This window comes from Brachypodium distachyon, chromosome 3, assembly GCF_000005505.3.
Source record: "Brachypodium distachyon strain Bd21 chromosome 3, Brachypodium_distachyon_v3.0, whole genome shotgun sequence".
Classification (NCBI taxonomy): Eukaryota; Viridiplantae; Streptophyta; class Magnoliopsida; order Poales; family Poaceae; genus Brachypodium; species Brachypodium distachyon.
Genome location: NC_016133.3, coordinates 4,109,345 through 4,371,112, shown reverse-complemented (window position 1 = coordinate 4,371,112; position 261,768 = coordinate 4,109,345). Strand labels below are relative to the sequence as shown.

Sequence of the window (261,768 nt, the reverse complement as noted above, 5' to 3'; positions counted from 1 at the left end):
TAGGATGAAACGGAAGAAGTATTAGGTGTGGTCTCAGTTGTTTATGTACTCTAGATAATTTTGAATAGACCCATGTGAGGTCATCCTTCTTCCTTGTCCCTCTCCGCACTTTCCAACTTAGTCTTTCCTCGATTAATTTTAACACCAGGAAAAAAAAAAGCTCATGCACTCAAACAGAGACATAAAGAAAAATAAGGTAACCATACAATTTAAGCATGCAAGTATACAGAAGCATATCCGGCACGTACTTCCTACTCGGGACTCCAAAACAAAGTTCATACTGAAAAAAAAAAAGCAGAGCAAAGCTCAATGCAACGTTCATAGAAGGCATAATTACATGTTCATTCAGAGTTCAGATCGTGTCTTTGCAGCCATATCCTATCCATTCAAATCAACTCTGTCTCATGGCTTCTGCGCTTCCTTTGCTACCATATCCTGTTCATACAAACCCCAGAATTGGCACACGCCCTCCTTGAATGCTTCCATAGCTGACAACCAGCCATATGACAAGCGGGACATAAGATGAAGTGATGAACCACGGGCTTGTATGGCCAGAGAATTTAGAAATGGAACAACCAGGACCACACACCACATAATCATCCCTGATAGAAGTTAGAAATGGAACAAGGTGGGTAATAAAATAGATCATCCATCCACGCTATTATTCTCTTACCACTTGTCTAATCATACTGAACAAAGTTGTACTAATTCAAGAAACTTATTATGGATCGGGGAGGGCTCTATATTATATAAAAAATTGTTTGGAAGTGTACAAACAAGTGGTCGTGCCGGAGTGGTTATCGGGCATGACTAGAAATCATGTGGGCTTTGCCCGCGCAGGTTCGAATCCTGCCGACCACGGTTTTTGCTCCTCTATTCTGACGAACGCGCTAAACACTTGTTTCAGCCCAGAACAATTCAATCCAATGAGAGTTTTTTTTTTCGAGGGAGGACAATGAGAGTTTTATTTGCGGAACTTTCGTTGGGTCGGATGAGTTGGCAGGCCTGCACAACAGGGCGTCAGGGCCAGGGTGCGAAAACAACAGCAGATCCACATAATAGATGTTGTAGCTCATTTGAGAGTTCTTTTCTTCGTTCCTTCTTCCAGCACGTTTTTTTTCTAAAAAGCCTCCAAATTTCCATCCCAGTACAGAAGCCTAGAAGCCCAAAGTTGCAGTAGGCCCATCAATCCCAACGGCCTCTTTAGTTTACGACACGGTGATTTCTTGATTTCCAAAAGTTCATATTCCAGCTCGCTCGTGTTTTTGCATCGGTCTTTTCTTGTTGCGAGGATAAACTTTTTTTCATCCGTCTTGTTAAGAGTGTAACCCGAAACCTATACGCTGCACTCACTCTAGCTTCAGCGAGTCAACAAAATGACACAAGAGCGTGCGCTTGCTCTCGCTCGGCGACTTATCCGATCCACACGAACTCGCGGTCGTGCGCCTGACTGAACGCATTTCGTACGTGCGTGCGTGCGAGGACCGAGGTGCCGTGCACGACCAAGGGATCAGCTCTAGTCAGAAGGTGCAGTGTCCTTGTTTTCAAAGCATCGTAGAATTGTATTGTATACGATGGAAAAAGAAGGTGCCGTGCTAACGACCAAAGTATGCATATCATCGATCCAGCTAGACCCCAGAGCCAGATAGATACAAAGATGCACATGCACACAAAGACTTGTGCACGGAGGGGTGGCACGTGCTCGTGTTAATTAGCAGCTGGGTCGCAGTCAAGTTAGTCTTCGGGCAGTGGAGGTGACAGGGGGGAGTTCACCGGCGCGCCCATGTCGCGGCCACGGCCACGGCCAATCGGTCGTACGCAGATTGCGACCGGCGATGACTTGAGAACCTTCCCGCGAGACCCTGCCGACCTAGCTTGGCTAGCTAGTAGGAGTACTAGCGGATAGCGATAACGTTCCGGACTGCACCTGGACATACGCACGCTCTCGTCTTTGGCGTATGCAGCATTTCTTCTCCTTCTTCGTTATTTACCTGGTCTTCTTCGTTAAGCAAACAAGCATCAGATGACGAGTCAACAAATACCGGATTTTAAATCACGTCAACATGTCGTACTTCCCTTGTTGTTGTTTTTATTTGAGGTAATAACACTCGCAATACATAAACTTGGAGCGTGCGAGTAATTCCATACAAGAACTTAAAAAATGAGTAGCGTGCATATTAGTCACAATTAGCCGGTATGTCAGTCTAGCAGTTTACATTTGTTTTTGTTTCAGCCCTTCCGATTGAAATACAATTTCTTTGCCAGCCTGCACAATGCAAGACAAATGAAATTTCACAAAATGTCCATGTTTTCTTTCTATTTCCATTCCAACTTGTACCCTTTTCATACACCAAAATCTTCTTTCTCTGTGATATCCATCTTCTCATTGATATCATCTCCGGATGGCTCTACCATACCCGTACCCGTCGACCCGATCCAAAACCGTTACCCGTACCCGCCACCCGTCACGGGTAAGGGTAACCCGCGGGTATTTTTACCCGACCCGCTTAACAGCAGCATAACAATAGTTTCGGCGGCATAGCAGCAGAAAACAGCACTGTAAACAGCATAAAAAGCGACATAAACATCGGCATAAACATCCAAATAGCACAAATAGCACACCAACATCCAAATAGCACAGATAGCACACCAGCAAAGCTCCAGATGCATAGCCATACAAAACAAGGACATAAAACAAATGGTAGGCGCCATTGAGCTCATTCCAGCAGCAGTTTTTAGCATACCAAACACACACAAAATTATTCAATCGGCAGATTCTTCAGCATCTTAACAGGCAGCCCAGCTCCAAGGCCTCCGAAATCGATGTCCATCTCGCTGGAGCGTGATGGAGGAGGACTCGAGGAGACGGACATCCGCGATTGCAGGAGGGCCAGCAGGCGGCGGATGGGTGGAGGAGGGGGGCGCGGGGGGCGGCGGGCTGGTGGAGGCGGCACCCCGCGCGGGGAGGCGGACTGGTGTAGGCGACGGCGCGCGCGGGGAGGCGGGCTGGTGGCCAGCCGTCGAGGAGGCCGGAGCGGGGCAAGGATAGGGACGGGAGGAGAGGAATTAGGGTTAGGAATTGGGGATCCGAAATATATATACGATGAGCGGAATTAGATGTTGGTCTTGGCCTTAGACAATATTTGATGGGCCTCACTGAGTTAGGTGCGGGTACACGGTACACGGGTACGGGTACGCTAATATCATACCCGTACCCGTCATACTCGTCGGGTACAAGATTTTATCATTTACATACTCTTCGTTCGCTGCTCGTCGGGTATGCGGGTATCGGGTACCATTGTCATCCGGAATATCATCCACCTCCTTGTGGATCTTCTTGTTGCTCGTTTGTCAGTGTTTCATCATCAAATGCAGCACCATCTTCTTTCTCTACGATATCCATCTACTCGTTCTTATCATCCATCTTCTCACTGCGTTACCATCCACCTATCTGTGGATGATAAAGAAATTGCATTTCAACCGCAGGGGCTAAAAGAAATGCAAACCGCTAAAAAGTCAGCGTGACTAATTCAGACCAATATACACACTAATCATCCACCTAAGCAAGTTTTGGACCACCTAATCCTATTTTTCAAGTTGTTGTTTGAAAATGCTCACACGCACTCTACTTCTTGTACTGCTGGTGTTTGTGTTTTGGACTTTTGGTGCATAAAATGGGACGGAAGTGAGCAGTCCATCAGCCGATGTGTTCTCCGCTGCAGTGGATTCGCATCGGGGACCTGGAAAACGAAAAAAGGTATTCATGCTTCATCGATGATCCGAAGCCGGTCAGCTCGAAAAGGAAAAGGAAAAGGAAAAGGGAAGAGAAGCAAGAATTAGACGAGGCAGAGAGGAAACGGGAGGCGCGCTGTTGGCCCGTTGCAGCGATTCTACGGCAACGTCGACGAAGCGGGCCTCCGTCACGTGTTTTGACTACTACTAGTCCTTGAGGCGCCAGCCTGCAGACGCGGGTCCCACACGGCCGCCGCCCAGTCTCCCGTTTCCACCGAGCTTCCCCTTCCGTCCTTCCTTCCGCGGCGACCGTAGGCCGCTAGGATAACACCGTCGCGCGTGGGGCACGCCAGACCCAGACGTCTGCCCCGCGGGCCCCATCCAGGGACCGAGCTGGGTCTGGTAGACTCTACGAACTACTGCCTACGTGGACCTTTTCTCAGATAAGGATGGTGGCCCCCACACATCAGCCTAGCACACGAGTCCACATATCTCTTCGTTCGCTGCTCGCATGTGGTGTGTGGTCCCCGGAGGTCTACGGCTTCGATAAGCCTCGGCGGTGGCAGCAGCGTCCGTAATTAAACCACAAGGACTCCCCGGCGTACGGTTTCAGGAAAAATAAATACAGTTAAATGGAGCACACGTATGACGTGGACAGAATTTGAAGGCTCGACTGAATGTGTGATTGTGTGGACGTGGCCACTTGATTCCTTTCTCATTGATGAATCTGAATTCTACAGGAACGGAACATTTCGCCTACCTAGTAGTAAAAAATAAATTGGATTGTACACTTTCTAGTGTTTCTGCCCGTGTATCCTACGTGTTGTTACAACATTTGATCGTCAATCGACCCACTCTCCATTTGCCTTGACTTCGTGTTCGTCCAAGAAAAGATCTGGTCTGTGTAGAGCAGCTGCAGCTGGATCCCTGATGGAATCGATCGCGTCTTCGTTGTCCGTCGATTTGACGGAGGTGGATGCAGGCAGGCAGCAATGGCGAACTAATCGGCCGCCCCAAGCTGGACTGGAGTGGAGTGGAGCATGGGGATTAATTAGTTGAGGTCCTTGGTGGGCGAGAGCTCGAAGATCCGGCCGGAGAGCGCGGTGACGAGCGCCGCCTTGAAGCTGGGGTCCATGGTCAGCGTCATCGCCATCTGCTCCGCCAGGTTCCGCCTGATCAGCTCCGACGCCGCCGCGGCCGCCTCGCCATTCACGACTGCCGCTTCCTGTTCCTGCTTCTGCTGCTGATGTTGCTGGTGAAGCGCGGCAGCCGCAGCCACGGGTGCCTGGGGCGGCTTCGCGGCGCCGTTCTTGCCATCGTGCTGCTGCTGCTGCTGTGGCTGCGCCGGCGGCGGCTGGCCGTGGTTGTGCTCGCCCTCATACGTCGCCACGAGCACGGTCCTGTCCTCGGCGCTCCGCTGCACCTTCTTCTTGACGGGGCAAGCCGGCGCGAAGGAGCACCGGAAGTAGGCCCTCGGGCAAGGGTTGTCCTTGGTCACCTTCTGCCCGTACTTCCGCCACTGGTAGCCGTCCTTGACCACGAGGCTGAGGTCGGAGGGGTCGGCGTGCACGTACCGCTTCGACACCACGGGCTTGCACTCCTCCGACGCCGCCGCCGGCCGGACACGCTTATTGCACGGCTCGCCCGACGTGCACTCCGCCTGCTGCTCCGGGACGAAGGAGAGCTGCGGCGGCGGTGGCGGGGATGGCGTGTGGCCGTCGAGGCTGTCGCTGCTCTTGCGCTTCCTCGACGGGGACACGGAGCCGCCCTCCGTGGACGCGGAGGACGGGTGGCTGTAGTTGTTGGCGGCGTTGGTCATGTCGCTGTACTGGCCCTGCAGGGACTCGTACTTGGCCGCCACCTCCCGCAGCATCTCCCCCAGCCGGCGGTTCTCCTCGCTCACCCGCTGCAGCTCCGCCTCAAGGCCCGCAACCTATAACACAGTAGTAACAAAGATCGATTGATTAATCACAGAGTCCCCATCAAACAAACACATGTACGCTCGCAAACAGTCACTCGAATCAAATCAGGAAAGTTGGGATATTGTCCTGTTATCGTACCTCGGGGTCTTTTTTGAGGGGCAAGAAGTTCTCCTCGACGAGGATCTTGGGCTTGACGAGCGCCACCACCGGCTGCGCCTGGTGGCGGTGGTGGTGGCCCAGGCCGACGTGCAGGTCAAGGCTCAGGGATGGCTGGCTGCCGATCCATGGATCCATTTGTTCTAACCGTAGAGGCGTAAAAACACCAAGCTTCGAGCCGTACGTTCTTCCTCCGATTCGATGCGCTAGCGAGCCCCGGTAACAAAGAAGGGAGAAGAGAAGAGAGAGGAGCGCCGGAGGGAGAGGAGGGTACTATTTTCGAGTGAGCGGAAGATGGCCTGGGGAGGGGCCGTGATATATAGTGCTACTGGAGTGTTGAGCATGTCGCTAGGAAGGTCTCAGGTCGTAGGCGGGCGCGGCGCGGAGGGAGGAAGGAAGAACCGAAGAAGAGTGTCGAACTGCACGTCAACGTCGCAACTCACACGTTTGTCCTCTTTCCCGGTCGCGGAGGGGTTATAGGATGAAATAAACAAATGGAGATCCTGGAGGGTTGTGGAATTCAAGCATGAGTTTGTGGTGGAAGAATCATCAGGAAGCTAGAGGAGGAAGGAGACCGGACGGTGCGTGCGCGCGAGGGTTCTTTCTGGCTGGACTCTCAGCAGTGGGGCCTGTCTGTCTGCGCGTCACTTCTCTTCGCGGCGACGTTTTCCGTTCGGTAATTCGTCGTGGTGGGGGATTCTTTTTGGGCTCCGGAGACCGACCGGCAGGGGATCTTTTCAACGGGTGGGTGGTGGTGGATGTCGGCCAGCGCCACCCAGCCCCGGTCGCTCTGTCCCTCAGTCTCTCAGCTTCATCATTCATGCTTCTGGTCTTCCGGTTCGGTGTTAACTAGTTTTTTAGCGCCGGTGATCAGGTCAAGGAAATACAACGCACATGCGCTCGCTAGATGCACTGGCGAAGAAAAGGATTGCAGCACCAGCGAAGCAACTTATGACGCTCTCCGGAAATCTCCTTGCAGATTGCGAATGGGACGGAGAGAAACTGGAAACGGTGCGCGGGGAACATGGAAGACTTTTAAGTCTGGAATCAGATTGACTTGTACCCACCTAGTATGCTTATTTTAGAGTCTTGTTAGGAAAACTTTACCAGCTTAATTAGCTGGCAGATGACTTGATTTTGTTTTTTCCAATTCAAGTCTAGAATCAATCCTTTTCCTATCCTGTCTTTTTCTCCCCTGTTGGATGGTTGGAGTTGTACTCCCCGTGCGGAAGTGACATTTTTTTTTATGTTGCGAGTTACAACCTTGGTTAGGTTTTTATTCACTTTTTATTGTGGTGGTATATGATTCCTGCCGCCTTTCTTGTCTGGTGAGCTCTAATCAGATCAAACCCGGGGCAGGGACCCTTTCTGCATCGTCGTCTTCCTGCCAAAAATCTGACCAAACGTGCCTGCCTTCCCGGAAGAACATTAGCCAAAGAATATCACCACACGAGTCAATGTCACGCTTAGATGAAACGTTGTTTACGACGGATGACGCAGATTAATTCATTAATCCATAATCAGTGCCCCTTTATTTGACCGACGGCGGCGCTTCTGGTAGAAGATTAGAAACTTGCTACTGATTTCTATTGATCTAGTACTGTAATGGGTTTTTTTATAGCGTTGATCTAGAATGGTGCTTACGGAGACTTGGTATTGACGAGACGGAAATAAATTTAAGTAGAGAGCGCCAGAGCGGGTGGTCAAGCCTAGTGACGTTACTGCAGAGAGACTCTGGCGCTGACAGGAACAGAGGGAGAACGGTTAACGCATACTCCAGGACCCAGTTGTTACCGGCAGGGAGAATGGGCTCCTTCTATGTTCGCTCGGTCACGCGAGCAACAACGCAAGTTCCGGTCCTGATTTTTTTTTAAATAGAAAAGTTCAGGTCCTGAGTTGATTTGGCAAAAGTTCATCTGACCGAGTGATTCAGCGATTTTATCCTTCGGTCGAGAAACAAATAATTCCTTCTTACCTGCTCTGTCCATTCTGAAATATGAATAAGGTGTATTCGTTTTGTTTGACCAAGGCTTTAACAAAAAAATACTTCATAAATGTAACTTATAAGCACATGTAAGTATAGTTTTAATTCCAATATCAGGATATTATTTTATATCACATGGAACGTGTATTAATCAACTAATTTGTTTCCCAAACTAAAGTTCCAAAAAAAATACGCCTCATGTTTTCGAATGGGGAATACGTAATAATAGTTGAAACTGCTACTATGTGGAAAAAAGTCAGAATAGTCTAAAGATACTTTCATAGTATCATAATTTATAGAAATTTAATTCACATTCCATATGACAACCGACGGTCAAATTTGCATCCTTAGGTATGTATGTGTCTAAAATGTCACCAATTTACGAAACAAAAGAAATTAAATTAAGGATGGTAATATATTTTTGCAATTCTTTTTTTACTTTCAAATCAAAGTGTGTTTGGTACTGCGAAGTATTCTCGCACTCATGTTTCTTTTTGGTAAACCAATTTTTATCTTTCTTTCTTTTTTTTGCAACTTTTATCTGATTTCATGTACTCACTCTGTCCAACAAAGAATGTCTCAACTTTAAATAAATTTAAATACATCTATACATCAAGTCATGTCTAGATACATTCAATTTTAACAAATGTTAACAAACTTGAGACATCTTTTGTTGGACGGAGGAAGTATATTTTTCGTAATAAATTTAAAAATAAGTTTAGTGCGATACTCTTCCGTTCCAAAATACAAGGCCTTTCTTTGCCCAAGGTTTTGAAAAAATATGCTGCATTTAACATCAATTTATGTGATTTAGATTGTAAACATAAACTAGTATGAATGAATGCAAAAGCAATGCATCAATTTTACGGCACATTGGTTGTATATTAGTAGAGCATTATCTCGGTCGACTGGAACACAAAAAGTTCACATGAAACGACTAAAGCAGCCAAGTCAAGTAGAAAATCTCTTTTGTAGCTTGCTCGACTTGACAACAGAATTTAGAAATACTAGCATTTTCCTATAACAAACAAAGATGCCCCGAAAAGGACCAGCTTAGTCAGAAACATCCGGCCGATCCAGCTATTTATATTCCGGCGAATAAAGAAACCATTTACGCACTGATACGTTGTCTCTGTCAGAGCACACAGTTTGCGCACATGTGAACTCGATGGGCGCCGCAATCCATTTCGGCCCGTGCCATGACATTTCGCGCCACCATAGGGGGGGGACACTTTGCTACCGGTAACCTAGTTGATTAATGCGACAAGAAAGAAAAGGCGGCCAAGAAAACTTTGCCTTGACACCAAAGGTCTGATGACACTCTCACACTCAGCTTTTTTTTTTAAAAAAAGGTGTGGTGACACTGGCTGCAGATTCACGTTCGGTGGATCAACCGAGAAAGGTTTTATTTTTTTTCCTTTTTTCTTCTGTGTTTTCCATCTCACAACAAAGTTCTTTGCTTGACCTCTACGTCGAGTCTGTCTGTCGGCTGGGCGGGCTGGCGATCGATGGATGGACTGGCCGTGGCATGGATCCAAGATGTGTGTGACACAAAAGTCGATCAAGTGGCACTGCTTGCTGCTTGAGGAGAGCGGAATTCAGTACAGCGAAGCGAAGGGCGGTCAAGGGACGGTTGGGAAACTGAGGTAGCAGCCCATCGGGTGACTTTTGAGCCAGAGATCTATACTTGCTGGTGATCTGCAACTCGCGGGAATCTTGAAAATGACGGAGAAAACTTAATGAACCCGTGGACTGTGGCCACTGTTGCGGATTCTCTTCGGGGGTTTCAGCGTCGTACGTAGTACGAAGGTTTCGTAGTTCACGCTTCACGGTGGCTATATTTCCTTCTGATGGGAATTAAAGAGAGCTATAAACAGAAAGCGTTCGGTTAAGTTCACTGGAACGACAGCTCGACGCGGCTTCGCGCGTGCAATGGCATGGGCGCCTCGTCCGTGGGCCACCGCCGCGCCGGAGAAGCTTTGTCCAAATATGGTTGTATTAACATCTAAAAAATTATAGATATATGTAATATTTCGATAAAAATCATGTAACGGAAGAATACACACCTACAGCGCGACGACGGGGCCCATAGCCCACATGTCCGGGAAAAGGAGAGGAAAAGGAGGGGCGAAGACGGAGAAAAAAGGGAAAGCGGTGAGAAGAAGGCGTGGTCAGGTCTCACGTCACGTAGTCCGTGGTATACCGCGGGCCCCCTGTCTTGACGGTGGTGGCGTCGTGGGTAGAAAATTTTGCCCCGTGAGCGCGAGGTGGCAAGTGGTGCGCTGCGCTCCGTCGGCGCTGGACCTTGACCGCTCCGTCCGCAGGGCGTCTCTGGGTCAAACGCCACGTGCGGACGTGTCCCCCTGATCCTTATCCAGCTGGTAGTGCACGGGGTGGATGGATATATATCAGTGGATGCGTGCGTGTGCGACCAGCACGTGTACTCAAGTTAGTACTGTACGGAGTAGTACTCCGTAACACCCACACAACAAAAGACCAAATCAATTTTAACGGTATACGTTTGGACAGGGCGTGCCGGCGTACTACCATATTTTTAATGGGATTTCTAATCATCATCAGAAGATAAGCTTTGATTTGGGTGGTTGTTGCATTTTGGGCATGCTATTGCTCCCAAGCTAACTCTATTTTTTCAAACAAGGATGTCGAAGGATGCAAGTGGTACGTACGTGCGCCGATCGACTGATAATTTTAAGTACGATTACTCTAATTAAGCTCGTTAATTAAGAACACATAAGACAACTTGGAAGTATATGGCTATGCGTTGACCTGAAAAGTAGTAAAAAGTCCTCTGCTAAAGAGCTTGCAAATTAGAAGCGGCTAATGTTTCTGATACACTAATCTCCTATCGAGGACATGCTTTGTAGCCAACACGAACTCTGGCACTGCTTAGAGATTAGAATTGTAACGACTTTACTTGCCGGTTTCAAAGTGACTGTTGGAAGTTGCCTGGCCAAGACAACTGAACGTAGACACACGTGACACGTCGTCTTGGAATCAAAACATGGAGAGGGTCGCAAAAAGTGGCGATTAACGCATTAACGTGTATATATCGGTATTTTGACAATTGACATGACAGTCAAGCTAGCTAGTTAACCATCCATAACGCCAACTTGCGAGTACACTTACACAACGTACGACAAGGGATCGATATGCGTGCAATAAGTAAACTTGACATGACATGTACATGGTCATGTGTAAACCTGAAAAGCTCATCAGTCTTCGCTAGATCACCCTTTTTTTCTTGCGGGTACTAGATCACTCATGTTTTGTGCCGTTGTGGCGCAATGTCTGAGTTGGAGTACCAAGCGAAATTGATCTGGACAAGCACGCACGATTGCCCGAAGGCCGGGACGGAAGGCGAGGCCAGTCAACGGAAAAGTCAAACACTCGCACCACCTTTGAGCGCACGTCGTCGGTCGGACGTGGGTGCGGGTCCGACCGGCGTACGTGGACGCTGCTCGTTGTTCGCTCGAGTGGCCGGCGGTCGGTCGTCTGGTCGGCCGTTTATGCACCGTGCACGTGCCATCGGTGCCAAACTAAAGTGATCAAAGTGTATGCGTCTCCGCCCTCTTTATCCTGTTTTCTCCGCAAGCTGAACTACTGCTGCATGGTGAGCATATAGGTTAATTTGACTAACTGACAGTTCTCGAGTGTCCGTCAAAATAAAGAGAGGTGCTTTTCTAGTAGTGCTCCACCAAGTTTGACTCGCTTCGACCCGATGTCAGACCGTCAACGTTGCGTCTCAAACTCTCGGCCAGCTAGATTGGCTTCGTTTCTGAGTGCGTTTATGCATGTGTGGTGTTCCAAGGCTAACCTTACTTTTACTTTGAACTTGGAATGCCATCATGTAACAAACATAACACCACGTTTAATGTCTTCCATGTCTCATTTCATACGGATTTTATCGCTCGGTAACAAAGTGCTAGCGATCACTTTGTCAACCCCAAGACGTCGCACGTCTCCAGTTCTCTATGGTTGTTGTATGAGCACGTGTCAGCGATAGCGGTGTGTGCATCTGGGATGTAATGTAGTAATTAGTTTTCTCAACGAAGGACGCGACAGCGAGTCTACATGGCTAGTGCTTCCAATCCTCAATCTGAGGAAAGTTGTGAGTATAAAGATCAAAACTTTCTGGAGTCGACCACAAAGTTATTCAAAAAAATGTACCTAATTTATCTTTAAATGATTTATCAAATTTCTTATATATAGTTCTTCCGGTTATTCTCTTTCATCTTTTTAGATGGCTATTTGCACAATCATATCTATTTAAATATCAATATATCCTTCTATTTTTTTAAAGGACACATATCTATTATAAGGGTTCACCAGAGATCTTGGGACCACCAAACGATCACTACCGCCCCTAGAACGATTCGATTCTTGTTCCCTTACCCGAGCCAGTCTGACTTTGTCGATGATAGCCGGGAAGTCTTCGTGCATCACTGTGGACTAGCATCCGGAGTAGCAACCGCCGTTGTCATCAGCAATCATTTTTCTTTGACATGAATACAGTGGGATGTTAATTGGACATTGGTCGACACATGGATCTGTAAATTGAATAATACATGAAAAATAGTTGATCGTGTCAAAAATAGAACTCATAAAGAAGTTGCGCATTCATGTGTTCATGTTTTAGGTGACTCAAATTGAAACGTCTAGATACATGTGATGGATAGAAAATCATGAATGCGCAAATTGGAGGGAGTATGTTTATGTCGTAACTCGTAACAATTTGACATTCGAACACTGGGTAGAATCTTTTGTTCTTCCGATTTTGCGCGAACATGGTATTCTCGGTCGGTCGCCGTCTCGTACAGTGACACGGAAGATTGTGAATGGAGGGAAGACCGGGCAGCTACTTTGAAATTTACTGGACACCGGCCGGACTGGCAGTCCATACTCCATAGCCGCCGCCCACGCCACTTGCACCGAGAGAGTTCGATCCGGTCGTCTTCCTTCTTCAGCCACCCATCGTGCTCGTGCGTACGCAGACGACCGACGACCAAGGCGAGCTAAAATCGATCAGATCGTGCGCGCCGCTCTCTAAAGCGCCCCAACTTAAACCGGTCAAGTCCCCAACGGCTCCGTCATCAGTGGTATCAGTACTTAATCACGAGACTTTCTTTACTTAACGTGATCCACGACGAGAGTCGAGAGCTATGGGTTCACTGTCCATGTTGCTCTGATATCATATCATGCTCCCACGATCCCATTGGGTCGGTCTCCGTCTAGAATTAAACAGGGTACCGGGTACGGGGGGGATGGTGGGAGCTGAGGCAGGAAGACTGGAAATCTGGAATGAAGTGAGTGCACGAGTATATTCACTGCACGCCCGGCCGTTTCGTCGTCTGGCGGCTGCGTGGGTTCACACCAAGGGCGGCTGTCGGCGGCGCCGGCGGCGAGGTATCAAATCCCAAATTCTCAATCCCCTCGTGTCCTGTCCACCGCGCGGAAGAGAAGAAAAGAAAAGCACGGAGTACTAGTAACAGAGCAGTGGAGCGAGTCATATGGTCTCGTCGAGGTTGACCCGGGCTTGCTGCATGAGCTCACTACGGGAACATGTAAATGTAACTAACTACTGACAGCAAACAGCCAATGCCAGTTAGTACAACTTAGGACTAATTAAATCACGGGCTCGTCGCACAAACAGGGAAAGGCTTGCGCCTGCTTTAGTTAAGCCCGTGTCATCAACAATTGGGGTATACCCGATTCACCCGATCTAGCATTGAATATTAGCACGTGCAATTGCCATGGTTGTGTTGGGGAACAGCCGAGGGAGAGCTGCGTACACATGCGTCCTTTTGATTATTAGCACGTGCAGTTGCCATGCTAATATTTCCGAGCCTTTCGGCCATTAATTGTTCTCGTGCGGTTGTTAAATCACTTTTGTAACACGTGCAATTGTCCCTCTAAAATTTATATGAATCACTTTGTGCAGTTCAAAATTTTAGCAAGATGTCAGTCCTTTTCGAAAAAGATAAATACTTTTGAGTCCTTTTGGTCTATGACAACTAGGGCACTGCACGCACTCAAACGCAATGCAAAATGTGTGTATGCTTTTAGGAAACACGGTACAAACACCCACCGATGCTCACAAACACGTAATCACACTCATCCCAACGTAGTCACACACATCTTAGCCCAAAGAGTATTTTCAAGAGACTGAGCTAGCAAATCATGAGATTGACGAAGTCACACATGCGCATCGTAGTTGAGTGGTACGTCACTCGCACTGAAATAACAACACCGATTAAATCTTGAAATAAATCAAGAAAATGCGAACACCCATATCAAATATAGAAGTGAATCTGGGTGGGTTGGTTCCTTGGAACCAACCACCTGAGTTACGCTCAGTTTATGTTTTTTTTTTCCTTTAGTGCAAGCAAACAACCACATCACTGAATTTTTATGTGTTTTCACTCCTCATGTGTTTAAAAATGACGTGACATTTATTTCTACATTTTCTTATCGATTTGTTTTTCAATTATTGCGATCCAAAAAGACCCTAAGAATAGAGAACATACGATATCTATGGACTGTTGAAGATTTTTTTTTTGTCTTGCTGATATCTCGGAGTCTTTCGGACATTAGACTTGTGCAGTTGTTGAATGAATGATTCTTATGAGATATCAATGGACTGTTAAGAAAACAAATTCCAGGTTTTTTTTAGACGATTTTTTTCCCAAGGGGTAGAATATATGGAGTGAAGTTTGGGCAAAGTATCCGGTGAAAACCACCTCTACGGTGCAAACTGTGAAAACTCCATCGAAAAAAGTTCAAAAAATTCTAAAAAAAATTCACATATGTTAGAAAAGTGATGTTTTATATATGTGTGAAATTTCAAGTCCAAACTCAATTTCTTTCGGTAGCAGCGAAAAAGACAAATTCTGCATGAATAGTGGTTTTTCAGTGTTTGACACTATTCATTGTAAATTTCTCTTTTTAATTTCTCCCAAATGCTTTTGATTTTGAACTTAAAATTTTGCAGGTTTGTAGAATATCACGGTTCCAACATATGGTATTTTTTTAGAATTTTTTTGAAACTTCTAAACGTGGTTTTTATGAAGTTTGCACGGTTTGCACTGAACGAGGGTTTTCACCGGATACTTCGCCGTGGAGTTTGGTCTAACAGCCCACACAAGTTTGGAAAGTAGAGCGGTCTATTGGATTGACAGTCCAAGACATAAAGGCCTCGAGAGGGCCAGGCTTTGAGGCCCATCATACATCGAGCACAAGGCCACCGCTCTCCCCGTTTTCTTCCCTCCCCGCACTGATCCGGCCACGGCCGTCGCTGCCGCCAACCCACCGTCCACCGCCCTCGGGAGAGGGAGAGGAGCCGCCGTCCACCGCCTCAGAATTCCATGTCAAAAACCCTAGTAAATTGGTGTTGTCTCCCCGCGCTGCGGCGATGGGAGAAGCGCTCGTCCTTCTGCGGCATTGCGCGACCCCTCGCAGGTTCGATAAATCTCCCAACCCTCGGCTCCGCTCCAATCCCAGCCCCTTCGCTGTACTCTGCCCGTTCCGAATACTTCGTGCGATGGAAGCGGCGAATTTAGGCATTGTTTGGTGGCAACTTGTATGGTTTGTGGTCGTAAGAGCCGTTGAATTCGACGCGGATTGTGCTAATTTGTTGCTGTTCTGGAGGGAGTTTTGTGCCGCTTTGCGTGCACATGTCGGAGAATTAAGTCTTATTGTGCTTTGGTTTGGGCTCTGGATCAGTTGCCTGCGTCCCCGTCCTGATCATTCCTGACGCTTCTGATTTTTTTAGCCTCTCGAGTTGGGGGTGTCTTGACTCGTCATCATCGCTTAAAACGATGCGAGTCCTGTGTCGAATAGGTAGGCATGCTGTGGCTTGCAACGTCTTTGTTTGAACAGATCATGTGAACCGTCCTCTGTAGATTATTGGAGTCGATTGTAAATCTTACATGTGAACCGTTTCGGGAAAAAATATGCAACTGTGAACAAATTTTCGGGATAACATGGGAATCTCTATTGCTTTCACATCATCGGTTATTACGAATAAAGTGCAAAAATAGTCTCCCCATGGGATAACATGGGAATCTCTAACTGCTTCCTTTCTGTAGCAGTTGGCTCGGAGGAGTCCTGATTGTACAGCATTCCGGCCACGTTTATGCCCCTTAGTTGTTGTGGTTAGTTGTGTTATTGAATAAAGTGCAAAAATAGTCTCCCATTTTCGTCTCAAATGGGATGATCCATTTTAACCCATATTCCCACTCATTTGCCTCACTGTTGAGTTTATCTTTGTCCACACTAGCCACATCCTATAATGATGATATACAAGTTACAGAAACATAAAACGCTATGATTTCTAGGAAATAATTGTGAAGAATCTGGCAATATCTGTTAAATGCCTAATGAGGAAAGTTAACTGAAGTACTGAACTCTAGTTTTAATCTGTTTCCAAAATGTTGTAGTATCATTGTATGGACATTTTTTTTCTACTAGAAAACAAATAATTCATTTTTTTGTAGTATCATCTGATCATGAATTTATCACTCAATTTCGTTCTATTTGAATTGGTTGACAAATATTTGTCAGAACAGACGAGTCTACGAAGAAAATTAAGCGGCATATATATTCCTAAAAGGAACCTGTTTGAATTAAAATCTATGGAGGTGCAATTTTGGCTACTATGTGCGGCAAAACGAGAACACCTGGTCAAGTTACGAGACCTGCTGATGTTATGGTCTAGTAGTTTTCTTACCGTACTACTCCCTCTGTTCCAAATTATAAGATGTTCTAGCTTGTCTTAAGTCATAATTTTTAAACTTTGACCAAATGTCTAGATTAAAAAGTTTGACTTAGGACAAAGTTAGTACATCTTATTATCTGAAACGGAGGAAGTACGTGGTAGTTCTTTCGGTTTCTATGTGCTTTCTTAGCCCAGTTTGTCTGACCTAATAATTATGCTGCACTGATCTTCTGTGTTATGCTATATGTGCCACCTAGGTATATAATTTCATCTAGAGTATTTTCATGGAAAATCCTGAACCTCTGTACTCCATTTGGTAGTTACTTCCTAAAATTGGCATGTAATCAGATCGGTGAGCATGATCACAAAATGCCCTTTTATGCTTATGCAACACGTCACAAACTCACAATACCTAATAACCTTTCCTGTTATTGAGATAAGCCTGTAACGTAGTGTTATCTCTGAATGAAGATGGATGTGTTAGGAATTACGAAGTGTGTGTTAGGATAGATGGTGCCATTGTAGATTTATCATTTATGTCGAAAAGGTGAAAACCAGTTATCAACCCAAAGATTGCATATAAGATGTGTGATATTCTTGAAGTAAATCATGGAGAGAAGAAACAGTCTGTATACTGTGAATTTTCTTTTGTAATATTTAGTAAAGCTTGTACTTATCCACTCAAAGCAGATGACATTGTTGGAGACTTTAAACGGTGGCAACCACATCCTCCTGTGTGTCCTCTCCTGTACTAGATTCTAGACGGGCCTTGTACCTTTTGTGTAAAATCATCATATTAACTAATGTTGATTTTGTTCGAATCCAATCAATCGAAATCCTGGAAACAATTGATTTTCATCACCTTATGTATACGGCAGCTATTTTGCTTGAAAGCTGGCACCACACATAAATTTGTTCTGTGTAAGTCAACATGACTGGATGTCCTGCTGTTATTTGTACTGTTCAGTATACTTCAAGGAAACTATTACTCGCTTATCAATAACAGTAAAGTTGGTCCCATCCGGCCATGCTTGTCAAGGTCAGTTTGTTTATCCTAGGCATCACGTCCTGCCAGTAGTTTCTTTGATCGATTCTAGCACAGTGCATGGCATTAATTGGCCTGTTCAGTTTAGTCAGTAGTTAACACAGCAGTCTTTGCTCTTGGGAATTACTACTGCTGATCTGGTCCAACCCCTTAATACAACAGTTAACCCATATCATAGAATCATGGAGGGGATGGACCGGGCGTACGTGTAGGTCCTAACAGAAATTATTATGTGGTACACCGAGCTTGACTTTGACCACTCGTCTGTGCAGCAGTAGCCATTTGCGCATGTAGGTTCCATGGCACTCAGCGAGATGCAATCTTCACGTGACATTTTGCTCTACCTTTTATTATGGATCGCCGGTGAGTGTCCTTCCCACGGTCCTCTTGCCGGTGGTCCTAGCTTATTGTGGATCGCCGTTCAGTTCATTGTCAAAAACGTTGCCTTCTCAATGGAGGGGAAAGAATTGTAAAAGTGTCAGGTGTCACCACTTGTGTGTTCCTGTGGAAAAGAGGGATCAGACTAAAGCAGTGGCGTTGGTATGAGGATAAGGTAATGCTGGTTTCCTTTGGTTAATAGTGCTTCATATTTCGATGTCAGTTACATCACTTATCCTGCTCTTTCCTAGACACGACGAGTCAGTTGGCTTTTTTTTGTTTTTACCAGCTATTAGATGCAGCATGATGCTCTATTCTCTTATCTGCTTGCTTTCTTGACTATGATAGAGAAAAAGAGTTTTTGTTACACTCACAATGTTCACATTGCATCTATTCTCTTCTGAAAAGAGATTTCATAGGTGTCAAAGTATGCATGCGTGGTTATTTGTTTTACAAAAATCATACCTGGCTCTTATCTTGCCCAAATCAGTTTTAGTTTTCATCTTAGATAGCATAGGCTGACTTCAGATTTACCTAATGTTTATTGACGACCATATTGGTCCCACATCGCCTTCAGTGATCTATCTAAATGCTAACTCGCATGTAAGCGCGGTCTCGGTCACATCTGCAACACCTTTACTGTCACAGGGTTTTCACGCAGAAGTGAACCCACCGGTGCGAGGAAGCTATATATCTATTTCGGGACAGTTGGGACTTGACACATATCTCTTGAGTTCTGCAGTCACCTAGATTTCATAAAGCTATTCTATACACAAAAGAAATTATTACTATTATTAAAACCGGAGTGGTCTGTAGACACTGATATTGAACGTTCTGCCATTGACCCAAGCAACTGGCTGCTTTACTGCCTGCACACGTGATTAAAGATGTTTCGGTCCTACTAAACACGAGATGCATGCATCACTGTTTCTCAACAGTACTCGCTCCACAGAATCTGATTAATGGGGACGGTGATCTGTTTCGCTAGGATAGCTGCATCTGGACATGTCATCTCGTCTAATATAGGCTTGAATTTCACGTCCTTTCTACTCTCCGGTTTGCTTAACTCTTGCTGCTGTTGGTGTTTGCCCGTGCGTCCATATCACACTGTTTCATAATGAGTTCGACCGAAAAATCCATTTGGAATTGTAGCAGAATCGATAGCGTTACTGAATTTTTCTGTATAAAACCTTTGTCACGTTAGTGATTTTTTAAATGGTTAATGGATGGTCACAATGTATGACAATAGCAGCTGGTGGGTGCAAACTGCTGATACCAGTCATAGTTGGTACTAGAAATTAAATAGTTCTGCCTTTAATTAGCTATAAGAAATAGCTAGCTGCTGTAAAAAAAAGCTAAGAAATAGCTAGCTAGCTGTAATTTTAGAGCAAATATCACTGTAAACTGATGAGGGACTTATGGAAGCTTCAGCTCCATGCATGAATCCTTCCAGCATAGCTCAGCCTAGCCTAGTCTTCTTTTTCTTGGTTAGTTAGGCTCCTCTTTTGCAGCATCTTCTTTTTCTTGGTTAGTTAGGTTCTTCCTTTTGCAGCTTGTTTTGTTTTGGGTTGTTATAAGTTTTGTTTTAGTTTGTGGCAGCAGCCGCACTTATGTGGCTTTGTAACTAATTTGTGCGTTCTCTGTGAAATGCTCGAGATTTGTTTGATCAGAACTCTAGTTATCTTTTTTTTTTTCAGTTAAGTTCTGCCCAAAAATATTTAGATGCTGTTAGTATTTTCGACATATGTTTAAGTTCTATTCTCAATTCAAACTGGGAGTGGTTGGTTTGTTGCGTCATGACAATATGTACTGTACAGCTGCACGGCAATTGTGTTTTAATGAAAAGAAAGGAAGCGATATTGTTTTTATAACTTTTGAACTGATTATGTCGTGTTTTCATGAGAAAACAGTGTGCAATAGAAATTCGCTGTGTAAGTAAGGCTCTTGAGAAGTTTTACTTCTAGGAGTTCGCGAAGATGTCACAGAAACTTAATTAAATTGCTGGAGTTTTAGATAGTCCATTTTAAGAGGACCACTAGAGCTTCTACAGGAGAACAGAATCACTGTAAAAGGGAAAAAAAAACTTGTACTAGCTAGTAAAAAAGCTAGCTAGAAGTTCACCAATTGACTTTTCTTACAGGTGGCTTTGATAGGAAGCCAAAATTTTCAATTTAGTTATTTATTAATCTTCTGTCTGTTTAGTGATCAGTACTTCAAATTTTCATTGGTCTAATTCTTATTATTTCTACTTTTGATAAAGTTAAATGTAATATTTTGACTGAGTACGTAATTCTTTCTCTGTAGGCGTTCTGATTATGTACTCAAAGATGCAAATGATCAACTTGGACCATCCATATTTTAGGAGTTGTTTTGTTGGGCTATTTCTCCATTCAGGTATGTATTTTGACCATGTTGACTTTAATTTCATATTATCTCCTCAGAAATTAATTCTAGAAAATAGCATATTTGTTTTCGAAAGAGTTACTTGGATGTTCAGTATAGTTTTTTTTTTCAAGGGCATGCTGAATACCTTTTGAGCAACAATGTGAAGTTTGTCTGTCCTTATCTTTTTACTTAGAACAACATGGCTGGCAAGAACTAATTAAACAACATAAAATAGTCAAGATTGAGTACAACTAGCTAGCTAAATTTGAAATCAAGATGGGGATTATACATAAGATCCAACTCAGATCTCTCAACTGAGTAAACTAAGCTAAATTATGCGAGATGTCATCCTAGTACCTATCTGCTTAAGTATTGATAAGATACGATCCTAGTACCTGGGATGTGTCAGTGTCATTAATTTATAGCTGTCATTTGCATCAAAACATGTGGTCAAATCGATCAGGTCAAATCTATGAAATAAATCTAAACCATCGGTAAATTGATATACGTAGCATTCGACATGTTCTAGCTTTCCGATGCATATGACTACAAGTGTTCAGATGCGCGTGATCTTACAATCGCCTATACACGCTTGGTAATCCTCAAATTACTCGAGCTCAGGTTTGACAAGCGGACCCCATCTATCAGATTCGGCTGGAACTGACATATATGGTACAATTTGGAAAATGCAACACTAGATGAGAAACAAAGTGTTCAAAGTTTTCAAAATGGGATATTTTGTGTGAATTTTGGGCATTCAGGGGGTATAAAATGGAATTTACTCTTTTATAGTGGGTGCTTAATTCTTGATTTTCATGGATAACTAACTTAATACCTAGCATGGGTGCTCCATGATCTTGAGCCGCACCAATCCTGATAGGATGTCCAGTATGAGTAGTTGATACTTCTACTGATATGCTTGCTCTAGCAACTCATTTGAAGTGCATACATTTTCCAAAAGTGGGTGAAATGGTTCAAATAAGGGTAAAATTAAAATAATTGCAGTGGTATTCATTAAAGAATATTAATTCCTAGTTTTACGTGGACAATGAAACTGCTTATATGTTTTCTGAAAGGCCTAGTTTTTTCTACATCAACTGTGTGCCAAGGATGCCAATTGACATTCAGAAAGAGGTCATCGTTAGATAGTCAGGAAGGTTATTGGGAATAATACATTCATAAAGGGTGTGGCTGTAAATGTTCCATGAACAAAAGACATTGCTGTACTGCGCCCACTCTACCCGCCATTGCCCAGGACGAGGGCACCAAGCCTCAGCCTGGGGACACCGGCCAGCGGGGTCCCACCTCTGACCAGTCACATGTAGCCACGTTATGGGCTGGGGTCACACCCACGGATGTGGGCCCACCGTGGGCACGGCCAATCGAGGGTCGACAACGCCGTTCCTAGGCTCTCCGACACGGCCCGCTGTTTACGATTATCATTGCCGGAAGTCACCTCGAGAACGAGACGCAGAGAAAATAGGATTAAAGAGGGATGATGCCTTTTCGTTTTTATATAATTTTTCGGTGATTTTTCTGCCTCACACGCGCCTTTCTTTTTTACTTTTCCTCGCCGGATTCGCTACCCAACTTGGGGAAGACGAGGCCGCGCATGCACCTTTCACGGCCGTGGGGTGTCAAAATAGCTGCTCCTATTGGATGATGGGAAAAGGCAGCACAGGATAACGTCGGGGGGCGTACGGCGGGCCGGCGGCCACATCGGGGCAGGTCCGTGGTACCATATTGATTACTGCTAGCACATCGCTGCTGCTGCTAGCAACTAATCAGTGCGTTAAGGTACAGTAATCTGATAACAAAACTCTCTCTCTCTCTCTCTCTCTCTCTCCCCCCTCCCTCTCTCTCTCACTCTCTCTTATTTTTCTGTATAAATGATGAAAGCGAATTTCTGTCCTTCTCAAGATGTAAGACTGAGGTAATCTTTCTAGCATTTTTTTTGAAAGATCGATTGTCTAAGTCTTGTTTAATCCATATTCAATATTACGAATCTTAATCAGTTGGTCTGGTCACTGGCTAGTGACTAGGAGCTCTGAACATGGATGCGCTAGGAGCAGAGTGATGGATCTTGACATTAATTGGGAGGCGCTGTACAAGAAAAGTGACCGGGACTGGGAGATGTTTTCTGTTCCATTAGAATTTCTAATCTTTGGAGGCCCTTGAAGATTAACGTGCCTCTGCGCTCATCTCCGACGATCTTGCATGCTTGGTTGCCTGCGCTGTCCAACGAATGCCATTTTTAGTTCAAGGTTTACATGGGGAAGATGGTAGTTGATGGCGGTTGGGGAGGAAAGGGGCTGGGAGGCCTTGATTCTAGAACCGGCTTGCAAGGGGTTAAACTAGAGTGGAAATTATATAGAAATTGCTGCCATACGCTAAATTTAGATCCATAAACCTGAAAATCAACATCTTATTATAACAAAAGGAAAAGGCATATGTTAACTCAGGAGGGGCGCTATGTTTTTTCTTCTTACTTTTAGCTGTCTATTGATGATCTGCCGAAGTTGACGTCTCTAGCTGTCGTGACTCGTAACAAAGGGAGCATGTGTCGATTTTCAGGAAGAGGTGGAAGAACTGGTGCTAATTAGTTGATCTTGTTGTATTCAAATCTTTTTATTGGAGGTACACAGTTTATATACTGTCATGATGGATTTAAGTTGATAACTCTCTCTTTCCATTCAAGTTCTTAAATCGTTACAAATGGTCTGTTCGTTTCATTTGCAGTATATACCATGCATTTCGTTATCATATATAGAGAAGAGGATTTAACACACGGCCGTATCTAGCTAGGAGTTTAGGTAATTGTGCATGGATATGCTAGTTAAGTCAACGTCAACCCATGAACAATGTGACAAGTATATGTGAAACAGTGAATATCTGATCGAGCACTAAAATATCAGGCTGTACTAGTTTGTACCCTTGAAGATTATGACATTGAAAAGAGAATCCATGGCCGAATTTTTTAATCTTGAGGGGCATAACGGAACAGTTTCATCACCAGCCACATAGCATTCGTATTTAATCGTCTTCCACTCTATCTGAATTATCTCGTTCCTGTTGTTACAGGATAAATATGTATGTTGCCATCTTACTGATATTTAGCTGATTAGTCTTCTTGACGTGTTCTTACACATTGTGTACTTGTATGGACGTAGGGCGATTGAGGCTGGCATTTTCTTCTCTGTAGAATACAAAAGAATGGAGTGCAACAGACAACAGAGAAACCATCATTGATGCTTGCATGGATGCAATACAATTGAGGTGAGCATCCTTTTATTCTGTACTCCAGTAGTCCAGTATGAAGTATGAATGATAGCCAGCCAAACTCAAACCACTGTCGATGACCATGGTATTTGGACGCCATCGGATGCGTAAATTGGTTAGCCGGAATTAAAGAAGGTTGTTAATTCCAAGATATGAACAAAGAGAGTACAATTTGGATCACAGGAAAATAATACCTACTCTTTGGGCCTCTTTGTTCATGTAAAATAAAGAGTAAAGCCATAAAATTATAAAGGCTCGTTGGAGATACTAGCTGCAGTATTGTCGTACTATGAACAGTTTGTAGGCTTATCTCATTTTTTTGGGCAACATTGATATTTGTACTGTATACTGCTACCAATAAATAGAATAGAATATAATTAACCAATTGAGTAAAGATGCACACTGTGTAGTGTCAACTGTTGCTGATTGGAACTACTACTTGGCGCAGCCGTGCAGGTGCAGGGTGGTACTACTACTACAAGCAGCACTTAAAACCTTGCGAGGTCTCGGCACTGGGAGGAAGGTACGACTACCCATCCCATCCATCTCCTCTGCTCCAAAAACCGAACACCAAGGGGGAGAGAGAGAGGATGTGGAGAGCCCTTTCTCTCACCACCTCTCCTTTCAATTCCAGTACGGCGGTCGCTCACCGGATCCAAGAAGAAAAACCTCTCCCGTTTCCTCTTGCTGTTCTGAGGTTTTATTTGGGTTTTTCTCGGATTTCTTGGGTGGTTTGCAACCTGTTTGCTGCGTTCTTCGATTGTGCGATCTGTGAAGGAAGGCTAGCTCCTGGTGTTGAGAGGGCCTCGAGAGATTGACAGAAGAGAGTGAGCACACGGCGTGATGTCCGGCATATGTATGCCGTCGTCGCCGCGTGCTCACTCCTCTTTCTGTCAGCCTCTTTCTCTCCGGAGTTTATCTTGCATCCAGATCCACATATGGGTTTCTAGAGCCAATTCGATTCAATTTCAATCCAGTAGTTCTATTTTTTTTTCTCGTAGAAAAAAAGGTTAAACCCTGCTTGGTAGAGGGAAATTCAGCCACAAAAGACAGGAGGACAAGCATGCGGCAAGTACTCTGGCTTTTCTTTCACTTTACCATGGCACTTCTTATCTCTTAGATGTGTGCGCACACATATTTCTTTTGCTCTGTTGTTTTGATCTTTTCAGTCAAGTTGTCGTTGGGAACTAGTACCGAGGAGAGTGATACGGATGCTGGTGCTAATTGTAAGGAGTTGCAGCTGTAGGCTCTGTAGTACTGGAATAAATGATTGGATTTGCTACTTGTTTTTATCATCCCCAAAATGTTTTTCCTTCTCCTCTTGCAGTTGTACTCGCCTTGGGAGCTGAATCATGGAGATGCTGCTGGTACACTGCAGCTCTGTGGGGATTTAATAACATGCATGCGTCCTCTCTTTCTCTCCCTAACAACCCCCTTCTTCTTCTTTCCTGTTTCCTTGCTTTTCATGGAGGCAGGTTTTGGCCATGCTGGTGGCCGGTGGGGTTTCATCAAGTTCTTGTTGGGGTAAAAATGGAGCATGGAGTAAGCTAAGAGACGAGCCATATTTGGCAAGGAAGTTGGCCACACTTCTCTTTTGCCAGATCTAGTTTGCATCTTAGGTTAGGCCCCTTGTCTTTCTCTCTCTCCTGCCTTTGGGTGTCTTCTCTCTCTCCTTCGTTCTGTTTCTCACATACATTGTATGTACTGTAAACTTCTGCTGTTGCAGTGTTACTGACGAGGAGGTGCTTCAGTGTCTTCCTTGCTCGTATCTGTTTGTTTTACTTTACATTTATTCAGCTTTGTTTACATTGTGGCGATGCCAGCTGTTCGGTTACAATTTGGTTTCCATCTTGTTTGTGGTCTTCACTGCTACTCACGGGTGATCCTTGCCATTTTTTTTCAGGATAAGGGCATCATGATTTAATGCCAGCTACACCACCAATTTGCACGAGGTACCACTCCCATGATTTTCTTAGCTCCCTTGTGTTAGTTACTCTCTGGGGCTTCCTTTTTAGCTGTGAATTGCTACCTTTTCTTCTGTTTTTCAAATGTGTGTTATTGGTTGCATTTGTAACATTCGTTTTGCTTTGCTTTAATATGCATGGTTTTGTATATTCAGTGACAAGTTGATAGAAACAATTTCAAGTTGAGTGGTGTGTGCTAGGTTAACTGAAGCTGTCCTGCAGTTTCAGAAAATAACATTTCTTCAAGAAAAAGCACAGAAAACTATGTGTTTTGTTGAAGATGTAGGCTGAAAAGAGTAGTGCATCCGAATTGCGCTGAGTAGTGAACTACCTTAGTGAAGCTAGATCATTTTCTTGGATAAATGAGTGACACATATTAAACATAGTCTCTTGAAGTATCTGGTTGATGTGATTCAAGGACATGGACGCTTTAAACAATTTGCTAGCATACATATATCCATAGAACCCTTCGGCAGGTCAGTTAGAATTTATTTTAGTTTGCTGAGTTGTGGACATTCTTTTGCTAATTTTGTTTGTGGTGTCTGTTTTCTCCAGCTAGTTGAACATTTAAGTTTTCTCTAGTTCGATAAAAAAATATTTTTATTTGTGGTGGATCTGTTGTGTTGATGTGGTCCATAGTTTGTCATTCTGTCATTTGCGGCATGAGGTTTTTTGTTCACCTTTTTAGCTATCTCGTTTAGTTCATGATGTCCTTTTCCATACTTCTATCTAATTCACATGCACCTCGTCCTTTAAAAAAAATCTGTGACCAACTTATTTTGTTACACCATCTATATTTTTCTTTCTAGATTTCCACATGTGTAAAAGCACACTAGCATTACGTATGAACAAAGCATATGAATGTTGGTTCCAACTTAAAAATTACACAAACTGTGACAGAGGCAGCTACGGTTGGATCTATACAAGTAATCTGATTAGTAATTTTAATATCTTGATTACGATAGCCGTCCTTAAATAACACTCAATTTTATGTGGTATAAAGTATACTCCCTTCATTCCAAAATATAAAGATACAGGAGTATGTTTTTTGTTGACTGCCAAGCTTTTCTAAATTTTGACCAAGCTTATTGCAAAAAATATTAATACCTACAGTGTCAAATCAAGATTGATCTATCATGAATAATATTTTCATAGTGTATTGATTTGGCATTAGTAGATGTTAATATCTTTTGCTATAAGTTTGGTCAAACTTCAGAAAGTTTGACAGTCAACAAAACTTATATGCCTTATGAATTGAAACGGAAGGAATTTATCCTAGCTTTCACCTTACTATTCTCCACAACATATTGTAATTTGGTATTTGACTTATTCCTTTTATGGCCTTATCATTTCTGACTGTTCTAGCCTTCTTGGAGGAATATGTCTCGCACATGTAGAAATAAGAATTACTCATCCTGTGGTCTTTCATCATGCTGATAACTTAGCATGTAGACATATGCTCATATGCATGATTTATACTCCCTCTGTCCCATAAAGGGTCTAGTTCAAAACCGTGCCAATCTTTATGGGACGGAGGGAGTATTTTATAAGCAGTTGTCTATTCATCAATTGCTTGAATTTTTCTAAATCTTGTCATTCACATTTTCTAATAAGGGTTTGGATCAATATTTGATCATCCTCATCCCTAATTCACTCCATATTTAACCTACAAACTAATTTTTTTCTAACATTTCACTAAGTTGCACATCTTCAAAGAGTGCGTTTTTAGCCAACTGAAATTTTCAAGAGTTTCAAACTGAGAACTAGTCAAAATGTAGAGACGTCTCTAAAATGGCCAACTTTTGTACACATGGAACGGGAAAACATGCATGTTCCACTATCGTAACTAACCTTAGATAAGCCATCCTACATGGGAAATGCATGCTGCATGCATGTCCTTATCCGTTTGTTTGTTCGATCAATTCTTTCTCTATAAAGCATGGGATTGTGATGTCGACTAGCAGTATACAATCAATGGACCCGTGATCTGTAAGCCTGAGGACTACTCATTTTTTCTTGTGTTTAATTTGAGGAATATTCAAATGGTTTAGTAAGTAGAAAAGATAGAATTAATATAATATATAGGCACGAGAAATAAATAAATTTTGTGTTATGGAAGACATGGAACCACAATCTCAATTTCTATCACTAGACTATATGTAAGTCCTACAGTGGCTGGTCTAGTCTAGCATGTGGTCATGCTGCAATCACTGTGCCTATCCTCGTCTCTGATCATTTCCAGTTGAAATTTAGCCATGGGAAGTCGACAACGATATGTGGATAGAATTCATTTCATTTGTACCAGGATATTAAGCGGACCCTAATTAAGAAAAATGGGACATACGTAATGCGATTAAATGGAAACAAATCTGGGGGAAAGCAAACAAGGCATGCAACCGGCCAGGGAAGATTTGTACCCCCTCCCTCCGGCGGGAGGGAGTATCAAATTTCAAACTGAACCTGGAAAAGTGCAATTGCTCTAAGCTCTTGGGGAAGTCCAAGCGCAAATTATATTATGTCAATGCACTGTCTTCCCTAACAATGTAATTTAAATTGCATTGTGGCACATACACGCAGGTGAGTTTTATTAAGTATGTACATTTCCAACAAATACCTGATTTCTTTTAAAAAACTAATTTAATCACTTCGAGCAATTCTATTCAAGTATTCCCTGAACATGCATGCTTTCAGAATTATATGATCAAGGTCGAATATTAAAGAAATAGTTGAGGTAGCTAGTAGCATGTAGTTAAAAATGCTGTGTGCAAAACAGCTGGTTGTACAACTAGCGAGTATGTGGTTTATTATGATGATCTGGGAAGACAGGAGATTTAGAGTAAAAAAAATATGAGTAGCAAACCACTCTAAAAGGTTGTGTGTAGTTAGGGGTTTGTTATTAATTTTTCTCCAAAAACTGGGTCAAGACTCAAGTTACCATTAGTTTAGCCGTATGGGATTTTAGGTACCACTCATTTAGTCATTTATGCGTTGCTCCCAACGTTGGGAAGTGCTGCACATGAACATGAAGATTTCCAAAGATATACTTTTAGTTTGAGAGAGAGTATTAAACATTCTAGCGTCCTACACAAGTTTACATAAGGATTCCAAAGATCCTTCACAAGTTTGAGAGTAACCAAAACATAACGATGGTTATTTCATCTTTGATCTTGTTCCACACGACTATTAATTTCTAGTGTTCGAATAAAGACTAATTAAGATTTGACCTTTTGGAAGAATTTTACTGCATTAACCAACCAACAAGAGTATCTTCTGTTGTATTCTAGAAAAAAAAAAGAGCATCTCCTGTTGTATGCGCACGGACACAAAGGCTGAAATTTTGCTAAAATCACATTTTGCATCAATTTCACCATTTTTTGTGTGGTCGGGAGCATATATCAGCGCACCAAATTACAGTAGCACACGCTATGCTATGGGCCTTTTCAATATTTTGTCAAAACCATAGCCTTTTTGCTTTGATTGTTTCGACACATAGCCTTTTTGGGAGGGAAACGTAGCTAGCTAGTGTCAAGACATGGTTGGTTTTTGTTAGTACATCGGCTTATCATGTTCCCATATCGGTGGAAAGAATGCGACGTGACAGCATCCTGGCTTCATATCAGGCATCATGCCTAGTGTCCTAGCCCCTGCAGATTGTCCTGCATCTAGGCATGCGCTGTCGATCCTACCATGCATGAATTGTACCATGTCTGCATGTATGCACGCCGTATGTGTTTATGATGGAGACTCCTAGCGTTTGCGATGTACTTGCCGAGTGGAAATACAGTTGGTACGGAAAGAGAATACATACTGCAAATTGATCGATTTAGGAACAAATACTGCACATTGATCGATTTATGGCTCATTCGATTCAAAGGAATTTTGTAGGATCTTTAGAGAAAATTATTCTTTTCGTCGGTAGATTGTTTGATTCGTACAATTGGAATTGTTAGGATTTTTTTGCTAAAAATTCTTTTGTACTTTGTTTTTTAGAAAATATTTCATCCACTCAACCCTTTTGTTACAGTAATATAGTTCCTTTGTCTTTCACGTTGTGTATCATATCATCGATGGTAAATTTCGCTAGATAGGTTTCCGATATAGCGCTCTCTCTTATTCATAATAAGTGTTATTATTTAGTACAACCACTTAATATGGGTCGAGGAAGTAGGATTCAAGAGTGTGACATTTTAATTCTACGTTTTCTCTGCTTCCTGTATTTTAGAAATCATGCAAATCATGAGAGGGACCTGAGGGGACAAGGAAAAGTAGAGTTGAACTACATGCCAAAATCATGAATTATTGTTTAAAAGCACGAGGCTTGATTTTGTGCGTATATATAGGAAAAATGCTTCACTTATGACTTCTATGTCTTGCGGGCATGCATATCATATTCCAAGATGCTGTAGTATGTTTTGCAACAATATTTTGTACATCTTAACTATTACACAATGCTAGCGACTTATTTCTTCGTCCAATCGGATGCGTTACATCCATGGAATGATTAATCTGTGAAACTGAATGAATTCACACAGGTAAAGACACAATATCATGACGGGTAAGCAGACTTCCATGGATTCCTGCTGAGCGATTGATTTCATCTACCAGTGTGTCAGACAAGATGGACGGCCCAAGAGATGTTTGGGGATCAAGGAAAATATTGGCATCAAGACTGAAATCGTTCCGTAGAAATGCAGAATGTACTGCTCCAGCCTCCAGGCGTCAACAGGGTGCTGCTAGACAAAATTGGCAGTTTGCCACATACAAGAACCGGCTAGCAAATACTCCAGAACACAAAAAATTGAAACTCTGATGAGGCGAAATCACAGGGTTTGTGCAGAAACCTATCAAAGTTTTGAAACTAATAGAGGCACTGATGATTTTTGAGGCGGTGAACCCCGTTTGCCAAGCTCCTGAAACATCAAATTAGTGATACAATGAGGACCATTATATGTATGAAATCTCATTACAATTGTACATCAGAAAGAGAGAAAGGCAGTTCAAATTATTAGCAGGTTATATGGATTTTTCTGTTGATGTCCTTTACATTCTGCTGACGATATGACATTGTGATTTGTACCTTGATGCCAGAAGCCTTCTGGATGAACCCCTTTTCTTGCAGGGATTTCACTGCTTCGTATAAGTATTCATGCACAGGGGTGAAGTTGATGCCCAGGTCCTTGAGAGGCTGGTTCGTGAACTTGTAACCCTTCTTTGGTGGATTTACCTCATCCTTGCATCTGTGTAATTGCAAGTTATGGCGAAGGATTAGATTGGTCACTATCAATTATTGATATCTGCTGGGAAATTTTCAGTTGGGAAACCATTTGTTCGTGTCTTGAAAGCAATTAATGGTCACGGCTGGCTGTCGATGGAATTTGGGAACAACTTTTTTTTTTTTGCGGGTGGGAACAACTTGCTTTGCCTTCAATTCCAAGCAAAGCTACAGCTTTCCTTATCATTGAAATTTCAGACAACCACAAACCATCAATCCTTTTATCAGCGGGCCAATTGCAATCATGGAAGAAATGCCCATAATTTAAGAATTTTGTGTCCATAGGTTAAGAAATTTGAGTAATATTGAAGCAAAATTGCGCCCTGGTACTATCTTAATCAAGGAATTATACGAGTACTATTACTAGTATCGTACCTTGTGGGGATGGGGTACTCCGGGAAGAGGTCGGCGAGGATCCGGCAGAGCTCGCCGCGGTGCAGCGTCCTCTCGGCGCAGACGTAGCGGCGGCCCCCGGCGCCCGGGGCCAGGAGCACCCTGACGTGCGCCTCGGCGGCGTCCCTGACGTGCACGTAGGCGTGCGACTCGTTGACGTACGCCTTGGCCTCGCCGGTGAGGTACTTGAGGATGTGCAAGGTGCTGGTGTTCATCCCTGGCTGCAGCATCTCGCCCAGCACCACCACGGGGATCACCACCGCCAAGTCCAGCCCGCGCGCCCTCGCCGCCTCCCACGCGCCCCGCTCCGCGATCGTCTTCGCGTAGCAGTACCAGTTCTGCAATCGGCGGCGTCAATGGCGATTCGCCGGCGAGAGAGAGACTGAGGGGGCGGGTGGAATTGACTGGAGGTTTGCAACGGACCTTGGTGCGCTTGCAGTATTCGAGGTCGCTCCAGCAGGAGTCGTCGAGGGGCTTGTCCGGGTCGCGGCGAGGGTCCATGTACATGGTGCCGATGGTGGAGGACAGCACGACGCGGCGGACGCCGCAGTCGGCGGCCACCTCCACCACGTTGCGCGTCCCGGTGATCACCGGCTCGATGATCTCCTCCTGTATGTGTATGTGGGCTTTGCTCTTATTCGATTCGGGGAAGAAGAAGACGAAGAGGAGGAAGAGGAACAGCCGCCTCGAATCTAAGCAGAGTGCTTACGGGGGTGTCGTGCATCGGGGAGGCGGTGTGGATGACGCCGAGGCAGCCGGCGAAGGCGGCCCGGAGACTTTCCCGGTCAAGCAGGTCCGCCTGCACCATGGCCAGCCGCTCCGACGCGCCTTCCAGCGCCCACAGGTGCGCGTTCTTGGGGTCATCTGCGCCAAGAGCTCCTCAGATCAACCCCATTACTGGAGAAGAATTTAGAGGGGGGTGGGGGAAAGAAACGTACCGGCGCGGCGGGAGGTGCCGCGGACGGAGTACCCGCGGGCGAGGAGAAGCTTGACGATCCACGACCCGATGAAGCCGCCGGCACCGGTCACGCAGACCACGCCGCCGGCCATGGCCACCGCTAAAAAAGGATTCTTCTTGGAGAGAATTCGTGGGACCGGCGGCGGCAGTGACAGCTCTGTGTGTGGGGCGACCGACCGGAGTCCGTCCCCTTGAGCCTGATCCAGCGAATCCACTGCAGAACGGCGAACCAACCCACTTATTCTTTATAAGAAATCGCCAAGGACGAACAAAAGGCGTAAAATCTGCGATTAAAAGCTCGGCGCAGGGGATCCAGCAGCACGAGGGGAGTACTATATAAGTATATATCTAACGCCGATGGCTCACTGGTCTCTTTCTCGGCAGACACTCTGAAGAGGCGGGGAAAACGAGCGGTAACTACTGCCCTCAATTTACTAACACCAGTGGCCGTGTGGGTCATGTGAAAACTCACGGAGTGACCAAGACCTTGACCAAGACTGACGGACCGCCGTGTGAAATACTGAAATCTTGCCCTTTGCGCGGCGCAGACCCAAGATGCAGCGGAAGGAAAGAATGAAGAAGAAGAAGAAAGAGAGACCGCGGTCGCCGGTCGGCAAGGAGAAACGTGCGTCCGGATCCCCTTTTGGTCCGTTTAATCCCGCGTTTAATCCCGCGTCTCTCGTGGCGTTTCCATTGTTGGTTAGCGCAAAGGCATCTTTGGATTTTGGGGTGCGTGCTTCCTTTCGGGCCGTGGCCTTGCAGTGCCTTTTTCCGGAGCACCGCTGGGCGATGATGCTGAATGTTGTGAACTTGCCTGAAAGTTGGAGTAACTACTGTGGGAGTTGGGCAACTTGGGCGTGTAGCTTGATTGCTTGAAGCCAGGACTTGTCCGGACTCCGGAGGCGCTCGGGAACTTTGACAGATCGGAGGTACTACTGCGAACGATTGCCTTCCTGCGTGTACCGGTGTACGTCGGTCAGGTCGGCGAAATTAAACCACCACACCACCAGGAGACGGTGACACATAACCATTATTTTTAGGGGATTATTACTAAAAAAAAGAACCGATTCATGTACAGTACGTTACACGTGGTAATCACTATGTTTCATCTGAACGCATGTTGATAGTAGTCCGAGTGTCAAGGTCATCCTAAGGTGGAAGGGCGCTCCTATGGTGTCGTGGTCGTACCGCGAGGACGACATCTTCTCCTCCGACGATGACGGAGTGGCTAGAGTTAGGGTTCATGTTACTATCGAGATGGGATTTGACTTTGTTTCTATGTTTTCTTCTTCTATATAATTAGAATCGGTTTAGGTTCTAAACTTAATTCAGGATCGTGATTACTCGTGATTACTCCATTTATCGAGGTGGATCGCTATGGTACACTAGCAGGTGTGACAAGGCGTTGTTACGGATCAACAAAACCACAAATTATTTTATTTTATTTTTCTGTGTAGGCAGCTCATGGCGCCGTCGAGGTCGACACACGGATGTGGTGGCTTCGGTTGTAAGGCGGATGAGAAGAAATCATGAATAAGACGGGAGGAAGAAAAAATAACGGGCAGTGGCATATTGTTTATAATTTTAACGAAATCTATATGAGTTGTGTTTTGGAACGGAAGGAGTATATAGATACGACCACATTTAGACAAATTTAAGTTACCTACTAATATTTAATAATATGAGTGTGATTTTTATCATAATTTTATTGTCGCTAAGCACAAGCGCACGTGTTACTGAGATTATCTTGTACTCCCTCCGTTCCATATTAAGTGACTCAAATTTATTTAAATATTGATGTATCTACGTGTAAGAAGTACGGAGTAATTTAATATGGGTCGGAGCGAGTAAACGAGAAGCCCCGGTTGACCTCGAGTCAACGACGCGTCCCGTCCTCGCGTGCGCACACCTTTACCTTTCCAAACCTCGTCCCCCCGCTCCACGAGCCGAGTAGCCGACCCGACCCGACCAGAGCACTGAGCAATGGAAGCCGGGGGCGAGCAGCTGAGCCTGGCCGCGGTCCGCGACCAACTGATCCGGGAGGAGGACTCCATCGTCTTCGCGCTCATCGAGCGCGCCAAGCGCCCGCGCAACGCGCCGGCCTACTCGTCGGCCTCCGGCGGCCGCGGCCAATCCCTCGCCGAGTTCTTCGTCCGGGAAGCCGAGGCCCTGTACGCCAAGGCAAGCCCCCCCCTCGTTAACTTCTTGATTTCTTCTTCCTCATCGTTCAGAAATCTCACTCTAGCGACTACGATGGCAGGGAAGTCGCACGAATTTTGGTTTAGGTTGGGCTTTCTGAATCAGATTTTGATTTTACTGTTCCATCTGGTCTGACCATAGTAGTATATTGGAGTGCATCCATGGCGAACTTGCGTAGGAATATCCGAATGTTGGAGATCATGGTAGGGGTGTGGTGACATTTCTTGGGGGCAGTCTTCGTAATTTTGTTTTGTGAAATGTTACTCACGGGCTCCGGTTAGATGCCAGGTAGCACACTAGCATGCATTTGAGTACGCATGTAATTAGCTGCCTCCTGGTTTGTCAGTCGTCTTATGCATTGTAAGTGTGATGGCAGAATCCCCTGTGATGCAGTTGCACAGATCTTATAGGCAAGACTTGGGTCCCCTTGGTTCTTTTGGTGTGTACACATATGTTGTTCGTGGCTCTCGGTCTCATCCCCTTGTGTCATATTCAGAGGGTAATGGTAAGATGTGCATTCTGTTAGGCATGGCGAATTTATCTTTACTATCTGGAAAGGACAATCAAAGAACCTGGAATCCGACCAATTCATATTTACAGATAGCCAATTTGATTGATAAATTTTTTCTGGTATTGGGAGAATATTTTAGGACTGGATGTTTTCAGTTGGTATCCTTGCCAGCACATCCTATGTGACATTCAAATTTGAATCAAACATAATGGCATGCTTATTGCACGATACATGATCTAGTTATATCTGTAAAATTTCATAGGCTGGACACTACCAAAAGCCAGAAGATGTGCCATTCTTCCCTCAAGATCTTCTGCCACCTCTCTTTCCTACCAAAGACTTACCAAAGGTGAACCACTGGGCTTTGATATTATATTATCAGGAACTGACGAATGATTACCAACACTGCTGAGATTCCAATTCATTGTTTTGTTCTTAGGTTTTGCACCCTTCTGCTTCATCCGTCTGTGTGAATGATGCAATATGGAAGATGTACTTCGATGAATTGCTCCCGTTATTCACTGCAGATGGTGACGATGGCAACTATTCAGAAACAGTTGCATTAGATTTTGCATGTCTGCAGGTATGTGCTGCACATAAACATTTCTTTTAGATGTTGTTCCATCTAATTGCTACTTCTAGATATTTTATTTTGGATTAGTTAATACATATTTGCAAAAGTGGCTTTAAATTACTGGATAATTAAAGCAATTGTTTTCAGTGAATTATTGTGATCATTTGCTTGTAGGCTCTCTCGAGAAGAATCCATTGTGGTAAATATGTTGCTGAGGTGAAGTTCAAAGACGCTCCTCAAGATTACAGCCCACCGATACATGCTAAGGTTGATTACTTGATTTGCTGAGTATCTTTTTTTAAAAGTATCTTACACGATCTGTTTGATTTACTGAAGTTAGTCATAGTTTTTGAATAATATTTGGTTTTCCGAGGTTTATTCTGTCTGTGGCATTTCAAGTTTGAACAATGATACATCATTGTATACTCAAGCCTTTATTGTCTCCAATTCTGAGAAATAATTGAATACTGACAATTATTTAATAGGTAATTAGGTACTGCCAGTCCGAATCAGCCTTTAATTTGCTTTGTCTTGCTGCTCAATGTAGGACAGCAATGCTCTGATGAACTTGCTAACATTCAAGGCAGTTGAAGAAAAGGTTAAGAGGAGAGTTGAGAAGAAGGCCAGGATATTCGGACAGAATGTCATTTTGGAGGACAGTGTTGACAATCAAGATGTCGAATTCAAAGTTGATCCGAACGTTCTTTCTAAGCTATATGATCTCTGGGTAATGCCTTTAACAAAAGATGTCGAAGTTGAGTATCTTCTCCACCGTCTCGATTGATGGACCAAATAGTTTCAGCTGCAAATGTGATGTACAGAGAACTGAGCTCAGCTCGAGTGGTCAGCCATGAATACATGTATCTATATTATCACACATCTCTTATAATTTAAATTAAAAAACAAGTGATGTACGGTTTTGAGCTTTATAACATATATATGGAACAAATTAGAGGGTTTATTTAATGTGGAATTGAAAAAGCCACAAACGACTATGAGAAGTGACGCTCTGTAATAAAAATACTCTCTCCGGTCCATATTAATTGTCGAAATATTAAATGTATCTAGACACTTTTTAGGCATAGATACATCCATATTTGGAAAAATTTGAGACAATTAATATGAATCGGAGGGAGTAGATTTCTTGGTTGAAAAGTGACAAACACACATTGGCGTTTGAATTAGAACTTTGAGGCAGCGGTCACACAAACCTCCATTTTTTGGAATTCTTATCACATAACCACAGTTTGCGGGCAAGATGTATCACACAACCCAAATATCTCTTTCATCAAACTGATCACTCGGCATTTTTTTTTTGACAGCACAATGGCTGCATCTCTTTTTTTGAAAATAATACGTAACTTTATTCAAACTCTAGAACGTTACAGGTACAATGATTTGGATCATAGAACAATTTTTTTTATAAAGCAACTCCTATAACTAAGAATTACAACGAAATCTCTTGAAGACATTTTCTCCATGATATCAATCTTTGCAACACGAAATACTGTCGATGATTCAGTAAAAAGATTGCAATTAAACTTGAGCGGCAACATGCCACTCGTACCCCTGCACGAAATTGACTAACTTCACTGGTTTCAAACAACCCTTGAGTTGTCCATCCAAAAAGATGGAAAGTCATGTGCGTTGAACGTACTTGGCCGGAGATGATTCCCTAAAGAGGAAAAATACACTGTAGGTTCTAATTCTTTTGTAAAGGTGCCAAGTTAGTCTTAAAACTTTTGAAATGCACGTTTTGGTCATAATAATTTCATAAATGATTCATTTCAGGTCCTAATGTTGTTTGCACGCGTGTGAGGCCAACGTGGCAACCACGTGGACTAGGCACACCTGTCGTATAACCATTTGACGAAATTCTTTGAAAAAAGCCCTGACTTCCTCCCCCTTTCCTACCTATGCCCATTCCCTCTCTCCGCTCTCTGTTCTCTCCACGAAATATTCGACACTGCGAGGTTAGAATTTTACATACCGTACAGAGGTTGGTGGTCGCCGGGCTCCCGCCGGACTGGGCCATCTCGGCGGAGTGGCCGTCCACCGTCTGGGTATTTCGGTCTCCTCAGCAGCGTCCAATATTTCATCTTTCAAGATACGCAAATACACAAGAATTGCAGCGGCATATATCAAATTAACTCTTTTTTAAGGAATGTGATCGTGGCTGACTTTATTGCTTTGCAATTAAACATACAAATTACAAATTCTAAACAAAATCGGATTAGTCTGAAAATATAAAAGGAAATACAGTTCCTTTGTTTCCTCTTCCTCTTCATTCCTCTCCTGAGTCCTGACCTACCCACGCTCCAATCCGACCGCTGCGCCACCGCCCACCGCCGAGGCCTCACACCCCCACACCCCCTCGCTCCGTCGCCCGTCTTCCTCCTCGCGCGAGCGCCGCCACCGCAGGTTGATCTCCCCTTCGATTGTCTCGCTCCCGACCGTTTGTCCTCCCATCACCCCACGAACGGATTCCGCCCTTTAGCTCCTCGTTTCATCTCCTTAATCTTCCCCGATTCGTAACCAGGGCTAAAATCAAGGTAGCGCGGCCGCCCTACCTTGCCATACTGGGTCCTCCGCCCGTGCTTGTCTGAGCAATTTTGCAAACTATAGTGCTCACAATGACCTGACTGAGATAGAGATAGATATATTTTGACTAAAATATTTCACTAGCCCTAGTAATTTGATCATTAGTTTTTGCTATCTATTAGCTTTACCTGGGTCTGAGTGGCAAATACAATAGCGTGCTTCTGATTGCTTGGGTGCATTCAGAAGGTTGTAATGTCAGTGAACACAGCTTGATCCTGATTAGTGCCATATTCATGTGATAATAGTTCAAGCGGCGGAGGACGTACGGAAATTTTGGTGTCGCAGGTAGTATGAACCAAAGAGTATAATGGAAAAAGAAATTAGTGCATGCACTAATAGGTGTACTCAGCTAAATGGAATCATTATCTGTAATCTGTGTACAAAGGTGATCCAATTCCACACTTTACAAGGAAATCTTGGTCTGATTACAGAATCATGGTATGAAAAATCATGAGATAATAAGTGTAGTGCCATAGTTTGCTTATGCAGCTGCCTGTCCTTGGCTGTATGGTCATTGCCTCTGAATACATCATAGGTCTCAGCTAGCTTCTTGCCTTCTTTTAAGGACATAGGTCTCTACTAGCTTGTTCTGATGGATGTGAAAATCACATTCTGCTGCATAAATAGAATTTTTTTACGTTAATGGCTTGCAATAATGCAACATACTTGTGGCTTAGATCATGTTGTATGTTGTTATTAACATGTCAGTCTCTTGATATTTATCGGTGGTGACAAATCTACTTAAGTAGCTGGTGGTGCATATAGGCTGTGGTTAATTTGAACAGGAGGAGAAAGTTGTCATATGATGATATAAGGATGTGGAGAAAGCTAGTATTGGTTGGTGGATGATCTAGATCATAGTGATGGAGACATGTTTGTTGATAATGGAGTTTATTGATGACCCATTAGAATTGTTATAGCAATGGATTTTTAATTGTGAATTGTAGTGTGGGTGTTAGCCATTATCGTTCGTATCAGTTTTACACCGCTGTGTGGAAGATGTAATGTTGTTCCAGTCACTGTTGCTAAGTAAAATAAAGCATTGTTATCATTATCATTATGTTACTCCAGTCAAGGAAAAAGGTTATATAGTTAATATCATCTTGGTTTTTTATTCTGGTATGGACATATGATGGGTTACTAAATAGAGGATAAATAAACGCGAATAAGAAATAACACATTGGAGTTACGAGCTTTTTCAATACTTTTAGATTTGTAGTTTGTGTTACCATTTGATGAGACGAGGACAGATATTTGACAGAAGCAACTAATTGCAGTACTGTTCTTGGCTCTAATAGGGGTTTAGGAGATATCAAATCATTTAGTCTCTTATACTGAACTCATCAATTCTGGTTCTAGTTGATTTCACCACTCCGATTGGAGTAATATGATCCCTGTATCAAACATATGAAATCAGTTGAATAGATATTGACTCGATATATGCAAACTGTTTATCTTAATTGAAATCCCAACTATTCATAAATTTTGTTCTTAACTTTCTTGATTGAAACTGAAAGTTACTTGTTTATGTGCATATATGGATGACATGATGAATACTATGAATTAATTTGGAGTTCTATTAAAAAAAGAATTAATTTGGAAACTTGAAACTGTTGAAGGCTTGAAGCATGTTAACATATACACATTTTTTGATTTGTCTGCCTTTAATATCTCGATAGTCTAGACCATTGTTATATATACTTCAATATTAAATTAACTGGCTATGCACTTGTAATTGGTCCCAGGACAGCTTGTCCAATATGCCAAATGGAGAGAACAAGTTGTTTAAGATGCCAAATGCAGATGGAGAAATTTCTGCGCTGCACAAGGAATGGGATGATGCTCGATGCCCAATTTGCATGGACCACCCCCACAATGCTGTTCTTTTGCTGTGCAGCTCCCATGACAAAGGATGCAGGTCCTACATATGTGATACGAGCTATAGACACTCAAATTGCCTAGATAGGTTTAAGAAAATGAAACTGGACCACATGGACAGTTCATCACAGCCGAGCTCTTCCTTTCCTAGAGATCCGAGTAACCAAAATGTTGCACAGATATCTCATATTGGTCTCAGTAGAGAGAGTCCCAGCCTATTAATAGATATACCTGACCACGAAGATCTCGGTCATCAGCATGTCATTCATAGCTCTGCAGCTGTAGCTGGGCAACAAGAAGAAATCAATTTTAATCAAGACACAGATTTAACATTGGAAGCTCACGAGGGAGAAGGAAGTGGGCTTGTGGAGTCAGGTGAGGCGGCCAACTTGAACCAATTGATGTGCCCGCTGTGTAGGGGTACTGTGGAGGGCTGGCAGATCATCAAAGATGCCAGGCAGTATTTGGATGAGAAGGCAAGAGCTTGCTCGCGGGAAGCATGCACATTTTCTGGTAACTACAGTGCGCTCCGTAGACATGCCAGGAGGGTCCACCCCACAACAAGGCCTGCCGATGTAGACCCATCAAGACGCCGTGCGTGGCACCGCCTGGAGCACCAGCGGGAGTATGGTGACATACTGAGTGCAATCAGGTCTGCTATGCCCGGGGCAGTTGTGCTTGGAGATTATGTTATTGAAGGTGGTGATATGTCTTCCCACAACCGTGAAGGCAGTGGACCAAGTCAACCAAGTGGGTCTTTGTTGACAACATTCTTTCTATTCCATATGATGAGCACTAGTCCAATGAGATCAGGAGATGAGCCAAGAGGCTCATCAAGGGGCTTAAGAAGGCAGAGGCGTCGTTATCTGTGGGGAGAGAACTTATTAGGTCTCCAGTATGACGACGACGATGACGAGGAGGGGGATGATAACCTAGCTGAAGAGATTCAGAGGCCAAGAAGTCGCCGGAGGTTCGTAAGATCAAGGTCAGAGGAGCGGCGCTGATGCATAAGCAACCATGGTAATTGGCTAATTGCTCTTCACCTGTTGTGAAGTTCTTTACCCATGGATTAGCGATGACTCCTTGTGATCTTTGCCCTGCCAGTTGAGTCAACGTGGGATGGCGGGAGATGTGCTACTTCGACTTGGTTGAAGTGTCGCATGGATCCCTGGGACGGAAGATTCAAGCCAACAGTGTTGCAAGATTCAAGTCTGGATGGTTGAACCGTGTTCGACTCCACTGTATTTGCAAGTCCTCCTATCGTGATGTGGAGATGTACATAAATTAGCATTCTCAGGACATGTTGCGACGCAGCTCGCTGTCATAACCAGAGCTTCTCATGATGCACCTTGTGTTGTTTGCTCAGCGCAGGTTACCTGCAACCCTGCAATTTTTTGTATATAGACTATTGGAAGCTACATTTTACGAGTTCATTCATGTACTGTTGTTGCACTTGGTTTCTTTGTTCAATTGAAGCATGTAACGGTCACATCTACCCAGATGATTGTGTGTACTCTGTAAGAAATTACCATATACTGTTGTTCGTGTTACTATCCTTGCCTCCTTGGTAAGGAGTTGTCGACTAATTGATCTCTGATTATTCGGTTGCAAACTGCCATGTTCATCTGGTAACTATGGACAATGGTAGTTGCCATTTTCTATGGACAAGTGAGATGTATTTTAGTTTTTGTTTTCACATAGCTTCCAATCAAATTGATTTTTTGAGTTGTTACATTTAAACATACTGCATATTCTTTTGGTGGCGAACTAGCACCATACCAATGCTCGGACTAAAATAACATGTTTTAAAAGAATGTTGTATTATTATTTATAATCTTAGATTATATAATTCAGATTTGTTTCCATCTCAATGATTTATGCTAAATCAACAACTGATGCCAAAAAATTACTCGCTCTGATCCTAAATTCTTGACTCAAATTTGTCCAAATGTGAATGTATCTATTCTTAAAAAGCGTCTAGAGATTTTTGACAACAATTTAGGATCCGAGGGAGTATAATCAAGTGACACGGTCTGAATGTGATAGACGGTAGCCACCAACAGTCTTTTATAAGAGTAATGATAGGCAATCAGAGTCTTTTATAGAGTAATATTTCTAGGTATGGGCACATGGTAGCCTAGGCCTGACCCCATGAAAGCATAAACTCCCGGTGTAATATTTGATTTTACCTATTTTTACTTGATTTTACATGTGCAACATAAAAATTACTCTATTGGCACATTGTTTTAACGAATTACGTCTGATTGGAAATACTTTTTCCATCAATTGAAGCCCAAAAAGGAAAGAAACGATTGGACTACATTTTTCCTATTCTTTTTGTTATTACTTTGTTGTCGACTGAGCAAGACATATCTAAGCTTGCAGCGAGCATGACACAGCCAAACATTGAAATGCAAATGAGCACACAGAAAACGAAAACCCCAAACAGCATAATCCCTGCAGTTACCATATACCTGCCGGTTTAACCGTTCCTGTCGATCAAAATACGGAGTATAACTCTGATCAAGTTTCACATACAACCAAACGGACACATGACCAGTCATCATAAAGCATGTAATCACTTATAAACTATTAATTATCCTCCACAGAAACTCTCGAAACCTTGCCCTCTGTTTACCCGAGAACTATATATCTGGTTCATAACTTCATACAAATTACAAACATTCTATAGCTTATTCAGTTAACTCGTGTAGTACCGACTTTGATGGATCAAACTTATGATCGACCTATTTACTGGCTCGTGTGACTTTTCAGATGCGCAGCAGAACAATCGCGATTAGTCCTCCCAGGACTCGTACAAGTTCATGCTCTCCATACCTGCCTCTAAATCTCCCTGCAAATGGGAATCAGCATGGTCAGGAAGTATGTCACATAACAATGGAAGGAGCGGCAGTGCAGGGCTCAGGTTCATGGTATTGGACCAAACTCTGCTGCTTTGTAAACTATGGTAACCAGACAGCTTTTGGAAAGACAAATAGGCAGGTGTTAGTCATTTGTATCTTTGAAGTTTGAATGTTTCTTTTTTTTTTGAGGGGAAAAGCGATATATATTAGCTGGGATCAAGGGTATTACAATCATTGACAGTCGCAGCCTTTAGAGGGCAGGGACTTGAACCAACTAAGACACCAGAAGAAAGACTTTCCCTAGCAAACTTAGCTAAACAGTGGGCAGCCTCATTACTAGAGCGCGGCACCCAGCACACCCTGGAATTGTTGAAGCAAGCCAGCGAACCAGCGATTGATCGAAGGCTGAAACACAAATCTGAGCGATCCGTTGCAGCTCTGTGAATCGCCGAGGTGAGGAGTTTGTTGTCACTCTCCACAACAACGTTGCCGCCTTGAGAAGTGCACAGGGTCCGCAAACCCATCAAGCAGGCGGTAGTTTCCGCTTCAAAGGCGGAAGAGCAGATCGTGCTAGCTCCCCAAGCAGAAGCGAGGACCTGGCCAGTGCAAGATCTCAGTACGGCGCCCCGCCATGCCTCTCCAGTGGCAGAGATGAAGCTTGCCTCAGTGTTCAGCTTAACCCAGAGCCGGTCAGGTGGTTCCCAGTCCACCTGAGCCAGGTTGTGACGATTAACCACACAACTTGGGACACAGGTATAGTCTCTTTCGAGCCATTAACACTACCGAAACAACTGATAAGCACCTCATCAGATTGATTAAGATTATCCATGGCTTTGGAGTAGTTGCAAATGAAGCGGGCAGACTCCTCCACGCTGGCTCGCCCCGTGCCAAACACCGAGTCATTCCTCAGATGCCATGCTCGCCACCACAGGAACAGCAGCTTCTGTTTAGTAGGAGCATCGACGGAGTCCAGCAAGACAAGCACCCAGTCTTTCCCACTGAACCGAAGATCCTCTTCACTCGGAAGGTTCCATTCTGCCCGCATCCGCTGGCAAAGAGCAAGAGCTTTGGGGGCAAGTCATGACAGCGTGGTAGCTGGTTTCAGTTTCAGTCCAGCAAACCGAACACAGGGGCCTCGATTTCTTAATGCGTTTAGATCGAAGCTCCTGAACAGCCAGCGAGTTCATTGCCAATTTCCAAGCAAAAACTCTGACTTTGGGCGGAACATTAGACTTCCAAATCACGTTCCAGATAGGCCGGTTTCCGTCAGGGTTAGCACTAGAGCAACTCTCAGTCGTAAGTTCTTTTACCTCTGTCGCAACTTTGAATGTTTCTAAATTGAGTCACCAAGACTACATACATTACATTGACATACTGCAGAAACCTGGTCTTCCTGAATACAGTACTAGTTTTCTTTCCTTTTGTAGACCGGCAGCAGTTAAAGTAACTTCCTTTTAAATAAAGGTACATGTCCAAGTGTAGATTCTTTGTTAGATATTTGTTGGTTTTATGTAATGCTACAATGTTCACACATTGGCTGTGATTCTCTTGAAAGAATAATAATAAGATAACAAAAATACAGTTATCTGACGTCTCCATTGTTAGAAGTATAACAGAGTAATAGCTTATCATAAAGCTTTAAAAGGAAAATTACATACCATTGATTTCAAGTCATCTTTTCGAAAGTAAGAGAGTCTGGCTTCATGTAATGAGTCTACATTTATTCCCTTCTGTGCACAGCGTGAATTTTCCTTTTCTTCATAAAAGTCAAAATCATCCAGAATTGATGTTACATGGGGATAAGCCTTGAAAATTTTCAGCAATTCCAGACCCTGGGGCAGGTGAATCTACATAAAACGAACAAGATATTTGTTAAAATCTAGACAATAAGAAACTAAAATAAAACAGCAACAAAGCATAACTCGAGAAACTTGATACCATGTCAAAATAAGAGAATTGAACTTGATAAAATCAGGTCCTCTGAAATATCGATGTAAACAATGCAGTGTAGTGCACTGGTCCCCTTGCGCTACTGTTTGATGCATTATCAGGAATTATTGGTTTGATTTTCAGATAATTTTTCTAAATTTACAAATGCTCTGCTTCTTGGAAAGAGAGTAGTTGAGATTGGTAGCCAAAATTATTATTAATATACCACAGTAGGAGCCTCTCCTACTGTTTTCAGTCAAAAAAGATTGGTAGCCAAAAATCATGTCCATAGTTGCCTCTCCTAACTGAACATAATTGTCTCTCAACTGGACATACTTTCCAGTTAAGAACCCACTTTACCATTATATCCCTAATAGGCCAATACATATGCCATATAGATCTAAGAATTTTGTCATGCTTGTCTTATTGAACAAGATAGTTGCTTGCCAGGTGGAACATAACAGTTCAATCGGAATGCAAAATAGGTGCTCCGTACAGTAGTAACGATCCTTCAAAGGTATGAAAAGAACTAAAATAGGTCCATTCAGTGCTACTAGATTTTACTACTTAACTTTGTCCCCACAAGAGTTTTTCCCTGTTGTCGTAGACAAAGTGACAAAAGAGACAAGAGTGCAAGGTACAAAGAGTAAGAAAGAAAAGGCCGTAGTGGTACGATGGTAGCACTAATGCATGCAACTAGTAGCGTATCAGACATGGCCAGGTTATATATTGATTATAACATAGGAACACATTTGTCAATAGGAGCATTTTCATAATCCTGCTACTGTAAATCACTGAAGGGAGCAACTTTCTCTTGAGCAAATGAATGGTTCCTTTTATGCTATTTAATGCATCAGTAGGAGAAAATCGATCCAACAAAGAAAACATGGAAGTTTTTTACGATACAGAACGAGAGTGAAATCATGGTACCTCCTGAGTGTCCCTGCTGAAAGTAACAGGTCTGTTGTCATTATTTTCAAGAGTGATATGTTTGAAGAGCCGATTAGGAATGTCCTTTACAATGTGCCAAATTACCGGGAAAAAGCCATTCCATTTATCTTGTTGCCAAAAGTCCATGGTCTTCTTGAAATCAACAGGTCCTAACATCTCAGCCAATCCAACAAACTGCCCACTTGTATTAACCTGAAATAGAGAATCGGTGAAAGCACCTGTCTTTAAATTTTGCCAGTTGACAAAATAGTGATAAATTGAACCAAGGGACAATTGACAAAACAGAGAGATCAGGGTGCAAAAGGATTTTTTTGGGTGCAAGAGAGTCATATCCAGCGAGAGTAAAGGAGGCGCAGTTTAGGCCGTGACTCAGGCAAAACCACACTTCCCTAGCGCCTGCGTTGCCCGGCCATATGCGTCAACTCCAACTTCCCCAGACCCGAGCCATGCCGGCGGGGGACCGGCTATGCATCCGTTCCCCAGATCCGAGCCATGCCAGCAAGGGCCCGACCATATGCATTGACTCCAGCTTCCCTAGCGTCCACGTCGCCCGGCCGGTATGCATGACATATGCGGTCTGTGGTCTCATCGGCTAAAGAAAGCCGATCAAAATGTAGACGCCGCATCTTTGCGGGACTACCTCTCCTCGCGACTCGCGAACTCTGTAACTTCTTTCAGTTGACTAATGAAAAAACTCTTATAAAGACTAACTTGGTGGTCATCTGTTCACTCCATCAAGACTACTCCATAGGTTTCTAAGAAATCATCATAATTGGCAATTGCCACTCATTCTATCTGGTAGATGTATATTGATCATAGTTGATTGGGATGACGTGTATTTTGAGATAATTGTTACTTAAAACAAAGTTGGTGAATATGAGAGCACAAACATTTAAACAACTAATGCAATACATATTTTTATTTCCATATCAAACGCACATGGATTTAGCTAGTTTAATATAATCAAGCCAGTCCATTTACAGAAGAAACAAAACAAAAAGTAGAATGCACATCAACATCATGCTGGCAAATTCCTTTTTCACAGGCCCTGGTTAACCAATTAGCATCTACAGTTAACTACAGGAAATCTAAAAATAACAAAAATACTAAATTACCAACATTTTGGCTATGGTGGATTAAAAGATGAAGAAACTAGGCCCAAAAGATGAGTTTTTGGATTAGAAAACTCAAGTTCCCTAACGAAAGTTACCATCAAACACTAATACTTTTCTTGTTTAACTATCTCGCTTGAACGTATAATTAGACGGATATTAGGGCTCTTAAATTTTTGCGCTTGTATGAACATGAAAAGAAAATTAGAACAAGAGCAATGGATCCTTACTGACCGAAAAGAATAGGAAGACAGGACACTTTGAACCCTTTTCCTTCATTAAATTCTGAGCTTCATGGAAAGCAGCATCCAGCTTACTGTTCCCATTTGGTGTACTTGCCCAAACATTGTATTTGATACCTTTATGAATATCATCTTCACTATATGACTTTATCATGTAGAACCTGGCATGTTCATACTGAACTGAGAAGTCTGATCTGTTAAACTGATCCATGCGGACCAAAGGACTCATGATATCTTTCTTCGTAGTTGCTGTTGTGGCATTATTCAAGTTGTTTGCCCGGGGACCACAAACTTGGTCCCTTATATCTTCAGAATTTCTCAATGAGTTTTCTTTCTTACTATTTCTACAGTAGTTAGTGCTGTTTACAAATCTGTTAGGCACCCGTGGTCTTGTGCCCAGTATGTCTGTTTGTGGTGATCTTGACTTGCGGATTACTAACAAGACTGCTGGCATAACTGTCTCTTGGGTGACCACGTCCATGAGAAGCACCTTGCTGGTAGCTTGATAATCGACGTGCCTCGGCATCATGGCACCCTTGACCAGAATACGAAGGTATCGTTTCTTGGTAGCGACAACGGCGAGATAGTGCTGGAATCTTGCTGCCGTAAACCTGTCTACTTGAAAACAGAGGGCTTTCAGCACCATACTGCAATTGTCTTGAGTATGAAATACCATTACACCTCTGAGCAGACAGAGAAGGGATCTCATCACCATAACTTTGTCTACTTGACCGAGAGGGGCTTTCAGCACCAAAGGGCCACTGACTTGAGCGTGAAATGCCATTACACTTCCGAGAAGATAGAGACGGTATTTCATCACCATAACCTTGTCTGCTTGAGAGCGAGGGAATTTCAGAACCATAGTGCCATGAAAGCGCCTCATTGCCATTACACCTTCGAGTAGAAAGAGAAGGGATCTCATCACCATACATCAGCCCTCTAGGTAGTGAAGGGTCCCCACGCCCCCCATTATCAAAGCACCATCGACTTGAAAGTGAAGTGGTCTCATCCACATAGTGGGTCCCTCTGGGTAACTCAACTATCTGTCTGAATGAGAATTTGTTATGAAGAAATACATCCATACACAAAAGGGATTAATTGTTTGTTAAGTATGTCAGATACACAAATGTACAACTAAAATGATCCACAGATATACCTCATTGTGATGTTCAATAGACTGACCATTGCAGTTTCGAAGGGCAGAAAATCGATTTGATCCTTTGCAGTGATGTTCTGGATGACAATCAAAGCTGAAATCAACTTTAGCTGCTTCTGGATATGACCTTCTCATGCAAGGACCGGTAGTACGATATGAATTAAGGTAATCATGCCCTGGCCCGAAGATGTAACTTTGATTTCTCATTTTTGCCATTACATGCACTGATGCATCTGGATTTCTTGCCACTGCTTCCGATGATGAAGAAGAATTTTCCCAAGAACCATTTGATAAATCAAAGTAAGGGTGCTGCCTATCATATTCACTTCGTGGTGAAATTTCTTCCGTAGAATGTACATCTGACCCAATGGCAGCACCATACTTGGACTCTGAAGACTGTGCGTCATAGTCCTGAGAAGGGATGGGTTGTTTGAATCATGATGAATAAAATCACAAAGTCTGGTCTAGAGCATCAGAGCATGTCATCCATGATTGCATGTTTATACCAACACATACTTTACTTAGCACATATTGCTGAACAAGAATTTCTGTTCACTGTGCTATATTAATCAAGTGTACATCCGAGGCACATGCATGAACGCAAGCTACGACTCACGTATGACCTATGAGAATGTGATTGCCCCCTAAACCATAAAACCAAGTGTCTAAACCAACAATAACAAGCAGAAATGTCCAAACCATTCACAATTGGTATGATGTCTCTTTGGTGTTATGCTGGAAAAATGGAATAATTTGATATTTTGTTTTAGTCAGGTGGACTAAAGCAAATATTTAAAGTTCAGACAAATATAACCACCCTTCTAATATTGAACAATGATAATAGAAGACAGTGTTTCGTTAAAGAAGAAAGAAAGAGATGGTGTTGCACAAACAAAAAGATGATAAACAAGGGTATGCACATACCAGAAGTGACAAAGCCCTGTTTGCATGCGAAAGAAAATTGGCATCCTCTTCACATTTCATACTGTCCCCTGCAGGATGAGAAAAAAATTGCCCCAAAATAAGAACAAGATCGAAAAAGGTTGCCTTGACTCAATTAGAATTAGTTTGTTTTGAAACTACCAGGACACATACATGACTGACGCGGGGAAGTGGCATCTCGCCCAGCAAGAACATCATTCCTCATGATGTTTCTCGTGCAGCTGGAAGTAGCATTTTCTGGAGGTGTTGCCACAGAGTCAGGAGGATCAAAAGCTTCCTTCATCTGCGAATAAAAGTAAGTAAATGCAAGAAATCATGACAACATTAAGTCCAGATCATGCTAGTTTATTACTCCCTCCGATCCATATTAATTGTCTCAAATTTGCCCAAATATGGATGTATCTATGCCTAAAAAGCGTCTAGATACATGTAATATTTCAACAACTAATATGGATCGGAGGGAGTAGTCAACTGTCAAAGTATTCAGGATGTCACCCCTTCTATCTATTCCATAAAAATAAAAATAAAAAATGCTGCCAATCGTGAATGTGCATGATTTCACACTGGGCAAAGGAGAACCTTTCGATCGGAACTGGATTGCAGATTCTAAAAGCTACAGCATAAGTACAGTAGCAAAGCAACTGCAGAGGATCTGCAATGGCTGTTTCTATCGTCACATGTTGTTGAACCAGGTGCCGAGTATATATTCTACGTCAGTCACCAGGTACATCTGAGATTCCATATTCCTAAAAGGGACATCAATTATCCCCTGGAAAAAATGTTTTAAATGACCGAACTCTGACACCCAACAAAAATTCTATCAATAAAGATTAAATAAAAGACCACGTTTCAGACTCTCAAGTCTCAACCAATGGATTCAACATTCATGCACAAGATTCCACCCACCTACCCACAAAATTGGCCTTTTACAAGTCTACATGAGATTCATTTTGCAGCAATCAAGTCACGCATTCTCCCACGGCGTCTCTAGACTCTAGTGCGACAAAGCCGTTATCTCACCTGCTCGACCAATACGCATGGTGGGCACTGGACCCTCGAATTCGTCTCGGACCCCGCGGCACGGGCACCAAACCCCTACGATGGATTGGATTATCAGTAGCGCACCATGCCCCAAGACACGCCACGCAGGAGACAAATCCAAAGTGGGGTGCATTGGATGGAACTGCCCGGAAAGAGAAATCGAGAGGGGGAAAAAGGGGGACCGTTGCCGAGGAACGATCCATCCATGGAGGCGGCAAGGCAAGAGCTACGGTTTTTACTTACCGGCGAGATAGGTAAGGGCCGATCTCCACTCGACACCAGTCCAGTCTCCAGTGCCAGTGTGGAGGAGGAGGAGAGCACCGTGTCGGATGCGGACGAGGTGAGACCGCCGTGCCGCCTCGCTGCGTATGTCGGCGGCGGGCGGCGGCGTTGATGTCGCCGGTGATTAGGCGCGGGAGATTGATTGCGAGGGAGGGATTTGGGGGAAGAGTGGAGCCCAGAACCAGAATTCCAGATAAGGAAGGGGAAGGAAGACGACAGAGCCAAACGGCGAGAAGAAGAACCCCGTTCACCGGGCCCGGTAGAGTCGGCCAAGCCAGAGGCCCGGTAAATTCCTGGGCTGATGGCCGCCGTGACTAAATTACGGAAAACCACAACATTTTTGCTACTATAAACATACAGTTTATCCAGTGCTCATCTTCCACTGGTTATGAGCCGTCGGATCTGGTCCACCCAACGCCTCAGATTAACCCGGAGAACTCCGGAGCGAACGGAAAAAAAAAATCTGTCGAAACAACCCGCATCACCGCACGCACGTCCTCTGGCTCTCTCTTCCTCCAACCACCGTTGGTCGCTGCGATCCGCACGCCGCCCACCAACCGCCGGCCGCACGCGCGCCCGTCTCTTCATTCGTCTGCCGCCGGTCACCCACCCACCGCATGCCCCGCTCGCAGATCGAGGGACGCCGCCACCACCGCTGCCCCTCTTTGCGCATCGCCGCCTTGCCCGTAGATGGAGGGGCGCCGCCACTGCTCCCTCCGATCGTCGCCTCTCTTCCAGCACAGCTAGTGACGGACTCACCCGCAGATGGAGGAACGCGGGCGCCGCTGCCCCCTCCAACCGCCGCCTCTACTCTGGAACGACTTGCGGGGTGGCTCTAAAGGCAATGAGGATGGGAAATTGGGAGGCCATGAGAGCGGGAGAAATTCCTGGGGCTTCAAACATAAAATCAGATTAAAACATCATCAAATCCCAACCAGTCAGGTGAGACCTTGTGGTTTGGGGGACGAAGAATCTGAATAGAATTCTCACGTGCTGAACAAGGAGCTGCATCGGACCTTATACGGTTAATCATTTGTGAGGTAAACTGGACTGATGTGCGTGGCATTAATTATATGAATGAACTTCAGGTATTGCTGCTTAATTTTATGAGTTTGCATTGGCAACTTTTACGGGATCATGCATGCGTACTTCACTTTCTGCTGTTGTAGACTGATACATCAATGGCTCTGGAAGCTAAACCATGAAGAGGTGGGAATTTGGTATTGTCGATCAAGCTTCATCTTTAATCTCTTCTTGTTTCTCAGGAAATCACTCTGAGAGTCAGATCTCGCAAGACTGCTTTAACAATACCTTTCCTAAAGGTAAAACTGTTGCTCATATGCCTTCTTCTTGCCTGCAAGTACAACCTATTTATATGCTTTGCTTTACATGATGTATTTTATGATGCTCCAAATGTCTTGTTAACACCCAAATAGGACAGCCAGAGAGCGATGATGCATGATGACTCTAGAGGTTCAATGTGTTTAACTATTTTTAATTTTTTAATTTTCTGGGTGCAGCAATTCAGATTTTTTTTTATCGATTACCCAGTGACGGTATACTTGCTCTCCAGTTTCGTAGAACTGGAGTTAGATTAGTCTGTAGTCCATCTTCTTTAAACTGTAGAATTTGTACGCTTATATTTTGTTGTTCCTTAAATATATAGTTTAGATATAATTTCTGACTTTTGTTACTTGGAGAGCGTGAGGGTGCATATGGTAAATGCACTTGAAAATGCCACATGATGGATTAAATGTATCTGTTGGCTGGAGGGCCATAGGGATCACAAATCAGAGGGAGACCACGGTCATGTACATATGTGAAGAAAATCCACAGGCCTTCTGCTGTACAAGCTCCATTTGCAGGTCTTATTTTTTCCATCTTCCATTTTCTGTTAACGTAGTAGTATTATGTATTGCTTTTTATCAGGCTTGATGCTTTGCCTCTTTAGGAGATTGGAAGATAAGATGGTGGGTGGTAGAACACACTTTGTGGAGACATGTGGATTACCAATCAGTACCTATTTCATTGCTCTGAAGCTATTGTGGTTGATGAAAAATGTTGGTGCTATCAAAGTATGCAGTTCAGGCTGGTGATTAATTATTTTGCACGATTGACACCTGCCTGATATGGAATCTTTAGGTCATAAAACTTTTTGGAATTCCTATCAAAATTAAAGCCTTTCGGGAGATAATTCCTAACTTGGTTTTGCTCCAAATTCTTCTCTTTACCCGAATATAGTAATTTGCAGCATTGGTTCACATTTGATTACAAAAATCTGCATCTTTGTGTAGTATCTTTTGTACCTTAAGGACAGGGAGAAAAACTGTATGTGTTTTGAAGATTAAATACCCATTCGGGTGAAGGATCCAATCTTGGCATTTTTCCTAAAGAGAAAATTAATTTCTTTGTTGGTTTCTCAAGCTTTTCAGTTCACACAATTTTGAAAATTTGTTCTTCCAGACTCAATTAGTGAGTCTGTGAGTTTTAGTTATCTAAATAGACCGGTCTAATGTATTTCATTTATTGATGTCTACATGTATCGTGTTTTGCAAAGTTGCGCTGCGTGGGCAGCAACGTGAACCTGGCGAGACAAATCTTTGTGTAGATTTCCCTAAAACAATAATCTTTAAAAAAAATTGCGCACAAAAAAAATCATCTTTATGCAAGATTTGATTTTAGTTAAATGGAATCATTTGTGGTGGCCAGAGGAGCATGGTGCATAGTGAGTTACTCGGGGCCCACGAGTGAAGCTATACACTGTCATTGTGTTTATGGATGTTCATTGTTGTATCAGAACACGCTTCAAACAAAATCTAGATAGTTTGCTGTACAATTTAGTGGTGATGTTTGCACTACATGTTTCTACATGATGACAAAATGGAATGGTTTGTCAACTACATTTTGAAAATAAAAAACGTTGCCGCTCGATGGACATGTGTAACATATATTTCGCAATTGACAGTAGCGTGAATCGTTGGAATATTTGTGTGTCCGTTGCAACGCACAGGCACTCAGCTAGTTAGAGGCTAGGATTTAAGATTTTTTTATTTTGGTGACTAAAAATCACCGGATTTAGTTAACTCCTCGATCGCTAGCGGATAAGCATGTTTCTGATCGTTAGGGTCCACATGTCGGACCACGTAAAACTGGGCACCTCTCCATCCCTCTCACGCCATCTGCACTGTCAGCCGTCGGATCTGTGATCTGGGCGAAATCTGGCCGTTGGTTTGTGGGCTTCGTCCTAAAGAGCAGCTGTTCCCGTAGAAAAATCGGAGTAGGCGGCGCACATCTCGTCGGTGGTTGCGAACATCGGCATGTCCCAGGCTGGGACGCAGCGCGGTGGAGGAGGTCGCCGGTGCCGGGGGCACGAGGACGAGGGGGATTTCTCGTAGGGTTTCTGGTCGACGCCTCTTCCTCTCCATCGTGCTTGCGAGCCATAGGGTTTGTATGATCTTCCTCCCCTCCTGCTGGTAATCTCCCTCCCCTCCTGCTCTGTTCCGACGGGTTCGTTTCGAGCCATAGGGTTTGTATGATCTTCAACTGGCAATGCTGCATGCGATGTGATATTATTAATTTTGGAACATATAACCTGATGAAAAATCGTGTTCTTGATTGGTGGTATGATGGAAGAGTTTGGCATTGCTTAGTTCTATAAACTTGAAGGGAACTCTGAACATGCACTTTAAACAACATTTCCTTTCGCTGGGAACAAGAAAAGCTACAACTTGCTGACACACTGTCATAAATAAATCAGTTTTAATCCCAAATTTTTAAAATTCGATAGCATCCACATTCACAAATACTTAATTGATCAGATTGATTTTCCATCAGCTTTTCATTGGACAAGAAGTGTCTTCATTACCTTTTCACTCTCGCTCAATGAACAAAGTTATTTGCTGAAGAGAGTAAAATGGTGATTCAGACTCTCCAAATCCTGCTAACAGAACTTCCATGAGGAGATATCAGGTACTTGGTTAGAATATCTCTCCTTTTGGTGCGGAATATGTCTTTCTCTTGTTATTATTGTGGTGGCTCCTAGATATATATTATGTGAAGATGGACAGCATACGAAGCTAAGGCATATTTTTAATTGTCATGTATTTTCTGTCAAGAGAAACTTTCAATTGGTACTTGATAGAAGACGATTAGTTGATTCTTGTTTTTTCATGCTGAGTAGGACAGGTAATAGAAGTGTGTTCTTCTATAGCCTACTCCTATTTAATTTTAGATGATCACACTCCTGTATAATATAAGATGATGATATGACATGAGAATCAGCTCTTACAATGGCCAGTGCGAACCTAGCCAAATTATAGGTCATATATGTTCTGAGTAATGGCTGACCTGGATATATTCTTTTGCCCTTCTTAGGTTGAGTTATCCTAAGTTGTCTTGCATAACCTCATATAAATCTCAATATTGTGCTTATGTCCTTTCTTTCCCTCGCATTATTGCTTAGGATTATTCATTTCCTGTTACTAATGCCACTTACACATATTAGTGTGACAACTTTGTCTTCATAGCCTGGAAAGTTAATTTTTTTTATCATGCCACCAGAGTCTCAAATATTGTGTTCTCTTGTTCGACGATTGATTTTTATTTCTGGCTATAGTGAATAGCAATTTTTTTTTGAATTTTAATACAGGGTGATGCATAGGCTCCGAGTTTTGAAGACGAGTCTATGAATGGCTATAATGTTGTCTTAAGGATCAGAACCATGATATGCACTGAGAGAGCCTTGTCAGAAGATTACAGGTGGATCATATAAAGCCCTAACCTAATGAACGGTTAACTTAGTGGAACCTAATGAACGGTTAACTTTGTGAGGAAGAATCAATCTCATCTTTTATCTCATGAACGTTTTATTATGCAGGAATTGGATGTCTCCATCTGTTCAAATTGAATATCATATGATGGATCTCTGCTGTGTAAGGCACCCTTGCAACATGGCAACACCACTGTTGTAGCCCGCAACCTCAAAACACATTGATGTTGGACGGGGGCACATGGGGAGCTGCCATGGACCGTCACCTGATTTCTGTTGGCCTAGCCACTTATTGCAGGCGGAGGTGCTACATGTCCTCTCTGGGGCGTTCTCTCTTGTAGCTGCGTGTGCCACCATCACCTCTGGAACGCCCACAACTCCTCCATCAGGTGCTGAGCCGATAAAGTTGACTACAAGTGCAGGCGCTCCAGGTAAACGCTCCCTCCGCTATTCTCCACCCACACCAATGTCCTTTCAAAATCAGTGGTAGGCTGATTCGTTTTCTAGATTAAAATCGTGGCATGGATAGATTTCTTTGAGATCCACTTGCAAGATAAAAATCTAAAACTCATCCTGGCACCCAGTGCAGTTACCTCCTATAAACACATGAAAAAAGATTCTTCTAGATTACTTTCTATGAATCTCTTAAGTTTGGATCTTGCTGCAGTTTTAATGAGAGATCATGTTTTTTTACTCGTGCTTGACTTGATAAGGTTAGAATTTCTTGTGCTTGACTTGATGAGATTAAGCTCAATGTAACAAGTAAATATCAAGGATTAAAAATGTCTCAGTTCTGGCAGGCAGTATGCAGAACATACAATCAGTTTTTTCTTTATAGCATGGTCAGGATCTTTTTACTACTGTATGCCTGCAAGTCATTTGTTATTTCTGCATTTTTGCATTTTTTTTTGCCAACTAATTATGGTGCTCCTTCATTTGTTTTTACAAAACAGTTTGGTATCAATTTCATATCATCACACGCAGCACTAATGCAGTCAATTTTTGTCTTGTATGACAATTATTATCTTCCACACTACCATAGGATGTATTGCCAAGTTTTTACTAAGTTATGGCCTGGGCAATGTGCTACAGATCGATGATTTTGGGTTGGATTTTCGCTCTTTCAGAACTGAGAGCCAACATTTTTTTTTCCTACAGCGTATAGATTCTAAAACCAGATCGGCCAAAATGCAGGTTGCATTTTGTGATTTTTGCTTGACTAAGAGATGTCTTTAGCTTATTATGCTTCCGTAGTACTGAGCCTACAACTGTTTCTCAGCCAGGGAAAGAGAGTGCACACCGGCCCCTCTACTATAAAGAATACTCCCTCTGATCCTGAATTTTTGACTCAAATTTGCCCAAATATGGATGTATTTATTCTTAAAAAGCGTCTAGATACATGTAATATTTCGACAACAATTTAGGATCAGAGGGAGTAGTTCTAAAAAGATTCATAGCTTTAGAAAAACTAACTTTTCATGTTGACTGTCATTTTCTGCATATTTCTGGTATGCCATTTTTGCTCAGGTCTGAACATGTGTTGCACTTCATATTCACTTCTAATATTCAGTTATGATTTATAGAACTAATGGCAAACTGTTCTTTCTTTGGCAGGCGCACTTTGAAGGGCTTAGTACGAAGCAATTCTCACTTGCCTATACCCGATAAAGAATTATGATAACCTCTGAGACGATATGAAAAATATGCATTTTCATGTAGTTTTAACGTTCTCGTTCCATGTGTCTATATGTTTGTATCAATTTCTATCATTCAATTGTCCAAACTGACGGGCGCGGCCATCATGATCTAGTATGGGACATGTCCGAAGACCGACCGAGCACGCGTCTCTTCTTCCTCGCTCCCCTCCTCCACCCGTTGCCGCTTCTCCTCCTACCTCTGGCCGGCGATTGGAACATACTGTAGCAGTCCCATACGCCCACAAGTATCCCTTGCTCTTCAAGGCGGGGCGAGGCGGCGCGGCGCGGCCGCACGGGGCGGCGGGCGCAGGAGAGGCGGCCGCAAGCGGGCAGGCCAGGCGGCGCGGCGGCCGCAGAAACGGGGCCTGCACGGGGCGGCGGGTGCAGGCGGCGGGGCCGCACGCACGGGGCTCGCGGCGGGCTTAAGAGGGTAGGCGAGGGCGCGAGGGGCGCACGAGAGGGGGCCGCAGGGGGGCAGGCCAGGCGGCGCGGCGGGCACAGGAGCGGGGGCCGCACGGGGCGGCCGGCGCAGGAGGCGCGGCCGCACGCACGGGGCTCCCGACGGCCTCAAGAGGTGTGCCATGGGTTCCCATTCATTGGGTCATCAACCTTAAAAAAAATTGATTGCAGCAATAAACAGTGTTGGCTTATTTGTCTTTACATACTCCGTACATATCAAAGAAAGCTGATGGCTTACTTTGGTAGATTTATGGATGACACTGGACAAAGGGCATCCCGCTAGACCAGGAAAGGCTAATATTTGCTGGGAAGCAGCTGGAAGATGGACGGGCATCCGCCGACCACAACATTCAGAAAGAGTCGACACTACATTTGAGAGCGTATGTATGAACATCAGCGTCCATACGCTCAATGCTAAACTTGGCTATGATCACTAGATTTGAGGTTTTCTTCTGTAGAATGACTGCTTCAGTCGAAATATTAATAATGTGGGCAACATTAATAAAAAGGGTAGTTGACAGGGATTGCTTGACAGTGTAATTAGTTTATGAAATGAACATATCTTATTGGCCACGAAGTGTTCTCTTTGCTCCAAATTGTGATGAGTTTTCAATTTGCAGCCTATTTGTATATTACAAATGTTTATGTTTTTGGGTGTAATCTTAGATGAGGCTACATGATAAGAGTCGGAGCCACACATCCATACCGGCAGGAATCTCATGGGGATGTACTCGGTTGTCAGCATTTGAAGTTATAATCTAGAACAAGTTCAGCATAGGCCCTGCAAATTAGAAAAACAAGTTGGGCATACATTCATCAACAATAGCTATGACAGAGAACTACTTTATGGGTGTTAACAAATAAGCAAAATTAATAAGATGCATATCATAAGGTATCCTATTCATCACAACAATGGTTTATCCCTCTATGATTATATTGATTTAATAGTCACACTAGGAGCATTGTACTGAACGAATCAAGACAGATGGAGCAGAGTGGGGAGGGGCGGGGGGGGGGGGGGGGGGGGGGGGGAGTTGTTTGAATAGCGAGTACCAATAGAGGCTAGCCGAGTGCTGCTCCTGGACAAACAATTTATGAAGCAGATGAAAATGAATATGTATGCTCATCTTTATTATTTTGAATCTATTGCTTTCCAAAAATTACAGATGCATATGCTGCTATCTTTTTATCATCTGAATCACATCTTCTTTGCATCACTTGTGACTATTCTTCTTCAGTCAATTACTATTTCAGAGAATGGGCTCTCTATGCCTACTGGTGCAAAATAATATCTTGAACTGCACATTACCGTTCACTAACTAATAATATTTCCTGGCCTTCCCTTCCCTTGTTCCTTGATTCCTTCTAGCATATGTACTGTTTATACTAGCCACTAATTTTCCTTTTTAGTTTTATTTTGGTACATTCCTCGTGCACCTGCGAAGCCGCCTAATGCGGATTGCTGTTATGTATCCCTTTCCTCCCTTTCCCCCTGTAAGATCTGTTCTTCTTTGCCCGATTGGCTCACTAGCTGATTGGACAAATATTTTGTTTATCCTTGGCCAAATTGCTGTTTATATGTGACTTAGGTGCATAGTGTCATATGTCATCCAAGCTGATTGGACTTATTATGTGTATTCTTGTCCATATTGCAGTCTTTATTAGACTTAGGTATGGTGTCATGACATAGTCATAAATTTATTCTCAGTCTGCATATGATAGCACAATAGATATGCTTTTGCCTTTAATTTGTAGCCTCCTATCCATGAAAGTTCTGTAGACCAAGAAAAATGCAAAGAATGTTCTTTGTATAATTTGAAAAAAATTACACAAGGATGTGACATAAAAAAATATTGCACCTTTTTATACAAAGAGAATAATTATCTACTATATTGTTTTCTGGTTGCACTTGGAAAATGAATTATATAACCTCTATGCTGACCCCTATATATTTTGTCTGCGACATTGTTGTTTAAAAAAATGAGTCGAACGGGGGAGGCCCCCTGTGGAATTTATTTGAGCTTAAAGCGACCAGGATGAGATGCCCGAATTCTGCTCTTGACTGGAGTCAAGACCTGGTCAGCAGGGATGCACCACTGCGGCATTCTTGTGGCATTGGTAATTGCTCAAGTGAAAAGGTACCATGTACTTTCATCTAGGTCATTGTATTCCATTCCTTATTTCGATAACATATTCCAAACTGTCATATTGTTACGTATCTGGCTTCACTTGTTTCACCTTTTGGACTTCTTTGTTATTCTCTTTTCGACGGCGGTAAACGTCAGTGTATTTCTTTTTCCAGATTTCGGAGAATGAAATGAATGGAGCCACATATGGAGGATTAAATTGTCCCCATTTGTTTAGAATATGTTGTTTATGTTTTGGTTGTCTGAAAATATGCCTGGCCAGGGCCAGTGAAGATATTGTTTTCTGGGAAAACCCAGCAGGTGCACTGCCTTTTCGTTAAGGAAATGTAACAAGATATGTACAAAGAGTGGGCCAGCGAAGATTTCAAGTGTGTATATATTGATCAGCACTCCATATTTGAGCTCCTTTTTATGCCATCTGGGGTAGGTACGATGTGGTCTTAAAATGGGTACTTTCTTTTATGGACTGCGTTCAACAACCGGACCCATCAAATTGATGTATGAGAATTCTGTTTTGGGGATTTTATGCACCATATGCGATCTTGTGCAACAAAAGGAGATTTGGCTTGGATATACATTCATTAGAACCAATACTTACTACTTTTTCTTCTGTTCATTCAGTCAATGATATGGACTGTATAAGATGTACACATGACAGCTAGGGATTGCTAGATCATTGCTGTAGCAGGTTGCTGCTGATCACCCTTTGTAACAGTTAGTACCATATCACTCGAATTTGGGCGATTTGCCCACCAAAAAGAAATAAAAACAGTTCATTACTGTCATTTTTCTTCTATCATTTTCGGTGATTCATCATAGTGGTCCATTGTCATCTTCCCTTTTTTTCCGCACTGTTGTTACTACTCCTTCCCATCCTAAATTCTTGTCTTAAATTTGTCCGAATATGGATGTATCTATTTTTAAAAAGCATCTAGATGCACGTAATATTTCGATAACAATTTAGGATCGGGAATAGTATTTAGCAGTTCATTCATGTTACTGAATGTGACGGGAGAAAGAGAGAGAATGTACAGAACTACAGTACAAAAGTAATCTTTTTTAAGTTTCCATTGAGCAGTTAAAGTGACATTCTCGTATTTGTCCTAATCTTGTAATCACCCAAAAATGTCTAATTAGTATAGAGCAGAAAGCCATATTGGTCTTGGGGGATTCAGAGTGGAGAGCTAAAATTTGGTTACACTTGCTGTAAACTGGAATGCTGCAAAATGCAATGCCTGAATTCGCAGCATACATACATTTGTCTGTCAGTCAATCTATGAGTATGAGAGTATGTATAATGATGTATCTACACCGTCGTCAGAAATCAAAACCGAGCAGATAAGTTAATTCCGGAAGCGCGAGGAACGTCAGAACTCCCGTGGGTCCACGAACAAGACGCCGGGCGGTGGCGCCGTCATCCAGGCGTCATCTTCTTCGTCTTCATCAGCGGCGGCGTGGAAGGCATTGCCGGAAGCGGCGGGGGCGGCGAGCTTCTTGACGCACCAGACGTCGTCGTGGCAGGAGAATCTGGCCCAGTGCGGGACGGCGGCGGCCGCAGGGTCATCCGGCCCGAGATCCGCCGCCACGACGGCGCACGCGGGGTTCCTTCTCGCCACGTTGTGCGCGTGGCGGCAGAGGGAGCGGAGCAGGGCCGGCCCGTCAGGCCCGGACATGCGGAGCCCGTAGAGGAGGTACGTCCCGAAGGGGCGGAACACGTCCGGGAGCGAGGGCACGCGCAGCCACGGCGCGTGCCGGTCCAGGGCGCGCGCGGCCGCCAGCGACGCCCTGAGCAGCGGCGCCGCGCCCGACACCCGCAGCCGCAGCGACCGCGTGGCGTCCCACACGCTCAGCATCGCGTACGACGCCGGCGTTCCGGCATCGGCATCCGGCGGGGCGCCGCGGTTGAGGGCGAGGTAGGTGCCGAGGGTGAGCTTGTGGGCGAGCAGAGCCGGGAGGTCGGCGGGGACGAACTCGGCTTCTTGCAGCGTGGTGGCGGCGTAGGCGGCGGCGGCGAGTTGGGGCGGGAGCTGGAGCACGCGGTGCGCGGCCGGGACGCGGGCGCGGTGGCGGTGCACCGGGTGGCCCAGGAAGACCGGGCGGCGGAACGGGGCGTAGCCGAAGCGGCCGGTGAAGAGAGCCAGGGAGGCGGCGTTGGAGGACGTGGTCGCCATGGTCGCGTGCGCCGCGCCTCTCGCCGCGCACCACGCCTCCGCCCGGGACACCAGCGCCGTCGCGATCCCGAGCCGCCTGCACGTCAAACCATGCCGTTTTTCGTCAGCCGACACGCACATACTAATGCGGCTAGCTCGGCTGCCTCTTACACGTGCACAAGTGTGCATATTTTGTTTGTTTTACCTGTGGGAGGGGGAGACCCTGAGGCCGAGGAGGCAGGCCGTCTTGGCGAACTCATGCTGCTTCTTCTTCTTCCCTCGGCTCACTGCCCTGACGCACGCCTTGATCACCCCGACCACCTCTCCTGCTTCTTCTTCTCCGTACTCAGCAACCTACTCACCGATATACAAAATTAATTAGCTTAACTGTTACCAAGGCACATCACTGTCAGATTAATCAGAGTGTCGTGTACTCTAATTTAAAAAAAGTTGTTGAGATCGACCCAACGTACGTAAGTACTACGGAGTACATGGGAGTACTTGATCTGGGACAAGTGTCAATGGAAACGGGTTAATTTACAGATAATAATTACCAGGATGACGTGGTCCGGCGAGTGGCGCACCCGGGCGAACGGGTCGCCGATCTGCTCCACGTACAGCGACATGCCTCTCTTCTTCTTCGTCTTCTTTTTGCGCCTCCTGCACTTCTTATTGGCGGCGCCACCGCCGTCTTCTTCGGCGGTGCCGGTGGACGCGACGTCATCCGCCTGGTCGCCGGAGAGCCCGACCTGGCACCGGCGCTCCAGCTCCTCCACCGCCGGCAAGTCCCTCTCCATTTCGAACTCCCTGACTCTTATCGCCATCTTATGCTTCTTTTCCTGATCACCCATATATAAAATCTCTCCCTAAAGGTCAAATTCTTGATGCTCTCTGTGGACTGTGGTCGATGATCTCTCTCTCTCGATCGAGCTTATATATATTGATCTCTAGCTATGACAAAGGAATATGTAGAGCTAAATTTGTGTGCTTTTGCAAGCTTTGTGGCAATGTCTTGGTGAGTGCTGCGCTGCTAATGCTGCTAGCTGCTTTCTGATCGGTTGGGAGGGAAGGGACTGGGAATTTATACACGTAGGTTGACAGGGAGGGTAGGAGGAGAGAGGAGGGAGGGGGGGGGGGGGGGGGGGGGCGTGGTGGGGGCCCGGGAGAGAATAATGGCTGATATGCAAAGGGACAAGATATTAGAATACTTATGCGCGCTTAATTTGTATAATGGTTAAGCTAGAGCTTTGATTTGATCATTAGGAGGGTTAACTTAGTGTTATATCTAGTCCTCACTTAAATTATATCTCTGTGCTTATCTGCTCTCGGCTCTCTAGTGACATTCTAGGATGTGTGCAGTTAAACTTTGGTTTTGAATAATTACCGTCCGGTTCCTGGGAAATGGGTTTATCAACCGGATAATCTAGTATTTTGAAAGTTATAAAATTAAGCCATGAATGAATCTGTGTCCTCGAATTAGCAGAGATAGCTCTGTCTACTGTACACTATGGTTACATTAATATTGTCGAATTACACATGTATAATACATGATCATCTTCAAAGGAAAAAAAAATTGAGTTTAAAATTTTGATTAGAAAACTCCGTTCAATAAATGTCAGGATTTCCTGATTACTGCCGTTGCCGCGCAAATCCCGGTCTCCTCACGCAAAAAAAAAAATGATCCGGTAGCCAAAGCCGTAATAGGACCTATAGTCGATCTCAAGTTTCTCTTTTTCCGGTTAAATATGTTGAGCTAATGGGACTTAATTTAATAAGACGCAACAATGAACATTTAACTAGTTTTATAATCCCTCTGATTCTAAATTTTTGTCGTGGTTTTACCTCGACAAGAATTTAGGTAGCTTATATTTATACTAGATATCTCATATGTGGAACATCCAAGAAAAGGAACCTATATGTAGCTTATATTTATACTAGATATGTCTCTATGCTTAATGGAACTCCGATGGTTAACATCCAAGAAAGGAACCTATATAGCTACGATGCTATGTGTACCATGAGACATATAGGAACACTACCCATTAAACAATTAAGGTTCTAATCAATGTGTAATGAATTTGATTTGTTCTCCATAGATTACCTAAGCTCTCACTTAGCTTCATGTGTGTCAAAGTGGCACAATTATTAATTAGGTAGATAGTAGCTCCGGAGATAGGCCAAAGCCTATCAATCCTAGCGCATCCAAACATATATTCTGCACGAAGCATTTCTGGATATGTAGTTAGGATATAATCTTGGGGCATCATATATGTCCCTCGTAGACAAAAGATACATGCTGGAAGCACAAACGTAGAAACAGATCCAAGGGAAAAAACAAAACATGATGGTTCTTTTTGCCCAGACACGCTAACAGATCAAAACAAGGTTCCCTTACACCGTTGAATTCTTTCACATGATGGCAAGAATAATTACCGTTTTTCTTTATTTGAAGGATGGTTTTCTCCTTCCTAGAGGGTGGATTACAAGTCCAAATTAGTGGATTTGTCACACATAAAAATACATATGTATTGTCTTAATTAGGTAACAATTCTCCGAGTTTTTTCTTCTGAAAATGCTCTTGGGTTTCCAAAGTCTTCTAATTAAGACGATACATATGTATTTTTATTTGTCACAAATCAACTAATTTGGACTGACTTGTCCGTCAATTGTCGTCGCCCCATTGTTCTTCGTCCGTTTTTTTGTTTTCATGGATATTAAGTACTGTGAGTGTGACTTTATTCGTTCCATGGGTTGTGTGCATCTAGCTAGTTACAGAGACATCGGGCGGTTGAACTCTTATTACATCTCTGTATGATGTATGATTGTATCAGGTTGATACGAAGATGAGAATATAAGCTCCCTTTTCCGAAGGATTTTTTTTTCTCTAGCAAGATTCACCTAGAAGAAGTCGTAATATTTTTGCGTCGGTCAAAGTGACGATGTGGCCATTGTAAATATAATCACTTGTATATTCTCATAGATCATGCCGGTGAGCATGCTTTCAGCTATTTCGTGCTGGTTTCCCAGCGCATGTATCCTTTTGGGGTTTCGAAATGTACCTACGTGCTATCAGTTAAAAACTGTACTATAAACTTCAGTTGTGGACTCGTCGTTGTGCGTGTTCAACACGTTCATGTCCTCTGGCTAGTGAGTAGTGAGTTGCGCATGTCTTGTTCAATCATAGCTTAACTCTTGGTCAATTCTACTGTTTGGGCATATAGTTAATTATTACCAACAAGACTTGCTAATAACTTGCTCGGTGTCTTCTTGTCCCGGTCCTAGGAAAGTTCTACCCTCAGTAATATATGTGCTCAAAATCTAGCTTTTTGGTTTTGGACAACGATCTCATCTTTGACAATAACTTTGGAAAGTAATTTCTATCATAATTTATTCACAAAACCAAATAAAATCATGATATGATTCGTGAAGTACCATGACTAGAATGAAGGAGAGAGAGAGAGGGGCCCCCACATCGCTCTGTAGGGGCTTCTCGGGAGGCGACCAAATCACCCCGAGAGAGCGCCGCCCACGTCCGTTCCTCCCCTTCGCCGCCGCTGGTGGACGCCGGCGGGCAAAGACCGCGCGGTGCAGGCGGCGGCAGGCCTTCTTCCTGTTGGTCGTGGGCTCGTAGCTGGGCGCGGGAGGTCGCAGGCCCTCCTGTCCGTGCGACATCGCGATGAGGGCAGCTGCCTCCGGCCAGATCCGGCGGTTCTCAATCAGATCCAGCGAGTTCCGGCGGTCCTTCGTCCGGATCCAGCGGACCTCCGTCCGGATCTGTTGTCCCTGCATCCGGATCCGGCGTTCCCAGGTTTCTCCTTTCTCCTCCTTCGGTTTCCTCTCGGTGAAGGGCAAGTGGCGGCGTGTGCCTCACCAGCGGCAGGCGGTCTTCTACGACGGCGGTGGCGGGTGAGCTTCTGCTGCCGCAGGCATGCGAGGCGGCAGGCGGGCAGCAGCTGCGGCGGTGGTTGCAGCCGCCCCTTGCGGCTCCGGTGGCCTCTTCGTCTCGCAGTGGCCCGCACGACGCCATGGTGGCGTAGTGTTTCTCTTCCGCTGCGACATTGGGGTCATGTCCGTGACTTCCTTGTTTGTAGATTAGGTGTTCAAGGTATTAGCTCTGGGTGAAAACTTGCATAGACCTTGGTTTTTGCCGATGACATCGACGCCATTTGCGCCGTTTTCCTCCTTGGAGGTTTTGTCGATGAGCTTCTACCTTCCCTCACTTCGATGTATCGATATCTCCGGGTGAAAACCTAATATTTGGCGATGGCTAGATCAGGCGACGACGGCGTTCTAACGTCGCTTTCCTCCTTGGGGGCGTCGCCTTGGAGATCATGACTCTGGTGGCACTTGGTGGCATGCTTGTTCAAGGTGGAGTTTTGTCTCAGGTTTGTTGGAGGTTGGGTGGTGTCTCTTCTTGTGTCTTGTTTAGCCTAGCTAGACCGTCGGCATGTGTCCGGCGAGAGCGTGCGTTTCTTATCCTTGGTGTGACGTCGGCATGTGATGCCTTTCATCTTCACTGTCGGCACGTAGGTGTCGTGTTGTATTCTCGGTGTCATGTGGTCCTTCGGCTTACCCGACGGCAAGTAGAGGTACGATCTCGGTTACGAGTCGCCCTTCGATTTCATCTGCGGCACATCCGCGTCACGGTGGGTCTCAGTGGCGTATGGCCCTTCGACTCTGCCGGCTACATTCGTGTTGTGTCGGCCTTGACTATGTGCTTCCCTTTCGGCTACGGCGACAACACAGTGTTCGGGTGGGCTCGGCTGATCGACGGTGCTCTTTATTGTGCATTTCTTCGCCGTTGGCACGTTTCAAGTGTCTAGGTTTTCTTTGTTATGTTTATTTTGGCAAAGACTGCCATTGTACTTGTTGCATCTGATTCCTTAATTTAATTGAAATGTTGTGCAGACTGGCTTTTGCCCGCCGTAGTCACCTTCATGGGCTCAAAATCATGAAGTACCTTTTGAGATAGACCGATCAGCGTACAAGTTTAATTCAGATATCACATATCCAAATATTTGAAATAATTATTGAACTGATGGACCTAGCTACTCTCTCCGTTTCATAATTCTTGTCGAAATATTACATGTATCTAGACACTTTTTAGGAATAGATACATCCATATTTGGGCAAATTTGAGAAAGAATTATGAAACGGAGGGAGTTATAACAAAAAAAAAAGTTCGAGCTGATGGAGAAGAGTGCTTAATAATTTGACAGTTCACACCCAATCGGTTCACCCAAAAGGTCGAACATATTTCAACAATGGCATCGGTAGTAAAACTATCAAAAGGACATCCTTTTGTACTAACGTACGGAACGTATGGTAAGTTCATCGATGACGAAATCCATACTCCAGTTAGCCCATGTATCATGCATAACCTGGAATTAATTTATTGCCTCCAGAAGAGCTGATTTGGCTCATTTGCTGTCTACAACTACCAAACTTATATTGTTTAGTTTATAAAGAACATCTGGTTCACCTCAGAATATACATGCATTGGATTAATTAGTACCCATCGAGTGGCCATGACTTGGTACACATATATAGTTGCCAACTTGTTATTAATTCTTTTCTTTTTGTACTATGTGATCGAGATGCGAGAATATTCCAGTCAGATCATCGATGTGCAAGTCAACTACTCAAAAGCATTAATCGATCTAAGCAGAGTGAATTTTTTTTCTTAATTAAAATGTTCAATAATTCATTTTTGAGTTGAAGAAGAATTTGTTTTCAAACTAAGTAGGTTAACCATCTTGTAATTGTATAGTAATAAAAACAAGCTTAGATGCTTACATGCCTGCCAACTCGGTCAAATTAATTCTCTTACTTAATTCGTTAAGTCTGTGATCAGACGTGGCCTTCGATATTAAATTCTTTAAGATTTGCTTAACTCATGCAACGATTGACAGAAGTTACTCGTGGTATGAGTCGTGTATATATGTGGTACCTTTATCTTCACTTTCATATTAAATTATGAAAGAGAAGAGAAAATGTTGTGTGCAAATTAATTTGCATTCACTATTGACAAACCAAGATCTTGCAATTTCCGCGTACTTTAGAATTTCCAACAACTAATGTATATACCATGTTATAATAATACCTCTCTAGGTAGAGTACAGGAATGAACAAAACACATGATATACCTGTTCAAGATCATGTCACGAAAAAGTAGGGCACATTTCGACGACACGGCATCTTGAAAAGAATATATATGCATCTGCTACGTAGATTGAGCAACTGCAGAGATGCGTATCTAAGCAAAATTAATTGTTTTTACCCTAACATATATTAGGCTAAGCATGGACCATTAGCTTAACTACATGAGATAATTATGAGAGGCTATCCTGGAAGGTACTCGATCATCGCTCCCGTGTCGACCCTCAGGTGCATCCACACAAAAACAATGGTGTTCACCGGAAGCTTCGGTACCAATTAACTGCCAATGATCCAAGAGATCCATTTAATTAACAATAGTAATTAGTGTTCTAGTAGGGACCATGATTATTGTACTTGTGCTCAATCCTCGATCAAATGTATATATATGATTCGATGCGCGTGATCGATGATCTCGATCATCTAATTTTCTCCAAAGCCTGTGTGTCGTCGTTTGTAAAATTACACTCAAATCGCGCTAGAATCATATCATGTACGTAGCAGTTCAGTTCGATCTATTAATTTGCCTTTTGACACATGATCTTCATGTTTGATCTTCTCATTTTGGAGAAGATCTTGAGGTTCCATTTGTATATGCACCATGTATCTTATAAGCTAGCTCGATGTATACATATGTTACTTTTAGATGGATCCTTGCATGTAGTCGTGTTAGGCGCACCAAATTAAGCAAATCAGTACTTAGGGCTAGTTTGATTGGGCGTGTGTTGTCAAGCCGGTGAGCGCTTTTTGGCAAAAGAAGAAGAAAAGGATATCTCCTAGCCAAATCGATATGCATGGTTACTTTTGATAATATTTATCATGGAGCATGTACTAAAAAAGAAGCAAAAACATATATTCCCTCCTTATCTCAGACTTTGTACTAAATCCCGAGATACTTATTGAATCGGAAGAAATAGTATTAATTCACTATTTTTGGCGAGACCCTAGCTAATTATTAGGGCCAGTGTGAAAGTTTGATTAGGTACATATAATCTGGTGGATACATATTTAAGGCTTCTGCAGCTACTGACAATATATCTGCAGAAAGACTAGTGTTAACGACAAAATATCTCATGTGATCTAGATTGCCAATTTGCCATCAGATTTGCACGCGCTTCTCGTTGTATTTTGAATACAAGCTTACTAACTTGCGCAGTATGCGTATATGTGAGGCTGTGAGCACATCCGCGGACCAGGCGTGGAATGAACTCAGCCCTGTTACTTGCAGTGGGGATCCAGAAATGAAATTATATATACTCCTCCGTCCCAAAATAAGATTTTTATACAAATCCACGTTATATATATCCACAGACAAAATTAGCGTCTGTGTCGACTCAATGAGCCACGGCTTCCGTTGGATTCGACACAGCTGTGCAGCCAGCCAGCCAGTCCCGGGCCCAGAGTATGTGTTTACGGAGGTAGCACAGCATTTTTATCACTTTTAATACAGTATATTATTTTTAGCACAAACTTGCATAATTGTTGCAACTAAAAAAGATATACTAATCAGAACCTGACTTAATTAGCTTATCTCTCTGAGTGAGCTTGAGGTGATGCAAGAGGAGGGGTAATAATCTATTACTGACTGGTTGAATGCAACCTATTATCAGGTGAAAACTTTTAATTCTAATCATTAAATCTTAAACAAACGGATCAGATAAAAGGTCAATTATATAAATGTGCATATTTTGGAGTAAAAAACATGACCTCTAATTTTTGTCCATTGAACTATATGCACTCCCTTTGATCAATTTATAAGGAACCTGAATGTATATTTGTAAGGCTAATTTTTTTTTAAATAATACGAATTATTTAATCATTATTGAAAATAATACACGTTTTAGATTATTTTTTAAAATAATACACCCTCGGCTTGGGCCAGGCCGACTAGAGCTAATCGGCCTGGCCCAAGCCGATTAGACCCACTCGGCCTCGCCCAGGCCGACTGGAGCCCAGTCGGCCTGTGGGAGGCCCCAATCGGCTTTGGCCAGGCTGACTAGGTGCTCGTCTTCCTCGTGCCATTGCTCGCCGGTTGATCTCACTTCGATTCCCCTGGTCTCCACCCATTCTCATCGCATTAACACATGAGAATTAATCTCCACTATTTCACGAACCAGTTTAGACGCTAGGTCTCCCGTTTTCCTTCTTTAATGGCCACTTTCATTGACACACACCGAATGCCGCCCGTCGGCATCCGTCTCCCGATCTCCATCCTCTGCCTATAAAAGGCAATTCCTAGCGCGTCACCGTGTGCCTCTGCCCTTCCTCTCTCATTATCCTATTGAGAAGTTGTCCCCTCAAGCTCTCTACATCTCGTGCCACGACCACTTTCCTCTGCCATCCATCGCCTCCATTGTTGAAGGGGAGCTCGTTCCGAAGCTCTGTTCCTCGATTCCTTTCACCGGAAGACTCGTCTGACCCCTTCACCTTTTTTGACAAGGTTTCGCAAACAACCGTCGCCATTGTCCGTGCCATCCCCGACGTCATGTCGAAGCCGTGCCCTGAGCCCCGGCCGCGACGGGAGACCTATTGCGCCTGAACCGGTTCGTGGAATAGTGGGGATTAATTCGTATGTGTTAATGCGAAGAGACTGAGTGGAGACCAGGGGAATCGAAGGGAGATCATCTGCAGGAGTGGCGTTCGAGCTTCTGTTCCCCTGTACGTGCGAGGAAGACGAACACCCAGTCGGCCTGGCCAAAACTGACTGGGGCCTAATCGGCTTGGACCAGGCCGATTAGCTCCAGTCAGCCTGGCCAGGCCGAGGGTGTATTATTTTTTAGATTTTTCTAAAACGTGTATTATTTTTAATAATGATTTAATAATTTTTATTATTTTAAAAAAATTAGCTATTTGTAAGTGCAGGAAGTTCAAAGGCCCTGTTGGACCACTGAGAAGATAAAAAGGCACACCTAAATCATTATATAGATCCAATGCATCGTAATTCCATTTTGGGAGAGAGGGGATCGAGAGAGGGATGGATGTAGCCATGGCTTTCCGGCGGTCCCCAAGATTAATTGGACGCTTTGCAGTCGATCCTGTCATCCTGATAAACAGATTGAGGAAAAGCAAAGACCAATCGGAACACTTTATAACGGCATCAATGAACCTCTCATGGACACGCGGCTCGCTGAGGTGTCTCTGCAGCGGTAGTTCAACCCATCAACTGTCTTTTGCCTGAAACAGGGAAGAAGATCTAGCCTACTAACTCCGTAAAAAATATGGAACGTATTAGTTTTTCTTTCACCAATGTTTTGACCATAAACTACTCTATTAAGATATTATTATATGACATAGATTCATATTCATTGTATTCATACTCAAAGATATTTACTTATGGTTATGATTTTGATCACATTAGTCACATATTCATGAAGTAATTTGGTCAAAGGATTGGTCAACCGAACCCTATTATGTCCCTTATTGTTGGACAGAGGAAGTAGATGGTTACTCAATACTATTGGCCGCAAAAGTGCCTGCTCCTTTCGTCCCAAAATAAGTGTCTCAATTTTATCTAGATATATATGTATTTAGACACGTTTTGTTGTGTAGATTTGCTCATTTGAAAGAAAAGAATACGAGACTTATTTTGGAACGAAGGAAGTAGCTGATTACTGTTTAGCACGAGCCGTGTGTAGCTTAAACATCACATTTGTAGGATATGATGTTGTACTCACCATACTTATAGTATTTTTACAAAAAAAATACACTTACTAAAATAAAAATATGGCTAATCTGGAGATATAACGTGCTTTACTCTTCTTCGGTGCTGGCGCGAGTGCCAAGTATGTTGAACAATTTAAGGGCAATTTAAACATCGACACGGGATTGGATTATAAATTCTGCGCCGCTTGTTTAAGATGTTTAAATGGGATCACCATGTATTGTACAAGCCTCTAATGACTCCCGGACAGTCTTTTCTAATTCATCAATTAATAATGATTTTTCCGGTCGATCTTTGGTAACGATTCCGCTCTCTTCATCTGGAGAAAATACCAGGAACTATACCTTTGGTATAAAACCCAACTAACCCAGTTCCGAATGAATGTTCGACAAATATTTGGGAGCTTGCTCAGATTAGCGGGTTAGGCACATACAACTTTGTCCTTGAGCCCATATTGGTCTACGTTCCCTAGGTAATATCATAATATTGGACTATATAGCTGCACGTACCTCATCTGGATTCCACCCCAGTTGGTAACACTTCAGTAGTTCTGTTGCTGTCTAGTTTGTTGTTTATCTAAAAAAAGTGAAGTGGACTTCCATGAAAGGCCTCAAGTATCTCTATGCCCTTTCTGCCAAACTCTTATACGTGGAAGAAGATAATCAAGTTCATAAAGGTGGTAGCTCGATCGAAAGGAGATTGGAAAAGAGTCGTTTTTTGGATATGGTATTTTACAGAAACATTTATAGGTAAAAGTAAATAAATAATAAAGACCCTGTCGCTCCGTTTCTATTTTCTTTAATAAATTAATATTCAGACTTAGAAGAGGAGACTTGTGGAGGCCATGCATGGGTGGTCTATCAATGTGTTAAAAGGTCGTTATTTGTCTAATAAAGATCATATCATGACTTGATTAAACTCTGATCAATAATATGTCACTTGTTAGCCAAATTGCATCATGTGACGTCTTTGATTACAAAACTGGTAGTGCAATTGTATCTTTATGTTTGTTTTTGGAATCCTTCAGGTATGCTACACTTATATAACTTGTCCACTTGGAAAGTAATAAAACATTAGTATTCTATAGTAATGGGTGTCACGCTAACACTAAAGAACTAGTTAATGATGAGAATTGGTATAGATCAACTTGTTCCTCCTGCATTTTGTGATCAATGATTTATTGAGTTACTGTGGACAATGCACACCCTTTGGATGTTTCAAGAGAAAAATTCACTTCCCTTGGAATGGTAAGACTTGCTCAAATATATATATATATACCTTTGTTTCCTTGCACCACTTGCCAACCAAACTTGTAGTTTCTCTCAGGTTCTAGCTAAGCTGTCAACAGCAACAAGCTCGCTTGGGGATTGGAAGATGCATGACTTCAGGTATGAGAAAACAAAGTGACATGTGGCTAATGATGCTGGTGACGTTGACACCACCCGGCCCTGTCCCAAGGCTAGCTACCACAAGCAATGCATGGACCAATGGGATAAGGCAATGCCACTATGTCATAGATCACACTCAGAGCATGTACAATGGCTGTCAACATAGGTAATGTTTTCATAATCCACAATCCTCGGTGGACAGGATAAAAGGTCAAGAGAAAATATGTTATTTTTCCTCCTCAAGAGGGAGGTGTGATAGAGAAGTTACCATAAAAGTGAAATAAAATAAAATATAGTAATCAAATGGGTTGTAGCGGTTCTCTTGAAACAGAAAGAGTAAGATGCATCCACGGTCCTACCATTATTGGTGAGGTGTCAAGTTAGTTCTAAAATTACAAAACTGCATATTTGGGTCATACTTTTCTGCATGTTGTTCTTCGCAAGTCCTAAACTCATTAGAGTGGCGATCCCACGGACACGTTAGTAGAGGGTTCAGGAGCCCCATAGGATGACCGTGCGCCTACATATTATTAGGAAACCCCCTAGTAAGGAGATCGATCTAATCTCTAGACTCTCACCATTTTCCCTCGCTTATTCTACTAGGCATCGACGGGAAGGCATCCTACGGCAGTAGGCTGCTGTCCCAGGAAGCTATGCTGGATGGCCCGCAAGCGCAGGCGACTACTCAAGGGAAGAGAGCTCCGTTGTGGTGGCCCCTCCACAACGAGACATGTTGCGGCGGTTGCTGCTCTGCTCTCTTCTTTTTGCCTTTCTCCTACCATGGAAACTCCCAAACCTGGTGTGAACTGAGCCTATCTTAGGTGGTGTGGTTTCCTCTGGTGGAACCAACCTACTCAGATTCAAGTCCTAGACTTGACGTGGGTACTCACATTTATCTGGATTTATTTCAGAATTTAACCGACGCTATTTTTTTAGTGGTAGGTGGCGTACCCGTCAACAGCGAGGCGCATGCGGTGACTTCGTCAATTTCTCAAGAATTGCCGGCTCGGTCTCTCGGAGGTGCTCATGGGGTAGGGTGTGCGTGTATGCGTTCATAGGGATGAGTATATGCACGTGTGTGAGCGTCTGTGTTTGTACCGTGTTTCTAAAAAAAACTCCCAAACCCGGTGACGGCGGCAGAGGACAGAAGAGGAACATGAGGTGGATAGCATTGATTGAGGCGTGGCCATTTGTAGGGAATTTTTGCAAAAGTTGAACTACTGCTACCTACCGGAAATCTCCCGCGAAGAACCCTCTCAGGGCAGTCAACAATTTCACGCTTTTGGGGTGAGTCTAGGACCTATGGTGAATGACCCAAATAAAAATAGGAACCAGATATTTAATTTTTTTAATTTTAGGACTAATTTGGAACCATTTCAATACTCGTCAATAATAGTGAAACTGCAGATGCATTTTACTCAAATAGAAATTAACGGTAATCAAATGGACTCATCAATTCGAGACAGAAAATATATTGTAAAAGCTTAAACCCCGCTAAAGATGCAAACTATACATATGCATGCACATGTACAGAGGTCAATTGACCCCAATGGACTTCAATAAGTCGTATGGAAATATTGGTCATTGCTTATTAGTGTTCATCTTGAAAATATTGATCATTACCCAGCATCGATGTGACGCTAAGTCAGAGGTCCGGGTGTGGCATAACTAGGTCAAATTCTTCAAGATTAATTCTCCCCATATATGGTATAACTAAGGATTATGCTGGCAACGAACAACTGAAGTGCTGAGCTGCTCTGATGTCAGGCGCTGGTCCCTTGTCCAGATGGCTGTTTTCTAGCCATTCCGTGGCCACTTTTCCCTTCAATCCTGCCTGCCGGTGCAGGCGCAGATGCAGCGGCCCGTGGTTAGGCTCCACGGGTTTCTTCTTCACATGCAGACCATTTCAAGATGGTTGCAGAGCCATACAGCACAAAAGGCGAGCTGTACCCATGGCTGTTCATGGATCACCTTTCGCTGTTCTACGTGCCTAAGGTTCTGCGTGCGTGGAGTTCTCTATCTGTAATTCTGTATGTCCTGGGAGTGCATGCTTTTCTTCGTGACTGAATCATATCTGATTACACAAATCGTGCAACTCGACGTTATATAGAAAGCTTGTTGGAAATTTTGAGTAAAGATTCAGTTGGTGTCGGTGGCCTGTCACTTTTAGACTAAGTCATCGTCATATTCCTTCGAGTAAATATTTACAAATCCAAATATTTTTACCCTACTTGTGACTGAACCAACTGATTACAAATCTTGCAAATCGACGCTACATATAGAGTTCATCGGAAATTTTGAGTGTAGTCGATATCAATCTAAATAATTCTCTACGAGCAAGTTTGTTCGAGAGGGCGGATGAATGAAGATCTGGACCTTCTCCGCCAATGCAAGAGGTGGTTCTTGAAAGCGAGATGTATTTGTTTCTAGTGACATGTTGAAGTAGACTTTTTAAAATTAAAATTCTGTTTCAATCGATTTTAAACTCGATATTCTGATTAAACATGGTGCAACCTTTGTCATCTTGTACGAGTTTTTGCCACTACGTAATACGCAATGTGATCATAAGATTGTTTTCGTATGACTTTGTTAAGGACACAGAATTTACTCTATTTATGCATATTAAATGTTATACTCCCTCCGTCCAACAAAAGATGTCTCAAATTTGTCAAAATTTGGATGTATCTAAACATGACTTAGTGCATAGATGCATTCGAATTTAGTTAAAGTTGAGACATCTTTTGTTGGACGGAATGAGTAGTAACTGCTGCAGGCAAAATCCAAAGGCCGGGCACAAGTGTCAACTACCCAAAATCTCCAAAATTTAAATCATGCATAGACAATCCGTTAGGTCATCAACTTCATGTAGCTTATTTTTTCCATGATTACATCAAAGCTAGCTAGCATAGAACCAAAAAACAAACTAAATCAAAGCACACATCTACAACAATAACACCTGAGGTGACATGCATGCATATGTTACAGTAATGCTAGCTTATTCTACTAGTATTGAAAAATGAGCTGACTCATCAGATCCACATCATGGCGATTAATCAATCAATGGAGCATCAGCTGAGCTCCCCTAGAATCTACTTGAAGCATTAGCTTAATCTGTAAGGGGCTCACAAACTACTAATTAAGGCTGCTCGCGGAAAGCTCAGCCAAATTGATCAGGATATATATGAGAAACATCAACTTTTTCAGATGGCACTGTCGATCTGAACAAGGAGCGAAATTTCGGGACCAAATCCAGGGTTAAGCCTACTACTTGAGTACTAACCAAAGTAATATCATAACCATGAACTTGTCATTGTCAAGGAGGCTAATGTTGTCATGGTTGCACCATTTGCCTTTTAATATCTTGATGTTCTGTACTCAGCCGCAGCGGTACTATAATCGCAAGCTAATCTCCTCCAGTATCATTTAGACGTACTATCCAGATTGGCAGATTATAAGATCTCTTTCTGCATGAAGCTGGTTTAATTACAATAATTTCAAGGTTCTCTTTTGCTGCATAGAAAAATGATTTTACAATTTTTCCTTGTAACAGATGTGTCGCACATACGCAATACAACCCTCAAGAAAGAAAATTCTGATCATGCGTGCGTGCAGTAGATTATCACACACTTTTAGAACAACCAAATTTTGTACTAGCTGAAAAGGATGGTTTATATAAATATGAGAATATATGCTTTAATGAAATGCGACTTTCTATCAAACTATGAGAGGCCATCGTCCTAGCTCCTAGCTAGGCTTGCATAAAGCAAAATCATTAGCACATTAACAAAATAAATGGAGTTATTTGGGAAGAAAGCAGGTGATGTACCGAGATATTTAGACCCGTCGAAGTCTCAATCGGTCCATACCTTTCATTTTGCTAGTACTGATTTGGTTTATTTTTTCATAGATAACAACACTTTTGTTAGGTTTATTTCGGCATGTCGAATAAAAGGCTTACACCTTTGCTGCGTGTACATACAAAAACAAAAGTATATATACAAAGTTGTGCCATGTGTCCATGCTTGTTTAACTCATAGGTGGAAATAAAGTTACGTGCTCATGCTTTCCTATGAAAATAATAAGTGAATCCAGTATCATCCAAAAAACTGCATTTCACAATCAAAACAGCAAAAAAGAAGTATGAAACATAGTAGAGTTCATGCCTAAAATAAAATAGTGAAGATCATAGAGATATGGACCACACTTTTCAACATGTTACTTTTGCACCATCAACATCGACTCCAATGCTTATAAATCTCTCAATCGGACCTATCAAGACTAGAAACGTGTCCAGTTCAAACACAAGGCTTTATGTGTATGAGCCAACATTCTCCTTTCACATCACTGCCATAAACCCTAATTAAGCACATAAGAATATATATAAACATAGGGCTATCTCAAAAGGGGCCAAAAGAGAATCAACCATTTCATTGGACGACAAAGGTATCTCCCTACTTGGGAATCTTGAGGGTTTTAAAGCCTATGGAGAAGAACTTGGATTTGGAATAACTAAAGAATTTTAGAGCAGCTAGTAATGCTAGAACTAAAAGGGTGTAAGCAACTAAGCATATGAAATATATAGATGGCGAAGAATGTCGTTTTAGCAAAGTAGATTTGATGGAAAGGTGGATGCCATATCTTCTTTGCTTTTATGTTACCATTTGACAGCGAGTATTATACATATGTAGATTTTCTTTGCTTTTCTCTCATTTGGCGCTGAGTACAACAAACAACATGCAAGACGGTTATTACAGAAATCATATATAATATTATGGTTAATAAACTGTTAAAATTAAAATTCTTATTGTTACCACTATCATTGTTGAGCAAAATGTATTGGACAAACTAGTGTAGAAAAAATGTGCATGCGTGTTCTGGTTTGTGTAACTTCTCGAATTTTAATTCCCAAGAGAATTTAAACAGCTAGAGCTTACTTGTATGTTTTGTCCAAGCATTTGATCATCAGGACCTGTCTGTCCATGTACCAATTACCAAACCACCTAAGGAAAGGAATTGTGAAAAGAGAGAGCAAAACGAAATCTTGTTTGTTGGCCGGACTTAATGACTACGGGATCAAAGAGTACCTATGGTGCAGTTACTTCATGAATACAATATGATGAATCTCGTGCCTTAATTAGGGCCAAAGACTGAGAGTTGAGACTTCCTCATCGAACTGCACATGCATGCAAGCGTAATTGGATCATACACATCACATGGGAACATATTGTAACGGCATTCAAATTTCACAATGTTGACATATACCTATATTAGAGCTATATAGTTCAAAAACGGTTTAAATGCCGTGCTTTCGGTTAAAACTTGTCACTTCGTATATATATGTATACGATATGTATATTCAAACTTCCATAAATTTACAATCAAATGTTCTCGAGTATTTAGCTTGAAAACTCGGAGATCATATGTGTAGATTTGACTGAAAAAAGGTACATTTATAAGATTATAATTTTGTTGCGTTCTATAATACAGTTGCAATAAATTAGTGATCAATGATGTTCTTCAAGGACAATGTCAATACCTAAACAGCATAGACAACTGGAGATAGTACCACAACCATCATATCAGCTCTGAAGTGATTTTTGCTTACCTATTTAGCAACCACTTTTCTTTTCTCCCCCAACAGCCCATCATCAAGACCCTGTCTGTAAAGTTTCGTTGTTTAGTTCAAATGCGAAGTAAATACCTTTTTTTAGAACAACAAAGTAAATACCTAAGCTCCTACAAAAAAAAAATACATTGAATCCAAACAGGGCCCAAGAAATGGATTTAGGCCACAAATATTAAGACTGGTCCAGGAAATACTAATAACAACCAGATTAGGCTCAGCAATATCTCACCAATAGAACCTCAGGCTCAGCCCACAGATATCTGAACCAGACTACCAGAGTAGCAAACTAATCAGAATACTCCGTAACAGATTCCGCTATGCAGTAATTTGTTTACAAATATTTCCAGAGAGCACAAAAGCAGCATCTTTTGGTACAGAACAACACGCTAGTTCGAATGTTGTAACTATGATCTGCCCATGATCAAGGAAACAAGTGTTCACAATTACAGTTCTTGCACAACTGCACAACTAACGGATGTCACGAAGAGGATTAACTGATGACTCAATACAGCTAGAATACAAAATTGAGAGATGCTTCTTTCATTATTGCGAAGTATGCAGGCTGCAGACCATCACTTGAGACCGTCGCCGAGGCCCGCGGGCATTCCTATGCTCTGTGCCAAATCGGCCATCCTCTCCTTCATTGCCTATTGAGTCATTAGTACAAAATCATGTTAGTTCAAGAAAAGAATCACGTTTTGGTCGTGGCAGCAGCAGGATTCACACCTGAACGCTCCTCTGATGTGCATCCTTGTAGGCTTCATTGACCAACTCAGAGACTTTCTGGAAGTGAAGAAAAGTTATAGCACACAAATCACAACAAATTGATTGTGTTTGCGTCAGCTAAAAGGCTTCATTTAAGGGCCTTAAACATGGTTGGTTGTAATTTGCAGTTAGCACATTAAATCTGCTCATGCAAATGATTATGTGACATGAACTTGAAGGAATTCGTCCAAGAAAATAGTCAAATAAGAAATAAATAATACATACTTCAGCGCCCAACTCCATAGCAGCTTCCGTGATTTCAACATTTATGGGTTGCTGGTTTCCAGAAAGTGTAACCTGGTTAAAAGATCAGGTCGGATATGATCAGAACAAGCATTAGAAGTAAGTAAATGCAAGTTATTTTCTGTTTTAGAGAAACACAAAAAGAATGCACAATTAGGATAGTCTGCTAAGTAGATAAGCAACATACAAGTTCTAACAAGCTTTCACAAGCTTATGGTCCTAAAAGGTATAGCACCAGAACTCATATAGCAGTACAATGCGGTCACATTATTTTTGTCATTTCAGAAGTTAAAACAATATTACCATGCACATGTACATTTGATTTTTCCCATATGAAATAGTAAGTTGTAACAGTATGTTTCATTTTGCAACAACCTTCCACATCTCGACACATAACTACTGTTTTCTTTACTGCCTTCCTGCCCACAACATAAAAAGTGCTTCATTCCATATATAACACTTGCACAAAATATTTGTTAACTAGTCATCAAAAACTGCACGGTCTTTCACTAGAGTTTTATCTAAGGCAAGACCGGCAGAGGTATATCATGCCAATTTGCTGAATCCATATAGTATTCAAGGCTTTGTAAAGATCTCACAAACTGCGAATTCTACCTCAAAAAAATAGGAAATATGTCGGGGTTAACAGTAGAAATTTCTACCTCAAATGATAATTAAGCTATGACATTTACTGGCCGGTTTGACATTTTTGTTAAGTAACCTGAAGGTACCAGTCATTTGACAGAGGTACACCACTAAGTTCAAAGCACAAAGCAAGCATACAGTTAGCAAGGGTGCAGTTAAGGAGAACAAGACTAAACTCCTTCCCCAAGCATACCTTGATTAGTTCACCTTCACAATAGCCCTCAATCTCAGTCCTAAAAAAAGAAGTTGAAAAGTCACACAAATGCTACTCTGTAAGAACATATGATATATCGCTCAAATATCCGAATGCGTACGCTGCAAGCTCCTTTTGCACCCGCACAGCCTCCACCTGGACAACCATTTGAGCCTTCTTCACAGTTTCGTAGAGGTTTTGCATATTTCCAATATTTCCAAAGATTCCTCCCTATGAGTAACAACAAAATGGGAGTGCTATAAGATGGTTAAGGAAATTCCTACTAGACTTTGGGCGTATGCATCACAGTAATGAAACAGGACGAGTTCAGTCTATGCATCTTACACAACAATGGCAAAATTCACACAGTGGATGCAAAGAGAACTATGAACATGCAGCTTAAATTTTGACATGATCAATGAAATCGAGAGCAACATTATTCAAGTGCCCAAACAAACTAAAAGCTTAGCCCTTCAGGAGCTGCATTATTCAACTTCAAGGAGATAACAAAAATCTAGACTCGTAATGTATAGTGTACCATTATCCATAACTCAAATTTTGAATCAGCGCGTCAGCTAATTTTCTAGAAAGCTGGGACTCACGGCTACAGTAGCTTACCACTGTCTCTAGACGGACTTTAAGGTCTCAACAGAATTTACAAGGAGAAAAACTTCTCTGATAGGAATTAATTAAATTGATCATCTCTATAACACTGACATGACATTACATTGAGCATAGTTCACTAGTCAAATAAAAAAGTGAATGGCACTCAGTTTTGTAATGATTCAGGTGTACATCATGCAACACATTTGCAATTGATTTCATTTCAAAAGGCATGCTTCAAGCTATTATTATTTAACTGTTTGGACCATGTCAAGGAAGAAGCTAAAAGAGTAAAAGCATGTAGCACTCTTACTTTTGATGGTGCCTCGTCACCATTCTCATCTTTCTCCTTCTTTCCTCCAAATAAGCTGTACACACGGAAGGGTCTATTGCTAGCTTTTTTCCAAGTGGAGCATCGCAAAAAAAATGCACCTTGTACATTTATCCTATTACCTGAACAGGGTACAATATGTTCAGATATAACTCCAATAATACACACTGCCACGGAGATCGAAAGGGCACTGAACAATGCATGCAACTTCATTTTATACTACTCCCTCCGTCCCATATTAATTGTCTCAAATTTGCCCAAATATGAATGTATCTATGCCTAAAAGCGTCTAGATACATGTAATATTTTGACAATTAACAGGACGGAGGGAGTACAGTATTTTCTTGAACAAATAGAACATTTCATAAAAGTTGGCTTGATAAACCAAAAAGTGAATCTAAAAGTCAGAACTATATTTCTACAACCACTAAATGGAACCAATCTGTACAAAAGATGTAAAAGAAAATCGAAAATCGAAAATCTCCCAGGCCTCTCCACCGTTAGAACATCCCTGTAAATTAGGTAAGATACCCTTCTCGATCACCACAGCTCTTTTTTTTTTGCGAGGAACACCACAACTCTTTCTGTTCTGACAGATGACTGAAAAGTTCAATTGTGGAAGCAAGGGCGGAGGACCCGGTAGGGCAAGGTAGGGCGACCGCCCTACCTTGATTTTTGCCTCAGTTACGAATTGGCGAATATTAAGGAGATGAAACGGGGAGCTAAAGGGCGGGATCTGTCCGTGGGGTGACGGGAGCGAGAGAAACGAGGGGAGATAGATACCTGCGGTGGAGGCGCTCGCACGAGGAGGAAGACGAGAGACGGAGCGAGGGGTCTGGGGCGCTGCTCGGCAGCGGGATGCGAAGGGAGGGGTGGCGGCGCTCGCTTGAAGACGATGACAAGCGACGGGGTTCATGTTTGCAGGTCTGTCTGACCTCGTCCGAAGGGCACCTTTCGAATTCCACCTTATCCTCTTCCTTCCTTTCTCACTTCACACCTGACACCTTGTTCCCCAAACCCACCCCAAATCATCTACGTGGCTTCCGTTCTGTCTCTGGCCATGTCCATCTACCCTGGTGCCGCCGCTAAACACGAGCAAACGTCGTTAACCTTTGCATCTCTCTCTCCAGCTACTGTTGCTGCCACCAGCAACCGCGGTCGTCGACAGTCATCTCTCCCAGCATGTCCCTCCCTTTCAACGTGTGGGACGCCAGCAAGTAGCGATCAGGTAGAAGGCGCTGCCGGCAAAGACTGTCTGAGGTTTCGGAGTCTTCCCTGATCCCCTTGAGCCTGACCCCTCCCCGTTCCCCGATCTGATGACCAGCGTGTCAAATATCTATGGATGTGTTCATATCTCAAGTGCCTGATTTTTTAAGCAAAATCTTTTCTTCTTAGTCAATAGTATCAGAGCCACTCACTTCTCTTTTGTTATGAATCTTAAAAAACAATGTAGATCCAACGGATGAACAATCAACTTATCCCTAACTGAAGTCATGCGACTTAGATATACAACCCGAATATCTATTTTTTTTAAGTATGTAAGTATGGAGATGTTTCTGAAAAAAATTAACTATATATTTACTCTTATAAAGAACTAATTTGATAATCTTCCTCCGTGTGTTCCATCATTCCGTGAAACATTGGATTATTATAGAGATATATAGCATCAAGATTATTACACATTTGACAGTCTATACTTATATGTAATGTGACATTGTACTTGCATGAGTTCGGATAGTAAAACCTGCTTGCGAGCATTTCAAATATTAAAGTGGGTCCAAAAAACAAAGAAAATCCACCCATGCAAATATTGAATGTAAGAAACAAAACATTATAAGAATTATTAAAAGATACAAACCAAACACATTAGAATGCATTTTTGCAATCATAAAATAAACGGTTAATGTTGTATGTCTGATATATTTTTGTGCCTCGCCCATGTGTGGAAGGACCCTAAATGATGGATAGCAAAAAACGAAATCAACCAGCGCAAAATCCAAATTATCCCTCATACAATCTACATTAACAACAAAGAAATTCATATCACTCAGATGCTACTATATCCATATCACTCAGATGCATCTCACTCACTGACTTCAATAAAAAAAATCTCCAGACATGTGTAGTAACATAAATAGAAGATGCTACAATATCGATATCACTCAGATGGAACGACGAATCCCTAACTGCATGCGCGGAGCCACAAGCCCACAACCACAAGCCAGCTCAGAGCCGCCCTAATTGGCCCCACACCCAGACCACCCGCACATCAATGGGTGGTGGCCCCGGGTGCGGCCGGCGACAAGGTATGCGATCGAGTTAAATGTACGGGGAGACAGATGACGAGATATAGACTCTGATGCATAGCAGCGAGGGCGCCAACGGCCACCGGAGGTGGCAGCACCGCTATGTCTAACGTGCCATAGAGAGAAAGGGAAACCTGAAAACTTACGAGCTGGGTTGAGGAGAGCGGCGAGAAGGAGGACTTAAAGGCCATCGGAGAGAGAGTTGTGAAGGAAGCCATCGGATGCAAGGAGACGAGGGCTCTCGGGAGCACATGTGGAAGGAGAAGAATGGAGGTGGGAGAAAAGGGGAAAACGGCCTTGATTTTTGGGATAGAGGATATCGTTGAAGATGGGGGGAAATGAGGATAGAGGAAACTCGGTGAAGAAAAATTAGAATTGACTGGACATGTTTTTGTTTAAATTTTGCTCCTTCTCCCTTCAAATGGAAATGTTACTTTAAAAAATGGGGAATTTAGTTATGGAGCATCTCAAATGTCAGCTTTGCAATGTGCCACTGCAAAATAAAGTGCAATCGATATTTCTGTTTAGGTGACATTTTCTGGCTTGTTCGATTCAAGATATCTCAGTTGAGATAATTGTGATCTTTATAATATTCTACATACATGAGTTGTTTGAGATGTAAAAATCATGAAACATTTTCTAATAATTTGTCGGACTACATTTGGTAGATAAATTTCATTGACTTCAACTTTTTGCAAGAACATCTATGCTTTTATAGGTTAATGAAACACTTTCCATGTCGAATTATATGGTATTTATTAATTTAATACATTGGGAGTCAAAAGATTCAAACAGTTTTGAGAATCCAACAAATAAAGAAAGACACTTCTTATTTTTCCACACGTTGGAATATTTTGTTCCGGTTTTCTTCTTCCCCTTCCCCTGTTTAGCCGTCCCACTGAACTATATACTATGGTTGTAGCTCGTTAGACCGACAGGCTTGAAATTGAGATAGACTTCAGACTCATACTGTTAACGTGGAAGTGTTGAAGTAGTCAATGGTCCATAGTATTTCATTAACCCATTTAAAACATATTTTTTAAGTGTGATAACCCTTTTTAAAATCAAAATCATGCAATTATTGCATGGGTAGGAATTTAGCCACGTATTTAAAAAAAAATCGTTTTCGAGCTATGCAAAAATCACAAAATGACATAACTTGTATTGTACCTCGCCTTGTGATTTTTGCACAACACGCAAATGATCGTACTTTCATTTGTTTCTCCATATATCTAGTATTTATACTTGTATTATATTTTTCATATTTTTGTAAATTGTGACAAACTATGAGAAATTTTCCAAATTTTCCCAGAAAAATATCATTCATCCCAAAAAACCGAGTCATTCATATTTGTTGGAATTTATTTTTTTCATCATCTTCTTCTTTTCCGTGAGGCTTGTAGGGAGTAGTTTTCTCCCAGTATAATGAAACTTATTCTCTCCGTCCACATTTAGTCATTTAGTCATGCCAACCGGATCTCAACCATCCAAATTCATTGTCTCCGCAGCTATGCTAGGACCACCGTCGTTGCCTCCTAAGGCACTCTTCTCAGACGTCGTCCAAATGCATAGCTTGACACTTCATCGTCGTCGTTGCCTCTCATTATTCATAGTTAAAATTAAGTTGCTCATTAGAATACAAATGCACATCCAACAATGATGCATTAACTTGTTTTAGAATTAATCCTAATAACAAACAATTATACGCAAGTTTTATTTCATCCATGTATTCTTAAATGTGTGATAGCTACTCTAATTGACTTTCCGATCAAATTGATGCTTGTGTGGAACATGATTAAAAAAAGGTTGAAGCTAATTTCGAAAGAGTCAGATGCGTTGTACCAGCTATGTGTATCTCAAAACGTTGGTCATAACCTACCTTGACACATTGTCGAGTGCAACATTATTAATGGTTGACCTGACTAAGACGAAAAACAACGTTGGAAACCTATAGCTAAGAATTACAATGAAATCTCTCAAAAACATATTCTCCGTAGTATCAATCTTTGCAACCGAAATACTATCGAGGCTTCAGCAAAAAAATTGTGATTAGACTGGAGCGATAACATCATCACTCGTACCCCTGCACGAACTTCACTACCTTCAAAGTTTTCAGAAAGCCCCTTGAGTCGCCCATCTAAAAAGATGAGAAGCCTTGAGCGTTGAACGTGCTTGTGCCGGGAATGATCTCCTAAAAGTGCAGGCCGTCGGACCACATGATCTTCAACAGAACATCATAGAAGGACTCCGAGGTCACAAAAGATCAAACCAACAACAACATCATGACACACTAGCAAAAACTTATCAAATCCATATGAACAGATTTGCGAGGACAAAAACTCAAAATCCGCAAGATCGGACACATCGAATCTGCGGTGAGTAAAACTCTCTGGACCTGTGGCACTGCCCGATAAGTCAGTACTCAGCAGAGGAAGAATCAAAGTACCTTTATTCTTAAATTAATCGCACCTTTTGTCATAGCATTGCCAATGAAAATCACAAGACTCATAATGCTAAAAATTTGATATATGTAGGGGGAATCGAGAGATTCCTTCCACTCGTAGCGCCAAGATGGTGGCTAGAGGTGAAGAGGATCAGCAAACACAGATGACGACGATGGACCTAATTTTCCTTCCTGGCGGCGGCGGTATCTCCGTTTTGTATTTCATCTATACCAATATATTAAATTGGAGTTGGTGGTGATGGTACGGGCATCGCGGTACGTCACTTTACCGAAATTACGAATATGCCACCGCAGTTCCCACGCGCCTTTTAATCCCGGCTCCCGCGGTCCTTAAGCAAAAAAAACACGTACCACCCAAAAAAGAAAAAAAACAGAGCCCTCCTCACTCCTCCTCTCCTACGAATCTCACCCCCACCCCGTGCCCGATCCGGATCACGCCAGCGCCCACCGCAGCTCTTGGTCGCCTCCACTAGCTCATGCGCGTCGGCGGCGCCCGTGTGCGGAAGGCGGCTGCAGACCCACGTCTCTGTCGCGCGCCCCGACCGCCGCCTCCACCGGCTCGTGCGTGCCGATAGCTCCCTGCGGGATTTAGACGGCGATGGGATGAGCCTGAGGCCGGGATGGCAGTGGCCTCGCGCAAGGCAGCATGGACTGCATCGGCGCGAGCCATCGGTGGCCCTCCCGACGGGCAGGAGCGCGTGGCGACCAGTGGGAGAACGCGAACTGTGGGCGGCGCACGGGCGAACTAGGCTGCGAAAAAAAAATCATTGTTCTTCATGATTATATTGAGAATCATTTCATGAATTCAGAAAAAATAAATTAAAAAACGCTCGCACATGACTTTTCAAGTGTGGTGTATGTGAGAACAATGATAACTTGGAGGTAGAGAGCAAAAGACTTTAGCATGTGTCACTTCCTCTTTACGCGGATACAGAAATAAGACATGTGCAAAAGAGAACGAGACCATAGTATAGCATACGAAAATAAACATATCATAATAGTTTTATACATACGTGCTCATGAAACACATCGACATTTGATTTGATGTTTTATATAATTTTCCGTTGTTCCGTAGCTCTTGTGGTTTCCTCGGTTTCTATTTTCTTATTCGGGATCTTGCTTTTCATGATTCTCATCTCTGCAACTCGCGATTTTAGCGAGAGGAAGTTGGTGAACTGATGACAGGGAAGCCGGCGACCGAAGGATATTTGAGATTTTTTATTTATATAAGTTTTTTCAATATTTCCATGTTGAAAAAAAAGAAACTTCACTCTTCGTTGTTGATAAAACGAAATCCGTTTTTCTTCTAGACGAATACGATATTGCGATCTTTTCTCAGAAGGCAGAAGATACTTCAGGATCTAGGTCTTTTACTAGTTAGTCCTGGTAAAGCTCCCAGACGGCATATTTTTGCGAAACGAGGTCCTCAGTAACGAGACATAAAGACTCCTTTTTTCTTTTTACACACAAAATCCAAATGAAAACAGCACTAAAGGATAAACAAAGCCAAATCTACTGAAGTACTAAAAAAACGATAGAACCTATGACTCCATAGGATTTTATTGCAAAGAATCCAAAAACCTCATTGGACGGGATGGCGGAACAAACCCCAAAAATTGTCTTATTTGGTAAGGTTATAAATTACCAAATAAGACAGGAATAGAGTAAATATTCGCCCGCGAAATCCTTATTGAATTAGAATACTCTACCGCAATTCAATAATTCAATAAATTCAATAAAAGATATATGGAATATATGACAAAGGTGGAGTCTTGGAGTATTTCGATCGATCGGTCATATAGGCCTGAGTCAGACATCAAATAGCTTCGATAGATAGAAATAGTTAATTTGAATTGAGACACCTATTCTATGACGGATTTAAACTTACCTTCGATTTTCGTGCCTTTAGTAGGCTTAGTATTTCCGGCAATTGCAATGGTTCTTTATTTCTTTATGTGCAGAAAAATAAGATTGTCTAGTATTTTTTAGTGTAAGTAAGTGTAAGTAATAGAATATGGTAGGGTATGTGGCTCTTTCTACACACAAATGAAAAACGATCCATTTTTATTCGGCTCAATCTTTTTTTTAGAAAAAAAAAGATTGAGCCGAGTTTAATTGCAGTCAATTAGAAGAATAAAGAAGAATTACTGCATTTCATAACTTATTTTTTCTCTTTTTATTTTGTTTCTTTTTATTTAGACCTTCTTCATATTTAGTTTTATCTATTAATTGATAGTATCTACCGGCACGAACTCGAATTTGATCGCCTTCCATATCGGTCATTTCTAGTAGAAATTATGAATTGCTGTAATGGATCTTTCTATTTTCTATTTTTCTATATAGTAGAATATAATGGCTCTTTCTTACAATACAAGAGTTTCTTACAGGAGTGAAACAAAACCAAAGAAAAATAAAAAAGAATAACGTTTGACAAAATGATCAATGCAAAATGATACCCCTATCCCTATTGTTTTGCTACATGGCGTATTGGCTTTGCCGTAGAGCTGAGATTCAGGCAATTGCAGATGATATAACTAGTAAATATGTTCCTGTCCGCCCCAGCAAGAAAACGTATGCGTGTGTACGGAAGCGCAACGGCTTTCGCTCCTTGTCGGGTAAGTTCCGACCCGCACGAAAGGCGTAACGATCTGGGCACTGTCTCGGAGAGAGGCTCGTAAAATGGAAAGGGGCCTTTTTCTAAAGAAAGAAAGATGCTAATTTGATTAATATCAGGAGATCAAATGAATTTATGCTTCACTAATTGAATGATAAATAACTACAAGCGAAGGGGCGAAGCATAATTTTACATTGGATTAAGTATTCCATATATTAAAAATATGAGTAAAGGATCTATGGATGGAGATACAAAAAAGTTTTTTGCAAAGTGGTATAGGGAGTTGATCCAATATATATGGAATCATGAATAGTCATTGGTTTAGTTTTTTGTATACTAATTCAAACTTGCTATCTAACCCGCAAATTTACCAATTATGAGTTGGGCGATTTAACCATTCAGCCATGGATGCTTAACAGGGATCATCCTCTTTAAATAACTATATTAAAAACTAAGAAAAAAAAATTGATGATTTAAATCAAAAAAAATTCTCAACAATTCCTCTTCTACTAACAAGAGTAGACATGCTAAATTTATGTTTGTTCCTGAAGGGAAAACCGTTCGAGCTGTTCCTTTTAAACATCAATTCTAACTTTATTTTTTTACGTGGGCCCGAGGGCCCAGCTCGCTTTTTCTTACTATACTTATTTTTCTGGCCCATCTCGCTGCCGAGCAGGGAGCAGCCCCCAACCCCGTAGCGCATCTTCCTCCTCGCCCCCTGCGGAGCGCCCCAGCCCCCTCGCTCCGTCGCTCGTCTTCCTCCTCGGGCAAGCGCCGCCACCGGGTCGATCTCTCCTTCGATTCTCTCGCTCCCGGCTGTTTCTCCTCCCATCACCTCACGAATAGATTCCGCCCTTTAGCCCCCCGTTTCATCTCCTTAATAACCCAATTCGTAACTGAGGCAAAAAACTAAGGTAGGGCGGCCGTCCTACCTTGCCCTACTGGGTCCTCCGCCCGTGTTTGCAGAGGGCTCCTCGTTCCTCAACATGTCTTGGGCGGCAGTCGAGAACGACCCTGGTAAGGATTTTGCTTTTACCTATGATGAAGCAGCAAGACAACAGATGGATGGATTATCCTGTAGTCTAACTAGGGTTTTCTCTGCACACTTGTTTCGCATGCGGTGCATCGATGAGGCTCCCCGTGATCCTCACTGGTGCTTCTTGTACTTGGTTTCACCAGAAATTTAGAGCGTTTTAGACTAGATGTGGATGGATTAATGTCTATGCCAGAAACCCCCATGTATGGTGCTCGTGGCTACTCAGTGAATCTGTTTAATGTTGTAATAGAAGAACTTGATGTGTGCAGCTTCGCCTATTTCACCTCAGGTCATGTATAATTGTATATACAATATGGTGAACTTGCAGTCTTGCACAATAATAACCTATAATTTGAAGTTTACCGTGGATATGAGTAATGGTCTAATACAGTGGCCGTTTGCAATTCATATTTTGCAGTACTTATGTGTCTTCATTTTGAGTCAAGAGGAAGTTCCTCCTTGTATTAAATTACTCAACTGTGAATTCTTCTCCTTCTCTTAACTGTTGTCAGTGCAATGGTGAACAAAACTATACCTACCCATCTTCCCAGACATGCTAATATATTTTAATTACATTACATGTTCTGAACTAGCATTGTAAATCTCTTATTTTCCCTGTAAATCTTGGCCTTTACTTTTCCAAGGAGGGAGGAAAGAACTCTTAACCCCTTCATATATTGTGCAGGTGTTTTTACAGAACTGTTGCAGCAGATGCAATTGAAGGGTCTTCAAGTAAGTAATCACCTACCCCAGTTTATTTTTTGTGTAACGCAGTTGGGCCCCTAATCTCTCTACAAGCAATTTTTGCCTTAAAGGCCCCCATAAGATAAAAAAATAAAAGGAAGCAAGAACAATCAAGCATGCTCGTCTGTATTACATTATCTGGTTGACGTATAGGCTTTTAGATTTAGCACAGGCTCACAAATACTAAAACTAAGTTTCTGAAATGCAACAGTGCCACGATACCTTTTCTTTTGAAAATGTTGGCAGGTCATGCTTGCAATGCACAACAATTTTGTATAAGTTGTGGGAGTTAACAGTCAGTTTATACATGTGCTTCTTTCTACAAAACTTGGGGAAAATACCTCCTAAATGCTGGTACTTTGTGATATTCCATGTCATTCTTCCTTAACAGGTCGATGAACTCTACTCACTTGACCTTGATGCCCTCAAAGATATTCAGTATGTTATCCCTGCTGCCCATTACCATGAATTCTATTGTTTTTCCTGAATCAACTGTACCAAACAAATTGGAGTTTTCCAGGCCAGTATATGGGCTCATAATTCTGTACAAATGGCGACCCCCAGAGAAAGATGAGCGCCCTGTTATCAAAGATGCGGTCCCAAATCTTTTCTTCGCCAACCAGGTCAGACCATTGTTATGTTGAGTGTCTTTATGCTTGTTTACTCTGCATCTCTTTCATAACCAAGTTGGTACTTTACTTGCAGATAATTAACAGTGCATGTGCAACGCAAGCTCTCGTTTCTGTTCTGTTGAACTCTTCAGGCATCACCCTTAGTGACGACCTCAGAAAGCTAAAGGAGTTCGCAAAGGACTTGCCACCAGAGCTCAAAGGATTGGCTATAGTGAATTGTGAAAGCATTCGTGTGACCAGTAACTCCTTTGCAAGGTCAGAAGACTCTGAGGAGCAGAAAGCATCTAGCAAGGATGACGATGTCTACCATTTCATTAGCTATGTTCCTGTTGATGGCGTCCTGTATGAGCTTGATGGACTAAAGGATGGACCAATTAGCCTGGGCAAAACCCCAGGTGGTGCTGGTGATATCGGGTGGCTGAGGATGGTGCAGCCTGTCATTCAGGAACGCATTGATCAGTTCTCTCAGAATGAGATAAGGTTCAGTGTCATGGCAATCACGAAGAACCGGAAGGAGATGTACATTGTAGAGCTCAAGGAACTTCAGAGGAAAAGGGAGAACCTCTTGTCACAAATGGGCGATCCTTCTGTCAATCGGCAAAGGCAATCTGTTGAGCGGTCACTCGCAGAGGTTGCTGCTCAGATCGAGGCTGTGACCGAGAAGATCATAATGGAGGAAGAGAAGTCGAAGAAGTGGAAGACAGAGAACATCAGGAGGAAGCACAACTATGTGCCTTTCTTGTTCAATTTCCTCAAGATTCTTGAGGAGAAGAAGCAGCTCAAGCCGCTGATAGAGAAGGCAAAACAGAAGTCTCCTAACCCTAAGTGAAATCTACAATGTCAAATTGTATCGTGTCAATTATTTCAGTTTTGTGTAGAGATGGCTGACTGGATTTGTTTTCTTGCTGAGGGTGCTTATCGGTCAAGTCCTAGATAGGGCGCGTGCTTCTCTCCTGGTATATCCGTGCAAATCTTCAAGATTTCATGTAGAACTTAACTTCCCAAAATTTCCAACATTTATGAGTAATGCTAAGGGCTTTTTCATTTAAAGGAATCTTTTAGGAAATTTCTGCAATGATTCTTTTGCACTTAACTTTCCAATGATCTGAACCTTCTTGAAAAATTACTTAATTTCATAAACGACATTTGCTGCAAACTTAATCATGTAGGATTAATTTGGACGTGACATGCAGCCATATGCGTGTTTTCTTCTTCGTGTGTTTCTCAGAATCTTGCGTATCAACGAGCCCCAAAGTTTCCAGAACACTGGCATCTCCTCATCTTTGAGACATGTCGAGATTTTGCAGGAAAAATAACACTACCTTAACCTTTTCTTGGCAAGCAACTCATATATGAATTCTTTGGCAAAACAACACTGGACTCATCGTGATAGTACGCATTGATCAGAAGATCATGACAGCTCACTGAGGCAGGGAATGGTATCACAGCACACTGATACCACAACAGCAACAGCAACAACAAAAGAGACCAACACCCAACCTGTTTTTGCAGGATACATATTCAAAACATAACACACCAGATTGATTAGTTTCCGAGGCGTGACGATCGAAACCATAACCGGAACAATCGACCTCTGCACGAGAAGGAACAGAGCAGCACACAGAAGCTGCAGGCCAGGATTTTTCTGTTATGTTGACCAATATCACTTATCCCAGGTTCTCAGACATTTGACATACAGTTGATCCCCCAGTCACATAGTGAGCACAGCGATTCACATTGTCATCTTTGCAGTGTCAAGAGCCATTGCCCGCAGCATCACTGGTCAGAAAGCCTTTCTGTCAAAGTGTATACTCACTGAATCTCAGACTCTTCTATGGCTTTTGCAGATTGCTCCCCAATGTCGGCCTTTTGCTTCTCACTGACTGGTTTTTTGAACTGCACCAAGATCATGGTCATGTTGTCGCATCCATATCCGCCAATTGTTGATGGAGCCAGGCATCTGTCGAGCACTCTTTCACACACTGCAGAAAGGCTGCTCTCCTGCAAATTTGTTTTATTTCACATGACAAGTATTTAACTGCCAGATACCATAATCTCCTCCAAAGTACATAGCTGAAATTGGAAAATAACTTGGCACTCACCGTGTGTATATACTCATGGATGAAGTCCACCAACTGTTGGCTTGACATGCAGTCCCTGTTCATCAAATGGATATATTACTTCTGTTAGGAGCACCACGTAAGATGAAGCAAAGCACTTAGCTGCAGCTACATAAGAATAAAGATGAAAATTACGGCCATGAAAACTGCAGGTGAGAACCTTACCAAATGCCATCACATGCTAAAACGAGAAAGTCATCGTCATCGCAAAGCTCCACCTAAAATCAGATTATATGACCTTAGAATGATAGCATAACAGGGTCATAGCAGATCATGTGGTAAGCCCAGAAATGTAAGGTCATGCCAGCATTTAGAGGGCTTACAACGTTGATATCAGGATTCGCCGTCACTATTTGCTTCTCCGGAGGCAATGATTTATTCTGTTTAAATTCCATATCTCCTAAAAAAGGTACTCATATATGTAAGAGCAAGTCACCAAATGAGGAGGAACGTACTAATAAAAAAAGGAAGAAACTGCGCACCAATTGCTCTTGATAAGTTTAAACTTCCATTTATCCGTCCCATATGAATGAACCCGCCTGCTTTTAGTACTCTTTCTCTCTCAGCCACAAGCTCTGGTTTATGGTCTCTAGACAAATTGTATGCCTATTGCAGATGTGACACAGGACAGACACTATGAATGTCTGACATACCTTCATGACCAACTTGTACTAATAAGAAACACAATAGTAACATACCTGGCCGCCCCTAGAAATAACGCATCGGGAATCGCCAGCATTTGCCACAACAAGTTGGTTATTTCTTACTAGTGCTACACATGCTGTACTTCCACATGTTGGCCCATCAAAGTCAGAGTGGGGTCCCTGGTAAAGGATTATCAATGTTGGTTGTGAAATGGCTTCGTATCCTGAATACTAAACTACACATCATTAACAAACAACAGCAACGTAATAATAGCATCTTCGACGCAAAGAAAATTACAGACTCAAAACCACCCGTTTTTGTTCCTTAGCCAACTTGCAGGTTGCTAGTACTACAATGCTGTAACTGCCAATGTGATAAAATAGCTACTTTTTTGCAGTTTACCGATTTCCTCTAGCTACTATCTAGTAGAAAATTGGTGCTGGCTTATTTACATTATCCAAAGCATGGATAGCAAAATACAAAGCCAAGTAAAAACACAGAGTTCACTGAAGAAACCTCAGATATAGTTAATGGAACTAAAAATGTTTAAATACACTATCCCTTTATAATTGGGATAGTCCTATAACTGATAGAGTATCTTCTTTACTTGAGACAATGTGTGGCAAAAGAAAACGCACCAAGATTTTTTGCAGAAATATTATGTATTGTGGTACGTCATATCCTTTTAAACAATCGATGCAACAGCCAACATTACTCTGATGTATGCAAAATATCCATAGATGGTATACTGCAATAATCAAGCACACAACTGCAACACACGGACTTCAAATGGTTGGGAACATCGCCGTATATTACTCGAACACCATTGTTGACAAAATAATAACACAGCCTTGAAGCTTAGATCTTTGTCAATACGTGTCAAAAAATTGGTCTTTGTCAATTAAACTTGCAAACTATGCAAGTTTCATTTAATAACATAAATGTTTGAATTTTTTTTGCATCTGACGCTTACAAAACTCTTAAAGCAATGAATTCAAATAAGATTTATACTTTAATAAGATCAAATTATGTGTTTTCCTATTTTGTAAAGAGAAATTGGCGGTGTAGTTCAATTGCATGTATACCTCCTCAAGAACCCAATCATCTAGTCCGTTTTTCAATTCACTGCCTTTCGGAGACCAAATCAACCCTTCTAGCATGCCACTAAACTTGTTTATCTTATCTCCTAGTGCAGACAGTTCTCGCCAACCTCTCTGTCCTCTCATCATTCCGTCCATTCTGAAGTGATGCAACAAAAAGAAAATAGACTTGATCACCTTGATACTGTCAGTAACATCAAAGCAAATGCTAGAGCTTTATATTATTTCATGTGACGATCTAGTGACCCGTATACCTAAAGAAAGCTCTATGAACAGCAGTGCCTAGGTCACCAGAAGAATATGCTTCACTTTTGAGGACTTGGGAGTGTAGATATTTCGCACAGAATTTGGCAACCACCCTTCCTGAGAAATGCGAGGAATATGAGGATGTGCAACATTTGAAGTACTTGTGGTTTACTAAAATTTACATGCTACGTTCAAGATACCGGTTTACTAAGACAGACCTCATGAGTACAAACATGAAAAACACTAATATTTACAAGTAGTGATAGTGCTTACCTCCATGGCCATCAAAAACACCAAAGAATGCCGTCTCATTGTCAAGATCTAGCAATGCTGAATGCTGCAGAGTTGTGCAGGACATTAGACAGTGCATACAATAAGGGTTTCAGAAATATGTTTAGATGAAATAAACAAGATTACAGCATTCAGCATCAAAAGCATCGCTGCTATTACTGCAATATTGAAATACTGATTCTTAGAATCTGGATGGAGTGATGAACGAGAGCTTATACATCCATGAAAATGATGGTAATAAAGCTGAAAGCCTGAAGCCGTGACAAAAAAAAAGTCAAACAATGGAAACCTAGTTTTTGTCAGTTCAGTAGTTCACTAAATGAATAGATTTGGATAAGTGCGAATGGTTATCTCTTTTCTGATGAAAATAAACCACATGCCACTTCTTTCATGTGCCCACATATTCGTCACCAAGTTACTGCAGAAGATAAATAATAGTTGTTCTATGCTCTCTCCAGAACCAAATTGGACAAATCCTGAAGAAACATTAAGTCACTAGTCGAGTAGGCCTTTAATTATTCGCAAAAAAGAAGAAAAGAGTAGGCCTTTAATTGTATGTACTATACAGCATAGAAACACTACTACAAGTTCAAATCTCGAATGTGTGGCCCCATCACCTTCAAGGGTATCATCATTATTTTTAGAAAGTAACTACAAATCCACAATCATGACAAGTTGGATCATGTCATCAAGGTAAGACTAGCATAATACCTGTTCGTTGCTACAGATGGCATGTTATAATATTATCTGCTACAGATGGCATGTTATAATATTATCTTTAGATCAGATACTCCATATTCGTTCTCGTCTCAATGATTTGCGCCAAATCATACAAGTGATGCAAGAAAGAAAAAGAAGGGCATGTCTGAAGGTAATGGACCGCCGCCACCAATTGAGTCTTTTATAGGAGTAAAGAAATGAGCTCAATGTTCAATTGTGTTAAGTGACATCAACTAATGAGAATAGAATTGGAGTGGAAAACTCACAGCATCTTCCATGCTTGCACGCCATCCTTGCATAGACGAAAGACCAAATTTGAGTTTATCATTTTGCCCATCTTCAGATAGCTTATCAGTTTTTGGAGTACTGAGATAAACTCCCATCTTGATAAGGAAACGAATCTGCCTGCCATTGGCAGATGGAAATATAATAGAACAGTCAAACACCAGAAATTAATTATGTCACACTGAATGACATTTACACCTACAGGCACATTTGTACAGAGAAAAATATACCACTGACCTTGATGGACAACAGTTATATCAAGTAGCTCTGAACCATCTTAATAACATTCCAATGCATCTAAATTTCAGGCTTTGACGAAATTTCCATAAGAAGCCAGAAAGTTTCTGAAGAAAAATCAACATGGGAAAAATCGTCACCAAACAGAAAATCAACAGAAACCTCGTAAACGAGCACAAATAGCATTAAACAACAACAGATGGTGTATCAGCATGATAAGCCAAACAACCCTTGTTCAAAAGATAAGCCAAACAATCAAGAGTGCAACCACCCAAAACCACATAACAGTAACAAATATGGAAGTGCCAATGCAGATGAAACAGAATGAAAATAGCTGAAATAAGAACCTACACAGTCAGATAAGTGCAATGTACCACCATCCAGGACACAGAAGGTCCGAAGGATATGTTATATAAGAAATCCCAAGTCCCACAACCCCAACTTAACATCGACATTTCAAGCCCTTCATATAAGAAATCCAATCATTGTACATCACTAGATCACAAGTCGCAAGAGACAACTGCAAGACCCCAATAATACCTGCACAGCAACAGAACTAGCCTAACCCCCACGGCGCTGGCATATAAACTAGGACGCTTTGGCCAACCACCACCAATAATTATCACAATGAATACAAACGCACTTCTTTTCAAAATGTAACACACAAGTGAAAGGTAGTAGTACAAATTTATGTAAAAAAAACACGTTCTGCAAACAAAACTTTTTTCTGATAAAATAAGCAGCAGGTAAATTCTTACTGACTGAATTAAAAATCTACTCGGCTGGCATATAAACCAGTAGGATGCTTTGGCCAACCACCACCAATAATTATCATAATGAATAGTAACGCAATTATTTTCAAAATGTTATAGGCAAGTGAAAGGCAGTGGTACAAATTTATGTAAAAAAAACACGCTCTGCAAACAGAACTTTCTTCTGATAAAATAAGCAGCAGGTAAATTCTTACCGAGTGAATTAAAATAAGCAATCACCTGTACTGCTTCATGAAAATTCGTGGAAATCTATCGTTAATAAACAAGAAAAATGGCACATGACCACCGGACAGACAACCACGCTTACACATGAACTATTGCCAGCTCAAATCTATCGTTCATCTCCACATCACTCCTGACCTAACAGCTCCCAAATCGGACAAAATGAACTCCCTCGAGAATGGACTGCGAGTGTGATAACGCAAGTCGACAGCCCACCTCCAGAAATCCAACCCCGGCAAGGAATTGGGAAGAATACACCCGGAAAGACACTGAACCAGCATCAAGAAAGCGTGGAAAACAAACAGAACTCCGGCCAAGATTTATACCTCGCCTGGCTGACACGCGCAGCTGGAACTGGAAGGTGCGGCGGATCCCGGCCGGGCGCGCGTGTAGTGATCCGGTCGGGCGGAGGAGATTCCGATTTGAAGCTTTGGGAGCGGAGCGCGGCGGGGGCGGCCCTTCCGATCGCGGAGGGGCGGAGCAACGATAAGATACAGAGCCGGAATGGATATTTTTTCGGGAGTGGCGTCGCTGCTGCTGGGAGTGGAATACGAATATTCATGCATCAGCATCACGTTCCTGTCACGAGAATTTTCTCTTTCTTTGTGCAAGTTTATTGCTCTGTGCACTTGCACATGATACCAGAGAAGAAAATACTTCATTAATTTGCCCGTGCTAAAGTGAGCAGGAATTATTAAGTTATTCAGGCAGTGAAATAAGTATAAGCTGATGGAACAAATAAGACTATCATGCTAATCTATTAAATTGGAGTTGGTGGTGATTGCCGCGGACGCCGTACGTCAACTTCATTAAATTTACATGAGTATGCCACCGCGGTTCTTCCTGTACGTCCCCATGCGAACCCCCCTCCCTTCGCGTAAAAAAAAACCTCTCTCTTGTCTTCCTGACCAATGCTCGCCGCCTCCTCCGACCGCTGCTTCTCCTCCCTCCGCCGCAAACCTCGTGTCTCGTTCTGCACGTCGCAGTCGCCCTCCTCCTCTACGAGCGTCGTCTCCGCCGGCAAAGATCTATGGACGGCCCGTCACCGCCGCGCTCCTCCCCTGCGCACGCCGTCATGGAGACTGGATCCGCCGCCGCCATGGATAATAAACGGTCTGAGAGAGAGTCGATGAGCCAGTCCATCGGGGAAGATGAGGTGGGATGAGCCGTGGAGATGAGAGAGAGGCGACGAGCCGACGTGTCTCTGAAGTCGCTCACGCACGCGAAAGTCAACCATGGCCGCCGAGGCAGCAACAGCAGAAGAGGCGCCGCATGAAGCGGCGGCGGCCCTCGCGAGCTCGCTGCAGCCGCACATGGCCTTGGCCTTCTTTGCGTTGGCTGCGTGCACCGTGACAAGATCGGCAGAATCGGAGCGTCGCCCCTCTTCCATGACCATGCCCCATTCCCTCTTTCCCGATCACGGGGTGCCCCAGTTGCCCTGTCTCTAGAGGCGAAGCACCGCAGCTAATGAGGCGCGGTCCGGTGAGATCCAGGCAGAGACAAGGAGATGTGGGGTCAGTGAGGACAGAATGATCCACTGCCTTGTGCTTCACCTCTCGTGAGCTCCTCATTCAGATTCATTCCTTGATTCAACAAATCAATGAACTCAGCCTCTATTAGGACATAGGGCGATGGAGATTTTTTTTTCTTTTTTTTGAGATTCTGTTTTGGTTCTTTGTTCTTTCCAGATATTTGTTCTTGCATTTTTCTATGACATATCTTGTTACTTTCCGTTCCTAGTTCGGATCTTTCTTCCAAATGTACATGTTTCTAATCTTGTTTCATGTAGTTCTTGCAATTAGTTCATGGTCAGGGAAGACAAAGAGGAAAGGGAGATTACATTTAGAATATAATAAAACCATAAGAGAAGGAATAGCAGGAAGAGATTTGGCCAATCTGAGTCAGTCCAACCTGATACGATTTCCTAATCAATAAGTATCTTTTGCATCTGTTGTATGACGCCACACCTTGTGTATTTATATACATGTACTCACATCCTTCAGATTTTTAGTGTGTTAAATTTATATGCTTTGGGCTGGGAAGATTAGAATTCTTAGATAATGTATACAAGTGACGATCATCTTGTGTTTGGGCCGTGGCAGCGCACAGCCATTTCCACTAGTCCATGGTAATTCTAAACATAGCCACTGTATGCTAATAAATATTGTAAATATTATAATACTTTGATATGAAAAAAAATGTGAATTTCAAGTGACATACCACATGTCGCTGAGATGAATGAACCAACCATGTACCGAATGGCCAACACATTTATATATAAAAAGGGGAAATTTGCTCATGGACACCGTTATTTCGTGTTCTTTGCTCAGATACACTTTTCAGTCGTGTCTTTGCTGAGTACCATTATGATTTTGTGTCCATTTGCTATAACACATTTTCACATGTGGAACTCCATTGTCAGCCAGTCAATAGCCTTTTTCCTCCTCTGACATGGCCTGCAGCATGCACGCATGGTTCCAGACCAAAAGATCACAACACACGAGCAGCGCTTTGATTAATTTCGACAAAGGCGATGAACTCCGGCAAGATGCGTGCGTACAACTAGTCTAGCAAAAAACGATCCGCAGTTGGCTGTAGTATTCACGTAAGCCACACACACATACGCTGCGCGAGAATCAATTTGATGGATTGATCGAAAAACGGAAACAATACAGAGATGGCTCTCACGATTTGGGACGGCTCACGTCGGCTCGCGGGTAGCGGACAATGGCGGGGAAAGCTCGGGGCCTCATCAGGCGAGCAGAGGCGCGAAGAAAGCAGCAGCGCGAGGCACGGCGGCCGTCGGGGCGCCCGTCGGGCGGTGGTGTCGGCGCGTCGCGGCCATCGGCGGCGGTAGGGCGCGCGGGCGTCCGCGGCGGCAACGAGCTGTGGTCGGTGCGGTGGGGAGGTCGGTGGGGCTCAGCTGTCGAGTGCTTGTGTGGGTGGCGGCACGATGATTGGAGTGGCGGGCTCTACGAGGAGGATGAGATCCATCCTTCCTCTACTGCTCGTCAATGGACGGGTCCGGCGCCGTTACTCAGCTCGTAACAGACAGGAAGCGGCGGTGGAGCAGACCAGCAGAGAGCCTAGGAGGTAGGATGCCGGGAACGCCATGGGCATCGTCGCGTTGAAGGTGTTTGATGATATGTCAACCTGCATCAGCGCGCACGATGAGGACGACGGGTGCAAGGGTAATGCTAGAGGAGGAAGAAGAGGCCATTGAGTTGCTGACAATGAAGCTCCACATGTCAGAGTGTGTTGTAGCAAATGGCTACAAAATCATAATGGTACCCAGCAAAGTCACGATTGAAGAGTGTGTTTGAGCAAAGGACACGAAATAACGGTGTCCAGAACAAATTTCCTCATATAAAAAATATATTTCTTCTCAGCTTGTCGAAAAGTAAGCAAATACTAGTACTCCCTCCGATCGTTATTAATAGTCTTAAATTTGCCCAAACATGGATGTACCTATGTCTAGAAAGCATCTAGATACATGTAATATTTCGACAATTAATATGAATCGACGGGAGTACTTTAACTTTTCGCATGTCTTTCATCCCCTAACATTTGAAACCGGACACCAATGATTCGTCAACCTCATCCAACACGGTATTATTGTAGTCATGTCATGGTTTTGGGAGTAACAATGGTTCAGTAACCACAAAGACGAAGTGGTATTGCAGAGGATCAAGATGGTCTCACAAAATTTGTCCATCTTACCTTTTGAATTTTATTTAGAACACAGTACAAATGTAGACGCTCACAACACACACATAAACTCACTCCTATGAACCACACACGCACACCGTATCCTCATGGACACTTCTGAAAGATTGAGCCGACTGATCTTGAGAGATTGACGAAGTCACTGCTGGCATCCCGCTGTTTCTATATGCTTTCATGTTAAGTTTTTGACAACAAATTGCAAAATAAGGCCATCAGATCATAGTTCAGTAACCAGAAGCTAACTCTAAATGAACCAATTTATTTGATTCTTTATACAACATCAATGCAAATACAAACACGAGACACACATATATTTGTAGTCAGATTTTTTTTTAGACGAAGATGATTATTTTCTCAATGCATATAGGAGTACAAGCATCAGATTGGTCTATCTATCTATCCGCATTCATTGTCGACATAGACTTAAAAGAATATATACTCCGTTGTTCTTGATTTGAACGGCTAAGATTTAGTGGATGTAAAAATGAATACATAGAGGCGTGCAACGTGCAAAACAGTGTCCAAATGCATAACGAGTTGGATATATAGAAGAAAATCATACACTAACAATTGAAATTAACAAGTACTCCCTTCGTTCTATAATTCTTGTCTCAAATTTGCCAAAAATGAATGTATCTATTCTTAAAATGCATCTAGATACATGTAATATTTCGACAAAAATTATGGAAAGAGGGAATAATTAATTTGTGTTCGATATCCATTCAATGTGCATGGACGAGGATTCAGGTGAGTCTAAGGGCATCTTCAACAGGGCACGCATACATAGAGTCCATGTCATCAGTTATATCTTTATTTTAATCTCATCTCTCTTTTATTATATAGAGGTGTTTATTTTATACTTTTCTCTTTCCTAGCAGGCCCACTGCCATCCTCTTTTATAATACTGGTACCCGTGTAGTAGTGGTATCTTGCAGGAGAAACTATCTCTTCAATTTTTGGTTCCACTTCAGCCCAAAAAGTAAGAAAGAGAGTATAAATACCTGCTAAGTATCCTTGTTGGAGATGCCATAACATGACTGCGTTTGAATGAGATTTGTATCTCGTGTCAGTGTAGAATTCACGTCGTAAATATTTCGACAATAATTATGAAAAAAGAAAATAGTTTATTTGTATTCGATATCCCTTCAATGTGCATGGACGAGGATTCAGGTGAGTCTAGCATGACCGCGTTTGGATGAGATTTGTATCTCGTATCAGGGTAGAATTGACGTCGTAAATAAACCATGTAAGAAACGTTTCATGAGTCGAGTCGTGATTAAAAAAAGAAATACGAGTAGTTTTTAGATCAGTTTTTTTAGGGGAAATTTTGTAGATCAGGTAAAATTCCGATACCAACACGGCAGCCGGTCTCCCCTGCCGTCTCTTTTTCCCCTGGGCCGGAGCCCATCTATCTGTTCCTTTTTCTTCTTTTCCTTCTCGACCCGCACCGCACCCCTCCCTACTTCTGGCCCGTCTCGCCGCCGAGCGCCCAAGACCCCTCGCTCGTCTTCCTCCTCGCGCGAGCGCCGCCATCGCCACCGCCGGTTGATCCCCCCATTCGATTCTCTCGTTCCCGACCGTTTCTCCTCCCATCACCCCACGAACCGATTCCGCCCCCCGTTTCATCTCCTTAATCGCCCCCAATTCGTAACTGAGGCAACAATCAAGGTAGGTCCTCCGCCCGTGCCGCGTTTGTGAATGTGGTTTGTAGGCCTCATGCTCGTTTGTGCCTGCGTAAGTGGGCTGGTCTGCCTGGGGTTAGTACTTTAGTGGGGATCTGGGAACCCAGTGGCGGAGCTTTGCGTTCAATATTTGAAGGGCCAATACTAGATGATGCATGGATTAAGGAAACCATTTTGAAGCAGAATTACATAAACACCCAGAATACTATTACTATTATCAGCAATTAAGCTTGCCATCACCTTAGAACGCAAATTATGCATGCATTACTCGATACGAATCAATATAAGTCACAAATACTGGAGGGGCCAAGGAGGGCCTTGCCCTAGATAAGCTCAGCCACTGTGGTCTGTGGGAACCGTTGCCCTGTGTGGATTTATTTTTGATGACATTTAGGGTGAAACATTTGATGTGCTTGAATTTCTGATGCTTTGGTGATGATTTTATGATTGGGTCAGATGAGTTCGAAGAAGGTTCCATTCAACCGGCATAAGGAGAACGAGGAGGCAAGGAAGAAGGTCAGGGTTTTGAGTCGGTTTAATCTATTCCTGACATGTCTCCATTTGTTTTTCGCACTTGCATTTCGTTCATATCTGATTTTAACTGCTTTTGATATGTGAAGAGGGAGGAAGATGAAGCGGCGCGTGTTTACGCTGAGTTTGTCCAGTCATTCGAGGGTGAAAGCACATCTGGGTCAAAGTTTGTCCGAGGGGGTGTGATCGATCCAAATGCCAAGCTGAGAGCTGAATCTGAAGGTTAGTGATAGGGGATTCATTTCCTATACTTTTCTGTAGTTGCCTTGCCAGTTTGTAGTTTCAGTATCAGTAATGATGGATACGTGCACTGTTTGTTTTGTTGCTCCAATTAATCAAAAGACCATCCTTTTTATTCATTCGGCAATGACAGGTGGAAAGTCCAACGATAGAGGGTCTGCTCCAAAGAAGGGCAGTAGGTAAACAGCGAAATACTTGATTTCTAGAAGATGGTATCCTGTGGCACCACAGCTCCATGGTTAGACAGTCATGTGCCAATATAACCAGAATTGAGAATCCAGAGACCAAACATGAGCATTTCTTATATGCTTGTTGCTATATATTTCTCACATAATTTACTATGTCACATTTGTTATTCATGAATTATCTGTTCATTTTACCTTTTGTTGCGAACTGCTGAATGCATCTAAAATATGAGTGGTCTGAAGAAGAAAACAGTCTCTTCTGACCTTATGAGTAGCCATGCCATTTCATGACTCATAGTGCACTTGCATTTATGCTATAGTGCTGACTATAGCTGCGCCTTCTCACAGGGCAATTCATTGTTGCTGACTTACATAGTACACTAGTACTGTGGTCATAACTTTACATTTTAGTCATGGACCACAGAGATAGTATCCGTGTTGCTTCTAGTAAAGTGCAATTAATTGTAAGATGGCCGTAAATTTGTAAAGCATTCATGAATAGTGATACAAACGTTAGCAAATATCGTACTCCCTCCGTTCCAAATTTCTTGTCTCAAATTTGCCTAAAAATGGATGTATCTATTCCTAAAAAGCGTCTAGATACATGTAATATTTCGACAAGAATTATAGAACGGAGGGAGTATTTGGTATTATTACTGTAATGACCACCAAATGCCTCAAATGCACTGATTGTACTCTCTAGATTCTTGAACCAACTTTTAAACCCTATGTTTGATGCTGTCAGGAACAACTGGTGCATGAGCAGGGTTTTATTTTTCTATAAATCATATTATGATTTTAGGCTGCAGCTACTACGGCCCTGTAACTTCTATTATTAGCCAACTCAAGATCAAATGATTCAAAAAATTTCTCACATCTAGTGAACCAATCTTTTGCATATTTACGTCGTGATCAACATATTCTAATGTTTTGCATATTATCATCATTTCAACTTTTCAAGATAATATAATGTCTATGTACATGAGGTCTGTTATTTTTCACAATGCTGGACCATTTTCAGCGTATTACAAATGTTTTGTACGTATGCAGCATTGTGAACAAAGCCTCATAATTTTGTGTAAAACCAATTAAGTTACACAATGTTTACTAGATTTAGGGCCAGTTTGTGGTTGCGCGCCACGGAATTTTGTCAGGTACACAATGTTTAGTAATTCTGATGGATTCAGCTTTCATGGCTCCAAAACTGACGCTTTTAACTAACTATTCACTTTTTTCCAAAAGTGGAAACATGTGTGCAACTGTGCACTTTTAATTTAAACAGCAATGCTGATCGGAGCTTGTCTCATTTGATTTTTGCACTTGCCTTATGTACTCATCCTAGGATAAGTTATATATATTCCACGGTTATTACTAAATCATTGAAGGCTGTGGCATTAGATTAACTAGACTTCATATATAAACTAGAATAGTTTCAAACTTGTGGGAAAATTAATAAGTTATGTGTGTGTATTGGATTGACATGGTTGTGAATAGAGAAAATACACCAAATTAGGGGAGGTGAAAGTTTCATTAGTTCAATGAGAATATCCAAAATATCCCTGTAAGGAGTGAATTAGGTTCTTTTTTGGGTTCCATTGCTCATATCCGTTTGCTCCTGTTTTTATCCCCATGACATCTGGGTGTACAAATGATATGCGGCATAATCTAACGAGCATAATACATACCTTATACTTGCATATTGTTCTCCAGGTATGTTCCATCTTTTTTGCCGCCACCATTTGTGAGGGAGCCAGAGAAAAAGGTTGGAGTGATTACGATATTCTCATGAACTCATGATTGTCTCAGTAGTCAGTATGGTTCTTTGGTTGAGCATTATCTTGACTTGCAGAGGGAAGATGAGCGGCCAAAGGAAAAGGAAAAAGGAAAGCCACGGGCAATAGATACGGTCATGGAAGAACTCATTTTTGAGCAACAGCAACGAGAAAGGCGTAATCAAGAACGTGACAGTCGACGTGGTGACACCTCCGTGGTAGGTAGTAGTATACGATTGAACCTTTTGGTTCTTACCACTAGATCTGATATGTAACAAAACATAGGGTAATGTAGATTATGTTCAGTATGCTGAAATATAATCTGTTGGTTGGCTAGGATGTTGAAAATCAATCCACTTGGAGAAATTGTTTCCAAATCCAGCTGATATAAATTTGTGATTGATTCTCATTTCTCTCTCAGCATATAAGTTTGTGCTTGACTCCTTGTATTTGGTATACTGATGCCTGAAGCTTTTTTCCTGCAGCCCTCTAGCCGCTTTGATGAACTACCAGATGAATTTGATCCCACTGGGAGATTACCGGGATCATTTGATGACGGGGATCCACAAACTACAAACTTATATGTTGGCAATCTCTCTCCCAAGGTATATTTTCGCCACTGTACTTGTTCTGTCTAGACATAGTTTTAAGTTCAGAGGCATGATGACTAACTTAACTGTGCATTATATACCATATATGATGTTAGGTGGATGAGAATTTTCTTTTGAGGACATTTGGTCGGTTTGGACCTGTTGCGAGTGTCAAGATTATGTGGCCTCGGACAGATGAAGAACGCAGAAGGCAAAGGCATTGTGGGTTTGTTGCATTCATGAATAGAGCAGAAGCACAGGCAGCCAAGGATGAAATGCAAGGTTATTGTGCACTTCCATGTAGTGGCGACCATGTTATACGACCTTGAAATAGTAACCTATTTTTACTTTTGAAATACGACTTGTCTTCCTGCTTTCAATTTACTTAGATTATTTATCTCAGGTGTTGTTGTGTACGACTATGAGCTGAAGATTGGGTGGGGCAAATCTGTTGCTCTTCCATCACAAGCACTGCCTGCTCCTCCTCCAGGACATATGGCAATCAGAAACAAGGAGGTTGCTTCTTCCATCCCAATGTTTCTTTCTGTAGTTCTTATAACTTGTCTGGAAGTTTTAAGTAGGTGATATGATTTTGGGTTTATCTGTGAGTTGTCGTTGACGACTTTTTTGTCTTCTATGTTACACAGGGTAGCACTGTCGTCATATCTGGACCTGGAGGTCTACCTGTTGCATCTGTTACACCACAAACCTCAGAGCTGGTTGGTGACTTCTTACAGATGCATCTGTCCTAATGTTGTGGTCTTGCTATCCTCGGCATGAATTTTGAGTTATTGTTTTTTTAAAGAAAATATTTAATTGCTTGAAGTGTTTAGGTCAAGAGAAAATGCATAAGTTCGTTTCTTGTGTACAAATTAATCTATGAAATATATTTTTCATCTGCCCTCATCTGGCAAATCAGTTTTGTAGTTCTTTCACTTACTTTCACAACAAGGAATAAATATCCCAGCGACTACCGGGAATAAAAAATCTTGTTTTTTTAATTTGAATTGTAATTTTCTGGTCAAATTCAACATTTGTGATTAATTTGACATATTGGAACTGCTCGAGAAAAACAGGCCCTTCCAGTAACTTTTCAGGAACCAGTACCGTCATGTGTCCTTTTTTCTTTCAAATATGGATTTTGAAACCTTATTTACTAGCATTGTCTGGTATGTAACTTTGCCAGCTATGTTCTTTCGTATCTCGTAAGCTTTAGATGTAATCCAAGATCTTTTGACCTGATAAGGATGTTCATGTTACTTTTTGTAGTCAAATTTACATATTCCTAATCTCACTTTACGGATTCATTTGGTTTAATAGGTACTTACTCCAAATGTTCCTGATATAGTAGTTGCTCCACCAGATGATTCACATCTTCGGCATGTGATTGACACAATGGCTTTGCGTGTACTTGATGGTGGATGTGCTTTTGAACAAGCTATAATGGAGAGAGGACGAGGAAATCCTTTATTTAGCTTCTTATTTGATCTTAAATCAAAAGAACATGCATACTATGTTTGGAGGTTATACTCCTTTGCTCAGGTATCCACTGTTTTAATGTTGCTACATTTTCAATGCAATCTCCTCTATGATCTAACAGTAGAAGGTTGTTTCTATATGCTTTTTCCATTCAATTTCCATTGTTTCTTTGACGTGGTGATAGTAAAGCCCTGGTTGCAATACAGTCACAAATTATTATTTATTTTATGGCATTTTACCGGTGCATGTTTTGCACAGTGGGAGCCTTGTAATTGGTTGAAATGAATAATCTTAAGTTTAATGAAATGCATGTCCTCTGACCTACTGATCACATTTCTTCTCAGTTTGTTCTCTAGAATTTGGCATTCTGCTAACGCTTGGCTTCAAAAGATCCTATTATGAACCAGACACTACTGTTCTTACATACCAAAACCACATGTATGAGTTAGCTATATTTAACTACTCATACTATCGGAATGCAGGGTGATACTTTGCAACGATGGCGAACAGAACCATTTATCATGATTACAGGAAGCGGAAGGTAATAAAGGTGCACTCTGTATTCCATTATGTGCCGGTCCTTTGCTTATTGACATTTGGTGACTGTTGTATCAAATATGCTATTTTAGATGGGTTCCACCTTCTTTGCCATCTAGCATGAGCGTTGACCGTGAAAAAGAATATACCTTTGCAACTGGTAGAAGCAGGGTAAGTTTTGGTTGGACCTTGGCAGAGGCTCTTTCCTTTGCCTTTTTTAGATGTTGCAAATGCTTTTGTGCTTACAAAATCAATTTGTGTTTTGTTTTCCAGCGTGTTGAAGTGGAGCGTACATTGACTGATTCACAACGTGATGAATTTGAGGACATGTTACGTGCATTGACATTAGAGAGGAGTCAGATAAAGGAGGCTATGGGATTTGCATTGGATAATGCTGATGCTGCTGGAGAGGTAATGCCTTCCTTTTACATTTTACCGAATCAGCTAATTTTTCTGATTCTCTTATCTTTAACTTGAAGTCATGGACTGAAGGGAATAATGCAATTATACTTTGCATGGACTATCTGTTTGAAGCATTGCCTTTTCCCTTTCTTTCTCAAGTAGCCTATGGGGAAATTCCATGTCTTCTAAGTACTCAGAGATCAACTAATAGCTTGATCATTACTATGAGTTAAACCTTGAGGTCATGGACTAAAGTGATTCATGCGGTTATACTTTGCACAAACTATCTGTTTAAAGCATTTACTTTTTTATGTGTTCTGATGTAAGTATAAGCTGAGTAAAAAACAAAAAATGGGCCAAATCTGTAGCATTTTGATTATTGGGACCATCTGGTCACATATGACTGTAAACTGTACATGTTCTGTTGTCTGCTTGGTTCGCACTATTTGTCTTGAAGTCCACTTATGACTTCGAGGCCCACTACATACTTATTATACTTCAATTCCATTGGTAGTTCAATGCATGAATACTCATTGATTCTTGTCTTGTATAGATTGTTGAGGTTCTTGCAGAATCTTTGACACTCAAGGAGACATCTATCCCAACCAAAGTTGCGCGGCTTATGCTAGTGTCCGACATCCTTCATAACAGTAGTGCTCCTGTGAAGAATGCTTCTGCATTTCGAACCAAATTTGAGGCTGCTATACCTGATGTCATGGAGAGCTTCAATGACTTGTATCGCAGTATCACAGGAAGGATTACTGCTGAAGCTCTGAAGGTAATTTCTGCTCTACATGTGAGTAGTAGAGTTCCATGTTTTCCTCTTGATGTTCTTGCATAATACTCCCTCCATTTTACAAAGGTTGGCGTATTTTGTTTCGTTAAACAAGGCTTTGACCAATGAAAACTCTATTGATATGTATTTTTTCATACATGAAATTTATATCAATGGATTCGTCTTTAAAAGTTCTTGCTAATGATCATGGTTTCGTATCATATAACTTACATATTGATAGAGTAATTCTTGGTCAAAGGCTTGTTTTAACGAAACGAAATACGCCAACCTTTGTGAAATGGAGGGAGTAGCACTCATTAATTACTTTTCTGCAGGAGAGGGTTTTGAAAGTTCTACAAGTATGGGCAGACTGGTTCTTGTTTTCTGATGCATATCTGAATGGGCTGAAAGCTACCTTTCTTAGATCAGGCAACTCTGGGGTCACCCTGTTCCACTCTCTATGTGGTGATGCACCTGAAATTGAAAAGAAAACTAGCTGCGAGGATGACAATAATGGATTTATGCTTGATGAAGATGGTGCCCTGGCGACAGGAAAGGCAGCAGCGACGAAGGAGCTGTTAGGGCTTCCACTTGCTGAACTTGAACGCCGCTGTAGACATAATGGCCTCTCACTATGTGGTGGTAAAGAGATGATGGTTGCCAGGTTACTTAGCTTGGAGGAGGCTGAGAAGGAGCGATTATATCAGAAAGATGTTGACATGAAATATGGACACGGTGAATCTCATAGAACTGGAAGAGAGGATAGCGGTTTTGACGCTCATGGTGCTTCTAGATTTGGAAAAGGTACTGGTGAATCGGATATGCTGGGGCTCTCTCGTCACAGTATGGAAACAGATGAAAGACGCTCTGAAGAGTCTGCATTGGCTGAATGCGAACAAGTTCCAAGCAAGAAGCAGAAAACTGAGCCCATTTTGCCAGCTTCTAAATGGAACCGAGAGGAGGATGGCAGTGATGATGAAGAGAGGAATGGCGAACAAGGATTGGGATTAAGCTATTCATCTGGAAGCGATATTGCTGGTGATAATGGAAAAGGTGATGCAGCAGAAAGCAGTGGCAATCATGCGATTCATCACCCAGATACAATTGTTGATGGAGAGCATAGGTACCCCCACCCTTGTCATTTCATCTTTGTTTCACATTCTTTTTATTTATTTATAGACGCAACACCTTCTAATCTTCAGGCAGAAGCTGAGGCAGATTGAGATTGCTGTCATGCAGTATCGTGAATCTCTTGAGGAGAAGGGTCTGCGGAACATGGAGGAGATTGAGAGAAAGGTTGCCAGCCACCGTAGGCATCTTCAGTCTGAATATGGTTTGTCTTCTTCAATAGACGGTGCAAAGAACAGGCAATCTTCTGGTATGTAAGAAGGAAGGAAATACCCTGTTTATTTTATAATTGCACTTTTTGTTTCATGACATATCAACCTTTGACACTTATTCTGTAACTTGACTTACTGTTTTATGATTATAATTAATACTACATAACAATGAGCCATGATGTAGCCATTAACTTTTAGTTATTCTTGTGTGTATTTTAAAACCATTATTCCATTTTGCAGATAGAATATCAAAGGAGCGGAAAGAAAGGTATGATGATGCACGTGATTCTTCCAGGAAGCGGCCTCGCAGCCCTTCAAGGAAGTCGTCGCTAGATAGAGATCAAGAGCACAATCGCAACAGAGATAGGTTGCATGGTAACGACGTGGGGAGAGACAGGGCACATGAAAAAAGCACACGCCGAGGGAAGGATGATTACTACTCTGGGAGCAGAGACAGGGAAAAGGACAGGAGTAAGGGAAGGTAATACTATTTGAGCTGCTGGGCTGGGCTGCTTGAGTTGATACACCTGTTGACTGTTGTCCCTTAATGGGGAATGCATGGCGAGCTCCATGCCTACAAATACCTGCATGTAATGGGTGGCTTTTGAGGATTGAGAGGTGCTTCTCAATCTATATTGTAGCTTCAAGAACAGAAATAGCATCGTGAACCATCGAATGAGTAACCACATTTCTTCAGAACCATCGAATGAGGGCCTTTTCGGCTTCTTGGACTGGCTTATCCGAGAAGCTGCTCTTTCCTAGCTTCCTTCCTGGACCGGCTTCTTTGAGAAGCTGCTCTTTCCTAACTTTCTGGAGAAGCTGCTACTTAAATTTGATTAGGCTACCAAACTAGTTTGCCCTAAACAACTTTGGAAACCTAACTAAATATGAGTTGTGGCTTTTCCAGGAAGTTAGTGGTGGCAGTTTCTAAGAGAAACTGGTCCTAGAAGCCGAATAGAACGCAGCCTAAATGACAACCATTCCGATAGTGGAGTCCGGCTAATGACAAGTTGCAGTTAGCTGACTACCCTGTTTATCTGAAATTACTGGTTGCTTGATTGGTGGTGCATTCTTCTGCCACTGTAAGCGCGCCTCCAATAGTTTATATATTAGTTTGTGTGTAAATTTGTCCAATAACAAAAACTTCCTTTCGGCCAAGTTACCAGCTATGTGGGATCAAACCAACAAGAACATGATCAAATGAAGAAATGACTAAAAAATGAAAAGGGCTTAAGGATAAAAAAAAAGATAAGCAAGTGACAAGAGGGGGAACGATAAGTCACTCTTGTACTCACTTTCTCTCTTCCGCCGATCTCTAGCCTGCATATTTCTTTATGGACCATGTAACTATTCACTTGGAGTACAAACCAAGAGAAGAAACCTAGAATTTTAGGCTTAATTCTAAAAAGATCCGTTCAGTTCGAGCTTGAGGATAGTCATCCCCGGCAAAATGTATGTTTGACTATGATGTACAAATTGCCGAGTTGTAAACATGTTTTCTATAGTTTTCATGTTCGACGACTATTTTGCACATGCTGTCAAGTTGATAGATTAGTAGCGCAGTGCGTTTTCCTCTATTTTTAGGACTAATCTACTAATTGATGCCAGAATCCAACGCCATTATATTTTTATGCTTGTGCGTAGGGAAACTTCTAGAAATAAAAAAATGATCGTGGACCATATATGGTTGCGCCGATACGAAAATACTCGAGAAATCACGGCACCCCTGGGTCCTAGGCACCTTGGCCAAGGCTTCTAGGTCCCTTGATGACCCAACTACGCTCATCTTCGGCCATCCAATTGTTCATCAAACCTATATTCTTTTCATAATTTCCTTTCAAAACTTCCAACGTCGTACATATATCAGTGCACGGCGTGAGAGGGGAAAAAGGCCCAATATATCAAATCTAAATTAAATTAACCCCATCACTACATTGAAGATGATTGTTAATCTCTGGAGGCTTTTAGATCATATCTAAATTAAATTTGCACCATTTTTATGATGCAATGACTGCTTATGATAGCACCCGTATGTAAGATATATAGTAGCACGCATTGGTCGCAAAAAAGTCAAAGGCCACGTTTTCTCACCAAGTGGGCTATTTGGGTTTACTTCTCACGTTGGATTGATCTTTTTTACTATTCCAAGAGGGTTCAAAATTAATTTGGGTCACTTGCACAAATTTTGGGGCAACATTATATTTTATGAGTGCAGAGAGTAAAGTGAGTTAGCCACACTCACATGTACGACCGTACTTTGCTCTGATATACTCGCCATGATTTGTACGGCAGTGCCACAATACATTTTCCCTACCGCGAGTAGAAGCACACAAGCTCTCTCTTGCAATAATTCACGCCCACGTCAATTTCGGAATCCAGAAGGACCCTTCCGCAAACAACACCGCAATATTTTATACTCCATTCCTGCTCGGACACGGTAGCTGACTCTGGCACTATTCAGTTGAAAGCTTTAGTGGGTAATCAAGTGTTGTTGCTCCTGGTGGAGTTAGGTAGTTCTCATAGTTTTGTGGATGTCAACATGTTACACAAACTGCAAGTTCAAACTACACCAATGGCTCATACCAAAGTAAAGGTGGCTAATGGGGATACTTTACTGTGTACTGAGCAAGTTAAAGATATGACTTGGTGGCTGCAGGGCCATACCTTTTCTCATGATACGAGGGTCTTACAATTGGGTGGATATGATGGTACCTTAGGCATGGATTGGTTGAGAGAGTGGGGCACCATGTCTTGCAATTGGGATGAAAGATGGATAGAGTTTTCTTATAACAAGCAATTTGTCAGGCTTCAGGGCATTACTCCTGTATTCACCACACAGTGGACCAGCTGGTCAAGCTGTGTAAGGGCAATGATATTTGGGCTGTTGCTGAGTTGTGTGCTGTGGACAATCAAAAGCCTCAATTCAATCCATAACTTCCACCAGTTATCAGTAATCTCTTGGCTAAGTTCAGTCATGTCTTTAGAGAACCTACTGCATTTACCTCCAACCAGGGAGTATGATCATGTCATCAGTCGATTCCCTGATGCTAAACCTGTGAACAGTCGACCTTATGGATATTCTCCATTGCAAAAAGATGAGATTGAGAGGCAGGTTACAGCTATGTCGCAAGCTAGCACTATTATACCTAGCCACAGCCATTTTGCATCTCCTGTGTGGTTGGTAAAGAAAAAGGATGGTAGTTGGAGGTTTTGCATTGATTATAGGAAACTCAATGCTATTACAATCAAAAGCAAGTTTCCCATGCCAGTTGTGGATGAGTTACATGATGAGCTTGCTGGTACAAAGGTGTTTTCTAAACTGGATTTAAGAGCCGATTATCACCAAATTAGGATGGATCCCTCAGATGAAGTGAAGACTGCTTTCAAAACCCATCATGGGCAGTATCAATTCAGAGTTATGCCTTTTGGCCTTACCAATGCACCTGCCACCTTTCAGTGTGTCATGAACTTTGTATTTGCAGATTATGTGAGAAAATTTGTTCTGTGTTTATGGACGATATACTTGTTTATAGAAAGTCATTGGAAGACCATGTGCAACATTTATCCATCGTCCTGAAGCTCCTCCAGGACCATCAGCTCCATGTCAAGTTGAGTAAGTGCTCCTTTGCTCCGAATCCCGCTACAATATCTTGGACACATTATTTCGGACCAAGGGATGGCTACTGACTGTGAGAAAACTAGAGTCATACTAGCCTGGCATACCCCAACTAATGCCACAGAGCTTAGGAGATTTATGTGTCCCAGCTGAAGCCATTTGTTCCAGATTATACTCCGGAGTCCACCAACTTGCCTGTACCTGGATACTATGGATGTTCAGCCAGAGGTCCTTGATCGTCGCCTCAGTAAGAAAGGTAACACTGTTCTGCTTCAAGTGAAGGTCAAACGGACATCCTTGCCGGCATCTTCTGCTACTTGGGAGAACTATGAAGTGTTGCGCAAGCGCTTTCCGTCGGCACCAGCCTGGAGACATGCTGGTTTTCATGGGGGCGGCAATGTGATGTCTGGGCATCCTACTGTGGCGGATAACGGCAGATGGGGCTGGACCTGTTAGCTGTTTAAGTGTTGTTGTGGGCTTTGGGCCGTGGGCCTCGTAATGAGTATAGAGACCGAGTATATATAATCAGCTCTAGCGTGTGGATTCCCCTAAAAAAAAAAAAGAGCTCTAGCGTGTGGATTGGGATTATCGATTAAATGAAAAGAAATATTCCCTGGCCTCTTCTTCCTCCTCACGACAACTTTCCCCTCTCCCACAAACTCTTCCCGTGGATCTCACCGGCGGCGAATCTTCGCAGCCCTTGGGATACCACACTCCACCGCAGGTTCATCTCCCCTTCGATTCTCTCGCTCCCGACCGTTTCTCCTCCCATCACCCCACGAACGGATTCCGCCCTTTAGATCCCCGTTTCATAATCTTCCCCAATTCGTAACTGAGGCAAAAATCAAGGTAGGGCGGCCGCCCTACCTTGCCCTACTGGGTCCTCCGCCCGTGGCCTTGTTTGGTGGTTTGGTAGAAGAACTGCAGATTCGATCTGAAGGGGCGTGAAGCAAAAGAGGAAGAGAAGAAAACAAAAACAAAATAAAAATTGGTGGGGAACTTGCGAGGAAGATGAGTTCCGGGTCGGCGGTGACAGGCGGTGGCAGCGCCGGCGCGGAGGACGCGGCGGCGGCGGCAGCGCTGGGGCAGAAGCTGATGGTGCACGTAGCGGAGAATGGCCACAGCATGGAGTTCGAGTGCAGAGGCGCCACGAAAGTCGAGGCAATCCAGCGATCCATCGAGCTCGTCTGCGGCGTCCCGCGCGCTGACCAGCTCCTCCTCTGCGGCAATATCCCTCTCGACGGCGCTCACCACCTCTCCTACTACAATCTTCCCCGCGACGACCGCGAGGTCTTCCTCTATAACAAAGCCCGTTTCCATGCCGACTCGCTGCCCCCGGCTCCAGAGTCTATTGACATCCCTGTGCCATCTATTCCGCCGCCGCCCCGACCACAGGACACCGCACTGGAGGTGTCTGCTGACCCGGCCTTGAAGGCACTGATGTCTTATGAAATCAGGTTCAGGTATGACTTCCAGGTGGCCAATGCATTGTACCAATCTAGCGTGGCAAAGTATGAGGTGTGCAGGAGGCTGCAGCGGGAGTGGCAGGTGCAGGAGCGTGCCCTAGACATGGCCAGGAACAACCTTGAGCATGCATTTCGGAAGCCCTCGCAGCGATATTCAAACTTTGTGCAGTGCCTCTCGCAGCAGCACCGTGGGTACCTTGAGTTGCTGTCAACTTTCGAGAGAGATGTGCAGAGGTTACGTGCTGTTAGGCTGCACCCATCCTTGCAATGTGAGGGGCGGCGGTGCTTGTTGGACCTTATAGATGAGAATAAGCTGAGGAAGCTGGCGGATGAGTATTTGAGCTCATACAAGCATTTAGAGGTTTTTGTCTCGCCGCTGAAGGCAAAATTTGTGGAGCTGAAGAAGGGAGTGGACAGCTTATTGAATGCTATGAGCTCGAGCACATGGAGGGATTTGGAGGCACTGATAAAGGAGCATCAGAGAGTCATCGGTGACCAGAAGAGCATCATGCAAGCGCTAAGGTTAGGCTGAGGACTGTACATATATTTACCTACCTGTTACTTTTCTGTGCAAACTTCTAATGATTACCACGTAGATTGGCTTGAATCTCTAAGTTTGAGTTGCAGGTAATTGCTCAAACTACTTAGATAAAACTGGGAAACGGTTTACCATGTTAGTACTTAGGAGTGTAACAAGTGAGATTGGCACCTATATATTAAAGTCATTTATAGAGATATGATGTCTGGTCTTTATATGTTGTGATGGCACCGCATATGAATTTCTTATCCTGAGAGTTAATTCATCTGGCAACTACTATTTATTTGTTTGTTATATCCTTCTCTTGTTGTGCCATAATGATTTTCCTCAACAAATCGAAATATGCTTCTACCACACCACATTCTCAAAACTCTTATTTTCTGCAGTAAAGATGTAGATACCTCAAAGAAGCTTGTTGATGACTGCTCAAGGTGCCAACTGTCTGCTTCTCTCCGACCTCATGATGCAGTTTCAGCAGTTGGTCGTATCTATGAAGTACATGAAAAGGACAACTTGCCCAGTGTACGTAAGTTTGATTGCATGCTTACCAAGTTGCTTGAGAAATGCAAAGCCATGAAGAATGAAATGAATGCTTTAGTACATTCTTCTGTGAGAGGAGTCAAATCTGCTCAAAGTGATATCAAGGAGATGATGTCTACTCGGTTCACCTTATACGAGGAGGCAATAGTTAAACAAGACAAAGATTTTTCTTACCTTAAACTACTTGGTGGTTTGGGCCATGCATACAGGGCTTCTCTTGCTGAGGTAGTGCGAAGAAGGTATTCTTTTAAGCTTTATACCGGCTTGGCTGGACAGCTTGCTGAAAAACTAGCAGCAGAGCGTGAAGCGGAGATAAGGAGACGAGATGTTTTCCTTAGGACATGGAAAAAGTACTTTCCAGTAGAAATCATGAGTTCCATGGGACTGTTTGGTTCTCCTAGCCAATGTGAAGTAAACATTGCTCCGTTTGATTGCGATCTACTTCCAATTGATGTTGATGATTTGGAAAAGCTTGCCCCCCAGTCTTTACTGGGGTCTTTTCTGAAACCTGAAAGATCGCAGCAGCATACCGATTCTAGTACCAGTGGAAATTTCAGTAACTCTGAACAAAATAATCTGAATACTGATGGTAAGATGGACTTCCAGGATTTTTTGGAGGGCTGTGATACTGTAGATATAACAGGGACTAGTAAATTAGAAGTGGAGAATGCCAGACTAAAAGCAGAACTTGCTTCTGCTATTGCAGTTCTCTGCACATTCGGTGCTGAATACGCACATGAATCTATTGACGAAGGGCATAATGATAATGTGCTGAAAAATGCAAGAGAAAAAACAGCTCAGGCACTTTCTGCAAAGGATGAGTATGCTAATCAACTTCAATCAATGTTCAAGGCAAAGCAGGAGCAGTGCTTGTCCTTTGAGAAGCGTATCCAGGAGCTTGAGGAACAATTAGCCAACCAGTACATACAAGGGCAGATGGTTTCAGGAAGCAAAGGCACATCTGATTCCCTCTCTACATTTAAAGGTAATGACTGCAACCTGGGTCTATCTGGAGGCAGGCAAACCCATTTGCGTGAGGAATCAAGTGTGGCCATGGATGAGACATCTTCAACATCTGAACAGCCATCTAAACAAACAGAAGGTGGAGATGAGAATATGACTGATATTTCAGGTGTACTGAACTTGCAACTACTTAATTCAGCAGGATGCACTAATCTGGATGCTTTCATGGCAGACTCGCCACACGATAACGAACATAAGATTGTCAATATTGATAAGGAAGGGCGAATGTTGACTCAACTCACTATGGCAGATACTTCTGATATTCCTGTAGAAGATGCTAGCATCTTAAACTCCAGAACTGATGAGCATCATGCTTTAGAGTTTAGGAATGAGGAGCTCTTTGTGTCACAGTTACAAAAATCAAAACAGTTAGAAGAGATGGAAAGTAAGCTTAGTGCTGTTATGGGTGAGGTTAGCAGTCTGAAGAAAGAACTTGAAAACACCCAGAGTCTTCTTGATGAGTCTCAGGTAAAATATATGGGACATAGGATAATGTTCACATATTTGCAAATTACAATAGTTCTTTTCCAGTTGTTTTTGTTTCTTATTTTACAAATTGGGTACAGATTAATTGTGCGCACCTGGAGAACTGCTTACACGAGGCAAGGGAAGAAGCTCGTACCAATAAATGTTCAGCTGATAGAAGGGCTGTTGAGTATGATGCTTTGCGTTCATCTGCTCTGAGGATACACGGTCTGTTTGAAAGACTAAATAACTGCGTCACTGCACCAGGGATGTCTGGCTTTGCAGACTCGCTGCGTTCTTTAGCCCTCTCCTTAGCAAGGTATCACATTTGCATTAAATTACACATATACCCAAGATTATGCATTTCTTTCAGCAGCCGTATGTTACATTTCAGGTTCATCATTTGTTAGTGAATCATGATGTAGGATGAAAGGAACTTCTAGGAAGCGCATGGAGATCGTTGTATCTTTGTTGTATTTGGAGACATTATATGTTTTTTAGCCAGTTGACAACAGGGAATAGCTTGTTAGACAACCTATTTTAGAATAGTATGATGCTAAGTTCATGTTACTCCTTTCCGAGGATTCTCTACTTCTGCCTAACATTTAGTCCCTCCATTCTAAAATATAGGGCGCATAACTCTTGTTGACTGTCAAACTTCCTAAATTTGACCAACTTTATAATAAAAAATGTCATCTTCTACAATAGCAGATGAAGATCATTAGATCCGCTGTGAAATATATTTTCATATTATCTTGGTTTCACACTATAAATATTGACATTTTTTACTATAAAACTTGGTCAAACTTTAAAAGATTTGACAGTCAACAAGAGTTATGCTCCCTATATTTTTGAACGGAGGGAATATGTTGCTAAGTTCAAGATGCGTTTATTATTCTCCATTATATTTGATCATTCTGTTACTGAATAGAGATATACAAACGTCGTACTTACTGACTTCTTGGCAATGTCTTATATTGTTCCAGCTTGGTAAAGAAGGATGAAGCTGAATCTACCATTCAGTTTCAGCACTGTATCAAGATCCTGGCAGACAAAGTTTGTTTTCTGTCACGGCAGAGTTCCGAGCTGCTAGAGCGCTATTCAAGGGTGGAAGCAGCACATGGAATTCTTGTAAGAGAGTTGGAGGAGAAGAAAGAACTCATAAGCAATCTTTATAGTAAAGTTCAACTAGAAAAACAGGTATGCATTTTAGCTTCTGCAGGAACAATATGGAAATATTGACATTTGGTAGATGATCATACAAAAAATCAGATACATCTTGGATAAATAATGAGCTAGTCACAACTAATGAAATGTGCATTTTCATGACTCGTTAGACAAATGAACATAAGTGCATATACATTTTATCTTCTGCAGGAACAAGATGCAAATATTTAGGTTCGGCAGATAATCATACGGAAAATCATATAGGACAGCTTACTTGTCACAAGATAATGATCTAGTCACAACTAATGGCATGCGTGTTATTATGACTCCTTGATAAAGAATGAATTAGACAAACTAAAGTTAGTGCGTAGTGAAATTATGGATGCACCAGACACATGCTTAAATCTGGAATTCAAAGTTAACAAAATGAGACCTAGGTGAGATTACTGAGATGACCGATTAGTGACTCTACAAGTTAAATCTCTTCTGTTTCTTTATTTGTAATGACAATCAAGCATGTCGTGTTGTCTGCTTGAAAACTATTTCCACAGGCCAGCAAGGAGAAAATATCTGTGGGTCGTTTTGAAGTTCATGAGCTTGCAGTCTTCGTGCGAAACCCATCTGGGCATTACGAGGCCATCAACCGGAGCGGCTCAAACTATTACCTCTCTGAGGAATCGGTGGCCCTGTTCACACCGGAGCACCATCCACGGCACCCCACCTACATAATTGGCCAGATCGTGCACATGGAGCGGAGGGTAGCGAAGCCGCCCGTACGCGACCAGATGGAAGAAGCTCCACCGCGCTTTGGCAGCGGCGGCAGCCGTCGGGCCATGCCAAAGAGCAACCCATACGGCCTGCCGACGGGTTGCGAGTACTTCGTGGTGACGGTGGCCATGCTGCCTGACACTGCTCGTTGAAACGAAATCAAAGACCTTCCTGATCATCCTGCCTGCTCATGGCTGCTGAAATGAAATGAAGGGAGAAGAAATTCTCAGCTGTGTATATATCATACCATCAGAATTTATTCATAGACTTCGCTTGGTCCTTTCTATGCATCTTTGTACATAATGGTCAGTCAGTTTCAGTTCCCTCTCTGTAAATATGAACAGACTCGGCCACTGATGCTATCTTGCATCTTCTTTCAAGCAGACTGAATAATGATTTTTCAGTTAGCGTTTGTTCACTGCGTCACGGTAAATGTTTTCTGTGATATCTACAGTACATGTTTTGTTTTGTCTGCCTTTTGAATCCTGGGTTGCAAAGTTAAGTTGAACCAATCATGGTTGAATATATAAAGTCAAAGCTGGCGTGTGCTAATATTTCGCAGGTTAATTTGCATTCTGACCTCCCAGAAGAATTTCTACATAGGTTAGCCAAAATAAAAATATTTTATCTCTAAAAAATGTGTGTGCTAATATAGAGCCTCGAAAGAGCTGGAGTGGAGGTCACGACAGCTTTATACTACTGTACTAATCAAGTACGGACTATGTAATCCTCGCAAACAACTGATACATGTCGTTTCTCTCCCTCCCCGAGCCTCTTCTTCCTTCTTTTCCACACATCTTTGACCAAGCGGCGTGTAATAGACGTCAGCGAACGGTTCGCTCCCTAAGGTAAAGGAGCGAACATTCATGTATGTAGTATGTAGAGATAATTTTCTCCATTGCAAAGATGTGACACGGGAGACGGGACGTCCGTCAGTAGCTAAAATGGAAATAGCAGCTAGTCAATGGCCTAAAGCTTTCTGAGTCACACTGCCAGGTGGTGGCCGATGAGAAAACAAAGCCGGCGTGGAACACGATAGGCAAGCTCTAGTCGGTTCATCGATCCCACCGACCTGTACGCCCCATCCTTGCCTGCCACGAAACCTCGCTGCATATATTTCCTTTGCCAGCATTCCTCCTATTTCACACAAGCCCCTAAAACCAAAACCAAAACCAAATTCCAAAGCCCGCTCGCAGAAAGGGGGAAAAGGAAGAACACGCTCTCTTAATAGTCTTCCGCTGATCCCGATGGCCGCGACAGCCGGCTACACCCTGGTCGGCCCACCGGAGGCCGCCGGACGACTGCCTGCTTGCGCCGCCGCCTTCAATTTCATGGACTTGATGGAGGACAGCTTCAACAACACCAAGGACACCGGCGGGGCGCGGGGGGAGAAGGCGCTCACGGAGAACTCCTCGCCCACGTTCGTGTCCTCGGGCGACCCCTGCCTGGACTTCTTCTTCCACGTGGTGCCCGGCACGCCGGCCGCGTCCGTGGCCTCGCTCCTCGCCGCCGCGTGGGCCGCCGACGCGCCCACCGCGCTCCGCCTCGTCGCCAACCTCCGCGGCGTGCGCGGCGCCGGCAAGTCCGACCGCGAGGGCTTCTACGCCGCCGCGCTCTGGCTCCACGCGCGCCACCCGGCCACGCTCGCCCGCAACGCCGCCTCCCTCGCCGCCGAATTCGGGTACCTCAAGGACCTCCCCGAGCTGCTCCACCGGATCGCGCACGGCGGCAGGTCCACCAGGACCCCCGGCAAGAAGGCCCGCCTCGAAGCCGAGGGCCGCGGCGGCTTCGTCTGCCGCGGCAGAGGACGCGGACGCTTCCGCGGGTCCTCCGGCAGCCGCAGCAAGCCGCGCAGGGAGGACGACAGCCGAGCCCCGCGCGTCGGCACGGCGGAAGAGCGCGTCGCGGGCAGCCTGGAGCGCGACCGGGAGCTCGCGGCCGCGGCGCGCGTGTCGCGCCGGAGCAGGAGGGCGGATGCCGCGGCGCGGGCCGTGGAGCTCTACAGCCGGGACCCGGCGTACCGGGCCCTGCACGACCGCACGGCCGAGCTCTTCGCCGGCCTCCTGGCAGAGGACATGCGCAAGCTCGCGGAGGGCAACGTGAAGGAATTCTCGCTCGCGGCCAAGTGGTGCCCGTCGCTGGACTCGTCCTACGACCGCTCCACACTCCTCTGCGAGGCCATCGCGCGGCGCCTCTTCCCCAGGGGCTCGTCTCCAGAGCTCGCTGAGGACGAGGACGAGGCCGAGCTCTCGGACGAACACTACGCGTACCGAGCCCGCGAGCGGCTCCGCAAGTCTGCCATCGTGCCGCTCCGCCGCGCGCTCGAGCTCCCGGAGGTCTTTATCTCGGCGCGCGCGTGGGGGTCCGTGGCGTACACGCGCGTCGCCTCCGTGGCCATGAAGAACTACAAGGCGCTCTTCCTCGAGCACGACGCGGACCGCTTCAACGCGTACCTGGCCGACGTCAAGTCCGGCAAGAAGCGGATCGCCGCGGGCGCGCTCCTCCCGCACCAGATCGTCAGCTCCCTCGACGGCGACGGCGACGGCGGCGTGGCCGAGCTCCAATGGCAGCGCATGGCGGACGACATGCGCGCGCTGGGGAAGCTGGCCAGCTGCGTGGCCGTGTGCGACGTGTCCGGCAGCATGTCCGGCTTGCCCATGGACGTCTGCGTGGCGCTGGGCCTCCTCGTGTCCGAGCTCACTGAGGACCCCTGGCGCGGCCGCGTGATCACCTTCAGCGAGCGCCCGGAGATCCACAGGATCACCGGCGACACCCTCAGCGAGAAGATCAGCTTCGTCCGCACCATGGATTGGGGCATGAACACCGACTTCCAGGCAGTGTTCGACAAGATCCTGGAGGTGGCCGTGGGGGCCGGGCTGCCGGCGGAGAAGATGGTGCGGCGGGTGCTGGTGTTCAGCGACATGGAGTTCGACCAGGCGTCGGTGAATCCCTGGGAGACGGACTACGAGGCGATCGTGAGGAAGTTCTCGGAGGCCGGCTATGGCGCCGCCGTGCCGGAGGTGGTGTTCTGGAACCTGAGGGACTCCAAGGCCGTGCCCGTGATGTCCGGACAGAAGGGGGTGGCCCTGGTCAGCGGCTTCTCCAAGAACTTGCTCAAGCTGTTCCTGGACGGCGGCGGCTCCTTCACCCCGAGGGCCGTCATGGAGAAGGCCATCGCCGGGCCGGAGTATGACAACCTCGCGGTGTTCGATTGAAGCCCAAGGATTGCATAAAAGGCCTGTGGACCCAATATTTCCGGCACGCCCACCTTGGAGTCCTTGCCAAATTGACCCAGCTGCTTGAATCCGTACCTCATGCTGTACATGTCAGGAAGATATGGAGCAAATGGAGGCTCATGGTTGGAGCTATGAACACCAGGTTCTGGGCATCATCTCTAGCATCTGTGTCTATTGGAGGGCAGTCTTCTCCCCGAGCTGCTCTTTTGGTTTGACACTTTGACAGTTGTTTCAATTTAAGTAGCAAAGGGAGAGCATGCGGACTCTTTGAATTGTGCTGGATGTACAAGCTCCTGCAACTCACATGAACATGTAGTGATGCATCTTGTTTGTAGCCCCTAAATCTTAGGATACTGTTTGAGCCTTTGTAGATCCTATTGCAACATTAATCATGAGTATCCGTTGTCATAGTTTTGAGCAAGGAGACAGCATAATCTGCAACTGAAGTACTATGTTCATCTGCCCACGGCCCTTTTTGACGGGCGTGGTAGGCGCACGACGGTTGTCACGACAACTTTAAAAGGTGGTCTCGGGCATCACGCCGCGAACACCGACGATGGGACCACTTTAAAAGGTGGTCTCGGGCATCACGCCGCGAACACCGACGATGGGTGAGCAGAGCAGCATTGCTTTATCTGCAATATTCAACGTAGTCGTTGTTTGCAACTATGTGATCAATGTTGATGGAGTTTGACCGATGCTTATGAAATTTGATTAACTGTAGGCCCAGCCTCTCATATGTGTTTTGCTATTCTATTTTTCTGCGTAAGAAAGTGCTCTCTTTTATTTGGATTTGGAAACGGGTTGTGCATGCCGGGCTTAGCCAAGGGATTGGATGTTCGACAACGGACGAAAAAGGTGGAACTTGCCAGGTCTTTTGTTGGCGCTAGGGTTCCATGTATGCTGCAAGTGGATGCACCAGAGTGAAATTCATTGCATGAGCTTCGTGTCACATTGTTGACGGAAAAAGTACACAAACATACTCCCTCTGTCTCATATGAAGTGACTCAAATTTGTTCAAATATGGATGCATCTATGTCTAAAAGCGTTTAGATATATGTAATAGAAATTCACTTAATATGGGACGGAGGGAGTATATTTTTAGAAAAATGGGAAGGCTTTAATTTGCATCATTTCAAGGGGAAATAAATTTATGTGGCACGGCTAAGAGGAAAAGCGCATCTTCTTTCTTTGTTTGACATGAAAATTTCTTAAGTTCACACCTCAGAAAGATATTATAGATTCAGACCTCAGAAGACGTGCAATTCTTCTCTATTCACTGCACCAAATCTTTTGCACGCCACTCATGCCAAAAACAATCTGACACAGTGCAATAGTAAAATAAACATCTGAATAAGTGCATCGATTAGCAAATAAAAATTCAGTGGGTTGAAAAGGAACTTCCACATGCCACAATAACTGAACTTTTTTCATCCAGCATACCTGAACCTGAAACTGAACCTGCGAAATTTGACCTGCTACTACCTGAACCACATGCGCCCCTGGAGATGGAGCAAGGGCACGGCCACTCTGTCGTCTATCCCGGGCACCGCGTGTGCCTCCACCGGTTCGAGCCTAGGCTCGCCTCTCCGCTGTTCTCCGCCTACAGCGCCGGCCCAGCGTCTCCTTCGACCCTGTGTGCCTCCGACCAGCCCGAGGGCCCGCGATTCTGCTCCGCCCTGTGAGCATCGAGCTCAAGCCGCTCATCACCTTCGTCTGCGCGAGCCGGATCGCACCCAGCCATTCAACCCTGCTGCGTCGCCGCCCGCAGGCACCCGTCCGCAACCGCCACCCTCGCCCTGCTATCCCTCGGGGAACCGTTGTTTTGGATTGCGGGTTGAGTTCTTAAAAAACGAAAGGGGCAAAACACAAACGTGGGGATAGCTAGCCAGGACATGCGGCGCCTAGCGGGTTGATTTAAAAGGGCTAAACTGCAAATTTGGCCGATGGACGACGACCAAGGAAGCACTCTTCTCTTTATTATTAGGGGTGTAGAAAAGATAAGACATGTGTCTCCATATAGTACAAGCAATTACAAAAAATGTAAAATCAATACCGATGGATTTCATCAACAACTCTGGTTAACCTGAAACCAAATCTAGACTTAATATGCCGTAATGCTTTCATGGACAATATATTGATCTCTCTTCATCTACATTTAGGGGTGCTAAAAAATGTGTTGTTTGGAACCAGAAACGACAACAGCAGGTGACAAAAAGTATACATGGAACTCAGTACAAACTAGTAACAGCTATGCACCATGGTGAATCAAAATGTGCCTGGCCCCGTGTGTCAGGGATCATAACGGAGGTCACTATCTCATCGATCAGTTCTCGCCGAGGGTGTACCGGACAAACCTCCGTACCTTGATGTTCTCCCCCAGGCCAGCAATCGTCTCCTTCACAAGATCCTTCACCGTCTTGCTGTCATCCTTGATGAAGGGCTGCTCCAAGAGGGCCATCACTCCGAGCCTCTTTGATATCCGACCTTCGACGATCTTCTCTCTGATGTTTTCAGGTTTCGACTGCAGGTCCTCCCTCTGCATCTCGAGCTCCTTCTCCTTGCTGACAACACTCTCTGGAATGTCCTCCACTGAGACATACTCAACCAGCGGGCATGCCACAACTTGCATTGCGAGGTCGTTCACCAGCTCCTTGAACTTCTCATTGCGAGCCACGAAGTCGGTCTCAGAGTTTATTTCAATCATGCATCCTATGCGGTTGTCGTGGATGTATGAGCCAATCAGGCCTTCAGCAGTTAGGCGAGACGACTTCTTGTCTGCAGAAGACAGGCCCTTTTTCCTGAGGAACTCCTGGGCGCTCTGAAGGTCACCGCCAGTCTCAGCCAGCGCTTTCTTGCAGTCCATCATACCCGCGCCAGTTTCGTCTCGAAGTTGCTTTACCAAAGCAGCTGAAATTGCCACAGTTGGTTTCCTGAAAACGTAGGCATGTCAAATATAGATTGAATGCTGACTTTAAGAGGGGATGTGGGGTAGGCAGTAAACACATTATGATGCACATATTGCGCACACCAGATATATAAACAGCAGATATAAGCAAGACGAGGTTTTGAGAGGGAAATTACTTTTCTGCAGTTTCTGTTGTTTCCTCAGGCTTGTCATCCTTCAGAGGGGCAGCTGGCGGCGGCTTTGCGGCAGTCTGAGCCGCAACTTCAGCAGCAAAATCCTGGCTTTTTTTCTCCAACCCTTCACCAAGGTTGTAACGAACAAATCTCCTGACCTTCATATTCTCTCCAATTGTAGCAATAGTTTGCTTCACCCATTCACCAGTTGTGACCTTGTCGTTCTTGATGAATGGTTGTTCAAGCAACGCAAATTCTCCAAGCCTCTTCTGCACTCGGCCCTCGACGATCTTTGAGCGTATCTGCTCAGGCTTCGACAAGAGGTCCTCCCTCTGCATCTCCAACTCTGTCTCCTTCTTCACGACCTCCTCAGGGACATCATCAATGGAAATGTACTTTACTTGAGGGCAAGCAGCGGCTTGCATAGCAAGATCATCGACCAACTCCTTGAAGATGTCACCTCGGGATACAAAGTCAGTCTCACAGTTCAATTCAATAAGGATACCGATTCTGCTGTCATGTATGTAAGAACCAATTCTTCCCTCCGCAGTGGCTCTTCCAGCTCTCTTGTCAGCAGCTGCTAGCCCTTTCTTCCGGAGAAATTCTTGCGCTTTATCAATGTCAGCCCCTGATTCAGCAAGAGCCTTTTTGCAGTCCATCATGCCTGCTCCAGTTGCATCACGCAATTGCTTGACAAGAGCAGGAGAAATAGTTGCTGCACATATGCAGAAAAGAACCATCAAAGTCTTTCTTCTGCTGTTCTAACAACAAAATATCAACATAAAGTGCAATATGTAGTGAACTGTGCTACAGAAAATGTGGGAAAGAGTATTCCATTAAAAAAGAGAAAACAATAAGCAAGTCGTAAATACTGGAAATTTTAAGAAAGAACATTTGTCCACCTGTTAATTTACATGGCACCCACAAAAAGCTTTAGGTCCATGTTCTGGTATCTCATTTTAGAAGAAATTCCATTTGGTACTTGAAACTAAAATTTGGGTCAGGCCATCACTTTATTAATTTAACTCGCCGCAGTTACATAACTTTCTATGTACTGTCGGGGCCTTCCCCACAGTTTCCCATAAAAAAAGGTGACTTTCAGGAAATCTCTTGTTGACGTCATTTTGAAAATACGAGAAAACAAACTTAAAAATGACAAATTGGAAGGACTAAATAGTTGCCACTTTATACAAAACGAAAATCAGACCAAAACTAAGCAAGTGCAGAAGAACAAGAAAGCCTCCTAATGTGATCCCCCAAAACTGAAACCAAGCCAAAGAACATCTTGAGACTTATCCTCGATAGTCCAAAACTGTACGGTGGCTGTTGAGGTGATATCTGGATTGTACATGATTCTCTAGAGCCAAACTATACCAACCAATTTAACCCTCCGAGCTAGAAAGGACAAAACTTAAGTGCATTCATTCTTGGGTCATTTACCAAAGTAGCGAACAATATGACAAGAAAACCTGTAAAAATAACCTGCAAACGGAGTTGCTTGAACAGTTTACATGCAATCTATCCTAAATACTCTTCCTAGTAAGGGGAAGAGTTGCTTGAAGAGCCTTTTGCAGACAGGATGTGACTGATAAAATTACAACATGTCAGGGCCTTTTGCAGATAAGATCTGGTCGACAAAATTACTGCTGACCTGTGGTTGTGCTTGCTTCTATGGCTCCAGCAGGAGAAACCTCTGTAGTTTTTTCACTCGAGGCTGTTACTTCCTCAGTCTCTACAGCAGCTTCTTTATCCACGGACTCACTACTTGCAGTTACAGGAACATCTTCTACTGATTCCTGAGGCTCATCAAGCTTAACCTCAGCTTCTGGAACTGAAGACACGCTAGTGACTTCTGCAGCCGCATTGGAAGACAGTTCAGCACCAGTTTCCTCATCAACAGGGGTGATGTCCTCAATGGTGCCGGTGACAGCTTCTGTCGAAGAGCTATCCTCCTCTTTGCTTTTAACTTCGGTAGCAGAAAGAGGCTCAATGAGCTTGTCATCAACTATGCTATCATCCTCAGAAGTCACAACTGAACTCTCAGTCTCAACTGATTCAGCCTTGCTTGCTTCAGTCTCCTTGTCCAAGCTTTGTTCACTTTCTACCCCAGTATCAACTGTTGTTTGTGCTTCTGGAACGGTTATCGTTTCCCGCTGATCCAAGAATGCAGAGATTTCCTTGCTCCTACGGAAAGCTAACTCAAAAGCATTGGTCCCTCTGGACCATCCCCGCTTCAGATCTGTGTTTAATGATACCAACTCATCTTCGTCATCTTCTCCCCCCTTCATTGTCAAGTTGACCTGGCCTCGTGATACATTCAATACCTTCACCTCTACCTGTTGACCAACTTCCAGTGCAGAATGTCCGATAAGGGTGAACAATGCTGCTGCTTCCTCCTCCCTTGGGAGGAATCCTTCATCTCCATCAGGCAGCGTCACAAATGACCCTGTTCTTGTCGTATTTTTCACAGTGCCAGTAAGGGACTGCCCTCGCGCATACTTTGCCTCGTCTATTTTCTTGAAATCCTTTTTTTGCCTTGGCGAGCTTCTTGGCGCAGCTGCGGTTGGATTGCCCCCACTGCTTGCAGCCTTAGGTGCTTCCTTGACATAATCTCCACCTGTCCGCATTGTCAAGGAGATGCGCCTTGTTTGTTTATTTGCTTCCACTAACTTCACCGACACCTCTTGCCCAACAGTGAAGAGAGTAGATATATCTTCAACAAAACCGTCACTTACTCGGGAGATATGAACCAGACCTTCGGTGTATGCTCCAATGTCAACGAAGACTCCGAATGGCTTGATAGACCTAACTTTGCCAGTAAAAGATGCACCGGGAACTAGATCATCATCCTTCAATGGCGGCATCTCGCTCTTGCGTGTGCCACCACGGCCTGGCTTGGGAGCGGAAGAAGCTGGGCTAGTGGCAGGTGCGGCGGCCTCAGAGCTTCCATCCGAAGTTTCTCCGGACAGAGATGGACTCGAACCCTCCACTGCGACATCAGTCTCAACAGCTGCTGCTGACAAGGTCCTCAGCCTGTTGGCAGAGGACCAGCTTCTTTTGTGAATGCTGATCAAGTTGAAGGCTGTGTGGGGCTGCAGCAGCCTGTGGTGTGCTCTTGAATACCTCTGGGAAGCACGGAACCTTGTTTCTCGGCTGGGCCTGAAACTGCCGATGTGAAACAGACTGATACTGCCAACGGAGCAGTGAACCACTGGCGTCATACTGAATCTAGGAGAAAACTATATCAGCAGAAGCTTGATTTCCTTCAGAAACTGTGTACAAGGGCAGAAACTCATTTAGTGCTCAGCAAAAATGAGGCAAGAACCGCGCCGCCCTGCTCCAACCCCCTGTGGGTCGTCTGGGCTTACCTCGTCAGATTCTTGTCGCCGCCGCCGCTGCTCGTAGAAAGAATGCGCGAGAGAAAGAGAGAGAGGCTCGGGAGAGGGGATAACGCTCGGGAAGGGGATAAGGCAGGGGCGCGTATCCAGTGTCTTCACAGAGTGAAGGCACAGCGTGCCCCGGGTCCCTGATCCACCGTCCATTTCAATCGGACGGCAGCAAGTACTCACAGACCAGCAACAGCCAAACAGCCAACAGGTAGGGAAACCGGAAACGGTCTGCTACAGATACGGGCAAACGGGCAGGAGCGTAGTCATGGGGAAAGGACGCCGCCGGCCGGCCGCCCCTCCTCCACTCCCACTTGAACACCCAAGCTTGGTCAGGATTTCTGAAACTTGAGGTACCCCCGGTCAATTTCTCCCATTGCACAACACTTTGATTTGAGAATGCACAATACTATATATTTTTTTGCGGGTAATGCACAATACTAATTACATAGCACAATAATAAAATCCTGCCAAATTGCACAGCACAACGCCCCAGTCAACAAGAATTTGCTCAAATAGTCACACGTCACTCAGTTTCAATCGCACAACACATCACAAAAATCAACAAAATAAAAAGACGGTACCTTCTGCTGCTGGACTCCTCTGACGCCTGGAGATCGATGGCCTACTGCTATAGGAGGAGGGGTCAGGGCTGAGGCCGTCGGAGCAAGCGAGGGCGGGGCGGGTGAGGCCGTCTGAGCGAGGGCGGGGCGGATGGGGCCGTCCGAGCGGGGGCGGGACGGGCCGGAGGCCATCGAAGCGGGGGCGGAGGATCGAGCGGTGGCGGAGTGTCGTGTGGGGCCGGTGGAGCTTTGCTCCCCTCCCTCTCCCGCGGCGGCGGCGGGAAAGCGACGGCGGCGTGAGAGCGGCTTCGTTTCGCACGAGAAGACTTGGTACAAAGGAAGGGACTCATGGGCCTTTTTTTTGTTGTGAAGCGAGGGGACTCACGGGCCCTTTTTCTTTGTGAAACGAGGGGACTCATGGAGTCATGGGCTTGAATTGCTGCCGGCCGTGATTTTAACGTATGGTGGATGCAGGCTCGGACGCTGACGAGAGAAGTGGGGCCCGCAAGGCCCGGCCCGAAATTTTGTTCGGGCGCACCCTGAAATTACTGGATCCCGCTGAAATCGGCGCCATGAAGCAGCGGCGGTGACCTCGACGACGCTCTTCGCGCTCCTCTCCCTCGCGCTGCTCCTCCTCCGCCTTGTCGCCAAGGTCTTTGTTCGCGCCACCGGCGCCGCCGGGGGCCACCAGTTTGCACCAGCCTAACGGGGTTCCTCTTCAAGTTGTTCCTCCTCAGGCCTCTCCGTCCGTGAACTCTCGTGTTCTTGCCCAGCTTGAGAGATCTCAACATCTATCTCCTGGCCAGCTGGATCAAGAGATATAACTTGGACTCTCACAAACTGTGGAAGAAAATAATTGATATCAAATATGATGTTGTTTCTCCAGACATCTTTGCCTACTCTGACACCATAGCATGCCCATTCTGGAAATGGGTGTTGTGGGCATCTCAAGCAGCAAAGATGGGATATATGTGAAAAATTGGTGATGGTTCTAACATCAAATTTTGGGAAGACCAGTGGATTGGGCGATCTAACCTAGCTAATTTAGTATTGAAAAATTTACGATGGACCGTATGTAATAAACTTACCATATTTTAGTCATTGTGTTTAACTTATACTACTTGTTTATTCATGAATGTCTAGGGCATAATGTAATATGATAATCATACATGATAATTTCTTTTTTAAATATTTAGCTGAGCTCTAAAATTGTTGGAATTTATTATGGATCAGAGCAACACCGCTTATTTTGTCCCAAAAAAAGTTAGGTTGTTGGAATTTCTTTTCATATTCACGGCACAACAATAGGGCGTTTAAATTAGACGTCCCTAATTTATAATTTATATATCCTGAGATTTTAATGGGAATGTCAGGCTGATGGATACAAATCAACGGGGTGTCTTGACTTGAAATGTGCTGGGTTTGTACCAATGAAGTTTGCGCAGTCTGATTTCCTCAAAAGGGGCGAAGTAAGATCTCAATCAAGATATTCAAGGTAACATTTCTACTTTCTTCCAATATTTAACAACTATTTTGAATATTCAACAATTTGATTTATTGTTTTTATCGGTCACCTGGGAATTCTGATTTTCATCTCTCCATTGCATTATATTGATCGGATGAAAATTTAGTTACTAATGTAGAGCCTATGTTAATACAATTTAGTTTCTCCATTTAACAAGGATACTTGAAACATTTTACAGAGTAAACATGATGGACACTGGTGGCTACACTTCGCCCATGCTGGTCAAAAGTTTGCTCCGATGGGATATTGGCCTCAGAGTCATGTCTGACCATGCAAACCATTTGAGTTGGGGCGTTTTCACAGGATCGCGTGCAGGGGAACCCAGCCCGCCAATGGGTAACGGGCACCGGCTAGGACCAGACTCTGCTGCATCTGAAGATGTGCAATATGTCAACAATGTTGGACAGGGCTATCCAGGTGGCGTCTATGCAAAATGATATCCCATGATGCTTGCTAGCAAGTTAGTGCTACTACGCACGACAAGTTCTACCATATCATCTGCTCTCACCGTCCAAAATAACTGACTTGGATTTGTCAAATCCACATCTCTTATTCTGGGACAGAGGGAGCATTGTTTTTTTTACATATACACCACTGAATGGAATAGTGGTGATTTAGGCCATGTGTGTGAGGTCCAACAAAATGTGCGAGCAGTCTGTTTGTTCACTTGTTATGCTTATTTCCCACGATGAGATGCAAATCACACAGTAGGAATGTTGCAGCATTTCACCTTGATTTGCTCAACTCATAGTGTATTTGATTCTTCTTCCAAATTCGAACGGAATCTGGGTACACCAATAGGTGGTGCAATCTCATCAATTGTATCGCATGTCAGACCATTAAAGTTCACAGTTCCACAGTCCACACTATGCCTTCTAATGCACATTTGCTAGTTGCTAGAGCTCACTCACTCACTGACTACTCCCTTGGAATGACGATCCTCAAACAATCAAGCCGGTCTGTTCTCCATCCAACAAACAATCAAGCCGCCTCGGTCGCCTCTCATCACGGCGTCGTGCCGCCGCAAGCCACGGCGACCTTCTCCCGCCAGTCGAGCAGCACGGCGACGGCAACATAATGCGTGACGGCGCCGACGAGCACGAACACATGGAAGATCTGGTGGCTATGCCCGACGACATCGAACACGCCGGGACGCCACTTCTCCGGGACACGGCTGACATAGAACCAGGCCCCGACGGCGTACGCCAGCCCCATGGCCACCTCGAGCCCGAGCGCGAGGTAGCACGCGGCGTGGCCCCAGTTGATCCAGAGAGCGTGCAACGCCGGGACGACACCGGACAAGCCCATTGCGAGGAACAGCGCGGCACGCAGCCGGCGGTACCGCGGCGAGGAGCAGGACGGCGAGAGCAGCACGGCCACGACGAGCGCGCCCAGGGCGGCGATGGCGGAGAGGTAGGCGACGCGCGCGGCGCGGTGGCAGAGGAAGGCGTAGTAGACGGGCGGGACGAAGGAGGCGACGATCATGACGGAGATGCCCGCGTAGTCCAGCTGCCAGAAGACGACCGTGGCGCGGCGCGAGTGGCAGGCCAGCAGGTGCGCCGCGCTGCTCGTGGCCAGGCACGCCATGGCGCCCACCAGGAACACCATCCGCGGCCACCGCGGCACGCCCAGCTCCGCCGATGCCGCCGCCTCGCCGTGCGCGCTCCCCGCCAGGCCCTGCACCACATCCAAAAAACACAAACTAAACATCATGCATCAGTGCTAATCTCATACTGCCAAATCCCGTGATTACAGAGAGTTAGATTAGATTGTTTTTTTTTGCGGGGCTGATCGAAATGGCAGTTTGGCATCTACAAGAAATTAATCGATGTTGACGCGAGGAATGACCCGGACAGATTCGTCGCGGGCTGGATGACTAGGAAAGATTTGCCACTTGGTCTTGTCTGCTCAACGGGTCACCAAACTGGGCAAAGACTAGCCATCAGGGAATCGGTCGAATCGTCATCAGAAGCAAACGTGAGAACGTTGCAAACGATGTCGCGTTTGTTTCTGTTTCTGAAAGAAGAGAGTACGACCACGAGATGTTACGTTGCAGCTAGCGGAAATTCAACAGCCTCGAAAGACTACAAAGCTACACGTGGATGCTTTGGTTTTGGTCGGTTGGTCTGGTTACTATCGACCCGGACAGCGATCGGGATTCATGAAAGGACTTGCGTGAGTGTCGTGTCCTGGTGCGATTTCTACTGAACGAAAACGACCCTGGCTTATTTTTGTCATCTCTTCTGCGTTCACTCTTTACAGGAAAATGGTTTTCTTTTTTCTTTTTAAAGTCCACTTGAAGACTGCAAGGCTTTGTTAATGCTATTGTGCCGCTTCTCTCCTATAGCTTGTGTCGTGATCCTTTTAAGAACCCGAACAAATTATTTGGTTTTCACAATTTGGAACAACTTAGTGGAAAGTAATTTAGTCATTTTACTGGTTGACTTTCTCAACCCTCAAGGTTTCTTAATCTATGTGCGTGGTACGAATACGCCTTATAAAATAGAGGCACGCAATTCTTTGGTTTAACTTAACTAATTCCACGGCTAACGATTCTGAGTTGGTTTACAAAGTGCAAGGATACGTAGGACATAATCTTGCCGACTCACCGGCCATTCCGTTTGACATTACAGTGGATTTCTATACACCGTTTGTTTTATCTCTTCGCATGCTATTTATTGTTTGGATAACTGTTTTGTTTCTTGCTTTTCTGTGTTTTCCTCTGTAACTAGTTATAAAATAAGTTTTGCAGAGTATAGTTAATGTATGTACAAACGGAACCTTAATTACCCATACCCAGTCAAAATATGCCTGAAGTACAAATTGGACGGGACATACTCTGGTTAAAATTAACTCATCGGCAATTCAGTGTTGTCTGAAGGCATAATGTACATAGTCGCTCGTACTACAATCATGTGGGCAGCTCATATATACAGCTGCCCATCCATGTCGCCTTCTGTGGTGTGGGCTCTACTATAGTATATTGCATAATCACTGGTTTAATCATGTTTAGTACTCTTATCTGAATAAACTATATTCTATTATTCTGGGCGGTAGAACTCGCCTAATTAAACTAATCATCCAATCTAGGACCATCTGTCCCAGAATCTTGGGAACTATGACTGAAAAAGTGCTATAATAGGTTTCTGAGATGCGTACCGAGTGATCGCTCTTCCATGAAGAATTAGCTGATCCCACCACAAATCTGCGAGGAAAAAAGAATGGCACAGAATTGAAGAGCCTTTGCATAATATAAACATAAGTAGTGGTACACTACTAGCATGGCGCCTCGTTGGGTGGAAGAAGAATATCAAGAGAAAGAAGACCCCATCTCACACAAATCTCGTGTATGTTCCCATCAGAAACCCCAGTAAATTCGGAATTTCCACGAACCAACGAACGAAAGCCAGCATTGGGTTTGCAAAGTACAACTTTGCATGCATGTCGACATGTAGATAAAAAGTGTGAGGCGGATAATGCACCCAGACCAAACGGATTATGTCCTTGCTCCCGAACCTCATTCGTCTGGCTCTCGTGTCACATGGGCAGCATATGCAGCAAAATTCTCACGGGACAATTATGCAACGTACGTACACGCTTGCATCTGTCGAGTTGGAGCATCAATGATTGATGATTGTCAATGCAGAATGTAGAGTGTCACTAATCATAAATGGGTGATTACACACAAATGCATGTGCACACGTTAAGCGATGGAATGCATGCCTAAGCTTGTTGCTTTGGATTTTTAGAGTTTGCAGTGGACACGCGATCTAAGATGAGTTTGTTTTAGCACGCGCACATACCACATGTCCGGCGTGAGCCGGTTGCGTGCTAAATTGCTCTCAAAGGATATCTCTGTGCGTGTCAATTATTTGGTTGTTTTACTAGTACTATACCACGGTAGAAAGAAAGGGAATAAACACAATTTAGAAGGGGTGCCGTGGCAAATTTTGGAAGACGCTTTCAAGCTTGCGTCCCCGCTAATCACGCAGAAGAGCGGAAGAGACAAATCACTTGGTATTACTAGTAGCAGGATTAGACAATAATAGCATTACTGTACTTAAATTGAACTGCCAAAAAAAACAGCAGAAAATAAAAAGTTCAAGAGGAGTCGATCGTGCGGTGTGTACGTATATACATACCTCATGATCCCCGGGGCGACTTCGTGGGCCGCCTCCTTGCCTCCTCCGGCGACGGCGAGCGCCAGGAACAGCAGGAACCCTCCCAAATGCCTGCGGAAGGAAATCAATCACCACGGGAAACAGAGTCAATCGTCCGATCGAGCAACCAACCAATCAATCCACAGCCGGTCGGCAGGCGGAGTCGATCGATCGATCGATCGATGGATTAAAATGAATCGGGAGGAAGACGAATTGATATGTATGGATTGGATGTGGATTGGGGGAAGAAATTAAACGCACGTCCAGACGTTGAGCGTCTCGTTGTGCCAGGCGAAGGCGCTGAGGAGCGCGTCGCGGAGGGGCCACTCGGCGCGGTAGTGGCCGCGGATGTACTCGTTGTCCTTGAGGAACTCCGGGAGCTCCTCGTACCCGACCAGCCGCGGCGGCCTCCTGCTCCGTCCCCCCGCCGCCGCCGCCGCCGACTCCACCCCACCCACCGGCGCCATGGCCGACGACGCCGATGCCGCCTCCGCCTTCTTCCCGCTCCGCCTCGCCGCCGCCGCCGCCGCCGCCGCCCCCGACCGCGCTCCCATGCGATGCGATGGACCACCCGGTGGTGCCCCTCTCTCTCTATCTCTCTCTGCGCGAGCGGCTCGTGCGGGGAGAGGAGGAGCCGAGGTGGCGTTATAGGGGGGAGGAGACGAGGCGAATCTTGGCGGGGAGCGCGCGGCGCGGGGGTGTGGTGCTGAGGTGATGGCAGGGGAGGGCGAGCCACCCACATGGATTTCCTCTGACGCGCACGCTTGTCGCTATCTTTTTTTTTTCCTTGCGCTCGTCGAATGGTATGGAGAGGGGCGTTTTGGACTTTGGCGTGGGGACTCGGCTAACCGTCAGGTTTCAACGAGAAGGAGAAGCCAAGATATTGATTTGCTGACTTCCGTTCCCGATCGATCCCAAGGTTGCCCGGTCCATTTTCATTTCTAAAATGTGCATACCGGTCATAAATACACCTCTTTTTAGTTGATTGCGGGGCATAATAATATGTTCCATGAGAGAAAAGAAAAGCGTAACTTGTCTCGCATTTAGCGAATTTCTCATTTTAAGCTTTCGTGCTAGTATGTTTGCAAAAAAAAAATGGTTTTGCTATTTTTAATGTGACCGAGAAATAACTATCTCTACATCGACATTAGCAACCGTCTGTCAAATCATTAAGATTGGTGCAAGATTCACGCAAATACAGAGGATGAGAAAATCTTTATCAAATGGCTACAGTTGCCGACTCGGAGATAAACATTTCAAAATCGACTGACCTCCTAATTTTTTTTACATACAATTGGTGCCATTCCATCCGGACCGTGCTAAAGGTTACAAGTCATGGCACAGCATGGTGAAATATCCTCCCGTGGTTATTGTTTCGAGTATCAAATGTCAAAGTTATTCTTAATTTTAAGGCGTGTCAGATATGCATGTGGATTCTTGCTAAGTCGGTTGAGAGAGAAGAATTTTTTGGAGGAAAAGAGAGAAGACTGATGACTCTTAATTGAAATGATTACCGACTAAAAGAATAGTCGTTTTCCATCATTCCAATAATTGGAATTAATTATCGTATAATTTTAAGGCATGCAAGAATTAATTGCTTACAAATGCATACCAAATGAAAGATAATCCACATGTTTTTATGAGCATCTTTAGATAACTGTTTAGTGGTATCTAATAGTATGCTCCAAGGAAAATATTTGTCATGTCTCTGCCAATCGGTCCCAAGGGCGGCTCAGTTTTCATCTTTAAAATATAGTTATCATATACTACTTTTTTTAAGGGCATATTTTGTTCCCTTGACCGAGCCATCGATCAACAATTAGTCTATTAATATACATTTTTTGTGAAATAAAATTGATATCATTGCATTCGTATTCAACAATATTGGTTTCTGGTTACGATTTGTATCACGCAAATCACAAGCTAATGAAGTAATACTCGGTCAAATGATCGGTCAAAGGAAACAAAATACTCCTTATTTTTAGGAATGGAGGGATCGGAGTACATTTCAATACAAATTTCCACAACTTGTCTTGTATTACGTGGCTAAGACTTGTGTCTTGCATTAAGCAATTAAAGGTTGTTTTTCGTTGGCGTAACTTTAAGTTATGTGCACCTTGGCCTTGAAAACCTATGTCCAACGGCAACGTTAGCATGCCGGGTTGTTTCCGTGACTTTCAATTTACCTTATCCTAGTCGTGTCACGAATATATTTGGTCCTTGGCACCTAGGGCTGGTCAAATCACTTCAATCGCTCATTTTTGTTGGCTATTACGCGATTTGTCCGTCGATTTGGAATTGCAGAATGATATGGTTTTCAATAAGAGAAAAGCTTCCAATTTTGCAGGTTATAATTCAAGCATACGGATGCAATGACGTCTTTAGAGTTTAGGCACGACATGCTGGTGATGGTCGCACCGGAATTCTAACCGATTTGGGTGGTGCGCCAGTGACATGCTAGGAGAACCGTATATTTTATTAGCCTTTTGCCTTTTTATGAGTTGTAATATACTCCCTCCGTTTCATAATTCTTGTCGAAATATTACATGTATTTAGACGCTTTTTAGGATTAAAATATTATGGTCATTGTTGTAAGTAAATTGCAATAAAATGCATGAAATTTAATCAATGTTAAATTCATATAGTGTAGACCTCAAAATAACACTTTGAAGATAATCACCAATTTCTTGGTGTAGATCTCTTCGTTCTACGCGAAATAATTCGTTGCTTTCAATAAGGTGTATGTTCCCACGGAACATTCAACGCAATTATATCGTTTTACCGTTATTGAAAGGTTGTAGCACCTTGTGTTATTTAATATTAGAAGAGCACGGTGAAGGTAGTCATTGTGCGTTTTTACACAATGTAGACCTCTCAGTACTACGCGAAATTATACGCTGTTTTCAATAAGGTGTATGTTCCCACGGAACATTCAACGCAATTATATCGTTTTACCGTAATTGAAAGGCTGTGGCACCTTGTGTTATTTAATATTAGAAGAGCACGGTGAAGGTAGTCATTGTGCGTATGCACACAATGTAGACCTCTCATTACTAGGTGAAATTATTCGTTGCTTTCAATAAGGTGTATGTTCCCACGGAACATTCAACGCAATTATATCATTTTACCGTTATTGAAAGTCTATAGTACCTCGTGATTCGTATATATTAAATTGAGATAGTCACATGGTGATAATTTTGTTTATCACGAATGTAGATTTTTCTTGAATCAAGTCAATTATGGGCATTTTTGGTGCCTTTTTGGGACTTAATTGTTGAAGCAAAACTCTCAAAAAAATGCAAAAGATAAAGATCTCAATTGCAAAGTGTAAATATCACATGTAATAGGGGATGTAAATAATACAAACACATTGAACACGACAAAATTTACATTGACATTTACATAAGAATATGTATTTAGTAGGAATATATCCTAAAAACCACTGGAATCTAAATAAACATAAGTGCAGGGACCTATAGGTATGTAAAATACAACTATTCAGATAGATACAAGGACCAAATCGCAAATAGCCGAAATTTCTGGACTTTTCTGCAAAATGGCCTTATCCAGTGGGGAGGGCGCGCGCAGTAGGGGCTTCGGGCGGGATGGGCCTGGGCCTTTCGGCCGGCCCGTTAAGGGACTGAGGAGGCGGGGCGGTTGTTGGGGAGGCGGGCGGTTAGGGTTAATCCCATCCCACCGCCGCCGCCCATTTGTCCGCCGCCGTTGCCCGTCCGCCCCCGCTGCCCCTCCGTCGCTTCCGCCGCCTGGTAATATCAGACAAGTATGTTAATTAGATACATCGTTGTATAAATACTATGAGAAAGAAGCACCGTGATATATTGTCAATCAACCAAAGAACATGGAAGTACAGGTTGAACGATTGCAGCGGCTAATAAATATTATACGATAAAGCAGCACACGTGTTCTTTAAGGACTAGTCTTTTTTTGCTAATGCCAGTCATGTTATATTCAGATATTAGCAAAATATACGCCATACACGAAACACTGACAAATGGAGTCCCATGCAAGCCTGACAAGTGACAACTGAATATATTGCTGGTATGAAATAGGACTGAACAAAAACCAAATTGACAGTGATACTCCCTCCATTCCACAATACAACACATATATTCCCTAAAAAAATACAACGCATATAGATTTTTCTCATTTGTTCCACAGTACACCTCATTTTTCTATTGATACCTGCACCCGGCCAATAACTACTCACATCCATTTATTATTAACCCAATATGAATGGTCAGGCACTAGAAAAAAGAGATGCCTTGGTCCAAGTGCACAAATCTATATGTATTGTATTGTGGAATGGAGGGAGTAAGTCAACAAGATCGGACGAAGTCCAATCAAAACGACCGGCCACAGAATCTACACCAAGGCAAGTGGAAGTGGAGCAGACAGAACAGATTGATAAAATTCAAGTCTATATAATTAAGAAAGAAAAATTAGCGCTAGCAAATCTTATAGTCTATTCAAATGAACCAGAAAAAATAATCAACAAACCAAACAAAGCTTACCCATCGCCTGCGTCAAAGTTCTCATTTGGTAACCCAAAGAACTCGTCACTATTTTCCTGAATCAACCTCAGAAGTTGGGGATCCACCCTGCCCAATTCCTGGAGCATAGGCTGTAACGCAACACCAGATAAAAGTTTAGACAGAAGATTGCATGAAGCATAGCATAAAATCCAAACAAGAACAGAAAACCTGCAAAATTTGTGGGTTTGTATGGACCATTTCCCGAAGTGCTTGAAACTGCAAATAATAAGATAATGGTGTTATACTATTATTACTTCGACGATAGAATAACATAATAGGGTAGAAACTTCATTCGATCAATATAAAGAGAACGGGGATTCATGAACCATCCTTAGTTTGCATGGAAATAGGTACTATCTGTTGAATAAAAGGGTAACAGGAAGTTTCACTAAGGTGATGGTAAAACCAAATTGTGTCAGGGCTGCTCTAGCACATTATGATAGTATACAATTGACCATAGGAAAACCAACAAAAGATCAGACATAAAATATGTCAGGCCAACATCCTTTTCTACTAGTGCAAGTTCCATTGACAAACTGTCATTCATGCAAACAGCGACATTAATATTTTTGTTGATTATCACATGATCCCAGATTATCAGTAATAACGACACTTGCGTAAATTCATTAAAACAATTTTTTATACTCTACTAAATGGAGCATTGCCCACTTTTGGTGTGAAAACCCCTAATAGTAGTGGAGGTTCTGGCTGGTTACCATCATTAAGACAGCAAATTATATGCTCACACTTCAAACACAAGTGTTGCCCCTCTTACTACTACATCATATCATCAATGGTTGTTCAGTACATTGTTTTATTCTTCGGGGGAAACCAAAGAAAACAAAAGAGAGATAAGTAATTGACAAGATGAGAACCTGTTGGTTATTTCTAAGGAAATCAAGTGATCCACCACCAGCTGCACCTCCAGCATTAGAAGCCCACTGCCACACCATTCCATTAGTCAGTGGATGCTCAAATAGGCAACGCTGCAATGGTACCGCACAAACAAAAGGTGGCTAATAAACCTGTGGAAAAAGGCTTAATGGTGCTGTGTTTGGGATTCCAGACAGGCCGGTTACTCCAGGAGGAGTTGCATCAGTTGAGTTTGCCCCTTGGGGAACCACCGGAACAGCAACTTCAGCTGTCACTGGAATACCCTGTTTGGGAAACAAATATCATCTATTAGCATCAGAAAATAGATCCGAATTCAGAACTTACAAGGATAAAAACAAATACACACAGAATACAGATAGTCAACTGCACGCTCTGGATTGTTATAAGCAGCACGGAGAGCTCTTTGGACTTTATCTCTGTCCCAACTGCCACCCCCCATTTCCATTATCTGATTAATCATTGTGTCGAGATTGCTTCCTGACAGCAAATCTGATGCCACATGATCAACTGTGTTCAAAGGGGTCCTGACAAAAAGGAACAAATCCGCATGTTCCACATCACCTGAACATCGTCGTATCCACAGGTCTGGATGTCCCTGTGTAGGTCCACGACTCCTGTGCTCCCTGCACCCCATTTGTGAACAAAAATGGTGAGTGTTGTTCAATACTTAATTTGCATATACAAGAGAAAATGTTGGTTCTGTACGACAACAAGATGACAAGCGGCTAGCAAAAAACAATAATAAGAAGAATAACCAAAGAAGGATTCAACCCTAGCAATTTACAAAGTGGTTTTGTCCAAGGCTGTTGATGCATATGTATATGTCCAAATAGGCCGTAGGAAGCAAAGGCAGCATAGGTTTGTAGGATACTTAGTAGCATTGTAGTGTTCGCCTTTGCTTTCACTTTTTCTGCTCAAACATGGACCCGTTCTTTTGCTACACTTATATAGTAGTATTTCCTATGTTCCAAATTAGTATAAGATAATCTTTTGCTACACTAAATATATAGTCCGTATAAAATTCTAGCAACATCTACAACACTAAATTAGTTTTACTAAATACATCATGATATATATCTTCTTATATACTTATTTGATATGATGGATGTCAGTAACATTTTTCTATAACCTTGGTCCAATCTAAACTTTTTTTGACTTAGGACAGAGATAAAACATGCTATGATTTAAAACGGAGGGGGCACTACTATGTTTTTGGCACTACAACAGCAGCAGTGATATAAAACAAGGAGCGCATCAAACAACACGGGCATCTCATTTCACAAATTGCAACGATCCTTTTTTCCTAATTAAAGGGCTGTTTAATTAGTTGGACCAAGAATCCAAAGGTAAACACAACGAAGCGGTTCAGAATTTCAGAGACGGAGGCGGCTTACTGTTCTTGCGCGCCCGCCGCGCCACGGCCCGCCACGCCCGGCGCACCGGCGCGACCACCCTCTCGCGCCACCACGCCATGGCCGAGACGGCGGCGACGTCGATTGGCGAATTAAGCTCAAGAGCTAGCCTCCCTATGGCGCGCAGAGGCACAAGAGAGAACAGTGTGGTGATGTGTCTACCGGGCGCCTCCGTTTCTGCCGATAGCTCAGCTCGTGTCGAGCGTGTCTTGGTTATTTATATAGGACGAGTGGACGACGGGGTCGCAGTGTTGATTGATAGATGATATTTATACAGGGTTACATGTATTGGTGTCTCAAACTTTTGCCTTCGTGTCCCAAGTTTTGGAGCGGTTACAAATAACTGTCTATTTAATTAACTAATAATTAAACTAATTGATCATATATTATTCTCAACGCTCCCCGTTGATCAATTTGCTTCTTTGACTTTGACTTGTATATTCTTAAATCATCATGGAATCTTGTAATGTTGTAATTTCCTCCAAAAACCCTATGAGAAAAATATTGAGGAAATAATAATAATATTGATATGTTATGAAAACTTTTTTTAAAAACCCAATGGGCAAACTAAGGAGAAAATGGTATAACATATTTTGAATATTGACTCTCGATAATTCATATTGAATTATGTCGACAATAAATATGTCTTGTATATTATCTAAAAAACCCTGGTGGGGAAAATAGAAAATATGACATATAATCTTATGTTAATATTGTCTCACTAAAAACCTTTTATGAGAAACTAGTGAGTAAAACTCATAATAGGAAAAGAGTGCAATATGATGTTGTGAACAGGCTAAACTCAGGTGAACACTCCCCCTGATGCTTGCAAATTTTTAAGTTGTCGCATACCAATCCCATATACACATTTCTGAAATGTGGAGTTGGGTAACGACTTAGTAAACAAATCCGTGAGATTATCACATGATTTGGTTTGTAAGATATTTATCTCCCCATTTTGTTGTAATTCATGAGGATAGAATAGTTTAGGTGCAATATGTTTAGTTATATTGCTCTTTATATAACCTGATTGCATCTGAGTAACACAAGCTGAATTATCCTCATAGATAATCGTTGGTGATTCAATTGAACCAATACCACATGATTGTTGTATGTGGTTAATCATTCTTCGCAGCCATACACTCACACGAGATGCTTCGTATAAGGCTATTATTTCCGAATGATTTGTGGATGTAGCCACTAGAGTCTGTTTAGAAGACTTCCACGATATGGCTGTCCCACCGTGCAGGAACACGAAACCGGTCTGGGATCTGGCATTGTGAGGATCAGATAAATAGCCAGCATCAGTGTATCCGATTAATTCAGAGTCTTGGTTTTTCTTTTGGAAATATAGACCTAGATCTTTAGTGCCTTGTAGATAGCGAAAAACTTGCTTGACTCCTACCTAATGGCATTTTGTTGGAGCTGTGCTATGTCTAGCTATTAAATTTACTGCAAATGCAATATCCGGCCGGGTGCAATTTGCTAAGTACATTAATGCTCCAATGGCACTAAGATATGGGAATTCAGATCCCAAAATTTCCTCTCCATCACCTTTTGGTCTGAATGGATCTTTCTCTACGTCTAGAGATCGAACTACCATAGGTGTTTTGCATGGATAGGATTTATCCATGTTAAATTTCTCCAAGATTTTCTGGATATATGTAGCTTGGTGAACCAATATTCCCGAAGGAAAGTGCTCAAGTTGCAAACCTAAGCAGAACTTGGTTTTACCCAAATCTTTCATTTCAAATTCCGTCATTAGATGATTACGAGCCTCATCTATATCCTGTTTGTTGCCAATGATGTTTAAAATCATCAACATATACAGAGATAATGCAAAATCCTGTTTTGGATTTCTTGATGAATACACATGGGCAGTCATCATTGTTAGAGAAACCATTTTTAGTGAGAAACTTACTTAGTCGGTTGTACCACATTCTACCAGACTGTTTTAGACCGTATAAAGATTTATTCAACTTTACACAGTACATGTTGCGTCTTGCGTTAATATTCGGAATTTGGATTCCATCGGTAATCTTCATGTAAATATCCGAATCTAATGACCCATAAAGATATGCAGTCACGACGTCCATCAACTGCATAGATAGACGATTTTGAACAGACAATGAGATTAAATATCGTAAAGTAATTTCACTCATAACCGGAGAATATGTTTCATTGAAATCAATGCCAGGTCTCTGCGTAAACCCTTGTGCTACTAGCCTTGCTTTGCATCTCACCACCTCATTGTTTTCGCTCCTTTTCTGGACAAAAACCCATTTGAATCCCACTCGGAAAACATTTGGAGGTGTAGGTAATACTTCTGTAAATACCTTTCTTTTATTGAGCGAGGCTATTTCTGTTTGAATTGCATCCTTCCATTTGGGCCAGTCGGAGCGTTTTTCACACTCAGCTATGGTCTTTGGATCATGATCATTTAGAAGTTTGTCTGCAATCTTAGTTGAGAAATATGTGTCCACGAATGTAGTCTTTCTATTATATGTTTCTCAAGTATCTAAATAATTTGTGAAAATTTCATTTACCTTTGGTGACTGTTCGCGATTTCCCGTTGCGGTTAAGTCTAGGTTTTCCGATATCCCAGCATCAGTAATTGAGTGCACTATCGAGCTGGGTTGTGGATGTTGGTTATCCACAGGGTGTATATTACCCAATTAATCTTGGTTTATCAAATGTTGACTCACATTTGTTGTTGTTGTTGAAGGAGGTCCAGAAGGTTTATTCTTTTGTTTTCTTTGCCGCGGCTCCTTTGTTTGTTCCTTTTGTTGCTTCCTGGAAGCTAGATCCTTTTTAGTTGTCGTACTTCTCCCCCTCTTCCTTTGAACGGTAGGTGCAGGAGGTTGAGTGGTTTTTATAGGTACTTTCACTCTTTCTGTTACGTTCTGTGCAGGATTATAAGATTTAGTTACACTTTTGTAATCAACAAATGCGTCTGGTAAATTGTTTGCAATATGTTGCAAATTTATAATTTTCTGAACTTGTTATTCAGTTTCTTGAGTACGTGGATCAGAGACGGAAATGCCTTGGACATTCCAATTGATTTCCTGGCATTCTTGTTTTTGGTACTTTAAATCCCCCCCTAATGCCGGGAAATGGTCCTCATAGAAAATACAATAAGCGTACCGGGCAGTGAATAGATCCCTTGTGAGAGGTTCTAGGTACTTGATAATTGACGGTGATTTGTACCCCACATAGTCCCCAATTTTCTATGTGGTCCCATTGATGTACGTTGTGGTGGTGAGGTTGGTACGTATGTAGCGCAACCGAATTTTAGTAGATGGGAAATACTTGGTGGATTTGCATGTACTAATTGAAGGGGAGAAGTAGCGTGATAAGCACTTGGTCGCAATTGAATTAAATCAGCGGCATGTATAACCGCATGACCCCAACAAGTTGTTGGTAGATTACAATTCTGTAATAAAGGCCTTGCAATAAACTTAGTTTTCTTAATAAAAGATTCGGCCAAACCATTTTGTGTGTGGACGTATGGAACTGAGTGCTGAACTTCGATCCCTAATGCCATGCAATAATCATTGAAGGCGCGTGAGGCAAATTCAGCGGCATTGTCCATTCGAATTGTTTTAATTCGATGCTCTGGATAATGAGCTTTTAATTTAATTATTTGGCTCATTATCTTTGCGAATTCATGGTTACGTGTGGAAAGTAGACACACATTAGATCATCTTGTAAATGCGTCGATTAATACCATGAAATACCTAAATGGTCCAGACGATGGTTGAATAGGACCACAAATATCTCCTTGAATTCGTTCAAGGAACTGTAATGGTTCCGCATGTATTTTAAGATAAGAAGGTCTTAAAATTAGCTTGCCTTGTGCACATGCCGTGCATACAAAATCCTGAGATTCTGAGAATTTTGCTTTATTAAGATTATGACCAACAGAATTATTAATAATTTTTCGTATCATCTCGATACCGGGGTGACCAAGGCGACCATGCCAAGTCTAGAATGTATTGACATTTTGAAAAATTATTTTATACGCAACATGAGCTACAGGTTTTATGTATGTATAGTACAATCCGGACGATAAAGAAAGAATTTTTAGGAATGGAGGGATCGAAGTACATTTCAATACAATTTTCCACAACTTGTCTTGTATTACGTGGCTAAGACTTGTGTCTTGCATTAAGCAATTAAAGGTTGTTTTTCGTTGGCGTAACTTTTAGTTATGTGCACCTTGGCCTTGAAAACCTATGTCCAACGGCAACGTTAGCATGGCGGGTTGTTTCCGTGACTTTCAATTTACCTTGTCCTAGTCGTGTCACGAATATATTTGGTCGTTGGCACCTAGGGCTGGTCAAATCACTTCAATCGCTCATTCTAGTTGGCTATTACGTGATTTAATATTAGAAGAGCACGGTGAAGGTAGTCATTGTGCGTATGCACACAATGTAGACCTCTCAGTACTACGCGAAATTATTCGTTGCTTTCAATAAGGTGTATGTTCCCACGGAACATTCAACGCAATTATATCGTTTTACCGTTATTGAAAGTCTATAGTACCTTGTGATTCGTATATATTAAATTAAGGTAGTCACATGGTGATAATTATTTTTATCACGAATGGAGATTTTTCTTGAATCGAGTCTAATTTGAGCATTTTTGGTGCTATTTCGGGACTTAATTGTTGAAGCAAAACTCTCAAAAATGCAAGAAATACTAATCTCAATTGCAAAGGCGTAAATATCACATGTAATAGGGGATGCATATGATACAAACACATTGAACAGGATAATATTTACATTGACATTTACATAGGAATATGTCTTTAGTAGGAATATATCCTAAAAACCACTGGAATCTAAATAAATATAAGTGCAGAGACCTATAGGTATGTAAAATACAACTATTTAAATAGATACATGGACCAAATCGCAAATAGCCGAAAACACATGGACTTTTCTGCAAATGGCCGAACCAGTGGGGGAGGGGACGTGCGCAGGGGCGTCGGCGTCCTGGGCCTGGGCTCGGCGGCCTTTCGGCCGGCCCAGGTCGGGATAGGGGCGTGCGGTTAAGGGGAGGGAGGGCTCGGGCGCGGGCGGTTCCCCAACGCCGCCTCCGCTGCCACTCTCCCTGATTCCGCCGCCGTCCGCCTCGCTCCTCTGCCGCAGCCCGGTGGAGCGGAGGCCGGCGAGGAAGGAGTCAGCGGGGCGTGGGCCGGCGAGACAGGAGCCGGCGAGGCACGGGCCGGCGAGGTGCGGGCCATGGGCGCGGCGGCCGCGGTTGCAGGGGCGGGCGCAGCGGGAGCCAGAGGCGCGGCGGCGCGTCCGGCGGCGGGACGCCCACCAGCGGCGCGGGGCCAGCGGGGCCGAAGGCGACGGTGCGGGGGCCGGTGGGGCAGACGGCAGGGGCACGGAGGCCGGCGCGGCAAAGGCCAGGGGCGCGGGGCGACCCCGGCGCGGTCGGCGGCCACCGGTAAGGCGCCGGCTGCGGGATGCCCGCCGGCGGCACGAGGTCCACCGGCGGCGTGGAGCCCACTGCTTCCATGGTGGCTGGGAAACTCTAGAACGGTAAGAACAACTAGAGGCAGATGCTTGATTGCCATGGTTGTCACCTCTTGATTTGCTCTGTGATCGTAGAACTACGTGCGTGATAACCTGTTATGAATGAAAATGAGAATGAATCTCTGTGTTGATTTCATTGATTGATGATGATATTTATACAGGATGAAGAGGCACCAATACATGCATTGGTGTCCCAAACTTTTGCCTTCGCGTCCCAAATTTTCCATTACTTAGGACACGAGGGGTTACAAATAACTGTCTATTTAATTAACTAATAATTAAACTAATTTATCATATATTATTATCAACAACCGTTACGGCCCTGCTGCCGCTATTCAACTGCCGTCCTCGTACTCGTATCTCGAGGCTTCATTTATTTTTTCCACTGATCGGCTACCCGTTTCGTGCCATAACTGCATATACAATGCAAACAAAAGTAGGATTTGAAAGAGTACTCCAAGTTGAAGTGCAACTGTTTCCTTAAGTATACTGTACTTCTTTTTCTTTCCATATTAAAAATATAATGAGGAATACTTCTCATTTATACATATTTTTCCCACTGTTGCCTGTTTATTTGTGGCACATGGAGTCCAAAGTCCATTTTGAATTCCATGCACTTGTGATGAAGACTGAACAGCAAAATCCGAGGAAGGAAAAAGTCCAAAAGCAAGCAAACTCGCCATTACTCAAAGGCCCGGCTCCCGAGGCGGCGACCGTTAGCAGTAGCACTCATCAGTCGCGGCCATTTCGAATTTAAATCCTCCCTCCAAATCACCACCCCACAGAGAGCCCCAAAACGCAAAGCTCCAACCAAATCCAGACGTCACTTCCACCGCTAATCCAGAGAGAGAAGGCCAGAGACGAGACCTTGAAGCTGACTCCCATGGCAGCGGCCACTACTACGCCGGCCAAGAGGGAGCCCCTGCGCCCCCTCAGCTGCAACGCGGGCGCCGCCGCCGTCGCCGTCGTGCGGCCACGCGGTGCCGCGACGGCTTCCGCGGAGAAAGAGAACCAGGGCGCCCCCAATCTCGGGCCGGATAAGGAAGAGAAGGTGAAGGTGGCGCCACCGCCGCCGCTGAAGCCGTCGTCGCTGCAGGCCCGCATGGAGGGCGAGGCGCCTTTGGCTGCGGCGGCACCGGCGGCGGTGGTGCCGGTGTTCATGGGGCCAAGGGGGAGGGAACTGCTGCCTCCTGCGACGCCGGCGGCGGCGGCGGCGGCGTCCTACGAGGCGTGGGACCTCTCCGACAGCGAGGCGGCGCCGGCCGCGTCCTGGGCCACCCTCCCCAACAGGGCGCTGCTGTGCCGGCCCCTGCCGCTGGACGTCGGGAGGTGCACCTGCGTCGTCGTCAGGGAGAAGGCCGCCGGGCCTCGAGGGGTGGCGCTCTACTCGCTCTACACCAATGTGAGCTAATCCCGTCCTCTTTCGTTTAATCTCTCCTCTGGTTGAGTTGGAGTAGCAAATTAGTTGCGGAGATTTGTGCCGTAAGCTCAAATTCGCCTTCTCTGTGTTGTGGGGATGGCAGGAGGGGCAGGGGCGGCAGGACCGCAAGCTGGCGGTGGCCCGGCACCGGAGGAGGAGAGGGAGGTCGGAGTTCATCGTGGCACAGAACCAGGACGGCGTCTTCTGCAGCTCTGACAAGAACTTCCTGGGGACTGTGGGTGCCAATCTTGTTGGATCCAAGTACCAAATCTGGGGCCAGGTACATGGAGCTCCTCTTAACGATTCTTGATGTCAGTCTCTTGGATTCAGAGATTGATTGGTTATCATGGTGGATTGCACATGAACCACTGATGAGTGTTCATGGTTGCCGGTGTAGGGGAACCGAATCGATGAGTTGAACAGCCAGTCAAAGCGCCTTCTCGGCGTTGTCGCGTAAGATCCAATCTCCATTGCAAACTCCATTCAGGAATTGTATGGTTTTTCTTTTATCAATTTTTTCTTTCTGCAGGTTTGCGCCAACCATCACTACCTTGACTGGGAGCTTCAGAAGCATGAGGGCATGGATTCCCAAGAGCCAGTCCATGCAATTGAGGACCAACAGTTCTGCTCAGGTAGATTGGCTAAATTCAGTTGGAACACTGGGAGATTCAAGTGGTTGCTAATTGTGAAATACTCATTGTTGTAGATTCAGCACATCGGTGGGCTACCAAAGGATTGGGAGGAGAAGGCGAGTAGAGCTGACAAGCTCTGCTCAAGATCTCCCTTCTACAACAATGTATGCAGCTTCTCATTATCTCTTTGAATCAGCACGTCAAGAATCATGAGTTGCGATGACGGTAACACATAGTGTATTTTTGTGCACTCACAACAGATGACAAAGCGTTATGAACTGGACTTCAGAGAGAGGGTAGGGAGGATGGGATACAAGGTGCAGACATCAGTGAAGAACTTCCAGATGACTTTAGAGGTAGGTAGCATTCCTCTCGTTATCATCAGAAGATCATCTCTGCAAAGCTTAAATTGGTGTTAGATCAGCCTATTAAACTTACCATGAGTTCACCAACTTGTGATGATCGACAGGAGAACGGAAGGCAGACTATCTTGCAGCTTGGTAGGGTTGGCAAGTCCAAGTACATAATGGACTTTAGGTAAGCCAGTGATCACCCTAAGTAATTGTTCATCTTGGTAACGTTTTTTCTGACGGGAAGATCTCTCCTTTGTAGATACCCATTGACTGGCTACCAAGCATTCTGCATCTGCTTGGCGTCTATGGACTCTAAACTGTGCTGCACGCTTTGAGATGTAGATTTCAGAGAGTTTGTCTCACTTGAATTTGAATTAATGTTGCTTTTGTGATGCACCCTGCTGTTTCCTTCAGCCGATTTTGTATATGCGGTCTTCTCATCTCGAGAAGGTCTACTAGTAATAATAAAGCAAGTTATTTACCTGTTTATGCTTGTGCGATAGGTTGCGATGTTTGTTCATCTGAAAACACAAAACAGGAATTCCCAATGTTCAACGCTAAGAAAAATTGTCCAAAATGTTTCCTGGTGCTAGTTAGAATTGCGTGCTGCGCATCCACAATGACAATCCCAATCTCGTCCAGCACTCCGGCGGCCATGGAATTGGAAGAGGTAGGCGGCAGACACACAACTTGGGATGATCGTCCAAGGAGAACTTGGGATGACCCAAAGTCTCCTGGCGATTAACTCTCATGCCAACGGTGCCAAATCGAACATCTGTAATCTGGGCGGAACATATCTCCGAGGGCAGCAGATATGGATATCCTGTTAAGAATGCCAAGGTGAATGTCCGTATCTAAAGTATAGCGGAGGCTGGACGCAGCATCGTCATGGATATTTCAGTGTGAAATTACTTGCTGTCTTCACTTGAATTTACCCTGATATATCATCATTTTCTGCCACTATACATAGCATCGAAATTGATGTTAACCACCACTGGCATTGATCGAAGAACGACAGGAATACAACATTTTAGTAACACTACGTCTTCCGGATAGCTAAGTTCAATCTACAAGTCTTTAAATGCTCAAGGCAGCAAGTAAACTTGTTGTGCAATGAGATAATAGTGTTAGCTCCTTCCAACTTGATTACTCGCTTCTTGATCAATTTAGGTCAGATGTGCTCATGTGCAGAACAAGCTCTGTCATGGTACCGCGGGAAAAAAAAACACAAGGTTAGGGTATGCACTCATACAGAGCGATACTGGTTACTCAAGGCACCAATACAACCAGCCAGAGGATCATGGCAGATTTCTCACCGAATGTAAACTCACTTTTCTCTATTCTTCGTCACCAGCATGCTCAAGAAGATAGTTGACAGCTAGTTGCTCATTCCTGTCGCAGGCAAAGAATGCTTCGATCACACGTGCTCTGTCAAACCCCATGGCCTCCAGCTGAAGTACAAAAATAAATCCAACCAGGGTGAAAATGCGACAGGGTGTATAGCAAATTTATGCAGTGAAAGGTGATTAATGTAGTTATGTTACGCATACCCGCCCAATGGCCTCTTGCTCCTCTGGTGTCACACTGATAGCATGAGGCATCTCATCCTCATCAGGCTGGTCTAAGAAGTCCCTGGTAATATCAGACAAGTATGTTAATTAGATACATCGTTGTATAAATACTATGAGAAAGAAGCACCGTGATATATTGTCAATCAACCAAAGAACATGGAAGTACAGGTTGAACGATTGCAGCGGCTAATAAATATTATACGATAAAGCAGCACACATGTTCTTTAAGGACTAGTCTTTTTTTGCTAATAGCTAATCATGTTATATTCAGAAATTAGCAAAATATACGCCATACACGAAACACTGACAAATGGAGTCCCATGCAAGCCTGACAAGTGACAACTGAATATATTGCTGGTATGAAATAGGACTGAACAAAAACCAAATTGACAGTGATACTCCCTCCATTCCACAATACAACGCATATATTCCCTAAAAAAAATACAACGCATATAGATTTTTCTCATTTGTTCCACAGTACACCTCATTTTTCTCTTGATACCTGCACCCGGCCAATAACTACTCACATCCATTTATTATTAACCCAATATGAGTGGTCAGGCACTAGAAAAGAGAGATGCCTTGGTCCAAGTGCACAAATCTATATGCATTGTATTGTGGAATGGAGGGAGTAAGTCAACAAGATCGGACGAAGTCCAATCAAAACGACCGGCCACAGAATCTACACCAAGGCAAGTGGAAGTGGAGCAGACAGAACAGATTGATAAAATTCAAGTCTATATAATTAAGAAAGAAAAATTAGCGCTAGCAAATCTTATAGTCTATTCAAATGAACCAGAAAAAATAATCAACAAACCAAACAAAGCTTACCCATCGCCTGCGTCAAAGTTCTCATTTAGTAACCCAAGGAACTCGTCATTATTTTCCTGAATCAACCTCAGAAGTTGGGGATTCTGCTTGCTCAATTCCTGGAGCATAGGCTGTAACGCAACACCAGATAAAAGTTTAGACAGAAGATTGCATGAAGCATAGCATAAAATCCAAACAAGAACAGAAAACCTGCAAAATTTGTGGGTTTGTATGGACCATTTCCCGAAGTGCTTGAAACTGCAAATAATAAGATAATGGTGTTATACTATTATTACTTCGACGATAGAATAACATAATAGGGTAGAAACTTCATTCGATCAATATAAAGAGAACGGGGATTCATGAACCATCCTTAGTTTGCATGGAAATAGGTACTATCTGTTGAATAAAAGGGTAACAGGAAGTTTCACTAAGGTGATGGTAAAACCAAATTGTGTCAGGGCTGCTCTAGCACATTATGATAGTATACAATTGACCATAGGAAAACCAACAAAAGATCAGACATAAAATATGTCAGGGCATCATCCTTTTCTACTAGTGCAAGTTCCATTGACAAACTGTCATTCATGCAAACAGCGACATTAATATTTTTGTTGATTATCACATGATCCCAGATTATCAGTAATAACGACACTTGCGTAAATTCATTAAAACATTTTTTTATACTCTACTAAATGGAGCATTGCCCACTTTTGGTGTGAAAACCCCTAATAGTAGTGGAGGTTCTGGCTGGTTACCATCATTAAGACAGCAAATTATAAGCTCACACTTCAAACACAAGTGTTGCCCCTCTTACTACTACATCATATCATCAATGGTTGTTCAGTACATTGTTTTATTCTTCGAGGGAAACCAAAGAAAACAAAAGAGAGATAAGTAATTGACAAGATGAGAACCTGTTGGTTATTTCTAAGAAAATCAAGTGATCCACCACCAGCTGCACCTCCAGCATTAGAAGCCCCCTGCCACACCATTCCATTAGTCAGTGGATGCTCAAATAGGCAACGCTGCAATGGTACCGCACAAACAAAAGGTGGCAAATAAACCTGTGGAAAAAGGTTTAATGGTGCTGTGTTTGGGATTCCAGACAGGCCGGTTACTCCAGGAGGAGCTGCATCAGTTGAGTTTGCCCCTTGGGGACCCACCGGAACAGCAACTTCAGCTGTCACTGGAATACCCTGTTTGGGAAACAAATATCATCTATTAGCATCAGAAAATAGATCCGAATTCAGAACTTACAAGGATAAAAACAAATACACACAGAATACAGATAGTCAACTGCACGCTCTGGATTGTTATAAGCAGCACGGAGAGCTCTTTGGACTTTATCTCTGTCCCAACTGCCACCCCCCATTTCCATTATCTGATTAATCATTGTGTCGAGATTGCTTCCTGACAGCAAATCTGATGCCACATGATCAACTGTGTTCAAAGGGGTCCTGACAAAAAGGAACAAAAGTTTTACATACCCAAATTGGTAGATTTAGTTGAAAAGGAAATCAGGGAGTTCATATTCACATGACAAAGATTGTCAAAATTGCAACACAGACTGTAGGATTGTACAACCCTACGATTCTACTGCAGCTGGAAGAGGCAGACTGCAGTTTGGTTTGTGTCATACCTAGTTCATGACCCAGCTCATTGAGTGGGTAAGGTCTCTATTCAAATGTGACAAATGACCCGTATGAGATGTTTTGGGTACAATGGATGTGATACATGGTCCACATGATACATGCATTTATCAGACGACAAAAGTCTGACAGAACCAGGATCCTCCTATGATCCTCCTATGATCCGATTCTATCTTCCATATAGTTAGAACAGTCCCAAAATTCAGTATTTGGCGCCTAAATTCCAACTGTCTAGCGATGCAGTTTAAATGGCTTTTGGTTTCATGCATTTTAGACATTCACCAATTATGTTCGGTGCTTCTAATTTCCTATCTAGCTTCGATGTTCATGGAGAATGCTTAATACCCCTATTGTTCTCAGGTTACATGTTCATGGAGAAGTTGAATTTTTTTTATTTCCTCACGAACTGCAATCTATTACTACGCTTATATGTTAATGATCAGTAGCAGTTGGCTGATGCATCTACTTGCATGCCTGTCACTCTTCACATTGGACTTTTGCAGCTATGAGGGCATTTATGCAAGGCTGCACGACGTAACGCTGCAACAAACTTCAGAAAAGCATGGCTCTGAAAGTAAGAGACAGGTTTTGCCTTGGGAGAGGTAGATGCAGAAACATGAAAAATTAAGTGTTACAGTACAAACAAACCCTAATGACTGAAACCTGAACATACTCTGCAGGTGGTCTTTCAGGCTGAGAAGTAGTAGTTGGTGGGACCCTGCAGAAAGATGATGCATACATTTAATTTGAGCACGATCCAATGTAAACAAATGCAATAAAGAAAGCTAGCAAGGGACTCACGAGGATTCAGCAGCTTGGATTTGAGCATCTGGAGGTGCTTGCCTGGTTACAGGAATGCTTGAAGGCTAGTAATGGATCATGTGTCAGTACATATGCTTGCTACTGTGTTTCCATCCCCAAAAGAAGTGTTTTACCTGGGCGGATGAAGCTCCACTGGAAACAGAAGCTTTACTCTGCAGGGAATAAGTAAATAATTATATTCTTATGTAAACAGAACAAGGTAGAAGTACAAAGTGGAAAAGGTTCAATAATATGAAAATAGATTTGTCACATGTCAATTACTTTCCATACCGTTGATACAAATGGATGCTGCACAGTATATCTACTACATACTAGGAAGGAACAATACTGATAGCCTATGCCAGATGGTCAGCAAACTGAGATCAATCAAACAAGGCCAGATAATGTTTCATACACATTCTTCATTAGTGGATAACTGCTACTCCATACATGCCATATCCTAATTTATTTTTTCACATGTTACTGCTTAAGCTAATTCCACACACCTGGCTAATTCATTTTGTTACATTCCATCAATCACTCAGTGAGTCAAAATAATCCAATAAATATATTATAGAACTGAAACCATTCCTTTATAATAACTGAAACCATTCCTTTATAATATATAGAGCGTATAAGCAGCCTACCTTACTAAGCATGACAACTAGAGATCCATCTTCACTAACTTGATTCTCTTCCAATGTACTTTCATCCTTCAAAATCTTGCCAGTGTGAATCAGCAGTTGTTGACCCCATGGATAATTATCCTTTCCTTGTATCTCTTCAATGTTCTTCTTCACAGCCATAATCTGATTCAAAGAAAACAGTAAACAGTTAGCAAGAACTTGAAACTCGACAAATTTACAATTCAAAGCTTAATGTCTTCAAGATGCTACTTTGACAAATACTTATGCAACTTAAGATAAGACGTACTAGTATAATTATAATATTACAAACACATTAATAACAAATTAATGATATACTAGTTTTTATATGAACAACCTATATAGGTCTAAATTTAAACCAATTGCCAGTTAAAGTTTGCCAGCACATATCCTAGGACGTCAAGTAAGAACTGAGGTAGTATATCTGAACAAAACCTTTTGGCTAGGATCACAAAACAATTTGGAAACAAGTGCAATCCTCATGGCAGAGGGACACAGAGGTGGAGAAGAACACGGCATAACAAGGCATTGAAAAGAAATGCTGCTGCATATACGTTAAAAACACTCCTGAATCTACTAGTGGCGTGGATCCACGGCAAAAGGACACAGACATGGTTCCCAACACATCATCTCTATTTTTTTAAACGAAAGCATGCCTGTACGGCTGTACCAATCATGTCCATTTGGAACACTGCCAAAATCGTCTGCCTACGATAAATCAAAGGCGATAAACCACCAGTAGCGTGGATCATCCTTCCAGAAAAATCATCCGCACCCGTACTCTTCTTCCCCAAACGCGTGCATATATCAGGTAATCCAGAGCACTCACCCAAACCCCATCCCATCTCGCGACACCTTAGAAATCGAAGGAGCAAATCCCCTTCATCAACGCATAACCACATGCCCCCAGCACTAGCAGCTAGCTCACCGTCGCGGCATCCCCGTTGATCGAAATGCTAGTGAACTCCCGGAACAAAAATCGCTAGAAAGCACCGCACCCAGTGAAGAATACGAGGCCCGCCGCCCCCTCTGAAAACGAAAAGATCGGACGAGAGAAAAAAAAATTGAAACTAAAAGGGGGAGCGCAGGTGGGGGATCTCACGGTGTCATTCTGCTGCACCCGGATCTCGAAGTGGGTGCCCTTGAGGGTCTTCACCGTCAGCTTCATGGCGGTCGTCGCGGCGGTCCCGGCCGGGGAATCGGGGTTCCTCCCTTCCCGCTGCTCGCGCTAGGGTTTTAGAATGTCGGACGCTGTTGATGTACACCTCCACGGACCGCGGCCACAGCTACTCGAGTTCGCAGGCCGACCTCGCTGCCCCTCGCCGCCTCCGTCACCGGCTCCGCTCCGGTCGCTCGATGCGCCGCCGCCTGCTATACCTTCGTGTTTCCGAGGTGAACTCACTGCCAGTGCCAGCCGAGTGGCTCCGGTGGCTGGGCCAGGTCGTGTGTTTGCGGGCGCCTGGTCAGCTAGTTCAGATTTTCCTTCTTCGGAAGGGCCTTGGAGGCAACTGGTAGAGCCCAATAACAATGTTGAGTAACTCTCGTCCGAGCAGTACAGGCCCAAAATCTCCTAAGAGCACATCTCAGCACCGGGTTTAATTTTTTTTTATCCTCTCAAGAAAAAAGCACCGGCTTTAATTCAGGAAGTGCAAATACTGTCACATTTTCGCTCACAAAAAGGGAAGTGCAAATAACATTTGTCTGCTCAGTTCCAGCTCTGGAGCTACTCTTTTCTTTCTTTTCTGCGAGAAGGAAGCTACTGTATTCTACTCCCCTTATTCCTTAATATATAGGACGTTCTAATTTTTCAAGTCAAAAAGAGTAATGTTTGATAAAGTTTATGAAAAAATCAACAACAACTATTACTTTAAATTAGTTTTATTAAATATGCTACTTACTCCGTTACATATTAATTGTCACAGATTTAGTACAACATTTACTAAACAGGAGGTTCGCAGTGGACAATGGGAATTTACCGTAGGAGTAATGAAGAAATGAGAATTTGCAATTTGTTACTCCCTCTGTCCCTAATTAATTGGTGCCGGCATTTTTGCAAAAAAAAACCCTGTAAATTTGCGAAATAAACATACAGTCAACATCTTCAATTAAACGTGGACCGCGCGTTAATTTCAAAATTTTACATCGGATTTTTCGCAAAAGTTCTAATAGAACGTGGACTGCAGATTTATTTCGGTAATTTATAGGAGGGTTTTTTGCAAAAGAAAACCAGCACCAATTAATTTGGACCGGAGGGAGTAATTGACTCAGTCAATTTGGAGGGGAACAAGGACACCGATGATGACGTGTAGTTCCACCGGGTGATGGGTACGTGCAGCCTATAATAAAGCGAGGTAGAAATAGCGTGGATTCCGTTCACCTCGTGTTCCCAAAGGATTAGGATCAAACTAACCGGCACTAGCTAGCTTCTGCATACACGTAAAGACTGGATTCACCTCGTGTTCCCAGGGATCTTGCACTTGCCGTGCGTGTGTTTCTGGCACCAAATGGGCTGCGCGCGGTTCCTACGGAAAAACGTGTTGGAGAGTAGGGCCAGCTAAGCTGCTTGCTTGCATTTGTTGATTGACTTAGGTAAATATTCCCCGACATGGCTTATTTATGGAATCAATACTTCGAAACGAGACTTGCATGCACTCGATAGACAGATATTCTCCCTCTGGTATATAGCCTTGAATTTAGAGCTTTAGCCTTCTGGCATGCCTATATCGGTATAGAGCAGGGATTTTGCTGATTTCTTGAAAGAACAACCGATCCAGGAACATGGTGTTCTAGAGCAGGGCTTAAATTTAGCTCAGAGCGGCGACAGATGAGCGGTATGGACCTGGCTACATATAGCAGAGAGCAGGAACAATAGCGATGATTGTGGCATATAAGTAGACGACAGAGAACGGGAACGGCAATTGCATGGATTGAGTGAGCCAAGCATGTCATGTTTTTTGGCTCGGACCCTTTCCACGTCGAACACATTTTTGCGAAATGCACGTCAGCCTATTTGGCCTGAGACATCAACATCGATGAGCGCCTCAACACTATCGTGTACCAAACATAGAGAGAATGAAGGAGGGGGGTGGGAGAGAGATGAAGGTGATCACCATTGAGTCATTAACAAGTGGGACCCATGTCTACCTCCATGTATTGTTCAGATAGATATGCCATGGCAACCATGAGGTGACGTGTCGTATTCACTGTCAAAACGCGATCAGACGAGTTGGTTCTATTTGCAACACCCCTCTCCTAGACAGGCCAGTGGTTCATTGAAAATAAGTCTGCAAAAATGGTGTCTATGTGTGAGCACATCCACCAATGTAACGATTTTGCGTTCTAGAGCATGATACTTCGAATGGCGGAAGATGGACGGTACGTAGCAGAGAGCAACAATGGCATCGATGATCATGGTCATGCGGGTAGACGATGGATAGCGGAAGCGGCAACTAGGTGGACTGAGCGAGCTCAAGCGCGTCGTCTCTTTTGGCTCAGCCCTCTGCCACATCGAGCACATGCTTGCGAAATGCATGTCACATATATTTGGCCTCAGAGGTATATCCATCCACAAGGGACTCTCTCACTCGAGTGTGGGACATCATGTCAATTTACATATCCTAAGTCTGCCAAATATTTGGCTAGCCAAAATATTGGGCAACCTTTTGCTTGTCCATAGTTGGTCAAATTTGGCAAAAAAAATAAAATTAGATTTGGCAAAGTGACATTGGCTAGTCAAGTAGCTAGCATCCATCCAAACAAAGACCAATCATTTGGCCAAGACCAAAAATTTAAACACACACTAAAATATATTGGCTAGCTCAAAATGGAATCAATCCTATGTGCAAACTCTGGTTCACATGGAGTTATAATATAGTTAAACCGAGATTACTGTCCAAATATACACGGTCTAAAATTGTTTAACAAGGAGCCATAGCGACCACGTGTTCCATAAGCGATCGCGACGCAACCCCAACTCCCACGTGCAGAGCAGGCAGAGTGACCTGCGCGCCCAGCCACACTCCACTCTCCTCCGTCGATCTCTTCCTCTTCCCACCTCCTTAAGTAGCAAGCAGGAGTCCTCCCAAGATTTAGCCAGCTCGATCGCATCATCGCAAACACAAGGACACTGCAGCTCGGTCACTGGCAAGTACACACTGTACACTTGCCTAGCTTAGCTAGCTTGCTAACTCAAACTGTACTCAAGTTTCTTCGGTCCCGACCAATCACTATATATCTCCGACGATGACGGTGGCCGGCGGCCGGAGGTACGCGCTGCTGCTGGCGCTCCACGACTCGGACTACTCCAAAAATGCCTACGGCGGGTACCTCAACGTCTTCCTCGACGCCCTCCGCTCCGACGCCGACAACGGCAACGAGACATGGGACTGCTTCCGCGTGATCGACGGCGAGTTCCCTGCAACAGAGGACCTTCACCTCTACGACGGCTTCGTGGTGAGCGGCAGCCCGCACGACGCGCACGGCGAGGCTTCCCCTTCCTGGGTGCGCCGCCTCTGCGCGCTCCTCCGCGCCGCCCACGGCATGGGCAAGCGCGTCCTCGGCGTCTGCTTCGGGCACCAGGTGCTCTGCCGCGCGCTGGGCGGGGCCGTCGGGAGAGCCAAAGGCGGGTGGGACGTCGGGGTCAGGAAGATAACCTTCGTGGAGGACGAAGATAACGGTGATCTTGAGTTCTTGCAGGAGCTGGGCCTGGGCCGGATCAGTAGTGCCACTGCCACTGCCGCCTCGCGGGCCTCCATTATCGAGGTTCACCAGGATGAGGTGTGGGAGCTGCCGCCGGGGGGGAAGGTGCTGGCGTATTCGGAGAAGACGAGGGTGGAGATGTTTGCCGTGGGTGGCAACGTGCTGGGCATCCAGGGCCACCCGGAGTACGGCACCGACATCCTGCTCAATCTCGTGGGCCGCCTCGCGGGCCAGAATGCCATCGATGGGCCTACGGCGGAGGAAGCGCGGAGCACGGCGGAGAGCGGCGGGCCGGACCGCGAGTTCTGGACTGGGCTCTGCAAGGCCTTCCTCCGCGGCGGCGGCGGCCGAGGCGCCTCCGACGATGACCGGACGATGGCGGTGGCGGAGATGAGCTGCAGCCACCACGTCTTCGTCGCTCCCAGCTTCCCTGCCGGAACCGCAGTTGGCTTGTAGCCTCGTAGAACCTTGCACGTACGGCGGTTCACGGCTGTCGCGTTGCATGCGAGGCGAGCGGCCCAAGATATCGATCGAAATGTGCCAGCCGCAGCGTGTACGGCCGGTGAAAAGCTGTGCGTGCATATCAGCGCGCGAGACAGCAATATATACCGATTACTAACGATTGCAGGAGTGGCTGAATAGAGGATTTCGGGACACTTTTTATTTTATGGATAGGACGGAGTAGTTTGCTATAAAAATACACATGAAAATAAAAATAAATTGGTTGGCTAGATAGAAACACGTGGAACAAATGGGATTATATACAGCCTAAATTAAATTCTAGCTAAGCAACGTGACCTCGAACCGCAATGCCAAAAAGAGAAAGAAAGTTATACATGTGTCCTCGTTCCTTGTCAGAAAAGACTGAACCCATATATGGTACGTATGATCGATACAGATATTTTTATGGACCACTTGTATGAACGTTCCGAAAACGGACGAAGCAACAATCCACGGGCTAATATATTGCCACTGGGTATATGCTGTATATGCTGGCACTTGTCGTGTAGTACTAACCAAAAATCCGATGGCGATCCTCCTCGAGAGCGAAGGCAGTGAGGTGACCCGTACGTGTATTACCATCTGTATATGACCGTACGTGCACGCTTGATTCTGGACCAATCGAAGGGCGGCTCACAATCGGTGATTATTATCAAAAGTTCAAAACTAGGCATACGTACTATCTTGGTTCAGGAAGGCGACCAGCAATATTTGATCCCAATTCGTATCAACGTGTAATTGGAGCTGATTAGTGCTTACCTGAATAATTTGACAAGGAAAAATACAAGCAGCACCGTCGCTTTCCTTGTGAGGTTAGCTTTCACAAGTACAGTGCCCCCGCTCTTCAGATCCATCGAGTTGCCATCAGCATTTCTACAATTAGTGCTGGGTTCTGAGGTTAACATTTCTTGGACATGTGTTACCGCCAGAGCCGCATCGACGGAATCGCATTGCTGCATTTCGTATGTGCATTCCAGCTGACAGTCCAAAAATGTAGCCATCACCTTCACCTATCGCCGGGCGGCCGATGGATCAAAAGGGGATCTGCAAAGCTCTCAGCTTCCCGGGTGTTGTCCGTGAGTGGCGATCCGGACAACCACATGGCAATCAATCTGAGACACGTCTTATCGCTTAGCCGGGACACATTTAGCTCAACTGGTCTCGCCTTTTTCATCAGGCGTACAATGATACTCCCTCCGTCTCATATTAAGTCCATCTCATATTAAGTGACTAAAATTTGTCCAAATATGAATGTATCTATGCCTAAAAAGCATCTAGATACATGTAATAGAAAGTCCCTTAATAGACGGATGGATACGATATTACAGTACATGGTTACCATGAGATATGCTGTAGTGGTGGTACAATGCTTAGTGAGCGGAATAAGTTTACATCAGAGAGAAGCCGCTGGTCCGGCGACTCCCTAGTTGGATCCCGGCGAGCACGGGGGCAAGGCAGGTGTAAGTTACAAGCTTCATGGCAGGGCAACTACGACCAAGAGGAACCAAACCCCTGAAGCAATGCTATTTGCTGATCTGGAACTTTAAACGTGGCAAGCATAGTTTTGTCTCAGGTCTAAGAAAGAAGGTAAAAGTGAATTCGATGTGAAACGAATTCGGTGCTGGACAGCTATGTCTGAAGAAAAAATAGAAGCACCGAGAGGCCTTGTCGTTTGGTCAGTCGATTTTACTTTCTTCTTGATGCAATCTCCGCGGCCCATGCTTTTCCCACGTCTGTCTGAAATTTCCCTGCAAAGCAAATAACAAGAAAAATACAATTTTGTTTGTTAGCTAATATCTGAATTTTACAACGAGAATACATTGGAAATATGAGATTAGACGAAGTGTAGATGGAAGACATGTATCAAGTCATAACAATGAACTTAAGGGGAAACTAGTTTTTGTTTTATGTCAGTATCAATTACTCAGACTCCAATAACTAGAATGCTTTCTCATCAACAGTTATGATTGTTATTGAAACTGACTGAGACCTTGGTGAACTTATGACACGGCATCAACACCGAGCAGAGATTTTTTTTCCCGGTCCTTTTGGAGATTCAGGAGCTACCCTGACTTCCAAATTTGTTTTATGAGGCATGAAGCAAACAAGGCTGCTCACAACTGTGAAAGCAAGCCTCAGAGATCTGACTGTGTAGTACTGAATTAACCAAATTCCAACTTTTCTTCCCAAATGTATTACTAATGCTTGTAGTCCTACTGTTTGTTCCATCGCATAAAAAAGGAAACATGCTGTGTGTGTAACACTAAAAAGAATAAATGAACAGCCTAGACAGTTCAGCGGCAGAATCTGATGGAAGGGGGAAATAGGTAGACAAACCTGCTGTTGATTGAAAAAACTCCTCTAGGTCCCGCCCTTGCTCTGGAAATTTCCAGAAAAAATAGGCATTAGTGTGTTACTATAAACCCCAGGAGCAGAAGGTGCCAGTGAGTTAAGCATGTATTCTGCACTTATAATTATACAGAATAAAGAAGAGTACTAGGTAAAGGTATTTAATATTTTGTTGACTATAGCTATTGCGCATGGGAAAGACTGATTTTCTCTTGCAGAGTACACCAGAACATGCATGCATGCAGCACTAGACACTGTATCAGCATGAGCTTACCCTTTTCATACTCCAGTGCTTGAAGTATCATCTCAACCTGAAAACATAACATTAAAGAGAACAAAGGTTAGTAAAGAATGAGCACTGCCATTGTATCAAAAGGTCAATGGCTACCTAAGGTTACTAGTTTAGTAATTGTTAAGGTCCTATTTGTTCACCTACACCATGACTACCAAACTAAACTAAGCAGACTTTAAATCACAACAATGCCAGTTTCCTAGCAGTAGCAACTCTCCCTAAGAATCGATTATCATCCCTTGTCAATGCACATCAAATCTGTAATGATTTACAGGGTAAAAATGACAAGTATCTAGCGAAATGTATACCTTGTCAAAATCTTTGACAACCTTCGCTTCCAAAGTGGCATTATTCTCATACTCCGTCCAAAGTTCACGGATTTCGTCGGCTGAAAAAGAACATGGGATAAAGCAAATTTCTACTGCAGCTCAAAAGTATAAGCATGAAGGCAAAGACCAATGCAAAAAACTTCACATGTTCTCTAACGATAGCACTCTCTAATTTGTGTAAGGGCGGTTGACTAACTAAAAATGGCTGGGTTATGTTTAGTTTCAAAACTCTGGTACTGAGTACTGGCATAATGGCACTTAAGTTTCGTCGGCACAAAAGCGATTTAAAGTTGCACATATTTTGTTCTCTTTTCCTTCAAGTGCGTATGCTCACTAGGAGGCTTCAGCACATGCTGAAAGAAACTTGTATCAAATGGATTATAGCACGGTGCCAGCCTAAGTTTCTAACGCAGGCAATTATAGAAGTTTTTATTTAACATGTTTCGATATTTACCTCTTGACCCTCCACCAAGCAATGTACACATATGATCCAAAGCTTCCTTCTCCCTACGGCTCTTCTCTTCCTTGGGCACACCATCCGAAGGGGTGATATCGCCAACAATAGCTGGGCAATTAAATTGCTGAAATGAGTTAACCGGAGCAGCATATTGATATGCAACTCTTACCATCGGTAATTTGCACAATGGGAAGGGCAATGCATTGCAACACCTTCATTTCAACAATCCTAAAGTTGCAAGCTGCAAAAATTAACAAAAGCTGACAAAGGAAGACTGGTTCGGGATTACCTTCGGCAATGTCATGCACAATCGCCATCTTGACACACCTATCCCGGTCGACGCCGGCGGGGAGGTCGGCGGCGACGAGCGCCATGACGCCCATGCGGTACATGTGGTCGGCCACCGACTCGGGGCCCTGCAGCCCGCGCCTCACCCACCCCGCCCTCTTCGTCGTCTACAACCAGAATCGCCCATATCCGTCACACGAAGATTAAGCAGAGAGAGAGCAAGGCAGCAGAGCGGTGCTCACCTTGAGGCGGTAGCAGAGGGTGAGGAAGTCGATGGCGGAGGACGCGGAGGGCGCCGCGGCGGAGTCGGCACCGCCTGGAGCCGGGGCGGGCGAGGGGGAGGAGGAGGACGACATGGCTGCGGCGAGGCGGGGCCGGAGGTGGCGCGTGCGGTGGAGGGGGGACCTGGTGGCGGCGGCGAGGGAGAGGGAGGCGGCGCAGAGGGAGGAGAGGGAAAGGGCTCGGCTCCCACCCATGGCTGGGGTTAAGTAGCGGCGAGGAGGCCGTGGGGAGCGGTGGCCGTCCGGGAATGCCGGGGCTGGGAAGGGAGGCTGGAGGTTGCCGATCGAAGGGCCGCGAAAGCAGCGTGCTGTGCTCTGCCGGGTGGCTGGCCCAGCTTGCGCGCAGAGATCTCCACGTTTTTTATGTGGGCCGTGGCACGGTCGTTTTCGCCGCCCCAAAACAACGCCGGAATGGGCCAGCCGTGCGTGCATTGCATATCAAACGACCACCATACGCGCTCTCAAAAAAAAAAAAGTCCACGATCATTGTTGCTACCGGTCATCTCTCTCTCTAAGCTTCCCTAAAAGAACATCTCTACAGTTTCCCTAAAAAAAATCTCTCTGTCTAAGCTTGTCCGTCAAAATTTGAGCATCAAACTTGACTTGAGCATGCGAGACGGTCTATTTTGTCTTCAGCACTTAGCTACGTATGTCAATCCAGATTAAACCGTTCTATTGCCCAAACTTAATTAATCCTTCTGTAATGTTAGTTTGCTTTAATTACTTTGTACGTTTGCGTGCCTTCGGTGCGGCTCAACTGCGTTGCGACATGAGTGATGAGTGTGCTATGTGAATTTCACGTCAATCTCCTGAGGAACCAAACTGTAAAACAACATTCCTTTCAGACAGTCCTAAGCGGCTGATGTCGTTCTGAGGAACTTCAAAACTTTGCACTCAATTTGAAGTTTTGAACATTGACAAGTGTGACTAGTTTTGAAATTTGTTGACGATAGAAAAATTGTTTTGTTCTTCACCTCAGAGCATGTGCTCCTAGGCAGTTTTGAATTTCAGCAGGTGCCACGGTGATACACTTCTGACACAACGTGGCGCATAAGGGGCAGAAAACAATAGTATTGTGCATTTAGACAGAGCAGGAAACAAAAAAATTCCTGAAAGATACACATCTGCTAGCTAGTCAACCATATATACACTTTTCTTCACAGGGACAAAACCATAGCTCAGAGCAAATACAGTTCACTCGCTAATTCTTCTGACTATTTGGACTTGTGGTACCCACGATGTACCCATTTCAGAGAATAAGCACAATCTGAAGACCATTGTGATCCTGCAAGAAGGCATGACAGAGAGGGCTTCGGCTGAATCTGAATCTGAGAATTTTATATCGATACAGGCCTACCTGTTTCCAAGCATCTCTAGAAGATTTTCTACAGTTCCTACCGATTGTAACTCAATAATACAAAAGAGGAGGAATTCTCTTGCATGATTGCAAAAAGAAGAAGAAATATGCGGTCATAAACTAATAAAAATAAACACCATCTTCTATTCAAATAGCAGTATTAAATTACTAGCGAAGTAATCTTCGTGCTTCAACTCACTAATTTGTCGAGTGTAAAATACATCATAAACCATCAATTTCAAACTACCGCAGCCAACCTATCGTAGAAAGCATAACCTACTATCTCACAAGACAATGTAAGCTACATCCGGAGAAGAGATGGCGCAAAGCTCTTCTAATCTCTACTGAACTGACAAGGACTTTAAGAAAGTGGAAACATGTGGAAGTGAACCTACTACAATCTTATGACATCTACACACAGCTATAATTAATTCTTCTACCACTAAAGTAACAGCTACTTTTGTTGTTGGACGCATGCCATTGCTCCTTTTCCATCTGGCAGACAACATGACAAGGCAATTATTAATTCAAATTCATATAAGAACGATTAGTGAAAATTTGTATTGTTATGGAAGAGCAAAGTTATTACCCTTCGCTTTCAGCCTCACAACCTCATCTTGGGTAACATGCAGCCTAGAAAAATGGTAAAGATGTAGGAAGGTCATAAAAGATACTCACGAAAAAACTTTACTTCCACTTCAGATTGTATAAGTTGATATAATAGTGTTATAAGAATAAACATACATCCGCTCTAAACTAGCAATTCGTTCTAGTAACTCCTTCTCCCTTGGTGTACATGCTTCCTGTTGTTCCAAAAGAAAAAGGGTTTCATGAGAAATTAGAAAAATGTATGCCAAAAAGTATTTCCTGGCACATATATAAATATGTTTCAATTCCAAAATATAGAAAACAACTGTGATTCTAAAAGTTGCAGTATGAAGTGGGGCATATATTTCCTCTACTATGGTATATTTGTTATCACGGATAAGATAAGAAGTTGAAAAATCTTCAAGTCTAGATTCCGCAATTACATAATATACTAGAGTAATGTATGGATGACCTATAAAAACCATGCAAACATGTCATATTGTGAGATAAGATATTAAGACGAAGCAATATATAACCTGCACAAAGAGTTCAAATGGTAAACAAGGAATTGCAGATATTTATTTCGCGAGAACACAAGATATTGTGAACTTATCCAATAAGCAACCACAATATTAATATAGTTAAGGACACATTATGCAATTTCAACAATTTAAAAAATCTAACGATGTAGACAAAACTACATAGCAAAATCATACCGTCTCCTCGGTTGTCACTTTAAAACGGCCCTTTTGAATGGCAGATTTTTCAAGATATTCATCCATATCCTTAACGTTGGAAACTGCAAAAGGGAAAACGTTCTTAATTACTTGTATCGTCAAATGTAAAATGACCAAATTTCATAGTGTATTTACAAAATAAATAAAATATCAATGAATAAGGATCTATTATATGTTAAAACAATTCTTTACACATCATGTTTATGACTATTAACCATTTACTTTGGAGTGTAAAGAAGTTCATAACGTGCCTGCTCTCGAAAGTTGCTTGGCAGGTACTTTTGAATGTCGTTCAAATGATTCGTGGCGCACAAGGCCATTTGGGGCTCCATTTTCAACCTGTTTCACACTAATGAAACAAACCCAAATGTCAGAAAGATAGACTTATGTAGTTTTATGTTCGCGCAGAAAATTAGCATTAGATAACTTCGAGTATAAGAAAATATGATAGGTTGCCGTTCCAGAACCATTTGTAGAATCACATACATCCAAGATAAGATAAGAAGAGTAATTAGACATACTTTTGCAGTAGTGTAATTAGACCAGTGCATATTATTAAGTCAGGTGAGTATATTCAGTTCTCATAATGCAACTCTACAAGTGATATTCAACCAGGAATATAATCTTGTGATATAAACCTAAAACTACTAGTGAAAGGAGAACCACATGAACTCGCTTAGAACAACATTCCATCATTTTAAAAGCTAGTGCAATGTGCATTTTAATCGTGAAGTTCAGCTTTGACAAACAACTAATTCAACTATATTTGCATTATGAAACGTTGACACCATAACTTATTAAAAAATATTATACAAAAACATGTGGTAAAAGCTTTGACTTGCATAGTGCAAATACACCTATATTTATAAATGGACCAGGGGAGTACTATTATATTGAGAAATTAAGTTATGCGTCCGAACCTTTGAGTTATCTGTATTGGATTTGTTGATTTTGGTTTTGGTGCGATTTCATCACCTATAATCTGAACATGCAGCATTAAATGTTAATGAAACAAATGAAACATAACAAGGTTAACTATAACACTAACATATAGAATAATAATTACCTTCTTATCATCATTCAAGCATTTACGTGGCTGAACATCTTGGAGTGGAACAGTTTCATCCACGGTATCAAGTTCAAAGAGAAAACGCAAGTACTCTTCTTCATCACTATCATTCTCATCAGAGTACTACGAATGAATCAAAACATAATTGCATGAAATTTAACCTGCATAAGTCTTATCAACATTCTATTGTATACAAATTCATACCAACGTAGCTTGTGCTTTTAAGTGAATCAAAACATAATTGCATGAAATTTAACCTGCATAAGTCTTATCAACATTCTATTGTATACAAATTCATACCAACGTAGCTTGTGCTTTTAAGTCTTCAATATCAAAGTCCCACTGACTAACACCTTTGAAATATTCCTCCTGCATGTTCACAAACTTGAGATTTTAATTTTAAATAAGTGCTTATAAGATGGTACATCAATTTATATTACTACCATATATATACAATGATACAAGGAAGTATTGAGTGGACACTATTTGAATCAATCTTAAAGAGATTAGTTTTAGCAATACTGACATGTGATGTCTTCTCTTTGATTTTATCATGGGGTTTCTTGTCTGCTTGCATCTTTGCTTCATTCTCCTGCTCAAAATAATTGGCAGCATATTACAGCACTATATACACTTGCTTATTTTTAAATGGTAAATAGAAGTGAAATGCAAAAGCTTCGTACCGTTATAGTTTGCATCCGAGCAACCAAAGACGGCACTTTATTTAGCATGCATTTTACATAATTATCCTCAGATTTCACTTTCTTGAAAAACGGAAGTTCCAGTAACATTTGTGCAGTTGGCCTCTTGGATGGATCCTTTATTAAACATGCACCAATCATTCGCTTAAAAGACTACAGAAGCAGTAGAAATGAATCAGCATAGCCATATGTGTGTATGATCGAGTACCCTGTGTGTACTTTATCTAGAAGACCATATAAATTAAGATGAATACATTTGAAAACTTCTTATCCTTTGTGTTATGAAGTGATGGGGGTGCATGCTGCAACGTCATGAGAAAGACCTACAGATTATATCATTTGAGAAACCTCAGTAACTTCTCATAACGAAAACATCCTGATAAGGCTGGATATACTGATGAAGGTAACTAAAACCTTTGCTGGAGGTTGACTAGAAAACGGAGCATGACCATTAGCAAGTTCAAGTGCAGTGATCCCAAAAGACCAAATGTCTGCCCTGCAGTTGTTATGTATGTTCAGTTAAGCAAGCGATTGATTAAGAGATTCGTATGTTCGATTAAGCAAATGATCGATTTACAGATTTGCATATTCGATTAAGCAAGCGATCAATGTAAAGATTTGTATATGATGCTCAATTGACAACACGACGGAAAAGAACTCAAGTAAATATATACTTGAAATCGTATTCCTTTTGCTCCATCACTTCTGGTGCCATCCTTGAAGAACAAATAGGACATTAAATTAGTCCAATATAGTCAATCATTCACGGTTTATTACACGCTTGAATGCATAATTACCAGCAGGGCGTTCCTACAAGGGTGTGCCTTTTGCCGTTCCTGTTGATCATCGAGTCGTAAACGCTGGCACTAATTCCGAAATCGGCAAGCTTGACTCCTTTGTATTGATCAAGCAGTATGTTCCCAGACTGTGCGTTCATCCACAAAACAAGACGACGTTAATAAACCGAGCGAATTCACATATTTTATTGCTGATGGAGAGAGAAATTAATAAAGGATCACAGATATGTGTATGCCTTGACATCGCGGTGTATGTGTCCTTTGCCATGCAGGTACTGCAGGCCCCTCAGCGTCTCGCGCAGCACGAAGGCGATGAACCGCTCGTCCTCGAAGCCTTTGGGGAAGGAGGATTTCATCAGGTGGAAGCACGACCCTCCGGCCATGTAGGGCATGACGATCCACAGGTTCTCGCCCTCCGTGAAGGAGCAGTAGGCGCCGAGCAGGTTGGGGTGGTCCGTCAGGATCATGGTCTTCACCTCCTCCGCCGCATTGTTCTGCACGTCGCGAGCAGAATTCGGATCGATCGAGGTTATGGAAATCAGCTGGTGCAGGGGGGATCGATCGAAAGGAGCTAGCTAGGGCGATGTGCATACCACGTCGGCCTCGGAGCGCAGCGCCATGTTCATGATCTTGACGGCGACGACCTCGCCGCCGAGGGGCAGGCAGCGGGCGCGGCGGACGACGGCGGTGGCGCCGTCGCCGATGGGCTCGAGCAGCTCGTAGTCGGCCGCGCGGATGGGGAACTCGCCCTTCCTGGCCCTCGGCGACGACGCCCCTCCTCCCCGCTGCTTGCTCCCCTTCTCCTTGGACCCCATGGCGCCGAATCACCAGCAGCAACCTCGATCCGCCGGTCGATCGGAACGAACGAAGGAACCCTGGATAATCAAGCTGAACGGCCGGCCCGACTAATTGGGCTCGGGATTGCGGGGATCTGGCAGGACCCTCCTCGTTCGGCGAACCATGGCTCGATCGTGGCGTGGGAAGAAATTATCAAGGCGCGGAGGGAGGGAGGGAGCTAGAGAGATGGATCTCCTTCTCCGACTCGGGCTTTCTTTCTCGTGAGGGAAGAAAAGGCGGGCCGGGTGGAGCTAGCAGTTGGCCGGTGGGGAGAATACGGGCGGAGGCCGGCGAGATATTTATATCGGATCCGGAACTCCGCGGCCGCACCGCATGCACGGGTATTTGATTCGTTCTTTTTCTGTTTTCTGTTTCTTTGCAGAGAAAGAAATAGAACAACCTTTTGATCGTAGTGGGTTTTGGAAACAATATATACGGAGTACAATCAACGACGTAATAAAATGTTTTAAATATCCGTTTTGCTACTGACAAGCCGTCTGTTTTTTTAAGTCAGAAATCAGTCGACATGTTAGCGATCGAATTTTTGATCCAAACGATAATAAGTGGGAGATCAGAGAATGAGGATGATCCTCAGATCTTAATCCAAGGATTCTGAAACGTCCTAAAAAACAGACGATTTAGAAATAGCCGCATACTTTAGATGTCGATGCCTGAATTTGGAGATAAAAATGTTTATGGCCAAGTCGTTGTGATCACAGGCGAAGAAAGAAAGAACAGCAGAGTTCACGACCACGCACACGCGCCGGCCTTTAGGCTTTAGGAGTATCGAACTATCGATCGATCGCGATGAGCAGCCCGCCGCGCGCGCACTGTAGTGATCTTTGGAGAAGCGGACGCGATCGGTGCAGTGAACGGACGCCGCAATCAACGTAAAGGACGACCCGCTTTCCGTTGCCCCCCTGGCGCCCTGCCTCCTGCAGTCCTGCGTTTCACGGACGGCAGGGCAGATCACGGGAAGGCCGGCCGATCGCCTTGTTATTTTTCCATGCAAACCGTGAGCACCAAAGAACGTGACATGGATCATGCGTGGATTCTCCACAGCACCCATCGATCGACGAACCGGGTCATATCCATGCATGTGTGTGTCGTGCCATGTTCGGCCGGGCCAGTCACTGAAATCGCAAACGGATTCTAGCTCGATTTGGTTATGACGACATGTCACATGTGCGATTGTCATGGGTGGATGATTCAGTGATATTGTCTTCAAAAGAAGTTCCGCGCACTTTATCGCGACTGATACCGTTCTTCTCCTCTCCACGGAGAGAGAAATAGCTGGTTAGTTCCAGGCTCTTCTAGATGTGCAGTGCATTGCACTGTAGCCGTCGGTGCTAAAGGAATATCATTGCACACCCAAGAACCATGTGATCCGCACGTACGTACGTACGCAAAGGTTTCAGATACTCCGCAGTGGAGTACTGTACTGTACTAATGACGTGTAGTTCAAGTTGAGGAAATACGTATACGTGTCCAGAAAGTGGAGCTAGCGTACGTGCGTGCGTCCTGATGAGATCGACCCGTTTAAACTGACCCATGCATGCAGATATTTAAACGGACAATCCCATCAGGAAAACTGTTCTACGGAGTACTACGGATTAACATAACTTTAATATTATCCTGCAAATTTTACTACATAATCCGTCGTAGTCTAGGTGGTTAGGATACTCGGCTCTCACCCGAGAGACCCGGGTTCAAGTCCCGGCGACGGAATCTTTTTATCCCTCTTGCCTTTTCGGCCAACAGAATAGAAAAGTCTGCTCTTCAAATTAGAAGAATCGGCCCAGGTTCCATGTAAGCAACTTTATCATTTTCATCGTCAGATCTAGAAGCCTAATTTTGTGGCCCAGCCAAACCGTCGATTTTCTCCTCCCACACACGCCTTTGTTGTCGTCGTATCGGCGGGCTCGCTGTCTCGCTCCACAACCACATCACGCAAAGAGGCGGCCGGGCAGCCTCTTGTTGTGCTTTTCAGGAGCAAAGAGATCGAGGAGTCCATCTGCTTACGCACGCGCCCCGAGACGGTCGAGGACACAGGTGTGGGGATGACTGAACTACCTGAGCGTATGTTCAGTTCTAGCTTGACGGCGGCATGGCGTACAGCCGTATTCCTCCCATTTCATAATTCTTATTCAAAATATTAGATGTATGTAGACAGTTTATAAAAATAGATACATTTATTTTTTTATGAACATCGGTAAAGTGAACTTGCTCGCCTGTCCACGAAGCCACGAACGCGACACTGATGCGGTCAATTTGACTGGCCAAGAATTTAGATCACAGGATAGATATAGAAACAAGTCTTGCAAAGTTGCCCCGTACTGTATATTGATTGCAGCACCTCTTCCGTTCCGAAATGCATAGCACCCCCTTCAAATCTGAAACATAGTATTCCCTCCGTCCAATAAACGTCTCAAGTTTGACAAAATTTAGATGTATCTAGACATGACTTAGTGTATAGATGCATCCAAATTTAGTCAAATTTGAGACATTTTCTGTTAAACGGAGGAAGTACGTAGTAACCTACATCTACAAAAGAAAATCTGCCGATGAAAAACGTTAGCACATAATTTTAAAATGTTAGGATAATGAAACATTTTTCATGACAAGACTTATTAAGGACTTCTGTTGTTTTTGTTTGACCAACCATTAGAAACTGGGAAACCTTGACGGATGCCCGTCAATTTTAGAACGGAGGCACGTACAGGTCCCTTCTTATTTATCGTTGATAACCTACTATTACGACCGAAAATCACAATCATCAAACGCCAGCTCATACCACCACCCGTCACATGAGTGTGCTCTCGTGCAACCAGACAGGCAGAGAGACCGGCCCGATGGCTCCGATCCTATCACAAATCACCAGACAGATCGGCATCATCCGGCCCCTATCGCTCGCCTTTATACCACTTAGCCCTGCTGATGGAACCAAGCGTACATCGATCCTGGCCAGGAGGGAGACAAAGAGCAGAGAGGATCGTGGCACCATATGCAGGCGAACTCGATCGATCCTGTTCCTACAGTACCAGCTGGGCCATCGATCTCCCGGGCTCCCGTATGACACGAGTACAGGCCGGACTACACGCATGACGACGAGCCTCAACTAGCCAACTATGCATGCATGAGGCGCCGGCCAATTCATTTGCGGCGGCGACAGGCGCCGTACCCAAGCCTAGATGCTACCGGCCGGGCTCGATTCGTCAGGAATCGCGTCCTTGCTGTCCAGAGCGGCACTGTTGGTCATTCAGCTAGGGGCTGCCGCTCTTCTCTTCCTCCTCCTACCAATCAGACAATCACTGCCTTGCCTTGCCGGCGCGCGCGCCAAAAGACCAAATGTACATGGAGTCACGGACAACGTTTTAACAGCAAAGCTCGTTTTTCATCGACGGCGCCTACGCACACAGGCAGAACGCACCAAGTGCAGCGACGCCTATCTCTCTCTCTCTTGGTCCCACTCCCGGGAGAACGAATGGTTCGGGAGAGCACAAGAGAGATGGAGAGAGTAGCTCGGGTGGCTGGGCGGCCAGAATGTGAATTTCGCAATTAATCCCTATGTTTAGGCACACAAAAGATCACAGGTTGGAGTTATATCCACGTGTTTGTCTGTGCTCTTCTTCTGAAACTACGTACGAGTTGACAGTCTTACTATTTTCTTTGACGGCAACGTGTTGACTCCACTTAATTAATCCTCCTCGTTTGATCGCTACAGTAGAGATGAACCCGTCGCGTGGATCGATCCATCTATCGGCCACCCACTACTCGTACTGCTAATCTTGCCCCTCGTAGCGCCGATACGCGTGGCAGACCCTTCCGCAGTTACATGTACAGGTGGGCCCCAGTTACCCTTGGGTTAGATCCCGGCCCACTAGTCCGGCCTCCTCTTTATAGTACAGAGGCACGGGCATCCCAAGCCCCCACAGCCCACGCAGGAGACCAGACGTGAGCCGAGAGAGACTCCGACAAATCATTGAAAGCTAATCCTCGGTCGCTCGCTCTCTCCCTTTCTTCTCCACCGAGCTCCGTCCGGCTCACGAGGGAGCCCCGGCGGCCATGGCGCCCGCTCTCTCCTCCTGGCCATGGGCGAGCCTGGGCGTATACAAGGCACGCTTGCTTAATTTCCTTGGATTCATTAATTCCCGCGAGTTTCTTTTTGTTGATGTTTTCTCATATGTCGTGCATGGATATATTTTTGTGGTTGATGGATGGATGTTTGCAGTACTTCTTGCTGGCGCCGTTGGCGTGGAAGGCGGCGCAGGAGTGGAGGGGGAAGCAGGGCGGCGGCGCGGTGCTGCCGGTGGACTCGTGGTGGCTGCACCTGCTGGCCCTGTTCTGGGCCCGCGGGCTGACGTACCAGTTCTGGTACTCGTACAGCAGCATGCTCTTCCTCACCCGCCGCCGCCGCGTCGTCCCCGACGGCGTCGACTTCCGACAGGTCGACCTCGAGTGGGACTGGTAAGCAACTAATTAAGCACACAGAAAGGTATAGCTTCTGTGCGAAGTTCCTTTTGGGAGGTCTGTAGCTGCTGCTTCAACGCCAAGGGCGTGTAGTAGGCCGAAGTAAGAAGCAATTTAGGCGTAACTCGAAGCTTAATTTTAATGCTTAGCTAGGAGTAGCATAGTTCCTTCATTGAATGCAACGAGATTGGGCTTTCTTTCCGTTTCATTTTTTGCATAAGCCGACCGCGAATGTTTTGTTACGTACATCTAGCTTAGCTAGCTATACTCCGTCTGTATGTTCGTCAAGCCAAAAGAGAGATTGAGATTTTCCAACACGTCCGGAAAATGGCTTTGCTCATTGCCCGCATCACTCAAACCGCCATGACGTTCTCCTAGGCTCCTAGCCCCCTCTCCTTTTCAGCCATGTATCATCTCACGCACAAAAACATCCACTTTATATATATGGTCAGCTGTTATCGGAAGACGAAAAATCTTTTGTGACAACGACACTAGTTTTCTTTTCCAAGAACTTCAAATCCAGTAGTTTTTTTTTTCCGTGCTATTTTTATTCTCACAGGAATGAGTAATTTTTTCCTTGGCCGGACCCACCTCCAGGGATAACTTCCTGCTGCTCCAGACGCTGATTGGTGCCGTGGTGGTCAACGGCCCGCTGCTCCCGGGCCCGAAGCATCTCTCGCTGTGGGACCCGCGAGGGCTGGCCATCGTTCTGCTGCTGCATGTGGGCTTCTCAGAGCCCGTGTTTTACTTGGCCCACAGGGCACTGCACGGCGCCTCGCTCTTCCGCCAGTACCACGCCGCCCACCACTCCTCCCGTGTCACCCAGCCATTGACAGGTACGCAACAGTAAAAACAGAGCTGCAACCAAACAGTACTATAGTAGTAGGCGATAGCAAGCTAGCAGAAAAAAGAAGAGACAAAGCATGTGTTGTCCTGCATCACAGCACAGCCATTTTTTTTTTCTTCTGATCCGTGACAGGTACCAGACACAATAGTGCCCCCCAAAATTGTGCTTCTTTTAATGCCGAAATATTCTTTCTCTACCGCACGCTTGATCCTGGTATCTTTGCTGCATTTTTTTTTGGAAGAAATCTTTGCTGCATCATTATTTACCATGCATGCTTGGTAACTTGGCAGCACCAAGTAGTTATACGTATACAGAACACTAGTGTTTCCATCATTGATTTTCTAGAATAGTTTCCATCTCTGATTGATGCGTTTGGTTTGGTTGCAGCTGGATTCGGCACACCGTTGGAGGCGCTGCTGCTGATGCTGACGACGGGGGTCCCACTGGCAGGGGCCTTCCTGATGGGGAGCGGGTCCATAGGCCTGGTGTACGTTTACCTCCTCGCGTTTGACTATCTCCGGAGCATGGGATACAGCAACGTGGAGGTCATTTCGCACAGGGTCTTTGAGGCTTTGCCCCCTCTCAGATACCTCATCTACACCCCGTCGTGAGTGGAAAATATCCTTTTCACCAATACAGTTTCATGACACGAGCACCAATTATTCGGCGTAAAAGGCAGAAATCCTTCACGTGTGGTGATTTTTGTTGAAGTCGTTTTTGTTCGCTTCCTCGCCTCCCGTATGGTACATGTGACGCTGTCAGTGGTCAGAACCGTAAAGCTATTGCCGCCACTGTTTTTTTCATCTGCATTTGGGTTTTTTTATCTCTTTCTTATTAGTTGTTAACAAGCGGTAGGCAAATGAGGCTATCAGCCGTGCAATTTCATGGATTTTACGCTAACCCATGACTTCTTTTCTTTCTGTATGTGCAGGTACTTGAGCTTGCACCACAGGGAGAAGGACTCCAACTTCTGCCTGTTCATGCCCCTCTACGATCTCCTCGGCGGCACCCTCAACTCTAAGTCCTGGGAGCTGCAGAAGGAGACCTACCTAGGTACATCCATCCATCGCAATTAAACTACATGACCGTCCGGCCCCTACACTGATTACCTTCATTCTTCCACAGTATACGTGTATAGTGTAGTACGAAAGAACTGGAGAAAATCAATGATGCATATGCTTGCAACTGTATGCAAGTGCTGCTGGCCCCGTTTAGCTTGATTAACATGATCCGTCTTTGTTGATCGATCTGCCATAACCAGGGAAGGAGGAGAGGGCGCCGGACTTCGTGTTCCTGGTGCACGTGGTGGACATCATGTCGTCGATGCACGTGCCGTTCGTGCTCCGGTCCATCTCGTCGGTGCCGTTCGCCAACCACCTGGTGCTGCTGCCATTCTGGCCCGTGGCCGTCGCCTACATGCTGCTCATGTGGTGCTGCTCCAAGACTTTCCTCGTCAGCTTCTACTACCTCCGCGGCAGGCTCCACCAGACATGGTCCGTGCCCAGGCACGGCTTCCAGTACTTCATCCCGGCCGCCAAGGACGGCATCAACCGCCAGATCGAGCTCGCCGTGCTCCGCGCCGACCGCATCGGCGTCAAGGTCCTCAGCCTCGCCGCACTCAACAAGGTGACCATGATCAAGTCATTCGCTCCTTTTCTTTTAATTTGGATATGCATATGCTAGCAGCTAGCTGGCATGTGCTTCCTGCTTTTGTTTGGTTGAGATCAGGAGCGTTAATGCTTAGCGAAGGAAAACAGTATTCCTTTCTCTTCTTCTTTTCGCTTCCTCTTTTTCTTGTTAGAGTACTCTTCTTGTTACAAGCCTACAACTACCCATGCCTCTTTTTCTTGCGGGTGCGTCGGCCGTCTAGTTGGTCAGTATCTAGCAGCAGTATAGCAACAGTGCCCGGCAGTAGTAGCTATTCCCTCGTTACTAAAATACTTGTTGCTGTTTAGTGCAAGTTTGTACTACCTCAGTTACATAATACGAGGCACGCACGCATTTCTAAATTATCAATTTAACTAACTAAATATAAATTAAATAATTTAAAAACTATATCTTCTTTCGGTAATAATCTAATGATGTATTTTTTTTAATAAATATACATATTTAATTAATCAAATTGAGAATGTAGCGATGCTTGTGTGTCTCGTGTTATGGGACGGAGGGAGTACGAAAACAGCTACAAGCAGTAGATATCATGCATCAATCATACTACGAGGGAGGCTTGCGTGCATGTGAGCGCATTGAAGAGGTAGCAGGCAATGGCCAGAGTCGGCGACGACACAAGCGTCGCATGGGACAAGCGTATACACGGTCGAGTCGAGAGGTCGGCAGAAGCAAACGGCCAAGCCCCCCCCATTATTACCGTGTCTTTCGCAAGAATGCCATGAGCAGTGGTGGCCGCAAAAGTGGCCAAGTTGTCCTGGCCATTTCCATGTGCCGGTTGGCAGCACTGCGTCTTCGTCTGCATTGTGGGCCTGCCCGATCAGATCGCCGGGTGGTCTCACGGTCTAGCCGGCACCGGCCTGTGACTATACTGTCCTCGTGGCCCAATCCAGGCTCGGCATCGAGTTGGTGCATGCATAATGCTATAGATGGACGGAGAAGCACTGTAGATTGAGAGGTCCACGGCGTGCAGAGCAGATGCGCGTGATTCGGCCTATGGTGGCCCGGTCTCCGGTCCGGTGCATGTGTTCCTGCCAAGATCTCCGCGTGGATTCGGCCAGGCCCCTCCCGCCTGTGCTGCATGAACAGAAATGGCAGGTGACGTACCGTTAACAGCCAGCGGTAATTCGTCAATCTCTTGAAAACCGTCGGCTGTGGGCATTCATAAGAGTTAGTGTATGCCGGTACCGTGTTTTTAAAAAAAAGAAAAGAAATGGCAGGCAGTATGGGACAGCCTTCCGTATGACTGTATCTGCACAGTTTCAAATAGTTCACCGTGCAGGAATTCCACGGGAACAGCACCAGTTTGTTTGGATAATAAATCAAACCGAACAATTGTCCGATCTTGACATTCCTACCACCGATTTTTTTTTCTCAGAAGTGTGTGATCGATGAGGAAAACAAAAAGGGTCGGACTTAATCTGTTGTGGTTTTGTTAATTTTGGTGGCAGAATGAGGCGCTGAACGGAGGCGGCACCCTGTTCGTGGACAAGCACCCTGAGCTGAGGGTGCGGGTGGTGCACGGCAACACCCTGACGGCCGCCGTGATCCTGAACGAGATCCCCAGCAACGCCAAGGACGTGTTCCTCACCGGCGCCACCTCCAAGCTCGGCCGAGCCATCGCCCTCTACCTCTGCAGGAAAAAGATCAGAGTCATGGTACAATCCACATTTGCATCTCCACATGGTAAACTGTCAAGGTTAAGCTGACTCTCTTTTTGTGCATTTTGGGTTTCAGATGCTGACCATGTCGTCGGAGAGGTTCCTGAAGATCCAGAGGGAGGCGCCGGCGGAGTTCCAGCAGTACCTCGTGCAGGTCACCAAGTACCAGGCCGCGCAGAACTGCAAGGTGAACAATTAACCGGCGTTCTTCATGCATCCTCGTGCTCCAATCTGTACCCTGCTTTGCTTGCACACATGACGGCACATTTTAAAAAAACGTGCGTGTTAATTGCTGCAGACGTGGATCGTGGGGAAGTGGCTGTCGCCGAGGGAGCAGCGGTGGGCGCCGGCGGGGACGCACTTCCACCAGTTCGTGGTGCCGCCCATCATCGGCTTCCGCCGCGACTGCACCTACGGCAAGCTCGCCGCCATGAGGCTCCCCAAGGACGTCCAGGGCCTCGGCTCCTGCGAGGTACTCCGTACTTGAGATGACACAGCTCTCTCAGACAGCAGCAATTGCCTGAGATCCGTGTCTCCGTGTCGCCCTATTTACATTCTTTCTGACGGCGAATTGGCGTTCTCCACTTTGTTCTGTTGTTCGCAGTACACGATGGAGAGAGGGGTGGTGCACGCGTGCCACGCCGGCGGCGTGGTGCACTTCCTGGAAGGGTGGGAGCACCACGAGGTGGGCGCGCTGGACGTCGACCGGATCGACGTCGTCTGGAAGGCGGCGCTCAAGCACGGGCTCACGCCGGCGTGACCGACCCCGGGCCACACATATAACATGCAGGTGAAGCACAGGAAAAAAAGAGAGAGAGAGAGAGAGGAACGAATTTGCGTATGTGCCGGCCGGCTGCTTGATCGATCAACCGCGACCTCCCCCTTCCCTCCCTCATATCTTACTCGATCCATTCTTGTCAGATGCATCGATCAAATACTACCGTTTTGACAGGAGAGTGAATGAGTGAACGAATGAATTGATCGAACCGCCCTTAATTCTCTCTCTCTATATATATATACATACATATATATATATATATATATATACATATACATATACATATATATATATATACATATACATATATATATACATATACATATACATATATATATACATATATATATACATATATATGTATATATATACTGCGAGCATGTTCTTCGTCTTGTGTTCTTGACATCTTCTGCCAACAATCGATGGTAGATTAAGGCGGAGGGGTGGCAGGACAAGAATACCGGGCGAATTCTCGATTTGCTTGGGCCAGCAGCTGGTCGAGTTTGCCACCTCCATCGCCGGCGTCCCACTCGTCCCTGTAGCTCCCCATGCGACCCAAGGTGTTAATCCTGAGCGCGGCGGCAAACAACTCCTTCCTCCACTCCGTGACCCTCTCACGCCGGCATTGCCCTGCGAGCCAGTCCTCGTACTCGAACTGCATGCCGAGGAATAAGAGAGACTAAGATTTACCACCTCCGTTTCAACACATAAAATGTATAACTTTTTATGAATGTCAAATTCCTTAAAGTTTGTAGAAAAAACCAACAACAATTAAAGTCCCAAATTAAGATTACTACTACGTAGATATATCATGAATCGTATTTTTTTTAAATAGTTGATGCTGATATTTGACCATTAAAAAAAGTTATGTCCTATATTTTAGAACGAAATGAGCAGCTAGAAAACAGATCAACTCAAGCGAGCTAGCACGTACCTCGTGGCTTTGCATGCTGTGGGTGTATCTCCGGGGCCATCCGCGAGCGCTAAGCTCCGAGTAGAATGCCGTCACGTCTTGCGTCATCTCCTCCTCCGACGGGAGCTCGATTCGTCCCGACAGAACGCCGGCCACCCAGTTGCTCTGGAGCTCGAATAGTGGGAAAGGGGCTACCTGGATGGATGCACATATAACCAAATAAAAAGTTTAAGACAGATTCTAAAGTTTGCAAGGCAGGAGAAAGAAATATAGCTCCCTATAACGAACTTGCTGACAGTTTTGCAATCAAATCATGTTCCCTTTTTCTCAAGAAACTTAACTTGTCCTTCCTTAAAAATAAGTACCGTAGAAACCTAGGTTGGTTTCTCCTCAGCAGTCTTAACCAGACATTCTTAAGGCCAGTTTGTTTTGGCTTCCTGGACCGGCTTCTTTGAGAAGCTGTCCTCCCTCAGCTTCCTGGAAAAACCATCATCTAAATTTGATTAGGCCTAAACTATTTTGAAAGTTTAGCTAAATTTATGATGTGGCTTCTCCAAGAAGATAGGTGAGGACAGTTTTTAAGAGAAGCCGGTCCTAAAATCCGAAAAAAACGCAGCCTTAGCCCCTCAACGGTCTCTGAGGGCTTCGTCCTCCTTTTCAAAAGGAAAAAAAAACTCTCACCTATTGAAACGACTTAGATTTGCTTCCTAGTGTTGGAAATCGGAGCCGCGCTGAAACTTAGTATTGACCAAATGGTCACAACATAACGGCACATCCAAATGACTTGGTTCGGCAAACTAGCTCTTACTACTCAGCAAATCAAAAGGTCACAGCAAAACAGCACATCAAGACGGTTGATGCGATTCAGAGAACTCATGTACATCCCGCGACATGACTATGGAGCGCAATCTTCGGGTTTTCAACAATGCCCAGCGGACGGTCTCGCATCTCAGTCAGATGGCTTGGGACGAGCTTGCAGCCTGAAAGGTCGGCGGCTTCAAGGGTGCTGCTTTATTCCCATGATTGTTGATCTCTGGTCCCAAGCAGTTAGGCCGTCAAAAGTTTCCTAGTTTTTCTAGTTGCTCTAGCTAATTGCTCTTCCTTATATGTACAGTTTTTCCTTTTCCCTCGTTGAGGCCCCCTGTACTTCCTTCCTTCTTAATTAATGAAACGCAGCGTTGCTGCTTTCATCAAAAAATATTGCAACAACGACCGTTTAGAACATGCCGTCAGATTCCCCTGGCATTCGGATTACAGCGTGTAGTGCTACCTTCATTACATGGGATGCCCAGATAAAAGCATTCAACTCCAACACTAATAAAAAGTCCAAACATAACTCAACTCGTACACAAATATTTGTTACATCCTTGACAACTCGCCGGACAGAAAACGGTTTTACCAATAACATGGTTGTGTTTTCGCAAGTAGCTACCGCAAAAAGTAGTAAACATACTGAGGAAAAAATGAATAAGAGACAAAAAAAGCTTTAAATAGCAAACTCTCCCTAATTTGAAACAAAGAGTTCACCAAATTGTTTTAGGAGTTCTTGTTCCTGCAAGATTCCGGTTCATGACATGTATGGACATAAGTTTGTTGCGTGTTATTTATTTGTTCATATAATTTGTACATTATTTTGTTCCTATTATCCCAAATGCCAGATTTTTAAATTGCTTTCTTAACTTCTTATGCTGTGAAATTTTCATCCAACAATTTTATATCAATGGATACTCTAAAGTGCAGAATTCACATTCTTGTAAAAAAAAAATTAAATTTTTTTGGCCGGTTGGACCTTGAACAGCACAAGATTGCCCCTTTTATGAGGAGGTGATGTCAGTACCGCTGGATCTAAGGGAGTACTACCTCCGTTTCTAAATACTTGTCGTGGTTTTTCTACAAATTTACATTAAAATCACGACAAGTATTTAGGAAGAGAGGGAGTACTAATTTTTTTCCGTAAAACCAACAAATCAACGGTTTGTTACGATACTAAACGGACCTTATGTGGCAACCCAATGAAGGAGAGCCGAGGAGCTAGCTGTGGCGGGAACACATGCTTGTAGAGAGGTCCGACACGGTTGTCATCCACGGAGATGGTCGAGTCTTCGCTGAGGAACGTGAAGCTGTACTTGTATCTACACCCTCGAGATGAGAAAAACATTGATTAGCATTGGCGAGATGAACAAATGGACGTGAAGGAATTATGAGCGAGTAACTGTACCCAGTGCAATGCATGATGACATCCGCCTTGACCCGACTGCCGTCTTGGAAGACCACGGTGCCGTCTTCCTCAGCACGGTCGACCTGCAGGGGGCAGCAGCAAGCATTTGCAGTTAATCATACTCATCGCGCTGTGAGACGGCAGAGTAGCAAAATTAAGCACTTGTACCATGGAATGAAAATGGAGCCACAGGTTATCATGGCCAGGCAGAGGCAGCCTGTCGCAAGTGGCAGCCGGCGCCGATCGGTTGGTGAGATGGACTTCCTTGGCGACGCCAGCGATGTCCCTCGCAATGTCCGTCCCGCTCGGCCCACACCCTATCACCACAACAACCTGCCAGCCAAAATGTACGACATCCTCGTATCTATAAACTTTATAAAAAGTTGATTTCATTAAGTACAAGTTAATTTTACCAAGCTGCACATGCAGCCTATCCACGTCATCACATCGGCCATCACATCGTTCGTGCACACGTTTTTCGTTTCCGCACGCATTCCGTTCCGTTCTGCAGCAGCGTCGTATGGCCTTCGCCTGGGCCTTTCGCAGCTCAGCAAAAGGGGGAAAAACGGACTCCACCAAGATGTGGCATTTACAGCAGGGAAAAAAAATCCTGATCGATGCTGCGCTGCTTCGCCTTCCTGCACATGCTCCCGTTTCTCCTGCGCCCGACATTTGCCTCCCTGTGCCGTTGTGTGCCGCTCCCCTGCCCGCCGCCCTTCCCTCCCAAGCTATGCGCCCCCGTTACTGACCCATTGGCCGCTCCACTCCCCTGCGCCCCTGCAGTCGACCTACACCGCCTGCCCTCTCCCATGCGTGCCCGTTTACTTTTTATCTTCCCCGTAGAAGCTATCTGAACTCTTTGTCTTCTGCGTAGACTAAATGCCGTGAGTGGAGTCGGAGCCACCTTGGCAACCCATCCCTTCCTCTTCTTCACCGTTATCGAACTTATAGATGCATGCTTAACAGCTTAAGTACCGTCACCCATGGGCCAAGACGCCAAGGTATTAGCAGCGACATGCAGCCGGATGGGGAAGCCAAGCGCTTGATTATTATGTGCCTGCAGGTCGACCTGGACACTCGCCACACTGGCTCCCTCGTGCCAACCATCATCGGGGCCGTGCCACCGTGGTCCATGAGATGGAAAAGGGATGGTCCGCGAGCTGGAGAAGGGACCCTGCTTCACTTGAACCATGGCTCCGTGCTCATCCGCCATAGCAACAGTCAAATGGAGGCTATCATCATGCATGGACAGGCCTGGCACGGGCGCACTGCCGATCGACACTGCGTCTGCAGCTAGCACCGTCTCCGGCGTCTCCGTTATTAGCCCGTCAGGAACCCCCATCTCCATAGCCCGCCGCTTCATGCAGATGTCCTCCCAATCCTACATTGATTTGGACAGCGTTGAGGACTTATTTGCCTACGAGCAGGTAATATATTCTTATGTTAATTCCCTTTCCTTCCAATTGTCTCGATTACTGTGGCAACCTCAAGTTCACCGGGACCTAGATCTTGAAGGTTGCAGCCTCTGCTGCTCTTCCCTCCGCACGCCCTTATGTGGTCTTGATTGAGTGGTCATGAACCAAAATATTCAGAGGATTTGTGAGATACAACGCTGATTTTCTCATGATTCCGATCATTTATTTATTTATATTTTTTATCTGTGAAGATTGATAGACCCCAATATTTATGATTCATCTTTATTTTATTTAAGATTTATTTTCATTTCTGGAGACCGACAGTTTCTTAGATAAAATCTGACAACACTATGAAAATCAGATGCTAGAGATATTGGTGCAAGTTCTTCGCATTTCATACCTACTAAAGATACGAAGAGCCTGACCTACTATCTCCGGTCCCTAAGTTATTTTTATTTCAATATGAAGGCGTACCTCCATTTCTTGTAAGAGTACCAATAACAACCCAAGTAAGTAAGAAATACGAAATTTTAATTGTTTCAGTTCCTGTATATCTGAAGTGTTAGTTGGTGCCTATTGTCATGAAAATCGTATACTAGCTAGATGAATGAATGAGTCATCTGGCCATTGTAAAAATACACACCTGATTAGGTTTGCTGATTCTGATTTCTATTTGTTGTTTTATTGAGAACAAAGAAGATATATAGATGCATTGGCCAGAATTTTGTAGGGAAGGTACAACCCAAAGTAATCGTTTTTAGTTCTGTCTATGTGTATTATTGACCCTAGGTTTCAGGTGTATCACATATTTGTGTTTTCTCTTCCATCCATCATATTATGACTCCTAATACTATTCTTTTTCACTGTCAAATCATCAAATCAGGATGTTTCTAAATATTTATTTTACTTCATCACGTTTCATTTTATTGCGCGTTATCAAATGAAGGGAATCCACGGTTGATTTGATATTTGAGACCGCCAATTAAATTTCTCAGTAATCATCGGAGAGACAGGAGAAACACGCACTTGGTTCTGAAATGGCTCCGGCACGCGGTAACTGTTGCTGTGCAGCTGCTTCCCAGGCCAGGCGTCGATGCCTGCAGCAACGTGCGAGTCAAGAGTGAAGATGGGCTGATCGGACGGTCGGTCGGTCGGGTGGATTGCTCTACGTGCGTACCGGCGATGTCGTCGGCGAAGCGTGGCTCGCGGTAGTGTCCGCTGCAAACCACGACGGCGTCGAACACCTCTTCTTCCGCTTCGCGCCTCTCCAGTTTCGTCCTTGTGTGGTAGCTGACGCGCCAGCTCTCGCTCGCGCCGGCCGCTTCCCTGGTGACCCGGACGACCTCCGTCTGGAGCCGGACGAGCCCGAGGAGGTCGAACCGCCGCGCGAAGTCCTCCAGGTACCGGCGCACCTCCTCGTGGCCCGGGAACCTGCGGGCGTCGCCATCGCCGGCGGCGTGGAAGGGGAAGTCGAGGAAGCCCATGGACTCGCGGGGCAGGTTGGTGCGGAGGGACGCGTAGAGGCAGCTCGACGACGGGCGCTGCTCGCTTCCGCCGCCGGCGTCGTCGTAGACCCAGACGCCGCCCACGGCGTCGGCGCGCTCGAACACGACGGGGGAGTGGCCCTCTCGCCGCAGCTCGCGCGCCGCCACCAGCCCCGCGGCCCCTGCCCCGATCACGGCCACGCGGACCGAGCGCCGCGGCATCGAAGATTCGGATAGGATCAGGGAGCGGCGGGGAGGGAAGGGAAGGGAAATCGATGGATCTCCTCTGTTCTGTTCTCCTCCTCGCGTGTCTGTTTTTCTGCCGCTCATGTGCGTGCAGCGAAGCGCAGCTGGCGCCTAACATTCTTCTCTTGAATTTTCCTTTTGCCAAATTTATTAGTGCGTTATCTTCTTTATAAAATGTAAGCACATGCAGCAGGATTTGATTACGTTTTCTGCCATTGCTCCATTTTATATCGCCACGTTTTTCCCGGCTGCTCTGATGGCTGTTTACATGTTGCCATCCCATGGGGTGGGGGCGGGGGGGGCGGGGGGTCAATTCTTCTGAGTTCTGACGGCGATTGACTGCCTGCGTGTTTGTTTGTTTTGCTCGGAGATGGTGGCACGCGTGTTATTCTAATCTTGGGTCTGCTAATGCTAGTGTTCTAGTATGAATCTGATTTGCAGAAGTAGCTTGGTTAATTAGTACTAGGCTGGTTTGTATGCCGTAAGTGGTGTACAGTCTTTGAAGTGTATTCGGTGGTTTTGCATGACTCCTGGTTCGTGTAGGTTGGAAGTGTATTCGTTTTGCATCTCTACTACTTATAAAGACACCAACATGTTCTTTTAAATCTTTCCCGCAAAACGTACACCAACTTTTCCCACCTCACAAAAACAAATAATTAGGCTCACTAATCAGCTCAAACAAATGACGTTTAGTCTGCTAACTTTTTCTGTGTGTGCGTTTAGCCATTAATTTACGTTCGATGGTGCTCTGCCACACGACTCCTGAAGTCCCGATCCGCACATACGCGATCTGACCCACTGCCTTTGGCGCGCCTCCGCCATCAACTCGACCGCCCACCGCCACCGCCCTCTCCCGCGTCGCGCGCCCGTCGCCGCCTCGCGCCCTCACGCACGCGCTGCCAACCGGCGCCCGACGCCGCGCCTCGCGCCCTCACGCGCTTGCCTTCCAGAGCCTGGCGCCGCCGCCCTCGCGCCCCGCATCGACAGCAAACTCATCTCCCGCCGCCGCCGCCGCCCTTGCGCCCCGCATCTGCCACCAACTCCTCTCTCCCGAGGCCGACTCCTCAAGCCCCGCAGCCGGGATACGCGAACGCGAGGTGCCCAGCGGCGTCGAGGCGCCACTGTTCCGTTGAGTCGTCATCGCCTTAGCGCCCGCACGAGTCACCGCGGATGTGGCCGGAGCATCCGCCGCCCCGTCCAGTCCCCTAGAAGCGAGCTTCTTGCTACAACTTCTCCTCTCCCCTTGATTTTATATGCAGTTCATTTTCAATTCCCCAAACTGTTGTTATGTGCTTAGCTCCGATGGTTGATTACAGTTTGGACTGGATGATTTATTTGTTAGGATGTTGGATTCACCAAACTGGATTGGGTGTAGTTACAAAATTCAGTCCTAATTTGGTTTAATTTTGAATCAATCAGTCCTCCTCAAACCCGCTGGAGATGCAGGCCGAACGCTCATGGGAACTCCTCCGCGTTCCTTAGTTTCTTTGAGGCATGGAACAAGAGTGACATTTCTGCTCAATGTCTGCTTGTGCTAATGCCTGAAAGAAAGCTATTTTTGGTTGAAGTTCCATTTGCTACAGAAAATGAATATGTACCGTTCAAATGTACCTCTTAATTTTCTGTTATAAAAAGTTAAAAACCAATATGCCAAAAATGGGAATTTGCATCAAAAGGATCAATACATGCAAACCTTCTCATTGAGATATTATTGACTGTGTTTTCTATTTGGGTCACTTTATAGGCCTCCTGCTTGTCTGACTATCTTTTAAAAATTCTTCAGACAAATGATACTCAACTCGGTACAATGGTGGCAGAAGAGGTACTCCTTGATATGATGATATGTACTATGAGCGGCCAATATTACTGATTTGGATAATAATTTCTGCTCCAACTCTTTTGTCAATACTTGAAAATTGGCATAAGCTGATCTACTGTCATCTTCATATTGATTAGAACTTCCCAGGTAAGCATTTAAATTGAATATAGATCCATGCTTCACTATTTAATATTTTACTACTCTATGTAAGTATCACCTATGTTGATGATTGTGGTTTCTGAAAATTAACAATTCTCAATGCTGAAAGTACTATTAGATTATCACACTATCACATTGCTAGCCAACCCATTTCCTTTTTGTTCTGAATTTCAATTTGCATTTGATAATCCTCTTCTGGATGTCGTGTAAACTGCAACGAGGTTACTTTTATAACCACTATCGGCGTACCTAATGAATCTATGTGCTTGTATATACTCGGAGATAAGGGTTTGTCTTCTCTAGGGAAGGAGCTGGTTCTCTTCTCATAATGGAAGAGTTGCATAAGAAGAACAGCATTAGAAATGGTAAGTGGTAGTGAGGGAATTTATATACAGTTTCTGATGGGAAAGGAGAACATGGTCCTGAAAAATTGAAGGTGGCGTTCTTGTTTGTCTTACTGGTTCTAATTGCCCTTTTTTCGAGGATAATATGGATGCTATCTCCATTGATTCAGAAGTACTCTTAGAAGTAATTCAACCTCTTGCATTTCTGTTTCTATCTCATGTAAATCCCTCTCATGAGATCCACTCTGTAACCAGTTTTACTAATATGTTTTGACTGCCTCTTGGAGCAGCATTTGACAGAAAAGAGAAAGAAGACTCAGTTTTACTAATATGATGCATGCATTAGTTTTCCCATGAAGAGAGCTTTCCAAAACAGCAGCGAACAGTCCAAAGGCCTACCTGAGCTCCTCATTCTTTCTGTTGGTATTCTAGCATCTGTGCTTAATGTTTGCTATAGTATTTGCATGTTTGCATTTGAACCTTGCAGAAAATAGACATGGTAAAAACACGGAGTTTGGTTAATTTACATGGGTCCACTATTTTGCTTGTTTTTCAATGTCTAATTGACATACTAAATCTGTACTTTCTATCTCTATGTTGTAACCTTATACTGTGGTACCTATTTTGTTTGCAACCAGTTGTTGATTTCGACGGCGTGGGTCACTTGATTTCTCTCTTTAATTGATTGTTGTTTCTGCTGCACTTCTTGATTGATTATGTGGCACTTCAAAAACCCACAGTCCCCTGCAGTAGCAAAACCAGTCAAAGAAAACTTTCTTTTCTTTCTGTTTTGGGAGCGATGCTGAAGTCTTATATTGTCCATGCAAAGATCATCGTGTATTTGTTCAGATAAAGAGACGATAAGTATGCATTTGTCCTTTGTGAGTGGTTCCATATCTGTCCACTTGGCCAATTTAATTTTTTCTTAACTTTTCTATGTGTTGCAGCTGGCAGATGAAGCTATATTATCTGAGGCTGTTGAATCTCCTGCTGTGCAAGATTGGTTCAACAGAGCTGCTGGTGTTGGGGATCCAATGCACTCTTCCTGGCTTTGAAGTTCCAAGAAATAAATAATGTCCAGAGGGAATGTTGATCAAAGTGGAGATATCATAGTTTTAGATAGATTCTGCCCAATAAGATTTTAGTCTTCATTATATCAATTTTGGTGTTGATCCAAATGGAGAAATCATGGTTAGACAGATTCTGCCCAGTAAGATCTTGGTTTTCATTATATCAATTTTGGTGGTTTTGGCCTGTCGTCATGTAAGGAATAATTCTTATAGCTGGCTGTGTTATTCTTCAATGTGCTTAATAATTTTGCATTATCCGTATGAAACCATCATGTGCATTTTGATGAGTGTTGTAGTAATGTTGAAATTGGTTGCATAATAAGTACCTCAATATTTTATATGAACCGGGACTGGATTTTTTTGGGGTGCTTTGTCAATTTCATTAGCCACTGAATTTACTAACATCATATATGTATATATTCTTCTTGAAACTTCATTCAGAAAGTACTTTGTTTTGTTAATAATTGCCTGAAGTATTGAATTGTGATTGTACTGAGACTACTAGGCATGTAACCGGAGCACTTCTCCATTATTGCAGTGGACACTTCATCTATTTGAGTTTGAACAGTAGCTCGAGATTGACCCTCCAACTAGGAAGAAATATGTTGCCCCTTTTCAGTCATGATGTTTGAATTTCATCAACTGTTATACTTTTGTACGTTTGTATGGCTATCACCAAAAGGCTAATCCGTAAGTGAAATACCGTGTTGTAAATCTAGGACGTGCGTGCATGTGCATACTCACCAGTGACTCCTAGTTCGTGTAGGTTTGCTTGTTTGGTCGGCTGTCTAAGCAGACTGAGCCGTGTAAGAGATATTGAGTTTCAGAAATAAAGAAAAGTGACAGGTGGCTCTGCCTAAATAAATTTCCGATCGCGTGCGTCTTCGTGTGATTGATCTTTGAGCAAACCCAACCACGCGTGCCACGCCGGCGGCGTCGTGCACTTCCTGGAGGAGTGGGAGCGGGCGCGCTGGACGTCGACCGGATCGACGTCGTCTGGAAGGCGGCGCTCAAGCACGGGCTCAGGCCGGCGTGACCGTGCCGGACTGCCGGGCCACATATATAACATGCAGGTGAAGTGGTGCCGGCTGCTCGATCCATCGATTCTTGTCAGACGCACCAATCAAACCGTTTTGACAGGAGAGTGGATGAATGAATGAATGAATTGAACTCCCCTTAGGTAAATCATTAAGGGTAAAATGTCACTGTACAGCAAGCGTGTTCTTCATCTTCTGTTCCTTGATATCTGCCGCGAACAACCGGGGGAGGGAAATTAAGGCGGGGGAGCCGCAGGAAGAAAATACTGGGCGAATTCTCGGTTTGCTCGGGCCAGCAAAAGGTCGAGCTGGTCGCCATCGCCGGCGTCCCATTCGTCCCTGTAGCTCCCCATGCGGCCCAAGGCGTTCTTCCCGGTCGCGGCAGCGAACATCCCCCTCCTCCACTCGGCGATCCTCTCGCGCCGGCATTGGCTCGCGAGCCAGTCCTCGTGCTCGAACTGCATCCCGAGGATGGAAGAGAGGTTAGGATTTAGAAACAGATCAGCTCAAGCTTAGCTGTAGCTACTCGATCCTAGCACAGAATCTTAGGCGCTCACGCACCTCATGGTTTCGCATGTTGTGGGTGTATCTCCGGGGACACCCGCGAGAGCTCAGCGCCGAGTAGAATGCCGTCACGTCTCGCGTCATCTCCTCCTCGGACGGGAGCTCAATTCGTCCCGACAGGACGCCGGCCACCCAGCTGCTCTGGAGCTCGAACAGTGGGAAAGGGATTACCTGAATGGATGCACATATAACCAAACAAAGGATTTAAGACAGATTCTAAAGTTCGCAAGGTAGGGGAAAGAAATACTAGCTCCCTGTAACGGACTTGCTGACAGTTTTGCAATCAACACATGCTCCATTTTTCTCAGAAAACTTTGTGCTTCAACTATTATTGAAATCTTCCTTAAAAAGTGAATTTTACAAAACCACAGTTTTTATAGCAGTTGTGTCACTAAATCACAGTTAACGAAAAACCGTTCACAAAACCACACATTTTGAGTCAAATTGTCTCAGTCAGCCCGAAAGCGAGTGGATGCCGGTTTTGCTTGATTTCTTACAGGTGGGCCCACCTATTGTACGCCACGTCGGCCCCAACCTGACCTAACCCGTTAGCCCGCGATTAAACTCCCAGCCCCCTTCTCACTCCCGCAAGTTTTCAGCCCCGGCATGGCGTCTGACATGTGGGCCCCACCGGTAAAAAATCAAGCTAAACGGCGAAACCACCCGGTTTCGGGCTGACTGAGACAAGTTGACTCAAAAAGTATGGTGCTTCGAAAGGTTTTTTGTTAACTATGGTTCAGCGACACGATCACCCTAAAAACTGTGGCTTTGCGAAATTTACTCAAAACAACTATTGTTGCAATCTCGGTAGGTTTCTCCACACCAGTCTTAACCAATCATTCTTAGCGAAACCACTTTAAGCGAACTCACGTACATCCCGGGACATGCCAACTATGAGTCCTCTTCCTATCAATATTGCAACAACGACCGTTTAGGAACATGCCTTCAGAAACCCCCTTCATGCCCCTTGTTACTGTCGCTTCATTTGGATTACAGTGTCTAGTGCCCCCTTCGTTACATGGGATGCCCCGGATAAAAACATTCAACTCCAACACTAGTAAAAAGTCTAAACATAACTTGACTCGTACACAGATATTTTTTACAACCTCAACAACTTGCTGGACTGAAAATGGTTTTAAAATAACATGTTAGGGGTTTTGCATAAGTAGGTACCGCAAGAAGAAGTAAACACACCGAGGAAAAAAGGAATAGAAGAAAAAATAAAAAAGTTAAGCTTTATATAGCAAACTCTCCCTAATTTGAAATAAAGGAGTTCGTCAAGTTGTTTTAGGAGTTCTTGTTCCTGCAAGATCTCGAAAATTTGGAATTTTTGGTTCATGACTTGTAGGGAGGTAAGTTTGATGCTTGTTATTTATCTGTTCATATAATTTGTACATTACTTTGTTAATATTAACCCAAATGCCAGATTTTTCTAATTAATTTCTTATCTTCGTATGGCGCGAAATATTCATCCAACATTTTTTATCCCACATTAGACCATGTAAGTTGCAAAAAAATTCACAGTTCATTTTCTTCAAAAAAAAACACTTACAGTTCACGGGTCCAATATATGTTGGCTGGTTGGACCTAGAACTAGCACATATTACCCCTTTTATTTTTTCAAAAAGGAGGGAATACTTCCATGCACAAGATTACTTCTTTTATGAGAACGTGATGTCAGTTTGACAATGTATTACTCCTCCATCCCATATTAAATGACTCAATTTTTTATAAAAATGAACGTATTTATATACTAAAAAATATCTAAATACATGTAATATTTCGTCATTTAATATGGGACGGAGGGAGTACTAATTATTTCTCAATAAAATCGACAAATCAACGGTTTGTTGAGAGACCTAAACGGACCTTTACTGGCAACCCAATGAAGGAGAGCCGGGGAGCTAGCTGCGGCGGGAACACATGCTTGTACAGAGGACCGACACGGTTGTCATCCACGGAGATGGTCGAGTCTTCGCCGAGGAATGGGAAGCTGTACTTGTATCTACACCCCCAAGATGAGAAAACAGCAGAAAATTTGTTTATTTCTTTACGGATCGGCACATGTACTGCCTAAATTAATTGATTATCATTGGCGGGATAAATAAATGAACACGAAAAAGATCATGGACGAGAAAATAGATACAAATAATTCTGGCCGGAGGGAGGGAGCACTAAAATATGTAACGTACCCAGTGCAGTGCATGATGACATCCGCCTTGACCCGACTGCCGTCTTGGAATACCACGGTGCCGTCTTCCTCAGCACGGTCGACCTGCGGGGGCGCATATTTCAACAAGTATCTGTAGTTATCATCGCGCAGTGAGAAACAGCAGATTAGTTACTGTAGTAAAATTAATCATTGGTACCATGGAATGGAGCCACAGGTTAGCATTGCCAGGCAGAGGCAGCCTCTCGCAAGTGGAAGCCGGCGCCGATCGGTTGGCGAGATGGACCTCCTTGGCGACACCGGCCATGTCCCTGGCAATGTCCGTTCCGCTCGGCCCACACCCTATCACCACCACGACCTGTTGCCGAAATGGCTCCGGCACACGGTAGTTGTTGCTGTGCACCTGCTTCCCAGGCCAGGCGTCCATGCCTGCAAAGCGCTCGATCGAAAAATCAAGATGCAGACATAGGAGCGCGTTGACTGTTGTTGACCATGCAACTTAGTGCGAGACAAGAATGGACAGGACATGGGGTGGTCTGATCTGATCGGATGCATGGCATTGCTCTACGTGCGTACCGGGGATGTCGGCGAAGCGTGGCTCGCCGTAGTGCCCGTTGCAGACGGCCATGGCGTCGAACACTTCCTCTTCCTCCGCTTCGCGCCTCTCGCTCGTGTGGTAGCTGACGCGCCAGCTCTCGCTCGCGCCGGCCGCTTCCCTGGTGACCCGGACGACCTCCGTCTGGAGCCGGACGAGCCCGAGGAGGTCGAACCGCCGCGCGAAGTCCTCCAGGTACCGGCGCACCTCCTCGTGGCCCGGGAACCTGCGGGCGTCGCCATCGCCGGCGGCGTGGAAGGGGAAGTCGAGGAAGCCCATGGACTCGCGGGGCAGGTTGGTGCGGAGGGACGCGTAGAGGCAGCTCGACGACGGGCGCTGCTCGCTTCCGCCGGCTACGGCATCGTCGTAGACCCAGACGCCGCCCACGGCGTCGGCCCGCTCGAACACGACGGGGGAGTGGCCCTCCCGCCGCAGCTCGCGCGCCGCCACCAGCCCGGCCGCTCCGGCCCCGATCACGGCCACACGGACCGAGCGCCGCGGCCGCATCGGAGATTCGGATCGGATCAGGGATGAGTTAGCGAGCGGCGCGGAGGGAAGGGAAGGGAAGTCGATGTCGATCGATCTCCTCTGTTCTGTTCTGTTCTCCTCCTCGCGTGTCTGTTTTTCTGCCGCTCATGTGCGTGCAGCGAAGAGCAGCTGGAGTTGGAGGGAATCCCCTGTTATTCCTCTCTCTCTCTTCGAATTTTCTTTTCCCCAGATTATTAGTGCGTTATCTTCTTCTTGTGTTCAGAAAAGGTACTCCATTGCTGTCTTTTCTTTCCCCACGTTTTTCCGGTGGTTGTTTAGATGTTACCATCCACAGCAGTCATGATTAATAGTACGGAGTACTAAGTAGGGAAAAACAAATAAATTGCCGTGATTAGGAAGATAGTGGCCAGGTCAGAGCAGGGACTTGCATTTTTAAACTTTGTCCTATCGTCTTTCAGATGCAGATTCAGATGCAGATTCAGTCAGGAAAGGCCGCTTTGGTTGGGTCACCCAGCCCAAGAACGAGCTGCTGAACCTGGTTTCGTTAGCGGCATGTTTTTGTCCGGTTCCGGGGTACGGGGCTGGCCAGCAGATTCCTGTCCACGTGTTTTTCCTCGATATGGTCTTTGATCCGGACAACTTCATATTTCCGTTTTTCATAAATGAAAAAGAGAGAGATTCCGGGGTGGGAAAAAACGACAGGCGATGTCGCGTTTTGCACATTGCTTCACACACGACGTTTTATGTACGGACGTCTGCCTCCCTCCCTTTCTTATTCTGTCTGCTGTCCAAGGCGTATCCAATTCCAAACCCAAAATACTTTCCCCCGTCCCACCACATCAGAATATCTCCCCTTCTGCTAAGAATACCGAATTTTTTCACGCCTCCTCTTCCCTCCAAAACATGACAGGTCTATCTTTCCAATCCCTTTCTTGCTGATCTCCAGATCAATCTAATTCAGATGTAATCTGTAGCACTACACGCAAGTCAGATTGAGAGGGTAAACAAAACTACTGAATTTTCATGGAACAATTCGACAAGCTTTGCGTCTAGTATTATTCGCAAATCAAATTTCTTGCCCGTCAGAAGTATCCTTGAAAATATGATTAGTGATGCACTGATTGAGATGCAGTCTGATGTACGCGCGGCCGCCGATGACCGACCAAGACAAGAACGGCGTGGTTGCTGCAGGCCTGCAGCTGCGGCGGCAACCAAAGACGACGACGATATGGTTGCAACAACGACCAAAGGCGAGGACGAGGAGCTCCACGATGTTGCAACTTGCAAAGAACCACAAGTACGAACTGTGGCAGCAGCGTTCCAGCGGCAGGTCACAGGCACAATGGAGAAGACGATAGCGAATCAGATTGGTCTTGGGCTTGACGGTTCAGTTTGGTCATGGGCTTGTATTTTGGGTAGGACTGGGTCAAATCTAATTAAACTGCACTCCTGGCAGCCACATATCGTCGTAATAATAAATGAACAATGATGCATATGACGTTATTTGTACGATTCACTTACGACGCAGCGGCTCCAGGCCTGGTCATTGAAACATCATCAAGGAACTCACCGTAGCCACGTCGAGCCGTACGTCAACACGTCGTACGTGAATCATTTTCGATAAGGGAACAGGAGTCAAACAAACCCTTCGCCTCAAAAGTCAACTACTACTGCAACTACAGGCATGATTCAGAGTTTCAGAATTGTGAACTCCCAAAAAGCAAGCATCGCTCCGTTGACAACAAATTTAGCTGTGCAAAACAGTGCACACTACACCTAGAGGTGGAATGGATTTGATGGACGTCTGAGAGGTCACCACTGAAACTTATCAAAAACCGCACCGAAAACGAACAAAATGAATTATCAGGTATTTTCTATATTTCGGTTTTACTGTTGCTAACCGAAATAAACATGATCCGTTTTTTTTTTTTTGGGTTAGCCGTGGGAAACCGAAATCCACATGGCCTGGCAGGCTGGCACTCCGCTAGCGCCCGGCGGCCCAGGCGCCCAGCCCAACGAAGCAAATGGGCTAAAAATCTAGGGGATTCCTCATTCCTTCCCTACTCTCGTCTGCGGTCTGATCGTGTCATTCTCCCTCCTCTTGGCGGGGCTCGCTCCTCCCCTCCACTCGCAGTCTCGCACGGCGACGGCAGCCAAAAAATAAAAGCCCAACAAAGAGCAGTTCCCAAAAACACCTGCCCAGAAAAATAGAAAAGGCCCAAGTACATCTCCACTTCACCAGAAACAAACGGAACCCAAACTAGCAAACCCTCAGCCATCGCTCAAAAAAAAAAGAAGCAAAACCTCAGCCGCCCCGTTCTTCTTCTCCCCCCGACTCAGCGCCGCTAGGGCCGATTCGCTGCCATCGCTGTGAATCCCCATGCCCCCTGTCATGCCCGGCCCTGATGCCGTGGCGGCCGAGGGGGACCCGGACGCGCTGCCGGTGCCGACTTACCGGTCGTTGGCAGCGCCGGTCCGCAGGCCAGTCGACAAGTTCGAGCTCCTCCCTGCCTTCCTCAAGGTACCATCTGGAACTGGATTTTGTGTGCCGAGTTTCTGTCTGTGTCCATGGATTTTATTTAAGTTATTGCATGCTTATGATGATGTAGTTTAGCAACCCAGGTCATTTTTCTTCTTCTCGTAATGCCCTGATAGATTCACAGCACTCTCAGTTTAATAGAGTTATGTCTTATTCCTGTTTTCCACACATAACATTGGTTCTGTTCTCAATTGGTTTATTTGGTAATGCAAGGCCCACTTTCGTGGTAACCAGTAAGAGTACCAGTAGTTGGTATCCTCAATTTAGCCTAGAATCTAGATAATGCCTAACATTGCCTGAGTGCTCTTTGGTCTTTCTGCCCTAGTTTTAATCCATGGCTACTTGCAATTTGATTCACTTTGACTGAGCTACACTGCATAGGCTTGAGTTTCTCTTTGCTGCGTCTTCCCCTTTTTCAATGGGGGTGCCAACTACTCAATTTATTGTCGCATCCTGTTGATTCATTTGCTTTTATCCCTCGTCTTTATATCACTAGGTTAGAGGCCTTGTCAAGGAGCACATCGACTCGTTTAACTACTTCATCACCAAAGGAATCAAGAACATTGTCCAGGCAAACAACCGAATTGAGGCGCGCAGTGACCCATCCATTTATCTTAGGCATGTCACCATTCAATCCTACAGCCACTGTGATTTTTGTGTGTTTTAAGTGTTCCCTTATGTTTATTCTTTTGTTTTCTTGATGTAGGTACAAAGATATACGTGTCGGCGAGCCGTCAGTACAAGTAGATTTTAGAGTCGAGACTATCACACCACACTTTTGCCGCCTAACTGATCGGACGTAAGCTTGTCATTGCTTCACATCATTCTATCTGATCTAAATCTGTTCCTTCTGATCTAACTCTGTGCCTACAATTAACTGAGCATCACATACAAATCCACGTCAGTTAATTCGGGACGGAGGGAGTAGATCTATTTATTAGCTTAAAAAGTAGCAGGTTCTTCAAATAGTGTTTTCTTTGGTCAAACAGACAGCCTGCTAGGCCAAAAAGCTAGACAAATAGCTATATATGTACTCAGAATAAGCAAAGACTCACAATTGTTTGCCTGGCTTATCAAGATTGCCATTGTAGAGCTCTACCTTGAAATCGCTATGAAATGTTTATTTTCTGCCTACATAATTGAGTTTGTGAGCATGCATGATTGGGAACAACCTATATTGCTGAGCGGGGTGCCCTTTTTTATATGAGTTAGAATTTTTGAGGGTTTCTTTGGAAAGTAAGATTCTAAAAACACAATGAATAGGGGAAGCATAAGATTGAGATGTCATGTTGAATCCAATTGGAAACCAAAACAGATGTTACAAAACTGGCTCTTTTGATGCTCCACACGGATTTAGCACGAATTTGACAAGCAAGAATGTTCATGCTAGACACAGAATAATTTTTCAGCGACGTCCAGGCTCATGTTAGAGTTCCTCCAATATTCCTATGGACTTTGCCAATTGCCATTCCATAGGAGTGTCACAGGCTTCCTGCAATCTCATTCTTATGATCCAAAGGGCTTCTGGGAATATTTTCTACAGATTGAGAGTACAGAGTTCTTTTGGAAACCTTCCAATGCAAAAGGGGATCTATGTTGGAAAAGGAAGAAGTCCAATGCCTAATATTTCAGAGGACATAACAGTTGCACAATGTGATTTTTCTATTTGATTTATCAAAACCATTTTTTATTGTAGCATAGTAGCATTGATTTTTCCAGACTTCTTTTGCGTTTCACAAATTTAATGTTACCTATTATCAGTTGTTGTGCTTGCCCAACATGTTCCTTCTCTTTCTTCAGCTATTCTGCTCCTGTGATAGTTGATATCGAGTACACTGTAGGAAAGACACATGTGGTGCACAGGAAGGTAACCCATCTAATATCTGGTTGAAAAACCCCTCCGTCCATCCCACAAAAGAATGTTTACTTATTCTGCATGCAGATATGATATGCCAACTCTAGACTGACTTTGTGGCAAAGAATCTTAGCCTCTTGTTTGTTTTTACTTCTCCAGCCAAACTTCATCATCGGGTACATGCCTATTATGCTTAGAAGTTACGCTTGTGTTCTGAATGGAAAGGATGAAGCTGAGCTAGCAAGATATGGTTAGCCTTTTTATTATCCTCCCTTTCACCTATCTTTTTAATCTTTTTAGATGAAATTGCTGTCTTACCTTTCTGGTTATGTTAATAATTTCACTATTCTGCGTTTAGGTGAGTGCCCTCTTGATCCTGGTGGTTACTTCGTTGTGAAAGGAAATGAAAAGGTAACTAAAGAATTTATGGAATTTCCAATCTGTCCTGCTGTTTTGTACTCTACTTTTGATGTTCACAAGTATTCCCTGTTGCCACGACCTACTTGATGCTAAAAGTCATAATGCTACTGTTTAGTGTGATGCTAAAAGTAACCCTCCGATCCAAATTAATTGTCGCAGATTTCTCTACACACACATGTATCTAGACACATTTCAGTGTGTGCCTACATGCCTATCTAGACAAAGTTGTTAACAATTAATTTGGATCGGAGGGAGTAATTCTAATGCTAAGTGCTTCTTTTTGGTACACAAGTTCCTGAGGGTCTTTATGTTCTTTGATTTTCAGGTCATCCTAATACAAGAACAGCTATCGAAGAATCGTATTATTATTGATACTGATAATAAAAAAAGGTATTTTATCTTCTGTTTTGAAATTTATAATAGTATTAGTAACCAGAGATATTTATATTTTGAGGTTTTGACAACTGTTGGAATTTGTCAGTTTTTTTGCATAATAGTTGATTTATGTTCTCCCTTGTCAAATGTTGAGGCAAAGTATGTACATGAACTAACCATTTTTGAATTTCTGATTGACAAACACAAAAACCCGACCAAGGGATTGTCTGGATATTGCAACCATCATGATTAATACCATTAGCCCTTGAGTTCCGTATTAACTCATTGCTGAAGTTGCTTATTTTTGTGTACTTATGTGGACGTCATTTCATTTGTTGTTCATGTGGTTCTTTATGTTTTTTTTTCACTGTGCTACAATCCGGATATCCAATACGGGCTGCTTAGGATCCTATGCAAAATGACCTACTGACCCTCATTTTCTGTCCTGTAGGGTAATTGCATCTGTTACCAGCAGCACACATGAAGTAAAAAGCAAGACGGTAATTGTTATGGATAAAGAGAAGATTTATCTTCAGCTGAATCAATTCACTAAGCCGGTATGCATTTGGTACCCTGTTGTCCTACAAAAATTCCTTTCGTTTCATAATTTTCATAATATGGGACCTATCTTTTTAACATCCATTTAGTTCTTCAACTTCCCTGTTAAATCTTTTTGAATACTTTATGGTCATGACTGATATGATATAGATATGTTTTTCTTTTCTGCCACGGATTCACTCATAATAGCTATATTGAACAACTGGTTTTCTGTAAGTATGCAGCTATAAATATGCAGCTGTTTTGTTACATTGTTTGCTTACCTTACATTATGCACAACTAAAGCTAAGCAACAATGTGTGCGTGCTGCCGGCACGGTGGTGGGGGCTTAAGGCGTTACAAAGGTCATAGAATCTGTGCAAAGTTGAGTTGATATTATCAGGATTAATCATCTCCTTTAATAGGGTCGGAATTACCTGAGTCAAGGGGGAAAACGTATGCTTAATCGCACGCGGAGGTGCAGTTACGCGTGGAGCGCTGGCAAAACGCCTCACCTCTGCCATAGGCGAGTAGTTAAGCGGTGGGGGTGGGGGGCGAAAATAGGAGCGGGAGAATAGAGGAAAAGGGTTTGTCGTTGTCGCCGGCGGGATGCCATCAGCACGTGGCTGATGCTTGCCGCCGCTGCGGCTGGTGCTGTTCGTTGCCACCGCTGCTTGTGTGCTCACTGGCGGTTGTGAGTGAGGAAACCCTAACCATAATAAAGTAGTAGTTTGTGGGCCATAGTGCATGCTGGTACTTTCTCTCTTCTGTTTTTCTCCCGGGCCTTACTTTCTCTTTTCTTTTTTCCTCCTGGGCCTTAACTTCTCTGTTATTTCCTCGTATCTGAGCTAGTCGCTGGGTGGCAGCAAAATGCCCAGACACCGCCCAGCGCCTTCCTAAACCTTGATCAGAGTAGCCTTCTCTTTCCCGACGTACACCTACCATGTCCTTATAAATGCGAACAAGGGTCTTAGGTTCGTATAGACGGCTATACACTATCAAAGGATTAAATTGCTATTTCATGGCTCCGTTTCTGTGCATTGAATTATACAGATTCCTATTATAGTGGTTATGAAAGCTATGGGAATTCAAAGTGACCAAGAGATTGTACAAATGGTTGGAAGAGATCCAAGATATGGTGACCTTCTATATTTATCTATTCAGGTAATTCGTGTACTTTTATTTTGTTGATTTACCTTTTCTTAGTTATATTATTTGAGATCCTCTTACAAATTGTATTGTTGTTAGATCATTAGAATTATAACTCCTTTCAATTGCCAAATGTTTTTTGCTCTATTAGGAATGTGCTTCAGAGAGAATATATACACAACAGCAAGCTTTGCAGTACATGGATGACAAGGTGAAGCTTCAAACTTATGAGCATAACTTACTATCATCGTTCAATTAAACTTCCTGTCGCAGTAATAAATAGTGATGATGTGCATTCTAAGATTTGCAAGAGTAGATCCCTTCGATACAGAGTCATGCATTCTAAGGAGTGTTGGGCATTTGGCTGGAGATGTCTTTACTACTTTTCCAATAGCAGCCCCTGACACTTCTAGTCCTCTAGACTACTTTTCTAATAGGGGGAAATTGGCCACGAGACACCGTTATTTTCCGGCCTTTGCCAAAACACACCGCCGGATTGCGGCTTTGCCCAATACCATTACAATTTCATGGTCATTTGCCACAACACACTTCTTGGCCTAAAACGGAAAGTTTCGTTTTTTTCCACAATACCCCAGACCTAAATTTTAAACCTATGATTTTGTGGACCGTTATTATTTGACTTGTGGCTAAATGCTGACCAATTTTGTAATCAAATTACGTCCAAAGTCAACACTAACGTACTGCCTTTTGGGGCCAAAATTTCAATTATAGAATTTTTTTTGTTCAAAACCATCATCCTCCCAAGCAAAAGGCGTCATCCAGAGAAATAAAGAAGTCAAAACTTTCCGTTTTGGACTAGACGGTGTGTTATGGCAAATGACCACAAAATTGTAATGGTACTGAGCAAAGACACAATCTGGCGGTGTGTTTCGGCAAAGGCCAGAAAATAACGGTGTGCTGTGGCCAATTTTCCCTTTCTAATAGCATTCTACGCCACTTCAGGGCCTTTCTATTGTTCCAGGGAAATCACATCAGTTTTTCTTAATATGAAAATAATTTAATTATCCTATTTTTTAATGTCCAGTTTGGGGGTTGTGTATGTTATGTACAGAGGTGTGTGTGTGTGTGGGGGGGGGGGGGGAGGTGGGGTGTAGGTTGCTTTTACTCTTCACTCTATTACTAATGTGTTTGATTAGCAAACTAGCAAAAATTAAAACTACCAGGACATGGCATTCATCGCTTCTCTTCCATAGCTGAATCTTCTTTTGTGGTTTTTCATTTTGTTGAAACTTGAATCTGGGTCTGTCTAGTAAAAGCTAAATTACCTATTTTAGTTGCATATGTATATTGAACGTGGAATCTCTTCTGAACTTATACGGTATGCTATATTTGCAGGTGATGTTTCCTGGTCCAGGAAATGTGAAGGTAATTATGAACTGCAGCACATGTGTTGCTTTCTTTTAAAAAATGGCTTGTAATAAAAAATATTTTATAGTTTTTTTCCCAGATTTCTGTTCTCCAACTAAATTCTTGGGACTAGCAGAAAAGCTGATACTTGCATTTTTCTTAGTTGTCACACATTAAGTTGCTCCATCTGCTCCACGTGTCAAATCATAATTTGAAAATGGCACAGATAGTGATTCTTCTCTCTGAATTATCTAATGCCCCTCTCTCTCTCTCTCAGGAAGGTCGGTCAAAAACACTACTCCGTGATGTTTTTGTTGCACATGTCCCGGTGAGATAATGTTTTACCTAGGCTTTGCAGCCAGAATATTTTCTTTTTACTGACATGCATGCCAATCTCTCATGTAGGTTGAAAACGGGAACTTTCGAGAGAAGTGCATATACACTGCCGTAATGTTAAGGCGCATGTTGGACGCAATCCTGAATTCTGACACCTTTGACGACAAGGCAAGTCCAGAGCTGTCTGCTAAATACTTTAGTGAAATGGCTCCTATAATATACGAAAGTATTTTTTTGCCCCAACAGTGTTTTTTTTGGCTTCATATAAATCTCAGTCTGGGCCTAAAGAACTTACTTGTGTTTTAGAGTAATTAACTTGGATTTTGTACTTTAACCAGTTTTGACTCATTATACAAGATTTCGGGAATCAGTTTTTCAGGATACACTTGTGTGCTGATCACAGTCAGTTCAGACAGCTAGGCTAGTTTGATCTTAGAAAATCAAGGATTAACTTGTCCTATTTGTTTCATGGACATCATTCAATTTTGATTCCCGGTCTGTTTTTATGCATACCATAAGCACACATGTAATCTCAAAAGAAGCAGGCACCTTTTCACATGCCCATAGCAGGTGAACACATGTTATGCAAGTTTGACCAAATAAAGCCACTGTTTGGCTGATGGCCACAACTGTGGTGTGCCACACTTTTTTGGGCACCTGCCACTCTCTTATCCATAGTAGGTACACATATGTTGGGCAAGTCCGATCAAATACAACGACTGTTTGGTCATGGCCACAACTTTGGTGTGCTGCACTTTTTTTGGCACCTGGTGTGCCCACAGCTCTCTTATCCATGTTCTATTCACAAAGTACGGATGTCATTGTCGACCAATCATCACCAATATTCATGTTGATTTGCTACCCCGTGTTGTTGACTAGCAGGGAGTCTGATCAGGAGATTAAGAGTCCTTTAGGAAATAGTATCGTATCAGGTAATTCATATTAGGAGTTCATATTCTGTTAGGAAGTTCAAGGGTCCAATATATAATGATGCCATGTATCTAGGTTTTAGGCAAGCACAAAACAACCAATCTATCTGACTCCAAATATTCTCTCATCTAGCACATGTATACCCAATCCCTTGCAGCCGTGCCGTCTAGAAAACTCTGAGCCATCGTGGTTTCCATGATTGCACATAGCTACTCCCTCCAGGCCTCCATTCCTTAAAATAGAGCGTATTTTGTTTCCTTTGACCGAGCCTTTGACCAAAGATTACTCCATCAACGTGTGATTTATGTGATACAAATCATCACCGTAAACAAGTGCTTTTGAATACGAATGCAATGATATCAATTTTATTTCACAAAAACTATATATTAGTAGTCCAATAATTGGTCAAAGGCTCGGTCAAAGGAAACAAATACACCCTCTTTTTAGAACGGAGGCAGTATTAGTCTGCATTTGGTATGGCTCTTCCATAATTAGTTATTGACAATTTAAATTCTAATATGGTGCTTAATCGTATTAGACAAATGGTAAGAGGACAATCTAAATTGCAATTTCGCCAATCACAGGAGCTGCAGCAGGATCAACAAGGCCCTGTATAATTTTGGTTATCGTATAATATGCTTCGGAAAATCCAATATAACCTGCAACTATAGCGCATACATCTAATCTATGAATGCATCGAGATGCAAAGCCTTTTGTATTTTCTTGAAGAAACTATAGGTACATATACTCTCTCAGGTAACTTCAGCCTGGGGAAGGATCATAATCTACTGATAATCTTGGAACCAAACATGTCTTAGTTTTTACATGAGAATCAAATACTCGATCCGATCCATAATAAGTGTCTCAGACTTAGTACAACTTGATACTAAGTTAGTACAAAATCTGAGACACTTATTATGGATCGGAGGGAGTATGACAGTCTTACTAAACTCTGTTTTGTATTTACTGTGCATGGCCCGGTTATCCGGTTCTGACTAAACCTGGCTGTACAGAGTGACCTTCCTTGGTATTGTGATCTCTATGGGTACTAGCACAGTGCCCGTACTTTGCTACGGAATCGTCAAATAAGAAATTCTATACAATAGATAGACTATGGACCAATGCCATTAAAGCCTGACGATTAACTTTGCTGGATTTGAACTATGAACCCAACCTCGTGAAGATTGAAGAGCAGATGTAGCAGGAAGAGGTTGGAGAGAGGGAGTGTTAATTTTTTGCTTTTCCTACTCGTGGATTTGCATGGCCCAACTTGCTAATGGTGAGAAGAGGAGGGTTGTAATAAAGTGAATTGACGACCACCAACTCCAAACTTTATAATCTCTATGGGTATGTTTGGTTTGTGCCAAAAATTGCCCTACCAAAATTTGCCAACCATTGGCTGGCCAAAATATTGGACAGAGACTTGGCCCTTGTGTGGCTGAAAATTGGCAAGATTTGTGAAGGGACTGTGAGGTGGATTGGCAAGATTCCATAGGCAGCAAAACTTTTGGCAACCAACCAAGCAAAGACAAACCTCCACAGGCTGCCAAAATTTTGGTACGGCAAATATATGCACAGACCAAACATACCCTACATTAGTGCACTTTCAGATTGCACATCTGATCCATCATTGGGATTTGGGGCAACAAGTTACATCTTACATCTTTTTTTGCCTCTATCCAGCATTCATCCAATCACTTTATTTTGTGTTACAACGTATTCTTATTCTGTGATCTATTATTCACAGTGTGCATCCACAAAACTAAATTTATCACGAAAACATAATTGACTTTAAATATCTTAATATCCTAACGAAGTTGCTGTTCAAATAATATTTGTAAATAGAGAGATTTGAAACTCTAAAGAAACTTCCATTTGGTGATCTGGATGTAGTTCTATCAGTATTATTTTGGTCAATCTAGATAGAAGCAAGTAGCAGCATTCTTCAGTTTGGTATATGCATTTTAGACATGTGTGAATCATCTGGTACATAAAATTTACATGTTGCAACCATTTTTCTCATTTCTTGTTGATTGTTTCAGGATTATGTAGGGAACAAGAGGCTGGAGCTGTCTGGTCAACTAGTATCCTTGCTTTTCGAGGTGTTTATTTTCTCTTGCTATTTCAAAATCTTGTGCATTCTGTGATTGCCTTTCTTACGGTGCTTCTTTATTGAAGGATTTGTTCAAAACGATGAATTCCTTTGCTGTAGACCGTATGAACAAAAACAGTGACATGGCCCGTTCTAGTCCTTTGGATTTTAGCCAGGTAATGAGAATCTGTTTCATATTATGAACACTAATTTGATCCTCCCTTGGTGTTTTACTGCAGTCTGCCACGGTGTTACTGTAGTGTCACATTCGGACAGTGCACTGAATTATTGTTGCCCTATTTTACGTTGGATTGCTGTCTCTATGTAGTCCAATTTTATATAGCTGTTGCTGTGAGGTTATTTAATCTCGATGAGTTTACTAACCGAAGTATGTTATTTTTGGCAATCTTGCTAAGATTTTCAACTCCACAAATGGAAATGCCTTTGAAGCTACAAGCTTGTTAAGAAGGCACGCAAAATATTTTAAAATATGAAATGAATCTATTGTCATCTCTTGCGATGGGATTTTTATGCCCTTGTGGATTTCAGCCGGCTTTGTATGCACTGGAATTGAAAGTTCTGTTGGGTACAAATACACTGGTTCCAAGATGTGAATTGCTATGAGCCTATGACTTGCAAGCTAGAATAATTTGATCCCATATTTGGTTGTGTTTCTGTTCATGCATTACGCGTATTCGTGCAGTATTCAGTTTCTTTATATGTTCTATAGAGGTTGGATTTTGACACATGGTTACTACGTTTTCCTGAAATATCACGTTCACAAACTATGAAACTAGAGGTGTTTGTATACCCCTAACAAACCACAAATTGTGGCCCCGGCAGAGGTGACTGAAATAGTTTGTAATAAACAGCGTAGTTCTGTGAAACCGATTTGTGAAAGCAAGTTTCTATATAGTTTTGAAAGAAGATGTGTAGTTTGGAAAAGTTTACTCAATTCGTTTCAGATGCTCGGTTATGGTGTATATATATTACAAGAATTGCTGTAGTATCTTAGATATATGATTTTCTTCCTTTCTGCAGTTGATAATGCAGCAGGATCTCATAACCACTGGTCTGGAGAGAGCTATTTCCACGGGAAATTGGGACATTAAACGATTTAAGATGCATAGAAAAGGTGTATCACAGGTATCTACTCATTCAGATCTCTGAGGCTTGATTTATATTCTCTGTTCTACAGATTTTAGGAGTTTTAGTTTTTCTTCTACCTGTATGCAGGTTCTTTCTAGGTTATCCTACATGGCATCTTTAGGCTACATGACACGTATAACACCACAATTTGAGAAGACCCGGAAAACAAGCGGGCCGCGTGCTTTGCAGCCTAGTCAGGTGAGGAAAAAAGTGTTGTAATGTTTCCACTTAATAAAGATACAGGAAATATATGTAATATTCTTTCTTTGTAACAGTGGGGTATGCTTTGCCCTTGTGATACACCCGAAGGGGAAGCTTGCGGATTGACAAAAAATTTAGCTTTGTTGACTCATGTTACAACGGATCAAGAGGAGGGTCCACTGATGAATTTGGTTTGTTTTCTCCTAATTCAGCTATTTTTATTTCCTAAGGGAGGGCTCTGTTTGAGATTGCTGTAGCTTTCCAGAATTGTATCTACCACCTACCTGTACATATTCTACTTTCTTCACTTAAAGAAAAATCATTCTACAGTTTTCAACTGCTGGCTCTTTTTGAGATTGCGGTAGCTTTTCAGAATTGTATCTACCACCTGTACATGTTCCTTACTTTTCTTTGCTCAAAGAAAAATAATTCCACTATTTTCAACTGCTGGTTCTGTTTGAGATTACAGTAGGTTTTCAGAATTGTTTTTAATTTGTAAATATTATAACTACTAACTCGAATGCAAAATGTAAGTCCTTTAGGACATTCACATGGTCTTTAAGATGGTACTTTGACCATCAATTTCTGATCGGAGGTAGTGTTTGAATGAATCTATTGGGAGCTACAACAGGAAAATTATATGGGAATAAGTTATATAGTTTGACTAGGTTATACATCGCAGCACAACAGAACAACCACAAACTGCATGGGAACTGGTTGTGGTGCAAGCTCCTACCATGTTTTCTTTATTTATTTTCACTTACTTTCTTTACACTCATGGATATATAATGAAGTCCACTTGAGCAATTTTATATCTGCTATGTTCTGTTCATTCTTTACTGTAGTGTTATAGTCTAGGCGTGGAAAAATTATCACTTCTTTCTGGAGAGGAAATTCATGCACCAGGTTCATTTTTGGTCATGTTCAATGGATTAATATTGGGGAAACACAGACAGCCTCAGGTCTCTAATTCTTTCTAAAGCGTACATATAGCTTAAATTATTTCCATTTTTAATTCGCATTAAGCTATCTATGATGCTTTCCAGAGATTTGCTAAGTCTATGAGAACATTTCGTCAATCAGGAAAAATTGGAGAGTTTGTAAGCATTTTTGTAAACGAGAAGCAGGTATTGTTTCTTCTCTTGATTACTACTACTCCCTCTGATCCTAAATTGTTGTCGAAATATTACATGTATCTAGACGCCTTTTAAGAGTAGATACATCCATATTTGGGCAAATTTGAGACAAGAATTTAGGATCGGAGGGAGTAGCTTACAATGAAAATGATTTGTCATGCTAATGAATATTGTGGTCTGAAGTCTGAACTACTGATAATCAATAAAATGTATCTTGAGAACTTCGAAACTCTATTTAGGATGGTATTAATCAAAATCTTGTTAGTGAAACTTTTCACTGGTGGGTTTGATGGTAACCGCAGCGTCAACTGACCAAGGTATTTCTGTCATTATAGCATTGCATTCACATTGCCTCTGATGGTGGCCGTGTTTGTCGCCCACTTATAATTGCTGACAAGGGCAGGTCAAGGGTCAAAGAGCATCATATGAAAGAACTGAGGGTCAGCAATTTGTACGCTTTCTTGATCTCCTGTCATTTGTTTGATCTTTCTCACAACTGATTTCACCTTTTAGGATGGCGTTCGTTCATTCGATGATTTTCTGCGTGATGGGTTGATTGAATATCTTGATGTCAACGAGGAGAACAATGCATTGGTATATCATGATTCTTTTGTATTTTGGTGTGTGGTTTATTATTATTGTGATAAAATGTGCCGATTCAAACAGATAGCATTATATGAACATTTGGATCAAGATGATGTTCAAAGAAGCAGCATCACTCACATTGAAATAGAGCCAATGACCATATTAGGAGTTGTAGCTGGACTTATTCCTTATCCACACCATAATCAATCTCCACGTAACACTTATCAGGTAAGGATTGCTGGATATTCATTTGCTGATGTACATCTCAATAGTTTTTGGAAAACTTTTCTGACATTTCTCGTGTACAGTGTGCTATGGGTAAGCAAGCAATGGGAAATATTGCTTATAATCAGGTAAGAAGCAGGCCGAGTTCTCTTTTCACTGTTAAATGTCATTTGCCTCGCATAAATGTTAATAGAATGGCCTGTTGTAGCTGGCGCATGCATCCAGGCCATCCAAAGGCATCTTACCACATGCCTGGATAAAATTAATTTTCATTCCATCATATCTGACCTAAGATGTTGTGATCCTCGTGTTCTGCCTCGCTCTAAGCTTCCTTCCTATTGGTGGGAACTAACATTTCTTTGGATATCTTTTGTAGTTGTTCCGAGCAGACTCTCTACTCTATTTACTTGTGTATGCACAGCGTCCTCTGCTTACAACAAAAACAATTGAGTTGGTTTGTCCCCCTCTCTACCCCCCCATGTCGCACAAACAGATACCCTCTTATTTTTCATGCAACAAATACTTCACTGCAAATATTTTCAGGTGGGATACGATAAGCTTGGGGCTGGGCAGAATGCAACTGTTGCTGTCATGAGTTACAGTGGATATGATATTGAAGATGCAATCGTAATGAACAAATCATCCCTTGATCGAGGTTTTGGTCGTTGCATAGCAATGAAAAAGTAATTTCACCTTTCATAGCTGTTTAATTTGCTCTGCCTGAAATACTTAAGGACCATGTCATCAATGATGTTATTTTTTGTTTCTAACTTTCTATAGTTTAATTCTGGTTCTCATCCTGCAGGTACACTGTAACAACGGAGAAGTATGCAAATGGTACTATATCAGATAGGATTGCTAAACCCCAAAGAGATAAAGATGGTGCTTTGATAAAGCAGAATATGCGGGTACAAATGTCTGATCATTGTTATTTATCTGAACTACTATAAACTCGACATTTTCCTCCATAGGATGCTTTGTTAAACTTAATTTACAGTCAGCAATACTAAAGCTCACTTCGAAACACACTGGGGGTGGGGGGTGTTAGGAAAATTTTGTAGGCAGTGAAGGTCCAATTCTTTCCAATTGAGCTATTTGGATTTTTTTAATTTAAAAATCATAAGTATCTCCATCCATCTGTCTTTATCTTTCATTGACATGACATCGTTGGTGTGTTACTCCCTTGATAATTTTGACTTTTAAGTATAAATTTTGAGATTTGTTTGACTCTTTTTTTAGTAACTGCAAAATGAATGGTAAACAGAGCCAAACTGGTGGCAGTTGTTTATTGTTTTTGTTTGCTGTGCTTGTTATGAGTGGTAGGACCAAAAGGGGTTGGTCAGTCAGTCCTAAACTGGTTAGATTTATTTTTATCTTAATTCTGTCAATTTTACAAACACTTTCTAATAGCTTTAACAGTGAACCTTTTTGACAGGCATTGGATGAAGATGGGTTTGTTGCACCTGGTCAAATAATCCGTAATCATGATATCTATGTGAACAAGCAAACACCTAAGGCTATCCCGAAAACTCCTGGTACTACATTAACTGATAGGTGGGTATTCTTATGTTTCTGTGATTATTTTTTTGTCATATTCCATCTTCTATTCATTGGCTCAAAATGTTTGGTTTTGAAGAATGTTGTATGTGCTTTATTGATGAAATTTTCTTATCCAGGGACTATAAGGACTCACCCGCTGTTTACAAAGGTGTCGATGGTGAGACAACCGTTGTAGATCGTGTAATGCTTTGTTCGGATACAAATGACAAATTAACCATTAAGTGTATCATCCGTCACACTAGGCGGCCAGAGGTAAGGCACATTCTGTGATTCCCTTGATTTCAACTGCAGAAAGTTGAACATAAATTTGTATTCATGTTTGTGACCCAGGTTGGTGACAAGTTTAGTAGCAGACATGGACAGAAAGGTGTTTGTGGCACCATTGTTCAGCAGGAAGACTTCCCCTTCTCCGAGAGAGGAATATGCCCTGATTTAATTATGAATCCGCACGGATTTCCAAGGTTTTATATCGCCTTTGGTTATATTCTATATTTATTTCATTGTTTTCTTAATTTCCTTAACCTAGCATGTCATTTAATCCATCTGTGTGTAGTGACCTCCATCTCTAGCATGTTTCTGAATAGAGTGGCTTTGTTTTTTCAAGCTGGAACCACTTAACAGGGAAATTTTATTCATGTCGTGTACTGATATTCAACTCTGCCTGATCTAATGTGGAAAATATGTCAGTTTGTCGAGTTTTAGTTCGAGAGAATCCACGTTTTGAGAGAACATGCAGAAGCTTTTATATCTTTTCGTTAAGCGGAAAAGCGAGTCAACATGTCTTGGCATTGTTATCTCCTTCCACTGCTTCATGCCATGTCTTTGAAAATGTTACCAAACTTTTGTCATGGTTCCACATGCAAGGAAATGGAGAAGGTGGTGGACAGACCGTCAGCACCAATTGACATGTTTATAGGAGCGAAGATAAATTGATTGGATAATTACCCTGATCTTTGAAGTTGTGATTGTTCCAAAAGGCTTATTACAGTGATCTTGTCTTCCAGTTCACGTGTACCAACCCTGGAGTGTTATATGCATATTCTCATGTGAATGCTAAATAGCAATTACATGTTTAAATTCTTGTAGCTTGGTAGTTAGCTATACAAGCTAAATGCATGTTCTTGCTCTGATTTTTTTTGGCATGATTTGCTCAAATGCTCGTGTGCCCTAACAACTCAAAACATACGCCAATCCAATCAAAAGATCGTGGTACTTATATTTACTACATAGGATGGGTGACAATTATGGTGATTTCCTTGCAATCTAGGGAATAGTTTCGGTGAAATGAACGGACGACCACAAACTCAAATCTTTATAAGAGCAGTAATTTACTGCGTTGCTGAGTTTGCATTACAAATACATGTCATTTTAGAATCCGTGTTAGTCAAACATTTTCAAGTTTAACTATCAATATAGACAATGTGCCAACATCAAAGACACCAAATTGATAATACTATGTCCATCATGAAATATGCTTTCATTATATATACTTATTTTTATTCGAGATACATATGTTGATATAAATTGACATCGAAGTGTACCTTTGGAGTCAATGTCAGAGAGTGATGGTGTCAGGCCTACCATCGCAGGTTGTGAGAGCCATTATGAGTATAAAATAGGGAGTCTTTGTGTGTACCGGACCTCTAAACTCTTGTAACCAAGGTTTTTGCTCTTCCTCTTAAGGAAAAGATGCGCAAAGGGTTGTTTGTATGATCTCTAAAACTGTCCTGTGACATGGAGGGAGTTATATTTTGTGTGGTATTGTTTCTCCAGCCTGACATACTGTTGTTTTGGTCACCAGCCGTATGACGATAGGTAAAATGATTGAACTTCTTGGGGGGAAGGCTGGCGTTTCTTGTGGTCGATTCCATTATGGCAGTGCATTTGGTGAATCAAGTGGCAACGCTGATCACGTTGACGACATAAGGTATGCTTCTATCATGTAGCACTGTAGTTTTTTTTGCAAAAAGTTATTTAAAAAACCAAGTTACAATTAATCTTCAACATTATTGTTCTTTGCATACCAGCCATACTCTTGTCAAGCACGGCTTCAGCTATAATGGAAAAGATTTCTTGTACTCAGGTGTGTTCTTAGTGTCAAGTTAATTTGCAGAGAAACTTCAAATTTTCAAATTATCCCAACTCTTTATTTCCTGATCCCCACTTAATCTAAAAACAACTGTGCTGCAGCTAATATGCTAATAAAGTAAGACGATTGCGAACTCCATTCAATTTTCATTCAGTTGATGTCAACTTTTCTATGAATGATTTTTTTGATCTACGTGTGTAGTAGAAGTACAGATTATGTAACTTAGATCTCAAATAACCAAAAAGAACAGTGATGATTATGGTACAAATAACTTTCATGCAGCAGGTTTGCCCGCTTTTAGTCAACCTGGTCACTGTTGATTTCCTGAAACTGACTGGTTTTTATATGCAATGTACCTGAGATGTGTACAATTCTATCTTATTAGATATATCCTTCATAGCGAAGTTAATTTTACAAAGAAAAACTGGTCGAATGTCCTGTTTTTGTTCGGTTATGACAAACTGGTTGTGCAATGTTTTTTGTGCTGAAAACGGATTTCTGGACCCTCCTGACCACAAAAGAAGTTTACCATATTCTTCCAAAATTTTCAATTTCTTCCCATTCTTTCCTTGGCGTGCGAGTATTGTATAGTGATAAAAGTGTGTAAATTGTATACAACACAAAGAGCATCTAAACCTAAGAAATCTGAACATTTTTTTTGAGGAATCTGAACATGATGTGCCATTCTTCAATTTCTTAACTATCATTCTGTTCTGGTAACTGAAAGTATGTGGCACTAAATACGCAAATTTCTCATTGTGTTATTTTGTGGGATGTTCTTCAGCAAGGTGCGGGTCACAACCACCTGTCCCTGCGTGGTCTTAGAGCTGTTTTTTATTTCTTTCATTTCAGGCATTTTAGGTCATCCTCTTGAGGCATATATCTTCATGGGGCCAATCTACTACCAGAAACTGAAGCACATGGTAGGCATAGTCTTGTTTCTTCCATTTTTTGGGCCTTAACGGAGGCTTTGTTTTCTGTTGCATCTATTTGTATAGCATGCTTTGTTGTGTTAATTATGATTAATAAAAGGATTGATGATTAAAATTATACTGTCTCTTGTGTACAGCTACCTTGTTAATATTTCTCGTTTTACTAAAATGTCTACTGTCAGGGCCTCCCCTACAGTTCTCCTTCTAGCTGCTTGAACCGTTCTCTTTTCCACTAAGGCATGCACACTGGCTTACTATTGTAGTTCATAGTGTAGCGTGGTGGTTAACAGCATTCTAGTGCACCTTGCACTGCATGATACAGCAATTGGTTGTAAGCTGTTAGCAGGCCTGACTAACGCCTTTTCAATCTTCAAATTGTACATAGAACTTATAGTTGTTTTGGCTCCTATCATGTCATCTCAGTTTGCTTTTGATTGCATTGTGATTCTGTAAATAATTGCTTGAATTCTCCAGGTTCTTGATAAGATGCATGCTCGAGCTAGTGGACCGCGAGTACTACTGACCAGGCAACCTACTGAAGGGAGAAGTCGCGATGGAGGTTTAAATCTTCACTGCATTGATATATGCTGGAAGAAAATGGCAATGCAGCCTAGTACTTTCTATTCTTAAAAATCTTAGTCCCCGTCATTGATATATATTCTTTCATAGGCCTGCGTCTTGGTGAGATGGAGCGTGATTGTTTAATTGCATACGGTGCTAGCATGCTAATCTTTGAGCGTCTCCTACTATCAAGTGATCCATATCAAGTCCAGGTAATCTTTGAAGTTGTTTGCGATTCTCCCAGTTGGCTGGAATCATTCAAGGAGCATCCATGTTTTTGTAGCATCAGTACTGCAACTAAACCTGCCAGCCCTTGTCACTCAATCAATTCTCATGGGTGAATGGTTAACAACCCACGGAACTAGCTATTACATCTAGTTGAACTGTAAAGAACACACTTGACTAGCTGTTGTCAAGTGTCCCATGTTTAGTTCTTTCTTGATGTGGTTGGTCGATTTAACCATAATCAACAGGGAACATTTATGCCAGTACGTCCTTCTATTTCTTGGTAATTCGGGCAGCCTCCCCTTATTTTGTTGTTCATGTTATCCAGGTTTGCAGAAAATGTGGTTTGTTAGGCTACTACAATTATAAACTGAAGACTTCCTTCTGCTCAATGTGCAAAAATGGAGAAAACATGGCCAAGATGAGGATGCCATATGCTTGCAAGCTTTTGTTTCAGGTACTGAAAAAGAGGGCACTGAAAATGGGTTCTTTAATCATGCTGCTTAATTGCTTTACTGAGATTCTGCATTTGATGAATTACAGTTTGCACCTTGTCAAGGACTTAAAAATTAAGTGCTTCCTTGACTTTTGCTGCTCAGATATTCGTAAAAGTATTTATGGGTTTGCCTATTGTTTGTTCAGTTGGATCTTGTGCATCTGAAGAATCATATTAATATTATCCACACTACACATTACTGCTTTTAACTTTTAACTCCTGCACCCAATAGATCTGACTTGGATTTCTTGTTTTGTTCGGTGTTCTCTTTTTTCAGGAATTGCAATCGATGAACGTTGTCCCACGCTTAAAATTGACGGAAGGATAACTTAAAACTTTATAAAGGAACAACTGTTGACATGATCTAGGACTGTGGAAGCCTCTGAGATGGGAATCTCCATTTTCTTGGCAGATTCCTGCAGCAGCAACACACCGCCCAGGGAAGCTGTCCTTTGGACGACCATGGAATAGCTGTACAGCGCTTGTTATGCAAGGCTTGATGTGTTTCTATAGTTTGTTGGCATAGTCTCTGCATAGAAACGATCTGATAGATTCGTAGTTCTCATGTAAAGATGGCATAGCTGTTACCTTTTTTTTTTCTGGACAGTGATAGTTAATACGTAGTAATACATTTTACATGGTGTTTTTCAGCCTACATTAAGAGTTTTTTTTTCCGAGGAGAGCGATGGGATGTGTTGTCACATAGTATTGCCTGTGTTCTAAACTGTCTAACTCAAGCTTAGTTAGTCCAAAGGTCAGTATAATTCGTAGAGCTTTTAGCATGTTTTTAATGGTGGTTGATACTAAATTTGTTCTCTTCTTTTTTCAATATGTTTTCTTTTTTACTTATTCATTTTTTTTATGGACTCACATGTCATCTTCTTTTCTATCTTGATATCCGTGTAGTTCTTGTGACTTCTTCAAATTACCACTACTTAGTTGCGGTATTCATCTCTCCTCCATTGACCACTGTCTTCTTGCTACCCGTGCAGTACCTCTTGCTACCTAGTGTCTTGATTTCCAGGCTTTTTTTCATGATGGTTCTTCGTTTTGTGAGTCCAGATCATGCAATCACTGCCCGTGCACCATTGGGGACTATTTTTTTAAGGAAAGATGACAGGACTTCTGCCATTTGTTAGAGAAGAAATAGAGTACAACAATTACCAGAAAAAAAAAATCCCCATACAAGAGATAAAAACTACTCGCTATCAGAAATTACAACTTGTAACCGTGGCAAAGTAATCCGCTTAAACGTGTTAAGCTCCTTGTGAATAATATGGGTCATTTCATCAGTGTTTTCATCTCATTTGAGAAGCTGTGTAAGTTTATTTCTTTCCAAACATTCCAAATCGTGTAGATGAGGTGCCCATGCATGTCTGGATTCATCTCTTTAGGGATTTGTGCTTTGTCAACATCCCCACCACAGAGGGCTATTGTAAGGAAGAAAGTTTGCGATGGCTACGTGATGAAGCCAATATTTCTTGGTCTGTGGTCGCGTCCGGCCTTCTTCTCCCCTGTTTGGCATGAGAGGGAGGCCTTTTCTCCTCACAGAATGTGTATTATCTCTCTTTCCCCTTTAAGTAATCCAGATCTGAGCCTCTTTTTGCTCCTCATGTCCACTCTTGTTCCTCCGTACCTGCTCATTTGGTCGTTTCCATGGAGTTGGATGGGGAGATGCAGGAGGAATGTTTCTTGATCGATATAGGAGACTTTTGGTTTCGAAGCCGGCTTCAATTTCAAAATATAAAGTCTGTACATTTTGTTCACTATCAACCCTTCTAAAGTTTGATCAAATTTTGACGGCGCTTTATATTTCAGGACCGAGGGAATAGCAATCATCTTCTAGGTTGGTAGGTCTTTGCAAAGTCCGGTTTGCCGGCGTTTAGAGGCTTGCCAGGTTCTATCGATCATTGTCAACTAAACCTAGTAAAGTGTCACTTGTTATTCTTCAGGATTGCAGATGCGTGAAAAAAAAATGAGCTTAGTCAATCACTACCGTCTTCTTCCCTCATAATCTCGGTGGGGTCGCCGTCGCCGAGTTAGGCTGAGCAGTGCGGCGAACGCGGAAGACAGATATAGCATCAACCTGTCCACGTTTTTCTTTGACCAGTTTGGCCGTTTGGGCATGTGAAGTGAACGAGTATTGTTTACGCGTTACCAAACCGCCAGAAACGCACGCCGAACGGTGCTAATCTAAAAACAGACCCGGCATCCTTTGCCGGTGCCGTGCGTCCAAATTCCAGTTCCCAATTCCCAAAAATATCCTCCTCCCACCGAATTTCCCCAACCCCAGCCCGCGGACCCGTCCTGGCCCGACAGCCAAGCCAAAGCCAAAACCAAGCCGAAGACGTCGCTGCCGCCGCGGAACCAATGGCTCCGCCCGCCGCCGCCGGCGGGCCCTCGGCCTCCTCCTCCGGCGCGCCGGAGGCTCCCCACCATCGGGACGTCGCCAAGCGCGGCCGCCGCGCGGGCGCCGGGGCGCGCCTCCTCTCCCTGGGCGTGCAGGCGGCCGTGATGGCCGCCGCGCTCGCGCTCTTCCTCCTCTTCGCCGCGGCCGCGGCCGTCTTCCTGCTCTCGCTCCTCGTCTCCGCGCGCGCCTTCCGACACCACGGAAGCCGGTACCGCGTGCCGCCCGACGCCAGCGCCTCCTCTTCCCCTCCGCCGCCGCTGCTCCCCAGCGTCGGCCTCTCGACCGCCGACCTCCGCCTCCTCCCCTGCTTCGCCTACTCCTCGTGCGACGCTTCCTCCACCTCCTCCTCCTCGCCGCGGCTCTGCGCCGTCTGCCTCGAGACCGCGCGCGCCGGCGAGCGGTGGCGCGCTCTGCCCGCCTGCGGCCACGCCTTCCACGCTGCCTGCGTCGACCGGTGGCTCGTCAGGTCGCCCGCTTGCCCCGTATGCCGCGCCGCGGTCGCCGTCTCCGTCAGGTGATCGTGGATTCTCGGCATGAGGCAGCATCAAGACGCTGCCTTGGGGACGCATACCGGCGTGGCTCTGCGCCTGCAAGGGCTCTGTAAGGTTTGGTTCCCATCAGCTGTTCGACAAAATGCCTTCCCCGTCTTGCTGTGTAGTGGTAGCTGTAGGCTTTGTGTGGATCTTTCTGCTGTTGTAAAGCGAGGAGCAGAGAGAAGATGCATAAAAGTTTCTCGTTTGAGAATGTCAACTTTTTTTTCTAGTATTGTGGAGTTGATGCATGTTTCTTGTGTTGCCACTTGTGAATTGTAATGCATATGAGCATTCGTTTGCAGAAATATGGGGAGTTTGTTTAATGAATACTCACACCAATGCTCATATGCTAACAAATCGCAAGTATTAGCTTGCTTACATTCGATGTGAAGGTCTCGTGCTACAATTATAGTACAGTGATGCCAGGAACTCTAGATGAATCAGCTAGTGAAGTATCTGCCTAAGTAGAAACCTGAGGAGTATGCTATCCAAACAATTTGTTGCAAGCCCAAATTGCTCTGTTCTTATCCTTTTAGTTCCAGGTGCTAAATTGGTACCTGCTTTGTGGTGGATCCGGTTATGGGGACAGTGTGGCATATGTTTGGGCCCTGATCAGATTGGATATATTTTCTAGGGATATGTTTGGGCCCTTCCATAATGACATGAGGAGCAAACTCACTTCTTGACGTTGAAAGCTCTCCTCTTGTCTTGAACATGATATGGGTTATTCCTGAATTCTCAATGGAGAAGGAACTTTTCATAAGTTCATAACAACCTTTGTGGGCCTATAGATTCCAACTGCCTTGATTTTTAGGACCAATGAATTGAATGTTCTTTTGTTTGAAGAGAGCTGTCAGGAACCTTAAACTTGACATCATTTGCACTCATTTATGCATCTTGCTATATGGAACCAGCTATGGGGAACTTGAAGCTGGGCATTATTTTTGTTTCTCGTGATACCTTATGTGTTCTTTTCCCAATGAGCTAACAGCATTTATCAGATTAATTTTATGATGAACTCTACCGTAGCTAGCATGCAAGTCATCTTATCTGTTAATTTGGTTCAACTCGGGATGAATTAATTAATTGTCTAAGCCTTATCAATAAGTTCGATTTACGTCACTGTCACTCTGAGGCAATATCATGTCTTTTCAGTTTTGCTCTGTTGATGTCAACATCATTGATTACCAAATGTCCAAATCCATTCTCTTTACCTTCTTTTTTATTATCCTAGTAATATCTTCCTAACTCCATACCTGAACAGCATGCTTGATCCAAGCAGTTTGTTACAGGCCCTAGTTGTCTTGTTGTTCTTATCCTTTTAGTTCTAGGTGCTGAAGTGATACCTGTTTTGTGTTGGATTTTGCTTATGGGGATAATGTGGTGTGCGATGTAGCTTATGCGTGGATAGCTTTTCTAGGTAACAGAATCATATTTTTGGCCCTTCCTTGATCACATGAGGAAGTCATGTCTTCATGCATTGAAAGCTCTCCTCATATCTTCAAATTGATGTACTCCCTTCGGCCGGAATTATTTGTCGAAATATTACATGTGTCTAGACGTTTTTTAAACATAGAATACATCCATATTTGGGCAATTTTGAGACAAGTAATATGGGTAGGAGGGAGTAGGTTATTTCTGAATATTCAATAGAGAAGAACTTGTGGTGACCATCTTTGCCAGTCTTTATAGATTCCAACTCCTTTGGTTTTTAGGACCAATAAATTGAATGTCTTTTGTCTAAAGGCATCTAACAGGAACTTGAAACTTGACATCATTTACACTCATTTCTGCATATTGTTCAATATGGAACCATGCATGCGATAAAACTGAGCATCATCTGTGTTTCTACCCTGTATGTTCTATCCACAGCGGGAGTTATATTTCTGAACAGATTTTTTAGATTACTCTGTACGTGTTGAGTTAATCACAATTTATCAGATTTAATTTTATGATGAACTCTACCGTAAATAGTGAGTAAAGCCTCTTTATTCATCTGAAATCACGTGTCTTGTCACTGATAAGGCTTACTTCTTTATCTTCTTTGTGTTATCTTTTTTTTACATCGTAAAGCCTCTTTATTCATCTGAAATCACAGTTACATCTTTGATTAAAAGTGATACAAATGGAGGACTATGAAACCACGAATTTGCAGCGGACGATTTTGCCATATTTACTCAGGTACCTCCACTTATCTTGATTCAATCAACCAAAAAGTAAAAATAGCATCTTTGGTTGGTGATGATTTTATTTTAAGGATGGTCATGTTATTATAAGCCAAGCAATGAGTCAAAAAAGTTTGTTTAGGTTGGTACAATAGTACTTACCATACTTATCTCGGAACGACCCAAGATCTTCTTGTTTCTTTCTAAAATGCAACCCAGGGCGTTCTATGACACCAAACCGATGAACCGCTTGTGTTTTGCGTGGCTTGTTGAGAAGGACTGATGTGGATAATGGATCATGGCGAATGCCAGGAGCTTCCTAATCCCAATAGGTGCTCCCTTTGCGACCATGATCTTTATTTTTTGCCTTAGGGCAGGAGGGTTCTAGTGCCTCCATGGACTCTCTTTGTTCACAGTGTACGACCCATATTCCATTTTTTTTTACCTCTTTCTGACATCTCTTGTGGACAGCTGATGTCAATTTTCTGATTATGCGCTGTGAAAAATTCTTACTACCCGCTTGGATCGGACTAATTTGAAAAACGGATCCTTTGAAAAAGAAAAGAAAAGAAAGGCAAGTTTGAATCCGGGCGTGCCGTTTGATCTCCTTCACATTTCTCCCCCAACGTCTATTAGAAAAAACGGCTCCTTTAAAAGGAGGTTAAAAGAACTCGTCTTCTCCCAGATCTCTCCCCTCGACGCCCACGCTCCCCTCCGCTCCTCTCCCAAATTTCAAATTCCCACACTCCCCTTCCATTCTCGCCGAAACCCTAACTGCCGCAGCCGCCGCCATGGGGGGTTCGCACAGCCGGGAGGACCTCGACTTCTCCGACTCCGACGACGACGATTCCGCCTCCCGCGCCTCCGACGCCTCCTCCGACTTCTCCACCCCGCCCCCCGCCTCCGCCCCCAAAGCGGCCAGAGCGGCGGCGACACCCGCCTCCATCGACGCCATCGACAACCACCTCCGCAACCTCCACCTCAAGTACTCCGAGCCCATCTCCCCGAACCCTAGCCCCAACCCCAACCCCAGCGCCAACGCCGCCGCCCTCAATGCGGTCAAGCTGTACCTCCACATCGGCGGTTCCACCCCCTCCGCTCGCTGGATAACCTCCGACCGCCTGGCCGCCGCGTCTTTCGTCCGCTCCGGCGACTCCTCCGACCCCGACGACGACGACGAGCCCACCGGGCCGTGGTGCCTCGTCGTGGGTTCCAAGATACGGGCCAGGGTCGGGCCCGAGCTGCAGCTCAAGACGTTCCCCGCGCAGCGACGCGTAGACTTCGTCGCAGACGGTGTCTGGGCGCTCAAGTTCCTGCACGCTGATGGCTACGGCGATTTCAACGCCAAATATCAGAGCTGTCTCTTTGAGAACAGCTATGGCGTCGCTGCCACGGAGGAGGGCCGTGCCAAGGTATTCGGCAAGGATTTTGCTGCGTGGGTGCGCCCGGAGTGCGGGGATGAGTCCATATGGGAGGACGCGACTGATGCGTTCTCGCCAGGCCCCAAGGGCAGCCCGATGCCGTCACGGAGCCCGATGATGAGGCCTCTGATGGAGGATTTCAGGGAATTTGAAGAGCCTGTGGAGGAGGGTGGTGGTGGCATTCAGAGCCTTGCGCTAGGTGCACTGGATAACAGCTTCCTTGTTGGTGATTCAGGCATTCAGGTGGTGAAGAATTTTGAGCATGGGATACATGGCAAGGGTATCGGCGTGAAGATATCTGGAGGGGGCACAAACTTTACCACGCCAAAGAAAGCTCTTCTGATGCGGGCTGAGACAAACATGCTCTTGATGAGCCCAGCAACTGATGGGAAGCCACATGCTAAGGGAGTGCATCAACTTGACATTGAGACAGGGAAGGTGGTCTCCCAATGGAAGTTTGGGAAGGATGGAACAGAAATTAACATGAGGGATATCACGAATGATAGCAAGGGTGCTCAGATGGACCCATCGGAGTCCACCTTTTTGGGATTAGATGACAACCGATTGTGTCGGTGGGATATGAGGGACCGTCATGGAATTGTGCAGACCTTGGGAAGTTCAATGGAGTCCCCTGTATTGCAATGGACCCAGGGGCATCAGTTCTCCAGGGGTACAAACTTCCAGTGCTTTGCATCAACTGGTGATGGGTCAATTGTAGTTGGCTCATTGGATGGGAAAATCCGTTTGTACTCAAAGAGTTCTATGAGGATGGCGAAGACAGCCTTCCCAGGGCTCGGGTCACCAATTACTCATGTGGATGTGACTTACGATGGGAAGTGGATACTGGGGACAACTGATACATACCTTATTCTTATTTGCACAATTTTCATCGACAAGGATGGGAAGGAGAAGACTGGATTTGGTGGAAGGATGGGGAACAGGATTGCTGCCCCAAGATTGCTCAAGCTGAACCCCTTAGATGCTCATCTTGCTGGGAACAACAACAAATTCCGTGAGGGCAGGTTTTCATGGGTGAGTATATCTCACCACTTCTCCTATTGCAAATCCCTGTTCAAATTTACTTACTGTTGTACTATGTCAAGAGTTATTATGAATGTTAGTTTCTACTAATGACATGAAGTGAACTGATATCTGGTTATGTACATATTTGGTAACCATCTTGGCATATTGACAGTGTAGAGGTTTTTAAGCTGCATATGGCGCTAGGTTTGGCTTGTGGTTTTGGCTCATTTACTTGATGTCATTTATACTTATTGTCTATGAAATAGTACTGATCAGTGTCTTGGAGTTACATAGCAAGAGATGGCACATGCTACCTTTCTCTTGAGCCGTACCACACCTCCATTTTTGACACTAGCATATGGTTAAGGACCAGCATGCTGGTTTGTCTTATTCTAGAAAATGGAAATTTGTCAGCGCGGTTAAACCTAGATTGCATGCCTGGCAGAATAGTGTAGCTTCTGCAAAAGTGCAAATGCCATTGCACCTTTACTTTATCATCTAATCTTTTGGAGCTATTTTAACTAATAACTACTGACTGTCTAGGTTTCAGAATTTTGATAAACACATGTTGTAACATATTTGCGGTTTATTTATTGTTCAGATGTCATGTTTTGCTGCATAACCAGCTGTAGTTTCATGGTGCCTTTTTTGAGCTGCTTTTGGTCTTGAGTGAACTTGGTTACATTTGTTGATATATCACTGTAACATCTACTGCATCAGAATACCCTGCTTTGGAGTACCAGTCTTCAGTGGACTTGTTACATTGAGTTGATAAATAGATCATTGTTACATCTGTTGCATCTGTATCATCTGTATAGCGCTCAGCATCTGGTTATCACGCAGGTTACGGAGAATGGGAAGCAAGAAAGACACCTGGTCACAACCGTTGGGAAATACAGCGTGGTCTGGAACTTCCTTCAGGTGAAGAACAGCCACCACGAGTGCTACCAGCACCAGGAGGGGCTCAAGAGCTGCTACTGCTATAAGGTGATCCCCAAGGACGAGTCCATCGTCGCCAGCCGCTTCATGCACGAGAAGTACGCCGTGAGTGACTCCCCGGAGGCGCCGCTGGTTGTCGCCACGCCCATGAAGGTCACCTCCTTCAGCATATCAAGCAGGCACTAGCTCCGTGCCTGCTGCCTCTCATCTTTGCTCAGTTGAGTCGTTCGACGTGCTGTCATGTAACTCTTGACTAGCGGATTTGGAGTTTCAAGTGTGATGATGATGACTGTCTGGTCGTTGATTTTTAACTAGATTTATAATTCTATGGATTAGTGGTAGACATATCATACAACATTGGTGACTTGTACTAAGCCTTAACTTTTAACTCACATGTTGTATTTCCGTCAGAGTTTGTATGCTTCAAGGCAATACAGTACCCTATATTTTTAAATTCTTAGGTTGAGCATTTTCCTGTGCCATCCCTATAGTTATTAAATAGATTTGTGCTGCTGATTTAACTGGGTTAGTCTGCATTGACATGAAGTTCTCACGGTATCCAAGCCAGTAGTGCCAACTCATCATGTGAGGTTTATGTGCTTTGATGCACCGGGCAAGATACGGTTTTCATTCTTGTACCTCGCTACTTCATTTCGGTCTAGCCAATATCAGGCACCAACTGCTCCAGATACACCAATACAACTGTTTGAAATGAAGATGCAACAAAACTGTCCTCGAATATGAAGTCCTAAAGGAATTGCTTTAGCTTTACGGTATCAAGACAAGAAAACTGGCACCGCCTCCACGAATTGACTCCATCCTCTTTGCTCTGTGGCCCATCACCTGTGGAAAGGGCAACAATACGTCTTGGAAGTTAGAACCATCATCAGGAGCACCAGAAAACATGAGCCAGCAGGTTTGAGGTTAGTCCTGTCCTGGTGACAGGCACATAGTATATAAGGAGGTAGTAACATTTATGATGCAACAGTGATGCTGAGATTATGATTACATGGACATGGATCATCATTACATTAAGCAATACTGTATCTGGATGTGAATTGCACACGTCCCTAAACAAACACCACATCAAATGATCAGATACATAATCTATGAGATATGATCAACCTTGTAATAAATTAGTACCCTCTGACAGAGTGACAGGACAATAGTTATTCCATTTCTTGTACTCCGATCCATATTAATTGTCGAAATATTACATGTATCTAGACACCTTTTAGGCATAGATAGATCCATATTTGGACAAATTTGAGACAATTAATATGGATCGGAGGGAGTAATAAATTAAGGAGACGTATTCCATAAGCAGCCACGTTAATGTTACATCAAAGGGTCTAACTGGGTTATTTGTCCCTCTTGCAGCTTGTATCATGAAAATAATTGGGCTTGTTAAACAGACCAGTTTGGGTGATGGTTCATTCTAGTCCAGGATTCAAGGTTTAGAATTCTATTTCCTACAAGTTGCATGGAAATAATTTACAGGCTGTCTAAACAAAAACATTTCCTATATCTTAACATCATGATGCTGCCTGCCTGGAAATGTTATGCAGCGCAGAACAGGCCAATGGATAAAACATAACCCAGATTCCTAAAATAGCATAAAGAGGCCACTAAAGCAGATCTAACCACCTCTTAGTGGATAACCGCTTGGGAATGTGTATATACCTCAGTGCAGTTCGAGAAGTTAAACAGAATTAATATAACTGGCAATCTGGCACTGGCTGTTGAGATGGCGTATGGACCACAAAAGGAGCTGATGCATATAGCACCCATTAAATTTCAGATGAAAACTCTACTATAGGCTTCAATGATTAACATGGTCAAAGCAGGCCTCCAAAGTCCAACCCAAGCTATTAGTACACCCAATGAAAAATCAAACGGAAGAGTGCTTGAATCAATTCGGCGAGTGTCATCTCGCAATGACTAGTCCTATGCAAATAAAGTACCAGTACTGTGTCAACTATCAATCACACACTACCAATTACCAAATAGATATGATCAGAAAAAACCTAATTGAGATCAGTTATTCTAACTAAACCCTTCGATCTCTCGGATCCACTCTGCCCTACGGGTCGACGACGGCGAATTGTGGGCATCACATCCACAGGAGCACACATATACAGACAAGCGGGCGCGGGCACATACCTACGGAATCAGCCGGACCCGACGATGATGTTGTTGATGGGAATGAAGATGAGCTTGACGAAGAACCCGACGAAGCCCATGGCGACGAACCCTGTCGCCGTCCGCACCGCCACCTTGGTGAACTCTGCAACAAAATTACGGTGTCAGATCTGTATATCGATGAGCCGTGGGGGATCGCCGCCGGTGTCCTGGTCGTACCCTTGCGGTCGGGCTTGTGGCAGCGCTTGACGAGGCGCACGCTGTCCTTGGTGAAATCCCGGAGCGGGTCGACCACGGAGTCCACGGCGTCCATCGGTGGTTCTTCTGGTTGCGCTGCGCAGCCGCGGTGGAGGGGGAGAGATCACGCCGGAGGGATGGGGAAGGGAATTGGGAAGCGGAACCCGACGAGGTCTTGCGGCGCGTCTGACGACGTGGACGGGTGACGTGTCCTTAATTCCTTGTACAAGCAACACGTCTTCGAACAGATCTTCGGTTAAAAGGGCCTCTTGGGCTCCAGAGGTTTATGCATATGGGCCACATTTGAATTAAGGTTGGGCCGGTACTCTGTATTTTATGTCCAGTGTGCGATGACGACAGTTGGGCCTTCGTCGCGCCAAACGAAGAACCCGACAAAGCCCATGTTGGATATATTGATCGATCATCGATGCTTTGAGGCACCCTCCGATGGTGATTGAACAGAGGAAGCAAATCAAACTCCTTTGCTAGCTCCATCTGCTACACGAGAAGAGACGGTGATATGAGAAAATGATGTTTTAATGTGGTAATCAGACGTATCCTCCACAACAGTTTCACATGTGAGTCACCCCCTAAAAGAAAAGTGAGACCAAGTTATCCAAGCACGTATTATTGTTAATTATATTATTTTCACCCCCACTGGTGTAAATTAAGCCGTCCTTTTTGACATATGTGGTTCGTCTTCTCTTTAACAAGAAAATGATATTTTGTGGACAAAGGAACCAAAGGATGTCTATCTGCCCACACCTTTGCAACCTTTCTTTGTTGGACGCGGCTGAATCCGAGTGTGCCTGCATGCAGGCAGTCTGATTGATTCAAGTCCACTCCCGTCAAATCTATTTGTTGGAAGATCACCCTTTGCTCATGTCCTTTCCTCGGTGGCTTTTAGCCAAGGCGATAAAATCAGTTGCATATCTGCAATGGTCGCCAGCCGCGACGCTTGATTGCACGCATGCATGCACCGCTGTGCGTGGAATTCACGTGCTCAATTTAATCCTCTCGGTTAAGTAGTTAATTTGTGAAATTAATTATCAGAGAAAATATATTTTCTGTCACCTAATTTGTTGAAAAGTAGAAAAGCACACAAATGGTAACTCAGTTTTTTCATATACTTTCAAACCCCAACTACTGATACTGGACACGAATGCTCCTCGCTCCATTTTGAAGCGATACCAATATCGATGTGTTATGATTTTGGTATCGAAATAGCCGTATTAGCCTATCAGATTGGGATCAGTGTACCTTTTGGCACACCGAGTCAATTTATTTTCGAGGAAAGAAAAACCAGAAAACAAGAGTCGACGTGGCAATTTGGGAGCCAAAACCATGTTACATCGGCACGAGTAAAGCTTCGCATGCGTGGGAGACCATTTGTGTTGGGTAAAGAAAAGTGTATGAAAAAACGTTGAGGGGTCATTTGCTTCCTTTTCAACGAATGAGGGGATGAAAAATATAATTTTCTCTAATTTGGACTCACATGCATGCGGATATATGATCTATGCTGAATGTAATTGTTGCGGCCGGACTCGTATAAGTTGTTAGGTTTTTGAACGATTGGCTCGTTTTTTCTTTGTTTGAATTACAAATCATGTGTGGTGGTCTATTCTTGCATGCATCCTTTCAAACGCTGCGTGCCTAAAGTAGAGAAAAGTGAGAAGGACCTTCGTTGCATGTCTTGTGCTGAAGTTTTTTTTTCTTGATGGATTCAAGTTGTCGCTGTCAACAATCCCCAAACACATTTCTTCTTCCATAAAGCTTGAAAACAACAATAAGAAACAAAGATAGCTGATGTCCTTCTCTAAAACATGATAGGGTGTCGCTTTTTGAAAAAAAGATATTGAGTTGAGGGAGAGAAGAGAAAATTCACTATTCTTTTCCACAGAAATAAGAATGAAATAAATCTTAACGTGTGATGTTAGGTTATTCTGACTTTAGTGACTTTGGAGCATAATTGCGATCAAGAACGCCTTTTGCGTAATTTGAGTCTTTCGACTGCCTACAAGCCTTTGCTTGCAAAACCGAAACTCGCCGGATGTCGAGATCGATATCGTGAAAGTGTTCAATTATTGCCATGGAATGTGTGTATATGCCCGTGTGAACTAAGCATCGTTGTTTCATTGTGTATATAGATTTCAAACATATGCATACTAAAGGGAGAAATTGTTAATTTCCTCGTGCATACAGTTTATGAATTTTCCGCGTTCAAGTTATGTTTAATACAGTATGAGCTATTGGTGCTTGAATTACAAGGTTATTTGGTACTCTGCCACACATAGTTATACACAAAACTATGAGAAAGAACTAGGCAGGATGAAAGGTTGTGTTCCAGTGGATTATGGTGGCCCCATTTGATTTAGCCATTTTTATATTTTTCATTTGCCTGTCTAATGGCATGGTATGTATAATGTTCTTATTTCGATGCACTTGAGAGTTAATGGAATCTTAGTTTAATTTAGTTAACAACACCTCAACTTTTTGGCAAGTTTGTTTTAAATAACAAATACAAAGTAAGTTCAGTGCATCCGAGGATGCAGAGACTAGGGCGTTTTTGACTTTCCTTTTTGAATAAACAATGTAAGTTCAGCACAATACATTGCATTTACGGAACCATGGACAAGATGATTGCTGATTTCGAAATTTATGTTCCGATTTATTTATTTGTTAAGATGATACTCTCTTCTTTTCAGAAAGCTTGACATATTTGGTTTCGTTGAGGCAAGACTCTGATAAAATAATAACTTTACGAATATGCAATTCATATGACAGGAAAACATAATTATCAGTAAGAACTTTTAAAGAAGGATCTATTGATAAATTTGTCGTCTTAAAAAACACATATTTGTACCAAATATTTGTCTTAATGAAACTAAATACGCCAACCTTTGTTAAAAGGAGACAGTATGTTCTAATTTCCATGTAAACTCATCGGAGCAATATAGCACTGTTGATTACTAGCATGGAACTAAATTTTCACAATTATATCTGGAGTACATTGGGTTTCCTAGTTAATTTCTTCCCACCATGTGCAAAAGAGCGTAAAATCTAGCTGCTTTATGGAGCCATTCGCACTAGAGGGCGAGAAAATATGCAAATGTCGCCATAAACTTGGCCAGCATCCATGTAGTGCTCAATCCACTTATGGATTATATAACTGTACATTTATGCATAGCGATTACGACCTTGTAATTAAGCTCAATCTTCTGCGAGGATTAAACTATTAATGCTACATTTGCATTGCCCTTGTAGGTGAAACCGGATAAGAAGGAACCCAAGAAACATTAAGGATTTCCATTCCAGTGCTGCAACTTTCTGAAAAGCCATGATCACTAGGTTGGCAGACGCTTAGTTCAATTTACCCTAAAATTCATGATGTCATGGATTGAAAATACTACAGAATTTTGTACTGGACGGTTTGCTCGGTTGGAGCTAATCCGATTTTGAACACCGCTGTGCCATAGAGCCGCCGAGTTCTGTTAACGCTTTTTTGGGAAGGGCCTCTGTATGTATAAATAGGGTGACCAGAGCAAGGACACACTCTGTCTCATCAGACAACATAGAGACGCTTGCTATCACTGGAACACGAGCCTCATGCCACCGATGAGGCCAGGAGCGGCGGAGTACCCCATGGCCCAGGGCCCCGCAGCACCATCGTCGGCGCGCTCGCCGTGGCAGTCGCCGGTGCCGTACCTCTTCGGCGCGCTCGCGGCGATGCTGGGCCTCGTCGCGCTCTCGCTCCTCGCCCTGGCCTGCTCCCACTGGAAGTTCTCCCGCGGCCTCGGCCCGGACGGCGACCAGGCCGCCGGCCCCGACGCCGCCGCAAAGGGCCGCGGGGCTCCCGGGCTGGCAGGGGAGTGCCAGCAGCACGTGGCGGTCATCATGGCCGGTGACGAGCGGCCCACGTTCCTGGCCACGCCGGCGCCGACGTCGTGCCGTGCCGCGGTCCACGGCACCGGCGGCGACCTCGCAGCCGGCGTGACGACGTGCTCCCAAGACGACGCGCAGAGGCAGACCGCAAGCGCTACCGTGTAATTAGCTACCGCATACCGGATATATACTCCTATGTCATTTCTTGGTCTTCTTCTTTAACTCAGAGCTGATAATAAAGTTGTACATATCGAGAGGGTCATTCAAGATGTTTCATTTAGACATTTTGGTAGTTTAATCATTCGTAGAATCCAACATAGCTAATTAGTACTCCCTCTTATCCATAAAAAATATCGCCCATTTTGTACTAAGTTGGTATAAATTTTGTACCAAGTGCGCGACATTTTTTATGGATAAGAGGGAGTATGAATTTTAGGAGAAAATCAACTATTCCTTCTCTGCGAATACTATGGATTTGCTAGAAAACAATTTTCTACTGTATAAAAATTCTTAAATTTCAACTGGCATGCAATGGAGGTTGCCACAAAGGTCGTCCCACCTCGGTGAGGCGGTTAGGATTGACTTGTGAGATGAGACACGAAAGACGGCAGTCTGAGTTGAATGAGGAGATCTCACCGGAGTGGTTAGGAGTTAAGGGTTGAGGATAGAGCTAGACAAGGGGGCATCGACGCCATAGTAGATCTCATGCTCCCTTGGCATGACGGGTGGCGGAGGTCAGACCGACAATGACGACAGTTTAGGCAAGGGGTGTCGGTAGGGCAGCAATAAAAAACTTTATGTGTAGCTTATCCATACATCACCGGATATTTCTCGAGTCAAAGATATTTGATATTTGTAATATCTTCCATTATCGAACGAATTTAGGATAATTTGGGGTCAAGCTCTCAAAGAACCTCTCAAAGCCTCTTTCAGTCAAAGATATTCATAAGAATTTCAGAGAATTAAAATCATTAGGTATTTTTCCCAGTTGTTAACGCTGTATAATTGAATTATATGTGATTTTTTCCCTATAGGTTCTTTTGCACTCTCTTTAAAGGAAAATTGAACATCAATCTTGGATATGTTGGCCGTTCTATTCGAATATCTCTGTGCTCACATTGCTATACTCGGAAGGGACACCTGATCGTTATGTCAAAATTCTGTGCTATGCATTCTCTACTAGCGAACGACACCGGTGTTTGTTTTCTTCCTTTTGAGTGGTTCCGATCGCTTGATATGAAATTGAGCGATAAACTGTACTGATGGAACTGAAAAGGAGAAGCACATTTTTTTTTGGAGGAAAAAGAGAAGCACATAAGCCCATATGTAAGGTACCATCTGTTGGGCCAGGCCACCATGTTAAGAGATCGAGCCCACTCATCCCATAATAAACCAAGCAAAACAACCATCGGATTCTCGAAAAAAAAAAGAAGCAAAACAAGAATCTTTCCCTCTGAAAAAACAGTCATATCACCGCCGCAAATTAATTTGGCATGTGCATCATCATCCCAGCTTGAGTATAGCATAATCATGTATGTATAACAAGGTTTGTACTCCGTAACACTCTATTATGTTTTCTGTTTCATAATATGCAGGGAGAGCTATATGTATAATGACGTATCATTTGTCTGGTTTTAGAAAGATCCATCCTTGGGCAAGGTTCATGCTCCATCCACACAAGAGAAACATTTGCACTTTACTTCACGTGCTAGCCATGCATGCGTCGACATTAATCTCCTTTTCCACGATGAATGCATGTTAATTAATTAACAAGCTCAAGGAGGTTACGTGTCGTCGTGTCGATCGATTCGGTTCCGACAAGGAGATCAAACTCGGTGAGATACGTGCGCACCGCCAAATCTTGAAGCGAAGGCAAAGCTGAGCAGCGGCATGCTACCTTGCAAAATTGCCAGCTTGTTTTGACAACTGACAATTAGTACGAACTCCAGGAATTTGGACCGGAGGGCAGCTCGCCTAGTTAAACCTGTACCTTGTGTCGCTTGCTTGGATTTTCCTATCATATACTCACACTTCGGGGCAGGTATATGTCGGCAATGGCTACTGATCACTGCCATGTTCCTCCCATTATATTTTGCTGGTAAGAATTTGGTGTTTTCGCTGCGGAACTGATGACTTATGGCATCGGAGGTCAAATGGATCCCACAATACACGTACCTTCTACTCCCTCCGTTCCTAAATACTCTGTCGTGGTATTTAGAAACGGAGGGAGTAGATGTTAATATTGGGTTGAATAAGTCATAATCGAGCACGAGGTTTAAGTATGGTATTGATCCAAAACAATGGTTATGTAACTCGACTTGATCGTGTGAGGCTGAAGCGGACTTGACACACAAGTGAGCAGTCTGACGACATCGTCGGGTGTGGATTTGGTCAGGATATCCTGTGGTATCAAGAGCAGTCCCATTTTCTTCATCTTGTGCTTGGACCGAGAACCTTGTGAACAGTCCCATTTTTTTTTCTATTGCACGTTCCTTGTAGATTCTACACCGCGCAATCTCAGTATTTTGACTCGTAGAACTATATATGCGTCACATATAGAACTTTAAGTTGTCAGGATATGTCTATTTTTTGTAACACCGGAACGTGGCATCGTAGCATGCATAACAGCGAGGAATGAGATAACAGTTTCTCAAAGTCATAAATAGCAAACATGTAGGTTAAACAAAGAGTAATATCCATAAACGTGGAGCAGACAAGGCCGAGATGAAGCATCATCGGAACCGTTGGTAAGACGTGAAATAAAAATCTTGTCGACCCCAAAACTAGAACTAGCTGTTCTAGCAACAGTAGAACCAGCCTAATTTTTCATCAAGCTTAGCCGAAAAAAGAGGTAGCAGTGGACTAGTCAACCAGAACTAGCTGTACTAACTTATTCTAGTTCTAGCCAACATGCATGCCAACCAGCCATCGATCGGTCGGTCATCCAGCCCGAAGCAAGCAAAACCATCTGCCCACGTACGCCGGCGCGCGCGTCAGAAGGTGGGCACGACGCCGTAGTAGCTGCCGAAGTCGAGCACGCAGCTGGGCGCCCGCGCCGTGGCCATGTCCGTGGCCGCGGCGTCGGCGTCGGCGTCGGCGTCGGCGTCGGCATCGGCATCGGCGTCTTCGGTGCGCTTGGCGAAGCGGCCCTTGACGCGGGGCCGCGACTCGGCGTAGGCCTTCCGGGACGCGTACCGGATGGTCTTCTCGAACCGCCGGTTCTTGCGCTTCTCGCGGTACCGCATCAGGCGCGCCTCCCTCGACATCTCCCCTGTCGCCGCAGTACTCGCCGCGCCGTCGACGGCGCCCCGTTCCGGCACCGCCGCCACGTCCACGGTAGACGAGACCTGCTTAATCGAATGCAAGACCGGATAAATCACTTGCACGCAGCACAAAAATTCAAGAATTTAACATGTGTGATCTCTGAATCTCTGGCATACACTGCTTACACTGTGGGTAGGAGTGGGGGCGTACGGCAGGTACGCGGCCTTGGACAGCGAGAAGTCGAGCTCGATGATGCCGCCGCCGCGGCCACAGATGGCATCCGGCACCAGCCCGACCTCCGACGATGAGCCCTGTTCGATCCAAACCAAAGCAAACAAACATCAGCATGATGCTCGATCCAAACAAGCAAAAACATTAAGGAAGCAAAGCAAGGGATAATTAATTCTTACACTGCCACCGAGGGACGCCGCCGTGTAAGAGCTGTACGACGACGGCTTGGACACCGGGGCGGCGGCCACGCGACCGAAGTCCAGCTCCACCGCGCCCGGTCCGGATCCGCCGTGGTTGTTGTTGCTCGGGACAACGCTATCGGCGTGCGGGAACCGCGCGAACTCGGGGCCGAAGAACGGGTCCATCTCCGCCATCACGTCCGCGAACAGGAAGTCCATCTTCATCATCGCGTTCTCCTTGCCGCCGCCGACAATGGCGTCGGCCTTCCCTCCTCCGCCTAGCAGACGCGAGCCGTGAGAAACGTGACCAATATCACCAGCGTCGTCGATCTCGGACTCGGAAGAGCCGATGGGGCGGACGGGGACGCGCTCGTGGCGGCGGGCGAGCGGGTTGGCGTCGTGGATGTCGGCGTCGCAGGAGGCGCAGAGCGCGGCGGCGTCGGCGCGGCAGGTGACCGCGGCGGGGGCCAGCTCGCACACCTCGCACACCCACACGCGCTCGTGCCCGGCCCGCGCGTGCGCCGCGTCGCACCCCGCGCAGAGGTAGGAGGATTCACCGCCGCCGCACGTCCGGCAGTGCGACGTCGCCGGCGAGCCGCCGCACGACCCGCACCGCCTCCCGCCCACGCCCCAGTACCTCCCGATCCCCTGCATCTCCATTGCCAATCCAAGAAGCCGAAGCCGAAGCCGAGGCAGAAACAAAAGCGGCAAGCTCGAAGGGGGGGAGCAAAATGTTAGCACAAGCCGAGGCTGCCGGCTGCTTTATAGTACTAGCTCGAGGCCGGCCGGGGAAGAAGAGAAGCTCGGGGGCGGCGAGGGTGACGTGGCGGGAGGAGGAGTACGTGGAAGGCTGCGGGCCAAGCGAAAATTGGGAAAAGAAAGGGGGAAATGTTGATCTCGTGGATCTTGTGGGAGGTGGGTGGGGGCCCACGAGTCGATTCTGGGCCATGTGGTTGGTGGGCCCCGCGCACGAGAGTGGCGGCAAAGACGCGACTACCGCTTCGATGCTGATCGGGAAATTATATGTCACGGGTTGGACTTTGGACCGAGGTTTTGGATGTGCGATCGCCGATCAGGGCATAATGACACTAATCTATCAGCTGTTTAGGACTAATTGACTGTGCTTATCTTCGCCTCATCATGTTTATAAGTGCCGTCGCTTATGAGATAACCAAGCTCGCATGCACGGCATGATATGCTTGACATGAATATGAATATTCTTGCATGGTATGCTTTGCTAGTTTTTTCTCCGGCAAGAAAAAGAAGAAAGATCAATATGGTTGCTAGCTATATTCAGCCAAATGCTGGAATTCAATTCGTGCGTCCCAAATTGGTGTACTTCAATTAGCTTGGAAGTGCTGACCTTTGTGCTAACACAAGGTGCATGCGAGCGCTCCCGACAGGCAAATCGCGGGTTTCAGTGGGTGAGGAGATTCTGCACAGAGATATCACGAAAGCGGCAACTAATAATGAATGCGTCTCGTCGCCCTCGCCGATTTCCCAACGACGGAAGCGACAAAGATTAACTTTTACGGCCGGGCGCGCGGGGCAATTTGACCTAGCTCGGCCCAGTCCATGGCCAACTGGCTGCTCCTAATTAACCGCCTTTCGTCCTGGTCATTAACCCTTTGACAGCTCCTCGATCGTTGTCTGTCCAGCTTACAGCTTTCTAACTTGATTACGCAGCCGGAAATGTCCGAGATGCCCCTCAGGGTTCGAGAACGTTCTCCGCGTCCTGGCTAGGCAAGTAGGCATGCACGTAATATCCAAAGGGGAGAATCGAAACTAATCTGTTGGTCGCGTTGACGTGAGAGGGAGATGGAGAAAAGATGGAGGTGTGGTGACGTGGACATGGTGGACGCGTTGACGTGCCGCGGAGGCAAAGAGGTTGTGCGGCGGGGGTAGATCCGTCTTTTGGGCCGTGGGCGGAGATGACGAACCGGCTGCCGTCATATATGCTGGGATCGATAGGGATGCGGCGCGCGCGAGCGCGTCATGTGACCGTGTCGGCACGTAAAAGCACTCGCTTGAATTGACTCGATCCAGCGTCTTTTTTTTTTAGTGCTCTGTACACGTACGTAGACATGAACGTACGTAGTACGTAGGGTATACGATCGACATATACGGAGTAGATGATAAGAGTAAAATAACGTGTCATCGAGCTGCGTGTTTCAGAGTGTAGCGTGAGCGCTAGGCCTACGCGCGCATCAGCGCATGGGCGTGATGCGGATGAGATCGGGTCAGGTCGGCTGCACCTGCATGCATGGCTCATGGCTGCATGGTGAGGCGGGGCCCAGCCGTCAGTCGTCCAAGAGAACCGAAGAGTACGTCCCGTCATGTGATTGGCCCTGGCTGCGCCGCCCGCCAAACTTCCAGGCGCACTTTTCTCGTCCCGTCTCATCACGGTGGCCTCCCCGTACGTGGCAGATCGAAGGGTCGCGGGCGCCAATATCTGCAGTTCCCAAGGTATATACGGTGGTTCCAGATACGCGCGTGCGGTAAGGCCAATTCATGGGCTCTGCATGCCGTGTCCGAGACCGAGAGTGAGCTTCGTGCACCCTCCTTCCCGTTTCTCGGCAGACACGTACGCACGTATGTGGAGTATATTCCGAGGTTAGTTACATTTCGCACGCAGCCGTGCACCGTGATCTCTCCTCTCAGATGCCGCCGCTTCTGCATTCATGCCAAGTTTTGGAACGGCCCGGCTGGCCGGCATGCATGGCAGGCAGCTGCGACGGCATCTCGGCCTCGGGCGCGCAAGCAATCGCAAAGCATCGGCTCTTCAATTCGGCCCGATGGGACCGGCCTAGCCCAAAAGACCGGAAGCACCAAGGAGGCCCAACTTTGATGCCTCCATCGCGTGGTGGCGCTCGACACATCAATACAATTCGAACCACTCCGTCACACTACACTGATGTCTACGTGCCGCAGCTAGCCCATGATTCCTATCCATTGCATGCAAAAAAGTATAATTACTTAGTGCACATGAGAAGAAATAACAAAGTTGCTAAGTGGACACAAGAGAATAAGGATAATAATGACTTCAACTGAAAGTAGATTTCAAAATTTAAAATATTTATAACTTAAATCGTCTGTCCAATTCACAATCTATTTTCACCGTCGGTGTATTGTCACGTGCTTCAAATCTATATCCCACTTTAGCGTGTTTCGGAAAAAAAAATCAGAGACGATAATGCACAAGTTACCATAACAATTTGAAAGAAATTATCATGTGACAACTTGTTACTAACACAGTGATAACTTCATATATTATTGGACTACAACTTTAATTCACAAATTAGCACCCTATTTTGTATGAATTTACCATGTGGATACTAACGGGTGGCGACTTCAAACATTTTTGGTTGCTAACTTTTAGGGGAAACCCCCTCGTTAAAACATAATAATACGGGGCCTCTAGGTTTGAAGTCCTGGTCGAAACAAAGTCGCTGGTGAAGACCGGTTTTAAATTAGGTACATTGTTCGCGAGTTAAAACAATTTAAAGTTTCAATTTTGCAGGTATGTTAATAATGCCTGCATGCATGTGTTGGACCGTTTACACTACGAGCGGGCGCCATGACCATGCTTGTGCATTTACGGTTAGCACTCTCCGTCCATATATGTATGTGAACACCCAACTACATACTCCGTTAAGCTACTCCTGCCCCCAAAGACTTTGCCATTCACAAAGAAGTGATTCTCATATGACTTTGAATGATTTGGAAAACAAGAAACATAGTTTATTTCAAGATATTATTTCAAAGATCCTTCTAGTATATCACTGGCTGGACTATTTCTGGAATGTTTGATGCCTATTTAAGTTAGTTTAAGTGCAATTCTACTTGATGCCAATCATGGTTGTATGCGGTTTTTCTGGATGTGTAAAGTTTATAATTTTATTACTCTTAAAACTATACGGTGAAGTCACGATCCGTCCTTTTACCAATGATCTTTTTTCTTCTTTGTCACACCTGCGATGGGGCCTCGCAAATAAACCATATTTGAATATTTCTCGGCAATTGTTCTGCTGAAGTTACTCATTGGAGTACTATTAATTACTAATTGACTTTTTTTCTAATCACGAGGCAAACTAGCCAAACCCATAAATGAGTTTTTAAATCAAAATTTTATGAGTCTACTTTCTTCTTATAACTATCCAAACTAGTTTATGTAGAAACATTGCCAAATGTGTAGTTACTACCAGATGCAACTAATAGACTCGTTAGTGGTATACGCTGTCAAATTTTTAAAAAAACAATTATCAGTTTAGTCTTCATAATCAGTTATCAGCATTCACAACATGTACATATCGAGCGATTTTTCAACCACTTCGGTGTCTCATCATATGGAGTCGTTGCATACCCTATGATATTCTTTCACACGCCACTGCCTTAGCCTGACCTTCACCGCAAATTAATGTCATTAACATTGTTACTGATGACCGAACTGGTTTGCAAGTTCTGCAACAAAAAAAGACATAATTTAAGGCTGACGGCGTTCGGTGTCGGTACGGTTGCACAGCTTCGTCAAAATTGTTTAGTGGTGAAATTTAAAATGTTTTGTTGCTGGTGGTGAATACTTAGTACGAAGTTAACGAGAGTCTGTAGTGCGAAACAACTTATTAGTGGATGTAGATTGACAATTGTTTTCGGATTGTTTTTGCTGGGTAAGGAAGATGACAAATAAGATCAGGTCGGAAGTCTGGTGGCGTACGCTGGACGGATCAGGATGGTGGCTAACCTCGCCGCTCTCGCGCTCTACTTCCGTGGCCGCTTCTTCGGCAACAGGAACAAGAATGCGGCGGCGGCCCTGGCATCCTCAAACAAGCCACACGTGACGTCTGCAATCGTCAACTGTGACACGGAGACGTTATGTGATCAAATAATCAAATGCCGGCATCCCTTATGAAACTAAATTATAAAAGTAAAAAAATGAGAAGATAATAGATGCACTAGTACAAAACAGGCTATAGACGATATTAGAAACCCACCACTGATGACCTCACTTACAGGAGCGGACTTAGGATTTATAGATTTTGTATTAAAAAATGTAAGGTAAAACTATTTTGTGCATATAAAACCTTAGAATAGCGTCATGATCCATGAGCTTTCTTTTTTGAGAATAAATTGCTTTAATACCTTCATTCTGACCTCTCTTTTCTTTTTTCCCTTTACATACATACTATAAACTACTCCCTCCGTCCTTTTTTTTGAGGCGTCTTATTCAAAAGCTGTTGTCCGTTTATACCTGGCGTGTAGTAACCCTTTTGCCAAGCGCGTACCGAAAACACCATCAGCCTGTACACCTGCTTCATGCATTAAATAGTGCTAGCCTATCGGACCACTGCATGCAAGCCTAGGCCAAGCCAAATAACAAAAGCTAGTGTATAGGGCTAGAGGAGGAATTTTGCAAGCTAGTAAGGCTTTTGTTTCCATCTTCTTGGTACGTGTGCTAAAACTAATACACCTAGTATATGCGGACGGAGGGAATATATGTGTCTAGTTATTTGGCACAAATAATAGGTATGTAGTTGAATACCTGCATTAGTCAGGCCCCGCCCCTGCCCTTAAAAAAACCCCAAAATCAAAAAAACGATCCATCCGTGGTGCCTCCTCTAAAACCCGTCACTAATGACATCGTATCAGTGGCGGTTTTCACCTCCAAAAAACGCCGTGATGACCCACCTGTGGATCACCATGGATCACATTTTTATGAGAGTAAATTGAGTTTCGATATAGACAGTGCAAAGTTTTCTCATAAAAAAAAGATTTATGAGCTGCTTTTCTTTCCACGACCTATTATTTAGGTCGCCGGGGGCGGCCATCCGTGCCCGCCGGAGACAGGAGGCGAATATACAAACACGGGCTCTCCTTTTGCACGTGGCCGTGGTGCGCGCCGTCGACGGGAGGGCGCGCAGACGGCGACCGGCAGTTGCACTTGCATGCATGCGCCCGGCCCCGGAGATCACGTTTTCCCCACGGCTAGCTACTTTCCCCCAGGCCCCAACCACCTTTCCAGACGATCTCCATACATGCATTGCATCCATCCTACCCAACCCAAGGACCAAAGAAACCACCGGCTTTTGTACGTATCCTACAGCCACTGCCCACTCCTTATTCCTTAATTCGGATATACCACAAATGAGTAGTAACCGTAAATAATTAATCAGCTCAGTTAATGTTTTGCTGCTAGCAGTCGCCGCTGCATCTCTCCTCTCTTCCATTTTTTTTTTCGAAAAGGAGTTTGATACCTCGGCTTCCCCTCTCTTCCATGTCCTACGATATTCATCAGGAGGGGAGCATTGGAAGGTCGAGGAAGAAGATGGTGTTGGAGGAGAGCATCGGGAAGTACAGGGTCGGCCGGACCGTCGGCGAGGGCGCCTTCGCCAAGGTCAAGCTCGCCGTCGATGCCGACACCGGCGGCACCGTTGCCGTCAAGGTCATCGACAGGAGCACGGTGCTCACCAACAACCTCATGTGCCAGGTAAGGCGATCGAGCTGAAAGAGCGCATTCTCCTGATTATTGTTTGAATGATGTTTCATGGAGCAGATTAATTCTTGATGGTTTTTTCTGAAGGTGAAGAGAGAAATCAGCGCCATGAGGCTCCTCAATCACCCCAACATAGTCAAGATACATGAGGTATCATTTTTGAAATTCACCATTCATTTGCTTTCCCATTATATATGTGCCCAAACAGCATCACGATTTGAGCAGAATCAAACTTTTCTCATTTTATTTTCTTATAATATATGCGCAGGTGATCGCAACCAAGACAAAGATATGCCTTGTCATGGAGTATGTTCCAGGAGGGAAGCTCTCTGACAAGCTAGTAAGAACAGATATCTTCATCGAGTAACAGTCCTTTCAATTATTGTTAAGGTGAATTTTATAACTGTTCTTGAATTATTATTGTTTTTCTTTAAGAGTTACCTCAAGAGAATGGATGGGAGGGAAGCGAAGAAGTACTTCTACCAGCTGATTGATGCTGTGGACTACTGCCACCGGAGAGGCGTCTGTCACAGGGATCTAAAGGTCAAGACATTTTTTGTATTCCCTAGTTTACATGTCCAGATAGATATATAGATAACCCATTTCATCACGGATGCAACTGTTGCTGCATGGTTAGCACATTACTGAGTTACTGTAATTCCTGATAGTGTCAACAGCCTGAAAACCTTTTGTTAGACAGTCAAGGCAACCTGAAGGTATCTGATTTTGGCCTCAGTGTGCTAAGGAGGGTAAGAACTCACAAAGATTGTGGAGCTCATTTAGTTTGATTTGTTGATGATTCATAGTGATCGACGCCAAAACTCCGTGTCTGATTCCCTTTGATTCAGCCAGGGCAGTTGCTATCCACGTCTTGCGGCTCACCGTGTTATGTGGCTCCTGAGGTACTTAAAAGATCATAATACGACAGCAAAAATAAGAGCATGGGCATGGCCTATCCAGCTAAATTTGCATAAAGTTCCAGTCATTTGTGTTGCCAATTTATGCATTCAGAATGATCTGATAGGTGGTTCAGCACAAGAGCTACGATGGGGCGGCTGCGGACATCTGGTCCTGCGGCGTGATCCTTTTTGAACTTCTTGCGGGTTACCTGCCATTTCAAGACCGCAGCCTGACAAACTTGTACAGAAGGGTAAACATAAACTTCTGCATCTTGTACCGCCTTTTACTCTGTTGAACTTCGCTGATTGGAGATTTCCTTACTGACAACTATTCTCGTGATAGATATCCCGAGCACAGTTTGCTTTCCCGCAGTGGATCACACTGTCTCAGAAGAAGATTATCTTGAGGATACTGGATCCATCTCCTTTAACAGTAATGCTATGAAATAAATGTTCATGTAGCTTTATTAGAAGAATTTGACAAATACATATCATCTTTCAAATATGGTGCAGAGAGCAAAGATTAGCGACATTTTCGATGATGAGTGGTTCCAAGAGGGCTACAATCCTTCAGAGATGAGAATTCAGAGTGAAGAAAACTATGATTGTGTTGATCTTGAAGAGGTCGGCAGAGACAGTGATAGCAGTCACAGCACAGAGGTAACTAGAATGGGTTATTTCGTTCACTCTGAACCAGACCTTTCCTGCCTATAGTTGCTAGGAATTCCCTTGTGTCTAGGTAAGGGAAGCCGAGGAAGCAAATCTGGAGCCTGACCGGTTCGTCAACGCATTCCGGTTGATAGCAACATGCAGCGATCTTGACTTGTCAGGACTATTCCACGAGCAGGTACACTGACCAGATCTTCTGATCAACTTGGTTTCATGTGTATATTTGATATATCTGTTCATGTGTACTAGACCTGCATCAACACATGGTTCTAGGTTGTAACCATAAATTCAGTTGCTGATTATGCTGATGATGCATCATCTTCAGAAAACAAAGTTTGGCTCGCCGTATCCGGTGCAGGAAACACTGGCGATGATCACAGTTGCAGCCCGGGATGTGCGCTTGTCTGCAAAGAGAATGAGCAACTCCATGGTAATTACTCAACAACTGAAATTCAGATTCTTGAATGATCTTGAGAAAAATATCCCAAGGTCAAGTTTTTGAGCTTGGGTTCTCAATTTTGACACAGGTGAAACTTCAGGACATCAGATTACTATCAAGAAGCATGCTAGATCTCACTCTTTCCGCCGAGGTGAATTACCGCGCCAGCGGCTCTGCAAAGTTTGCAGTATTGGAAAATAAAATGTCACTGGATGTATCACTGACTCGTAGGACCAGGACCCGCATGCTAGCTCGCGACCAGCAGCGCCTTTGAAAACTGCTAACTTTGTAGTAACATCTATCTAATTTTGCCAATCTGACAAGATGAGAGACGCAGGTGATCGAGGTGACGCCAGCACACTGCGTCGTTGAAGTGTCCAAGTCCACCAGCGATCTGAGAGCATACAAAGAGGTACGTTAATGTCTGATCCTACCTCAAGGAGATATGATAACACAGTTCACTGATGAGCAATGCATTGCGAACAATTGCAGTTCTGCACAAGCCTGTGGAGATTGCTCAATGAGGGGGAGGAGCAGCGAGGCAGCTCTTCTGATTTGTAGGACAGCAAGTCTGCGTAGAGCACGATCAATTTGGAGAGAGCAATATAGGGCAGGTCCCGAGCTAGCACAGGCAGCTAGGATGTTCAGATGGTGGTCGTTCCAGATTGTATCAAGCACCAAGTGCTCAATGATTGTAAATGCTACCCTGGTTAATCAGTAAAATCTCTCACCTTTCCATCACAAGAGGATATGAGATATAATTTTTGAAGTTTGAAATTAGAACAGGAGCATCTAATTTTTAAAGAAACTTTCTGTTATATATTGCCATTTCAAAAGGATCATCTTGCTTTACTTTCTGCGACAAATAGGCATTGTATCACTGCTTCCATCACGGAGTGTTTCTTCTTCTTTTACATGTAAATAGAAAGGAAACATGTCGACAAATCCAGGGTATTCAGAACCAAGAATAGAGTACCCGGCTCAGTGGTCATATAGTCCCTACTGCAATGCTTGCGACATGGCTGAGCGATGAGAGAGCTGTTGTTCATACAAAGACCTGAATATCTGATATTTGGCATCATGATATTTCTTCACCCGGGGATCTGAAGACGGATGCACGACCTACAAAAATGACCTTTCTGGTTTAGAATATGCAAGTCAAAACAGAAAATTATAAATAAGATACGCATTTGCTTTTCAGGAAGAATATATGCATTTTTGTTGTGAGAAATATGTTTACTAGGCTGTCTAACAATACCACGACAATAAAAAAATGGTACTAGTTAATCCAAAAAAAGATCTTTAAAGCAGAGCGGATTGGAATATACCTCCCCTGCTGCATTCAGTGACTTCATTGCATCACGGACGCCAGGAAACTTCTTTGCAGCAACAGCACCAAGAACAGCAGCACCTAAAAGCACAGACTCGCTCTCTCTAGGAAGTATTATTGGGCATCCTGTAAAGAACAAGTTAAATTTCATAGAGCAGGTCGGGGAGGGGAAGAGATGGAGAGGTGACTGCAGGAAGAGGAAACTTGCCAATGATATCTGCGTGTTCTTGGATATACAAGGAGTTTTTTGCAAGTCCACCACAGGCAAGAAGAGTGTCAATCTAAAATATAGATGAAGAAAAAGATTATATTATGCATCAAATTATATACCAAGTTACACTTCAGAATCCTTCGTAGAAAATACCTTATGCCCATTAGTATTGCAATGCTCCACAATATGACGAGTGCCATACGCAATAGCCTGAATTGTTGCTAGGTACAGAAGCGCTAAATGCATCTCACTTGTATCAAGTGTCAAGCCACAAATCACCCCTTTGGATTTTGGATCAGCGACAGGGGACCTAAATTAGAATGGTTTCACATTCAAGTCAGCTGCATTGGAAGTGTCTCATTTCGCATCAGGTAAACATTACCAAAACATTGAGATTGAGGGGGAAATAACAAACCGTGCGCAGATAATAATGTGTGTAATGTCACACTACTGGCAGAAGATCTAATCTTTTAGGAACAACTGAGATTACTAGCTGCCCAATTGATTAAGTTATGTTGCCTATTTGTTACATCAGTCTAATTATAATGCCAATAAAGAGAAAATAATTTGATAAGTTACATAAAAGCTGACAAAATGTATCCAGTTTTAACCATATCAAGTGAAATAGCTGCTATACATGTCAGGGACAAATTAATTTACATTACAGCTGGTTGGATTTAGGACAGGAGAAGGAGATTCTGGTTGTTATGGTATTTTGAAGAAAAATCTAGACAACTGTTTTGCTAATATCTCTGTTTTGCCTTCTTTTTCTCTTTCTGTTTGTAGTGAGCTTAGCGTAAGTTTTGCTTAGTTCTTTGTTTTGTTTTATCTTGGTTTTGATTGTGGTTACTGCGGTGACTAGTAAATTTCTTTGCCTTCTCAGCATTCTTCTAATGCAAAATGACGCGCATTTTGAAGTGTGTCAGAGGGAAAAAAAAGACCTACATAACAAGCATTCTTGTCTAAGCACATAATATGAAATGACCCAGCTTACCGATTTCCATGGAAATCTGGAAGGACATGGGTATCTTGACTCAAAGCAGAAAGAAAGGGCAAATTTTGTTCATGTGACATCGAAATCAGCATCTTGTTCATCAACTCAAATATGGATACACCTGAATAATTTGAGAAGAAAATTACAGACCTATTACAGGGTACAGCTCCAAAGATATCAGTTTGACCAAACATGAAACTTACTTTGAGAAGCAGCATTTTTAGCAAGAAGGGGAGCAGCAGCATGGTTTTGAACAATGTAATCAATGAGAGCACCAGTTGCACTTTGACCACCTTCTGTGAGCCAATACTCAGGAACCATCGCTGAATATGGAATCACAATTAACCAGCATGGTCTAAAAAAATACTAGATAACCAAGCATAAAGAACAGAGATACTGGCAACATATATTAGTAAATATAGAAGGACAACTGTACCAGACCAAAATGGCCCCCATACACCAGGGATAAATAATTTGTTCTTGGAAACAGCCATGTGGCATGTAGATGTTCCACAAACCAAGACCATGCGGCGACATATTGCTTCTTCATCAGACGCTGAAACAAAAATTTCCCCAATAAATGAACCTAAAGCTCTACCAGTAGTTTATGTAGAAAAATACTGATGAATCAACACTAACAGCCAGCTTCCGATCCTGCATCTGGCACACTTTCCATGACTCCAACACCACCAGCATGAGCATCAATAAGCGAAGTTCCAACAGGTGTCCCAGGAAGCAAGCCTAACTCCTGGTGATCGGATGCAAACAATATAACAAGGCAATTACCTAACTTGACAGGACAGCCTTTCTTGCTAAGATAAAATGAAAGAAAAGGAACCTAGATATGGATCACACATTTACTATAAATTCAGCTATAAAATACCATTTCAAATATAAAGAAAAAATAATTTTCTTGCCTTTGCAGAAGTAGGAGTCAAGCCAGAACCTAGTGGGTGGCCTGGAAACGCCACACTTCGTCCTATTTGGATTGCATAAGGGTGATGGTGTATATTAGAAAATGAATGACCATGATGAACAAATAACACAATGGTTTTACTGCAAAAAAAAGAAAGTGTCCAACCTATTTTTGCGCGATTCCCTTCAACAAGGTCTCCCAAGCCTATTTCTTCCCAAAAGACTTCATCCCATCCACATGCTTCCATATCACGCGAATCTGATTCCCTCCACTGCTCCATGTGTGCATGTCCAAGATATGTCCATTTGCAAACTGTTGTGCATAAGCTGCGGGTGTCATCACCAGTCGCTCTAGAAAATGAATCACCAAAGCAAAATATGTTATGGAGGTCAACTCATAGTTTACATCAAGGTCAGACTACGAAAGCTGAAAACCCACCTATATGCTAACCAGTCACTAAGGTCCATCCACCTACATACCATAGGCCAAGACTCTTGCAGATTTTCCTTTACCCACAGAAGCTGTAAATGTTTGTAAGTCAAATTATGATATAGCAATGAAGACAAGCAGACAATACACAATGATATTAATTGCTTAACCACTTTTCCCATTACAAGATGCCCGCATTCATCAATTTCTTAAAACCATTACCAGTTGCATACAATGATGAACATTGTGGTATTCAATTTTTGAAATGCTAGAATTCTGACTTCCTGAGATTTCCAAACCAAATTTTCAAGATTGCAGCATGACAACGCTGTATTAAATAATCAGGCAATAAAGACAATGGTTGACATCTCCAACAGCACAATTATCAGCTTTTACAAATGGTAAATCAGGAAGTCAGGAGTTGGCACTTAGTACAATACAGGATGTGAATCATATTGCATGAAAAGAGAAGTGGTTGTTGCTACCTACCTTTGGTGCTTGCATTTCTGGGGAGACGCCACCGCCACAATATTGTAATACAGGCGAATTGCGAGCATTAATTCGGTCAGCCTGATCGACAGCTCTATGGTCCATCCACACAATGATGTTCCTTCTGGCATCACCACTCCAAGAAACCGAAACAGGGGAACCATCAGCATCAACAGCAACTGCAAGCAGCATCCTATGTTATAATCAAGTAGGCCCCAGTCACCTCAGATACAAAATTTCAGTTGAAAGTCAACTTTTATTTTTCCTCCCCAATAGGAGGCAAGCAGCTAATATGGAGAATTGAAGATCAGGGCAAACCAAGGGAACAAGTAGCAGCGAAGCCAAGACCGACGACACCGTCAGGGGCAACATTTGCCAGCGAGCATGCAGATTTTACAGCAGCACACACAGCATGCCAGATATCCGTCGACGATTGCTGGTGGTGAACCATCCAGAATTAGCAAGGTCGTACTCAATTCATGCATCAATCATGCAATACATTGAAGGGATTATGTTTCTAAAAAAATGTCAACCTCGATGCAATCTTTCTCTTTCCATATCTGTATAGGGCTGCTCGCCGAACCCAGCAACTTACCCTTCTCATCAAATAGGCCTGCATCAAAGGATAACGAAAAATTTACAACAGTAACCCAAGGGCATGTACAATGATTGACAAGAAAACATGTTGTACAATAGGTTATCTCTTAGAGCCATATCTCACAATTAATGCTTAGATGAATAAAATTAGTTAAATAAATGTTAATAAAAGGTGAAATCTAGTATAACGGCAAATTTGCCCTGTTTTTGCCTTATCATTCTTGTGAACATCATCTCTTATTTAAGAGAAAGGCTCATGCCTTCGTTCCTCTCTCTTCCACATCAGCAATTATCCTAAGAAAAGACTGACATCACCCCATTGTACATGGCCTTACCAACATCTTAAAAAAAAACGTATGGAAATGACAGCAAACTCAAACGTATTTCCTCCCATGAAGCCAACATTCAGTTCATCACTGAGTGGACCAACTAGTATTTCTCAGAGTAAAAATACTCCTCGAAAGTGGAATTTTCCCAAGACTACAAAGGTAGTAGCTTCGCTACCAAAGCAGCACTGCTAGCCTACTGAATTACTGCTCCTGAATCCAGAAACGGCAGAGGTCTATCTACTAAAACTAGCCAAGGAAAAGGGGCGGGAGGCGGACTCAAAGGAGTCGGAGGAGGACGAGCCTGCGCGAGCACTGCCTGTGCCGACGTCGACGCCCAGGAAGACGCCGCCGGGGGACATGACGCCGGCGGCGGCGGGAAGAGCGGCGGGTGGGCGTCCACGTGGGGGCGTGGACTCCTCGCGTGCGCTGGGGTCGGTGGGTTTGATCCTGATCCGTTTGCGCTGGCCCACTTGCCAGAGCGAGAGGGAAAAAAGACAGGCCAAAGTTAATCCAACGGACGAGTCCAGTATAGTACTATGAGCCAAGGTTGGACCGTCCGATGACCACCAGTTTAAATGCCACGGCCCACTGTGTTTGTTTGACTGTATTTTCGGAGAATGGTTGTGTTTAGTTCAACTTTAGAGGGAGTTGAACTTATACCAGCTCATCCCATAAAATACGGAGTACTACATAAAACATTTCAAGTAGGATCTTAAGCATTCTAGGGTCATTTTATGTTCACCGGAATTTGAGTAAGGCATCGTAACAAAATCAATCTAATGGAAAAAAATGCATGATATATTTCAATTTCATCGATGCTCTAAACTCCATTAAGCTTGCTGCAGAGTCAAATTGCTGACCAGAAATGATCAGAAATCGCTGGTCATCATGCCCGAACCAAAAATGCGTGCCGCATACATCGACTTACGAAGGATCATCCTGTTCTACAATCAAATTTTAGAGACATCGTTTTGAGAACCAAGAACCGCAGCTTATAGTGATCATAAATGTTCCTACTGGCTATTGCAATGCCTGCACCATGGTTGAGCGGTGGGAGAGCTGCTGATCATACAGGGACCTGAATATCTGATACTTCGCCTCATGGTATTTCTTCACCCTAGGATCCGAAGACGGACGCACAACCTGCAAAAAGAATATTTGAAGTTCAAAAACAGTGAGCGAAAACAAGAGACTAAAGTTAGGAATACTCTTAATTAGGTTTTCTTTTGCTTTTTTTTGAAAGGAAACTGTAGGAGAGGTTTTCTTTTGCTTCTTTTTCTCTTTTTTCATTTCCTATTGGCTGCTGATTTTTGTTCTGTTTTTGTAGCTTTGGCATTGTTTGAGAAAAAAGAATGTACCTTCCCGGCTGCATTCAGTGCTTTCATTGCATCATGAACGCCGGAGAACTTCTTTGCAGCAACAGCACCCAGAATAGCAGCCCCTAAAAGCACAGACTCGTTCTCCCTGGGAAGGATTATTTTACAACCTATGAAAAACACGTTATTCACAGAAGCAAGGAGGAGGAAATGGAGAGAGCTGGCTGCAGGAAGAGGAGACTTGCCGGTGATATCTGCATGTTCTTGGATATACAAGGAGTTCTTTGCAAGTCCGCCACACGCAAGAAGAGTGTCGATCTATTATACATGACAAAAAGAGGTATATTCTAGGCACCAATCATGTACTCCCTCCGATCCTAAATTGTTGTCGAAATATTACATGTATCTAGACGCTTTTTAAGAATAGATATATTCATATTTGGGCAAATTTGAGTCAAGAATTTAGGATTAGAGGGAGTACCAAGTTACTTTTTGGATTAATTTGTAGCAAATTAGTACCTTGTGCCCGTGAGCATTACAATGATCCACGATATGACGAGTACCATAAGCAATGCCCTGAATTGTTGCTAGGTAGATAAGCGCTAACTGCTTCTCACTTGTATCAAGTGTCAAGCCACAAATCACCCCCTTAGATTTTGGATCAGCCACAGGGGACCTAAACATAACAATAGTTTTACATTCAAGTCAACCTACATTTGGTGCCAAGTAAACATTAAACAACACATTGACAAGGAAATAATAATTTGTGTGCAAGTGATAGGCTGATAACATTCGAGATTGCTAGCTGAGTAGCTGCATGAGTGTGTTCAGGTGCGTCCGGTTCAAATTTTGTTGGTCGAGTACAACTAATTAGATGGTAAGAAAAGAGAAATACTACTAGCCTATTTTCTGAAGAAAAAAAGCAAAGATAAATACGGAGTACTTGACAGAAAAGTGGGCATAGTAGACCAAATTTTAACCACCCAGAAAGATGATGTAGACAACAAGGACATGTTAATTTTACAGTATGGGCTATGACAGATTGAGGTTCATGACAGGAAAACAAGCCTGATTGATCTGTACTGAGATCTTTTGTGTCACATAGTTGGGTAGAGGCATGAGTGCGTGCCTGGCCCACATGCGTCCGAGCCTGGCCTCGGCGCCTCAGCAGGGTGTGCTCACGGTTGTTTCTTCCAATTAGAACCGATGCATCATTTTTGGTTACACATAGTAAATATGTGAAGAAAATAAGATCTACAGGCTACCGAACCAGCATTCTTGGTTAAGCACAGAATGCAGACTCTTACCGGTTTCCATGAAAATCAGGAAGGACATGCGTGTCTTGACTTAAGGCAGAAAGAAAAGGCATATTTTGTTCATGTGACATTGAAAGCAATATCTTGTTCATCAACTCATAAATGGACACACCTGAATAATTTGAGAAGAATATCACACACCTTTTACAATGGTACAGCTTCAAATATAATCTGCTTCAGCAAACATGAAACTTACTTTGAGAAGCAGCCTGATTAGCCAGAAGGGGAGCGGCAACATGGTTTTGAACAACGTAATCTAGTAGAGCACCAGTTGCACTTTGGCCACATTCCGTGAGCCAAAACTCAGGTATCATCACTGAATGTGGAATCTCAAGATAAGCATTAACTAACATAGTCAACGTAAGATCGCAGAGAACAAACCAACAGAGATATAGATACTAGAAACAAACATATGGAAGTAAATGCATGAAGGAAACTGTACCAGACCAAAATGGCCCCCAGACACCAGGGATAAATAGCTTGTTCTTTGAAACAGCCATGTGGCATGTAGATGTCCCACAAACCAAAACCATGCGATGGCATATTGCTTCTTCATCAGACACTGCAAACAAAATGTTCCATATAATCCTCTGCGTGGTGTGCTATCTTAGGTAGCATATATTATTCTTCTCTATCAATGGGAGGCAAGCTTTCGCATTTTCTCTGGAAAAAATGTTTCACATAGATAAATTTAAAGTTTTAAAAGTACTAGTTCCCTTATAAGTACACAGGTGAATCAACACTTACTGTCGGATTTAAAATCTTCATCTGGCACACTTTCCATGACTCCAATACCACCAGCATAAGCATCAATAAGAGAAATTCCAACAGGAGTCCCAGGAAGCAAGCCTAACTCCTAAAAATTGGAAGAGCAACATTTAAAACTGAAATACTGCAAGTTACCAGCAGAAGCATTTAGTTCTAACATAAAAACCTATAAAGAAAGCACTTAGGCAATGGACCGCGTCTTGGTTCAGACACACGACACAGTTTATCATAACTGCAGCTTAAACAGTGCCATTTAAAATCAATAACAAAACTGATTCACTTGCCTTTGCAGAAGCAGGTGTCAAACCAGAACCTAGAGGATGACCAGGAAACGCAACATCGTGTCCTATTTTGTATTGCATAGAAAAATAACGGTGTATTAGAAAGTCAAAAACCACAAATGTTACACAGTTTTAGAACCAAAAGGGGAAATGTATAAGCATTCAACCTATTTTTTTGTTGCTCCCATTATAAAGGTCTTCCAAGCCTATTTCTACCCAAAAGTCCTCATCCGCTCCATCCATATCACGTGAAACTGATTCCCTCCACTGCTCCATGTGTGATAAGCTGCGGGTGTCATCACCGGTCGCCCTAAAGAAGAAACAACAAAAGCAAAACGTGTTAGAAAGTCAACACATAGCATACAAGAAAATCAGGTTTAGAGAACTTGAATGTAGAAACTCGCCTATATGTTAACCAGTTACCAAGGTCCATCCACCTAGATACCATAGACCAAGACTCTTGCAGATTCTCCTTAACCCATAAAAGCTGTAAAGTGTACATATTTAAAGTCAAAATATGGTACCAGCATTAATGGAGGTCACTGTAAATACACAACAATATCTATTGTTTAAACCACTTCTCATTACAAAATAAGTCAAACTATATATCAGTATTTTGTAAGCAAAACAAGGTCATATTTTGAAGACACCAAGAAGTTTCAAGCCAAACTTCTAGGACTGTAGAGCAAGAGCAAGTGAGCAACCAATGGTTGAGATTTCCAACACATGATAAGAAGTTTTTACATTCGATGGATCGGTAAGTCAGGAGAACCATATGCATGAAATAACCTTTGGAACTTGCATTTCTGGGTAGACACCCCCACCATAAAATTGCAATGCCACTGAATTCTGAGAATTAATTCGCCCAGCCTGGTCGGCAGCCCTATGGTCCATCCACACGATGATATCCCTTCTTGAATCACCATTCCAAGAAACCGAAACAGGAGAACCATCAGCACCCACAGCAACTGCAAGCACCATCCTCTGTTATCAAGCTGGTAGAACCGTATTCACCTCAGACACAATATTCTCCTTTCAAACAGTAGAGCGCACGCCGTGGGCCCGTGGCTAATATGGAGGTCAGGGAATACCAAGGGAGCAAGTAGCAGTGAAGCCAAGACCGAGGACATCCTCAGCGCCAACATTTGCCAGCAAGCATGCAGATTTTACAGCAGTACACACTGCGTGCCAGATATCCGTTGACGATTGCTGGTGACAAAAACAACCGAGAATTAGCAAGATGGTGCTTACTTCACATATTGATCATGCGGTACATTTCTTTAGACGCATCATGCAGTACATTGAAATCGATTAGAATAGAAGTTTCCAAACCTCGACACAATCTTTCTCTTTCCATATCTGTATAGGGTTGCTTGCTGACCCCAGCAACTTACCCTTGTCATCAAAGAGGCCTGCATCAAGAGAAAACGAACAATTATTCACAACACTCAGTAACCCAACAAAATGAACTCCAGCATATACTACAAGTTTCTAATATTTTGAGCGGCATGGAAGTCTCTAATAAACACTAATCCCAAATTACCCTCCATCTCGGCAAGATAGTAGTTTGCACTTTGCAGGCTTACAGCAAACTCAACAAATTACCCTTCATTTATTTTTTCTGCAAGACATACTTCCTCCCATGAAGCTAGAATTTAGTTCGATCACCAGGAACCATACTTCCCCGACCCTTCCATTCTCTCCGGCTATTGCTACAAAAGCTCCCAATTTGCTAGCCTACCAAATCTCGCCCTACTGGTAGCCAGCCAGTCAGAAAATGAGGAGGAGTGAAGGGAGAGTTTTCTTTATTTCGGCGGAGCAGAACCTGCGCGAGCGCTGCCGGTGCCGACGTCGACCCCGAGGAAGACGCCACCGCCGGACATGACGCCGGCCGACCGGAGCTGGTGGGGAACGGTTAGGTCACGTCGGTCCGACTGATCCCAATTCACCCAAGATGGGCCTCCAAGCAAAAAGACACGAGTTGGGCTGGATTGCGGGCCCCCACTCTCGTGGGCCACGTGGTCGTAATCATTATCCATTATCCTAATCCTGCCCCGGGGAAAAAGATAGCGCCGACCCACATCGGCGTGTCGTCCCTCCCCCGCGCCTTTGGCTGGCTAGAATAGTTTACCCAGCCCACGGCCACGTCACCCACTCAGGATGGCGACGTCACTGTCTCCACGGGGCCCCACCTCGGCTTTTGCGTCAGTGGATGGATTGGTAGTATCTCCATCTCGGGAAAGAGAATCCATCCGTCTCGTCCGCCGACGCCGACGCGCCGTTGCATTGTCTCCTCTTCCTCGTCGCGATCCCCTCTCGCCTCGTCCCCGAGGCCCGAATCCAGCGCAGCGCCCGACCCGGCCCAGGTGAGGTGAGGGAGGGGGACCGATTTGATATCTGAGGGAGGGATCAAAGGGGAGCGGGGAATCTGACGCCGGTTTCTCTCAATTTCGGTGCAGATTCCGTCGGCTCTAGGGTCCCCGTGCCGGCGGCGATGAAGGAGAAGCGCGGGCTCGAAGCCGGCGACGGTCACCCTGAGGCGAAGCGGTCGCGGCCCCCTGCTCTGGCCAGGTTAGGAGTCTCGTGGAGTTTTTTAGCTTCCCTTTTCAAGTGCTTCGGGTGATGTCTGTATAGTTGTGTGGATTTAGTTGCCCGAGTGCTAATCCAGTGGAGTTGCTTGGGTTTAGTCTGCTGGATCGGGCAAAAGCGTTCGTGATTTAGGGGCGCCTCCTTTGGTACTCCACGATTGGGGATTTGGGAATCCGTGCTTAAATCTGGTGCTTGCGGTTTAGTGTTGTGTGACTGAAAATCTGTAGAACATAATCCTTTGTTTTTTAGTTGGAGTAATGATTTGATGGCAGTCTTCTAGTTGCTCTGCTTAGCCATAATAGCTTCGGAATTTTGGTTATGCTTTTAGAAATCATGGGCGGTTTGATTACTGCTTAACTGACTGAATATTCTGGCTAAAAAAAAGAATAGGATATGTAGTAAGCAGCTTGAGGAGCACACCTCTGTTACAAACATCAAGGATGTACACACAGGGGCTCCTTTGCACTTAGCACTGCAACCAGTTCTTTCGTGTAACATTGAAAACAAAAGAATATATGTGTTAAATGATGTTTACCTTTCAATTCGGAACATCATTTAATCAGGACAATAATACTTATTCATTCTACTTGTACAGTGTTATTGTTGAAGCACTAAAGGTGGATAGTCTGCAAAGGCTTTGCTCATCATTGGAACCAATTCTCCGTAGAGTGGTAAGCATAAAGAAAATGTATATTAAGCAGAAATACTGTTACTTTGTCTCTGTATGGAGTCGCTAAATTGCTATTGACATTTTGTGCTTCTTTATGTTGATTATAGTTATGTACATCTTGCTTGTAGGTTAGTGAAGAAGTGGAGCGCGCCTTAGGCAAACTTGGACCTGCAGCAATCACTGGAAGGTACTACAACAAACCAACAATTGAAGTCAATATATTATTTTCTTTGGTAAATAAAGTCAATATGTTGTTTTATGTTTATAGATGCACTAAAACATCAGTTAGCTGCCACATGTCTGTATTGTGGTACATACCTGACATAGACATGCCTGTGTTATGATATGTATTGTAGGTCTATCAAATTATTATTTTTGAGTATTGGTACATGGCACGGTGTTACATGGTGATACAGCCCTATAATAGAAGGGAAACCTCATAAATTACCCTATGCTGAGTTGCTGACCCTAACCTTCCTTTGACATAGGAGTATGCAGGCAGACAAACCATAGCTTTCCTCTCTCCTTGACACTATAATTCGCCCCTCCCCCATTGATAACTCCATCTCTTCCGGCAATCAGCTCGTCTCACGAACTTCTTCCCTTCTGTTGGGCTAATATAGCCCCCCAGTTGCACCAGAAGATTTTAGGTTACCGGCAGTTCGCTCATTCAATCTTTAGACCCCTTCTGCATCTGCTTTCAGGGCCGCAAGAAAGGCAGTGGGTTATTTTGTGCATGTTGATTTCTTGTTCATAGAAATTTCAAGATGCTTCATATTGCTTGTGTTTGTTTTACTTGGACATTTTTTGTGGCTACTGCACAATATCACATATTTCTTTAAAAAACTAATGTAGTTCTAGCTGTATGGCTGTGTTGGGGAAAATCATGTACTCCCTCCGTCCAACAAAAGATGTCTCAAGTTTGTCAAAATTTGGATGTATCTAGACATGACTTAATGTATAGATGCATTCATATTTAGTCAAAGTTGAGACATCCTTTGTTGGACAGAGGAATATGAGTTTATCGCTCGCCCTATCTGTATCACGTTTCTATGCTCCCTAACCTTTACTTATATGATCTAGTTATTTATGACACAAAATGGCCTTACCCTACTCAGTTGTAAATACTGTATAGTACAAGTAAAGCAAGACTGTAGTTCCTTTGCCACTAAGTTATTCATGTGGTACATATAAGGATGTGTAATGTAGTTTGGCTTCACCTACTGTGCTAGGCCTTGGGCTCCATTTAGCATAGTGATGGATTTTCAAAAGAACTTATTTATTTCTTTTCGTAGCAGTTAGTTGGAAGCGCCTTTTATTGAGGTGTAACAGGAAAAAACTTTGTAAAACCGGTAAGACTTCCCTAATGAACTAAATTCCACAGTTCTGCGCATTTAACACATCAACCCTAAACTGAACCTTGCCAATTAAAATCAAGTGTGTCGACTTTGAGGCCAGAAGAAAACAACCTTATTTAGGAACCATGTTTTTAACTCAAAAATCTTGAGGAATGCTATAATTTATTGCTACTGATTGTAATAATGCAGGTCTTCTCCAAAGCGAATTGAAGGTCCTGATGGAAGAAACCTGCAACTCCAGTTCAGGACAAGACTGTCCCTTCCCCTTTTTACCGGAGGAAAAGTTGAAGGGGAACAGGGAGCTGCAATTCATGTTATTTTGCTTGATACTGGCACTGGCTGTGTTGTATCTTCTGGACCAGAATCGTCTGCCAAACTTGATATTGTTGTTCTAGAAGGTGATTTCAACAATGAAGACGAGGAAGGCTGGACAGGGGAAGAATTTGACAGTCATGTGGTGAAGGAGCGTGAGGGAAAGCGACCTATTATAACTGGTGATATACAAGTCACACTAAAAGAAGGTGTTGGCACAATTGGGGAGTTCACGTTCACAGATAACTCTAGCTGGATAAGGAGTAGGAAATTCAGACTTGGTTTGAAGATTGCCTCAGGATTTTGTGAGGGTGTTCGCATCCGTGAGGCAAAAACTGAAGCTTTCATGGTTAAAGACCATAGAGGAGAATGTAAGTCCTCTGTAATGATAATCGTGTGCTTCTTCTTGACATATTTCTGAACAACTTGAAATTTCACTTCTTTAGTGTACAAGAAGCACTACCCACCTGCATTAAAAGATGAGGTCTGGAGGTTGGAGAAAATAGGCAAGGATGGGTCGTTCCATAAGAGGCTGAACAAATCTGGAATTTTAACAGTTGAAGATTTTCTTAGGCTCGTGGTTCGGGACCCATCAAAGTTGCGCACTGTAAGTTATTTTTCAAGAAACTAGCAGGAGCTTTGCCTATTCATTAACAGGGAAAACCCATTACATGGCATGCAATCCTTTGTTTTATATTGTTCTGAGTTATAATTTGTATGCTGTTTTGCTTTGCTAGATCCTCGGAAGTGGCATGTCCAACAAGATGTGGGATTCCCTTGTTGAACATGCAAAAACTTGTGTCTTAAGTGGAAAATATTACATATACTACTCTGATGAGAACAGAACTGCTGGTGCCATTTTCAATGACCTCTATGCATTCTGTGGTTTGATTTCTGGCGAGCAGTTCTATTCGTCCGAGAGTCTCGACGATAGCCAAAAGGTTTGTGTTATTGGCAATATTGAGGGCATTTAATATCTATTACCATGTCATCTAAGATCAAATTTAGATTTAGTTTACATTATTTTAGCATTCACTCATCGAAGCAAATGTGATTAAACTTGTCCTATTGTGGAGTTTTAAATATGGTAGTAATGCATATCAGCATATACCAACAACTTTATGTCACATTGGTCTAAGATCTACCCACTCACTCTTATTCAAGAATGAAGGCCATGGATAATGTGCACCAACTATTAAATGTCTGGTACTATCTAGGTTAATTGTTTAACATACTGGCTATTCATTATGTATCCAGTGTATTCATTGTATAAGAACTTCCTTTGGCCTTATATTGACTGCATACTTCCTGGCCTCCTGGGATGTACTACACCCTATAATGTTTAGTTTTTCTGTTTATAATTTGCAGCCATTGTTTATTCTCTGCTCTAATCAGCAGAAGTTTTTCTTTACATAAAAAACCTTGACTTATTAGAATGGTATTGTGTGCTACAGCTCTTTGCTGATGCTCTGGTGAAGAAAGCATATGATAATTGGATGTATGTCATTGAATATGATGGTAAAGCTCTCTTGAACCCTGAACCAAAGAAAAAGGCTGCATCAACTAGTCAAGCTGAGGCTCGTCCTCTTCCTGAGAGGTATCCTACTGCATATGCACAGCGTGGTTCTTCAACGACTTTGCCAGGACCATCTCCAGCAGGTAAGCAGCGCCTTAGTGTGTGGATACTAATTTCTAAGTTCCTTTTAAATATTCTAGTTCAAATACAAGGAATATAGGACTCTATGTGATGGAAACCCTAAAACTTTGCTTGTGGATAAACAGATTAACCAAAGGGTGTGTAAAATATTTGATGTACTGGAGTTGTCTTTGAAAACCATATCCTTTGTTTCATTCATTCAGGCATAACTGATTCCATAGGACATGGCAACCGGTCAGCAACGCAGTCTGCTCTTCAAAGTACATCTGTAAATCTTCCTGTGCCATATGATGACACCTTTTCATTTCTACCGCCTACCATGTTTATGGGCGTCGATCAAGGAACTGCAAGTGATGCCATGGGTCTGGAACTGGGACAATTGCAACAAGTCGTTTCTCATGGCCAGTCAATTCAGCCAGCAAACATTGGGTATGATGATTGGACTCGAACCCGTGATGGTCAATATGCTGATGACTTCACTGAAGACATTCGCATGAAAAGCCACCAGATGCTCGAGGGTGAAGACATGCAGCAGCTGCTCAGGGTCTTCAGTATGGGTGGAGCTTCTACCAGCTTGCCAGATGAAACGTTCGCCTTCCAGTCTTACATGCCATCTCCACTGCCAAACTTGGGTTTTGAAGGTGAGCCCAGTCGTCCATCGGGCAAAGCTGTTGTTGGGTGGCTCAAGATAAAGGCAGCTATGAGATGGGGGATCTTCGTCAGGAAGAAAGCTGCCGAGAGAAGGGCACAGATTGTTGAGCTGGAGGATTAGCATCATAGGTTGATATGTCATATACCATCAGCTGCTGTAACATAGTTCTTTGGCTCACATGTTCGTTGTTGTGATTGCCGTTGAAACTAGCTTGTAAATCTACAGCCATAGCTCTCTTATCTTGTAAAAATTGACATCACTTGTACAATCTCGACATGAATTCTTGTTTTAACTTCTTCAAATTTTCATTCCATTTGTGCAGAATATTAGTAAACAATCTGAATTGATGTCATCAGTACTATTGCTATGTATGACTAGTTGGTTGTGGTCCAGAACTGATGGTGGCACATTTTTTGCAAGTTTCAACTGTTCTAAGCGGTACATCAGCATTATGTTTGTTTGCCCCTTGTCGAGTGATCATAGGTTGGCTTGCTTCTTTCCTTGGAAGTATTTGGTGCAGTTTGTTACTTGCTCCTTCAGTTCTCAATTAACTGACGTGGATTTGCATAGATTCTTATATAAATCCATCAGTCCCCAATTAACTGACGTGGATTTGCATAGATTCTTATATAAATCCACGTCAGTTAATTTGGGACGGAGGGAGTACTTCTATCAACTGAGGAGATTTGTAGGTCTTCTGGTCAAATGAAGAACCACCCAAAAAGTACTCTTTAATAAGCTGCTCTTCAGTTTTAGCAGTGGGAGATGAAAAAGCAATACTCCATCCGGGAAATAGAAAAAGCCTAACCTTTACGAAGGAAATGAAATTGTAAAATTATCTCCAAACCACAGGACGACATTGTGTAGGAACACAATTCTAGAATCTACAGTAGAATGCAGTGGTACAAATATATTATGGAAAACGGAGTGCTCGTAAATCATATATAAACAGGTGTGCAGCGCGCTGTGTTTAACCAAACAAGCCTATTCTCTTTTTCGATATCACCATCATAATTGAATTTGACTCTTTTTCGATATCACCATCATAATTGAATTTGAAGTGGCTACCCATCGTGTTCGAGGCGGTTGAAGCTTTTATGCTTTTCCGTTGACGCCCCAAAACTTTATGTGTGGACAAGAATGCGACCTGACAACTGTACATAATTCAGACGGCTCCACTGCCTTGCACATCATGATTCAAATCTCCATCGCCATTTCATTTTCTTTAAGGAATACTAGGAAACTAGTATTACCACATATAGACATTTAGTATGATAGCTCAGAAAGTAAACACGATAATTTTTTAACTTGGTGGTTATGGTGATGGACAATATCCGTATGAGGATTGTTTGGATCACCATCCGATCGAGCATTCAAATTCGAGGAGATCCCCCGATAGGCAGGATACGGGACAGCCACAAGTGACTGTGCCACACATATGCCATGCGTCAACTGCCTGAAAGTGCCCAATAGTTAGAATTAAGCATCTCCGGGGAGCCCATGAAACTCGAGCGAATTGAATGAAGAAGTCTCAGTTCTAGACTTGACTTGAGGGAAGCAAAATTGCTCCCAAATGGAGGTCACAAATTTGTTTACTCCTATAAAAAAAATCCATTGGTAAAGGTGGTTCATCACACCTTCATACCCATCATTTGGATTTGACACAAATCAATGAAATGAGAGCAAATATGGATTATGTAAATTAAAATGAAAGATAATAGTACAAGAGAGTGTATTCCTTTAGTCCGTAACAACTAACAACGCAAGGGTATTGTCCTAATCTATATTAA

The 261,768-nt window shown here is 43.8% G+C and overlaps 32 protein-coding genes, 4 long non-coding RNA genes, 3 other non-coding genes and 1 pseudogene across 71 annotated transcripts; 22 read left to right on the top strand and 18 right to left on the bottom strand.

Annotated features, from left to right (window-relative positions):
• The first annotated feature begins 779 nt into the window (after positions 1-779).
• Positions 780-861, top strand: TRNAS-AGA. The gene has a single exon. It is a non-coding gene; the product is annotated as a tRNA-Ser (tRNA).
• A 3,545-nt stretch (positions 862-4,406) lies between these two features.
• LOC100836462 (WRKY transcription factor WRKY71) lies at positions 4,407-6,203 on the bottom strand. The gene is made up of 2 exons (XM_003570693.4): positions 5,793-6,203; positions 4,407-5,665 (listed from the first exon to the last, which is right to left on the bottom strand). The coding sequence occupies exons 1-2, from the start codon at positions 5,946-5,948 to the stop codon at positions 4,784-4,786; spliced, it is 1,038 nt and encodes a 345-aa protein (XP_003570741.1). The 5' UTR covers positions 5,949-6,203; the 3' UTR covers positions 4,407-4,783.
• A 14,193-nt stretch (positions 6,204-20,396) lies between these two features.
• On the top strand, positions 20,397-30,617 carry LOC100833894. 2 transcript variants are annotated; one of them, XR_002965630.1, is made up of 7 exons: positions 20,403-22,133; positions 22,911-22,973; positions 23,507-23,612; positions 24,064-24,138; positions 24,617-24,841; positions 24,943-25,567; positions 30,112-30,617. It is a non-coding gene; the product is annotated as an uncharacterized LOC100833894 (long non-coding RNA). The 2 variants fall into 2 exon arrangements; XR_002965631.1 differs by lacking the exon at positions 24,617-24,841 and having other exon boundaries at positions 20,397-22,133.
• On the top strand, positions 24,400-24,545 carry MIR156C (microRNA MIR156c). The gene has a single exon (NR_126884.1). It is a non-coding gene; the product is annotated as a microRNA MIR156c (primary transcript).
• Positions 30,129-32,805, bottom strand: LOC100831132 (cinnamoyl-CoA reductase 1). Of its 2 annotated transcripts, none has more exons than XM_024462423.1 (7): positions 32,675-32,805; positions 32,183-32,416; positions 31,954-32,108; positions 31,668-31,853; positions 31,227-31,582; positions 30,657-30,816; positions 30,129-30,489 (listed from the first exon to the last, which is right to left on the bottom strand). In XM_024462423.1, the coding sequence occupies exons 2-7, from the start codon at positions 32,292-32,294 to the stop codon at positions 30,424-30,426; spliced, it is 1,035 nt and encodes a 344-aa protein (XP_024318191.1). In that variant the 5' UTR covers positions 32,295-32,416; positions 32,675-32,805; the 3' UTR covers positions 30,129-30,423. The 2 variants fall into 2 exon arrangements, with proteins under 2 accessions (XP_024318191.1, XP_024318190.1); XM_024462422.1 differs by having other exon boundaries at positions 32,569-32,677.
• Positions 32,806-34,128: 1,323 nt separating this feature from the next.
• LOC100832337 (chorismate mutase 2) lies at positions 34,129-36,475 on the top strand. Its single transcript, XM_003570681.4, has 5 exons — positions 34,129-34,383; positions 35,175-35,261; positions 35,352-35,495; positions 35,661-35,753; positions 36,034-36,475. Exons 1-5 carry the CDS (start codon positions 34,186-34,188, stop codon positions 36,268-36,270), a joined length of 759 nt encoding a protein of 252 aa, XP_003570729.1. The 5' UTR covers positions 34,129-34,185; the 3' UTR covers positions 36,271-36,475.
• Positions 36,476-37,751: 1,276 nt separating this feature from the next.
• LOC100834619 lies at positions 37,752-41,577 on the top strand. 4 transcript variants are annotated; one of them, XM_024462164.1, is made up of 3 exons: positions 37,752-37,907; positions 39,833-40,985; positions 41,070-41,577. In XM_024462164.1, the coding sequence occupies exon 2, from the start codon at positions 39,848-39,850 to the stop codon at positions 40,967-40,969; it is 1,122 nt and encodes a 373-aa protein (XP_024317932.1). In that variant the 5' UTR covers positions 37,752-37,907; positions 39,833-39,847; the 3' UTR covers positions 40,970-40,985; positions 41,070-41,577. The 4 variants fall into 4 exon arrangements, with proteins under 4 accessions (XP_024317932.1, XP_024317931.1, XP_010233913.1 ...); XM_024462163.1 differs by having other exon boundaries at positions 39,838-41,577; XM_010235611.3 differs by having other exon boundaries at positions 39,833-41,577.
• An 831-nt stretch (positions 41,578-42,408) lies between these two features.
• LOC100828699 lies at positions 42,409-50,807 on the bottom strand (annotated as a pseudogene).
• Positions 50,808-53,773: 2,966 nt separating this feature from the next.
• LOC104583442 lies at positions 53,774-58,021 on the top strand. Of its 3 annotated transcripts, none has more exons than XR_002964400.1 (6): positions 53,774-53,928; positions 54,319-54,453; positions 55,133-55,242; positions 55,361-55,683; positions 56,867-57,523; positions 57,655-58,021. It is a non-coding gene; the product is annotated as an uncharacterized LOC104583442 (long non-coding RNA). The 3 variants fall into 3 exon arrangements; XR_002964401.1 differs by having other exon boundaries at positions 53,774-53,957; XR_731174.3 differs by having other exon boundaries at positions 53,774-54,453.
• A 420-nt stretch (positions 58,022-58,441) lies between these two features.
• Positions 58,442-60,340, top strand: LOC112271429. The gene is made up of 2 exons (XR_002964359.1): positions 58,442-59,546; positions 59,711-60,340. It is a non-coding gene; the product is annotated as an uncharacterized LOC112271429 (long non-coding RNA).
• Positions 60,341-60,694: 354 nt separating this feature from the next.
• LOC100834320 (probable N-acetyltransferase HLS1) lies at positions 60,695-62,743 on the bottom strand. The gene is made up of 3 exons (XM_010235608.2): positions 62,260-62,743; positions 61,911-62,059; positions 60,695-61,802 (listed from the first exon to the last, which is right to left on the bottom strand). The coding sequence occupies exons 1-3, from the start codon at positions 62,554-62,556 to the stop codon at positions 60,923-60,925; spliced, it is 1,326 nt and encodes a 441-aa protein (XP_010233910.1). The 5' UTR covers positions 62,557-62,743; the 3' UTR covers positions 60,695-60,922.
• Positions 62,744-78,815: 16,072 nt separating this feature from the next.
• On the bottom strand, positions 78,816-82,313 carry LOC100826662 (nucleoid-associated protein At2g24020, chloroplastic). Its single transcript, XM_010235607.3, has 7 exons — positions 82,100-82,313; positions 81,299-81,438; positions 80,504-80,613; positions 80,383-80,422; positions 79,527-79,598; positions 79,263-79,319; positions 78,816-79,183 (listed from the first exon to the last, which is right to left on the bottom strand). The coding sequence occupies exons 1-7, from the start codon at positions 82,230-82,232 to the stop codon at positions 79,109-79,111; spliced, it is 627 nt and encodes a 208-aa protein (XP_010233909.1). The 5' UTR covers positions 82,233-82,313; the 3' UTR covers positions 78,816-79,108.
• Positions 82,314-89,357: 7,044 nt separating this feature from the next.
• Positions 89,358-92,162, top strand: LOC100821010 (ubiquitin carboxyl-terminal hydrolase 2). The gene is made up of 5 exons (XM_003570647.3): positions 89,358-89,717; positions 90,422-90,468; positions 90,872-90,918; positions 91,001-91,103; positions 91,186-92,162. Exons 1-5 carry the CDS (start codon positions 89,687-89,689, stop codon positions 91,939-91,941), a joined length of 984 nt encoding a protein of 327 aa, XP_003570695.1. The 5' UTR covers positions 89,358-89,686; the 3' UTR covers positions 91,942-92,162.
• A 249-nt stretch (positions 92,163-92,411) lies between these two features.
• Positions 92,412-98,295, bottom strand: LOC100844680 (probable protein phosphatase 2C 11). 7 transcript variants are annotated; one of them, XM_024460363.1, is made up of 12 exons: positions 98,078-98,295; positions 96,757-96,863; positions 96,501-96,639; positions 95,497-95,560; positions 95,232-95,340; positions 94,963-95,116; positions 93,931-94,107; positions 93,715-93,838; positions 93,556-93,632; positions 93,398-93,450; positions 93,215-93,269; positions 92,412-93,113 (listed from the first exon to the last, which is right to left on the bottom strand). In XM_024460363.1, the coding sequence occupies exons 3-12, from the start codon at positions 96,615-96,617 to the stop codon at positions 92,925-92,927; spliced, it is 1,119 nt and encodes a 372-aa protein (XP_024316131.1). In that variant the 5' UTR covers positions 96,618-96,639; positions 96,757-96,863; positions 98,078-98,295; the 3' UTR covers positions 92,412-92,924. The 7 variants fall into 7 exon arrangements, with proteins under 7 accessions (XP_024316131.1, XP_024316133.1, XP_003570688.1 ...); XM_024460365.1 differs by having other exon boundaries at positions 96,501-96,635; XM_003570640.3 differs by having other exon boundaries at positions 93,931-94,056; positions 98,078-98,275.
• Positions 98,296-102,910: 4,615 nt separating this feature from the next.
• On the top strand, positions 102,911-111,735 carry LOC100843167 (protein RRC1). 3 transcript variants are annotated; one of them, XM_014901476.2, is made up of 18 exons: positions 102,911-103,145; positions 103,616-103,675; positions 103,780-103,912; positions 104,064-104,109; positions 105,826-105,877; positions 105,965-106,105; positions 106,373-106,492; positions 106,594-106,759; positions 106,881-106,993; positions 107,125-107,196; positions 107,798-108,019; positions 108,439-108,497; positions 108,586-108,664; positions 108,767-108,904; positions 109,449-109,673; positions 110,006-110,793; positions 110,910-111,048; positions 111,251-111,393. In XM_014901476.2, the coding sequence occupies exons 2-17, from the start codon at positions 103,616-103,618 to the stop codon at positions 111,019-111,021; spliced, it is 2,526 nt and encodes an 841-aa protein (XP_014756962.1). In that variant the 5' UTR covers positions 102,911-103,145; the 3' UTR covers positions 111,022-111,048; positions 111,251-111,393. The 3 variants fall into 3 exon arrangements, with proteins under 3 accessions (XP_014756962.1, XP_003570683.1, XP_010233907.1); XM_003570635.4 differs by having other exon boundaries at positions 102,914-103,145; positions 110,873-111,048; positions 111,251-111,735; XM_010235605.3 differs by lacking the exons at positions 102,911-103,145; positions 103,616-103,675; positions 104,064-104,109 and having other exon boundaries at positions 103,776-103,912; positions 110,873-111,048; positions 111,251-111,735.
• Positions 111,736-115,190: 3,455 nt separating this feature from the next.
• LOC100841336 (autophagy-related protein 11) lies at positions 115,191-121,006 on the top strand. Its single transcript, XM_003570629.4, has 5 exons — positions 115,191-116,614; positions 117,017-118,661; positions 118,760-118,977; positions 119,645-119,858; positions 120,377-121,006. Exons 1-5 carry the CDS (start codon positions 115,638-115,640, stop codon positions 120,743-120,745), a joined length of 3,423 nt encoding a protein of 1,140 aa, XP_003570677.1. The 5' UTR covers positions 115,191-115,637; the 3' UTR covers positions 120,746-121,006.
• A 737-nt stretch (positions 121,007-121,743) lies between these two features.
• LOC100834011 lies at positions 121,744-124,325 on the top strand. Its single transcript, XM_003570972.3, has one exon. It carries the CDS (start codon positions 121,841-121,843, stop codon positions 123,806-123,808), a length of 1,968 nt encoding a protein of 655 aa, XP_003571020.1. The 5' UTR covers positions 121,744-121,840; the 3' UTR covers positions 123,809-124,325.
• Positions 124,326-125,910: 1,585 nt separating this feature from the next.
• LOC100836461 lies at positions 125,911-130,439 on the bottom strand. Its single transcript, XM_003570613.4, has 4 exons — positions 130,279-130,439; positions 128,562-130,182; positions 126,914-127,625; positions 125,911-126,762 (listed from the first exon to the last, which is right to left on the bottom strand). Exons 2-4 carry the CDS (start codon positions 130,129-130,131, stop codon positions 126,156-126,158), a joined length of 2,889 nt encoding a protein of 962 aa, XP_003570661.1. The 5' UTR covers positions 130,132-130,182; positions 130,279-130,439; the 3' UTR covers positions 125,911-126,155.
• Position 130,440: 1 nt separating this feature from the next.
• LOC104583950 lies at positions 130,441-133,092 on the top strand. The gene is made up of 3 exons (XR_002964288.1): positions 130,441-130,649; positions 132,233-132,354; positions 132,563-133,092. It is a non-coding gene; the product is annotated as an uncharacterized LOC104583950 (long non-coding RNA).
• Positions 133,093-133,115: 23 nt separating this feature from the next.
• LOC100833699 (heptahelical transmembrane protein ADIPOR2) lies at positions 133,116-137,481 on the bottom strand. Of its 2 annotated transcripts, none has more exons than XM_014901718.2 (4): positions 136,806-137,481; positions 136,527-136,616; positions 135,544-135,589; positions 133,116-134,086 (listed from the first exon to the last, which is right to left on the bottom strand). In XM_014901718.2, the coding sequence occupies exons 1-4, from the start codon at positions 137,096-137,098 to the stop codon at positions 133,508-133,510; spliced, it is 1,008 nt and encodes a 335-aa protein (XP_014757204.1). In that variant the 5' UTR covers positions 137,099-137,481; the 3' UTR covers positions 133,116-133,507. The 2 variants fall into 2 exon arrangements, with proteins under 2 accessions (XP_014757204.1, XP_003571019.3); XM_003570971.4 differs by having other exon boundaries at positions 133,116-134,061; positions 136,806-137,345.
• Positions 137,482-139,897: 2,416 nt separating this feature from the next.
• Positions 139,898-143,600, bottom strand: LOC112271456 (ubiquitin receptor RAD23b-like). 2 transcript variants are annotated; one of them, XM_024460563.1, is made up of 7 exons: positions 143,386-143,600; positions 142,553-142,614; positions 142,123-142,254; positions 141,973-142,038; positions 141,266-141,313; positions 141,077-141,186; positions 139,898-140,308 (listed from the first exon to the last, which is right to left on the bottom strand). In XM_024460563.1, exons 1-7 carry the CDS (start codon positions 143,462-143,464, stop codon positions 140,227-140,229), a joined length of 579 nt encoding a protein of 192 aa, XP_024316331.1. In that variant the 5' UTR covers positions 143,465-143,600; the 3' UTR covers positions 139,898-140,226. The 2 variants fall into 2 exon arrangements, with proteins under 2 accessions (XP_024316331.1, XP_024316332.1); XM_024460564.1 differs by lacking the exons at positions 142,553-142,614; positions 143,386-143,600 and adding an exon at positions 142,338-142,546.
• Positions 143,601-149,675: 6,075 nt separating this feature from the next.
• LOC100833083 (tubby-like protein 4) lies at positions 149,676-151,843 on the top strand. Its single transcript, XM_003570969.4, has 8 exons — positions 149,676-150,351; positions 150,473-150,649; positions 150,767-150,822; positions 150,899-151,001; positions 151,076-151,165; positions 151,262-151,357; positions 151,471-151,538; positions 151,614-151,843. The coding sequence occupies exons 1-8, from the start codon at positions 149,833-149,835 to the stop codon at positions 151,687-151,689; spliced, it is 1,185 nt and encodes a 394-aa protein (XP_003571017.1). The 5' UTR covers positions 149,676-149,832; the 3' UTR covers positions 151,690-151,843.
• A 383-nt stretch (positions 151,844-152,226) lies between these two features.
• Positions 152,227-158,292, bottom strand: LOC100823267 (ubiquitin receptor RAD23b). Of its 2 annotated transcripts, none has more exons than XM_010235604.3 (13): positions 157,956-158,292; positions 156,836-156,997; positions 156,323-156,361; positions 156,189-156,253; positions 156,061-156,105; positions 155,018-155,195; positions 154,803-154,934; positions 154,653-154,718; positions 153,946-153,993; positions 153,757-153,866; positions 152,905-152,986; positions 152,671-152,805; positions 152,227-152,553 (listed from the first exon to the last, which is right to left on the bottom strand). In XM_010235604.3, the coding sequence occupies exons 1-12, from the start codon at positions 158,019-158,021 to the stop codon at positions 152,692-152,694; spliced, it is 1,107 nt and encodes a 368-aa protein (XP_010233906.1). In that variant the 5' UTR covers positions 158,022-158,292; the 3' UTR covers positions 152,227-152,553; positions 152,671-152,691. The 2 variants fall into 2 exon arrangements, with proteins under 2 accessions (XP_010233906.1, XP_003570619.1); XM_003570571.4 differs by having other exon boundaries at positions 152,686-152,805.
• Positions 158,293-160,955: 2,663 nt separating this feature from the next.
• LOC100832775 (gamma-glutamyl peptidase 5) lies at positions 160,956-162,458 on the top strand. Its single transcript, XM_003570968.4, has one exon. The coding sequence runs from the start codon at positions 161,096-161,098 to the stop codon at positions 162,005-162,007; it is 912 nt and encodes a 303-aa protein (XP_003571016.1). The 5' UTR covers positions 160,956-161,095; the 3' UTR covers positions 162,008-162,458.
• Positions 162,459-163,331: 873 nt separating this feature from the next.
• Positions 163,332-166,243, bottom strand: LOC100825516 (HD domain-containing protein 2). The gene is made up of 7 exons (XM_003570579.4): positions 166,010-166,243; positions 165,769-165,934; positions 165,477-165,587; positions 165,002-165,081; positions 164,676-164,712; positions 164,390-164,431; positions 163,332-163,800 (listed from the first exon to the last, which is right to left on the bottom strand). The coding sequence occupies exons 1-7, from the start codon at positions 166,241-166,243 to the stop codon at positions 163,739-163,741; spliced, it is 732 nt and encodes a 243-aa protein (XP_003570627.1). The 3' UTR covers positions 163,332-163,738.
• A 1,283-nt stretch (positions 166,244-167,526) lies between these two features.
• On the bottom strand, positions 167,527-172,418 carry LOC100832461 (serine/threonine-protein kinase BLUS1). Its single transcript, XM_003570967.3, has 16 exons — positions 171,891-172,418; positions 171,534-171,791; positions 171,298-171,425; positions 171,175-171,216; positions 170,915-170,996; positions 170,755-170,823; positions 170,483-170,653; positions 170,326-170,391; positions 170,100-170,168; positions 169,797-169,922; positions 169,651-169,712; positions 168,982-169,079; positions 168,710-168,792; positions 168,150-168,208; positions 167,995-168,038; positions 167,527-167,900 (listed from the first exon to the last, which is right to left on the bottom strand). Exons 1-16 carry the CDS (start codon positions 172,110-172,112, stop codon positions 167,860-167,862), a joined length of 1,620 nt encoding a protein of 539 aa, XP_003571015.1. The 5' UTR covers positions 172,113-172,418; the 3' UTR covers positions 167,527-167,859.
• Positions 172,419-173,789: 1,371 nt separating this feature from the next.
• Positions 173,790-173,862, top strand: TRNAE-CUC. The gene has a single exon. It is a non-coding gene; the product is annotated as a tRNA-Glu (tRNA).
• Positions 173,863-176,051: 2,189 nt separating this feature from the next.
• On the top strand, positions 176,052-181,766 carry LOC100843568 (protein ECERIFERUM 3). Its single transcript, XM_003570552.4, has 10 exons — positions 176,052-176,250; positions 176,366-176,601; positions 177,202-177,440; positions 177,839-178,058; positions 178,383-178,504; positions 178,713-179,077; positions 180,571-180,777; positions 180,857-180,967; positions 181,079-181,252; positions 181,385-181,766. The coding sequence occupies exons 1-10, from the start codon at positions 176,200-176,202 to the stop codon at positions 181,538-181,540; spliced, it is 1,881 nt and encodes a 626-aa protein (XP_003570600.1). The 5' UTR covers positions 176,052-176,199; the 3' UTR covers positions 181,541-181,766.
• LOC100832152 (flavin-containing monooxygenase FMO GS-OX-like 4) lies at positions 181,738-187,998 on the bottom strand. Of its 3 annotated transcripts, none has more exons than XM_003570966.4 (7): positions 187,282-187,981; positions 187,131-187,201; positions 184,858-185,022; positions 184,690-184,772; positions 184,468-184,603; positions 182,493-182,666; positions 181,738-182,213 (listed from the first exon to the last, which is right to left on the bottom strand). In XM_003570966.4, exons 1-7 carry the CDS (start codon positions 187,916-187,918, stop codon positions 181,989-181,991), a joined length of 1,491 nt encoding a protein of 496 aa, XP_003571014.2. In that variant the 5' UTR covers positions 187,919-187,981; the 3' UTR covers positions 181,738-181,988. The 3 variants fall into 3 exon arrangements, 2 of the variants coding, with proteins under 2 accessions (XP_003571014.2, XP_024316986.1); XR_002964880.1 differs by lacking the exon at positions 181,738-182,213 and adding an exon at positions 182,813-182,948 and having other exon boundaries at positions 182,525-182,666; positions 187,282-187,998; XM_024461218.1 differs by lacking the exon at positions 181,738-182,213 and adding an exon at positions 182,837-182,948 and having other exon boundaries at positions 182,525-182,666; positions 187,282-187,998.
• Positions 187,999-192,371: 4,373 nt separating this feature from the next.
• LOC100831552 (flavin-containing monooxygenase FMO GS-OX-like 4) lies at positions 192,372-196,300 on the bottom strand. The gene is made up of 6 exons (XM_003570964.4): positions 195,574-196,300; positions 195,197-195,426; positions 195,020-195,102; positions 194,697-194,832; positions 192,825-192,998; positions 192,372-192,721 (listed from the first exon to the last, which is right to left on the bottom strand). Exons 1-6 carry the CDS (start codon positions 196,097-196,099, stop codon positions 192,500-192,502), a joined length of 1,371 nt encoding a protein of 456 aa, XP_003571012.1. The 5' UTR covers positions 196,100-196,300; the 3' UTR covers positions 192,372-192,499.
• Positions 196,301-198,343: 2,043 nt separating this feature from the next.
• Positions 198,344-217,623, top strand: LOC100839519 (DNA-directed RNA polymerase III subunit 2). 3 transcript variants are annotated; one of them, XM_003570538.4, is made up of 37 exons: positions 198,347-198,602; positions 199,117-199,238; positions 199,327-199,419; positions 200,421-200,487; positions 200,635-200,725; positions 200,834-200,886; positions 201,221-201,285; positions 201,722-201,827; positions 202,861-202,971; positions 203,108-203,167; positions 204,313-204,342; positions 204,602-204,652; positions 204,730-204,828; positions 207,633-207,692; positions 207,769-207,858; positions 208,724-208,828; positions 208,919-209,029; positions 209,107-209,223; positions 209,878-209,994; positions 210,079-210,159; positions 210,504-210,608; positions 210,682-210,762; positions 210,835-210,981; positions 211,062-211,106; positions 211,355-211,432; positions 211,522-211,661; positions 211,784-211,886; positions 212,414-212,532; positions 212,655-212,790; positions 212,869-212,999; positions 214,340-214,465; positions 214,566-214,621; positions 215,480-215,550; positions 216,034-216,118; positions 216,229-216,332; positions 216,674-216,802; positions 217,119-217,623. In XM_003570538.4, the coding sequence occupies exons 1-37, from the start codon at positions 198,462-198,464 to the stop codon at positions 217,167-217,169; spliced, it is 3,477 nt and encodes a 1,158-aa protein (XP_003570586.1). In that variant the 5' UTR covers positions 198,347-198,461; the 3' UTR covers positions 217,170-217,623. The 3 variants fall into 3 exon arrangements, with proteins under 3 accessions (XP_024317552.1, XP_003570586.1, XP_024317551.1); XM_024461783.1 differs by lacking the exons at positions 198,347-198,602; positions 199,117-199,238; positions 199,327-199,419; positions 200,421-200,487; positions 200,635-200,725 and having other exon boundaries at positions 201,221-201,284; positions 201,720-201,827; XM_024461784.1 differs by lacking the exons at positions 212,655-212,790; positions 212,869-212,999; positions 214,340-214,465; ... (4 more) ...; positions 216,674-216,802; positions 217,119-217,623 and having other exon boundaries at positions 198,344-198,602; positions 212,398-212,533.
• A 1,402-nt stretch (positions 217,624-219,025) lies between these two features.
• LOC100831250 (RING-H2 finger protein ATL56) lies at positions 219,026-220,290 on the top strand. The gene has a single exon (XM_003570963.4). It carries the CDS (start codon positions 219,212-219,214, stop codon positions 219,767-219,769), a length of 558 nt encoding a protein of 185 aa, XP_003571011.1. The 5' UTR covers positions 219,026-219,211; the 3' UTR covers positions 219,770-220,290.
• Positions 220,291-222,599: 2,309 nt separating this feature from the next.
• LOC100835331 (protein CYPRO4) lies at positions 222,600-225,807 on the top strand. The gene is made up of 2 exons (XM_003570524.4): positions 222,600-224,402; positions 225,237-225,807. The coding sequence occupies exons 1-2, from the start codon at positions 222,741-222,743 to the stop codon at positions 225,516-225,518; spliced, it is 1,944 nt and encodes a 647-aa protein (XP_003570572.1). The 5' UTR covers positions 222,600-222,740; the 3' UTR covers positions 225,519-225,807.
• Positions 225,808-225,956: 149 nt separating this feature from the next.
• Positions 225,957-227,933, bottom strand: LOC100832867 (protein transport protein Sec61 subunit gamma). The gene is made up of 3 exons (XM_003570517.4): positions 227,694-227,933; positions 227,496-227,619; positions 225,957-226,175 (listed from the first exon to the last, which is right to left on the bottom strand). Exons 1-2 carry the CDS (start codon positions 227,785-227,787, stop codon positions 227,504-227,506), a joined length of 210 nt encoding a protein of 69 aa, XP_003570565.1. The 5' UTR covers positions 227,788-227,933; the 3' UTR covers positions 225,957-226,175; positions 227,496-227,503.
• Positions 227,934-231,038: 3,105 nt separating this feature from the next.
• LOC100830943 (protein GLUTAMINE DUMPER 5-like) lies at positions 231,039-231,873 on the top strand. Its single transcript, XM_003570962.4, has one exon. It carries the CDS (start codon positions 231,318-231,320, stop codon positions 231,756-231,758), a length of 441 nt encoding a protein of 146 aa, XP_003571010.2. The 5' UTR covers positions 231,039-231,317; the 3' UTR covers positions 231,759-231,873.
• A 2,366-nt stretch (positions 231,874-234,239) lies between these two features.
• On the bottom strand, positions 234,240-236,025 carry LOC100829198 (zinc finger protein CONSTANS-LIKE 5). 2 transcript variants are annotated; one of them, XM_024460390.1, is made up of 3 exons: positions 235,268-236,025; positions 235,034-235,168; positions 234,240-234,940 (listed from the first exon to the last, which is right to left on the bottom strand). In XM_024460390.1, exons 1-3 carry the CDS (start codon positions 235,925-235,927, stop codon positions 234,587-234,589), a joined length of 1,149 nt encoding a protein of 382 aa, XP_024316158.1. In that variant the 5' UTR covers positions 235,928-236,025; the 3' UTR covers positions 234,240-234,586. The 2 variants fall into 2 exon arrangements, with proteins under 2 accessions (XP_024316158.1, XP_003570553.1); XM_003570505.4 differs by having other exon boundaries at positions 235,043-235,168; positions 235,268-236,022.
• A 5,199-nt stretch (positions 236,026-241,224) lies between these two features.
• LOC100830633 (CBL-interacting serine/threonine-protein kinase 21) lies at positions 241,225-244,505 on the top strand. 3 transcript variants are annotated; one of them, XM_014901354.2, is made up of 15 exons: positions 241,225-241,352; positions 241,560-241,751; positions 241,845-241,907; positions 242,026-242,097; positions 242,193-242,300; positions 242,426-242,506; positions 242,606-242,659; positions 242,782-242,907; positions 243,000-243,089; positions 243,170-243,316; positions 243,396-243,503; positions 243,651-243,755; positions 243,853-243,915; positions 244,102-244,176; positions 244,257-244,505. In XM_014901354.2, the coding sequence occupies exons 2-15, from the start codon at positions 241,590-241,592 to the stop codon at positions 244,323-244,325; spliced, it is 1,323 nt and encodes a 440-aa protein (XP_014756840.1). In that variant the 5' UTR covers positions 241,225-241,352; positions 241,560-241,589; the 3' UTR covers positions 244,326-244,505. The 3 variants fall into 3 exon arrangements, with proteins under 3 accessions (XP_014756840.1, XP_014756839.1, XP_003571009.1); XM_014901353.2 differs by having other exon boundaries at positions 241,295-241,751; XM_003570961.4 differs by having other exon boundaries at positions 241,296-241,751; positions 242,435-242,506.
• Positions 244,506-244,584: 79 nt separating this feature from the next.
• On the bottom strand, positions 244,585-249,521 carry LOC100830328 (FGGY carbohydrate kinase domain-containing protein). Its single transcript, XM_003570960.4, has 15 exons — positions 249,361-249,521; positions 248,667-248,746; positions 248,452-248,569; positions 248,134-248,312; positions 247,654-247,736; positions 247,381-247,565; positions 247,217-247,278; positions 246,939-247,047; positions 246,736-246,855; positions 246,503-246,622; positions 246,300-246,420; positions 245,459-245,615; positions 245,303-245,375; positions 245,093-245,220; positions 244,585-244,886 (listed from the first exon to the last, which is right to left on the bottom strand). Exons 1-15 carry the CDS (start codon positions 249,416-249,418, stop codon positions 244,764-244,766), a joined length of 1,716 nt encoding a protein of 571 aa, XP_003571008.1. The 5' UTR covers positions 249,419-249,521; the 3' UTR covers positions 244,585-244,763.
• Positions 249,522-249,836: 315 nt separating this feature from the next.
• LOC100824395 (FGGY carbohydrate kinase domain-containing protein) lies at positions 249,837-254,794 on the bottom strand. Of its 7 annotated transcripts, none has more exons than XR_001406997.2 (15): positions 254,566-254,794; positions 254,073-254,152; positions 253,832-253,949; positions 253,530-253,708; positions 253,145-253,227; positions 252,908-253,050; positions 252,744-252,805; positions 252,439-252,547; positions 252,134-252,253; positions 251,888-252,007; positions 251,683-251,803; positions 250,895-251,051; positions 250,621-250,693; positions 250,418-250,523; positions 249,837-250,202 (listed from the first exon to the last, which is right to left on the bottom strand). XR_001406997.2 is itself a non-coding variant. In XM_003570489.4 (15 exons), the coding sequence occupies exons 1-15, from the start codon at positions 254,777-254,779 to the stop codon at positions 250,080-250,082; spliced, it is 1,830 nt and encodes a 609-aa protein (XP_003570537.2). In that variant the 5' UTR covers positions 254,780-254,794; the 3' UTR covers positions 249,837-250,079. The 7 variants fall into 7 exon arrangements, 6 of the variants coding, with proteins under 6 accessions (XP_003570537.2, XP_024317713.1, XP_024317712.1 ...); XM_003570489.4 differs by having other exon boundaries at positions 250,418-250,545; XM_024461945.1 differs by lacking the exon at positions 254,566-254,794 and adding an exon at positions 254,346-254,508 and having other exon boundaries at positions 250,418-250,545.
• A 70-nt stretch (positions 254,795-254,864) lies between these two features.
• LOC100822237 (calmodulin-binding protein 60 B) lies at positions 254,865-260,368 on the top strand. Of its 2 annotated transcripts, none has more exons than XM_010235601.3 (9): positions 254,865-255,106; positions 255,200-255,311; positions 255,925-256,000; positions 256,128-256,186; positions 257,547-258,040; positions 258,116-258,276; positions 258,407-258,610; positions 259,124-259,328; positions 259,530-260,368. In XM_010235601.3, exons 2-9 carry the CDS (start codon positions 255,235-255,237, stop codon positions 260,096-260,098), a joined length of 1,845 nt encoding a protein of 614 aa, XP_010233903.1. In that variant the 5' UTR covers positions 254,865-255,106; positions 255,200-255,234; the 3' UTR covers positions 260,099-260,368. The 2 variants fall into 2 exon arrangements, with proteins under 2 accessions (XP_010233903.1, XP_003570530.1); XM_003570482.4 differs by having other exon boundaries at positions 254,955-255,111.
• Positions 260,369-261,768: the final 1,400 nt, after the last annotated feature.

Coding starts and splice junctions, on each gene's coding strand:
- LOC100826662 (XM_010235607.3), bottom strand. CDS start 82,232: ATGAACCCCGTCGCTTGTCATCGTCTTCAAGCGAGCGCCGCCACCCCT. Junction 80,614..81,298: donor GTGACGAGGCACCATCAAAA/GTAAGAGTGCTA, acceptor TGTTACTCATAG/GGAGGAATCTTTGGAAATAT. Junction 79,184..79,262: donor CACATCAGAGGAGCGTTCAG/GTGTGAATCCTG, acceptor ATGACTCAATAG/GCAATGAAGGAGAGGATGGC.
- LOC100829198 (XM_024460390.1), bottom strand. CDS start 235,927: ATGGAGATGCAGGGGATCGGGAGGTACTGGGGCGTGGGCGGGAGGCGG. Junction 235,169..235,267: donor CGGCGTCCCTCGGTGGCAGT/GTAAGAATTAAT, acceptor TGGATCGAACAG/GGCTCATCGTCGGAGGTCGG. Junction 234,941..235,033: donor CTACCCACAGTGTAAGCAGT/GTATGCCAGAGA, acceptor TCGATTAAGCAG/GTCTCGTCTACCGTGGACGT.
- LOC100821010 (XM_003570647.3), top strand. CDS start 89,687: ATGTCTTGGGCGGCAGTCGAGAACGACCCTG. Junction 89,718..90,421: donor GGCAGTCGAGAACGACCCTG/GTAAGGATTTTG, acceptor TATATTGTGCAG/GTGTTTTTACAGAACTGTTG. Junction 90,919..91,000: donor GATGCCCTCAAAGATATTCA/GTATGTTATCCC, acceptor GGAGTTTTCCAG/GCCAGTATATGGGCTCATAA.
- LOC100832775 (XM_003570968.4), top strand. CDS start 161,096: ATGACGGTGGCCGGCGGCCGGAGGTACGCGCTGCTGCTGGCGCTCCAC.
- LOC100822237 (XM_010235601.3), top strand. CDS start 255,235: ATGAAGGAGAAGCGCGGGCTCGAAGCCGGCGACGGTCACCCTGAGGCG. Junction 255,312..255,924: donor CGGCCCCCTGCTCTGGCCAG/GTTAGGAGTCTC, acceptor CTACTTGTACAG/TGTTATTGTTGAAGCACTAA. Junction 256,001..256,127: donor AACCAATTCTCCGTAGAGTG/GTAAGCATAAAG, acceptor TCTTGCTTGTAG/GTTAGTGAAGAAGTGGAGCG.
- LOC100831132 (XM_024462422.1), bottom strand. CDS start 32,662: ATGACCCACACGGCCACTGGTGTTAGTAAATTGAGGGCAGTAGTTACC. Junction 32,109..32,182: donor CGGCACCTCCCGCCGCGCCG/GTACGTTTCTTT, acceptor CTCTTGGCGCAG/ATGACCCCAAGAACGCGCAC. Junction 30,817..31,226: donor GAGTACCCCATCCCCACAAG/GTACGATACTAG, acceptor GCAATTACACAG/ATGCAAGGATGAGGTAAATC.
- LOC100834011 (XM_003570972.3), top strand. CDS start 121,841: ATGGCCGCGACAGCCGGCTACACCCTGGTCGGCCCACCGGAGGCCGCC.
- LOC100836461 (XM_003570613.4), bottom strand. CDS start 130,131: ATGACGCCAGTGGTTCACTGCTCCGTTGGCAGTATCAGTCTGTTTCAC. Junction 127,626..128,561: donor AGAAGCAAGCACAACCACAG/GTCAGCAGTAAT, acceptor GCATATGTGCAG/CAACTATTTCTCCTGCTCTT. Junction 126,763..126,913: donor ACAACAGAAACTGCAGAAAA/GTAATTTCCCTC, acceptor CTACGTTTTCAG/GAAACCAACTGTGGCAATTT.
- LOC100843167 (XM_003570635.4), top strand. CDS start 103,616: ATGAGTTCGAAGAAGGTTCCATTCAACCGGCATAAGGAGAACGAGGAG. Junction 106,106..106,372: donor GACGTGGTGACACCTCCGTG/GTAGGTAGTAGT, acceptor TTTTTCCTGCAG/CCCTCTAGCCGCTTTGATGA. Junction 111,049..111,250: donor AAAGAACAGGCAATCTTCTG/GTATGTAAGAAG, acceptor TCCATTTTGCAG/ATAGAATATCAAAGGAGCGG.
- LOC100833083 (XM_003570969.4), top strand. CDS start 149,833: ATGGCAGCGGCCACTACTACGCCGGCCAAGAGGGAGCCCCTGCGCCCC. Junction 150,352..150,472: donor TCTACTCGCTCTACACCAAT/GTGAGCTAATCC, acceptor TGGGGATGGCAG/GAGGGGCAGGGGCGGCAGGA. Junction 151,539..151,613: donor AAGTACATAATGGACTTTAG/GTAAGCCAGTGA, acceptor TCTCCTTTGTAG/ATACCCATTGACTGGCTACC.
- LOC100823267 (XM_010235604.3), bottom strand. CDS start 158,021: ATGAAGCTGACGGTGAAGACCCTCAAGGGCACCCACTTCGAGATCCGG. Junction 156,106..156,188: donor ATCCAAGCTGCTGAATCCTC/GTGAGTCCCTTG, acceptor ATCTTTCTGCAG/GGTCCCACCAACTACTACTT. Junction 153,994..154,652: donor TTCTTAGAAATAACCAACAG/GTTCTCATCTTG, acceptor TATTATTTGCAG/TTTCAAGCACTTCGGGAAAT.
- LOC100833699 (XM_003570971.4), bottom strand. CDS start 137,098: ATGGGAGCGCGGTCGGGGGCGGCGGCGGCGGCGGCGGCGGCGAGGCGG. Junction 136,617..136,805: donor GAGACGCTCAACGTCTGGAC/GTGCGTTTAATT, acceptor TTCCTTCCGCAG/GCATTTGGGAGGGTTCCTGC. Junction 135,590..136,526: donor GTCGCCCCGGGGATCATGAG/GTATGTATATAC, acceptor TTTTCCTCGCAG/ATTTGTGGTGGGATCAGCTA.
- LOC100841336 (XM_003570629.4), top strand. CDS start 115,638: ATGAGTTCCGGGTCGGCGGTGACAGGCGGTGGCAGCGCCGGCGCGGAG. Junction 116,615..117,016: donor AGCATCATGCAAGCGCTAAG/GTTAGGCTGAGG, acceptor TATTTTCTGCAG/TAAAGATGTAGATACCTCAA. Junction 118,978..119,644: donor TTAGCCCTCTCCTTAGCAAG/GTATCACATTTG, acceptor ATATTGTTCCAG/CTTGGTAAAGAAGGATGAAG.
- LOC112271456 (XM_024460563.1), bottom strand. CDS start 143,464: ATGGCGTGGTGGCGCGAGAGGGTGGTCGCGCCGGTGCGCCGGGCGTGG. Junction 141,187..141,265: donor CAAACCCACAAATTTTGCAG/GTTTTCTGTTCT, acceptor GTTGCGTTACAG/CCTATGCTCCAGGAATTGGG. Junction 140,309..141,076: donor AACTTTGACGCAGGCGATGG/GTAAGCTTTGTT, acceptor TGATATTACCAG/GCGGCGGAAGCGACGGAGGG.
- LOC100830633 (XM_014901353.2), top strand. CDS start 241,539: ATGTCCTACGATATTCATCAGGAGGGGAGCATTGGAAGGTCGAGGAAG. Junction 241,908..242,025: donor ACATAGTCAAGATACATGAG/GTATCATTTTTG, acceptor ATATATGCGCAG/GTGATCGCAACCAAGACAAA. Junction 243,317..243,395: donor ATAGCAGTCACAGCACAGAG/GTAACTAGAATG, acceptor CCTTGTGTCTAG/GTAAGGGAAGCCGAGGAAGC.
- LOC100831552 (XM_003570964.4), bottom strand. CDS start 196,099: ATGCGGCCGCGGCGCTCGGTCCGTGTGGCCGTGATCGGGGCCGGAGCG. Junction 195,427..195,573: donor ACGCTTCGCCGACATCCCCG/GTACGCACGTAG, acceptor AGCGCTTTGCAG/GCATGGACGCCTGGCCTGGG. Junction 194,833..195,019: donor GTCATCATGCACTGCACTGG/GTACGTTACATA, acceptor TTGGGGGTGTAG/ATACAAGTACAGCTTCCCAT.
- LOC100835331 (XM_003570524.4), top strand. CDS start 222,741: ATGGGGGGTTCGCACAGCCGGGAGGACCTCGACTTCTCCGACTCCGAC. Junction 224,403..225,236: donor GTGAGGGCAGGTTTTCATGG/GTGAGTATATCT, acceptor GTTATCACGCAG/GTTACGGAGAATGGGAAGCA.
- LOC100844680 (XM_024460363.1), bottom strand. CDS start 96,617: ATGGGAGTTTATCTCAGTACTCCAAAAACTGATAAGCTATCTGAAGAT. Junction 95,117..95,231: donor GTTCATAGAGCTTTCTTTAG/GTATACGGGTCA, acceptor GCATCACTTCAG/AATGGACGGAATGATGAGAG. Junction 93,633..93,714: donor AAACTTATCAAGAGCAATTG/GTGCGCAGTTTC, acceptor TACCTTTTTTAG/GAGATATGGAATTTAAACAG.
- LOC100832867 (XM_003570517.4), bottom strand. CDS start 227,787: ATGGACGCCGTGGACTCCGTGGTCGACCCGCTCCGGGATTTCACCAAG. Junction 227,620..227,693: donor CCACAAGCCCGACCGCAAGG/GTACGACCAGGA, acceptor ATTTTGTTGCAG/AGTTCACCAAGGTGGCGGTG.
- LOC100834320 (XM_010235608.2), bottom strand. CDS start 62,556: ATGGGTGATCAGGAAAAGAAGCATAAGATGGCGATAAGAGTCAGGGAG. Junction 62,060..62,259: donor CGCCGGACCACGTCATCCTG/GTAATTATTATC, acceptor ATCGGTGAGTAG/GTTGCTGAGTACGGAGAAGA. Junction 61,803..61,910: donor AGGGTCTCCCCCTCCCACAG/GTAAAACAAACA, acceptor TTTGACGTGCAG/GCGGCTCGGGATCGCGACGG.
- LOC100825516 (XM_003570579.4), bottom strand. CDS start 166,243: ATGGGTGGGAGCCGAGCCCTTTCCCTCTCCTCCCTCTGCGCCGCCTCC. Junction 165,082..165,476: donor GCTTGGTGGAGGGTCAAGAG/GTAAATATCGAA, acceptor GTTCTTTTTCAG/CCGACGAAATCCGTGAACTT. Junction 163,801..164,389: donor GTTTTTTCAATCAACAGCAG/GTTTGTCTACCT, acceptor TTTGCTTTGCAG/GGAAATTTCAGACAGACGTG.
- LOC100834619 (XM_024462163.1), top strand. CDS start 39,848: ATGCCAAATGGAGAGAACAAGTTGTTTAAGATGCCAAATGCAGATGGA.
- LOC100832337 (XM_003570681.4), top strand. CDS start 34,186: ATGGAAGCCGGGGGCGAGCAGCTGAGCCTGGCCGCGGTCCGCGACCAA. Junction 34,384..35,174: donor CCGAGGCCCTGTACGCCAAG/GCAAGCCCCCCC, acceptor AAAATTTCATAG/GCTGGACACTACCAAAAGCC. Junction 35,262..35,351: donor CTACCAAAGACTTACCAAAG/GTGAACCACTGG, acceptor TTTTGTTCTTAG/GTTTTGCACCCTTCTGCTTC.
- LOC100832152 (XM_003570966.4), bottom strand. CDS start 187,918: ATGAGCGGCAGAAAAACAGACACGCGAGGAGGAGAACAGAACAGAGGA. Junction 184,773..184,857: donor GGCTCCATTTTCATTCCATG/GTACAAGTGCTT, acceptor TGCCCCCTGCAG/GTCGACCGTGCTGAGGAAGA. Junction 182,667..184,467: donor TCATTGGGTTGCCACATAAG/GTCCGTTTAGTA, acceptor GCATCCATCCAG/GTAGCCCCTTTCCCACTATT.
- LOC100824395 (XM_003570489.4), bottom strand. CDS start 254,779: ATGGATAATGATTACGACCACGTGGCCCACGAGAGTGGGGGCCCGCAA. Junction 250,546..250,620: donor AGAACATGCAGATATCACCG/GCAAGTCTCCTC, acceptor TGTTTTTCATAG/GTTGTAAAATAATCCTTCCC. Junction 250,203..250,417: donor CACTGAATGCAGCCGGGAAG/GTACATTCTTTT, acceptor TTCTTTTTGCAG/GTTGTGCGTCCGTCTTCGGA.
- LOC100831250 (XM_003570963.4), top strand. CDS start 219,212: ATGGCTCCGCCCGCCGCCGCCGGCGGGCCCTCGGCCTCCTCCTCCGGC.
- LOC100832461 (XM_003570967.3), bottom strand. CDS start 172,112: ATGGGGTCCAAGGAGAAGGGGAGCAAGCAGCGGGGAGGAGGGGCGTCG. Junction 171,426..171,533: donor ACATACACCGCGATGTCAAG/GCATACACATAT, acceptor ATGAACGCACAG/TCTGGGAACATACTGCTTGA. Junction 168,209..168,709: donor AAGTGACAACCGAGGAGACG/GTATGATTTTGC, acceptor TTGGAACAACAG/GAAGCATGTACACCAAGGGA.
- LOC100843568 (XM_003570552.4), top strand. CDS start 176,200: ATGGCGCCCGCTCTCTCCTCCTGGCCATGGGCGAGCCTGGGCGTATAC. Junction 178,059..178,382: donor TACCTCATCTACACCCCGTC/GTGAGTGGAAAA, acceptor CTGTATGTGCAG/GTACTTGAGCTTGCACCACA. Junction 180,968..181,078: donor AGGCCGCGCAGAACTGCAAG/GTGAACAATTAA, acceptor TAATTGCTGCAG/ACGTGGATCGTGGGGAAGTG.
- LOC100839519 (XM_003570538.4), top strand. CDS start 198,462: ATGCCCCCTGTCATGCCCGGCCCTGATGCCGTGGCGGCCGAGGGGGAC. Junction 200,488..200,634: donor CACATGTGGTGCACAGGAAG/GTAACCCATCTA, acceptor TTACTTCTCCAG/CCAAACTTCATCATCGGGTA. Junction 210,763..210,834: donor ACGAGGAGAACAATGCATTG/GTATATCATGAT, acceptor CGATTCAAACAG/ATAGCATTATATGAACATTT.
- LOC100836462 (XM_003570693.4), bottom strand. CDS start 5,948: ATGGATCCATGGATCGGCAGCCAGCCATCCCTGAGCCTTGACCTGCAC. Junction 5,666..5,792: donor CCCTCAAAAAAGACCCCGAG/GTACGATAACAG, acceptor ACTGTGTTATAG/GTTGCGGGCCTTGAGGCGGA.
- LOC100830328 (XM_003570960.4), bottom strand. CDS start 249,418: ATGTCCCCCGGCGGCGTCTTCCTGGGCGTCGACGTCGGCACAGGCAGT. Junction 248,313..248,451: donor CGCTGCTACTTGTTCCCTTG/GTTTGCCCTGAT, acceptor TGCTGCTTGCAG/TTGCTGTTGATGCTGATGGT. Junction 247,279..247,380: donor AGGGAATCGCGCAAAAATAG/GTTGGACACTTT, acceptor CAATCCAAATAG/GACGAAGTGTGGCGTTTCCA.
- LOC100830943 (XM_003570962.4), top strand. CDS start 231,318: ATGCCACCGATGAGGCCAGGAGCGGCGGAGTACCCCATGGCCCAGGGC.